The 288,358-nt window shown below is 38.2% G+C and overlaps 3 protein-coding genes and 1 long non-coding RNA gene across 4 annotated transcripts; 3 read left to right on the top strand and 1 right to left on the bottom strand.

Moving 5' to 3' along the window:
* Positions 1–2,457: 2,457 nt before the first annotated feature.
* Positions 2,458–4,340, bottom strand: LOC141909152 (uncharacterized). The gene is made up of 2 exons (XM_074799537.1): positions 3,681–4,340; positions 2,458–3,501 (listed from the first exon to the last, which is right to left on the bottom strand). Exons 1-2 carry the CDS (start codon positions 4,338–4,340, stop codon positions 2,458–2,460), a joined length of 1,704 nt encoding a protein of 567 aa, XP_074655638.1.
* A 33,039-nt stretch (positions 4,341–37,379) lies between these two features.
* LOC141909151 (E3 ubiquitin-protein ligase UBR4-like) lies at positions 37,380–74,811 on the top strand. The gene is made up of 8 exons (XM_074799536.1): positions 37,380–37,385; positions 40,303–40,397; positions 47,543–47,649; positions 48,038–48,170; positions 48,311–48,465; positions 56,142–56,332; positions 69,217–69,496; positions 74,476–74,811. Exons 4-8 carry the CDS (start codon positions 48,044–48,046, stop codon positions 74,809–74,811), a joined length of 1,089 nt encoding a protein of 362 aa, XP_074655637.1. The 5' UTR covers positions 37,380–37,385; positions 40,303–40,397; positions 47,543–47,649; positions 48,038–48,043.
* Positions 74,812–84,965: 10,154 nt separating this feature from the next.
* Positions 84,966–87,304, top strand: LOC141908737 (uncharacterized). The gene is made up of 3 exons (XR_012619631.1): positions 84,966–85,095; positions 85,472–85,640; positions 87,280–87,304. It is a non-coding gene; the product is annotated as an uncharacterized LOC141908737 (long non-coding RNA).
* A 15-nt stretch (positions 87,305–87,319) lies between these two features.
* Positions 87,320–287,650, top strand: LOC141909150 (E3 ubiquitin-protein ligase UBR4-like). Its single transcript, XM_074799535.1, has 69 exons — positions 87,320–87,362; positions 88,781–89,021; positions 89,302–89,531; positions 90,407–90,524; positions 91,116–91,333; positions 100,287–100,727; positions 100,800–100,891; positions 114,482–114,713; positions 125,543–125,703; positions 127,536–127,626; positions 127,754–127,875; positions 128,047–128,153; positions 130,020–130,115; positions 130,192–130,313; positions 130,413–130,492; positions 130,566–130,757; positions 133,480–133,588; positions 134,864–135,058; positions 136,265–136,335; positions 140,151–140,298; positions 140,631–140,861; positions 141,840–142,010; positions 142,089–142,340; positions 144,714–144,896; positions 147,759–147,818; positions 161,120–161,344; positions 161,920–162,077; positions 162,170–162,347; positions 163,036–163,237; positions 163,317–163,387; positions 163,986–164,207; positions 164,303–164,384; positions 165,213–165,429; positions 166,097–166,298; positions 170,329–170,506; positions 172,531–172,671; positions 172,748–172,869; positions 173,179–173,391; positions 173,644–173,808; positions 174,214–174,448; positions 175,128–175,278; positions 175,351–175,555; positions 175,806–175,931; positions 182,575–182,788; positions 190,021–190,169; positions 192,728–192,949; positions 193,759–193,837; positions 202,054–202,206; positions 206,627–206,798; positions 207,169–207,313; positions 207,430–207,515; positions 207,602–207,689; positions 221,069–221,262; positions 224,002–224,062; positions 225,109–225,287; positions 227,075–227,336; positions 240,069–240,230; positions 245,756–245,892; positions 256,752–256,860; positions 257,099–257,281; positions 257,516–257,600; positions 260,859–260,986; positions 264,002–264,131; positions 279,745–279,864; positions 280,132–280,288; positions 280,561–280,784; positions 281,851–282,024; positions 283,313–283,434; positions 287,486–287,650. The coding sequence occupies exons 1-69, from the start codon at positions 87,360–87,362 to the stop codon at positions 287,648–287,650; spliced, it is 10,959 nt and encodes a 3,652-aa protein (XP_074655636.1). The 5' UTR covers positions 87,320–87,359.
* Positions 287,651–288,358: the final 708 nt, after the last annotated feature.

Below are 288,358 nucleotides of genomic sequence, written 5' to 3'. Positions count from 1 at the left end.
ATCTTATTTCAATCCATTAATAATTATTTAGATTTAGTTTCAATGGCTTTATGATTTGATTTATTTTCTGGTATGATAGGTTTATTGTCATTGGAATCATATTTATCATCAGATTTGAATTTTGATTTATATATTACACCGGATAATATAATAATTGTGATTAACCCAATTGTAATATATAAGTAATTATTTCTTCCACTATTAGAAGAATTAGATGGATTATTATTTGAATCAATATCAGATAAAGTCTGTGATTCATTTATATCAGTTAATTTCTTTTTCTTAGCTTTTTTTAATTCTGAAGATCTTTTACCCAATTCTCTTGCCCATTTAATTTGTTTCTCGGATCTAGCCTTTTTCTTAACGCCATCACTCATTTATTTTAGTTAATTTTTGTTCTGATTCATTTTCTGTTTCGACGTTTGGTTGTAGTACAGCGTCATCTGTTTCATTCTTACCTGATTTATATTCCATAGGCTTGATATTCGAAAATGTTATGACACCAGTAGAAATTAATGTCATAACCGATCCTAATTGAAATGAAGCATATCCAACCCATTTTTGTAATTCAGTCATAACTAAGTAGTCATTTTTTAAATCACTATATAATTTATTTTCATCATTAATTGGTATTAACTGGTTACATAACTTAGAATAACATTTGACAATACCATCTGAAATAGAATCATTTATTCGGGATAATCTACCTTCTTCATAAATCTTAAAATATTTTATTACTTTATCTGGTTTCATAGCATCTAATTCTTGAAAAGTAATACTCTTAGTTAAAAATTGTTTAGTTTTTCCACCGGCAATCAATAGTTCTAGATGATGCTTACAATATAAATAGTATTCATAATCTATATTACAATTAACTTGAGCACAATTAGTTGCAACTGTATCTTTATTATCACTTATACCCAAATCATCTAATGTCTTTTCAATATCAATACTATTCTTATTAGATTTCTTTGACATTTATATTAGAGAAAAAAAGCAAAAAAAATATTATAAGTATTCTTCAAATGATACTAGCTAGTTAAAGCTAAAGAATTCTAGTATTGACTACTGATACTAGCTATTTGAATTTAAAGAATTTCTATTTGAATCTATTCAAAATATAAAGTATTCTCTTTTTGAAAAGAAAATATTGAAAATATAATAGAATTCACTAGCTAGTTGAAGTTATTGTTTTTTAAATACTTTTTATTTAAATTAGGATTTAATATCTCACTACTTTTGTTTATCTATTAGGAGCAGTAATTATAACTGTCCAGATAAGTCATTTCGGATCCTTGATATCAAATTCCTCAACGTATTGTTCATTATTTGGATCATTGTTCCATTGATCAATAAATTTCTTTGCCTTTGTTAACTGTTCTAAATATAACTGTAAATCTAGTTTATTAGATTTAATTATGTTTTCCTTCTTTTCTAAAGGTCTTAAATTCTTCCAATTCCAAATAAGTTTTTTATTGTATTCATCATTCATGTTAAATTTAGATATTGGTAACACGTGATCAATATGGTAATAATCCCCATAATTATCTATATTCATTTTATCGTCGAATTGAAATATAATCCATGATTTGAGAAATTCATCTGTACAACCCAACAAATTAGATAGTGTTTCTGAATGCGTTTCTTTGTTCAATAATTGTGTTAATCTAGATCTTAAGCATTGTTTCAATCTAAAATTAAGATCTGTTTGATATCTTCCTCTCATATATTCTGTCATATAATCATTGTAAGCTTCTCTATTATCTTCTCGATATTGTTTGGTATATAGTTTAGTACGAGTTTTACAGCAATATTGAAAACCATCTTTGCTAATCTTACGCTTACTAAATTCTGTTAAAGCTAATTTATCTAATTCACACTTAGAACACTTCTTGTAGTATATATTTATGACGCCAGTGTTTTTTGTAATATTGATAGTTTGTGGTTGTTCTGATTCCATCTATTATACATATTTTTTTACTAAATTGATTTTAGAAGTTCAATGATTTATATATGAATTATTTCAATCACACTTTACTAACACTTTTAATGTTTAAAAATCTAACTCATACAAATATAAATATTGAAATAATGTTGTAAATATATCTATATATCTATTCCATAAGAGCTCACACTTTTATATTGAATAATCTATCAATTTAAATGCTATTCATATATATTTTATTCATGCATATGAATATTTTAAGAGTAATAGGGGTTTAGTTGTTCTAGGTTAAAGGTTGAATGGTTGAGAAATTTTTCAAATGTGAAATAATAATAATTTCTACTTGAATTAGGAGTGTGCGCGACTAATTCAAGTAGAAATTATTGTTATTTTCACATTAGGAAAATTTCTCGACCGTTCGACCTTTGATCTAGAACAACTAAACCCCTATTACTGTCATCTATTTTGCCGAAACTTATTATACACAAGGAAACAAACATAAATACCTTAAATCAAATTGAAGCAAGGACCGCATTAGCCAATTGCTTCGAAGGATGATCAACTACAGTTTTATAGTAATATTTTGCGAAAGTCTGTTCGCAGCTCCAACCAACAGCCTGGAGAATAGTGTTTATTGGGATAGTCTTAACAGCCGCAGACGCAGAAGCTGAACGAGTAGAATGACTGGAGTATCGGTTGATATCAACTCCAGAGGCGAACAAGACATCTTTAATCCAGCGCGATAATGTCTCACTTGACGCTAGTCCGTGAGGTTTTTTAGTAGAAATGAAAAGATGATTGTCTTTCCTAAGACCAGCCGTTACACGAATGTATTCTTTGATACAAGATAAAACGCAAATCGATTTATCATAAGGATAAGCAAAAAACGAAATCGGATGAGTCGGTTTCCCCGGTCTATCTGGTTTCTGTTTGACGAAAAGAAAGGTTATATGATCATCAAAAATGTTCATGTCATCGATACGTAATTGATGAAGCACATTACGCCGAAGTCCTGAAACAAGTGCCATTAAACATAAAGTTTTCTTAGTCAAATCAGATAGAGACAAATCATGTAACGGTTCTACTGATTTCAAAAAACGAAGGACAATACCAACATCCCACGTATCATTATATTTAGGTATAGGAGGACGATTCTCGAAAATACCTTTGAAAAGTCGTTTCACAAGAGGGTCGGACCCAATATTAGCGGATGGTGACGCAAAACTAAAAGTTGAAATAGCAGATCTTGCCGTATTTATCGCACTATATGACAAGCCTTTCTCATATAATGAAGAAAGAAAATCAACTAAAAGTTCTGCAGATGGGTTTCTATAATCACACCCTCGGCGAGTCACATAATCGATCCATTGTCTATAATACACATCATATTGCCGAAGAGTTGAATCTCGAAGAGATGACAAAAGCAAATTAATCGACAAATTTGACAGACCCAGAGAAAGCAAGTGTTGTGTTAAAAGCGACAAACCAGCAAACTTAGCTGTTTGTAAATCGGATGGATTTTCTCTGGATCTTGAGGAAGACGTAGTAAATTCTTTCTGCAAGATAAAGTGAAAGTTTGATTAGTCAAGTTAATCAACTTTGGATACCATGATTGTGACGGCCAATTAGGCACCACAAGAATACCGTGACTTTTTTCTTGTTGAATTTTAGACAGACATTTAGCAATTAAACTAAATGGAGGAAAGGCATACCAAAACCAATTTGACCAATTCACAGTGAATGCATCTATACAAAAAGCTTGAGGATCAGGATGCCAAGAAATGAACTTAACCCGTTGGGTATTAATTCTAGATGCAAATAGATCAATTTCAGGTTGTCCAAAAACTCTGATAATATCAGAGAACGCAGTCTTATCTAATTGCCATTCTTTATTGACCGATTGAACGCGCGATAAAATATCTGCATCAAAATTCGATATTCCTGAAATGTGAGTTACAGAAAGCCATGAATTAAATTTGAAGACTAATTGCCAAATCTGTTTAGCTAAACTATTCAACTGAGGAGATTTTGTTCCTCCCTGATTCTTAATGTAGGCTACTGCAACGGTATTATCTAATTGAACAAGAATATGTTTGTTCTGAATAAGTCCACTGAACGATAAAAGGGCAAACAAAACTGCCCTAAGCTCTAGAATATTGATGTGATTCAATTTCTCTTGCGGATTCCAAAACCCATAGGTTTTAGTTTGATTGATAATTGCACCCCAACCTGAAAGAGATGCGTCAGTGGTAATAGTTATATCAGGCGCATGACGTGTAATTGGAGCAGAAGCAGAATGAGAAATATTCTCAATCCACCAAATTAAATCAGTCTTAGCTTCATCAGAAAGAGAGACTTTAGTATTGAAATCTCCTAACGATTGAGAAAGAGACATAGACTTAAGTTTTTCTAAATTTCGATAATATAATCGACCTGCCGGCACAGCAGGAAAGGAAGAAACTAGAACACCCACGACATGGGCAATATGCCAAATAGACGGATTTGGTTTGTGCAACAATGTGGAACACTCTTTGATTATTTTCTCAATCTTATCCTGACCTAAGAAAACCTTCCAAGTCATTGAATTTAACCAAAAGCCAAGAAACTTTGAACATCAGGTTTCTTCTCTGACTTGACCTCATTAATAAAGTAACCACAATTTTGTAATTGAGTTTTAGAAATCGATACATTCGAACTGCATTCGATACAATCCAGCCCTTGCAAATAAATATCATCGATATAATCGGCAGAGATGTAACCTAACTGACGTAATGGTGTTAAAACCGGTTTTGATAATTTCTTAAAAAGTCTAGGCGCCGAAGAAATCCCATTAGGGAGACATGTATATTGAAAAAGATGACCTTTCCAAATAAATCTAAGGAATTTCCTATCTTCAGGGCAAATTGAAATAGAATAATAGGCATCTTTTAAATCTAATGAAGCCATATAACAACCTGGCGTCATTAAATTCAGAACAGTATTCAATGAAGTCATTTTAAAATGACAATATTTTACAAATTTGTTCAGATGAGTTAGATTCAAAATGAGTCTAAACCCAGAGTCTTTCTTGGGGACAACAAAAATGTTTGAAATAAATTGCCCATGAGATGGAGAAGCAAACTCAATAATTCCCCTCTGAAGGAATTCAGATAATAAAACGTCTATAGCAGACTGCTCTTTACTCGAAAAGAAAATAGTTCGAGGCAACTCCAATTGACATGGAGGGAGGTTTTCCCATTCAATGTGGTAACCTTTAACACAATCTAATAAATAACTGTCTGAAGTTAATGACTCCCAAAAGGTAAAAAAAGTCGAATACGGCCAGCTACAGGAAAGGAATGACTTACCATTTTTTCTGGTCCTGAAACTGGCCCTTCCTCCAAAAATCCTTCTTGTTTGGAGTATAATTTGAAGGTCTATAATTAGGATATGGTTGAAATCTGCCATACCGAGCACGACCACGACCTCTCAAAGCGCTAGAGCGGCCACGACCACGAAAATTAGTAGGAAGAAGTTTCCCAACCATTCTAGTTGTCCTATCGATTTCTTTTAATTTTTCGTCAAGGTTATCCCCAAATAATTGATCCCCAATGGGATTCGAGGGTAGCCAAAGCGGCTTGAAAGAATCTTTAAAATCTTTCTTAAGAAGCTCTCTCCTTCTCAAATTCAACTCAAAGTTTCCTTGAGCGAAAAACGAAAGCGCATCATACAAAATGGCCCCTAACGATTTCCTATCTAAATGTTTAGAGGAATCAGTTAAACTTTCAACAACACGGGAGATAGCTGTAACACCCCGAAGATTCCAATTTTGGATTTTCTGCAGTTTTACATCAAAAGCAGCAGATTCTTTAGGAAGTTTCATCCATATAGGCTGATTAACTTTCGTAACAGCCAACTTTGATGTATTATCAGGACAAGCATAGTCCTTAGCCTTACGTTCTAGCTTGTCTAGAAACCTTTTCTTTTCTGGATCGTCAGATCCGAAACCGGATAAAAGTTGAGTCAATAAAGACGAAATATCTTCATTTAACGGAGGTCCAGTCACTTTAAAAGACTGAACCTCAGATCTCAAAAAGTCTAATAAATCATTTGAATCCTTGTTAACAGGAAGATTATTGTTGTCATCTGATTTATTAAAGAGACTTAAAAATCTCTGACCGATCGAATCAGAATTAGAAATATCAGCAACATTATGATCATCGTTATGACAGGCGATATCCGAAGGATATTCGGCAAAATCTGAAGACATCTGATTTTCAAGGTCTTCTAGTCTCTTTTTCATTAGTAGAAATTCAGACATAACCGGATTAGTGGAAACACTATCCGCAAACTGTTGGGTTTCAACAGGACTAGACGATGATTTAGAAACCGTAGACGGTTTACTCGTTTTGACAATTCTCTGAGGAATTAAGTTTTTATCAGAGGACGCAGTATGCGTCAAAAGTTTATAAGAAAGGCTCTGACGACCTTCATTGATGCCGAAGCCATGTAATCCTCATCGTCAACGACGTGGGAATCAATTTCAACTTCTTGACCGATGTCAAGAGGAACATAATCTAGATTAGACTGCATGATAGAAAACGATACCCAACGGGTCCGAAAGTCTAATTGAAAATTATATGAATAGCTAGGGCCTAGGCCTAAAAGGCACTAGCTAAATAAATGAGACCAAAATAAAAGTAAATTTAATAATTTACAAGAAAAAAGCTACGGATATTCAGCGAATTCCGAAGACTTACATTGAAAAAGTTATAAAAAAGGCCTAAAGGAGATGTTGAACGATATAATCCAACAAAAATAACGAGAACAAATTCTCGGACGTCTCGAAGTGACGGAAGTCAGCAACTCAGTGACGTTACGGAAGAAGCCTCAATCTCATGGAATTACGAGCATTCTGGTATAATGGAGAATAATTTGTCCAACAAGTGGCCCTCTAGAAGTATACTCCACACATACTGTCCATGCATGTCTCTGTAACCGAAGGTAGAGACTAAACGCGGTTCAGGACTTGGCAGCGGACACCGGCCCGGAAAATATTTCAAAACGTGTATTGTTGGTACCTAGCACGATTTCAGCGTTTATCGGGAATCCCCTGAAATTTCGGCGTTTTTCGGAAATTCCCTGAAATTTCAGCGCTTTTATTTCAGCGTTTCAGCGTTTCAGTGATTCAGCTTTTTCAGCGAAGTTCAGGAACCGATTGTTACAGTTACTAGCAAATATGGAGATAAATTAGTTATACACTTAGAATATGAAGGATTAAAAGGAAATACATATAAATTCAGAACATATTTACCAGATAGATTTCATAGATTATCAAGTGAAGATTTAGAAGAATTATGTTCAGGTGATTTCTATTTCATATATAAGGGTAAGAATGAAAAAGGGCACCATGAAATAGATTTCGAATAAGAAAATATGTAAAATAAATGGTAGAATTAAAAGAATACAGAATATTTGTTGATTCAAGAAAACTTACAAATTATAAATCTCATAATTTACTAATACAATTAGATAGAGAATTCAAGACTTGTGTTGATTTAAAATTAGTTAATATAAGTTTATGTAATTCTTTTCATAATATATCGACTAAAAGTCTTGATCATTTAGCTTTTAAAATTTATGATAGAAATTTGAATAAATGGTTTCATCTTTATCTAAAACCAGGATTATATAATTTAGAAACATTAGCGCAAGAAATTAATAAAAGAGGGCGCAGCTGCTAGATTCGAAATTAAATTTATCAAAAGTGATAGTTCGAATAAAATAAGAATAAAGTTAACTAATGAACAACATAGATTTCTAGTAAGAAAACCTTTAGCTAAACTGTTAGGAATTCTTCCGGATAGACATTATTCAAGTATTGAAACTTATACAAATATAATGACTTTTACACACTTTTATATTTATTGCAATTTAATTAATCCTACAAAAACATTTGAAGCAACTAAAGATACAATTTGTAATTCTAGTATATTAAATAGTTTACCATTAAAAAATGTTAAACAATTTGGAACGCAAATAAATTATAATTTAGCTGAATGTGATTTTAAACCTTGTATTCCTCAATTTAATAATTTTAGATTAGAAATAAGAAATCATAATGGATATCTAATTGATTTGAATAAATTAATTCTTTCACTATATAAATGAATATAACTGTTGGACCGAGTATATGTATTGGGTTTGATTTTAAACGTGAGAAAGAAATGAAATTTAACATTAATGATGTAATTACACATATTAAAAATATTGCATTTTCTAATGAAACACATTTGAGTATGAAAAAACAATAGATAAAGAAACTTTAAATGTAGAAAAGATTACTAATTTAATTACATAATCTTTAAGATTTTATGAATTAGATGAAGATTTTATCATCGATGATATTAAAGAAATAATAATTGAAATATATACAAATGAAACTAGTAATGAAATAAATGTTGAATTAATCATCACTAAGATAACTAAATATTTTGAAGATAGTAATTTTTTGATAAATAAATGAGTGATAATAAGTGGATAATAACTGGATTATATAATGGCGCATTACTATCAGTTGGAACTGTTGGTTATTCAACGGTATTAAAAAAAGTATTTAAAATGGGAAGTGTTAATGTTGATAGATTTGATATAAATGATATTTTAAAATTAACATTAGCAGTTACTTTATCTAATTTAACTATTGATTATTTGGAAAAACAAAAATATATTCCTCCCATATAAATGCATAATTTTTTGCTAAATAAATGGCATCTGCAATTATAACTATTATAGGATCGGCAATTGTTAACGCTTTAGCATTTACTGGTGGTGGTTATTTATTTAAACATATTGATAAAAATGGTTCATTAACAGAACAAAAAAGACATAACTTAGCACTAGAAATACAATAAAGCAGCAGAAGAATATAGAGAAAAGAGGCAAAATTACATGGATTATATTAACAAAGAATTATATGATCAGAAGATTTCTCATAGAGATTTTCAATCAGTTGATGATGCAATGAGTTTATATAACGCGGTAACCAATAAAGAAAAATTACATCTATACAAACCTAAATTAACAGATTATTATACCCCAAGTAAGGAACAACAGAAATATGAAATAATTTGGATTTTAGGTGGAACTGTTATTGTTATATTTGTAGCGTATAGATTTACTAATTAGTAATGTTTTTGCTAAATAAAAGGATGATAAAGTTGATAATATTGATATTATTCCTCATGATATAAATAAAACTAAATTAAAAATATATTTAGAAAAACAAATATTAGAATTTGAAAGTGACTTAAAGATAAAAAAGAAAAAATATTTAAAAAGTAAAATTATATATTATTTTATTATTAGTGGTTCGGTTACAATTAGTTCTGTAATAACATTTCTAGCAATATTCAGTCCATTAACACCTTTAGCTATATCAATTGGTGTATTAGGATTATCATCAAGTGTTTTAACTGGTATAAGTTCAAAATTAAATATAAAAAGTAATAAAGAAAAAATTAAAACTAATATAAAAGAAATTAATAAATTAAAGAATACACTAGATTATATAATAAGTTTAAATGGTCATATAACAGTTGAAGAACAAGATAAATTATTAAAAGAATTAATAAATTATTAATTTTTTAATTATATAAATGGGGTTTCTAAAAGCTTTCCAATATAATAAACCAATTAAATATAATATTCCTGCAATAGATTTTAATAAAAATATTACATATAAAAATTTAGTTTTAAATGCATTAACTAATTTAGAAATTTATGTTACTGAATCACAGTTTTTTTTTCTAAAATGGAAAATATATTTAATACATATGAAGTTACTGTTACTCAAGATGAATATCATATATATAAAGTAAAATCTAATATGAAATATTGGCAGAACCAATTAAATTTTGCTGTTTATTGTGCAACAACTGGTTGTGGTATAAGTTGGAATGATCATTTAAATAACTTAGATAAAAATTTGAATTATTCTGATTTAAAATTAATTCACACAACATTTAGATTTCACACATATTTTCAAATCAGAATAATATTAAATGAATTAGAATGTCCTTTACCCGGATCTAAATATTTTAAAGAATTGGATAATAATATTAATCAATCTAAATTTTATAAAATATGTAATGAATTTAATATAAATATTAATTCTGATTGTAGAGCGCATGGTAAATTGCAAGGTATTGGTGAAGAGTATGAAATAAAAAGAATTGATTATATGCATAGAATTTCAGCTTATCATAATTATAAAATTGATAATAATAATAATGGTTGGATTAATTTCATTTTAGAAAATAGTGAAGGTTTTACAAAATCAGGTATACAAAGAATAAATCAAAGAATAAATCAATCTATTAGAACGTATTTAATTTGTATTTTAGGCGCACAAGTAGAAACAAGATCACCAATAATTGGAAATGATAACACTTCATTCGATGTGCAGAAACAATTTAAAGTATTATTTGAAGATTCAATTCATAATGATAAAAATAGATCGATTCCAGAAAACATTGTGAGATATCAAAATTATTTAGATAAATCACATATTAGATTAAATTATTGTATATGCCCTAATCTATTCATTATTTCAAATGATTTAGTATTAAAGATGGGAACATAATTGGTTATAATAATGTAATTAAAACTGCAACAATAAATAATTCATTTGGATTAAATGATATAAATAAAAAGATAATTACTGCTCCAAAATTAATGGAAGGTGAAAAAAATAAAAAACATATTCAATCAACAGAAACTAAAACTAAGAATATTAAATTAAATAATGATTCTAAAATAAAAGATTACAATACTACAGAAAATATTAAAACTGATAATATTCAACATGATATAATTAAAACTGATAATGATAATAAATCCCATGAAAATGCTTAATTAGCGATAACTTGTATAGGAATTGTTATAGGAGGAATATTATATTTTAAATTTTAATTTTTTTATTATGTAAATGGCAGAAAGTGGAGAAGATTATGAAATGGGAGAAATGGGAATTGATAATGAAGGATGTATTGATGATGATTATAATGGTGCAGAAACTAATATTGATAATGATGATGAATCAGAATATAATTCTAATTTAGCAGATAGTGTTTATAAAGTCCCATCAACAGATGAATTTGATAGAAGATCTAAATTGAGAATAAATCCTAAATATGAAGATCCATATTTAGTAAGACAAGATCAAGATTATATAGAACAAATGTATAAATTCAAACCTATATTTAAAGATTCTGGATATAATATAAATGATAGAGGTGCTAGACTTTTAGTAAGAGAATTAAAATGTTTAGATGGCGAATATTATTATCATTTGAAAGAAGATTATTATATTAATATCTCTTATAAAAATCAAGACAAAATATTAGCAGAATCAACTTTGGAAAAATTAGAACCAGATAGAATTAAAAAAATAAGTATTATTAATGAAATAGAAAATGTAACACAAGAAAAAATAAATCAAAATAAAAAAGTATTTAAACAAAGAATTAATGAATTATCTAAAACAATCAAAAATAATTTAGAAACAGAAACAACTTCTGAACAGAAAATAACTTCCAAAACTAGTATACTTAAATCAAATAAAGTACCAATTGAAGAACTTTTACCAAATGGATTACTTGATGCAACAAATCAAGAATTAGAAGCTTTAAATATATTTTCTGATAAAGCAATTACAGAAATTATTAGTATACAAAATGAAGCTGATAAAATTGCGCATGATAAAAGTATAAGAGATTTAAAAATTAGAACTTTAGAAGATGAATTATTTAAATCAAGAAAAGAATCAGAACAATTAAAATTAGATAGAGATAATAAAGTTATTGAAGAAATTGAATTTAAAAAAAGAAATGCAAATTGAAAAAGAAATTGATGATTTAAAATATAACATAGAATTTCAGAAAGAAACAATGAAATTATTATTAAAATCATTTGATTATTGTATTAATAGATTAAAAGTTGTTGTTAAAGAGTTAATACTAAAACGAAATTCTGACATATCATTGAATGATAGAATAAAATTATTATTTAAGTTTGAAGGAATCACAATTCTTTCAATTCTAACAGCTGTAACTATGGTATTCACAACAATAGGTTTAGCTATATCAAATTCACTAAAATCTACTCCTACTCCCAATAAACCGGATGAACCCCCAGATAATAATTCTATACAAGATAAAGTAAAAGATGGTTTTAAAGAATTAGCAAAATATTTATGGGAACTATCTAAAAAATCTGCTGCAGCTTTACCCGGAATTATTGCATCAATTGTTGGTTTTATATTGAAATCTGCAGGGAATATTCTTCACTTAGCTGCTGAACATATTATTTTATTTTTAATTACAGTTGTAAGTGCTATTATTTTTGGATTAGGGAATATGATATCAAAAAATATCAAGAAAAAATAATAAAAAATAAACATAGTAAAAAATAAATAATTAATTTTTTTGTTAAATAAATGAGTGGGAGTTATATAAGTCCTTCTAAGATTTCTAGAATATCTAATGCTATTAAAGCAGAAAGATCACATCATATAATTACTCATAACCCTTCTAATATTAATCCTGATGAAACTTTATATGTTAGAATCCCTCGAGAAATGGGAATTAATAATGAAGGATATATTGTTGATGATTATAATGGTGCAGAAACTAATATTGATAATGATGATGAATCAGCATATAATTCTAATTTAGCAGATAGTGTTTATAAAGCCCCATCAACAGATGAATTTGATAGAAGATCTAAATTGAGAATAAATCCTAAATATGAAGATCCATATTTAGTAAGACACGATTTAGATTATATAGACCAAATGTATAAATTCAAACCTATATTTAAAGATTCTGGATATAATATAAATGATAGAGGTGCTAGACTTTTAGTAAGAGAATTAAAATTTTTAGATGGCGAATATTATTATCATTTGAAAGAAGATTATTATATTAATATCTCTTATAAAAATCAAGACAAAATATTAGCAGAATCAATTTTGGAAAAATTAGAACCAGATAGAATTAAAAAAAATAAGTATTATTGATGAAATAGAAAATGTAACACAAGAAAAAATAAATCAAAATAAAAAAGTATTTAAACAAAGAATTAATGAATTATTTAAAACAATCAAAAATAATTTAGAAACAGAAACAACTTCTGAACAGAATATAACTTCCAAAACTAGTAAACTTAAATCAAATAAAGTACCAATTGAAGAACTTTTACCAAATGGATTACTTGATGCATCAAGAATTAGAAGCTTTAAATATATTTTCTGATAAAGCAATTACAGAAATTATTAGTATACAAAATGAAGCTGATAAAATTGCGCATGATAAAAGTATAAGAGATTTAGAAATTAGAACTTTAGAAGATGAATTATTTAAATCAAGAAAAGAATCAGAACAATTTAAATTAGATAGAGATAATAAAGTTATTGAAGAAATTGAATTTAAAAAAAGAAATGCATATTTAGAAAAAGAAATTGATGATTTAAAATATAACATAGAATTTCAGAAAGAAAAAATGAAATTATTATTAAATTCATATGATTTTTGTATTAATAGATTAAAAGTTGTTGTTAAAGAGTTAATACTAAAACCAAATTCTGACATATCATTGAAAGATAGAATAAAATTATTATTTAAGTTTGAAGGAATCACAATTCTTTCAATTCTAACAGCTGTAACTATGGTATTCACAACAATAGGTTTAGCTATATCAAATTCACTGAAATCTACTCCTACTCCCAATAAACCGGATAAACCCCCAGATAATAATTCTATACAAGATAAAGTAAAAGATGGTTTAAAAAAATTAGCAAAATATTAATGGGAACTATCTAAAAAATCTGCTGCAGGTTTACCCGGAATTATTGCATCAATTGTTGGTTTTATATTGAAATCTGCAGGGAATATTCTTCACTTTGCTGCTGAACATATTATTTTATTTTTAATTACAGTTGTAAGTGCTATTATTTTTGGATTAGTGAATATGATATCAAAAAATATCAAGAAAAAATAATAAAAAATAAACATAATAAAAAATAAATAATTAATTTTTTTGTTAAATAAATGAGTGGGAGTTATATAAGTCCTTCTAAGATTTCTAGAATATCTAATGCTATTAAAGCAGAAAGATCACATCATATAATTACTCATAACCCTTCTAATATTAATCCTGATAAAACTTTATATGTTAGAATCCCTCGATTAACACAAAATACTTTTTATGTTCCAAATAGTATTTATTTATCAGCCGATATAAAAGTAACTGGTAATAATAATAATTATGTTGTTGATAATGTTGGAAGATATTTGATTATAAAAAATTAACTATAAAGATCGGCCCAGAAACAGTTTTCTCATTAGATGATTATAATTTATTTATGCATTATAAAGATTTATGGTTAAATTAAGGAAAATAGAAATAATATGATATTTCAAGGAATCCAACCAGAAAACCAAAATAAATTAAGATCAGAAGCACATAATGCAATATTAACTACTGCTATAGATAAATTGATAAAAAGAATATATGGAAGCAAATGTAAAATTCCATTAGACTTTGAATTGATAAATAATAATGCGCCTTTATATAAATACGCAATTCAAGAAGATGTTATATTCGAAATAACATTTGCTCCTGTTAATGAAATTGTAATATCTAGCGTTAATAAAGATATGGGTTATAAATTATCGAATATATGTTTAGAATATGATACAGTAACTGATGAAAATATTGCTAACACAATTCAAACCAATACAATCAAGGATTTTCATTATTATATGATTATATTGATAAATTTAAAACTGTATCTATTAATGCAAATGATGAAATTATTAATGAGAATATTAACTTCCCAAGAAGATCTATTAAAGGTATATCAATATTTTTTACAATTGCTACATATTCAAATGGCGCAATAAATCTTGATAATTATTATAATCCTGAAATAACAAAAGTAGAAATAACTTTTGAAGGAATAGCAAATAAAATATTTTGTCAAGGAATGAGAATGATAGGTCAATTGCCAGAAATTAGAAAACATTTTTTGAATGAAAAAGTAAAATCATCTGAAAATTGTAATATTAATCAAATTGATTATTATACCGGTAATAAATATGCATTATGGTTAGATTTTAGAACAACAGAGGATAATTCATTACATGGTTCTGGAAAAAAATTACAGAACACTAAAGATGGAATACAATTATTCATGACAAAGAATAAAGGAATCAAAAATTTTAAAATGGACATTTATATTATATCTGACGCGCAATTAAATATTGTAAATTCTCAATTAAATAGTGTTATGTATTAGAATTTTAACTTTAAAAAAAAATTTATATAATAAATGGAAGGAGGTAAAGTATATAAACATATTCCATATATCGATACCCCTGAAAATAATGATGGATTATATTATGTAATACCTTGTAATATAGCTTTGATATTTGATCCTATTTTTAAGATTTATAAAACTAAACTAATAGAAATCGATAATAATAAAAGTGGTGTTGTTGATAATTTAAGTAATATAATTGATAATAATGTTATACCTACTACATCTAATAATGTAATACCTTCTACATCTAATAATGTAATACCTTCTACATCTAATAATGTAATACCTTCTACATCTAATAATGTAATACCTTCTACATCTAATAATATAATACCTTCTACATCTAATAATGTTTTACCTTCTACATCTAATAATGATAAGATTGAACCTGATATCAAAACCAAAAAGACAAATGAAAAATATTGTGATGTATGTAAGAAATATATATCATATAAAAATTGGGCATCACATAAGAAATCAAAGAAACATATAGAAAAAGAAAAGAATAATAATGATAATAATATATCTGATGATAATATAATAGATAACATCATAGATAATGTTAATACAATTGAAACAAAAGATACCATAGATAATATAACAGATAATGTTGATACAATTGAAACTAATGATAATGAAACAATTGATGATTCTAAAAAACATTGTAACATTTGTGATTTAGATATTTCTAAAAGTAAATTTTCTAAACATAAAAAATCTCAAACGCATACAGAAAATGAAAGGGTGTTAGAAGAAAATGAAAAGAAATTAGAAGAAATAGAAAGAAATAAAACGTGTCAATATTGTAATAAGAAAATTGAACCTGTTGATGAAAATACTCATTATAAATCAAAATTACATCTAATTAATGTTTATAAAATGGTGAGTATGATACCATTGTTAAATAACCCAAAGAAATATATCAAATATTTTAATCCTAAAACTAACCAATATTATATATTCTATAAGTTGTTATTTGATAAATCATTAGCTTATGCAGAAGATAATCCTGAACAAATTTATAAATTATCATATTTTAGAAAAATAGATTTAAGTTATCTGATAAATAATTTTAGATATCATTTTGATTTTGATTATGATGATTTTGATGAATACTTAGAAAAATTAAGAGAAAAAGCTGATATACCTACTAATAATTATGTTAAGATGGCTCGACTAAAATTAATAAATATACCTAAGAATTTAGATGAATTAGATATAAACAGAGATGATTTTATAAAAGTATTAGAAACAAAATTAGAATAATTATTATAAAACTAATTTATATATCTATGTACTAGACGTACGAGTAAGAAAGTAAGAATCTTGGTAAGAATCCAAGAATCTAAGAAATCTTACTTTCTTACTCGTACGTCTAGTACACAAATATATAGATATTTATTTTTTAAATTAAAAATGTAAATTATTAATCTAAGTATAGAAATAGTTATAAAATAATCTATTTTTATTTTTATTAAGAGAAAACGTATATTTTTGTTATCCCGAAATGTCTCCCAGAGAAAGCTAAATAACATAACTCACTTTCTCTAACTTTTGAATCATGTAAATTTGCGCAATCATCTATAATGAATAATATATTTGATCCTTTATAAGTATCAATTGCTATTTTAATACAATTGTCTAAATTTTCTTTTACTGTTTTAGGATCTAATATAATAACCTTTTTCATCTTAACTATATCTCTATTATATGTTTTATTCATTTCATAAGTAGGGCAGAATAATATTATATTATCAAAATGATTCTTATAAATAGTTTCTAACAAGTCTAATATGAAATGTGTTTTACCACAGTTGGTTACACCAGTAACTAACATATTATGCGGTTCAAATATAAATAAATCTTTATTCATTTATTATTTTAATTTTACTAGATAAAATCCATTCATTAAATTTATCATCATATCCTTTATATTTCACCAAAGAATACTTTTTTCCTTTAAGAGTTTTTGTTTTCAATACTTTTTCTATTTTGTATTCTATTTCATCTGGATTTGGTACAAGTGATAATTCTTGTTCATGGAAATAACCTAATATTTCTTCATCTTTTAAATCTTCTAGTTTATAAACAAAAGGTTTAGTTAATATTATCTTTTTAATCTTGAATATTTCTTCTGTAAAATTAGAGGTATAACCTTTATAAAATGTTTTTCTATATTTAGATATTCTAACGTGTTGTCCTATTTTAAATCTAGGTTCACCGAAATCATGTGTAACAAACGCTCCATATAAATTATTCCAAACTATTTCTGAATTATCTTCTTTTCTAGCTTGTATAGGTTTCATATTAATAGAACTATGTTTAGAATTATTATAACCTATCACTAAATCATCTAACGCATCGATATATTTATATGTTTCATTAGCAGTAAAATATTTCCACATTCTAGTTTTCAATGTTTTATTAAATCTTTCTATAATAGATGCTTTTTTATCTGAATGTGTTGAAAAATAATCTACATTGTTATCAGATAATAGTTTTTTAAAATGTTTATTATAGAATTCCTTACCTTCATCAAATTGTATCTTATCTGGAATAGCTTCTTTAAATATTGATTTAAAAGCATTTGTCATTTCTATACCAGTTTTATTTTTGATTGGAATTGACCATGCGTATCTACTGAATATGTCTATAACATTTAATATCCAGAAATATCCTTTGTTGTATTCCTCTAAGTTCTTCATGTCAATTAAATCTGCTTGCCATTGTTGATCGATATATGAAACCATAACTTTTCTTGTTGAATAAGTTTTATCCATTTTCTTGTGGATTTGATATGTTGGTTGATTTTGTAACCATGATTTTAATTCACTATATTTTATATTGCCATTTTCTTTATCAGATTTAATTTTACCCCATAATTCTGAAACGCTAGAATATGATACTTCACTTTCTGGGTTATAATATAACTCTCTTAAATATTGTTCTTTTTTCATCTTATTTTAATCCATTAATAATAATTTAGATTTAGTTTCAATGACTTTATGATTTGACTTATTTTCTGGTATGATAGGTTTATTATCATTGGAATCATTATTGTTATAATCAGATTTATACTTATATTTATATATTACACCAGAGAATATAATAACTGTTACTAATCCAATTGTAATATATAAGTAATTATGAGATTCAGCTGTGCTGAATCTATCAGATGGATTATTCTTTGAATCAATATCAGATAATTTCTGTGATTCATTTATATCAGTTAATTTCTTTTTCTTAGCTTTTTTTAATTCTGCAGATCTTTTACCTAATTCTCTTGCCCATTTAATTTGTTTCTCGGATCTATCCTTTTTCTTAACACCATCACTCATTTATTTTAGTTAATTTTTGTTCTGATTCATTTTCTGTTTCACCGCTTGGTTGTAGTACATCTGTTTCGTTCTTACCTGATTTATATTCCATAGGTTTGATATTCGAAAATGTTATGACGCCAGTAGAAATTAATGTCATAACCGATCCTAATTGAAATGAAGGATAACCAACCCATTTTTGTAATTCAGTCATAACTAAGTAGTCATTTTTCAAATCACCATATAATTTATTTTCATCATCAATTGATATTAACCGGTTACATAATTTTGAATAACATTTGACAATACCATCTGAAATATAATCATTTATTCTAGCTAATCTAGCTTCTTCATAAATCTTAAAATATTTTATTACTTTATCTGGTTTCATAGCATCTAATTCTTGAAAAGTAATGGTCTTAGCTAAAAATTGTTTACACTTCCCGCTAGCAATTAGTAATTCAAGATGGTGCTTACAATATAAGTAGTATTCATAATCAATATTGTTATTAACTTGAATAGAATTAGACACAACTGGATCCTTATTATCACTTATACCCAAATCATCTAATGTTTTTTCAATATCAATACTATTCTTACTCGATTTCTTTGACATTTATATTAGAGAAAAAAGCGAAAAAAATATTATAAGTACTATAAAATGATATTAGTATCTCTTTGGGTTAATACTTAATTGACTAGGTTAGTTAAAGGTGAAGAATTTTTATTCGAATCTTATCAAAATCTATTCAATCTAGTGTTAACAAGAATTGCAAAAGAAAATATAAAAAATTAAAATAGAATTCACTAGCTAGTTGAAGTTATTGTTTTTTTTAATTATATTCTATTTAAATAAGGATTTAATATCTCACTACTATTGTTTATCTATTAGGAGCAGCAATTATAACTGTCCAGGTAAGTCATTTTGGATTCTCGATAATAAATCCTCAAACTGAAAATAAATTCAAAGAAACGACTGGTGGAAATACTATTTCATAAACACACATATATTTTATTCTACGATAATTATCGATTTCCACATTCCAAGCCGCTCGGCTCAGGAGCGGTAAGGTATGCGTGGAATGCAGGAATTAATAAAGTATAATACAACATCTGTCACTGTGTGTCATTAACAACAGCTTAATGACGCAATTGAAATTCCGACAAACGTAATGCATTGAAAGCCTATACAGTAAGGCTAAACTGCTACAGTTTCATGAGTTGAAATATCCATTATTTCTGATTCCACATCCATCCATCTTCACTTTCTTGATTCAATGGTCTTCATTTTGTTATCTAAAAGATAAATATCTAGTGTAGAATAAAACTAACTTGAAGTTGTAGTTGTAAAATATTAATTACAGCACTTAAACATGGCCATTTGTGACGCATCTTACCAGGGTAAGTTTTACATGCTTAACGTTTCCCGACGCCTTAATAACAACAAAAACAGTACTTACATTTATAACTGTAAACTCCTAAAATTGTGTTTATAGAGAGAATATCCTATGCGTTCCTATGCTTATGTGCTGCGCGCTTATAACTGCCAGTTATTCACTAGCTAAACACTGTCTGAGCAACAGATGTTCCTTTGTGATGTAATTGATTAATCCTTTTCAACTGAAATAGCACATTCGATCAATATTCAAATGAGGCACACCCCATTCAACTGAATATAAAATGCGGCACAGATGTTTTTGTAAACAACCTAATACAATTAAATATAGGCGGTTTGACATAGATCGAGAGTAACCGGTTTTCTAAGCGCTTAAGCTTCAACGTATTTTTCATTATGTGTTGAATTCCATAATTCAACCAATGTCTTTGCTTTATCCAGTTGATCTAAATATAATTTCATATCTAGTTTGTTAGATTTAATTATGTTTTCCTTCTTTTCTAAAGGTCTTAAATTTCTCCAGCTCCATATTAGCTTCTTATTATAATCATCACTCATGTCAAATTTAGAAATCGGCAACACATGATCAATATGGAAGTATTCACCATAATTATCTATATTCATTTTATCGTCGAATTGATATATTATCCATGATATGAAAAATTTATCTGAACAACCTAATAAATTAGATAGTGTTTCTGAATGCGTTTCTTTGTTGAATAATTGTGTAAATCTAGATCTTAAACATTGTTTTAATCAAAAATTAAGATCTGTTTGATATTTTCCTCTCATATATTCTGTCATATAATCATTGTAAGCTTCTCTATTATCTTCTCGATATTGTTTGGTATATAGTTTAGTACAAGTTTTACAGCAATATTGAAAACCATCTTTGCTAATCTTACGCTTATTAAATTCTGTTATAGCGAATTTATCTATTTCACATTTAGAACACTTCTTGTAGTATATGTTTATGACACCAGTGTTATTTGTAATATTGATAGTTTGTGGTTGTTCTGATTCCATTTATTATACATATTTTTTTACTAAATTGATTTTAGAAGTTCAATGATTTAAATATGAATTCTTTCAATCACACTTTACTAACACTTTTAATGTTTAAAAATCTAACTCATACAAATATAAATATTGAAATATGTTTAAAATATATCTATATATCTATTCTATAAGAGCTCGTTAATTACTCGTTACTTTTATATTGAATAATCTATCAATTTATATGTTATTCATATATATTTTATTCATGTATATAAATATTTTAAGAGTAATAGGGGTTTAGTTGTTCTAGATTAAAGGTTGAATGGTCGAGTTCATTAAAAACAAATATTAAAAGTAATTTAAAACTATAATATATTTTCATAGCCGTGTGTATTTTAGTAAAATAATAGAATATATTTGATTTATTTACAATATGCTTTTAAAATTTAAATTATTAATATCTTAGAATAAATATTTAGTTATAATATAAAATACACACGGCTATGAAAATATGTTATAGTTTTAAATTACTTTTAATATTTTGTTTTTAATGAACTCGACCGTTCGACCTTTGGTATAGAACAACTAAACCCCTATTACTCACGCCTCAACACACTCATACAGTATATTAATTATGACCTAAACATATTGAATGACTGGCTTGACAATACATGAAAATCTGAACTGGAAACCACATATCGACAAAATACACAAGAAAATTTCACAAATTACTGGTATCATAAACAAAACTAAAAACATCCTAGACACACAAAATTTACTTTCTCTTTACTACACCTCAGTCTATCCTCATTTGAACTATGGCATGTTGGCTTGGGGCCACTCGCCTTATAATAAAAAATGCCTCCTAATCCAAAAGAAGATTGTTCGAATAATCACCAACTCTAAGTACACTGCACACACAGACCCACTTTTTAAAAATCTTGAAATCCTCAAAATCAATGATGTCCTCATCCTTTAAACTGCACTTTTTATTCAAAACACCATCAAATCTTCACCCCATTACTTTTCTAATTACTTCACCGCGGAAAACTTATCTCCTTTAGTCAACATCAGAAAAAGCATATATTTAGACCACGCATATTCTTTATTTTCAAAACAAACACCGCCAACCCCGCATCAAAATTCACCGCAAAACATTCTTTCAAACATCTGGCAAAAAGTACCTTTTTCCAATGACATCCTACAAACTAGCAAACAAAATTTAAAACGTAAACTCAGACCATATCTCACCTCCGCCTACAATGATATCCATCAATGTAATAACCCTAATTGTTATAATTGCTCACTCTTCTGAACCCTCTAGCTTACTCATATAAACTCTTCTGAAATTATCAAAAATCATCAACTTTCATTTCCTTCCCCTTTGTTTCTTCATTTCCCTTTCGTTTTTTTCCCTTTGGTGCTTGCGACAGCGGCCTAAAGGCTTTGCTTGGCCCACACTGAAAGCTACTGTTCTCACTCTCTTTTTATAATTGTGCTTTGTTTAAAAAAATTGTAAATTTTATTGTTTGTTTTCTCTCAACCTGTGTACATAGCCTGTCATGCTTTCTGTGAAATAAATTTGAACTTGAACTTTGAACTTGAACTTGACTGCGAATGCAGGTGGCGCAGAATTGGACAGGCGACCAGTCTATACGGGGTGATTGACAAAGGTAGAGTCTAGACTGGTTGCCTGTCCCATTCAATATGGGACAGGTTTTGCCCGTCCGCCATCTTCCGCGGATTTTACGGATCCAATCAGATTTCAGTATTTCATCACGTGAACAATGTAACATGGCCGCCTACACTGTGTCTCGATTTACGGCAAAAGGTAGAAAGTTTCTAATGTCCGATCGACAGTACCGGTAGCGCCGCTACTTAGCAATAATAAGAACTAATGTTATTGACGATGTTTTGTTAAGTGGAAAGACGCCGAGTACCAGTATATATCCGATAGGTTCGAATCCCCAATTTCTTCGGGATGTTTTGATTTTAAAATAGCGATCGTTTTAATAGATTTGGTGTACCTTATTAAACTTACCCACCGGCACCACACCTGCCGGATGTGAAACAGGGGACGTCCTAATCCAATGACGCTAAAGATTTAGTGTCAATTTTATAGTACTGTAACGGCGGTATGAATTAAATTCAGCTTATAGACTGAGAGTATTTTAAGGCAAACTCTAATGGGCTGTTGCACATCGTCGAAAGACATCGATACTTGATAAAAATGAAATAAAACATCTAGTTCCAATTATCTCTTGTAAGCGTAACATTTATTTTGAAAATCTCAACCATACATCAAAACATTTTAAAGCCTTCTATATCAAATGCAATCTTTTGCTAACATAAACAATTAATTATATCACGAATGCTAAATATTGCGATATTAATTGAAATCGTTCAACCAACAAATGAATTTAGTTAACATAATATCATCACAAACCATTCATATCCTTGGCAAAGGACTTATAAGCTTTTAGAATATCCAAACAGGAAAACTTTAGTCTCATTTCTATGCGAGTAGAAATACATTATCATTATAACATCCAAATCGTTGCATTATATATAACATCCATATCTTTGCATTATATATATGTTTATAATGTCATATCTCTTAATAATAATCAATCCAATAATTGAATCAATAATACTAATTCATTTATAAATTAATAATTGATAATTAAACTATCAACTCTGCTATAATTGAGTTACACATGAGGTAAAAAAATTATGACATAAAAACTCCTGTCAGAGTAATAGAAGTAACTGTCTAATACATGAAATAAAACATTTTATACAATGAACTGAGCTCTGAATCTGATGAAAATATTCAATCTGAGATCTTACGAATGATGTTATTTTCGCCCTCTACTTCTGAAAACTGAATAGCGCGCTGTGAACTTCAACTTCAAAACAAATTTGCTGAACAGCAGTGTATCGAAAAACTGTACGTACAGTGCACTGCGAACTGAACGCGGCGTCTTCTCACTTAGAAAATTATCGACTTGACAGATTAGTTCGATTTTCGACCGCAGCGGCGCTATACGACATTGGACAAAAGAAACTTTCTACCTTTTGCCGATTGACGTTCCATGGACCTCTTTAAAGTCATTTTTCATACCAATGAAGAAAGAAATTCCATTAAAACTGCCAGGTAACGCTTCTGCAGGCACTTGTTTAGCGTGTGGTACCGAAAATATCGGTATTCAATTCAGGATGGCTGTGTGACAGCGCCGTCAAAACCTACAGGTCGTCAATCAGCAATTTGGACTGTGTGTGTATGGAGGAAACAATAATACATACAATACTACTATACCACTACTGACATACTGAACCTTGCAGCAGAGGCTACTTGTTTGTTCACTCGAGGCGATTGATTGATTACCGATTGTTCTTAATGTGACATTGGATATCAGCAGTTGATCCAGTGAAAATAATGACATCAACAAGGTAACTTCACCTACTTCCTTACTTCTTCATAAAAATGTGAACGTCGAATATGAGTGCTATTCCACGAACACTATATTGATTATCTATTGTAGATTATTGTGAGCGTTTTAGTGATGATTTTGTGAGTCACAACTCGTAGGATGTTTTAAGAAATTGAAGGTATGCATATCAAATTAGCTCAACATGAAAAGAATAGATTGCAATGCATCAAGGTAAGTTTGAAAAATGGATTCTGAACCATTAATTGTAAAGTCAATCCAGGTTTAATTGTAAGTAAGATATGTATTTTAATTTCAGAATGATAACATCATGCAGTAATCAAAGAGAATAAAGAATCAGTACTAGCTGTCATGAAATGAGATTCCAAATAACAGGCGGTGAAACTCCTTGATTTTGATAAACTCATCATCATCAGTTACATCAGCAAGCGCCGCTGCGCCAAGATGTTGTGTACTGTATTTCTCCACTGCTCACGATCTGATAAACTGATGAGGTTTAAAGAGCTGGATTCTGTGAATAACTGCACTAGCGAGCCTTCAATTTGAATTGTGGTTGGATTATCTGTCTGGTCGAGACATGGTCTTTATGATTCTAAAGACACTATCATTCAAATCGGGGATAGCAGGATCGTCCCAATTTGTCGATGAAAAAAAAAACTACTGTTTTATGTCATGAAATACGTAGTGTCATTGCTTATTCTCTTGTCAATTGCTTATTCTCTTGTCAGGGGCTGAACAAGATATTGTACCAGAAGTGAACAATAAATATTGAATTCAGTGAAAATGAATTGGTCGTGATGAATTTTATAATCTATTTCTAGCAAAGTCAACATTGACATTGTGTGGTCCATGAGGAGAGAGGATATTGCGAATTCCCAGTGTGATCTGAGTAACTTGTCTTCACCAAGTCTCTTAATTTGACTGTGCCAACTTGCTGTCTGTATCAGGAAATCAGTAGGCTGAGGTGGGTCCAAATATCTGATCTCACAAAGCGCTAAGGAGTTCAATAATTGTAAACTTTATTCAGATACTAAATATAGTCAACTGTATTAAAACATCAATTCACTAAATACATACATCTCAGAAAGGATGTCCTCTGTTCCTTCAATGTTCCGTATTCAGTGACGGTCGCGGCAGAGCTCACCTCGCATTAGATTTCGATCCTTGTTAGTTTGTATTCCGAGTACCAGGTAAATTATCATTGGATTTATCTGATACTAACAGAAATCAATGTCTTTCCGTCCATTGTAAAGGGCACTTTTGATATCGCTCGAAGCTAAGCAAATTCGAAGAGACGCCATCTTAACCAGGAAGTAACTTGCTACTTTACATGTTTGACCTTATTTGACATGCATCAAAAATGTAAAATGGAGGATCATCCTCGCTTGCCAGGGGTCCGGTATCACTCCCGAACTCGCTTCCACCAGCCCCCTGGCCTCACGAAGCGTGATTTCATTATTGGCGCTGTTGCGCGTGACGTCATATATCGATTTGCGAAATACTTCCTTGTTCGGTAAAACGTTCGCTGATTGGTCAATTTAACGGGAAACCAACAGAAGTCTACTGACGGTTTGTTACAAGCGCTGTGATTGGTACGACCGGTTTCTGGTCGGCTAGTAACGACTCCAACGACTCGTGAGGTCAAGGGGTTCGGGGAACAGCTTTAGCGTAGTGGGTTCGAATCCCTTGACGGGTGAAGATGTGGAGGATGGGCACAACCGGTCTTTAATTGAAGATAGAGACCGGTAACCAGTCTAGGTAGAGACCGACAACCAGTCTATAACTGAAGATATAGACCGACAACCAGTCTAATACAATAATGGAAGAACCGGTAACCAGTCTAGACTTAGATTTCAACCACAAAATGGCGATGGCTGAGCCGGCAGTCGCTGTAGATTGGTCAAGAGAAATAAAATCAGTTCTTTTGGCCTCATATTCTAGTTTCAATTATTCTCACATCCCCGAACTTTTTCGGGCTATCATAAAAGGGTGAGTTATCGATATCGGTGTACACCAAATTTCGACACCCATCAAATCCACAGGGGCTCGTATTGATAAGATAGATTTATTATTAAATTAAACTGCGTTGTGATTAGTTAAGTTAGTTTCCTTATTATAGTTGGTGGAAAGCTTTTTATAATCGGATGGGGGTCTTATACCAACGTTAGGGATGACAAGGGCCAAAACACGGTTGAAAAAAGTAACACTTCAGAAATAGGCTATACTTTCTTTCTACTATTCACTTCAGTCCACAATTTTGATTAGGCTAATGGCTTATAATTCACAAACTAACGCAGGTACCTTTCGAAATAATCCAATTTTATGTAGGGCCTATGTTTCGAGTGATTAATCAACATTATTTTGAGAAATTGATTAACTTCTCCACAAATTCCACCATTGGTAGCTATATTAGGTATGTTCATATCCGCGCGGGGCGCCACTATTGATTGTGACGACCATTATTGACTAAGAAAAGTGTGACGCGTGAGCCATGCTACGCGCGGGAGAGGACTCGTAGTAAATTCATTCATAAAACCACTAGAATCATGTGAACACTTAATGACCTCTATAGATTAGCCAATCAAAACCTTCTTCCTGACCTGGTGGGGTTTTTCACTGTATAAATCCGCCAATAGTAGATGAAAATTCAATTTAAAAATTTACCTCATGTTTGCATGCAAAATTATATACTTTTTCATCCGGAATAAGCGATCTCTCACCAGGAATCATATCCTTTAGGTTCTTAAGTTTTGAATCGCGAAAACCGCTTGAATTTATATTGTGTCGGGGCTGAGTGAGAGCTGCCGGAAAATTGCATGTCCTAGCCGACGATTGAAACGCGCATTCATCATGGCGGCTTCTCGCGCAATGAATGATCACGCGATGCAGAGAAAATCGATGAGTCATTCAAATACGCAGTGCAGCAACTTTTAACGGTTTCTGGGTCAACAATACTAATTCATAATGCATCTGAGGTGGAAATATAATACGATTACTGAATTTATTTAACTGGAAATAAGGTCGTTTTTTCCGCATTAATTCTTAATGCGGAGTGACATTTGACTTGGCATATTCTGTGAACCGGTTGGGTTAAAAAAAGCGCATTTTTTAAGGGAGGGGAGGCAGGCTTGTTTTTTTTCAAACTTTTTATTTTGACCGACTTATGCATTAAATTTATCGAGTTAAACTATTGATAGGAGGCACATAGTGGTTCAAGTCGATCATTGGAATGTTTTAATGCTAATTTCATCCAAAAAGCGGTCATGAGAAGTTTTAGAAAGAAACTACTAATTCACCCTGGGTGAACTTTTAAGACAATATAGGTCGGGTAATTTTCCAGGAATCCTCATTAGCGCGTTGGAGGTTGACTGAGTCGGCAAAGCTACGGTCAATCGCGATTGATTTAGAGATAACTTGACCTCTTTTCAGTCGTTTTATCGTGATATTCGCGTAGGGTTTTAGCTCTAGGTAATTGTTTTAATAGTGTGGTACTTTTCAGTACGGCATATATTAAAATAACGGATTTTCTTCTGGATTTTGAGATTTGAAGACGTACGGGGATCGTTTTGCCTTAACCATTCATTCTTTTGATTCAGAACTCGCGACAAAAACACATTTTTAGATCTCGTTTGGGTGTTTTGGTATCCAAACTTTTAAACGCGTACACTGTACACAAACAACGCATTAAAAAAACACTAGTTTAGGTTTCTAAGGCACGGGCATTGTACTTCGCTCGGTACCCCTCAATTAGTACATTTAGGAGGGTGCCTTAGGGCAGTTTGGTGAGGAGTATCCACCGATCCAACTGCTGTAAATTTAGGTTAGGTTAGGGTCGCGTAAACCATTAAATATTTAATACTTTTTCTGACGATATCGGAGCAATTTCCAGTAGCATAGATACGGGAGTATCCGCCTTGTCTCTGTGCCACTATTCTAAATATTAGTACGTATTTTCAGACGTACACCCGATATCATCAGCAAAAGTTATCTCTGAGCGCTCTATAACTATATTCAACTGATTTAAAATATTTTGCTCAGCGTTCTTACAGATACAATTCAACGCTTATCGGTTAGGTTTTCACTTCTTTAAGATAGCGCTCAGAGTTAGGTCTTATTAGTTACTTTTTAGACACTTTCAACTTATTTAAAGTCAAAGTTTGATTCTTGACTTATAATTTCGGTTTTTTTCAATTTCAAGTTAGGATCATTATCAAAGTTTGAATTAATTTTGCTTTAATTCAGACTATTTCAAGTTAGGATCTATTCGCTCACTATTTCAAGTTTGGATTTATTCTCAAATTTGAATTAATTTAGTTTTGATTCAAACTATATCAAGTTTTTTTCAGACTATTTCAAATTAGGATTTATTTTCAGTTTGAATTATTTTTGTTTAAATTCAAACTCCAAAGTCAGGATTTGTTCAGACTACAGTGTATTTTAAGTCATAGTTTGATTCTTTTAGACCATTCTAAGTCGGGATTTATTCAGACTATTCCAAGTTAGGATTTATTCAAACTATTTGAAGTTAGAATTTATTCTCAAAGTTTGAATTAATTTTTGTTTTAATTCAAACTATTTCAAGTTACAATTCGTTCTATTTCAAGTTAGGATTTACCCAAAATATTTCACGTTAGGATCATTCAAACTATTTCAAGTTAAGTTCATCAGACTATTTAAAGTTAGGATTTATCCAAACTATTCCAAGTTTAGATTTATTCAAATTATTTCGAGATAGGATCATTCTCAAAGTTTGAATTAATCTTTTTTAAATTCAATCTATTTCAAGTTAGGATTTATTCAAACCATTTCAAGTTCGGTTGTTTCGAGTATTTCAAGTTAGGATCATTCTCAAAGTTTGAATTACTTTTGTTTTAATTCAAACCATTTCAAGTTAGGATTTATTCAAACTATTTCAAGTTTGGATCATTTTTCAGGGTTAGAATCAATAGCAATTAGGGTACATATTTGCCACTCGCGTTATAGCGGATTATATGAATATATAGTGTTCTATCATTTTAAAAGGGTTTATTCAATAAGGATTATAAAACAGAGATTTACTGCAGTTCCATAGTTCAATCATGGCTACCTCACTTGGTCCTTTCTGTGATTCTTTAGGAATCGATAGCGAAAACCTAGATAATCTAAAACGTTTGAATCCTGCTGACAAAGAATGGGAATGTATATGAGATTTTCAATTACGCTACAAAAGCCAAAATCTCATGGATTGAAATAGCTAAGACATTAGGCTATGTATACCCACACATATCCGGTATACATTCAGGTAGAATAATAAGATCTTCATTCAGTCAAGTTCATTGCAAAAGGAGGGCTATATCCAAAAGCAAGTCTCCTTCAGAATACCTAAATCAAACTTACATCCCGCCTAATGTCGATCCAATTACTACACCAGAACCATCTTCAGAATCCAACCCTTTGGCTTCAAAGCGACAAAGGGTTTCATTTGAACAAGATATAGTGAACGAAGTCTCCATAACTATGGCTCGTGAAATAGCTGAAGCTAAAGATAGATTAAGATCCTTAGAAGAACAGAATAGCAATCTAAAAAGTAGAAATGATTCACTTGAAATGGAGAATTTGCAATTGAAGCAAAAACTGAGAAATTGCAATACGAGCCGCACTAATTTCCTCATGAAAAGGAAAGAAGCTTCAGCAAAAATTATGGAAATCAAGATATTTGGATTTAAAATCAACAAGTGAGGCTCAGAATGTTGCCAGGCTTCAGTCCAAACTGCAGAAAGCCAAACGAACTATCAGGCAACTTCACAAGAATAAATCAAAAACAAAATCCCGTTCACTATTATCCAGATCTAGCTTAAAAGAAAAACATTCCCAGAATTTAAATGGATCTCTTTTGGAACATCAAGAAAATCTCTGTGGAAAGGTAAAAAGGATTTCATCTCTTAATTCAGAAGTTAGTCATCTACAGGATAAATGTTTGACTCTAGAAAATAGGGAGAATCAGGTATTAGGCACTAAAATGGACGGAAGAACGTATTCGCATAAAATTCGTGAAGCTAGCTATCATCTGCAGAACTTAGGAATTTCTCAAAAAAATGTTTCAACTGCCATTAAATTAGTAAATTCTGCTCTCACGGATACTGAACTATCTGGAAATATCCCTTCGTATACAACCCAGAATCGATTCACTAAAGAAATGAAAGCTGCCTCTAGGTCTCAGGTTCAAGAAACCATTGAGAAAGAAGATAATCTCACAGTGAAATACGATGGAACTACAAAAAAACTAGGACATCTTGTAGAAGTTGAGGTAGCCACCAAACAAGGCGACTTACTAATGGGACTAACCATTCAAGCCGGTGGAACTGCTGATGAATATACTAAAACCATCGTTAAAGCATGCAATAGAATCGATTCTTCGAATTCTCAGAATTCAGTAGATTCCAACTCTACTTTGAATAAGATCAAAAACACCATGTCTGATCGTGTCACTACGAATACAGCGATTGAAAAAAAATTAGAAAACTTGATAGGCCATAACTTGAATAGCCTAACTTTAAATGTGCCATGCACCCACTAGAGGCAATGGCAGGCGACTGTGAGAAAGTGATCAAGATATATGAGGCATCAGTTGACATAGCCAGCAAAAAGATTGGCGTCAATTATCCCTTTCTACATCGCGGCGAGAGCAACACAGTAGCTACAGTCAGAACAACCAGTAAATTATTTCATGACACAAAGTACAACTGTAGCACTGTATTGAGCAGTTTTCTTCATTCTAAAGGAATCGTACCTGAAACAGAAAGAAGAAAATCAGTACTTTATAATCGTTTTGTTGGCAATAGGTTTCATGTAGTTTTCCTCTCATGCGGTTCATTATACCATTATAAATTAGGAGTTATCGAATTTTTCAATGACACTTTCAGTCCTCGAAATGTTGTTCAAACAAGTGTACTGAACGCATTACAATTAGATGAATTGGATCTATGTTTACGTAGTCAGGGAATCATAGGCAAAGTTTTAACCGGACCTTGGATGCGACTCTTAGGCCAAACGCGGAATATTCTTGAAATGAATGAGCACTTTGAAATAGCTCATTCAAGACTTGGTGCTTGGGCAAAGGATGCTAGTAGTCTATTGACACCTGATGCTCCTTGTGCTTTTGATCTTGTTGATATCCAGAGTGATGCTGTATTTCGAAGTTTAACAGCACCAAGTCATTCAGACGGAACCACTTTTAAGTTTATTGAAAGACCTGTGCCAAGCATGTTTGAATGTGATGGACAGGCAATTGAAATCTCAACTTCCAGGTGGAATTTTTGACAATCCATCTGCTCAGCTATTAGAAGAAGCCGCATCCTGCTCAAATACAAACATAAGCGGAGAACGAAATTTTGCGTCAGCAGATCAGGAAATTGCGCGTGCCAGAAATGTGAAAACTGGCTATATAGAAGCTAAGGTTATGTTTCGAAAGAATAAACAGGCGAATGGTTGCGATCGAAGTCAGATGTTGATAAAGAAAGTGTAATTAGTCTAGCTAGAAGATCAGTTAAGAATATAAACGAGCAGGATAGATTAGATGAAGAGGAACATTCTGAGAAAATTCAAAATAAACTACTTGAGGCGCGAAAAAAGAAATTAGAAAAGGAAGATCGCGACAGAGCTAAATTTGAACAATGGCTCGAATGTATGTTTCAATCTGGGGGTCTGTGGACTGGACCCGATATGATGGAAAGTTATCTGGCTGGACATTCTAAAACAAAATCCTTAGAAGTAATTAAATCTCAGATTAATATTCGAACTAGAATCTTTCAATGTCAGCCTGAGTCGAAGATAACATTTAGCAAGTCCACTTTAGAAGATTTGAAATCGATCATGAATAAGCTATTTGATATTGCCATTCCATTAGAAATGATAGACTTATTTGAACTGATAATTACACCGCATAGTTTAGTTAGTAGTAATTTTTCGCAGAGATGGCTAGATGAAGGGACAACCAAATGGTATAATGGATATTTTGAGTCAGTAGAAGTAACTAAGCGCGGAATTCTAGATTTTAAAGTTGTATTTGATAATGGTGAATTTTGTTATATGTCGGCTGATGAAATTATTGTTGATATTATGCGTAATGACCTAGAGCTATTCCCTTGAAAATCAAACTTGCTAATGAACATTATTAACCTGCTGTAAATATGTACATATGTATATATATATATATATATATGTATATATATATATATATATATATAAATATTTGAATATGAATATTATTTATTCTTGTTGAGTTTCATTGTTATATTTATCTAAAAAAAATTCAATACTCGTATTTATTGTTGTTGAATAACTTATTATTGTTGTATAATTTATTTAAGTCTAAGTGTTGTTGAATCGGGCAATAACAAAACCCTGATAATTTAGTATCATTTGGTAATTTATTTTATTTACTATAGTTATCTATTACAGATTTATTGGGGTGTCGTTGATATTTTTCACAGAACTAATTTACTTTCACTTATCTTTTGGTCAACTTCACTTATCTTTTTATCAACTAGGAATATATTTATCTTTACTTTTTCTGAAGTCAATTCCCTTCAGATCTTTAGTTGTACTTTTAAGTTATTTATATTTTTGTTATGTCAATTCTTTTCAAATCTTTAGTTGTGTCTATTTTTAATTATTTATATTTTTGTTATACATTCATTCTTTTCAATTATTTATATTTTTGTTTTTCAATTTTTTATATTTTTGTTATATTAATTCTTTTCAAATTTTCAGTTGTGTCTATCCTTAATTATTTATATTTTATGTTATATTTATTCTGTTTTAATCTTTAGTTATGTCTTTTCTTTTATTACATATACTCTTTCTTATATTTAATCTTCCAAATCTTTAACCTATGTTTGTGTTGCATTCCAGTATATTTTGTTAAGTTTCATTTTTATTAATCTTCAGTTGTATTTTTCTTTATTTATTTGATTCTTTCAAATTCTTATTTTTGATGACCTGATGGCTGGATAGAGTGCCTGGTGTGTTTAGCACCAGTGAAGCCAAGTTATTAGGTCAGAATATACCAGTGCTCCCAACTGGTTTATCAAAGGCCGGGCATGTACATTCTTTTTTAAAGTGCATGTAAAAGATCCAAAGATGTGCAATCGAGAAGAGTAGCTGGGGTACCAGCGGCAGAAGGATTTTCATTATTCTATCCCTAAAAGCCCATACAAAACCACTAGATTCAGTCTCACATACTGTTCAACCGTATTTTCACTCTGGTTTTACTAAATAGTAGTAGTCATAGATTATGCAACCCTTAGATCACAATTCTACCAAAAAATGAGTTCTGGATTAAACCAGTGGTGCTCAATGGTTTAAAAACCTTCAGAGCATGAAAACTGCCTGCGAATTCATTTTAAAGCATCTATATGAATCTATATGTACACGCGCATAGGAGCGCACAAAAAATGTATACATTTTGTTAAAGTTTTTTGGCCCCCTAGCAACAGCCGAGGCACCCTGCCAGCCAGGTTATTTTTAGATTATTTGGTCTGGCTATCTATTTAATTCAATCCAGGATAATTTTAGAGAATAAACCTTTGATTACAGCCATTATTTTCATAGATTGGCACTATAACCTAATGTAGAATGATATTCTAGAATATTACGGCTCTGAATTTCTCAGAAAAAAATTTGTTCCGTACCTTTCTTGTTTAATTGAGTCGAAAAGTCATAATTTCTATTAAAAATATTATTTCATCAGCATAAAGACCTTCCATGGTGTTCAGAGGGGGCTAATGATCATATTGTATCCTTGATTTCACCCAAGAAACCTATGTTAAACACCAATTTCATCAAAATCTCAATTTTTGACACTGTTGCCATAGCAACCCTTTTGAAATTAAATCTATCAAGTTTTATACAACATTTGGATTATGTTTATTGTCAGGGGTTAATTAGTTAGACATGTATAATACATTAAATAACTTAAAATAACTGTTTTAACAACTTTTAGGCCTATTTTACTTGTTTCCATGGCAACTGGGGTCAAGTGCGAGACCCCCAAATAATTTAACCTATCTCAAATTCAAGGTCTAAGTATTCACATGAAATAACTTTTTGAATTGTGTAATTATCATATGTAGTTTTCAAGATATAGCACTTTTACTGTAAAATATGTGCACGAATTACACAACAAAGATCACAGTTTTTGCGTATTGAAATATGAAGACACTTTTCGCTCAAATTTGCCAACTTTAAAGTGCGATATCTCAAAAACTACTGAAGATAATTCAAAAATTTAAAAAGCATATTGTTATTTGAGCCTTCCTTATTCCAATAAGCTTTGTCTCAGTAAGATTGGGGCAATTTGAATTTTTTATGGATATACCTAGCTATATCCATAAAAAATTCAAATAGCTCCAATCTTACTGAAAGAAAGGGGAATGGGGAGTGCTCAAATAACAATATCCTTTTTAAATTTTTGAATTATCTTCAGTAATTTTCGAGATATCGCAAATTGAAGTTTGAAAATTTGAGCGAAAAGTGTCTTCATGTTTCAATACACAAAAACTGTGATCTAAGAAGGCAATATTTCATGTAAACAAACTTCAATATCTCTTAAACTAAAAGAGATAGACTAGAAATTTAAAGAGCAATACACTCATAGTACTTTCAGGTGACAGTTGAAAGACCCAAAATTTTTATCTGATTCCAAATGCCTATGGTTTCCATGGAAACCAGCCGAAAAATGGGAAAATAATGAAAATATCGATGTTAGATCAAAAGTTAAGATGTAGAAAGGGGATAGAATAACTAGTTATCAATAGTTTACATTTGCCCTAAGTTTATCTAGGAATATCTATTATTATATAGATTATTATTATTATTAGGTTTCCATGGTAACGGCAAGAAAAAATGTGAAATATTGAGAAATATTGATATGATTTCAGATGAAATTATTTTTTTCACTACATAATTTTTGAAATGAATAAACATGATTTTCAAGGCCTGTCAGTTAGGTCTATAGCCATAGGCTCCTATTGCAAATTGATTTAAGTATACCAATTTTATATATTATTTGCTAAATGAATTTTAGTTATGAAAAGCAGAAAATTAGGCTTGGCCTAGCTCAAAACGCTGAAATTTGAAATATATTCATGATATCATAATAAAATCAATCAGTTTAGAAACATAAACCAAGCAATAGTAATAATACTACTAATAATAACTAAATAATAATCCATTTGTTCTGTTTTGAGCTAAATTTCAACAATATTTTATATATATTTAAATTTTGCTGCTTTTGGAAAATCCCCTCGGGCGCCTCATTGTCCCATCACGCGCCTCTATTTTTGCCCGTCACAAGCCTCAATTCATCCCATTAGACGCCTCCCTCTTTCAACAGCCGCTTTACTGACGGGAGCGTAGTGGTGATGCGCGCGCAAAAAAAATTTTTTTGCCGATCATTTCGCTAAATCTGTCCTAATATTCAGAAATATAGTGATGAATAATTACGAATCGGAAAATAAATACAATAATTCACCGCTAGACTGATGAATGATTGTTGAATATTGATCTCATCACGAGCAGTGCGGCGCGTCATCATTCAATAACAAGTGCCGGCCGCCATTTTGTATCGCTCGCTTCAACGCAAAACTTAGACATCGACTTTTCCGGCAGCGATCGCTCAGCTCCGACACGAAATAAAATCATGCGGTCTTCAGTATTTGAATTTTAAGATCCTAAACCTTCCGATTCCTGATGATTCGTAGCTTATTCCGGGTCCTAAGCTGACGAATTTTGCTCTTGAAAAAGGGTATATTTCGATTTCTATTTTCTTCGACTAAAATGCGGATTTATACACTAAACCAACCCCCAAGTGATAAAGATCGATCTTATTGGTTGATTCCAAAAGATTTTAGCTCATTTGCATTGATAGACAGGTTTTATGAATGATTTTACGACGCGATGTCAAAACGCGTAGTAAAAACGCGCATCACACTTTTCCTAATCAATAATGGTCGTCACAATCGATAGTGGCGCCCCGCGCAGACATGAACATGCCTACCATTGGCCGCCATTTCTCTGTATTGCATACATGTGGCATGATAGTCAAGGTGACCTACAAGGATTTAGGCCTAAATAAAACTTCCAAGCCGAAACGACAATTTTTATTTTTGATGGTTTTCCAGCATATATTTCAAACCTTCGTGCTTTCTATGGTAAATAATCAAATAATTAATTCTGGATGAAGAAAAATGGGCGCTATTGCACTTTCGTACCCCCCTCCCAAAAATTTTTATTTCAGCATATTTATTATCAGGGAGGTCTAGGGATTCAAAATCAGTAACTTTTGACCAAGGAAAATAATTTTTTCTAGGATGATAAAATCTTGTTATTTTGGGCCCTAAATTGCGTGTAAATTCGCCAATTCGCGACGTCAACAACGCCATATTGGATGTCAATCAAAGTTTCTAACCCTCCACTGAAATGTCATGACATTAAAACTTTGCAAAAAACCATGTTTTCAAACATAACCATCTCTGAAAATGAGGCGTATCTTTGCATTATTTTCATACTTAGCTATTGATTTAAAGATGTTCTGATGAAGAAAAGTTATATGCCCAAAAACGAAATTTTGTCAATTCAATTAAATTTATTGAGATATATTTATTCAGATGTTTTTAGGTGGTAATTAGTGCGGAAACATGGCCGACCTGTCGGTTTGAATCGAGGAAATCAGCCCCAAATTATCAGAATTTTGGCTTGGTTGATTTCTTAATTTTTTCAATTTGGTCGTTTTGTTTCGTTAGTTTGTGCTGTTCTCTTGGCCTCAGTCCACAGGTGCCAGCACCCTCCACAAGTTTTCAAAATGGCCGCCGTTGAATTGACAGAAATTTACTCTCACTAAATGGCCAATTTGCACATGGATTAAAATCGTCAGGTGAGGTGTTACACAGGTATCAAACAAACTACGAATCTGTTGTGCGTTGATTACAACAAACATTAGATTGATATCTTAAGAGACAATGAAATGCCAGGCAAATTACTTGTGAGTCAAATTGACTCACGAAGACTGCATACAAAAATGACCTTCCCATTCCTGATTGGTTTGTGAAAATATCCGATCGTGAAACTAAACCACAGACAGGTTACTGACTATGATTTATTGGTCATTGTAGTAGCGGAATTAAGGAAATTACAGGGGTTTGGCGATGGGCTTGGATTTTATTTCCGCGTTGTTGATGATCTCGCGAGAATGGCGCTAAATATGAACTGCAAGTAAATTCTAAATATCACGGAAATACCTTGTGTTTATATTGTTTATTTATCCGCTATAAAGTTCCGATAAACAATTGGTCGTTAGGGATCATTATCAGACAGTCGTGACGCTTTACTATTATATAAAATCACCGGATGAAACGCCCTTCAAGTCGTGCCAGCCAGAAAGTTGGGACAGTCACGTGGCTTAACGCTTCCTATTTGACTGAATGCGAACCTGAAACATCTAAGATGGAAACTATGATACGAAAAATATTTGAGGATAACTTACATTCAAATGCATTTTTTGTCTATGAATTATATGTTTGATCATAATCATATCGCAATGGATATATTTTGTTTACCTCCGATAGTTCCCGGTCTCCACGGGTACAGGTCAACAAAGCTCATAGGGTCTCCACGGGCATGAACACATAGATTTTAAATGGTCTGACTTAATTCCATTGCGAATAAATTGAACATTTTGAAGTTCTGGGCCAAAGGAATCACCCGTGATTTACACGGGTATTACTCTAGTAGTATATAATATGTAATAGATAAAATCTAAGTGATCGACGCTTCGTCACTGCAGCTTGATTTAATTTGCAGATTAAGAAATCATAGCGATTCGAAAACACTCGTTCACGTATGGAGTGTAAAAAAAAAGGAAGTGGATATTTTGCCATGCAGCATTATTTTAGTAAACGCTATTTTGCCAATGGCTATATATAGTAAGATGTAGTAATAGAATATAACAATAACATCATTATATTCGCTTTAGGGTTAGGGTTTCGTTAGGGTTAGGGTTTAGAGGGTCCAGAGGGTTAGGGTGAGGTTTAGGGTCCGTTTTGACCCCTAGGGATAGGGTTAGGGTAAAGTGAGGATATATGTAGTGAAAACTTGCAGGTGGATTTGAGTGAGCCCGATGGTCTAGTGGAAAGACGCTCGACTAGCAATCTGCTGGTACGGGCTCGAATCTCGCTCTCTGCTGTTATTTTCTCTAACTCCTTCTCTTTCCTTGAATTTTCTAAGTCACGCACCTCAGTACGCATGCGCAGCGTCAATAAGCCAATCAGAACACGCCATTGGCAAAATGGCATTAACAGGAATAATGCCGCATTGGCAAAACATCCACTGCCTAACAAAAACACTCAAAATATTGTCAGTAGAGTAACTACTATAGGAACACCGAGAAAATTAATTGTTGTCAATGAAACTGTAAAGAAACTCGGATTACTAACTCTTAAAATGTATCAATTTTATTTCGATATTGAAATTGTTCTGTAGATTTGGGCCCCGAGTATTAGATTATTGAAGAAATTAGGCTTATAATTTGATTAGGAAAATTATGATGAACAGATCAAATGAAATTAAATTTTCTACGAAAAAAACTTTGACCCAATTCTTAACTAAATATAAACTTGTCTTTGGCTACCCGGGATAGGTCGGTTTGCCACATCTGCTGAAAAGATTACTATTTCGATTTGGATTGTATCAGGAATTTTTTAATGGTTTCAACCATCTTAATAAAACCATAATGTAAAAACCGACATTATCGTGAAACTGAGACGGTTTTTTGCAAGATTGAAGAATTTGACCTGGTGTTAATTTTTGTTTTGAGAAAGTAAAGGAAGACGAAAAATACCTACGAATTTTTCAATTATGGTACCAGAGAAAAAATGGAAGACTCGTTGAAATGCATCAATTGCATAATTATTTTCTGCCAGAAAAAAAATCGAATAAACTATCAGCAGGAAAATTCAAATGTCAATTCAAAAATTGATTTCTCTCGCGAAAAATATGTCTCTGCTGCTCGGAGCGAGACCGTGCGTGCCGATCCGCACGACACCGCAACTCATTGCAGTTTTAGGGTCATTAAATTTGATAAATAACAAAAAAATTTAGAATCTCTTCACCAGTGCCAGTGACGAGTTATCCGTTATTGGTTTTTTAATACTAGAATGGATCAGTGTATTGATTTATCAATGTACAAATAGTGCTGGCAGCATATCAATTGTATAATGTCAAAAATTAGCGTCGGCAATTGCGACCGGACCTTAAACCGCTAGGTGGCAGCGAACGTGTTAAACCTACCTTATCCGTAAACCAACAAAATAAAAAAGCCTGGCCTAATAGAAAGATGTCGTGAGCGTTTAATCCAAAGCTTCCTTGTTTTCTACATTGATTTAACAGAAGTTGTGGACATTCATGTATGAAACGCATACTCTACCTCCCATGTGTGGTAGACTTAATTTAAGAATTCAATTAGCTTTCTGGTTTGTCATTTTTAGGCCACCTGTGATTTTGAAGAACTATCAAATCTGGCTGAGCTAGGCCATCCAATTCCTTCAAGCAACATTTGCTCGGTCATAAAATTTTCCTATATGGAATACATAATACATCAGTACCTCCCTATATTGGACACCTGATTGTGAACAGTGAACATTTTTTTCTGGTACAGAGTTGCATTATACCTCCTTGTAGTGAAGTAGTAATTTGTTCACTATAGTGAGGTTTTGTTGTAACAGTCGAGTCTTCTAGTAGGCCTAGCACTGCCAATGGGTTTCTTGTTTACTTTGAAATTTTCATATTATTTACAGAAAAGAAGAAATTCTCAATTCAGGCGATTATGATGAATTTTTTCATTATTTTGTGGCATTGTCGGCGCATTACATTGGTGCTTCAGCTTCAAATAGTAAGTATTTTTACCTTGACAGCAGCTCCATAGGGGATGTTTATAGGCCCCTATAGAGATTGTGCACTTTTGTCAACAGGTTGTGACTGGTGGCTATTTTTCATCCAGTGTTTAAAACGCGTGTGGACAATGCGTGTGATATCTGTGCATAAGGACTAAATGCAAAAGCTTTGCACATTAATGAAGAAGCTTTTTGCTAAAATAGAATGCTATTGGCGAAACACGGGTGGGTGGAGTGAAATGGAAGTTCATCCAGTGATATCAATCGTATTCATTCTGAAATGCATTATTGCATTTTCTTTGTTCTAGAAATACCCCAATGTTTACAACGTCAAAATACCAGTGGTATCGTAGAATTTACAGGGACATGGGAGGCAAGAAAAACATGAAGCATCTTCGTGCTGTACCAGTCAACTCATAAGCCCTATGAATATTTCCTTACTTTCTTATTCCCTTCTTCCTTATCCACCCCATGCGGGCCATTTTGGTAGTGTGAGTTTGACATTAAGCTGAAGGTAGCCTAACGCCACATATGTAGCCCCAGTATGAGGCTCATAATATGATTATTTTCATCTCAAATCTTAAGCATTTATCATTAACCTTAGCCACACATGTGCAGGATGTCATTCCTAGACCCAAAGCCTGTTTGAAAAAGCGGCTATTTTGTTTTTGGGTCTCGTAGCAATGGTCTGGCCAATCGATAATCCTTGATACACTATGCTCAAAGGTATTTTTAGCACACTCAAACGCAATTTCAGTAGCCTGTAATTTCACTACTAATGGGCGAATTGAACGGATTGAGCAAATAAATATTTGGTTATTTTTTTTTGATGGGTTTCATCGTCAGGCGAACCCATCTATGGCATCGTCGTCATGTCTGTCTGTCTGTGAATGTTTCTTTATGAGACGATTTAAGCTGTTTGTGTGGACTGATTTTTCTGTATATTGGTACATATATTCTGTACTTGGTGTAGATGGTGCAGCTGGGTTTAAATTTGATTCTGATGTTTAAATTTGGTTATAAAATAATCAACATTACTCGTTAGTTCAAGCTGCTGGAGCGAGTTACTACGGCAACGCTCAATACACTCGCTGTGTGTGTATAATGCAGAACATGATTGTACATGGAGATATTGATCATACAGCACGCGTGCGCTGATATAGTCTAACGCCTCGCGGCGCGATATTCAGCGCTAATGCCGAGAGACTGGGGAGTGCTCCGGACACTACGCAGTGAAGACTTTTGGAATTCGGATAAGGCCGGATCATTCTTTGCAGTTTCAGACGGTCGCTACTCTTTACGTAAAAACCAGCGTAAATAAATTGGCCAGCTGAGATTTCCATCCCGATTATATCACTTGAATTAACTGAGTGTGGGAGTTTCAATCACAGTCGCAAGAAATATTGATGACAAAGTCGAAGTTTAACTACATATTCCACAAAACAAGCGAGGCATTTTGATGAATGGAGTTTATTTTGTTTGAAAAAAAAAATAATTTAAACACCAAAATAATATCAGTGCGCCACGGCAGGTAGCGTGCATCCACTATTTTCCGCAGTGACCACACGCCCAAGATCCATGTTTTGATCAACGCTGAGAACTAATCTTAAGTTATTAAAGATGGCATTAAGTGTCATCAATTGAACCCGTCATTTTTTATGCCCTTACGTTAGCAATCGTTGGAGCCCGGCTTCTTGTATTTAGTTTGCAACACTGATGATTTTGATATTTTTAATACTTAGTGCACGACGTGAGTCCATTGCATTGTCAGCAATTATGTGTTAACCGTTAACCATTTATGTATCAATTACATGTAGATAATGCTTCCCACTGAGCAGATTAGTGTTTTTACTGCGTGCACACAGCCATGCATGAATTGACCCACATTTCGATTGTCGAATGGTCATTCGAAGACATGGTGTCACATTTAAAGACGTTCTAAGCTTGGGCCTAAATTGCTTAGAAAATTAAATGATACTTACCTAGGTAAGGAGATGTTTGATTGTAATTCTACGAATTACGTCAGAGTGAGGGATTTCAGGGCAAGGATACTGCAAGTATGAAGAGATCACTTCCAGGGCAAACAGGTCAATCTCAGGAGCTCCAAAGGAGTTAAAATCTGATGATAGTGAGTAAATAGCAGAAGTTTCAACCTCATTAAATTTAATTGAACGCGATGGAAAAAATTGATTAGGAGGCATAGAATTCCATTCAATGTTATAACCCAAAACCAAATTCAAAATTGATTTGTCAGAAGTTAAAGTCTCCCAGAAGGAGAAAAAATCTTTAATTCGGCCAGCAACAGAAGGTAATTGAGAACTTACTATTTCCTCTGATGTTGACCACGTACGCGTCTGAAACTTTCACAGTCGCTTAAATATGAAAAAAGGAAAGTTGAGTTCGTATATGGTGAATTTTTGTTGCTTGGTTAATTAGATATTGCCGAAATAAAGAAATTGAAATTCTGAAGTAGCGCCACCCCTGTCTAGAAGTAAAAGTGTATTAGTCCGCGCTTAAAATAGTGCCACGCATACATTTTTGAAATAGCACTTTACATAGGCCTATTCCATGATTAAGTTGTTTATTTCCGTGTATAGATATCAGGAGATTTATTTTGTCGTTTATTGCCTGAAATTTCCGTATTTTCTTGGTGTGTGTGTCAGCGGATTAATTGAATGTTTACGCATTAGTGATATGGACTCGGCGAGTACATGTGCTACATGGATTCAACATTAGCTGCTATTGAATCGATACTCGTACTTCGAGCAACGCTGAAAACTATCTTACTATTACTAGTAAAATAATTTATCGTCATTAATTCTTTTGGACTTTCGCGTCAGCGATCCGCTTTTAGAGCCCGATTATGTGTATCTAGTTTGCGGCACAGTGATGAGAGCGCGCGTCGATAACATTAGTAACAGTCCCGTAGGCAATATCGCCTTATATACGCAGCGATCACCGTGTATGTATCAGTAATAGACAATGCGCTACAATCCACACGCTCCAGGATTTAAATGATCTACTTGCATACACCGATTTTTTTTACGGTACCGGTATGTTTCGTAGCTTCCGCGGTCATACATTGGAGAAGGTTGTCAAGAATCAATATTTAGCCACCCACTGATTTGTGATATCATATGAATTTTAGAGCTAATATTTTTCATTTTGTGAAAAATATTTTTTCCAAATATATAAAATACTTTTCCTGCCTACCTGTATCCTACGAAATTTCGGCCTTGATTTTACTACAAAATGATTATTTCAGAAAGGTAATCTATACTATAAGCGGCAAGGCGTCTTAACTTTGTAACGCGTAATCTCCGTTCGTGTGGCTTCGATTACCCGTTGAGTGGTATGGATTGAAAGAGGATGTTCTGATCTGTGTTTTAGAATCGATTTCGTGCCGATACGATAAAGTTTAGGTAGACTTTTGGACCATTTAAGTTTGGACGCTCCGCATGTCGTCACTGCCCGCGCTGATAGAAACATTTGAGCGTCGGTTTTTGTAGTGTGCTTGACTACAGAGACGCGGGTGACCTCAATTCTGGGGATCTAATACATGTAGTGGAGATTACTGCTATGCGGTGAGCATCAGCTGTTGCTTGGCTTTTGACTACAGAGACGCCGGTGACCTCCTCTTTCTGCCTGGAATCTAATAGTGGAGACTGTATGTATTCGAGCTCACCACAGCGCCACTTCCCAAAGAAAAGCATGCCAATCCATTCTTCTAAGAATCACCAAGATTTAATAGCCTGATCTGTAATTGTTTTCGGATTGAAAGGTATGAAAGAGTAATTCCAGTTACGTCCCTGTTAACAATTGTTACAGTTAACAAAGCACAGGGCCAATCATTCAGATACATTGGACTGGACTTCCAGAATTCACCATTCACACATGGCATGAACTGTTTCCCTTTCCAGAGTACCCAGTACTCACCCAAACAAACCAAAAACATAGTTTACAGCGAAATATTTAATACTTTTCCTCTTCTTTGATATTTTTTAGCTCACTTGGGACTTTAGTCCCAGCGGGCTATTGCGTTCACTTTTCGTCCGTCGTCCGTCCGTAGACGGAATCCAGTTATTTTGGGAAGTTTTGAAGACGCTTCAAGGTAATGTCTTGATATTTGGGTTACACATGTATCTACCCTAGACACATCTTCAGTCTTCAGCCCTAAAAATGGCCCTGTCAGATTCAAGATGGCTGACTGGCAGCCATTGTTGTTCGCCAAAATCAGCACTTTTTACACATTTTTGAACTTTTTGAGGGAAATTTTGATGACGCTTTGATCAATTACCTTGATCTTTCAGATATATGTGAATTCCCCCAGGGCCCATCAGCATAACAAAAATTGGGTAGATCGGACTCAAGATGGCCGTCCTATGACCTTTTTAGTGCGCAAAAATGTTAATTTTGGCCCAAATTCTGAGTCCTGTAGCTTCCTACTGGTTTATCATTTCTCATTGCAATTTGTGATGGGTATTCTTTGGAAAGGGATGTTTTATACCTGAGACAGGTATTTTTCATCAGCCAATTATGACGCAATTGGCGGCCATCTTGGTGTCAGCAGTACTCATTCGTAAGTGGGAAAAAGTTTTTCCACATTATATTGATACCTAAGCGTATTTTGTTAACACAATCATTTAGAAAGTTGTAGCTCATAACGTTTTCTATGATTGTGGTGAGTTTCAAGGTCATTGGTTTTTGTATATGGCCACCAGGGGGCGTTGAATAATATATTATATTCGTATCAATGCATATTTTGTAACCACAATCAATTGCAAAGTTGTAGCTCATGACATCATCTATGATTGTGGCAAGTTTTAAGGCCATTAGTTATTCTATATGGTCACCAGGGGGCGTTGAATAGTAGAATAACTTAGTATTTCCTTATTATATTGGTACCTAGGCATATTTTGTTACCATGATCAATTACAAAGTTATAGTTCGTGACATGTTCTATGATTGTGGTGAGTTTCAAGGTCATTGGGTTTTGAATATGGTCACCAGGGGGCGTTGAATAGTAGAATAACTTAGTATTTCCATATTAAAGTGGTAACAAGACATATATTGTTATCACAATCAATTACAAAATCGTAGTAGTATGTTCTATGATAGTGGTGAGTTTCAAGCTCATTGGTTTTTGTATATGGTCACCAGGGGACGTTGAATATTGAAATTGTTAGATTATTGAGCATTTGAAACCACTTCCCAAGTGGGCATGATGTCTCTGGACCCCTAGTTGTACAGGTATTTGCGTTGAATAGCTGAATCACTTAGGCCTAGTAGTTTCATATTACAGTGGTACCTAGGCATATTTTGTAACCACAATCAATTACTAAATTGTAGCTAGTGACATTTTTATCAGTGTGGCTAGTTTTAAGGTCTTTGCTTTATTGATATGTTCACCAGGGGCATTGAATATGAAAATTTTCTGTTGAGCATTTCAAACAACTTCCCAAGAGGGTGTGTTGCCCTGAGCCCCTAGTTATTACATTGTAAGCATGTGCAAAATGTGTGACTGACATGTATTTTGTCCCAAAGGCCAATCGGGTTTTTAATTAATTTTAATAGTTTCGATTTTTTAATACTTTTTCGATCCTATGATTGGGGGACTTATATTCTATTATGTTCTATGATTGTGGCGAGTTTCAAGGTCATTGGTTTTTGTATATGGCCTCCAGGGGGCGTTGAATAATACAATAACTTACTATTTCCATATTATATTCTTACCTATGCACATTTTGTTACCACAATCAATTGCAAAGTTGTAGCTAATGACATGCTCTATAATTGTTGTGAGTTTCAAGGTCATTGGGTTTTGAATATGGTCACCAGGGGGCGTTGAATAGTAGAAGAACTTAGTATTTCCATATTATTCCGAGGCATATTTTGTTATCACAATCAATTACAAAATCGTAGCTGCTGACATGTTCTATGATTGTGGTGAGTTTCAAGGTCATTGGATTCTGTATATGGTCACCAGGGGGCGTTGAATATTGAAATTGTTAGATTGTTGAGCATTTGGAACCACTTCCCAAGTGGGCATGGTGTCCCTGGACCCCTAGTTTCTAATGCTAGACTTATTGTGTATATTTCATATCGATAAATAAATATATATATATATATATATATGATATTATATTACGTATTATTATATATTATAGTTGCTAGTATTAAAATAATAGAACTATGAATTCATGAATTAAAACAATTTTTCATAAGCAATGCCCTTGCCAAACAGGCTCCAGTTTTCAAGGTAAACCACACTTTGCTCATGGGCAATTTATTTAATATTCAATGAAATGTATTTTTGCGTACTAGTAGCCCTTATAGATGACAAATTTTTTACTTCACACCAGTTTGGCGAGCCTCTAGACCATTGGTCCTTCATTTCCTGACTCCAGCTCAACTTCAGTTTAGAGGGGCATAAAGATTTACCCCTCTGAATAAAGATTGACTGAATATATCACCGCTGCAACAAGTGATGTTAACTACAACCTAGAGGCCACAATTGTCAACTGATTTTTAGCCCACTTGCAATTTTCCGCCCAGCTTTGAAACCACTTCATAAGTGGTCATGGTATCCCAAGACCCCTAGTTTATTGATGGGAATTTTACCTTCAAATTCTCAGATAATCATAACCTACTGTAGAAAAGAATAGCAGGATTGGTATCATTTCAGATTTTTTTTTTGCATTGCTTGAAAAATTTATAGATTATGTTAATAAGCTCCAATAATAAGGTATAGAGTGACCTACATAATAAGCATAAAAATTCACTTCTTCAAACCAAATCTTTGCCCACTAAGTTGTCCTACTGTGGGTACAGTACCCCTTCATAGGCTACATCTCAAACAGCATCTGTATACCAGGTGTTTAACACACTGGGGCTACTAAGTGGCGTTAGGCTACCTTCAACTTAATGTAAGCATTTATTATTGTCTGGTAGACATAAGTAGTAGATTTTGATGGATAAATTTTTTGAAAAAGGTGGAAAAGTATGATGATAATAATTGAGAGAATAACCATAGGTTTTTTGGTGAATGGTTAAGAAACCATAGAAATAATGGAGACATTTAAGATACTCGGCACAAATGATAATGATAATGTACATCAATAAGATTTGAATTTTTCAATTGTAGTTAACAAAACTGATCTACCTGATGCGCTGAATGCCTCACAGATTCTACTGCAGTTTCTACTCAATAAATTGAAAAACCAAGATGAGCAAGTTGTAATCCTTTCGAAGGTAATCTACAGTAGATTAACTGTACTCTCACCTAATTTGTACTCAGTGATGTCCAAGTGTCGTAATCATTGATATCCAAGTCCAACTAAAGATGATTCCACTTCCAATTGGTTTACTTGAAATTCTAAAATTTACGAAACTGTCTATAGTTAATTGTGCAATTCATGGGCGTCCAAAGTGCTTTTTTTACTTCATTAATTATGCTGTTTTTTCCACTGTGATGATAATTTAGATTTAGAATAGTGTATTTGTGAGCGGAAACACCGCTTTTACCTCTATGAAAACAAGTATAATGTACATATTATAGGGACTAGTTCTGGAGTTCATGAAATTTTTTTTTGCAGACAATTCTAATTAAATCTAAAATGTAGGTCATCTGTATTTCCAGGCATGCATGATGTCACTAGTCAGAGGGTTGTGCCGAGGTGAAGCTGCCCTGAGTAAATCTGATACAATGACAATCACGGCCTTATTGAAATCGGCTGGCATTCCCATTTGCGACAAACCTCCTGCTGACAAAGGTTTGATATGGTGGTCAAATAATGATCATTTATGTTAACTTTGAACCTATGTTATCCCAATTGGTATTTTACTTTTTGTTTGTATTAACTGTATTGACAGGTTAAAGATGGTTCTTATCTTATTTGGCTTTGTATTTCAGTAGACCCCATGAAATCCGATGTAAAACAAGAGAAGAAATTGCGGTTTCCAGTTACCTTTGATATTTTTAGTCAACTTAACTCAGCTTTTAATGAGGCTGCCTATAAAGTGAAATCTCCATTGTATAGTACTGTAGTACCGCATGGTAATGATAATGTAAGTTGAAAAGCAATTTTTAAAATGACCCTCAAATTTGGTGGTCATACCCTCAAAAGCCCCTCTAATATCCCTCAAATTTCATATTGATGGTCCTGTAGGAACCCTGCCACTTTTCCTTCAAAGTTCCGTCCCTGATCGCTATGGGGGGTAAAGGAATCCCATACCGTACAATGAAGTCGTCTTATATCACCTGCGCTGCTGTTCGAGCCAACTGATTTGCCCACTTGGGACTTTAGATCGTCCGTCCGTCCGTAGACGGAATCCAGTTATTTTGGGAAGTTTTGAAGACGCTTCAATGTAATGTCTTGATATGTGGGTTACACATGTATCTACCCTCGACACATCATCAGCCCAAAAACTGGCCCTGTCAGAATCAAGATGGCCGACTGGCAGCCATTGTTGTTCGTCAAAATCAGCACTTAATACACTTTTTGAACCTATTGAGGGAAATTTTGAAGACGCTTAGATCAATTACCATGATCTTTCGTATATTTGAACCCCCCAAGGGCCCATCAGCATAACAAAAATTGGGTCGATCGGACTCAAGATGGCCGTCCTATGACCTTTTTAGTGCCCAAAAATGTCAATTTTGGCCCACATTCTGAGTCCTGTAACTTCCTACTGGACGTATCGGCCCCACTCCGCGCGGTTGCGCTACCGCGCGGGATTCACGCGAAGCAGCAAACACAAACATGGCCACTCTCTCAATTTTCAATGATAGAAATCGTGTGTGCATTTCAATTATTTCGGCTGTTAGGGTTTTAAGGCACAATATAAGTTAATTAATGATAATTCCGCAGTGAAGCTAGTCACGAACTGTGCCGATTGAGTGTACAGCTGCCAAAAACACTGAAATGTGCGTAGTTGCATAACTATTTGCAGTGAATTGCAGACGAAACATGAAGCCTTAACGGCCGTTTAAAAAAAATTATACCAATCGCAATTGTAAAATAAAAATGAGATAGAACCTAAGTTAAAATTCTGGCCATTTCTAAAATGTTATTACTAATTTTCAGTCAGTGCGGAACGTTTAGTTTTCCAACAATAATGAGGGGTGGTAGGTAGTCATGCAATTCAAGTCATCATTTATAACACGTTACTTCCGTGTTGTTGAAAATCTCGCGAGTCCTGGACCAAACCCCATTGAACAATGTGATCTGTGTGCTGGCCACAAATGCACACAGATCACACTACGCTACCCATTACACACTCCAGTACCCACAGCTTTCATATATCCATCCAAATATTTAGAGTGTCTTTCTTCCTGGATTTCTTGCAAAGAAACTAAAACATAATCTACAGCAAACGAGTCTTCCTTGCACAAATGACGACATGCAACATGAATTTGACGGACAAATACATGCAACACGTATTAAGCGGATGGTAACATGCAGTACGTATTAAGCAGACAGTAAAATGCAACACGTATTAAGCGGACAGTAATTTGCGACACGTATAAAGCAGACACTAATATGCAACACGTATTAAGCGGACGACAACATGCAACACGTATTAAGCGGACAGTAACATGCAACACGTATTAAGCGGACGACAACATGCAACACGTATTAACCCTTTCAATACCACATAGTGTCTCCACTGCTGTACCGGATGGAATTTAGAGGTTTATAGGGTTATATTTGAAACTTCAAACTTCATAGGATAGTAACCAAAGTTATCTGACACTGAAAATTTATATAGCATGTTATTTATAACTTTTGGGCCAACAATTTAGACATAAATAATTTGGATATAAGTGAACTTGAGGTCAAGGTCACATACTCCAAGATGGCCGCCATGAAAAAAAATTCACGAAAAAGTTTCAGATAAACTGCTCTGTCTCCCAGAAAAATGCACTGATCTATTCAATTCCAACTGAAATTGTATGCCATATATCCTTACTTTATGTAGTAAAAATTTCAAAGCAATAGAACAACTAGAAAAATTTATTTTTCCACTCATTTACCAACTTCTTCACCGATATGTCGGAAGGCTGGATGTAAGGGGTTTCATTGGGGTATAATTTCAGGCCTCAGAAAATTTTTACCTTTGTATTTGACACTGATACATTGTATACCATGGTGTTGATAACCATTGGGCTTACAAATAAGACAAATTATTTTAATATATGTGACCTTGAAGATGGACAGTTTCTGGTTCTTCATTATTGTTATTGGTGTCGGCCATGTCAACCGTATCAACAGGGTCTAAAAAAATTGTCACTGATTTCATTTTCATCATCAAAATCATTGCTGGCACTATAAACCTACTTTTTGACTAATTCACATCATCTGAACTGCTGCTGTCATATTCCTTGTCATTCTCAATTTGTTCACTACCAAATTTCAAGTCACCTGCACCACTGTCAGCATCATATACGAGCTGCTGAACGGTTTCATCCAGCCAAATTGTTTTTTTCATGGCTGTTGCCATCTTTGATTTTATGCAGATGGCAGCACCGGCTGATACTGATAGATATGCCCTTCTAGAAGAAGGGTTAAGTGATACCGTATCACATACGGTGCGGGTATACTAGCTTGTCAATTTGTACCGTATGCCATACGGTAGTGGGATTGAAAGGGTTAAGCGGATGGTAACACACAACACGTATTAAGCAGATGGTAACATGCAACACGTATTAAGTGGACAGTAACACGCAACACGTATTAAGCGGACGGTAACACACAACACGTATTAAGCGGATGGTAACATGCAACATGTATTATTTGGACGGTGACATGCAACACGAGCAGCACACCTGCATTACACTGAACACCACAATGCAAAATCACCAAACCCAAGGCTGCTTGGAGTTATTCCGTGTTAATACTCATGATACTCTCCAGGCGGCCTTTTACGTCGACTTGTACACCGGTACCGTATTTACACAGCACTGTAGGGTGATCGAGTTTCCAATTTCCATTGGCTGACTAACGTCCGTAGTAGACAGTTGATTTTCTTTTGCTTGCGCTCTTCAATTTTTCTCTTTCTCCCGGACGAGCCCCCAAATGTCACGGAGCGGATTTCCAAAAGTTCCCTTGTGCCGCCTGTCCCACTGCCACTTGCAGTACTGCTTTTGAACGCAGCACTGATCAGCTGATGTCTTTGTTACCACGGATAACTCCTCAATTCAACTAAATAAATAGACGATCAAATAATAATACTGATACATGTAGCTTTTATTTGCAAGGTGAGTGTCACTAAAGATTCAGCACTACTGACTGAATATATACAGGATTACATTTATTTATACCCAAACATAGAGGGCACCACACTACAATTTAACAGGAACAGGACTGCTTCAAGAAAAATAACACCCTGTGACAATTACACTGTACCATTAAGCTCTATCTCTTACAGTTTCACTTTATGGAGCTCTAAAGTTACAACTGATTTCCTACTTTTTAGTAAAAAAATGATGGGCACTCCGAGGGTTTTTCTCAAATCACACATGGGTCCTGAAAGAGTTAAACACGAGACGCCTGATATTGTTCTCAACATCTGGCCTGCATTTTTCAAAGCAGTGTTTCATTATCCCTGTGATTAGGCTATCCCGGTGTTAAATTTCATTATCCCTGTGATTGTTATCACAGGGATAAATTCTTGTTTTTTTAAAGCATTTTATCCCAGTGATAACAAAAAGAAACTGGCTATCATTTCGATCTAATTTCTCGCTTCAAGGACTAACTTATGGACATCTTTACATAATTGATTCCAATGCAAATATAAATGATTGAAAAATATATTCGCGGCTCACATCACAGGATATAGATGCAGATGGATGTTTCAATTTATTTCATCATACTATAATTAGCGGAGTGTCCAAATGTTTGTTACAGCACTCCCCCTCCTCAGCATTACAGCATTTTAGGTGTTTGTGTTCACAGCAATTGCCCTAATGTATATTTTGTCCTAAGATTGGTTTTGTGTGTAGTAGCGTATAAGTAAGCGTTTATTTGCAAAGAGCGTTCATTAAACGGGTAGAAAATAGCTGAAATCCCCTTATTAGCAACAGGAGCAAATTTATAATGACAAATGCGCCAGTCAGCATCACCGCACAGGTTCGGAAAGCAGAGACTCCTATGATTGGCTTTGCCGCAGAGATCAGCAGGTGTTCACGTGAACCCGCGGTATAATCTACCGTTTTACTTCAAGGTTTTATTTTAACTCTTTCGCTGCTACCTTTCGCTGCATTTTAAGATCTAAAATTGAATTTCAGGATCGATTTCTGTGAAATCTTTGGTTGATTTGTTTTTTTGGGAGGAATATTTTTATTTGCACTACAGAAAATATCATTGACAATTGTGCAAAATAGCTTTTTCTCATATCGGATGGATGACCTTGATATGCTAATTAGCCATGTGCTCGAACTGCATGTGAACACCATGTGCTCGTCCTTCCGTAGACAGAAGCCAGTTATTTTGGGAAGTTTTGAAGACGCTTCAAGGTAATATCTTGATATTCGGGTTACACATGTATCTACCCTAAACACATATTCAGCCCAAAAGCTGGCCCTGTCAGATTCAAGATGGCCGACTGGCAGCCATTGTTGTTCGCCCAAAATCAGCACTTTTTACACATTTTTGAACTTTTTGAGGGAAATTTCGAAGACGCTTTGATCAATTTCCTAGATCTTTCGGATATATGTGAATCATCCCTAGGCCCATCAGCATAACAAAAATTGGGTCGATCGGACTCAAGATGGCCGTCCTATGACCTTTTTAGTGCCCAAAAATGTTAATTTTGGCCCGAATTCTGAGTCCTGTAGTTTCCTACAGGTTTACCATTTCTCCTTGCAATTTGGGTATTCTTTTGAAGTGGATGTTTTATACCTGAGACAGGTATTTTTCATCAGCCAAATATGACGCAATTGGCGGCCATCTTGGTGTCACCAGTACTCATTCGTAAGTGGGGAAAAGTTTTTCCACATTATATTGATACCTAAGTGTATTTTGTTACCACAATCATTTAGAAAGTTGTAGCTCATAACGTGTTCTATGATTGTGGTGAGTTTCAAGGTCATTGGATTTTGTATATGTCCACCAGTGGGCGTTGAATAATGCAATATCTTAGCATTTCTATATTTTATTCGTACCTATGCATATGTGTCTTCCCTGTGATTGGTTTATCTAAAAATATCAGCAGCTGTTCACGTGAATTATCGTGATTTCATTACTGGCGCTTTTGCGCATGACGTCATGTATCAACACGTGACAATACTTCCGCGTTCGCTACGTGTTCGCTGATTGGCCCATTTACTGGGAAATTCCACAGAAGCCTAATGTGGTTTGTTACAAGCGCTGTGATTGGCCCGACCCGATTCTGGTACGGCTTTAGCTTAGTGGGTTCGAATCCCTTGACGGGAGAAGACGATGGATCCTATCGATGCTATCAACAAATAAGTTTCCCGGTTGGGCAGCTGCGGATATCTACCGAAAGTGTTGCGGTTCGATATTTCGAGGTTTCTTTGAATTTTGGAGTGATATTGAAATCCGGTAAACACCGGCAGTAGATTGTGAAAACCCATTGCTTGATATTTGTACTACTTAATCAACGAAAAGCGTCGGGGCCGCGCCAGGAGTTTTCGCGATTCAAGTAGCTCAATAGCCTACTTCTTCGTGTTCGTCCACCTCCGCAATTTTCACTCCGCCGATCTCTGACACGGCTCTGTCGCCGTCGGCGCTGTGATTGCACTATTCGTACCACCAAAATTGTTTATTTCTATATCAGGGAGGTCTGGAGAATAAAAAAGTCAAAATTTGGATATCACATAGGCCTGATTTCATCGAATAAGTCGACCATGGTCGTTACGTTTCCGTACTTATTACCACCTAAAACCGTCTGAACAATTTTGTCACAACCAACATTTCGTTTACAGAAATCAGGTGTTCACGTGAACCCGCGGTATCGTCTATTGTTTTACTTCCGGGTTGTATTTTAAGATTTAAAATCGTATTTCAAGATCGATTTCTATGAAATCTTTAGTTGATTTTGTGTTTGGGAGGAATTTTTATTTGCTCTACAGAAAATTCATCCTTGACAATTGCGCAAGGTTCGCAAAAAATTTCTTTTCCCAAATCGAGTGTATGAACTTGATATGCTAATTAGCCATGTGCTCGAATTGCAAATTCAATCAAATTTTATTCTGCCAAAAAAAATGTTAAATCCAATTCGCTTTCCGAGAGTTAATGGTATGCTGCATGGAACAAAGTTGTTTTGAGATGGGTCTTGAAGCTATTGAGTCGAGAGATAACCATCTAGATAGTTCGTGAGAGTTCCAAAGTTTTGAAGACGCTTCAAGGTAATGTCTTGATATTTGGTTTATACGTGTATCTACCCTAGACACATCTTCAGGCCAAAAACTGGCCCTGTCAGATTCAAGATGGCCGACTGGCAGCCATTGTTGTTCGCCAAAATCAGCACTTTTTATACATTTTAGTAGTTTTCGAGGGAAATTTTGAAGACACTTTTATCAATAACCTTGATCATTCGTATATATTTGTATCCCCCAAGGGCCCATCGGCATGAGAAAAATTGGGTCGATCGGACTCAAGATGGCCGTCCTGTGACCTTTTTTGTTCCCAAAAATGTTAATTTTGGCCTGAATTCTGAGTCCTGTAGCTTTCTAATGGTGTGCCATTTTTCATTGCAATTTGTAATGGGTATTCTTTGGAAAAGGATCTTTTATATCCGAGAGGGTATTTTTGACCAGGCAATTATGACGCAATTGGCGGCCATCTTGGGGTCATCAGAACTCATTCATAGGTGGAAAAAAAGTTTTGCCACATCATTTTGATACTTAAGCATATTTTGCTACCATAATTAATTGGAAAGTTGTAGCTCATGACATGTTCTATGATTGAGGTGAGTTTCAAGCTCATTGGTTTTTGTTTATGGCCACCAGGGGGCGTTGAACAATACAATAACTTAGTATTTCTATATTATTACATTCGTACCTATGCATATTTTGCTACCACAATCAATTGGAAAGTTGTAGCTCATGACATGGTCTATGATCTTGGTGAGTTTCAAGCTCATTGGTTTTTGTATATGGCCACCAGGGGCGTTGAACAATACAATAACTTAGTATTTCTATATTACATTCGCTCCTGCTGTCTGTGTTAACACACGATTGTACTATGTAAATGACATTGAGCAGGGAGTGTATATTGATAAATATAACCCACAGATTACATCATTTATAAAAAGCAAATCTGACAGGCTGGCCATTGTGCCCCTTGGGGCTCTTGTTATATTGTTACCTAGGCATATTTTGTTATCATGATCAATTGCAAAGTTGTAATTCATGACATGTTCTATGATTGTGGTAAGTTTCGAGGTCATTGGGTTTTGAATATGGTCACCAGGGGGCGTTAAATAGTAGAATAACTTAGTATTTCCATATTAAATTGGTAACGAGGCATATTTTGTTATCACAATCAATTACAAAATCGTAGCTGCTGACATGTTCTATAATTGTGGTGAGTTTCAAGTTCATTAGTTTTTGTATATGGTCACCAGGGGCGTTGAATATTGAAATTGTTAGATTGTTGAGCATTTGGAACCACTTCCCAAGTGGGCATGGTGTCCCAGGACCCCTAGTTTTAATCATATTGAAGTAATTAATTGAATGTTAAATTAAAGCTTTAATTAAATGTAAATTCTTGATTCAGGTGAAATCATGTTTTGCTGATCATAACGTACAGATCATTCAGAATGATGGAGGCCGTGAAATGTTGTTAGAGATGTGTTTGCAGAATCTACCATTTTTAAGACGTTATATCCTTGCATATGAATCAATGGTCAGTTGTGGCAGCATGAACTTTATTTCAACCATCAGTGAAGCTCTCTCCATCAAAAATAGGTAATAGAATAAAAATTTATCTTGAATCGTCCAAATGTTTATAACTCTTTCATATTGCATTCCATGTGGTGAACAGAATTATTTTCTGACCTGGCACCTGCATTCAGTTTCTGGTTCTGAACCCGGTTTATCTTGTTCCTTGATAGAGTTTTAATCACATTAACATTGCAGTGCAGTGTAGAAATCAGTGATAGATTTTGCTTGTACACCGCACTGGGTTGTATTGATGGTAACTAACGATATTAGTAACTAACGATACATCGCACCTTGGTGTAGATGCACTGTAGTGGTATTTCAGTTATTGATGGGTTTTGTCGTCAGACGAACCCATCTGTGGCATCGTCTGTCATGTCTGTCTGTCTGTCTCTCTGTGGATGTTTCTTTATGACACGATTTAAGCTGTTTGTGTGGACCGATAATTCTGTAAATTGGCGCATATACAGGGTTCGAATTTCACGATGGCAATCGACGGCTTTTGACAGTTTTAGAAACAACTGCTATTAACGTGAATTTTGATCTGAATTTTAAAACTTACAATACATTTAGGCCCAATATTCATTCCTTCAGTCCCGCGCATGATTAGGCTTGAAATTGGTATTCATGCGCGTCATAGTGCTGCCGGCAGTTCAATTCATTCTTTATTGACACAAAATTCCACAATAAAACATTTACTTTCACGTTTAAAAAAATGCTTTAAATTTTCTGTTACTTTCATTGGGTGCTTGCGTTGGCAGCCATTTGTAAAATCTCTGTATGAACATTTATATTTTTCAGTTTTAATACCTAAAACTTAAAAACCGCTTTTCTGTAAAATAAATTCTGAATTGAATTGAGGACTGGTTCCCTGTCTCTTCAAAGAGCCAGGGGGCGGTAGCCTATGGTGGCTATAAACTTTATGGCATCAGACCACAATTAGCTTTGTAGCTCGAAGATGCATAGGGGGACCCCAAAAATAGTACCTAGAGTGAAGAAGAGGTCCCCCATAAATGTTGCCATAATTTCTGCAAATGGGATAGGTAACATATTTCGGTTATATGTATGAAATCCATTGATCTTGAGAGACAGATTGATGATGAAATAAGGGATTCCCTGGACTTTTTTTGCTTGGAGTAAGGGTACCAAACACGGTGGGGGATTCCCGTAGATATTTGGCTCGGATGTACTGGCATACCTGTACTGGGATACCCCTCCTTTCTAGAGGTTTGATTATTTCAAAAGTTAGGTTGGGTATGTGGGGCGAAAACCACTTCAATGCGTAGCTAAGATGCTGGCCTATGAGCCATAAGCAGGATTTCCCCTGCATTTACGCGCTTATATATGAACTAAACTCGAATTTCTTGTTTTTACTATAGGATATAGAAGATTTTGGAATAGTGCTCTGAGCTCTTATCGGATGATCGTAGTGGATTGTCATTTGAAGGAAATGTAACTTAATCTTGCTCAATGTCTTTATCATTTTAAAAAGAAGAATCGTGGCTCATCTATTTTCGTGTTTGCTTCTCTTCACCTGAAGTCACTCGAATTCATGTTTTTTCTTTCAGCTGTAAATTTTAATAAGTAATCTAGCAATTATCAACATGATGATAGATTCCGTTAAGACACTGCAATATTCAAATAACAATCCAAAAGCTTGCACTAACTTGGTCCAAGTCTACAATAAAATCATTCCTATCCCTAGTCAGTAACCTGTCTGTGGTTTAGTTTCACGATCGGATATTTTCACAAACCACAGTCAGGAATGGGAACGTCATTTTTGTATGCAATCTTCGTCAGCCAATTTGACTGACGAGTAATTTGCCTGGCATTTTCTGGTCTTTTAAGAAATCTGCCTAATTTTTGTTGTAATCGATGCACAACAGATTCGTAGTTTGTCTGATACCTATAACACCTCACCTGAGGTAAATTTCCGTCGAGTCAACAGCTGCCATTTTGAAAATTACTGGAGGGTGCTGGCACCTGTGGACTGAGGCCAGGACAACAGCACAAACTAACTATGCGAATCGACGAAATTGAAAAAATTAAGAAATCAACACTAATTCTCATTTTTCTTCATCCAGAATATATTATTTATCATTATAAGCATGAAGATTTGAAATACATGTTGGAAAACCATCAAAAATAAAAATTGTCGTTTCGTCTTGGAAGTTTTATATAAATCCTTGTAGGTCACCTTGTCTATCATGCCACATGTATCATGTATGCAATACAGAGAAATGGGGTTGTTCGGTGGTGTACCAGAACACCGTTTCAAGATGGCGGCTATGTAGAGGGCGCCATGGGACAATACAGTGAGAACAGGACCACCGCATACAACACGGGCCGAAAGCATCCGTAGCAACACTGGTATCAGTAGTATCATCGGTCTCTGAGAGGATCGGACAGTATCACTGGTAACAGTGGTATCGGGGTAGCAGTAGTATCACCGGTCTCCAGAAGGATCGGGCAGTATCACTGGTAACAGTGGTATCGGGGTAGCAGTAGTATCACCGGTCTCCAGAAGGATCGGGCAGTATCACTGGTATCAGTGGTATCGGGGTAGCAGTAGTATCACCGGTCTCCAGAAGGATCGGACAGTATCACTGGTAACAGTGGTATCGGGGTATCAGTAGTATCACCGGTCTCGGAGAGGATCGGGCAGTATCACTGGTAACAGTGGTATCGGGGTAGCAGTAGTATCACCGGTCTCCAGAAGGATCGGGCAGTATCACTGGTAACAGTGGTATCGGGGTAGCAGTAGTATCATCGGTCTCTGAGAGGATCGGACAGTATCACTGGTATCAGTGGTATCGGGGTAGCAGTAGTATCACCGGTCTCCTGAAGGATCGGGCAGTATCACTGGTATCAGTGGTATTGGGGTAGCAGTAGTATCACCGGTCTGGGAGAGGATCGGGCAGTATCACTGGTAACAGTGGTATCGGGGTAGCAGTAGACTTTTTTGCGCCGGACACGTTTGATTAAACCGATATTTCGTTATAAAAGATCTCGTTGTAGCGAGGTTTGACTAGTATTACAGTGGAATTTTTATCGGTGGTACATGTATTTATTTTCCAGAGTTGCAAAATTTGGTTTCATTTTTTGGTGCGCCGTATCCACTGCCTGGTAATACTCTCCGTACTAAGTTCTTTGACTTTGAATAGTACATAGCAGCTAAGGATCGGGGGCCAGTTGCACAGTTTGTGACTTAAGTCCAAAAGTGGTCTTAAATCTTAAGACTGGTCTCAAGTTGTTAGATTGGCTATAGAACTAAGTTGGTCTTAGACTGGTCTTAAGTCTAAGCCATAACTATGCAACTGGCCCCTGGAAGATTTGTTGAAGGCGTATCAAATTATCTAACTTTATCGGGTAATCTCAAACTCAAGCGGGTACAGATCAGTCGTCAGGAAAGATATTCAAAAAAATATTCAACGCAGGCTTAAACTGCAAATAACCCTCTTTAAACTCTGTAAAAATTGGAAATATAGCTTTAAGAGATACTTAGATATTTTGAAATTAATGAATGTTGCGATTTCTTTTACGCGCGGTTAAGATATGCGGTCCTTGGGGTCACATCGTCAGTGTTCTCAATTGTTGCGTTCAAAAATTCCAAGAAACGCCAGCAAATATCTGCATTTCGTTTCCTTAAAAATGGTGTATAAATTAATTTCGTCGAGCAAGGGACTGCAGAACTATATGATATTCAATCTAAACTTATGTTTTAAAAATGAGTGCAAATTATCGCAACAATGGGGACCTCGAGGGACCGCCACAAAATGGCGCCTAGAAACTGGAAACTTCTTTATTTAAAAAAAATTAGTTAAGTCACAAGTCACTCACTAATTAGTGTTTCTCAATTTTAAACAGCCTAATTAAGTATATTGTAAACAAACATATGCATCAATAAACCAATATCAAGATTGCAGATTAAGACTATGGAGAATAAATCATTGCTATTATGTACAATATATGATACAATAAAATGTAAAGTAAAATGTAAATGATACCTGAGAAATATAATCACCAATGAAGTCATACAACACAAAAATATCAAAAGCATACAACGCAGTAATGTATCAGATCATCACAGTTTTTATAACATTGAATGAACTACCATTGACCACAACTCAGCCTTAGTAGCATTGGTATTGAAAATATTTCACCAATTGACTATCGGCTGTGTAAATGAATCCGGGTCATAATACCTCCGCCCAAAATACCTCCACCCAAATATCCCACACCCAGAATCCCTCCACCCAGAATACCCTCATATGTGTCCAAAATACCTCCAGGCCCTAGATCTAATGGGTTTATGCCTGAAGGACAAAAATTTGAACCTATTAGAAATATAATTTTTTAGAATGAATATTTTGTCCCCCCCCCCCCAAGTTTTAATTTACAGGCAATACTCAAATAAACCAAAGTTCTATAGTTTAAAAGTAGTTAATTGAGCAAAACAAAGTATAATGTTAATTTCAGTGATCATAGTTGCACTTAAATGGAAATGAACTGAATTCAGTGTGTAAAGCGAAATGTAGTACATTGTTTTCTTAGATTATAGGACTAATTAATATTCTATAATCTAAATATTGAATAGTTTCCAGAGAAATCTAGCATAAGATTAAAGACATGAGATAAACTAATTAATATTCCCAGCCAAAACTAATTGCAAGTGAACATTGTCATTAATTGTTATTCAATTATTATTCAGTAGGTTTATATATACCGTAATACATTATATATGATCCTATACATGTATAATAGTCAATATTGGTGGTACTTTAAACATCTAAATAATATAATTATAGTATTTTTTTTAAATTCTGGGTGGAGGTATTTTGGACACATATGAGGGTATTCTGGGTGGAGGGATTCTGGGTGTGGGATTTTGGACGGAGGCATTTTGGGCGGAGGTATTATGGGCGTATCCCGTGTAAATAGAAGGTCCATCAAAATACCTATTTGTAAAATTCAACAACTTAAGTGTCATACTAAGTTGACCAGCACTGAGTAAGGCGGACGCAACTGTACACATATGGATGAAGAGTATAATTTGGTAACAGGTAAAAATCCCTCCTAGGTAAAAAAACCCCCAAAATCCCCCCAAATTTATTTCACAGCAAAAGTCAATGAAATACTGTAATATTCTTTAGTTGAAAAACTTTAATAGTTTTGCAAAAATTTCCAATTTTCCCTGGTGTTTTTCACAATCACCTCGGATAATCTGTGTCTTTTACCGTGCAGTAAAAATCCCCTTGGTAAAAATCCCCAATTCTTCAAAGTAGGTAAAAATCCCCCTCCTTCTGAATGTAGTTTAAGTAGATACAATCTTAAGGTCAATTAATTCATATTTACCGGTATTTCATATTTATGATACACATATCCTATTTATTATTGTGGAACATCATAAGGATATCATGAGTATACAAACTATTGCATATACTACTTGAATTCAAACATACTACAAATCAAAAATTCATTAATACTAAATTAGTACTCAAAAGTTATCACACAGCTTAATGAAAGGGTTCTTAGCACTTGTCAAATATATTACACTAGTTTGAAACTAAAATATCTAGAATTAAAAGTTCGTTATTGCTCATAATTCATTGCATCGCGCAGCTCAAATATACCACAAGTTAACAAGATATTCCGGTTCGAATTTAAAGGTATTACAAATAAAAGTGTATTATTCTTATTAATTCTAACAATTTATTGAAATCTAAGAGTTTACTTAAGAATTTATCACAACGAAAGATTTCATTGCACAGTCCAAACATATTTCAGTCTCATCGCAAATTAATAAAATTGGAGTATCATTTTGCTTTGAAATGGTCTTGAAAATCACCAAGTGGGGATTTTTACCTACTTTGAATATTTGGGGATTTCTACCTAGAAGTTTTTTACCATAGTGTACATATGATTGTATGCTGTTCTACTGGACTTGGAGTACTCGCGGCTATACTTATTATTATTCCAAGACTGGACGCAAGTCGTGCTTTCGACGGGTCCATACCTATGTTCCTCGGGTCCTATGTTCCCCCAAGGGAGATTAAACATAAAAGGGGTTCTATATTCCCCGGATCCGATATTCCTGGAAGATTATGGAAAATGTATAAAAAGGTCCTTTGTTCCCGTGGCCACATACACTCAATTTCGGCGCCGGGAATTCAGAGCATGATAACGCGTCAGGCTGCCAATTAGTTGATGTTGAAAATCGGCACTACATGTATCTTTATCTTTATCTTTATTCTATTAAATGAAAATTAACGACATGAATCACAATTAAAAATCTCCCGGGCAAGTTTCAAAGCCTTTTTACAGTGTGACGTAACTACTGAATAAATTACCTGATCGATCGATTAATTGTCATCTCGAATTTCTCTCGTTAAGTTCTGGCGTTTGCAAAAAATAAAAGCACCTTGTCTGTATCAAATTTATAGTATCTAGCAAATACATGACATGATTGATGGACTATTATTAAAAAGCATAGGTATGGACACCGGTCAACGTTTTTATTATTTGGAGAATATATGGAACCCTCGTTGTATTATTTCCTTTGGGAGAATATAGAACCCGGGGAATATAGGACCCGGGGAACATGGAACCCGGGGAATATAGGGCCCGGGGAACATAGAACCTGGGGAATCTAGGGATGACCCCCCTTTCGACCGTATTCATTACTCATTACTTTTCAAATCATTACTGAAACGAAGAATATTTTAATTGATTTTTATTTCATATGGAAATATGCCGGTTACCTGAAACCGGAATTTTTCATTGGATTAAAACAAGGGCCAGGGCTTATTTCTTCTTTGTTTTTCACCGCTTGCATCGATAGCTTACATAGTTTTGGTAGTCACATAGCCAGATCTTGGAGCGTTAAAATATGCAGGTGGTTTAATTTTACTTGAGCCCATTACAGGATCGATAATTCAAATGTAGAACATTTGCGAACAATTTGCGGAAGCGTGTAATATTTCATTTTAAAGAAGTAAATCACATTTTGCATTTTCCTGGATACGTCCTCGTCAAGTTTTATTACTATTATATTTTCATCACTTGAATTAATTATTTTGTTTTGTAATACAGTCAACCCCCGATATACCATCCACATCGGTGAAGAAAATTTTGACGGTATAGAGAGTATGACGGTATATATCGTGGGTATTTTACTATGTATTTGTTAAGAGATGTACATTGCCCACAATTTAAATTTTTCATCAAATTTCGCAAATATCTGCTCAGGGTAAAGAAACGTTCTGTTAATTCTGCTGTTCGCGGTAATCTGGGACAGTTCCCTCTACTTATAATTTTCTTGCCACTTATGGTCAAATAGTGGCTGTGCATCTGTAAAATAGACAGTTCGACGATGGTATATAAAGCGGCTAGTGGTAAAAATCCTCAGGGTTAAATTCCCCTAAAATCCAAATTCCTCAAAGTAGGTAAAAATCGCCCTCCTTCTGAATGTAGTGTAAGTAGATACAATCTTAAGGTCAATTAATTCATATTTATGATACATATATCTAATTTATTATTGTGGAACATCTTAAGGATATCATGATCATACAAACTTTGAATTAAAACATTACTACAAATTAACACAGTTCATCGCACATTTCAAATATACTACACTAGCTTGAATCTTAAATATCTAGAATTAAAAGTTCACTATTGCTTATAACTTCATGGCATACTGCCCGATCCTCTCCCAGACCGGTGATCCTACTGCTACCCCAATACCACTGATACCAGTGATACTGTCCGATCCTTCAGGAGACCGGTGATACTACTGCTACCCCGATACCACTGTTACCAGTGATACTGTCCGATCCTTCTGGAGACCGGTGATACTACTGATACCCCGATACCACTGATACCAGTGATACTGCCCGATCCTTCTGGAGACCGGTGATACTACTGCTACCCCGATACCACTGTTACCAGTGATACTGCCCGATCCTTCTGGAGACCGGTGATACTACTGCTACCCCGATACCTCTGTTACCAGTGATACTGTCCGATCCTCTCCGAGACCGGTGATACTACTGCTACCCCGATACCACTGATACCAGTGATACTGCCCGATCCTTCAGGAGACCGGTGATACTACTGCTACCCCGATACCACTGTTACCAGTGATACTGTCCGATCCTTCTGGAGACCGGTGATACTACTGCTACCCCGATACCACTGTTACCAGTGTTACTGCTCGATCCTTCTGGAGACCGGTGATACTACTGATACCCCGATACCACTGTTACCAGTGATACTGCCCGATCCTTCTGGAGACCGGTGATACTACTGCTACCCTGATACCACTGATACCAGTGATACTGCCCGATCCTTCAGGAGACCGGTGATACTACTGCTACCCCGATACCACTGTTACCAGTGATACTGTCCGATCCTTCTGGAGACCGGTGATACTACTGCTACCCCGATACCACTGTTACCAGTGATACTGCCCGATCCTCTCCGAGACCGGTGATACTACTGCTACCCCGATACCACTGATACCAGTGATACTGCCCGATCCTTCTGGAGACCGGTGATACTACTGCTACCCCGATACCACTGATACCAGTGATACTGCCCGATCCTTCTGGAGACCGGTGATACTACTGCTACCCCAATACCACTGATACCAGTGATACTGCCCGATCCTTCAGGAGACCGGTGATACTACTGCTACCCCGATACCACTGTTACCAGTGATACTGTCCGATCCTTCTAGAGACCGGTGATACTACTGCTACCCCAATACCACTGATACCAGTGATACTGCCCGATCCTTCAGGAGACCGATGATACTACTGCTACCCCGATACCACTGTTACCAGTGATACTGTCCGATCCTTCTGGAGACCGGTGATACTACTGCTACCCCGATACCACTGATACCAGTGATACTGCCCGATCCTTCAGGAGACCGATGATACTACTGCTACCCCGATACCACTGTTACCAGTGATACTGTCCGATCCTCTCAGGGACCGATGATACTACTGCTACCCCGATACCACTGTTACCAGTGATACTGCCCGATCCTTCTGGAGACCGGTGATACTACTGCTACCCCGATACCACTGTTACCAGTGTTACTGCTCGATCCTTCTGGAGACCGGTGATACTACTGATACCCCGATACCACTGTTACCAGTGATACTGTCCGATCCTCTCGGAGACCGGTGATACTACTGCTACCCCGATACCACTGATACCAGTGATACTGTCCGATCCTTCAGGAGACCGGTGATACTACTGCTACCCCGATACCACTGTTACCAGTGATACTGCCCGATCCTCTCCGAGACCGGTGATACTACTGCTACCCCGATACCACTGATACCAGTGATACTGCCCGATCCTTCTGGAGACCGGTGATACTACTGCTACCCCGATACCACTGATACCAGTGATACTGCCCGATCCTTCTGGAGACCGGTGATACTACTGCTACCCCGATACCACTGTTACCAGTGATACTGCCCGATCCTTCTGGAGACCGGTGATACTACTGCTACCCCGATACCACTGTTACCAGTGATACTGTCCGATCCTCTCCGAGACCGGTGATACTACTGCTACCCCGATACCACTGATACCAGTGATACTGCCCGATCCTCTCGGAGACCGGTGATACTACTGCTACCCCGATACCACTGTTACCAGTGATACTGTCCGATCCTCTCCGAGACCGGTGATACTACTGCTACCCCGATACCACTGTTACCAGTGATACTGTCCGATCCTCTCCGAGACCGGTGATACTACTGCTACCCCGATACCACTGATACCAGTGATACTGTCCGATCCTCTCCGAGACCGGTGATACTACTGCTACCCCGATACCACTGTTACCAGTGATACTGTCCGATCCTCTCCGAGACCGGTGATACTAGTGATTCCACGATACCACTGATACCAGCGATACTGTCCGATCCTCTCCGAGACCGGTGATACTACTGACACCCCGATACCACTGATACCAGTATTGCTACGGATGCTTTCGGCCCGTGTTGTATGCGGTGGTAATGTCCTGTTCTCACTGTATTGTCCCATCGCGCCCTCTACATAGCCGCCATCTTGAAACGGTGTTCTGGTACACCACTGACTAACCAGAAATGGCGGCCAATGGCGGAATTTGTGGAGAAATTAATTAATTTCTCAAAATAATGTTGATTAATCACTCGAAACATACATAAAATTGGATAATTTCGAAAGGTACCTGTGTTAGTTTGTGAATTAAGCCATTAATTGTGGACTGAAGTGAATAGAAAGTATATTTTTAAAAAGTAATCAGTTCAAAGTTCGATTAATTCCACTACAGAAATACAAAACCACCAAGCAAGCTTTTAGTACAACCATGTCAGCATGCCCATTTTTAGAATTTCTTTCTTGTTACAAATATTCTTGACAATATTATAATTGATTTGATATACATTTAAATGTTTAAGTCAAGTAACCAAATAACATTGACTCTCATATAGAATTAGTTTTCAATGTTAGTGGAATACATAATTAACCGGGTATTGTTTTCAAGAAAGGCACTTGCTGTGGTGAGAGCTAGACTTGCTGTGGATCGCTTCTGCCATCCACAGCATTTCTGAAAGTAACTTGCTGTGGATGACAATTTCTGATATTCGAACCCTGATATATTCTGTACATGGTGTAGATGACGCAGCTTGGTTTATATTTGATTCCGATGTTTATAAGTGCTCAAATTTGGTTTTAGATTAATCAGAGGTACTCATTAGTTCAAGCTGCTGTAGCACGTTACTACGGCGACGCTCAATACCCTCGCTGTGTGTGTAAGGCAGAACACGGTTGTACATGGAGATATTGATCGTACAGCGCGTACTGATCTAGTCTAACGCCTCATTCTTTGCAGTTTCAGACCGTCACTGCTCTTTACCAGATCCGCGGTTTCCCGCTGATTTTGGTATTGAAAAATATCATTTTTCCAAATGGTCCAAAAATGATAAAGTATAGCCTGGGGGGATGATGATGGTCTCAGTCACTCAGCTGCTCCGGCGTGATTGGTAATCGGGTAAACCGTAAAAGTGTTCAGCGCCTGTTTTACTCAATATGTCGCGTATTGCATTGCAATACTGATTTTGTATCTACTACGATGTGTATGTGTTTTATCGATCGGTTGCAGACATGCGGGCGCGGCAACAGTAGTAATGTATAGGCCTACTACTGTTGCAGCGCACGTAGAATGCCTTCAGATATTATACACTGTGTGATGATGTATAGGCCTACTACTGTTGCGGCGCACGTAGAACGCCTTCAGATATTATACACTGTGTGATGATTTTTAGTAAGCATTCATCGGCGCATTTTAACTGCAATAATTCAGGGCGCGACCTGTAATGCATGAGATGCTGATTGTCATCGAATGAGGATATGCCACATTGGAATAGCCATTAACTTCCAAAATATAAGTCGTTCTGGGTTCAAGATCGCTCTAAGTGCTCGGAAAACGCTTTTAATGTCTAAAATTTTCTTGGGGAGGATTTTCAACAATAACCGGCCGGCCTGGTTTAATATGTACTGCCCTGAATTTTGAAAAACTTATATAGCAGCTCTTGATTTTGTTTGTCCCAAGTAGTTTATGCTAAAGTTTTAGTTGTTTTATGTCATTGTCTCACGGGATCAAAATTGTCAAGTCCAAAATGGTGAATATTGTTTTCCTGTTCCACTTGTTCCATTGTAAGACTAGCTATAGGCCCTCAGGGTACAGCTAGCAGTTGCCCTTAAGGTTCAGTCTGTGAACAGCTTCAAAACACTGGTGTTGAATCGTGGATGTGAAGCTTGTACCCCATGGACTGCATGGTCATTGGCCTATGCCATGGGTTCTTGGTGATTGTGTAGAGAGCAGACTGTATCCAGTGGCCATGGTAAGTATGCTTAGTGACGTTTTACCTTGATAGTATGGATAAAACATGCACCGCGTCAACACATTCATTTCCAATACGATCCAAGTCAATACGAAAAACCCATCATGGAAAGTTTCTTTCTGGTTCAATACACTGGGGGGAATTTTTCAAAATTTTCAAATTATCTCCAGTACTATAGAGTATTCATTAGTCAGCACTGAAACGGTTAAACTAATGATAAAATTGAAGATTTCCCCAATGATCTGTAATACAATTTAGCATCTTAGCTTAAAGAATTAATGGTGAACAATATTATTCATATTATAGGGGGTTATCATCTAGGCTGTATAGATATTAGCTGATTCTTTTATTCTTAAACTTAAAGATCTTTTCCATATGTTGAAAACCGCTACAGTGATTATGTTTAGACGCTGTTTGTTGTAAATTGGTCCTACGCAATGGTTATTTGCCGCTGCTGTAGTTTTAAGCCCATTAGGGACTTATACTACTACGTTCACTTTTCATCCGTCGTCCGTAGACAGAATCCAGTTATTTTGGGATGTTTTTAAGACGCATCTATGAATTGTCTTCATATTCGATTTATACATCTACCCAAGATACATCTTCAACCCAAACATTGGCCTGATCAGAATCAAAATGGCCGACTGGTGGCCATTTTTGTTTGCCAAAATTAGCACTTTTTGCACATTTTTGAAGTTTTCGAGGGAAATATTGAAGACTTTTCAATCAATTACCTAATCATTTACATATATTTGTATCTCTAAAGGAGCATGAAAAAAAGTGAGTCGATCGGACTCAAGATGACCATCCTGTCACCTTTTTTTGCCCGATAATGTAAATTTTGGCCTGAATTCTGAGACCTGTTGCTTCTTAATGGTTTGCCATTTTTTATTGAAATTGTGTGCATTCTATGAAAAGAGGTCTCTTATACATTAGACAGGTATTTTTGATCAGCCATCATTTTCTTAGTATTTCTACAAGTGTTTTTGTGTTCATTTGTTTCAGTTTTCAACTTCTCCTTCAAGATATTCAAATCGTTCGTGAAGTGTTCTCACTGCCATTACTTGAACCATTGAATGTATCACGATTGGAAGAGATCATAACCATTATAATGGCCTGTCTTGTCGCCGCCATACATACAGCGGCAGCTAATGCCATCATTACGATGTCAAATAATTCTTCGAAAGAGGATGAGTTAGAGGCCAGTAACATTGTAAAGAAGAGCCTGGAAGTTTATGGTTTTGTTGTCAAAGCCATACAAAATTCGACGAGAGCTGGAGGACATGTATGTATTAAGTTTAAGATTTTAAATGAGAACTGTTGAATATGCACGGTACAGCCTAGAAGAAACTTAACTCCATTTTCGTTTGTGTTTAGTTTTATATCGTTCAAACCGCGTTCTGAAATACGTTTTTGTTTAGTTTAGAACGCGGTCGATACTCGTTAGAGACGAATATCCGTTCCAGAATTACGCGTTTATCTGCACGCTTATGGGTGCCACGAAACTTCGAACGCTCCAATTAGGCGTTTATAATGATACTGCATGTATTTTACCATGTAGTCATCCAAATACAAGAAGTTGCACTCGATAAGAAGGGAGTGCTATTAATACATTTGTGCATTCGATGTGCGCGCACCAGACGCGTTGAATTTGAACCGCAGTAGTAACTCGCGTTTCATTGAAAACGAAAAACGAATACCCAACAATCTCCGACGAACGCAGGATGCGTTATGAGTTATGTTACTTCTAGGCTGTACCGTACCTTGCTATGACTCCATTTACTTGGCCATTCAAAGACATGCTAGTGTGCAGCCATGCATGGTTATATGATTGCATTTCATCCTCGAGTAAACATCCATGTCTACCAACCTTACCCCTAAAAAATTGATTACAATTATAGTTAATGAAAAATTAATCTTAAAGCTTTGGTAACACATTTTCCGAGACATTCCGCTTACTACAGTAATTTTGTGGCTTAAACTTAACTTTGCCAAGATTTTGCCATTTTAAAGGGTAACTGACAATTTTTCAAAGATTTTCTACTTTTGCATTAAACGATAGATAATAGTATACAATATGGCAAGATGATTTCATGATTAAAAAAATCTTTTCAATCTAGTCAGAATTTATGATTCTGATGTTCGCGCACCTGTTCTGTGTATACATTGCTTCCGCTGAATGCGTGGTACTGTGTCTATTAATAGAACTACGGCCATAAAGGGATGGCACTGAAATGATGTCTATAGAAATGAATAGGATATAACTGCAAGAGCAATTCAACTTAATTTTATACCTATTTGGCATTCAAATTCAGACGAAATGCCTCTTGATTTTTGAAAGTCTACATATCAATGATTATAACTAGCTGTTCAAACTAAGCGCAAAAAATAGGATTTCAATAGCAATCCATGGCATTTTCTAGTAGACAGCAAGGAACACATATGTGTAAATCATCGTTTTTGGATTATCATTTAGTGATAGTTAGTAAGATCATGGTTAGATCTAATGCCAAGGATATTTTGACTTATGAACTGATGAATCTTAGACATAATTAGCTGCAGGAATAATTTCAATTATTTGCTTGAAATACACCTCGTATTGGTAGCGTACACCTCGCTTTGGTCACGAAATTAGAATATTTCCTCATCCATCCTATTTTGAAACTTAAAAATAATGTTTGTGAATGATTTATGATGTAATCTATCAAAACTCTCCTGCAGCGTAAAACTTGAATCGAAAAACATTATTCCTTTGAATACTAGGCTGTAGAAATTTATTGGAAAGTTTTTTGACGCCTTATAAAACGTTACCATTATGAAACCTAAACAATGTTAACCATTCAGCGTCATTTTACAAACGACATCCGTAAATCGATGTGCAAAACGTCACTGGTCTATGTGTACACATATAAGCTATTTGGCAAAATATTATTGACCGAGATGTAGAATGGCTTCCTATGATTATATAATGAGCTCTTTTTGAACGTCAAAATGTTATATTGCATTGAATATCATTAGAAGACCTTTTGTAATAGTTAAGGATGTACGATTATATCAGAAGCGGCAGGCATAAATAGAAGTGATAAGTAAATCGGATTATTCGGTCAAAATGGTGGATGTATACATGATTTTGAAGTCTGATATAAAAGTAAGACCCTGACATGGGGATGCTGGTGGAATGACTAAGCTATCTACGATCTGTGTAGGGCCGGCGTGAATTTCATCAGCGGCTACAAGCGGTCAATATAGAAATGTGTAAACATATTATTTCAATATTCAAATGTTTTAGAAAATATCTTCAATATTAGGAGTATACAGGTTTCTTGAGATACGCCATTTGTGATAGCATAGCTGTCATATACGGCTCTATGTCCTCTGATGGCATGTGTAGGTGACAATTCAATTCAATTCTATATTGATCCTTATTACATATAAAATTCCGGGATAAAATTCTCGAATTCAATAAAGTTACAAATTTTAAGATAAGAAAATACAACATACAAAACACATGCGTAAATCATACAGAATAACATAAACAAGTTATTTTAAATGACTGTCTACTTCAACCCAGACTCAAGAGGATATCAAGTGACAGCCAAACCGGCCCGACCTGGCCGGCTGGCTAGGCCACACGATATGCTCCAAAGTCATGATGAAGCAGACATCAGAAGAGCTCTTTCCTCAACCATGGAGGCAATGAAGTTGCAGACCAGCTTACAGGCAAAAGTGAATGAAGTCGGTCGCAAGTTATCAATTATTGACAATTTTCAATAAAAAACTTAAACCAGTATTATACAGTCGAAGACCTGTATCACCTACCAAATAGCCAATTCTTATAATTCCCCAAATTTCTTAAAACTTCGATTTCAAATTTGCAATTCCACATTAGCTTATCCCAAAAATTCTACATTTTTTTCGCAGGCGTCAAATAATTTATTAAAATTAATTTTCTTGTTGAGTTTTGAAGTGTTAGTTTTCAAACTACTAAGTCTTAAATGACTATGAAAAAATAGTAAACGAATATAAATTTATATTTATTCTTTAATGAGATCAAAATCTGACGAGTGCTTATAAGACACTGTATAGTGTGCTTGTGATGCTGAACTATAGGTGAACTATGGAACAGCAGTAACAATGCTGTGAGCTTAGTGAAGTGTACTTTAATAGCTTCATAGCAGCGGATTGAAATCTGCATCTTCAATTTGATCGATTTAGCCTATTCAAATTACTCATTGATTCTTTGAAATAGGTTTATGCAATAGACAATAGATCCTTCTACCTCCATGGCCAGTTTCAAAGCTGTAAAACAATCTGGCATTGAGATATAACAGAAAATACACGCAGTTTCCTCAAAATTCAACGCATTTCTATAGATGCTATTTCTCAGCTGTCCCTTTAATGAGGTTGCAGCGCGCACCTGTGATTTAGCCGATGTTGAACAGTAAGCGATGTAAACAACGAAATGAGGTAAAAAATCATGTTACAAAATCACGAATTGCGCGTAAACTAAACATTTTTTAACAGAACGGTTGAAGAAGAGTGTATAGAGCAATAGAATACATCATATTTTGAAATTAAAAAAAAGTGTCAGTTACCCTTTAAATGTATATTTCAAGATAAGAATAGTAGAACCTCGTAAGTGAAATGTCCGCGGGAAATTGAAAATCATTATACTAACCGAATATTGTATTGACTTTTTGAAAACAACAATTTTATGATTACTTTTACATATTAACATACATACGAAGCTGAACAGTAAGCGATGTAAAAAACAAAATGAGGTAAAAAATCATGTTACAAAATCACAAATTGCGTGTAAACTAAAGGAACGGTTGAAGATAAGTGTATAGAACAATAGAATACATCATATTTTGAAATAAGAAAAAAAGTGTCAGTTACCCTTTAAATGTATATTTCAAGATAAGAACAGTCGAATCTCGTTAGTGAAATGTCCGCGGGAAATTGAAAAATCATCGTACTAACCGAATATTGTATTGACCTTTTGATAACAACAATTTTATAATTACCTCAACATATTAACATGCACCCCATAGAGAAGTCTATTGCATGTGGTGTCAGCGCCACCACACAATAGATAGCTCAGATGATGCATGAATATTTTAGACGAGTCAAATTTTGATAGTGGGAATTCATTATGGACAATCATACTAAACGTGTTAATTTACTATAGAAAAGAATCGGAGATTGTAAAGTTAAGTTTCCTTGGTAGGGGAGGCTGTGTCCACCGTATGCCTTCTGTCATCCCCCATCCGCCATTACCTTGATTTCGTTAGCGCGACAGAGGCTCCAATTCTTGATGGATTTTTCATAGTGTGAGAATTGAATTTCTTATTAGCACAATACACAACACAATCTTCAAAATCATTTTGCCTGGAACTTCCAATTTTCTCGACAAAGTCTCAAGGTCCATTGAGCTCTTGTATTGATTTTTAGGCAAGCCGTAGGCTGAGCTTATTAAAATCCTATGAAGCTGAATTTTGCAAAAGGGCCTCGTTAAGATTTACATGAGCTTTTTTGTGAAAATCTGAACGCAAAGATATTTGTTTTAGAAAGCTAATCAGAAAGCAAGGACTCCTCAATGATTGGCTTAGCCGCAGAGATCAGCAGGTGTTCACGTGAACCCGCAGTATCTACTGTCTTACGTCCGGGTTTTATTTCAAGATATAAAATTGTATTTCAAGATCGATTTCTCTGAAATGTTGATTTGGTTTTTGGGAGGAATATTTGACAATTATGCAAAGTCCGGGAAAGATTGCTTTTCTCAAATCAGATGGATGACCTTGATATGCTAATTAGCCATGTGCTCAAACTGCAAATTCAATCAAATTTTATTCTGCAAATGTCAAATCCAATTCAATTTTACTTTATTGAACAATTAAAACATTGAATCCAATTATTCCATTTCCTTGTTTTTCTGGTTCATTTTCCATTATCAACATATAGCAAATTAAGTCTACACAAATCTATTCCACTCCTGATGAATCTTCAATTTATTTGAGCCTTTTACTCAAAAACCACTCAACTGATGAGGACATTCCTATTTTTCATAATTTTTGAAAGGAACTACGTTTTTAGGAGAAAGATGTTTCAAGGTATATACTTTTCATCCATTTATTCCCCCTAAACTCAATCATATACTCTACAGCCAGAGGTTCAATCAAATACAAGTTTACTCATTAATTACATGCAGATAGAGCAACAGTTGTGGCTACAGAATATCATGGGTTGTATTCTTTTTTATAGAATTTGCAGAACTTCCATATGCTGGGAACTTGGTGTTTGCTCTCGGGCATACAGCATATTCTCAATCTTTCACCAGTTGGTATCCAAGATAAGACAAGTGGTACTAAATCAACGAGAGAGGGCAATAATACTGCGGGAAAACAACCTGATCTTCTGACTAAGAGTAAAGACTCATTAGTCAAAACCACCACAGTTAAGTCGGTTAGTAAAGAATCAATCAAGGTCACAGATGCTAAAGCAGAAGTTAACATGGATGGATCAACTAAACTCATGTCGAAAGATTGTCGTCCTATTGCTCATAAAGACAGCACTCGGCCAACTTCTGCTAAGGGGTAAGAAATGTTTGTTTCAATGTCTATATGAGGCAGCTTTGCTATAGATCTAATATGTTGGGGATCTAAGAAATATGTCCAGGAACATGCACTTTTATCAGTATCCATTTTAAGAACTGATCATCATTAGAGACTTCATAAATAGCAATGCAATTATACTTAGCAATCACAGGCGTATACAGAAATAACAGATATCAAAAGTAGCCCTACATTGATAAAACTTTATGAATAAATTATACTTATTCAATAAGTACCGCGAAAACTGAGATAGGTTTTCTCCATTGTTCTGTAGAGGATGCTAGACAAATTTTTGGGCTTTTGATTAGGATTTTCTGCCTTTTCATAGAGAATCCTATTGGTTTCCTCTGAATTATATTTGTGATATTCACAAGTATGTATTGTGTATATTTTCATTTCCTCCAAGAAATCCGAAAATAACTAAATGCGTACTATTAGGCTGTTTTGTTTGATCACATGAATGGTATTACTGAAATCTGCCTTTCTTAGAAAGTTTTGACAAGTTTGTGATATTATTTGAAATATGTAACGATTATACCCTGAGGCCATCCCAAATTGAATGTATGTTTTTTATCGACACAACATATTTTTTTATATAGAAAACAATAACACAAATTGGCGTTGTGCACAGAAAATTTGTCTAATAGCCTAGTTTTTAAGAACAATTTGAAGATTCTAACTTTGGAGCGTCATCTCTGTGTTCAAAATGAAACTTAACATTGAATATATGCGTGCTATAACATAATCCGTTCAAATATAGTCACTAGATTGATTGGCAACTTATTGGAACACTCCCAGTTGTTTGGAAAAAAACCAAACTAGGCCACGCGTCGAGGCACGTTTTGACGCGATACACACTTTAACAACAGACATATGTAGCGCAAACATCGGCAGTGGGTCGGTCGGTCCTTTTTTTCTTTTTTGGTCAAAAATAAATTTTATTCCGATAAATCCCAAAAAAAGTTTTCACTTGGTATCTTTGATGAGAGTTTTATACTGGTAGTTGCTGTAGTTAAATAACACAAATGTCCTTGCTCATTTTCTGGTAAAGCTCCAGCTACGAGAATCCTGCGTAACTCAATGATGAGAAAAGCTAGTAGTTTTCAGCGCTAAACATAGATGATTTTACCCTTCAGATTCTCTATCAAGTAGCTTGGGAATTCGTCTGCAAGATTTGTCAGGCTCCAGTACTCGTTTTAAACTCAACTGCTAGCTTACAGATATATATTCTATTTATACTATAACTATAAAAGTTGACAGACATGTTTGGGCACACAGCTACTTATAAAACTAACTTATCACAAGTGTCAAGTTGATTGACAGATGTCTAATTGATTGTGGGGAGTAATAATTAATTAATGGTGAATTAAAACAATAGCTTGATTCAAAGTATACATGTATATTGTTCTTGCTAAAGTAGTCTTAACACAGAGATGTTCACATTTTGGATGGGTTCCAGTGTTCTCCATTAGGGGTTTCTAAGGGGCGGCCCACCCCTTTGATTTTCATGTCCACCCCTGTACAAATTGTCTGCCCCTATGAAAAGATTGCCGCCCCTGTAGCCAACATGGTTCTGTCAGTGACGATCTTCGGTTATATCACCAGCGATTATTCTCTCCTACACATAAACAATGAGTCAGACAAACGCTTCATGCCATAAAAACTTATTACATACGTCAATAATTGTAGAAACGGCTCATGTACGGAGCCGTGGGCGCCGCTCGGTTAGGCCTATAAATATCCTGGGATTTCCTGGTATGTTAAAAATTTAAAAAAAATCAATGCCCACAAAGGTCACGGCGAGTTAAACACAGCTGCACTCGGCTGCTGAATTAACGAAACCAGTTGCCTCAATTTTTAGGCCAACCATAGGCTGAGCCTATTACTATAAAAATGGAGCGAATTTAAATGACATGGTTTCCAGAGCAAAGGCTCTTTTACTGTGCAACTGAGCATATATTCATACAAATCATTCATTAAAGCATTATCCATTCTCCAAACTCTACGTAGCTGAATTTTGAAAGAGGGCCTCGTTAGAATTTTTATGAGCTTTTTCGTGAATATCTGAAACTACAGAAGATATCATTGACCATTGTGCAAAGTCCAGGAAAAATAGCTTTTTCTTAAATCGGATAGATGACCTTGATATGCTAATTAACCATGTGCTCAAAAAACAAATTCAATCAAATTTATTCCGCAAAAAAATATCAAATCCAATTCAATTTTACCTTATTGAACAAATAAAAACATCAAATCCAATTCAATTTGGTTTTATTAAGCTATCAACGGTATTATTTACTATCAACGGTAGCATTTGTTTCTTTTCATTTCGTTTTTCATAATGATTTTGTAATATTTAAATCTTCATTTTATCGCGACGGGTGCTTCCGCTTTTAAACTGTTCGTTTGTTACTTCCGATTTTGTAATCTTCATTAATTTATTAAGCAAATTTCAGAAAATTCAATTCTATTCCGCATTAAAATCAATAAGACCAAGGGAAAAGATTTATCTGAGGTATTTGTTCCTGCCAGACCAAGTTGCTGTCTGTGCTACTTATGTATTCTACGATTGTATTGTGTAAATTATTAGGTATTGACTCTGAGCTGGGAGTGTATTTTGTCAAATTTAACCCACAGAATGCATCATCATTTGCCATTTTATGAAAAAATAACAAGCTGGCCATAGTGCCCCTTGGGGCTCTTTTTGATGGGTTTCGTCGTCAGACGAACCCATCTATGGCATCGTCGTCATGTCTGTCTGTCTGTCTGTCCGTCTGTGGATGTTTCTTTATGACACGATTTAAGCTGTTTGTGTGGACCGACAATTCTGTAATTTCACACAGGTATTCTCTACTTGATGTAGATGGTGCAGCTTGGTTTATATTTGATTCCGATGGTTATAAGTGCTCTAATTTGGTTAAAAGATAATTAACGTTACTCGCTAGTTCAAGCCGCTGTATAGCGCGTTGCTACGACGACGCTCGATCAACATACTGGTACTCGCTGTGTAATACTGAACACGTATATACCTGTAGATATTGATCGTACTAGCACCGGTTTTAGATAGCGCGCGCGCTGATCGGTCTTAACACTTCTCGGAACTGCTGTGCTAAATGCTGAGAGGCCGAATCTATGCGCAATCATTTATTGGGCTCGTCACATTTGATAGTGAATGGATAAATGCTGAGAGGCCGAATCTATGCGCAATCATTTATTGGGCTCGTCACATTTGATAGTGAATGGATAAATAACCGGTGTCAATGACGGTCGCTACTCCCCATCAGTATAACTCATCAGTATAAGAAATAATTCTTTCGAGTTTTTTTTTCAATCCCCGAAGTTGTTGTTACTATGTTGACCTCGCCGTTTTATAAGCTTACCGATGATTCTTCTAGTATTTTCAGGGTCACAAGACATGACGAAGTCGCAAAGTTTTGTACAAATTTCACGAAACAAACAATTATTTAGGCGGCACCTGATCTATTGATTAATTATGATAAATAATGTTTATTTCATTAAAAATTTGTTTTATTCAAACACTACTTTCATCGCACAAAACCCATTACTATTTATATCGAGAATCGCCTTTTTGCGACAGCGCCACGGCGCTGGAGCATATTAAGTTGATCGAACCACCTGGTGTCTTCCAATACCACCACCTAGTGGGCTCAAATTCAAGTTCAAATATACTTTATTGATACTCATCAAATATAATTGTTACTTTATTCAATACTTTATTGTTCCCAGTACTGCAAATACATCGGATTTCCGCAATTAAGTAGACAGAACACAAATAAAATCAAGAATCTTTTAGTATTCAGAAAACAACGTACATGTTATTTTTCAACTTTAATTAGCAATGAGATAATTTTTTGCGACACTCACGGATGATGTGCATTCCCTTTCTGGAAGGCTGATCGGCTCTTCCCTGAAAAATTGATTTCTGCATCGACGTCCCGTAATGATGAATACTATTTTTAGATCCCCTGATTTCAAAATTCAAAAATATAGATTTATATGAACCTTAGGTCTACCCTTGTAATTAACAAATTATTCGAAAGCAAAGATCTTGCATTCGAGTTTATTCATTTTTTAAGCAGTTTCTTTATTTCAAGCCGCCGAATTGATTGTCTAAATCTCTTTGCTCTTCTCGGAACTTGTATTCAATTAAATTTTCTATTCTCATTCTACAATTTGTACGTGAATACTATCAACGGTAGCATTTGTTTCTTTTCATTTCGTTTTTCATAATGATTTTGTAATATTTAAATCTTCATTTTATCGCGACGGGTTCTTCCGCTTTTAAACTGTTCGTTTGTTACTTCCGATTTTGTAATCTTCATTAATTTATTCATTCTTTATGACTTCTCTTTTCCAAAATCGGAATAATTGTATCCTTAGATACAATAGGATCTTGATTTTTAATGACTTTGCAAAACCACCTGTCGCAGTATATTTCCTTTTAGAAATATACCTTGTTGACAGCGAGTTCGGTGAATGAAACAGAAACAATTACACAGAAACCCATCATGGAAAGTTTCAATGCCCGTGGAAAGGCTTTTATTATGATTACCAAAATATTTTTCAAACATAAGGATACCAAATGGAGATACATAAATCCCCGATGAGCTTTATTGGCAAATCTAGTTATATGAATGGAAGAACATCTCACTATTTCATGCACGTGGGACTACCAATCTCCATCAGAAAAGTGCTTCAAGCAAACTGCCGACGATCAATTTCTATCCAAAGGCTATGAAAATTACTGAACTTAAACTAATTGATTATGACCCCAAATGCTGGGGAAACGCATCTGAGCGCCTACAAATAGAAAATTTTCTAGCCTCAGATTGTTACCCCAAAGTATCATGATCGGCTTATTGGACGGATACGATCTGACCTAAATAATTATTTCCCGAACTATGTCACTCTAATGCTCCTGAGGATCATCAAAATAAAGAAGTGTGTTCCATATTTATTGAGGTCCTTATTTACTACCAATAATCTATTTAGAACTATTGTGTCACTTTGTTTCTTTCATCACCTCACAGTGGCAATTTAATACCGCAGCGCTTTTTGTGTATACGTGTGTTAGCAGTCAGCTGTATGTGCGAATGTAGGTTACAATATATGGCTCTGTGTGTTAGTAATCACCTGAGTGAGTCTATATATAGCAGTGACTCGTCGATGATAGTATACACAGCACTCGCACATCGGCAGACACGTATTGTCAGCCTCATACATTGTCAATTAAGACTAATTGCTAAATCTGTTAATTAAAATCTCTTGATGAAAGGGCCTCGCCTTATTGGGCGAAGCATTGAGAAAATCATGTATTCTAGGCTAAAAAACTGATGGCTTAATTGCTGGAAAATACGGTATCTCGTTGCCAGTTCAGTTCCGTACTGAGATCGGGTTTTCGGCACCGCGCTTAATAAGCGAATAGGCCTTGAATAATTTCATTGTATGAATGCTTAGTACTGAAATCCTAGTGTGAACGCAGCTAATATCAGTGTAATATATGTAGGCCAATTGTTGAGCTCAAAGAGTGCATACTTTTCTAAGGGGAGGGTTAATTTTGATAGCACGTACTTCGGTCTCTGTTGATAACCGGGAGTTCACTGAGCTATTATGTCTGACAGTGCCTGTCATCACTGGGATTGAATTGGATTTAAATTCTGATTTGGTTTCCATTCTAACAAATTGGAAACTACTGTTTTGGGTTTGAATGTATCAATCATACCAGGATTGAAACCTGACAATAAACAATATTTAATTTCTATGCATTATTTCAAAAGGTTTGCATACTAATGATGCTGATAGGCAGAAAACCAGTTATTGCTGCTTTGCAAATATTTCATTTTCAATTTCTATCTTACGACTGCAAGTTGAAACAAATATCTTTGTTTAGTGTCTTTGACAGTGACCTGTTATCAACGTTGATTTTACTTTTGACCACAACTTATTGCCTAACCCAATCAATACAAACAACTCATAGATGTTGGTGTCTCTTTTCTTCTGATTAATCTAAGATTTATCTAAATCAGTCATCAAACAATAGTATATCCACTAGAACTTAATCATACACTCAGATGAAAAACCCAATCAAAATACCAAGAAATGTACCACATGGTGCTATGAAATGGTGTGTGATATACTGTATAAGGTAGAGTTGTGCGGAATAAGGAAATTGTCCCTATCGCTAAGTGCTACGTGCTACATGCTAGCTATGCATTTAGATTGGTGGGAGAACAATGTAATTGTCCTCTATCTCAAAGTTTCCTCTATAAAATGCATTATAATGTTAAGAGAAACTGTTTGCATGCAAATAAATGATTGAATTTATGGTTTTATATAGAGCCATGATCTAGTAAGATATCATCCTATTTTGTTACAACTGAACCTTGCTTATAAAAGGTTATGATGACTCATCAAAACACATGAAAAAGTCAGTCTTTCAGTAAAATGTTAAGATGTGTTATTGAAAAAATTATGGGCATATAGATAGTAATCTACAGTCAAATGAGGTCTCATTCCTAGGGTTTTCTGATGGTTAGACTTCACAATGCCCATGGGCCTCTTCTTGATGATTTGACTTATTGATCTCCTTTGATTTGTAGATCAGTAGGATGTAGTTTTGGAGTATTATCTTGTGCGCTGTCAGTACATGCTCTTACAACGCTCACGCTATTGATGGAGGACGTTCAGATTGAAGAAAATTCTGGAAAGGTACCACTCAGATATTTCTAAATTTGTAATGAATATGACAGAGGATTTTGGTCAATACATTTTCTCTACTTTGTTCATTATACAGATTTCACCTTTGAAAACAGAAGCAGAACTCACAATAAAGGGTGAATTCACTGCATGGCAAAGAGCCAAGAAAATTTTCACATCTATCAATCTAACTAGCCTGCTACTCAGTTTGATGAGATCTTCATACAACAAGGTAACTTAATTTAATATAGAATATGGATGAACTATCGATTTCAAACCATGAACTTTTGGATCACATGGGTTGACCAGATTCAAGATAGTGTCCAGTTGTCTTTTTACGCCAAAAATATGAATCGGTTCAAATTCATGAAATTGATGTAAAAGTAATATTTAATTAATTTCTTAGCCCAGGATGTTATGTATACATATTTATACCTATCAATAACTATGGGAGTCAATAGGAAAATAATTGTCATTTATATGAGGCACAGGTATCCTAACCAGAGTCAGCTCAGATGCGCTCCAAATTTGGTATTATTATCCCCAGCCTAAAACTCTATCCCATGTATCAGTCATCTCTCCCTGGGGCGAGTAACATCCGAGCAACTACTAGGTTCTCAGGAATCATCTATCAGGTCAGGCACCCATTTACAACTGGGTGGAGAGAGGCAATGAGGATATGTGTCTTGCCCGAGGACACTACGGTAATGTACGGGGTTCAAACTGACAACCTGGCTTCCCAGAGTCAAATGCTCTAACCACTCGCCCACACTGCTCGCTCGGGGAAAACCCAGTACCTATTATGTTTCCAAACGAACATGCTTGTGTTTTTACAAACACCTGGAGTACCACAGTTCTGGAATTCCTGATTATTAAAATTATTTGTGTCAAAATTTTCAGCCCACTTTGAAACTTTGGGCTATTGCATTGACTTTCCATCCTTCCGTCCATTCGTTAAGAATTAAATCCTATACAATTTTTCATTGATTTTAGTATATGTTCACAAGGAGGCATTGAATATTGAATTTGTCAGATTATTGAGCATTTCAAGGCATTTCCCAAGTTGGCATGGTGTCCCTGGACATCTAGTCGCTATTCAAAAATGTGCACTCTGTATCTGAACTTTTCAGGGCATGACAATTAAGCACCAACAGACTATTAACCAGACTAAAGAACAATCTGAAAGTGTCAGTTCATCTGATTCAAATACTTTTTATGAGGATGATTTCAGTAGTTCAGATGGTAGCAGTGATTACAACGACTCGGAACCTATTTTAGGTACAGTACCCCTGAAATGCATGGCAGTTGAGAAGGTGATATGGTGGTGATTTCCAAAACTGTTGTTTGGTCAGAATATAAGAATGAGGGATGAACTGGATTTGTTGGGCATGTGCATTAGTGTCTGTCGATGAGCAAAACTACGCTCTCAAATATTGATTAATCCTGGACATAATCAGTGGAGGATATGGTTTTGCAGCCTGTCAATTGTAATTGGAGATAACATCGCAGGTGTCTTAACCTAGAACTACCAATTCCAATTAATTGCACGTTAACTCTTTCAGTAACCGTGTGTGATTTGAGAAAAACTCAGTGCCCATCATTGTTAATTAAAAAGTAGGAAAATCAGTAGTAACTTTGGAGCTCCATAGAGTGAAAACTGTAAGAGATAGAAATAGTACAATAACCACACTCAAACGTGGTGAACGGATAATAAGATTTAAAAAAAACACTGTACAAATTAAAAGAATTTTAAAATCAATAATTTATTCATTAAGAAAATCTAAAATATGAAATACACGACGTTTCGATCTCGCCCCAGAGATCATCGTCAGGTTTAAGAGATAGAGCTTTATGGTAATTGAAAAGTTTGTAGGGTATGCACATATGTGGTTGGTAAAGTGATATGCCTCAGCACATAGTTTCAAGGTCACATGATATTCCATGTGGCCACCAGGGGGTCCTGAATACTTGAAAAAGGGATGATTTCAGATCACCTTGTCAGACCTGCTTACCCCCATGGAATTTCCATATTTGCTACGGATTTTAATAGCTAAATGAGGAAGTACAGATGCTCCGTAAAAACTACAGTTTTTTATCCTTTCCTTTCAAAATACGGATTTGTTTTATCTTCCTGTATGAAAATACAGCTAAAGTATATCATCACATCTGTGAATACGGTTATGAACTTTCAAAAACGGGAGTACGGGTTCGTTTACTTCTGCTGCTCGTAAATCGGGTCAGAGTATTGAATATATGGCAGTGGCATACACGTCCATCTATTCTTTCACTGCATTGCTGCTGTGTATGATCAATATAATCTCTACACACTCTATACACACAGTCACTCGTGACAGCATACCAATGCTCACATAGGCACGCGCGTTTTCATACCGTGTTTGAATAAAAAGTTTTTAAAATGAATAAACTTTCAACGAATATATGTTATCGTGTCCTGAAAAATACTAAGAAGTAGACAAGTATGAATAATAAACGTCGAGATAAATATTTCTTCAGCTGGTAAAACCTGGGGTTAAAGACTCATTGACTTAACTGTGGTTTTTACTGTATTTCGTGTGGCTAGGCTTTTTTGTTTTGAGGGTATGTTTAATGTCGGAAGGCGAAATAAAAATGAAAATGAAATTGTTTTTTATATTTTCTTTTTAAACGATTATTTTTCCTGACTTGATTAATAGATATTTTCATCCTTGGGGAAAATCCACTACTCAACCTTTCATCACAGTGGCAGCACCTGCCTGATACCTTTTCCTTGATACTAAGTAGATTCACTCGGGGGAAAAGATCGGTATTGCTAAATTAAATGCCACATTTTGAACATACTGTCTGATAATTAAGAACACTCGAGGTTTTTATCCTTCCAATCCTCAGATTTTGGTTCTCATTGACCGGAGGAGCGATGAAAAATTTAAAAAGTAAAGAATATTCAATTTTATTTTTTGATTAATTCTGTTTTCTGATACTACTGATACCCTAAAGGAAACTACTGGTTTTATGATATGAAACTATTGATGCTTAATTGGAAACTTTTGACGGACAAATATTCATTAAAACTACTGATGTGAGCTTATTTTCACTGAAATAAATATGCAATACTACTGAGGTTGAAATTTTTGGGTAAGCAGGTCTGCCTTGTAAATGTAACACAGGCTTGACATATTGAGGTTCATTCCTATTAACCAAATAATGTCTCCCTAGGTTGTACAATACCCGCATGTTTTGATTTGGTGTAGATAGCAATATCCAATTGTTGAGTTAGAAATCGGTCTATTATAGACATAGCTTACAAGAGGCGTACCAACTCATCTAGTTAGTTACTAAAAGTTCAGAAAATCTTTGCAGGAATTGTATATTTGTATTTGTGTTTGTGTTTAACGTAGGTCATTGGTTTGAGGAGACCCTGAGTACTGAGACACCATCAAGCCCAACACCTTCCTCAGTGCCTCCTACTCCATTACAAGACTCAGATGAAAAAATAGCTATTGAAGATGACTCTGACAAGCCTGTGCTTTTGCTGCAGAAAAAAGAATCGGATGGGGTTTGTTTCTAATGAGTAGATGAAGTAGGGCTGTAACTAGGATTTTTAACGGGGGTCAGAATTTATATAAGGGAACTATATGTCATATTTTGCACTGTATCTGTCATTATGTCGAAAGCCAAGAACCATCTCTGATTTTCTTGAATGATCTTAAATTACTCTTTATTTTTTAAATTCGAAGTCTGAAAGGGGTGTTTTAAGGCAACGCCCATGATTATATTTCGTAACTTAGTTCTATTCTTGGTTATATATTCAATGATCGAAAACGAATATGGATTAAAATTATCTTTTTTTTATAAAGATGGTCATTTTTGGTTGGTAATAGATAATTGAATTTTGATTTTGTAATTCATTGTTTTCATTTGCTTGTTTCTAGTATATAAGTTTAGCTAGTGGAATATTAAACTTCTATACAAGTCACTTGATTGGATCATCATGTAGTGAAGTAAAGCAATACCTTTCCGATTCACTGAATGAAGAGAGTTTAGTTGCTGTTGCTCAGGTTATCAAAGATATTGAGAAAGATGCAAGTAATGGATTAACAGGTATATCATTACTGTACTATTCTTTGTTGAAAAAAAACTAAATTACTACTTGCTTTATTTACAAGTTCATTTTCTAGCCTCAGATTTTAACCCTTAAATATCTGGTCAGTCATACTGGAGCACTGTTTCTGGTGAAACAGATGAGCCCACCTGGGGCTGTTCACTTTTCATTCATCGTGTAGTCCCTCTTATTATTGAGACGTCTTGTATATGTTTGTAGACATTTGGATGGTATCTTGTAATATACTAATCAGTCATGAGTCTACATTGTCATGATAGCAATACAGTGATACCTCGTTACAGCAAACTTCACTGGACCAGAAAATATGTTCGTAATAACAAATGGTTTGTTATACCCAGTATAAGATTGATCAAATTGTCTTATTTTGGACGAGATTCTATATATGTGATATCCGACGCATCTTTGTGTCCGAGTTCATTATAACGAGGTTCCACTGTATCATTTTCCCTGTAGTCTGGACACAACTAGAGTAATGATTGGATCTATTATAATCACACCCATCTGGTATAATTTATGAACTTTCATTAGGTTGCCCATCTTTTAAAGTGAAAGATATTTTGTATTACTGCACCCAAATATTTATGTGGTATCCTGCCAATCAGCCATGTGTTTAGAAAAATAGTCACAATAGCTGGACACAAGCTTGAGTAATGATTGCATTTGTTGGCTGCCACAATGATGGTATAGTGCTGCCCCAATTGCAACTACGAAGTAGGTTGGCACTGGAGCTGTCACATAGTCAGTTTTTGTTCACATTGCCAGCCAGCCAGTCAAAATAAGTCATCAGCTGATGCATCCGATTCAGCTGATGCATCCGATTTGTACTAAGAATCCTGCGACAGCTATGAAATATCTTGTCTGATATCGATGATAGTAAAAGATGTAAAAACAGTGGTTATTAACCAAATTCTCTAGCAGGAGAGCTTACTAGCTGCTGTCACATGCATACACAATGTCAAAGTTCATTTTCTGATACGCAATCTATAGTTGTACGAAAGGCAGAGCATTGTCTGTGAATACACTACTTTGACCAATCGTTATGTATGACATAAAACATGTACGTTAGCCAAATGTCTTCCTTAGCATTTTCGTGTTGATAATCACCTGCTATCATTTATAAACTGAAGTTGGTCACATCATGAGCAAATAATCCGTATAGAAAATCAAATTCAATCCAGAATATATCCTTATCAAAAATATAGATCTGACGCAATCAATCATAGTCAGCTCTGATACGAGCCCTTCTCATCTTCATGGGCCATTTTTACATGACTGGCTAACTAGGGCTCAGCAAGCACTAATCAACCATAATATTACGGTTGATTGAGTATTATGGACCTTAGTAGGCCTTTTACTCATCCTATGATAGGAAACAGTTTTAAAGAGTAGGGCATCATGCATTCTTGTCTAAGTTGGTCTTACTTCAGACTGGCAATCATCACTGGAATATAGATTGATTGGTCCTGGAAAAACGTGTTTGGAATTCAAGTTAAACATAACTGTTGGAAGCCTGTATTAGATATTGCCTATCAATTTCGTAGAAAATTGGCCTACACCATGGATAGGGACACTCTGAGTGTTGTGGTGCATAATGATAACAAATATTTTATTTTTTAGGCATTGCTGGTGATTTCTCAATAGCTTTGGTCAGATTTAATCACTGTCTTGTTTCGTCAGACATTGTCAACAAAACACTTATGGTCAGTTTATGAAGAGATTAGATAAAAACTTTTGAAAATGAAGACTTTAAGTGAGATTGATGGATTGAACTTCACTGACAATCACTGAATTACTTATTACAAACAATTATGTATCCCATTAGGCTTATAAATATTTAAGCCTTTATCTGTAGTAAATGCTGCACAACAATTACATCCTAACAGTCCAAGTATATATCATTTTATTCCACCAATTTCCTGACCAAGGGTTATAGTTAGCATCATTCTAGTCTGCATCATAATATTAATTTATATGCTGGCATTATTTAGTATATAAGTGGCCGAGGAAAATGTTAGCCCAATTTAAAGGGTAACTGACACTTTTTTCTACTTTTTTCTACTTTTTTCTACTTTTCTACTAAACGATAGATAATAGTATACAATAAGGCTAGGTGATTTCATAATTGGAAAAATCTTTTCAATCTAGTCAGAATTGATGATTTAGATGTTCGCTCACCTGTTCAGTGTATACATTGCTTCTGCTGAACGCATGGTACTGTGTCAATCAATAGAACACCGTCAATAAAGGCACGGCTCAGAAATGATGTGTACAGAAATGAATAGGAAATAAGCTACAAGAGCAATTCAACTTAATTTTATACCTATTTGGCATTCGAATTCAGACGAAATGCCTCTCGATTATAATTAGCTGTTGAACGGACCACATCCGTTCAAACTAAGCACAAAAAATAGGATTTCAATAGCAATCCATGGCATTTTCTAGTAGACAGCATGGAACACGGATGTATAAATCATTCGTTTTGGATTATCATTTAGTGATAGTAAGTAAAACCATGGTTAGATCTAATACCCAGGATATTTTGACAAGAATCTTAGACATAATTAGCTGCAGGAATTCTTTTCTTGAAACACACCTGTAGAAATTTATTGAAAGTTTTTTGTAGAGTTTTGAAGAGTTAGTTTTCAAACTACTTAGCCTTAAATGACTATGAAAAATAGTAAATAGTATAGGAATATGAATTTATTTATTCTTTAGTGAGATTGAAATCTGTGAGTGCTTATAAGACACTGTATAGTATGCTTGTGGTGCTAAACTATAGGTGAACTATGGAACAGCAGTAACAGTGCTGAGAGCTTAGTAAAGTGTACTTTAATAGCTTCATAGCAGCGGATTGTAATCTGCATCTTCAATTTGATCGATGTAGCCTATTTAAATAACTCATTGATTCTTTGAAATAGGTTTACGGTTGAAGATGAGTGTATAGATCAATAGAATAATACATCATATTTTGAAAAGTAAAAAAAAAGTGTCAGTTACCCTTTAAATGTTATTCAACTTAGAAATGAAATTTTGATATGGAGTGAAATATATTTGCCAATGGTTGGGAATTAATTTTTGTGCCTTTGAAGATGAACGGTTTTTTATATTTTTATCGAAGGATTTCTGGTTATGTCAGCTTGGTGTTAACCTTGTTGGTGAAGAATTGTGGCCATTGACTGTGTACCCTCGAACGCTAGCTTTGTTAGCAGAGATAATCCTTTTGCGCCAACAACGTGAATATGGAGCTGGATTGCTCAAAAGGCCAACAGACATGCTGATTTTCAAACTTTGGGCACGGTTTATAGCTACACTGAAAGGACGCATAATTAACCAGGAGGCTTGTACTGAGGCCATGGAAGGTATGTCACTCACATATGGATTCATAATTATTTTCTCCATTTAAGTCTATAGCAGCCAATTTACTTTAGTCGCTGGCTATCAGGGTATTTGATGGATAGGTTTTCCTGGAGCAGTGACTAACCAGATTTTCGATGTGGCACCATAGGTTGTCATTTTGTATCATTCTCAGCTGATATTAATCATCGAAGAATGTTACAAATCTTTTTTCATTCCATCCATTACCTGGCTGCCTTATTCATTGTGAGAGCATCAAATCATATTCATATTGCTGTTTTGTAGATGTGAATGTCGAACATATGCAGCTGCTGCTGTTCCTGTTTCACAGTATTGATCTAATGCAGAAGAAACACGTTATTCTGCAACTAGGCCAGACAATTCTGGATATCCATAGTACAGTGTCAACTCATCAGCTAATGATCACATGTCCACTATTACTGTCGAGGTTGCTATTACTGTTCGACTACATGTTACATTATCTATATGATCCACCGAAGGGTCTCATAGCCCAGGTAAACAGTCATTCATTTATGGTGAAATCATGATTATGTTTAGTTTTCGTGATATTTGTATTGCTGAAATTAGCTTTAACCCTTAATCTGCCATAGTTATTTCTCATTGGCTGTGCTGCACCACGAGCTGTAGTTCCTTTATGGATGGCAGCTACTGATACAACTAACTGATATTCCAAACGTGGAAGTAATCGATTATTTTCAAAAAATTTTAAAAACAAATATCCCTGTGTCTTTGATATTATGGGGCTTTTGACAACAATTCCACATTAAGAGCATTTAGTAAATGCTGAAATGATTGATACAGTTAGCGAAGCTCCAATGCCCTTTATCCTTATATAATTTGGCAGTTATAAAGGATTTAATGCTATAACTTTATGTAAATCACCTGGCACACAGAAGACTTAAATTAAAGCTCCTGGCAGGTTAAAGGTTAAGAGAGGAGAGCGAACTAACAGATATAGTAAGCGTATCTGTAAATGCTTATAGATTAACCAAGATTTGTAAGCTGATGGATGTGAATATTGGAAACTTAGGTCTGATTGCTTAATTCATTGGTATTTTGCGGCTATTGTCTCTATCTTATCAGGGTCTCAAGATCAGTGAGTTTGGGCACAAAGTCACCAACTCACATTTTACAGCCATCCTCTTTCATTAACGCTTGACTGGACAAAATAGCCTATAAAAATTCAAATCATCTTTTAATATCTAATGACAACTACTCAATGCAAAGCAATGTATGATGAATAGTAAATAAGCAATGTATGATGAATAGTATGATGAATTAAAATTTGAAATTTTTATTGACTTTTGCTTAATGATCAAGATTATACATGTCTTCAATTTTACTTCATTAACGATGATGCTGTTTACAGGTTCAATTGAATTTATTTGGAATTAAAAGTCATGAAATGGCTGATAGTGTTTTTGAGTCACATTTCACATGCAAAGAGGTAGAAGATAACTATAGGAAGACTGTAACTGATGTAGCAGGTAAGTGTCGTGGATATTTTGACATACATTTTTATAGAATGGCGCTGAGAGTTTTTTCTGTTAGCTCTTGGTGGCACAAATTGTAACCACTGGATATACACAGCTGATATTTTGTCGAGAGGGAGATAATGTTGGAATTAATATGATGGATTAATATGATATTGGAATAATGTTGGTGTTTGAATGACATTGTAATATGAAAGCTTCGTCCGTCAGCTCTAAGCCATTTGGAAGTACTGGAAGCAAATGAGCAAAATTTCAATGAATTATTTCCCATTCTCTTTAGCAATGCTTGACCTTGTTTCTTGATAATGACGTCACTGGGTATGCCTTTCAGCATTCAAATTCAATGTATATAGAACAAACATAGTGTCGATTGTTCCACCATGTGCTAGTGAGTCACAGCCAAAAACCCATTGCCACGTATAGCATCATAGTTTAACCTGCTTACTACAGTGGTGTTGAGCAACAAGATTTCATCTTCATACATTGTTGCAAATCCCAGACATATCAATGATGATCCATGGTCCGTTATCAATTGATAAACTGGGTCATATGGATAAAAAAACTATTTCAATGATTTTTCTATAGATGTGGAAATGAATCCACGATTCTACAATCTTGCACCGCCAGATTTTATCTATAACACGCAAGATGTCCCGAAGATTGATGGATTGGCATGTACATTTATTCTCGGGAACCCAGATGTTTTGAATTATAATGTATTCTATCAGACAATAATATCATTACTTGCTGCGGGGAGTAAATATAAGCCTTCAACTGTTCCTGGTGAAAAAACCTCTGCGCTGGTAAGCATTTACTGTTTATTTCAATTTCATCAAAAGTAAAAAGTATTTTTATGTTTTTCTGGTAAACAATAGTTTTCTAACTAAATGAATATTCACTAGCACCCTACATTCTCTGACTTAGAAAAATTAACCTGAGTCCAACTACATGTACATAGTCTTCTCGCCATCTTGTTAGTTCAAAATACCCATATATTGTTCCCTCTTCAGTGTTTTTCTTTTGTGAGAGGAGGATGAACCCTATTGTTTTTGACTCATGTTGGTTATCCAAGATGTCCTTCACTTGAAAGATGTCCCGTCATTTGAAATCAATCCAATAGAGTTCTCATTCTTTTTCATTTCATCTGCTCAAACTCTAGAGTATCAATGTTTAATTTTGATGCTGGATTAAACATACACCCATGTAAATTTAGGAATGTCCATATTAAGAATTTCGTTTCTTGTTTCAAACTTGATACACAGATAGGAAATAGTCTCTTGTACATTCCAACTTCAGGGTTCTTTGGTTTAAATTGTGGCCTCCAGGGGGCCGCATTGAAATATGACTCTAGTGCAATGGAGCCTTTCTTATTATTTTTTCTTTTACAAACTTGGTAAACGGGTAGGAAGGGTCCGAGGTGCATTCTGTTAGTGCAATAGAGGGTTTATTTCTCGAGAAATATATCTAAAACTTGGTTAGACATAGTATGAGGTTCATCCCTATAAAACAAATAATATCTCCCCAGGAAGAAAGACACTAAATATTTGGATGGATATATGAAAGCTGTGGGTACTGGAGTGTGTAATGGGTAGTGTAGTGTGATCTGTGTGCATTTGTGGCCAGCACAAAGATCACATTGTTCATTGGGGTTTGGTCCAGGACTCGCGAGATTTTCAACAACACGGAAAAAACGTGTAATAAATGATGACTTGAATTGCATGACTACCTACCACCCCTCATTATTGTTGGAAAATTAAACGTTCCGCACTGACTAAAAATTAGTAATAACATTTTAGAAATGGTCAGAATTTTAACATAGGTTCTATCTCATTTTTATTTTACAATTGCGATTGGTATAATTTTTTTTATAAATGGCCGTTAAGGCTTCATGTTTCGTCTGCAATTCACTGCAAATAGTTACGCAACTACGCACATTTCAGTGTTTTTGGCAGCTGTACACTCAATCGGCACCGTTCGTGACTAGCTTCACTGCGGAATTATTATTAATTAACATCGCCATATCACATCATCAACTTATATTGTGCCTTAAAACCCTAACAGCCGAAATAATTGAAATGCACACACGATTTCTATCATTGAAAATTGAGAGAGTGGCCATGTTTGTGTTCTGCTGCTTCGCGTAAATCCCGCGCGGTGGCGCAACCGCGCGGAGTGGGGCCGATACGTCTAGCTACAATGCCCTGGTGTTTTCAATTGGTATAGACAGCGTTACCCGACTGTTAGCTGAGGAACTGGTCTATTATAGACATAGCTTAAAAGGCGTATCAGAGGCGTACCTACTCAATTAGTTTTAGTATACATATTGCCGGTAGGAGATCTCATCCAATCGTATCATGTTGGTCGACATGGTTTTGCAGATGATACCCATGTCTACAAAATCATTAAATCCCTTAACAATCCGCTTGAAGTTATATAACAGCTACAGAATGTGGAGTCATGTGCGGGTTCTAATTAGGGTTTTCTGTTATTTCACAGAAAACCCTATTGATATCCGCGTGATTATTATTATTATTATTTTCTTCCACACTATTTTTACCAAAAGAACATAGGCTTTGTTACCTTACCGCTGTTTCATATACAATCCATATAATATCAACGACAATTCATTACTTTGGTTTTATCTCCAGCGACAATTCATTATTTTGGTTTTGTCGCCCGCGACAATTCAATATTTTGGTTTTGTCGGCGGCGACAATTCATTATTTTGGTTTTATCGCCCGCGACAATTCATCATTTTGGTTTTATCGCCCGCGACAATTCATTATTTTGGTTTTTTCGCCCGCGACAATTCTTCTTTTTGGTTTTGTCGCCCGCGACAATTCAATATTTTGGTTTTGTCGGCGGCGACAATTCATTATTTTGGTTTTATCGCCCGCGACAATTCATCATTTTGGTTTTATCGCCCGCGACAATTCATTATTTTGGTTTTGTCGCCCGCGACAATTCACCATTTTGGTTTTGTCGCCTGGACAATTCACCATTTTCGTTTTGTCGCCCGCGACAATTCACCATTTTGGTTTTGTCGCCCGCGACAATTCACCATTTTGGTTTTGTCGCCCGCGACAATTCATTATTTTGGTTTTGTTGCCCGCGAGAATTCACCCGCGACAATTCATTATTTTGGTTTTATCGCCCGCGACAATTCATTATTTTGGTTTTATTGCCCGCCACAATTCATTATTTTGGTTTTGTCGCTCCGACAATTCTTTTTTTGGTTTTGTCGCCCGCGACAATTCATTAGTCAGGTTTTGTCGCCCGCGACAATTCAATATTTTGGTTTTGTCGCCCGCGACAATTCAATATTTTGGTTTTGTCACCTGCGACAATTCATTACTTTGGTTTTATCTCCAGCGACAATTCATTATTTTGGTTTTGTCGCCAGCGACAATTCTTCTTTTTGGTTTTGTCGCCCGCGACAATTCTTCTTTTAGGTTTTGTCGCCCGCGACAATTCTTCTTTTTGGTTTTGTCGCCCGCGACAATTCTTCTTTTTGGTTTTATCGCCCGCGATAATTCATTATTTTGGTTTTATCGCCCACGACAATTCATTATTTTGGTTTTGTCGCCCGAGACAATTCATCATTTTGGTTTTATCGCCCGTGACGATTCATTATTTTGGTTTTGTCGCCCGCGACAATTCACCATTTTGGTTTTGTCGCCTGGACAATTCACCATTTTGGTTTTGTCGCCCGCGACAATTCATTATTTTGGTTTTGTCGCCCCCACAATTCTTTTTTTGGGTTTGTCGCCCGCGACAATTCATTAGTTTGGTTTTGTCGCCCGCGACAATTCAATATTTTGGTTTTATCGCCCACGACAATTCATTACTTTGGTTTTATCTCCAGCGACTATTCATTATTTTGGTTTTGACGCCCGCGACAATTAATCATTTTGGTTTTATGTTTTGTTTTTGTCGCCCGCGACAATTTTTTTTTCTGATTTTGTCGCCCGCGACAATTCAATATTTTGGTTTTATCGCCCGCGATAATTCATTATTTTGGTTTTATTGCCCGCGACAATTCATTATTTTGGTTTTGTCGCACGTGAAAATTCATTATTTTGGTTTTATCGCCCGGGACAATTCATTATTTTGGATTTGTCACCTGAAGAAAATTTTGAAGACGCTTTGATCAATTACCTTGATCTTTCGTTTATATTTGAATCTACCAAAGGCCCATCAGCATAAGAAAATTGGGTCAATCTGACTCAAGATGGCCGTCCTATGACCTTTTTAGTGCCCAAAAATGTCAATTTTGGCCAGAATTCTAGGTCCTGTAGCTTCCTACTGGTTTGCCATTTCTCATTGCAATTGCTGATGGATATTCTTTAGAGAGGGATGTTTTATACCTGGGACAGGTATTTTTGATCAGCCAATTATGACGCAATTGGCGGCCATCTTGGTGTCATCAGTACTCATTCGTAGGTGGGAAAAAGTTTTTCCACAATTAATTGATACCTAAGCATATTGTGTTACTATATTCAATTGGAAAGTTGTAGCCCATAACGTGTTCTATGATTTTGGTGAGTTTCAAGGTCATTGGTTATTGTATGTGGCCATCAGGGGGCGTTGAATAATACAATAACTTAGTATCGCTATATTATATTTGTACCAAGGCATATTTTGTTACCATGATCAATTGCAAAGTTGTAGTTCATGACATCGTCTATGATTGTGGTGAGTTTTTAAGGACATTAGTTATTCCATATAGTCACCAGGGGGCGTTGAATAGTAGAAAAGCTTAGTTTTTCCTTATTAGATTGGTACCTAGGCATAGTTTGTTACCATGATCCATTGCAAAGTTGTAGTTCATGACGTCGTCTATGATTGTGGTGAGTTTTTGAGGACATTAGTTATTCCATATAGTCACCAGGGGGCGCTGAATAGTAGAATGGCTTAGTATTTCCTTATTAGATTGGTACCTAGGCATATTTTGTTACTATGATCAATTGCAAAGTTCTATTTCATGACATGTACTACGATTGTGGTGAGTTTTAAGGTCATTGGGTTTTGCATATGGTCACCAGGGGGCGTTGAATAGTAGAATAACTTAGTATTTCCATATTAAATTGGTAACGGGGCATATTTTGTTATCACAATCAATTACAAAATCTTAGCTGCTCACATGTTCTATGATTGTGGTGGGTTTCAAAGTCATTGGTTTTTGTATATGGTCACTAGAGGGCGTTATGTATTGAAATTGTTAGATTGTTGAGCATTTTAAACCACTGCCCAAGTGAGCATGGTGTCCCTGGACCCCCTAGTTTGGTTTTGTCGCCCGAGACAATTCATTATTTTGGTTTTGTCGCACGCAACAATTCAATAGTTTGTGTTGTCGTCCGCGACACTTCATTATTTTGGTTTTATCGCCCGCAACAATTCAATATTTTGGTTTTAACGCCCGCGACAATTCATTATTGTGGTTTTATCGCCCGCGACAATTCATTATTTTGGTTTTATCGCCCCGACAATTCATTATTTTTGTTTTGTCGCCTGTGACAATTCAATATTTTGGTTTTGTCACCCGTGACAATTCATAATTTTGGTTTTGTCACCCGTGGTTTTGTCGAAACATTAAGTTTTTGGTCGAACAGTGTGTTAAGGTTGTTTTGGAAATTTACTCGGTCTGGTATATTTTGGATTACTGTGTATGTCATTTGTCAGGACATTAAACAGAAGACGACTTAGGATACTACCTTGCGTGACTCCACTAGTTAGACAGTCTCATTCCAAGATGAGGCGTTCCGTTGATTTCGGTTACAAGTTTCCGTTCAGAGATAACTGCTGTGCCATTTGGGCGACCTATCATTGATACTGTTTCCTAATAGCCTGCTCAGTAATGGCTGATGTTGAGCCTTATCAAATGCTTTGTTGAAATCCACCGTTGAACAGGATTCTAAGACTGTGCAGAAAACCCGTTATCGCTGCTTTGCAGCTTCATTATTTTCTTCCACACTATTTTCACTAAAAGAACAAAGGCTTTGTTACCTTGACGCTGTTGTCGATACAATCCATCTGATATCATTCAGCTCACTTCGATCTACAAATACCCCGTGCGTATTTCGAAGAATCATCGTTACAAAAGCACTGTCGGGCCGTAAACATCGAAAATTGAGCCCCATTCAAAGAGCCGACATGTTTTTCTGAGTTCTCTTTCCGAATTCTACCGCACGTTTCTTGTCACATCAATTATCAATTCAAGCATAAATAAACAAATTTATTACCCAAAGATTGCCCATTCTGTCGCGGTTTTTAAAAACTAATTTTAACAATAGCCCATTTTCCTCATCAAATCGTATTACCGATATACAGGAAATTTAATACTTTAGATTTTAAAAGCACTGTCGAGCCGTAAACATCGACGAATCGTGTGTCACTACATCGTCGTTCGGGGGATCAGCTGCGAGTTTCACCTCATGATGGGAATCAAATCGAGTACAAATTAATTTATTACTACCAGTGATTTGGCTGCGGGCGTCATGCAGTTTGTTTAGCAATACCTATTTTTCTTTATCAAATTAACCGTGTATTTACTAAGATAAATAATAAGTGTACCGGGGAGTCGTAGGCCTAAACGAAACATGCCGAAGAGATATAGCGGAGAAAAGCTGTTATGTCGACGAGGTATCAAAATAAAAGAATATATTACTTTATTTGGCCGCGGGCTTCAACCTCTATATCAATACCATCAATACTCTATATTTCCTACAGTACATACCGATCATTGCCAAATGCACAAGGTATTTACTAAATACAAGTATATAACACAATCCTTTCCGTATGCTGGACTCACACTTGACATTCGGAGTAAGCGTTCGCTGTGGGGGAAAGGGATCGTTCGCTGTGTCGCTTGATTGAAGTGTTTATCGAGTTTGACGCGGCTTAAGGCCTACCGGTACTGAGCTTTACTGTCTCAAACAAACACAGTATAATTGTTGCGTTTATTAACGGACTCATTGGATTGAACTTCAAAACAAAATTTACGATATTTAGGTAGGTTGTTATTCAATAGGCCTACGACCAATCTGTCCGGATTTTAGGCCTATGCATATACATAGGCCTACATAGGCTAGTAGCCTCTACTAGGTTAAGCGTTCGCTGTGGGGGAAAGGAGATCGTTCGCTGTGTCGCTTGAAGTGTTTATCGAGTTTTACGCGACCTTAAGGCTTTATAGTATGGTGGCTGATAAGGGCCATGCGTAAAAAAAACACGTATATGCAAATGAGGGCGACATCATGACAAAACAACAAAACTAAAATAACGCGACAAAACAATAATTTTGGTTTTGTCGCCCGCGACAATTCATTATTTTGGTTTTATCGCCCGCGACAATTCATTATTTTGGTTTTATCGCCCGCGACAATTCATTATTTTGGTGTTGTCGCAAGCGACAATTCATCATTTTGCTTTTATCGCCCGCGACAATTTTTTTTTTGTCGTGGTTTTATCGCCTGTGGCAATTCAATATTTTGGTTTTATCGCCAGCGACAATTCATTATTTTGGTTTTATCGCCCGCGACAATTCATTATTTTGGTTTTATCGCCCGCGACAGTTCATTATTTTGGTTTTGTCGCACGCGACAATTCATTATTTTGGTTTTATCACCTGCGACAATTTTTTTTTTGTCGCGGTTTTATCGCCTGCGACACTTCAATATTTTGGTTTTATCGCCTGCGACAATTCAATATTTTGGTTTTATCACCAGTGACAACTCATTATTTTGGTTTTATCGCCCGCGACAATTCAATATTTTGGTTTTGTCGCCAGCGACAATTGATTATTTTGGTTTTATCGCCCGCGACAAATGATTATTTTGGTTTTTTCGCCCGCGACAATTAATTTTTTTGGTTTTGTCGCCCACTTTATTAGCTTTTGAATAATTAGGCCAATTAATAACGTAATAAAGACTTATGCTTTCGCCTATTTTGAAGTCGATTAATCTGATATAGTACGGAAGCGATAAAGGGCCTCGAGCTGTCGCGTTCAAACTCGACAAGTCGCCATATTTATGTCGATATATCGCGTCAAGTCCACATGAATATGTCTACATATCGTGACGTTTTCACAACAAATTTCGCTTTTTTGCTCATTTTCCACGGGACAAGCCGTCATTTGAAGACATGTCTAAATGTAAGATGAGGACGCTAGTAATATGACGACTGAGTTTCAAGTCATCATGAATATGTCGACTTGTCACGAGGAAAATGGTTGAGAAAACGAAATATGTCGTCAAAACGTCACGATATATCGACATATTCATGTCGACTTGACGCGATGTATCGCGGTATGTCGACATAAATATGGCGACTTGTCGAGTTGGAACGCGACATCTCGAGGCCCCTTATCGCTTCCGTAGATATAGTGTCGAATAATAAGGTCATTTTGGCAGATTCTTTTTTTTAAAAGTGATATTAAAGCGATCATTCAAGTGATCCTACTTAATGAAAGATCTACGGAAGCGATAAAGGGCCTCGAGTTGTCGCGTTTCAACTCGACAAGTCGCCATATTTATGTCGATATATCGCATCAAGTCAACATAAATATGTTGACATATCGTGACGTTTTGACGAATTGAAACTCAGTCGTCATATCACTGGCGTACTCATCTTCCAGCAACGCCAGTCACATGGAGTCGTACGTGTTCTACTTTCTGCGACGCGACACGACTGTCACAACCAACCGACGCGCTCTTGCGACTGGCAGAAACTAGTCACACACAATCGTATTGCAACCGACTTGCACAAAAACTTGCGATGCAACGCGACGATCGCATCGTGTCACAGGACCTACGTCCGGCTTTAAGTTACTGCGGAGCACCAGAAATATCTTTTTTTTCGTTCAAAAGACCTTTCGCTTGAAAATTCTTTCGTCGGAACAAAATTTATTTCGTTCGAACCAATAATATTCTATACGATTGAACCAATTTGAAAAAATCGTAAGAACAAAGTTGAACAAACTTTTTTTTTGTCCAAACGAAAGGTTTTTCGTTCGAACAATCGTTCAATTGAACAGAATCTTTTTTAATTTGAACAGAATTTTCTTGTCAGAACGTTAAGTTTTTCGTTCGAACAAGTATATTGAAAAAGTTTTTTCTCCGAACCGAAAGTATGAAGTATTTCGTTCAATGGAACAGAATTGTTTTCATTCAAACATTTGTTCGAAAAAATTGTTTTCGCTCGACCAAATTTTTTTGCCGGGACTTAAAACTTTTCATTTCAACAATAACATAGCTTTTTATTCGAACACATTTTTTGTCAGAATGAAGAAAATTTTTAGTTCAAGCAAAAAGCGTATTGTTCGATCAAACAGAATTATTTTTATTCGAACAAGATTTTCTTGTTGGAACATTAAGTTTTTTGGTCGAACAGCGTGTTAAGGTCGATTTGGAAATTTACTCGGTCTGGTATATGTTGGATTACTGTGTATGTCGTTTGCGAGGACATTAAACAGAAGACAACTTACGATACTACCTTGCGTGACTCCACTAGTTTGACCGACTTATTCCAAGATGAGGCGTTCCGTTGATTTCGGCTACAAGTTTTCGTTCAGAGATAACTGCTGAGCCATTTGGGCGACCTATCATTAATACTGTTTCCTAATAGCCTGTTTAGTAATGGCTGATGTTGTGCCTTATCAAATGCCTCGTCGAAATCCACCGTTGAACAGGATTCTATGACTGTGCAGAAAACCCGTTATCGCTGCTTTGCAGCTATATTTTACTTTATTTTTCATTTCAGGATACATGTAGTGTTCACTATTACTTCCTGGTGTGTTGGCGTCTATTGAATTGCTTACCCCCATCTGTTGGCTTTATGAAAATGCTAGCAGATGGAACTGTTCCTACCGATGAAACACTGATCTTGCATACTCTTCGTTGGGCACAACGAGTGCCACACAAAGTGTTTTCAAGTTGGATCAAAGACTGGTTGGTCAAACAAGGCCAAACAATACAACAGGTTGTTGAGATTCATGCAAGTGCTGTAGAAACAGTAGAAAATATCAGCTTTCATATCCAGATGGTATTACAGTTCCATATAAGTCAGGTGGCAGCAATGTCAATGAGCAGGGAACAAATAATGTCTAAGCAAGAATTGCCGAGTTTTGGTTCAGTTCTTACACTTGACTGCGTCCTGGCTAAAGTACACGTTCTTTTAGATGATCTTTATACCAAGTCACTGGTAAGTAAATGCATTGCACTTCAGTCTGATGACACATCTTTTAAAAATTTAAATTTTAATATGTGTGTATAGGGAGAGAGTGACCAGCGGAAATCAATGGAAGTCGCTCAGGATTTATTCCCACGCATCTTGAATCTTATCGAAGGTTACTCAGCTTATATCAAGTAAGTGCAATCGGGCCGTGTCCACATGGTCCTGATTTTTACTTCTAAAGTTTTTTTTCATTATTCACTCTCGAGGAACAAGAGCTATTTGTATCGTGCCAGCATCTGTCATGAATGTGAATGAATAGACGTAAACTGTGTTTTCGTTGATTCCACGATCAGCTGAAAGGTTGTACTTTCATGCTGGTCGAACCGTTGATACAGTGCGAAAGTTGCGAATGATCCTGTGTCGAAAGTTTTCTTTAATAATCCAGATAAGGAGAAGAACGTAACTACTATACCGTAAAAACCGGCGTATAAGTTGAGTTTTTAACCCTTGATTTTACCACTAAATTATTCACCTCGACTTATACGCCGAGTTCAGTTTTCTACAAAGTATTTTCAGGTCACAAGAAATATTGATTCTACCAGACAAAAAAGACAGTGTTCATATTCTCACTGCTATAACAGTTTGAATAATTATTCATGATAAATAAAGCTATTTAAAGAAAAAAACTTCTTTCATTTTGACACAGCTTCATTTAAAACGATGTATTCATATATGCGCGCTCATAGCAGCGCTTAATACATTAGGCTATATATAGGCTATATATAGAGTGTGACTCACACTACTATATCACTGTATGGTAGTGTATTATACCTGAGTGTGTGTTACAGTCTATTGATTAACACACAGCAGCAATCAGGCTGAGGCGCGGTGGCGTGCGTGAAGGCACACATTGTTATCAAAACAAACTATTCAATTCAATGATACTAGTAATTATTCTTCTAAAAGAAGAGACTTGACTTATAAGCCGGATATATGTTAAAATCATGAAATGTAGGTCTAAAAATCGACCTCGACTTATACGCCGCGTAGACTTATACGCCGGTTTTTACGGTACTTCCGATGTGATGTGATGTGAATATTTATTCTTTATATCCCTTTCTCGACTCTGCTGGTCGGCCTATGTTATAATATCTATCCAGAGCTCATGACACACGGGTCAGCCCAAAATATCAGTTGTAACTCGTCTGTCTTAGACTCCCGTCTCAAAACTAAACCGTCTAAAACTCAACCCTGACTCAATGTTTATTAGATATTTTTAGTAAATACGAGTAGAGATCTGAGAAGTGTCAAGACGTGATCCAAACTGTGACACACTGCCAAATTAACGATGAACTATCCAAACTATGATAACAACAATTATCTAATTCCAAAGCTGTTAATTACTAGATAAATACTGTCTATGACAAACAACTAATCTCTACTCATACTGTCTATCACATGAAAATAGTATTTTACACATAATTATAAGATACATTTTTGACTATCAAACTATGTAAAAACCCCATTTCATAACAAATGTTTACTCTTAACCAAAGCACACTGTCATTAAGTTAACGAAAGATCTGATAAGTGAGGTTAAATACACTGCAATCAATAGTTCTGTTCACTTAATATTCAAGATTTTTATGCCTTGTTCTTGTTCTTGTTCTCGTAGTTCCGGCCTATATGATGTCACCATCAGACCAACCACTGAGTTTGTTCGTAATATCACTCATTGTAGTTGGGGGTAGTAGTAACTAAGGGGGATCTTAAAAGGGGGTACCCGATAACTATAGGGGGTTCCCCGTAATAAAATAGAGTAGGTATATTAAAATATATAGCATATTTCAGGCCAGATAAAGGATACCTCTGGACCAGGAGCCGGGCCTTGATAGTCGCCATCGGGACATCCGTAGGAGAATTCACACTTCCACACCGCATGAACAGACCCTGGCACACAGTTTTTTGCGTCCAGGTACTGTAGTGAGGACATGCCTTCAGCTTTACACTTCATACCATCATACCAAGCTTTCTGTATTACTTGCTTCACTCTCGTTCTCCATCTCATCTTGATCTAGCGGACTCTCCAGTCAGGACTTCCAAAATCGGTGGAAGATCATATTTATCAAGGAGCATGGCTACATGGTTTGTCCATGATTTCGCAGCAGACGTTTTGGCTGCATACTGTCTGATAATAATTTGATACTCTATTGACGCTGGGTTACGGGCTACAGAGCCAAGAAATGTCAGCATCTTGATGTGAATTTGGGCAGTAATTGGTATCACACCAGCAAGCGGGTAAACAGCAACAGTAGCCGTACTATCAGGCAGATACTGAATATGGGTAGAGCCTTCTTATAGTACACTTCCAACAATTCATATTCTCTTTCTGTTATAATGATGGCTTCCAGTCCATATGTTAGCACAGGGACTACATATACTTCCAGCAATTTCAAGGCTACTTCCGGTCCAACTCCATTTAGTCCATGCATACCAGCACCCATCAGTGCATACGAAGTACAACGTGCTTTTTTTTATCCTCTCCTCGATTGTTGCTTCTGCTTTATTGTCACATGTCCTTTCAAACCCGAGATGCTTTTCTTGGGTTGTTTGTGAAACTACAGTATTATTAACATACACTCCTATCTCAGGGTTACCATTTTTTTGGTTCATCACCATTACTTTTGTCTTCGTTTCACTAAACTTGTAACGCTGTCTATTTGCATCATTCACGACAATTCCAATGAGGGTCTTCGATCCAAGTGTTGGTTTTGCCAGTATCGCCGTATCATCCGCTACAGTAGGGGCTCCCGTATCAACGGTGCCAAATCTGTAAGAGTCAGGATGTGTGCCAATTGAACGTATCATGTTGTCTGATTTTGCCTTGAAGCATATCGTGCTAGTAATGCCAGCCTGCCGTATTCCTTGTGCCTCAGATATGGATCATGAAAAGATGGACCCATATTTGACTCTGGTTCTCACATCACTGTACATATCTTGGTACATAAGCCATAGTTTGCCCTGTATTCCACTGTTATAGAGGGCAACTAACATGCTATCGTGGTCAACTGTGTCGAAGGCCTTTTGTACATCCATGAAAATGACGTCCAGCGGCTGTTTACTATCATTTGCATCCGCAATAGCCTCTGTAATGATGAGGGCTCCACGTGATGGAGACTTTTTTGCGGTGAAACCTAACTGCAGTTTACATTGGTTTGGGACCAGTATTTCATCAGAAAGCCTTGCAATTTCTTTTTCTATTACCTTTCCAATAGTAGAAGAGACAGTTATTCTCCTGTAGTTGTCCGGGTTATCTGGAGGCTTGCCTGGCTTTTGAACAGGTGTTATGACGCCTTGCTTGAACTGTTGAGGCAACTCGCCTCGCTCGAACACTCTTTCAGCTATAATCAGGAGAAGATCAGTTGCACATTCAGGTGCATTTTTCAGGTCCTCTGCTGATAGACCATACTCATCTGCTGCCGTTCCATTTTTCATAGACTTGATATGCTTCAATATCCAGGCTGGGTCCCATGAAGGGGCCTTTTGCTGCTTTGACACATTTTCAATTAAGAGCTTTTGGATTGTCATAGACTTTTTATAGTTCTCATCGAAAAATTCATCGGGCTTTGGTGTGGCCAACTCTTCAAAGTAAGAGGCCCAGCATTCTACCTCAGGGTCGTCATCACTTGAAAATCTTACATTTTGGTTACTTAGACCTGGTTTAAGCTGCGTCGCAATAAGTTTGTTGAACAATTGCTTATCATTTGTACACGCTGTCAGGATATCATCATAATGGTTTTGTCTTTTCTCATAGGCAAGTTTCCGCTGAGCTGATCTAAGTTCAGCTCTTGCACGACGTTTCTCTAGGAACAATGTATGATTTTTCATATCTTCCTTCCATCTAGCATGTGTCAATTTATTCTGCTTCATCAGGGGTCGTAGTGTGTGGCTAATCCAAGGGAACTTCCTCTTTATTTTACTCCGCACTCGAGGTTGTCCTCCTGCTTCCATTGCTGAGCTTACCAGGATCTGGTCAATATGGCTAACCAGTATCTGAGTATGAATTTCCTCTACGCCTTGATGAGATAGCATGATATCCACCTTTTCTTTAATTTTCTTCCTGTATTTATCAGTGTTTACCTTCTTCCAATTACATCTCGGGATAGCATATTCTTCCCCCATATTCTTCCTCCGTGGATAATCATTATTCTGCATCTTATGTTCAACATAGATTGTCACCGGGTCATGAGGACCAGTATTTAGAGGTTAGTATTTAGATTCCTTCTATCCAAGGTAGCTTTCACGGCTATATCATTGTCACCACTTCTCATCAGGAACATGTCAATAGTTGAGGTAATACCTCCCACAAAGTGATGGTACGTTGGTCCAATGTCATCATAAAAGGGGGTGGTTAAGCCCATTTTATTAACAGCTTTCCGTAGCTTTGTGTCATTACTAGTTGGTTTCACTCGGTCAAAACTAGCATTTATATCGCCTCCCCATAATATTTTCGTTTCGGCATATTTTTGAAACAACTTGTGCACCTCATCTAGGACCTCATGATATGAAGTCTGGGTGTCCCTAGTACCTGCCATCGGAATATATGTGTTAATGACAGTGATACCATTTTTACTTCCACTGATCTGTACTGCAGTTACTCTTGTACTGCCATCCACCAGTGGTTTAACGACGTTTCGCAGATCACTCCTCCATATTATGGAAACACCCGCTCTGCCTCTGGTTCTGCAGTCAGATGGGATTGGGTCATTATCATCATAACATTTATCAGTACATCATATCCCGGAAGTAAGTGCGACAGATTTCCTGCCTCGTAGTGGTGAAGCTAATGTTCTTGGATAAGCATGATATTGTTTGCATGATAAGTTTGTTTTAGTTGATCTAGCAAATATACCAGATTACTTTTAATTCCGTCAATGTTTAATGTTGTTATTCGCGTTTTCGCGGGCTTGGTTTCTTCAGCCTCACTTGTGGTTTTTTGGTCCCTGATCCTAAAAAATGCTGTTTGCTTTCCGAGGATACCAGATTTCTTGGGCTATCACGTTTATTGGGGTCAGAGGTACCTACATCACTAGCCATTCCTTCAGGCAATATCACATCTTCCAGTGGGTAACTACAGTCATTTACAACATCACAATGTTGTATCCGTCTTAGTGATAACTGTGTATCAACAACCTCAGGACATCTGTTCATAAGTTCAGTTAGATCAATGTTTTCATTAGAGGGAGTCAAATCTTCAATTAGACATCTACTGTCTCTAGGATACTTTGGGATACACTCAGGTGACGACCTCTCTTGCCCTTGCATACAATTATCATCACACTTATCAGTGTCTCTATCTATCAGAGTGTACGACCTTTCTACTTCTTCGTTTGGCATTTTTGTCTGTGTCATTTTTCCATCTTTAACTACACCGGGAGGTGCTGGTTTCCTCATCTGGGTACATCTAAAGTCTTTTCTTCTCCATTTGGGCATGAATCTACTAGCGTCTGAATAGGCTTTCGTTTGCTCAGATCCTGGAGGCGTTCTAGTGTTATCTCTTCCAAGGGAATTTGCATCATCCTCACATTTGGGCAGGTAGCAAGCATCAGTTTTGTCACTCGGCGGCCATTCTTTCGCTTGGCTTTTCAGGTGTTCATCCATGTTTTCTCGTAAATTTGGTGGATATCTGTGATGGTGATTTCTATCGTTCCGTCCTTCATTGCCACTTCCATGTCTGTACTCCTGTCCATAATTTCCGTCTTTTTCATGAGAGTCAGACATATTTGGTGGACATCTGTGATGACAATTTCTGTCATTCCACACTTCATTGCGAGTACCTTGTCTGTATTCGTATCCAAAATTTCCATCTCTCTCACGAGAGTCAGACACAGTATTTGTCCTAGTATAGTGCCTTCCATTCCTGTTCCTGTTATTTCCATTCCTCCACCAGCTCTGATTTTGGTCATGATCCATTTTCTTCTCCATGGCCTTCAGCTTACTAATAAATTCGACTGCTGATTCATTAGCATGAGCGGTATCTGTGTTTGACTAGCATTTCCTTGTATGTGGGGCAATATAGTAGCAAGGAGTAGGAGAAGTTCATTTCCTTGAGGTTCAGGTTGCTGAGCCTCATTTATAGTCTCACTCGCTTTAGGGTTTCCACTTCCCAAGGAGGCTTGGGCCTTTAACTTCAGTAGATGATTTTCATCCTTTAATATATTGATCTTTTTTTCAAGATCATCAATCAATATGGCTTGGGCAGCACAGCGGTTTATAGTGTCTCTATGGGTAAGTTCTTGCTTACGTAAGCTGGCTTCTTTTGTTTTAACAGCTTTCTCTTTCTTTCTCTGTGAGGTCTTGCATTTGGTTTTCATTGATAGGACTCTGGCTAGTATTTTGTGCATTAAATCTCTCTTCTTGGAATCCTACTAATTTTTCCCTGGCTCTTTTAGTAGACATGGCCATCTGTGATGAGTTATCATCTGGCGCAGACTTCACTTCATCCTCATCGGAGCTTATTTCATCATTAACTTTTCTCTGTTTGGTATTCAGATTTAGGCGTTTGTTGTGCACTATTTTCAATCCTTTAGTTTTCATTGCTTCGGATCTAACTTTTTTCGTAGTTATTTCTGGGTTAGACATCATACTAGTCTCTATAGGAGTTTCTTCATCTCTGTTGGTAGTTACGGAATTGGCTTGTCCCTGGAATCTAGGTGGACCTGAGCATTGGACATCTACAGGTTGCCCTAGTTTGGTTTTAGATAGCTCAGACTTTCCTTTCTTTGGTGCTGACTTCTCTTTTGTTACTTTCAGAGGGCTACAGTTAGCACATGGGTTGTTTTCTTTCTCGCCTTGAGTTGTGTCAGAATTCATATCATAGCTTAGACTGTTCTTCGGATGTTGACTCCGGCTAGATCCAGAGATACTACTTTGGGTACATTCATATCCATTTCCATCGTGATCCAAATAGTACTATCAAGACTCACATCAGCATCTATACGTTGTGGGGAACTGACAGGAGGGGTTCCATATACTTCGTTGGCTGATGGTTGGTCTATTCTAGGGTCAATAATAGCACATGGCGAACATTTATATTCGTCAGGGTCTAAAGACTGCTTTTGCGCCCAAGTATAATGTACCAAGGTGTCACATATAGTACAGCTAGTCGTGTCAGCGACGTGCATATCATTTGTTTGACATATAATGTACCGAGTTTCCTGTTTGCATTCAGTACAAACAAAGGGTATAATTTCATCTTCAATTTCTTCAATCATATCAGCTGTTAATTTTTCACACCGGTAGTGAACCCAACGACAGCAGCGTTCACATTCAACAGATTTGGTAACTGCGCTTCTGTTACATTTCATACATTTCTCTTTCTTTGTATCCGCAATCACATTTTAGTAACTATCAGTCATAGGCATTATAGCATGCATAGTATTTTTCTCATTCTTTCTACTAGTTTCGCCGATCAACACACTTTCAATACAGTGCAATGGCTTTTCACTTGAGGAATGCACATAAACGGTGTTGTGGTCTGCCTCTTTTGCAGCCTGGATTTTTCCCTTCATGGTTTCGTCACCCTCACAGGTGTCGACATCTTTAATTATCTGGTATAGGGGTTTTCCCAGAAGTTTCGCAACCAAAGCAGCATCCTTTCCATTGATGAGCAGTCGGGACTGGTTGTTATAAACATTTATCGTAACCCGAATGGTTCTGGATATGTCTAGCTTCATCTGTCTGAGTTTTATCATCAATGACCTTTTTAAGGGCATAGAGATATTTTATTTTATATATCTCTTCAACAATGGCGTCACCATTTTTATCGGTGACCTGCCCGTATTCAACCGCGCTCCCTTCACCTTCATCTTCATCATCATCAACATATAACATAGCATGCAGAAAGGATCTTATTTCTTCAAATGTGGCTGTAGAACAAGTAATGACAAAATTCCCTGTCAAGATTTCCACAGGCTCCCTCTCACAGGCATCGAGTTTTCTCTCTATAGCAGCTTCTTTATCTAGTTGGTTTTTTTTTTTTTCTTCTAGTCATTGTCGAGGAGGGTTGACTTGAAATCTGACTGACCTTATTCATAGGCTTGGTATTGGTATTTGGTTCCTGTTTATTCTTCTGGGTGGCTTGGTCGGACGCCATTTTGGCCGCCATCTTGGTCGCCATCTTGCTTCTTTGTCTCTTGTGAGAGGAAGGTATATATCGAGAGACTATTCTGGCTACTGGCTAAGAACATTATCTTCTAAAGCATATATACCTGTAAAATAGTTGCTACTAAAACAGTTTGGTTTAAAATCACAGTTAAAATCAGCTTTAAAACTTGGTTTCTGGATAAAATCTTCTCATAAAATTTTCATTCGCCGACTTCGTTCCTTGCCGGAAGTGTACTTACTTCCTTGCCCCTGGCTCAACTTTATTTGAGAGGGGGCATAAAGATATACCCGTGCCGCCCCAAGTGATGTTAACAGCCTTCAGGCCGCAATTATTGTTCGATTGTTTTCAAACTTGGTACACAAGTAGGATATCACTTAAGCTAGAACCCCATTTCAAATTGGGTTGATTCGATGCAAATTATGGCCACCATAGGGCTAACATGAAAAACAACGTAAACTGCCGATTTATTTCAAACTTGGTTCACAAGTGGGATATCACTTGGGCCAGAACCCTACTTAAAATTGGATCGAGGACCAGGGGGCTGACAGGAAAAACGATGTAACTGCCTAGAGGACGCAATTGTTGACCGATTTATCTCAAACTTGTACACACGTAGGATATCATTTGGGCCAGAACCCTATTTAAAATTGGGTCGATTTGATTCAAATTATGGCCACCAGGCGGCCAACCTGAAAAACGACGTTAACAGCCTAGAGGCTGCAATTGTTGACCGATTCAAATAATGGCCATCCGGGGAAAACAGCCTACAGGCTGCAACTGTTGATCAATTTTTGATGGGTTTCGTCGTCAGGCGGGAGCTTCAACAATCACAGTCGCAAGAAATATTGATGACAAAGTAGAAGTTAAATTACATATTCTGCGAAACAAGCAAGGCATTTAGATGAACAGAGTTAATTTCATTTGAAAAAAAACTTATCTTTTAAACACTTAAATAATATCAGCACACCAGGTAGCTTCCATCCACTATTTTCCGCAGTGATAACACCACACGAATGTATACGGAGAAGTGTGGTCTGAGCATCATTGAGAACTATTCTTAAGTAATTAAAGATGGCATTAAGTGTCATCAATTGAACTCATTTTTATGTTACGTTAGCAATTGTTGGAGCCCGAGTTATAATTATCTGTAATTAGTTTGCAACACTGATGATTTTCCAAAATTCCCATAATTAATCTTGCGTATCTGTCGTTCTTCCGCTGGTTATATTATAAGTTTTCACTTTAAGATGCCCTGCCTGCCTCACGAGGTGGTAGTAGCCCCTTACGCACTCGGCAGATAGATTCGCTTTGGCGCTGGGAAAATTAACTTATATTATCTTTTCCATGCATTGAACACCACAAGAGCGATTGAATTTACATGTTGTTTGTCGTAAATTGCAATATCGCGATGATTATTTGCCGCTACTGTAGTTTTTGGCTCGGATTAGTGAGCCTATGTCAACAGTCTGGCCAATCATTCGTATGCTTAATACACTACGCTCAAAGCCATTTTTAGCACACTCAAGCGCAATTTCAGTAGCCTGTAATTTCACTACTACTGGGCGAAATTAACGGATTAAGCAAAAATATATTTCATAATAGGTTTTTCTCTATGGTGCTCTAAGTTGAAAGCTGTGGGTATCATGGTTTTTTTGAGAAATTTACCAAAAATTTGATTTATTTGAGCAAGTTTTTTTATGCAGCATCTTTAACTGTCCAAAATCACACATGTGAAAATTCAATGGTAGTTGCGTCGGAAGTACTTTACATCGCCAAAATCCGACGCTCTGTTCGATAGTTATGGGCTTTCAAAGACGAAAACCCTCAAAATCTTGGTTATATTAAATTTGTGTTGACCAGGTTTTCACGTCCATCATGACATCATAACATTGAACGAGGTGGATCAGCTGGTGCATATTATTTCACACACAAAATGGCGGCACGATTGAATAAGTTGATACTCATCCTTTTTCGTGCGAATACTGATACTCAAGGCATATAAGATATAATGATTTATTGTATGTGATGTGTTCAATGATTCATGTAGTTTTGATATCCTGTTCATAAGGTAATGTTGCATCAAGATAACTGACGAAAATGTGGTTTCAAAACGCGGAATTTTACTTTCGTGTTAGCCACACGGCTGATTTACTGATAGCATCGGATTTTTAGAGATTAGTAGTCTGATATATACATGGCTGGAATACTTGTTTTGTCATCATAAATTGAAGCATTAGCGATCCGTTATGGAGCCTGATTATTAGTATTAGTTTGTTAACTGCGGCACAGTGATGAGTGATAGCGTTGAAAACAGTCGTGTACAGTCACGTAGGCAATATCGCCTTATTCTGTTGTGTTCACTGCGTGTATGTATCAGTTATAGAGTAAGCGCGCCATGGTATAGGTCGCGCATAACAACGATTTGTCTGAGTGAAGATGTAAGCTACTTAAAGCAATCCTATCGTGAAAATATTATAAACCATGTCAGTCAATAAACTTTGTTTCATCAGTAATGGGCACTGGCCTCAAATTTGAAGAACTAGGGAGCTTTTGTCCTAATTGGTCCGTATATGATAATGAAAACCCTCTGATGAAACCCAGGCTCTCACCATGTTTGTACCGTATCTTAACGGGTCACTAGTAGTTTTAGTTGTTTTACGTCATTCAAGGGATGTATTAAAATTATGAACATTCGTTCAGACAAAAGGCCCATAATCAATTTTTCAAAGATTTCATTCTTCTTAGAAGTCAGTTATCATTAAAAGTTCACACTGACCAAAATTGAGTCCTTTTTATATATTTTTCCTTTTTTAATTTTTAATGAAATTAATTTTTGCATACCGGTAGCCTGCGTGACAGATTTTTTACTTTATACCAGTTTGGCGAGCCACTGGACCATTGGTCCTTTAATTGGAATTTAATCGAGCGTCCTCGCTAGCTCAGTGTGAGTGAGATAAGATAAGGCATGATGCTGTTGCATCCGCTATCAGTGCTGAGTGACAAGTGGGTTCGAGTCCTGCTGGCTGCTTACAGTGTGCAGGCAACACTTGAAAGGCCATCCCATTGTGAAGTTAAATGAAAAATGGGAAACCTAGGTACGGACGACGTTAGCAAACAAACAGACAAATATTTCATCAGCCGGCCTCAGTGACACCAACGTCGGCATCGCTCTCTGTCGCTAAATCGTTTGGCAGAAAAATGAGATTCATTTTCACCATGAATGAAAATCGTACATTAAGACCTTAAGTCTGTGGTCCTCCCAACCAACATCGTCATAGAACATTTGCCAGCAGATGTAAGACATTAACCACTTAATACCTTACCACAGTATAACATACAAATGCTTCAAGGCTCATGGGCCTCTTGTTTACACTTAGTACACATGTTCTCTAATATCATTCTTATTGAAATAACTGTGGCCTCGATATTTACCACTCGCATTTACCACTAACCCTGTAACTTCACATGGCAGCGAATTTCAGGCCGGGAGCATTCAAGGCTTTGCCTCATTCTAGTTTCGGGTTGAAGTATGATGATCGCAATGCAACAAGTTTATCACAATAATTTGAAAAATATTTTCAAATTAATGGAAAGCCTGTGGAAACCACGGGGGATTTTTAAACGTAGAACTTCCAACTTATTAGTTCATTGCACGTAAATTGATTAGGAGCATTTTATGGCATGGCCTATTACATGGTGTGATCACCCGTGCCCATAGAGACCATATGGGATCTCGGAACCGAGTGGACCTGTGCCCGAGGATACTGGGGCCCTTCTTCCCATGGAGGCCCAAGGTTATAGAACTATAGATAGAAACAAATATAAAGTACTGATATGATCATTTCATGATGTATGAATTCAACCCAGTACTGAAGATTTGAACCCGCCCAAAACAGAACTGTAGATACCAAACAAATATTGTGAGACGACTGACAAACAATTGAGAATTTCTTAGACCAATGTTTATTACAAACTGATGTGACGATAATGACACTGAAGATGATGGTTTACTGAAAATACAAAATTGAACACTCTAAAAATATTACCATACAATAGCACCTGTAATTATTAATATTACCATACAATAGCACCTGTAATTGAAGTTAACATTCCACAAACAATTTTAGGCTATCAAAGACATTATCTTATCAAACAGTATTAAAGGTTAAATTACAAATATGTGGAACTTACAGAACGTTTCCTCGCTGGGAGCAATTATCTCACAGAAAAAGAGAATTTAGGCGTGAGAGCGAGATTCACCTCAACCAGTTAACAAAAATGACGATGAAGTGCCCTCAACGTCTTAACTCGGGAAAAACCCCTGCAAAAAAAACAGTACACAGAACAAACCACGGAAAAATACTGCGATAGGACTGCTCCGGCAGGCCGGTAAAAAAGAGTAAAAATCTAAACTATCTGAATAGTATTGCAAATGCTTAACAAATATGTAAAGTAACGGTTATATCATTTCATGATGTATGGATTTTATGCAGTACTGAAGATTTGAACCCGCGGGTGCAGCTGGAAACGGGTAAAAAAAATATTCAGTCACACACTCTCATGCCTCAGCCCAATACAATCAGTCTGCTGATTTCAGTGAGTGTATTGCTTTGAATGGGCAGCAGTGCCTCGTAGGTTACAGTAAGTGGGCTAATTGCTTTTTAGGTCAGCCTTAGGCTGAGCCTATTACTATACAAATGGAGCGAATTTAAATGACATGGTTTCCAGAGCTAAGGCTCATTGACTGCACAACTGAGCATATATTCATACAAATCATTCATTAGAGCATTATCCATTCTCCATCCCTTATGAAGCTGAATTTTGAAAGAGGGCCTCGTTAAAATTTATATGAGCTTTTTCGCGAAAATCTGATTGCAAAAATTGTATTTCAATATTGATTTCTGTGAAATCTTTAGTTAAAGGCCGGGGAGTATGGATGCTAGTTAACCGGGTGACAAACACTTGAGATCGGCCGTCCCACTAACTACAGTACCTTGTTTATAATGTTTTGAATGAGCTAGAATGGCACTGCAGGTCACACACAGTTAAATTTGACATATTCATAAAAGTTTTCATATCAAGTTTCTTAACTAATTTTAACTAATCTAGTCATAGTGGGAATGAAAATCTGATGCTAGTGATAATTTTTTGTAGAGATAGGGCCAAGATTAAAGATTTTAGAGACATTTCAAATTTTTTGAAAATCGTTAATTTTTATCCGATTTCGATGAAATTTGGACACAACATTGATGGCAGATAGCTTAACAAGTGAACGAAATTTCAGACTGATCCATTGACCATAGAAAAAGTTTTGATGTTGCCAAATTTTGGTACTATGAATGAGGCTATGTTTTGTTTATGTAAAATGATGACTATAGGTATCATATTACTGTTATGGATATTATAAATCTAACATCATGAAAATTATAAATGAGACGGTGTTTAAGTTTAGGCTATTGAAAAGATCATATTTAAGATCTGTCCTTTTTCAATTTAGGAAAGTGCTCCTTTTCACTATGAAAAAGTGCTGCTCTTGAAATATAGAGAGAACTGCTCCTTTAAAAAGCTCGGCATGGGCTTGCCTTATGTCATTGAAATTATTTATCATTATTAGATGCAGTGTACTAAACAAAGTCGACCATTTTCCACCTGTAAATGGAATACCACTTGATGACTCATTTGCTGTGACGGCCTACTCAACCATAATCGGTATTGGATCAAGTCATGCATCAAAGGTTTCATTGCTTGGATCGTGTATTATGAGCAGCTTACCGCCACCAGTGAAAAATGCAGTTGAGCATTGGCAAAACAATACTATCAATGAGTTTCCTCCTGTGGGTGCATGGGTAAGATATGTTGGTTTATATGAAAGAACTTTCTTTCTAGTTTGTTTTTAGCCCACTTGGGACTTAAGTCCCAGCGGGCTATTGCGTTCACTTTTCGTCCGTCCGTCAGTAGACGGAATCCAGTTTTTTAGGAAGTTTTGAAGACACTTCAATGTAATGTCTTGATATTTGGGTTATACGTGTATCTGCCCTAGACGCATATTCAGCCCAAAAACTGGCCCTGTCAGAACCAAGATGGCCGACTGGCAACCATTGTTGTTCGTCAAAATAAGCAATTTTTACACATTTTTGGCGAAGCATAGGTTTGCCTATGCAAACGGTCTCGAGCCTACAAAAATTTCATAGTGATCGAGTTATTTTTAGGGGACTTATTCTTGAAGAACACGCAAAAACCCTGCTTTTTACCACCAAGTAATGGCACGTTTTTACATATGACAATTTGCATGCTTGGAATTTTAATATATATAAAAGTTCAATCCTTCCTGGAAGCGTCACCGTTTTTAGTTCGACTGATCTCAATGAACTTTTCGACCTACAGGCCCTCACTTTATAAACCCCCTAAATTTCCTCACTTCTATTTATTTGAGTTGACCTTGTAACCTGAGCTACAATGAATATGATTGGCTGTTTGTGGGATATATGGGAAATTCCAGGAATTTCGGCGTTTCTGATGTAATTGGGGAAGCCCATTGGGAAAGCCTGATGTGAAACCCAAAACAAAATGGCGAGCATTTTATTTGACTGGGTATCGTACGTTGACTTATAATTTGTTCGTTGTCACGAATATAAGCAAGTAGGCCATTTGATTCAGTATCTGAACTAGCAAGTATGACTATACCAATGGCAGGGTTCGTTGTGGGTCTTCCAAGTCGGTATTTATTTGTATATTTAAGAAAAATCTCATAGCCAGTATTTGTTTTGATTTCTAGAAAAAAAATCTGTATATGTTTGTATTTTTTTGACATTTTGTGGATGGGTGTATTCTGACTTGTGAAATTGCGGTCAATCTAATATTGCGTCGCTAGTACATTTGTATATACGCGCGTCAGCTGTCAGCCGCGTGTGTGCGAATATAGGTTACAGTATATGGCTGTGTGTGTTAGTAATCACCTGAGCGAGTCTATATATAACACAGTGACTCGGCAATGATAGTATACACAGCACTCTCATACATCTGCAGGCGCATATTGTCAGCCTCATACATCTTCAATCCAAATTTTAATTTATATTTAGTATAATTTTTTGACAATATATGCACTCAATGATTTAATCGTGAGCCACAGGGCCATTGGACCTTTATTGAACTTTTTGAGGGAAATTTTGAAGACGCTTTAATCAATTACCTTGATCTTTTGCATATATTTGAATCTCCCAATGGCCCATCAGCATAAGAAAAATTAGGTTGATCGGACTCTAGATGGCTGTCCTATGACCATTTTAGTGCCCAAACATGTCAATTTTGGCCCGAATTCTGAGTCCTGTAGCGTCCCACTGGATTGCCATTTCTCATTGCAATTTGTGATGGGTATTCTTTGGAAAGGGATGTTATAGACCTGAAACAGGTATTTCCAGTTATATTTTATATCAGGGTTTCCAGCGGTCCTTCCAAGTCCTTCTTTTGGAAAAGTTTGGACAAACATCATCTTTGTCCTTCTTTTTGACACTGAGTCCTTCGTTTCGATAAAAAAGTCCTTCCAAATTAGATTTTTATGTATTGTCGCACATAAATTTGTCGCGAATTCGACTGTTGAATTTTTTTACTCAGACCTGGTAATTCAGTTGCCATAAAATTGAATATGCAGGAAAGTGTCATGGAATTACCCTGAAATGTATGACTGGTCTACACGACTAGTATGTCGGCAAAGGTATTGTCAAAATGCTCCATTATGGGCCCTAATTTTACTGGAAAGTACCTCTTTCCGAGTCAAAATGTCCCTCTTTTGGGTCTAAAATTGCCGAAGAAGTCCTTCTTAATACTTCTTTTTATCCTGGCCTTACCACTGGAAACCCTTTATTTTTGTTCGACCAATTATGGCGCAATTGATGGCCATCTTGGTGTAATCAGTACTCATTCGTAGGTGGGAAAAAGTTTTACCACATTATATTGATACCTAAGCATATTGTGTTACCACAATCAATTGGAAAGTTGTAGCTCATAACGTGTTCTATGATTTCGGTGAGTTTCAAGGTCATTGTTGTTTGTATATGGCCACCAGGAGGCATTGAGTAATACAATAACTAAGTATTTTTATATTATATTTTTACCTATGCATATTTTGTTACCATAATCAATTGCAAAGTTGCAGTTCATGACATGTTCAATGATTGTTGTGAGTTTCAAGGTCATTGAGTTTTGTAATAAGGTCATCAGGGGGCGTTGAATGGTAGAATTAATTAGTATTTCCATATTGAATTGGTAACGAGGCATATTTAGTTATCACAATCAATTACAAAATCGTAGCTGCTGACGTATTCTATGATTGTGGTGAGTTTCAAGGTAATTGGTTTTGTATATGGTCACCAGGTGGTGTTTAATATTGAAATTGTTGGATTAGTGAGCATTTGAAACCACTTCCCAAGTGGGCATGGTGTCCTTGGACCCCTAATTTTTGATCATAATGCATATACAGTAGACTGCCATCAAGTCAAATCTGATCTAGTCGGATAACCTACGCTTGATTTGTCAAAAAGGTCTTGACCTATTTCATGGGTTCTTGGCGATTGTGCCAAGAGCAGACAGTATCCGGTGGTCATGGTAAGTAGTTAGTAAGGGAGCATCTAATAATTTTGCCATCTGTTCCTGTACAAATTACTCTCTAAAAGCCCATCCCAAGTATTCGTTGTACCTGTATTTTGGAAGTGTTGATTCCGATGGCTGGATACATCCGAAGATCAAACATCGTGACAAGTGGAAATTTACTACATATTGACTCATAAATGTTTAATTTTTTAAAACTATTGAATTAAAGAAACGGAACTGTTAGAACATAATTGAAACATCAACGAAATCTATATTTTATATATATATTTTACGCTCCGACGATAGGCTATAAAGGGGCAATTTATCCCGAACAAAAGAACAACGAACTTACTCGGACAATGGTTCCACTTCTAAGAGACCGCACCTAGCGGTGATATATTACACTAAACATTACACTAATTACCGACAGTAAACTATATACATTATAACGGGTACGAGACCCGTTACACCACTCCCCCCTAAAAGTGTCGTAAGCGTAGCTTTCGACTGCACATACGTCCAGTATTTACAGTTCATATATCATGTCGATATTCAGTGTCCGTTACAAAAATGTCATAAACTACGGGTTACGCCAACACACATTCGGTATTTACAGTTCGTAATTCACAATAAATCCATTCATCCAACGCAACCCACTGATACGCTTATGTTCCACTGGGGGTAGATTAGAGGCAATTAAACCGTTTGAAGGTACTCGCCCAATTATCAACACACTTGCCTAGGTCGGTGAACAGCAGGTTCCTACGTGCTGAAATAACAGAAGGTTCATTAGGTCGGTTGGGCCTCCTGCAGACGGTTCCAACATGAGTCTGATTCCGTATCAACAAGGTAAGCTAAAAATCAAAATCAAAAACAACGGCAGTACCAAAATTCGAGGTAAAACATGTCAGCTGGGCAACCAGTTATGGGTAATGAAAGGAGAGTATGGTGATTTAACCGCTGCACGGTGCCCACCCTACTACCATATCATATCCCCAAGTGACCCTTAACTACAGTGACGATATGCCAGGTGACGATCTCCATAGCCGAACGACGGTAGTGGATTCCCTTGAAGTCCGCATCCTCCAGGTCAGGGTGGTCTATGGTCAGAAATCCCGCTTTCTTCCAGTGCGTGTTGATTCGGTCTATGGGGACCACCGTTTCTCGTTTTCCCCTCATAACAGGAGCTTTGGGCAACCAAAGATGGAACAGAGGAAGGTACGGGGATCTCCTGGCCAGAACATCGTACAGCGAGTAAATACTCTCTGTTGTCTGGCCATAGTTACGGACGTGATTGATACCGCGGTTAACAATAACCGCACAACAGGTGACTCGTGTTGTTTTAACCCCTTTCTCCAGCTGCTCCAGACGCTCCCCAGGGTGAACAATGATGAACAGTTTGCTTGTGGATCGGGAATCTTTGAACATGGAGTCACTGAGAAGTAAAAAGACTCCTCAGCTCTCCGACCTTCGCTGCACTGCCCAATACCGAAAATTTCGGTTCAACGACGCTGCCCATTCCACCGTACAGCTCAACAAACCTGGATAAGGTCCTTTTCAGAATCTTAAACGGGCTAGTTGAGAGGTGGTTGGGCGATTTCTTTGATGAAGCGACCGCTTCCTTAATTCCCTGAATCACCACACCCACCACAACCATTTAAGGGTCGTAAAGGTGTTCAACACATGACTGCTCCAACTCACCCGCATTCAATTCATATAGGGGCTCCTGAGCCCGTGAGTACAGCTTTATCACGTCCTTGATGAGCTGACCCTTCAAACGCTTAGTCTCGGAGTCAAAGGCGTCCAGTCTAAAAGTTTCCATATTTCAGTCTGTTCCTTAAAAGAAAGTAGAGACAAAACATTTTTAAAGTTATGCGTTCTAAGAGATTTAACCATGAAGGTGCTCTCACTCCCGCAATAATCTCCCTTTCTCTAGCCATTTTGCCTTGTCCATTATCCTAGACCAGCGCTGCTGACAGCAGGTGCATGCTTTCGATGAACTGACACATGACCTGGCGGACTGGCGGTATCTTTCTGGTGGTCTTAAAACATTCTGAGGCCGAAGCTGTCTGCGATTGTCCTGGAAAACCTCAGCAGGCATCGCTGGAACTTCGACTTGGTCGATGTCCGCTGCTTGCGGAACAGGCTCATTGTCAGTCCCCACCTGATCAGGAATTAACTCCTCCTCGGATCCCGAGCTTTCCAAATTCATTTCTGGATTCGGCTTTTCCAAGGCGGTCACGGACTCTCTGATGAGCTTCAGTCAGGTTTCTACACATGTCCTGGCTAAACTTGGTCAGGTGGACAGGTTCTTCAGGAGGGCTAACTAAAACGTCCAGTGGTAAGGTCATCTCACTGCCGAATGTCATGAAAAATGTTGATTCCTGCACTCTGGAACGAAAAGCCATCAAACAGGACTGAAGATTCTCGTCCCAGTCATTCCCCATGTCATTCACCGTCGTGGTCAACATTGATTTTATAGACTTGTTCTGGAGACTCGTTCTGGTCTTTTCAATCTCGAGCAGGCTCAACATCTCACTGAAGAGTCGAGATTCAAAATTGGATCCACAGTCCGAATGAATACTTTCGGGGCATCCGTAGCGTGTGCTCCACTCGTTCACGACCTTCCTGGCAACTGTTGGTGCTTTCTGGTTTCTCGCCGGCCAGGCCTCAACCCACTTGGTGAAAGCGTCCTGCACCGCAATGATATAAAAGTTCCCACGTTTTGTTCGTTGCAGTGGGCCAACAATGTCGATATGCAGCCTTTGTCCTCTCCTACCGATTGGCGTTGGTACCAGTGGCGCTTTAGGACGTTTAGGAGGGTGTTTGCATTGCTGACATTTACGGCACTGCTTGACAAAGCTATTGACTGCCTTCGCCAGTCCAAAACACCAAAACCATTGGCGGACTTTACGTTCTGTCTTAGTGGTCCCTAAGTGCCTACCGGATATACCATTATGGAGGTGAGATAGGACATTAGGTTATAGCACATTTGGCAGAACTACCCAGTTTTTGCCTAATCTGGCACCAGGCAGTGGTTTCAGAACGAGCAGGTTCTCTACCACAGCCAAGCGTTCAAATTCGCCCTAAAGAATCCTCGCGTTCGAACCATACGGACGCAGGGAATCAGTGTTTGGCTTTTGCAAACCCTCGGACTAATTCCTTGACTACTCTTATGTCATCATCTGTATCCTGAGCATCACCAATCTCGACCTGATTTAGGACATCCCCCATACCAATCGTTTGCACGAACGACACTGTTGGAGTTCCGGTGACGCCGTAACTAGGGCAATCCCCATGACGCTTGACCCTCTTGGGAATCCGCAAGAGTGAATCGGCGTTTTGGTGATTGCGCTTGGGCCTGTGCTCGATGTCGAAGTCGTAGTACGCCAGCCTTTCATTCCAGCGGGCGACTTGGCCTGATTGAATATTGGATGACCGAAGCCTTTTTAGGGCTGCGTCGTCGGTCCGGAAAAGGAACTTACCACCCAATAAGTAGTGGCGGAAATAATCAATTGATTCGACTAGTGCAAGCATTTCTCGCCTCGTGGCGCAATAGTTCTCCCCGCTTCTCAAAACTCGACCCCCATACGCTATTACTCGTTCTGTGTGATCGTCTTGCAACTGTGAAAGAACTGAACCTATAGCCCAGTTACTAGCATCACAATCAACTATGAATTTCCCCGATCCCTCCGAAAAGTCAGGGAAAGCCAGTACCGGAGGGCTTGTCAACGCAGATTTAATTTCTTCGAATGCTCTATGCTGACTGATACCCCATTCGAAAGGCTGACCCTTCTTTGTGAGCAGGTGGAGGTGTTTACACATTTCGGCATATCCCTTGATAAATCTAGAATGGTAAGTGACGAGGCCAGTGAAACTTCGTACTTCTGATACATTGGTAGGGGCTGGCCAACCTAGGACTTTGTCAATTTTTGCCCGGTCAGTTTCATTTCCGTTCCTGCTCACGACATGTTAAAGAATTTTAACCGCTTTTGGAGGAGGTGACATTTTCTTGGCTTCAATTTCATATTTGCTGCTTCGAAACGACCGAATACCTCGGACAGCTTGGAAATGTGGGACACCACATCCGCAGAGTGTACTATGATGTCATCGAGGTAGATCAAGGCTGTTTTCCATGACACCTTGTCGAGAGCCAAAGACATGAGCCGTGTGAAACAGGCCGGAGCATTTGTGAGACCGAATGGCATAACATTCCATTCCCACAAACGGTTCTCAGAACAGAAAGCTGTTTTTGGTTTGTCACATTCTTGGATCGGCACTTGCCAGTAGCCACTGGTTAGATCCAGAGACGAGAACCATTACGATCCCGAAAGTGCCTCGAGGGTAGATTCTATTCGCCCCAACGGGTGACTGTCTTAAGTGGTGACGTCATTTAATTTCCGGTAGTCACAGCACAGAAGCAAACTGCCATCACTTTTCTTGGCTAGGACGATTGGGCTAGCCCATGGCGACTGGGATGGCCTTATAAGTCCTCGGTCACACAGTTCTGCGGTGTACCCTTCAACAAATTGCTTGTAATGGGGCGGCAGACGTCGTTGACGCTGCTTAATCGGCTTCTGCTCCCCTGTATCGATTTCAAACTCAATGAGGGGTGTCTACCCAATATCAAAATCCCCCCCCCCCCCCCCCCCCCGAGGAAATGCACCCTGATGCTGCACTAGGACCCTCTTCAAATCCTCCCGATCACCCTCTGAAATTTCGAGACTATCGACGTTTAGTTCGTCGTAAAGACCCTTTAAATCAGTGGGATCCTGCTGGGGCTGAGGCAGCTCTGTCTCCGACATATCAGAAGTGTCTTGCACAGTGAGTACATCGACTGATTCGATAGGCGAGAAGATACCCACAAACTCCCCTCGACGAATCCTAAGGGTGTCATCTGAAAAATTCGCCAGGCGGTCTGTTATTTTCCCATCCCGGGGACATACCAGAGATTTGCCAGCCAGGCATGGAGTACGATTCCCTCGACCAACCATACCAACAAAATTGTTATTTACTCTATATCTCTGCTTGAAATACGCAGTGGCCATGACTTCATGGCCTCCCGGAATATTACAAGTCTCGGTCAGGAACAAACGACAGCAACTAGGTCGTGCAACCTTGGTCTCCAATTGTACATGGGTAAGGCCACACTCAAGAACTCTACCAGGGTAATCAATAATGCAACCATTCTGTTCAACGAAGTCACTACCTAGCAGGCACTCCTGAGCCAAGTCATCGGCTATTACCATGTGGTCCATGAATCTACAGGTTCCCAACTGGAGCTCTACCTTGGCCACCCCATGAACCTTCATTTTCGCACCCGAGGCAGTGGCTAATTCGAAGTCGACTGGCAGCAGATTTCCCTGATCGGTCCTACGACTCTTCTCCCAGACAGAGGTTTTCAACAAAGTCACAGAGGCACTGGTGTCTAAGAGAGAAGTACGTGTTGAACCATTAAGGACACCAGAGCAGTAAAGCCCAGTGTCTCTCAAATCGACACGACAGATCATTCTCTCAGCCACGGGGCAGCTCGAACCTATTGACACATCTGGCTGGTCAGTTGTTATTGTGGTTAAGACCGTATCTTTGTGTGACTTTATCAACAGAGAGTTATCTGGGCACGGAGGAAGACCATCCAAAATTCCATCATCCGGTTGACCGACCGATAGTGAGGTATCTGGGTAAGGAGTTAAAACATTTGGAGTTGCCTGCTTTTCCAGATATGTACGACCTGTCGTATCGGTTCCACCAAGAATTTCGTTCCCAACAATTTCCCTTACGCAAGGGTCTAATGAACTATTTACAATTTTTGAACTATTTACTATTTGGGCTCTATCATGCACGGATGAAGGAACATATTTCCGGATTCTACGGTGTGGAGGCAGATATTTCTCCATCATATATGTGGAGGGTCTCTCTATTGGCGGCGATTCCCTTGCGCCCTGGAGGACCGCCTGTAATCGTTTCCCTGTTTCCCGGGGCAGTTCCTGGCATAGTGACCTCTACCAGAACATGTATGACATGTAACCTGCGGACATGTATCCGCTGTATGATCCGGTTCTCGACACCGCCAGCATGTGTGTCCCCTGGGAGTTGGCCTGAGTCTGTGAGTTAACCCTGGCCGTCCAACTTGACATTCAAACCCTTGATGAGGCCCACGAGTTCCGAAAGTAACTCATCCGTCTGACAGGCCTTCACCTCATTTACATGTCGACGAGGGGGTCTGGACTCGTGTCTCTCAGGCGCCGCGCAGTCTCATGACCTCGAGCCAATGACACAGCCTCCGATAGAGACTGTGGCTGAGCCACGTACAACTGCTCCCTTACACTCGAGGGTACCGCCACACCTGCCAAGAATTGGTCACGTGCCAACTCATCCTGCAAACTGTGATCCACCCCTGGGTACGGGCTCTGTGCGAGTTCTGTCAATGCATCCGCATAGTGCCCGATGTTTTCTTGAGGTTTCTGCTCTCGAGATTTCAACATCATTTTGAAATCGGAAGCTGACCGTGTCAATGACATACGATCCTTTATCCCCTCAACGAAACTATTATAATCCAGGGATGGGGCAAGACGGAGGTTTTTAACCGCCTGGTATGACTCGTGGTCCAGGTACGTTAGTAAATGTTGTATCTTAAGCCCACTACTACATACACCGGACAATGTGCAGTAGCTCTCAGAACGCTCTAACAAGACGAGAAAATTATGCCCCATACTGTACATTTTGGGGCACAGGACTTTTACCCAGGCATCCTCCCTGGACCCTGATGGAGATTCGGATTCCCTTTTTATGCTACGCGAGACATATTGGGTGATTGAGCTTAAAAAGTCATCCAAACCTGCAGTTGGATGGACCCCTTCCTGGGCCGCACCCTGTTGGTCTGCATCTTGGTCAGAATGAGACATTCCTAATTGTGAATATATTGTATATACCGAACAAAAACTGATTTAAAGATAAATTCTAAAAGTTTTTTTATGAACCTATCAACCTATGTGCAAAACTGAAGTTAGTGTCTGAAATTATTCCCGCTATATTGAAGCAAGCATACAGCATCGGTTTAACTACTGAAGAGTATCCGCGATACCGCAGTCGTAAGGAAGTAGGTCAGACAGACTACTCACGAAAAACAAAGGGTAGCGATTCAACTCAATAATACGGCTGTAAGGCTCTCTAATCCCATTAACGCTGCCACCAGTGTAACGATCCTGTCTTCTAAATCTCTAATACCACCTTAAAGGATGATTTACGCTCCGACGATAGGTTATAAAGGGGCAATTTATCCCGGACAAAAGAACAACGAACTTACGCGGACAATGGTTCCACTTCTAAGAGACCGCAACTGCCAACTGCTCTGTTTTGCCTTAAATATCTGTAATACCTTAAACTTGCGTTGTATGTTGACTATAAGCTCTTTGTCTAATACAGTCAAACTTCGTTTGGACCTGACTTGCAAACATGTTTGAAAAGCACTTCAGTGTGTAAGCCTTACCAACCAACTTAACTTGCTTCACCTTGAATTTCGAGTTTTAATTTCTTTGTCTCCGTCGTCCTATTAAAAAGTATCTCTCTAGTTTCTTATTTGATTTAATTTCTTTATTTTGTACCGAGAACAACGCTCATTGAGCTGGAAAAAACACGATATTTACAACATATACAGTATTGGTGAGTGGCTATGTTCCCTACCCCTACATTGCCCAACTGATTGTTGTTAGAATACAATGTTTAAGCCACTGTCGAAGGCGACAAACACTCATATATATGTAAGATATTAATTTTAGGATTCTATGACAGCGATAACATGTTTTCTGTGTCAACAGGCAAAATGAAGTGAGCTGTAGAAATTTGATTATTGCATTGTTTGGATTCTAACCTGATGTGATGACTGGCACCACTTCACATATTAAGTGATCCTCAGAAAGTAACTAGTCATGGGAAATCGCTGGCGATCCCTATTGACAAAGCGTGGATTCTCCCTTGCCCTGCCTTGCAGTTTCTGCTCAGCCCTACTGATTGAAGACTGATTGTCAAACTTTTTGCTTTGTTTATAACCATGAAAATTTATTAATCATGTAATTTCTTTACATTTTAGCGGAATGCGTTTGCCAATGACATTATACCATCTGAAAGTTATGTAGATGCAGTTCTAGTCGCGCATCTGTCCGCACTTTCAGCACAGACGAACAATAGCATTCAAGGTTCATTGAAACACGCCCTTCAATCTCTAGTTAGATTCTGTGGAGATTTATCTAAGTAAGTGTCTTATATGTTTTGAGCTATTTGTGAATTACATATGCAATCTTGCGTATAATCTCAACTCTTTGTTTAATACAGCGAAACTTCATTTGGACCTGACTTGCAAACATGCTTAAAAAGCACTTCAGTGTGTAAGCCTTACCAACCAAATTAACTCATCTTCACCCTGAGTTTGAGTTTTAATTTCTCTGTCGTCCTATTAAAAAGTGTCTTTCTAGTTATGTGAGCATTTGTTCCATCATTTGAACATGAGTCATTTGCTTCTGCAGGAAGTCACCGGGGGCATTGAATGGTGAATTACCTAATATTTAGGGTTTCTGCTGCTTTCACAGAAACCCTCTTGTAATTCTGTTGATTATTATTATAAATTTTCCACTTTCCTGCCAAAGATTATTCGTAAAATGTAACTCCTCTCAGATTCGACTTCTAACAGCTTATAGACGTAATTTTCAATTCTGTCAGAAATATAACTCAGCGCCTGACCATTTCGAATTTGCGTATAGTAATTTATTATGAATTAATCCCGCATAATTACCGGGTCTAAACAGCGACAAGAATAATGCAGAGAAACATCATCCATTGATAAAAGTGCACCCCGAAAAGCCTAAAGTTACGACCTTGAGCGTCAACTCAACCATAAATCACGGATTCGGACTCTCAATGGTCGGTACCCGTCAATTCTCGCTATCTGATTCATATATGAGCGATTCAAATAGCCGCCATTTTGTTTTCGCAAATCACGTAATCGGACTGATATAAGTGCCGATCCGTCATTTCCCGTTTTTGTTTCATCTATCGCTGCCATTTTGTACCAGACAGACTAGTTCATGCAACTGCCACCAGGGGAATTTGAAAGAACCATATCTTCAGTTACTTAGCCATTTTGGAACATCAATACTTTTTACGTGGTAGCCCTTATATGTAGTTGGATTCACATATCGAGCATATCGTTGACCCAGGTTGCGCTTCTTAAGTCATATGTTATGGACTGATTAGAATTATATGAATGACGCTTCCAAGTGCGATATATGAACCAGTTAGGCAGAAACCCGTTATCGCTGCTATATAACCATTTATATTAGGATGTATGCTTTATTTTTCGGCGTTCAATCGCTAAATTGTAGCTAATGACATGTTCAATGATTGTGGTGAGTTTCAAGGTCATTGGTTTGTGTATGGTCAACAGAGAGCCTTGAATAACGGAATAACATGGTACCTACGCATATTTTGTCAACACAATCTGTGGTTAATTCTGAGGGTATTTCGGCGGGCCGTTATGTAAGATAGTTAATCCATGCCAGATGCCGGCCATAGTAACTGACCCCTGGGTGGCCAAGAACAGAGACTGTAACCTATTTTTAGTTTGTGTTAAGTGTAGTACAGAATAAATATCAGTTAGCATCAAGAAACCAACGTGTTCGGACTTGTTACTCTCTTAGGCTCCCGGTCTTGTCTCAGCCTTTAGCCGTCCCTGGTCAACAGTTATTGCGACCCACAACGCTGGTTATAAGTTACCTCAATTATTTTCACAATCAACTGAAAAATAGGAGCTCATGACCATTTCTATGGTAGTGGTTCGTTTTATCCTTGATTGATTACTGTATTGTTGACCAGGGGATGTTGGAATAATGAACTCGTCAGATTGTCTAGCATTTCACCAAGTGGGCATGGTGTTTCTCGACCCCTAGTTCTTAAAATTGGTTATTTCTTTTTATTGAATATCTTGTGCAATAATTTGTTGCATCAATCTATGTCTTAGGTTTTCTACCTTATGAATGATAGATATAAACATTGCATGAATTATACATATTGGTCTTTGACTTTTGCAGCTGGTGTCCTGATGACAGTAATAATCTTGAAATGGTGAATGTGTTATTTCCTCTCATATTTGATACCTGTACTGAGCATCTTGCTGACTATGTAAGTTGTATTTTTGTATGAATTCAGTCTTCTTTGAATCTGTGCGTGGGCGTATGTGTAAGCAACAAACATCTGTCTTTTCATTTTTCATCTAAAGAATTTGACATAATTGCTCATCTATGTTTAGACTGTGGTGACACTAGAACGGATTCTTGGACCAGTTGATGAGGAATTGTTTAATATGAAGATGTACGAATACGTTATCGAGAAATGCTACCAGTTATTGACTCGGTTCTCAAAAAAATCATGGTAAGTAAATGATTTTATTAATTGAGCTATTCATTGTGCATAGTATGCTGAAACTAGTATAATGACCTCTCAATATTTTGCTACGACTTCATTTCCTATCGTCTGATGATGAAATGATTCTTATCATGTAACTGTAATTGGCCAATATGAGCGTTCATTTTTTTTCTACAGCAATCTTGATGAGAAAATATTTCATGATGTTCTGAAATTCATGGAAAATCACCTTGAAAAACCACTTGGAAAGAAAGCTTTCGAGAACTTTTATTCAACAAATGGACGTAAGTAATTGACTACTATCAGGTAAAAACAAAATATACGTATGGTTACCCTTCCTTGACCAACTGAAAATAACATGCACGTCTAAATTATTTTTCAATACAATTTGTCAGATATAAGTTGAGTCCATTCTTTTAGAATGATTACCCATATCACGAATAGTTCCATTGACTGCAATTGTTGCAATTAATTTGTTTTGCTTGATGATGTAAGCAGTATGTAAATCATCGGTTAAAATATCTGGTCCTCTTTTATGGATTACTCTCCCAGAATCAATTTGAAGATTGGAAAGCGAACATACCTTCAAGCATATTTATTTATTTTTTATTTATTTCCATTTTATTCCATACAAACATGTTAATATATAAATTGTGTAAACATTTTCTATTTCTTTTCATCTGTTCAATAAGTGTGTACGTGATGTGTGAGTGAGGACTGTGGTGTGGATGCTTCTGAGTGATACGGCCTTGATAGACTGTTTCGTTCTCTTCGCGTAGCCCCATTTTTGGTTTGCCTATGTTATCGGTGTTGGTTGGCAGTCTGCCAAGGAGTATGTTAAATTGGGGCACAAAATTTAGTGGTAATACTTACGGGGTTGTCTTTTATCTTGAAGCAATTTGAATTGATGCGCGGAGGTCTAGCCTGTAAGCTTTGAACGGATGATGCAATATTTTCCGAGAAAATTGCTAAAATCATTGAAAAATTCTTCGCTTTCTTCAAGTTACTTGCATTGACCTATATTCATGTTTCTGACATGAATATGGGAAATTCTTAGAATTTCCAGGAATTTCAGTGCCTCTGACGTAGTTATGGGAGTCACAAAAGGGCGAGCAATTCTTCTGACCTTCGTGCTGTTCTTAGTTTACAGTTTCTTCGCTTACAGTTGTTCGTTATGAGGATTATAATGGAGTAGGCTATCTTATTTAGTATCCCGAACTTAATATGGCAATTTCAATGAAATCCTAGCTCGGATTTGTCTTGTCATTGTTTTATTTTGCCTATAGAATACATTCTTGAAAAAAATTAGACAATGACGCCAGCCGGAGGCCAGCGGCTACAACACCGTTTATGGATAGACGATCGGCAAACGTTTGGCAACATTTTTGATGACATCAGAGTAAATTATCCATAGCTAATATACATATGTACATGTACATGTACATGCTGTACTATATTAATACTGTCTCATTAATGAGACTGTATCATTAATACTGTCATACGGTGTCTGTTCCAAAAAGAGAAGTTTTTAATTGAAATAAGTTTAATTAGGAATACATTACGGTATTTACAGGATTAGCAAAGAAGTGGAAAGTGTCCGCTTTTTAGGGCCTTTTTTATGTAAGTTTTGATATTTTCCGTAATTAACCTAAATTCTGATCTATTTTCACAAAATATTCAGTTTTGAATATTTAAGCTTGAAATTTTTAGGGACCTCAAATTAGGACCCCTAATTCTTATTAAGTCAAACAATAAAGTACATGTACATGTAATATGAACATGAACAATTGAGTAAACTCTGCTGTTCATGAAGTATGCATTATGTTTGTTACCTGTTTTCAATTTCTTGCCACTATGCTTTTTGCCTACTCAAGGGAGAAATACGTGGCTTTGCTGCCTCATTCTAGTCGGAAAAAATATCACTACACCCCTAGCAATTTACAGAATGTGATAGTGACAACACCGGCAATCAATCTTTCCTTGATTCAAGATGCCAGTGCTACGAGGCATATTGCCCACTTCACTCACTTCCCTGTGGACAAATGGCCCTGGATATTTCAACCAAATTTACTGTACGCAGTTCCTCTGTTAGGGGGGCATTTGAATTTTCTGAAACCCATGTTGTCCATTTAAAACTCTTTTATTCCTAGAATTAGTGAATATTCTGCTTTCAACATCCAATGAACATCTTACGACTGCATATGACACTAAAGTGCTAAAGCTCGTTAACAAACTCTTTCAACTAGGTAAGCTTTAATAAAAGAATCTCAAATTTTTTTACCATTTTTTACACTTATTGGCCCTATCTACTCTTTTTTTTAGCTGAGAAAAACCCTGCCGACAAAAGTTATAAGGTGCTATGTAGTTCACTGATAGCATTGGTTGAAGTAGATTCTGGAACTCTGCACAGCTGGCTCAGTAAAATGATTCTTGGACCCCAGCAGGTTCGTAGAATACCATTCCTGACTACAATTAATGTAGTAGATTAGGCAAGCAATTTTTGTTCAAAATGGAAGAAAAATGATCCTGATCTTTTGTTACAGAATTGTGAAGATGGGGGAAAAACTCAAGAGAATCGTTTGTTATTGCAAGCACTCACAACATACATTGTTAAAGAACAGAGGTAAATCACATTGCATTATGCATATGTAGCTTCTTTGCTTTGTTTTCTCAACTACAAAATGATTTTGTTTTAGTCATGTTAGTGAGGAAGTTGCAAAAACCATACTATATGCCTTAATTCCAATGGGTTCTAAGATTCTTTCACCGACGAGTGAAGGGATTGGCTTCTCTGAACTGATGGTTGTCATGGCTACACTGGCTGGAGCTGGTTCTGGTAATGGTCATCGAGCTTTGTTCAAGGCTGCCACTTGTTGGTTAGAATTGTGGTGAGTAAACATTTCAAAATTATTCGTTCTGAAAATGTTAAGCTTTCTTGTTACTTTCAAATAAAATTAAGAGAATAAATCTTAATTCGTTTGGTGAACTGAGTCAACTCATGCTCTGCGGTGTATTGATGCAATTCGTTAATGTTTTAATCTCTAATGAAAGATGGCAGCACCTCTAAAACACAGTTATAAGTAATGATACACCGGGCCGCGGTGTAATGCCTCTTATTTGATACACTGGGCTGGAAATTTTCGAATTATTTTCCGGTATTAATTAGTCAGCTCCGAAAGGATTAAACTAGGTTAAGGGCCATTATGCTGTAAGTGCCAATTGTATGCTTGTACATAAACCATTCCCCTCGGCATACATACATATTTCCCCTCAATACTTTATATTCCTGCCAATAAGCCACTGTCCAATAAGCTAAGGTCACTTTACACATACAAAGTTTTCTAGGGAAATTTTGAAGATACAGTGTTCAGTGTAATTCAATCAATGATCATGCTCTGGCATACATATTTGTATTCTCGCAGTTCCCATCAGCATAGAAGAAATTGGGTTGATCGGCACAAGAGGCTATCCTGTGAACTTTGTTGTGGCCGGAAAGGTTATTTCTGGTCTGAGTTCCGAGGCCTTTATCTTCCTAATGAGTCACGATTTTTAGCCCACTTTGGACTACTGGGCTATTGCTTTCAATTTTAGCCCACTTGGGACTTTCGTCCCAGCAGGCTATTGCGTTCACTTTTCGTCCGTCGTCCGTCCATTCGTCCATAAAAACACAGGCTCATCAAGCTACCATCTTGTCATACATGGCAAAAATCCAACCTAAACTTTCCTACAGTATCTCTATAATTACAGACTCCGTCGGTCCGTCCGTAAACGGAATCCAGTTATTTTGGGAAGTTTTGAAGACACTTCAAGGTAATGTCTCTATATTTGGTTTATACATCTACCCTAGACACATCTCCAGCCCAAAAACTGGCCCTGTCAGAATCAAGATCGCCGACTGGCAGCCATTGTTGTTTGCCAAAATCAGCACTTTTAACACGTTTTTGAACTTTTTGAGGGAAATTTTGAAGACGCCTTAATCAAATGACTTTCATCTTTCGTGTATATGTGAACCCCCCATGGCCCATCAGCATAACAAAAATTGGGTCGATCAGACTCAAGATGGTCGTCCTAGGACCTTTAGAGTGCCCATAAATGTCAATTTTCACCCGAATTCTGAGTCCTGTAGCTTCCTACTTGTTTGCCATTTCTCATTGCAATTGCTGATGGGTATTCTTTGATGTTTTATACCTGAGACAGGTATTTTTGATCAGCCAGTTATCATGCAATTGGCGGCCATCTTAGTGTCATCAGTACTCATTCGTAGGTGGGAAAAAGTTTTTCGACATTATATCGATACCTCGATACTCAAGTTCATTGGTTTTGTATATGGGCACCAGGGCGCGTTGAATAATACAATATCTAAGTATTTCTATATTGTATTTGTACCAATACATATTTTGTTACCACAATCAATTGCAAAGTTGTAGCTCATGACATCATCTATGATTGTGGTGTGTTTTAAGGAAATAAGTTGTCTATATGGTCACCAGGGAATAGTTGAATAGTAGAATAACCTATTATTTCCTTATTATAGTGGTACCTAGGCATATTTTGTTACCATGATCAATTGCAAAGTTGTAGTTCATGACATGTTCTATGATTGTGGTGAGTTTCAAGGTCATTGGGTTTTAAATATGGTCACCAGGGGGACGTTGGATAGTAGAATAACTTAGTATTTCCATATTTTAATTGGTAACGAGGCATATTTTGTTATCACAATCAATTACAAAATTGTAACTGCTGACATGTTCTTTGATTGTGGTGATTTTCAAGGTCATTTGGTTTTTGTATATGGTCACCAGGGGGCGTTGAATATTGAAATTGTTAGATTGAGCATTTGAAACCACTTCCCAAGTTGGCATGGTGTCCCTGGACTCCTAGTTGTCTGTCTGTTCATTCGTTCCTTCTTCTTGAAGAGGCTTCGAGGGTTTGTCTTGTTATTTGGTGTATATACAGGGCTTGTAGCGGCCTTGTTTTTTTATAATGATGGAAATTTTGGTAAGTCTGTGACTATGTTAAATTCTCAGTATATGAAATGTATTGATCTTTATCTATATGGCGATGCCTGGAAATCGGTTATGTATGTTGCCTGTCATCACACTTGTCTATATGAATGTGATGCAGAAAGAAATAGTTCTGGGATTGTGGCTTTAAGTTTTATCATACTCAATGGTGATGATAGTTGATCGCAATCGATTAAGAAATATTTTGAATAAGAGTTTATCATCTAAATGAAAAAGGAAGCTATATTTTCTTCCATTTTTTGTGGTTGGTTCACGTTTATATTTTTATTCAATATTTTTGAAAACATTTTCAATAGAGTTTCAATGAGTTATTCCACTTCCATATTTATTTTCACCTTCAAGGAAGTATATTATATGGCAGTGTGGCATTCCCTACCTTGATCAGAAAATCAGTTTGTGTGTAGAGTATTCAAAGAGACCACCGCATCTGTATTGATCCAAATTCGAAAAACAGTGACTTGTATATACTGACAATTTATTGATTACCATGTAACTCTGATTTGATTTGTCCTGGAAATCTGGCGGTAGTAAACAGTACACACCATAATTATAGTCTTCATGACCAAAATCTTTTCTCTTTTTTCAGTAAAACATACCTGTCGCAAAAAGATGTAATTCAAAAGATTCAGAAACTGAAAACGGTGGCACCCTCTGATGGCAATAATGGTGGATTTAACAGTGGCAGTAAGGTAGTGGTACGCATTATATACTTCTTTTAGCATGCAGCCACCCTTTTTTTCTGAGGGTGGCTTACAGACTCATCTAAGTCAGTCAAATCTTGATACTAACAAGGGGAACCGGGCACAGGTAGATTGCAGAAGAATTGGGATCATTCATACCTATTTGTGTGAAACCGTGAATTTCCACCATCTAATTAAATATAGAACATAACACAGGCACTGACGAACACTCTGGGTTGGCTTGTAGAAACCTAACATGGATGATATTCCTTCAAGCACCTCCTATTGTTTAGCCTAATTTCTCAGACTTTGGACTGATTGCACTCCTACAAAGCTCCCTGGATGTTAACCATATTGTAGCAACTCGGATAGTTAAAGGGGAACGTAGCTCACAGGCAATTAACAAACAGACAACTGATGTAGAATATTCGATATAGCAGTTTTACTCGACAATCGTACAATTTCTCCGGTTCAGAACATTACACATCACATAGTACACATACATCATACTCAAACAAAAATTAAGATAGTACAATTGTTTGACACTAAAATAGTCCGACTTACGCCAGTTCTACTGTAGAACAAACATAGATTATTACAAGTTATGCACTATGTAAGAAATAGATTGTTATTATAATTATTTTCATGCAAGATGGCTGCCTGGTGGTCATATTGGATACGTGAAATACCATGTTCTTGTCCTACAGGATGCAGCCTTCATATTTACGTACAACGTGTACAAGATGCAAACCCTTATTGATGTTGTTCATAGTTGTATTCAAAATAGCTTGCCCATTTTGGATTAGATAAAACCATATTCCTGTTCTGCATGGTTCAGTTTATTGAGGATAGCCCCCATCATTTTCAGCAAAGGTAATCATTCCCATTTTTTGTCAGCCGGGTGGTATTGCTAACGAAGCTCTCACTCAAGTTTTTCAGATTCAGTTGAAATTACATAGAGGAGTATCCACATATAATATAGGCGCTGAAGGTTTATCGTCAGAAAATGAAATGAATATATATAAGAAAATGAATTATCATTACTATCTATAATCCCTGTTTTTAGAGGGTCTTACAAATCGGCCATTAATTAGCCATCAATTAGTGTCTTATTTGAAGTCCTAATTCAGTCAAGTATTGACAAGCACATCGAGGCTACTATTTCTCTTAGTTTCCAGTTGTCCTTTCTTTTCAGTAAATAAGAATTGTAGTTGAACCACATACAAATGGTAAAATTAGTATTGGTATGATGCTCTTTTGTTAAATTGATTTTTATTGATGTATTTTCAGCACCAAACAATGTTGGAATCCACTTGTTATTTGCTTTCATACATTGGTGATATTCTTGGTGCGCTGAAAATAACGGTTACTGACAACGATGGTATGGTGTCGCCGCTTTTTGACTCAGACTTGCAGTTGCAAGAAGTCGATAGTGATTGGGTTGATGATTTGCCAGATGATGAGGGATCTAACGCTGAAGATTCTGTAAGTTTTTGGTGAACCATAGGTTTGCCTATGCAAACTGTCTGGTGCAAGCAGTTTCATTGAAAATGAATAGAGTACTGGTGTGTCAACAAGGCACTAACATTGGCGATTGGGTTCTTTTCATAGTGATTGAGTTATTTCTGGGGGATGTATTCTTGAAAAACATGTAAAAACCCTGCTTTTTAGGATCACCTGTGTTGACCCTTATAGAATGGTCCTGAGAGTAACTTTTTTGTTAGCTCTTGGTGGCACATTTGTAACCACTGGAAATACACAGCTGATAATTTGTCATAAGGAGGGAGAAAGGTGTTGGAATTAATATGGAGAGTTTCGTTTATCAGCTCTAAGCTATTCAGAAGTAATTCGAGAAAATGTGCAAACTTTCAATGAAATTTCCCCATTCTACTAATCGATGATTGACCTTCTTGTTTCTTGATGATGATATCACAGGGAAAACCCTTCAGAAGGGAATCACTTGGAAATTGTTCTAGAAGGGAAATCAGGTATTGAAAATTAGCTCAACTAATATATGGCCACTACAGTGTACGTCTTGAATTTCTTGTACGCGCTCTATATACATCAAATATTATGTGATTTTTTGTCTAACTTTGGTATGTATATGTAATTGGGTAGGTCCGTTGTAAATCTCAAACGGAACGTACCAAGTTTTGTAACACGTGTGACATATCGTGAAATACTTTGTTTGATGCTTAGACTTTGCAAGGCCTGTGCGCCTCTAGTTTTCCCATGTAAGATGATGATTGTTCACTGATTTATCCTACATTGTTCACTATGATTATTAACGCTGAAAACTTGTCCCTATTTTGCATAAAAACGAAATGCAGGGGTTTTATTTGTTGAATGAGCAAGACTGGGTTGGACCTAAGGAATACAAGCCATTTGCCCGCGGCAAGCATATCTTATATTTCACTTGCCTCCTCAAAAATCCGCTTGTCCTATACAGGCAATCCAACGGGCTATCTAATTGGCTGCACAATCATCCGATGTATTGATTGGGGAAAAAGCTGTGAAACAAAAAAAAAAGGCCCTAGCAGACAAGTGATAATGTTAATCAACTTGCCCTCATGAGAATATACTTGTCCTGTGCAAGAAAGGAGAATATTTGGGAAAGGCATCTTTTGGGTTGATTTTTTGGTTATTATCGCAAGAAATGAGTTATTTGCTTTGTTTTGTTACATGTTATAGGATGAGGAATCGTTGAACAACAAATTGTGTACATTTACGGTAACACAGAAAGAGTTTATGAACCAACATTGGTAAGAAAATCACATTCTTGTGTCAACTAACTCAAATTTCCTTCAAGTACCTATACTTCGCTATGGTTTTGCCTATATTCTCTGAATTTGGATTGTTCACCAGTGATATTTCTATACAACTCCCTGGAAAATGTTGCATCTTTTTGGTTTGTCGGTATGAAGTTGGCATTGAGCTAATTCATGCAAAATCGTGGTACGTTTTTTTATATGAGCATTTTTTTAGCCCACTTGGACTTTAGTCCCAGCGTGCTATTGCGTTCACTTTTCGTCCGTCATCCGTCATAGCCTCCGTCATAGAATCCAGTTATTTTGGGAAGTTTTGAAGATGCTTCAATGTAATGTCTTGATATTTGTATACATGTATCTACCCTAGACACATCTTCAGCCCAAAAACTGCCCCTGTCAGAATCAAGATGGCCGACTTGCAGCAATTGTTGTTCGCCAAAATTAACACTTTTTACACATTTTTGAACTTTTTGAGGGAAATGTTTAAGACGCTTTGATCAATTACCTTGATCTTTCAGATATTTGTGAATCTCCCCAGGGCCCATCAGCATAACAATAATTGGGTCGATCGGACTCAAGATGACTGTCCTATGACCTTTTTTAGTGGCCAAAAATGTCAATTTTGGCTCGAATTCTGAGTCCTGTAGCTCCCGACTAGTTTGCCATTTCTCATTGCAATTTTTGATGGGTATTCTTTGAAAAGGTTTTTTTTATCAGCCACTTATGACGCAATTGGCGGCCATCTTGGTGTCATAAGCACTCATTCGTAGGTGGTAAAGAGTTTTTCCACATTATAATGATACCTAAGCGTATTTTGTTATAACAATGAATTAGAAAGTTGTAGCTCATAACGTGTTCTATGATTGTGGTGAGTTTCAAGGCCATTGGTGTTTGTATATGGCCACCAGGGGGCGTTGAATAATACAATATCTTAGTATTTCTATATTATATTCGTATCAATGCATATTTTGTAACCACAATCAATTGCAAAGTTTTAGTTGGTGACATGTTTTATGATTGTGGTGAGTTTCAAGGTCATTGGGTTTTGAATATGGTCACCAGGGGGTGTTAAATAGTAGAATAATTTAGTATTTCCATATTAAATTGGTAACGAGGCATATATTGTTATCACAATCAATTACAAAATCGTAGCTTCTGACATGTTGTATGATTGTGACGAGTTTCAAGGACATTGGTTTTTGTATATGGTCACCAGGGGGCGTTGAATATTGAAATTGTTAGATTGTTGAGCATTTGGAACCACTTCCCAAGTGGGCATGGTGTCCCTGGACCCCTAGTTTCATTGGTTCTCGGTTAAAACAACGTATAATCGATATAATTGAAGACATGGCGTACGTCTGTCGATGACATGGTCAACTTTGCTTAAATTCGACGAAAAACTGTTTTTGGCGGGAAAATTATTATAATTGCAATGACCTTGATTGGGGGGGGGGGGGGGGCATCGTCTCTACGAGTGATTGGCTGTTTTTCGGATATACGGAGAATTCTGCCGCTACTAAATTAATTATGGGAAAGCCATTAATGGCGAACGTTTCATTGGACTCTGTGCAATATATGTGCGAATTTTAAATGCTCATTGCTGGTGAGAATTATAATTATTTCACATGTCGCCATTGGTATTGTTTCAATTTAATACCCGGTGATTGTGTTGATTGAGATTGAAGTGAAGCTAACGTTCCCTAAACAAGGCCTCCACGTGCCTGGGAGTGCTTAACACTAGACTGTTGCACACACAAACACACGCTCATATAGACTACTATATGGGGATGCTGTAATGCTGCTTGGCGCGTGCACGTTTAGTAATAATGATAACCTGCTGAATAATATTAAGTAGCGAACTACATGTATAGGTATAGATCGAGGTCTGAATATTGTAGTGGTAAATTCCAGGATTTAAAACGATCTAATACTACGCCCCCGTGTTTTAGCTTCCGTGGCCTTACATTGGAAGAGGTTTCGTTTTCAAGACTCAATATTCAGCCACCCTCTGATATGTGACATCATATGAATTATATTTGAATATTTTTTCATATTGTGAAAAATATTTTTTGAAAATATAAAATAGTTTCCCTGCCACGCCTACCTGCACCCTAGGACATTTTGGACGTAGACCATAAACAAATGTTTATCTTTGGTCTTATTTGACTACAAAATAATTCTTTAAGAAAGATAAAATACAATATAAACTTCTAGAACTTTGAAGTCACGAATTAAAAAGATTTTTCAAGCAATGCCCTTACTCCAACAACCTTTAGCTTTCAAGGTAAACCACACTTTGCCCATGGGCAATTTATTTCTGTGGATGATCCCTCAATCTTATTTGGGATTTAGGGAGATAAAGGGAGGCTAGACACTCTCTACATGGTGAGTCTGTTCCATTTGGGGTTAAATCCTATCACTTCATCATTAGTTTTGCAATAACATTGCTGTCGTATAGTTAATTTCTACTTGGCTTTGTGCCGTGGTGTGTATAAGGAGTAAATAGTATAGTTTCGATTATCATAATATATCATTTTTATTATCAGAATAATATATCGTCAGTGAATAATTAAATGTTTTCCAGTAGGTTATATAGTGTAAAGGTAAATTCATAATGTTTCAAAATGTCCGCGGATTTCAATACCTCCTGTTTTCATCCCTGTAATATTGAGATGATTTTTGGATGAAACTAGTGTCTCCAGTTAACTTAGCATTACTCAGAAACTACTCAACCTAAACAAACTAGACACCAAATTTGAGATATGAATCAGGGCTACATTTGAGAATAATTTTCCTTGGCTCAGATTGGTGCGTTGAGGTCATGTGATCGATTTCTGCCACTTTTGATTCGAGATTACCATGGAAAATTTCTGGAATCGAAGCCTGGAAAAATAGCAATCCTGAAAATAAAGCCAATTTCCATACAGAAATTGATAACTACACTTCTTGTCTATGATATGATGATAAAAGAAAGTTATTTGAACAAATATTTTCATAGAACTATGGTACGGAAATATAGAACTCGACCGTGAACGATATCGTATTGGTGGGGTAACGTTTGATCTGAATGACCCCTGGGCACCTCAGACTGCACAGATGATGATAAAATATGTCATTTGTGTTCTCCACTTCTTCAGAAAAAGTCTATGGAAAGATTGAAAAAACAATTATTGCGTTATTTACTTCAAATGAAATCCTAATTGCTAATCATATATGTATCTAGGTCACTGGGCCTAAGGTACCCCCTAGACCTACTTACTCAAAAGAATTATTGTTGTATTCATCAATACCTTCATAAACAGATTATCCCTCTCCTTAAGCCCGGCGCACACGAGGCAATTTTGAGTCGCGGGTTGCTGCGACCGATTTTTAAGCAACCGTTGACCAATCGATTGCTTGGTGTTGCCCGTCTGCTACCACTGGCGACAAGCAATTTTCCGTCGCCCAAAATCAAACATGTTTGATATCAGACGACAAGGAGCAAATCCTTTCGACAACGAGCAATCGCTGTCGCCTGTTGCCGCAGACAAACAATTTTTTTCATTTGACGCCGAGCAATTCGGGCGGTTGTTCGAGAATTGCTAGAGAAATTACTGGCAATCGATCCAAATTCAGAGAATATTAGCAAAAACCATAAAACCATAACCGTACAGTACTACTCGGAAATACATTATATAAGGTAGTCTGGTCTGGAATTCTCCCAAATCTCAAGGAATATGTCCTTTTTTCCAACTGGAACTATATATTCATTCGCTATCAAGTCTCAAGGTCCATGGAACCCTTGTTCTTTTCTTTTTGTTCATTTATAGGTATCATTGTCATACATGCAAGATGATAGATGGCGTTGGGGTATGTACTATCTGCGCTAAGGTTTGCCACAAAGATCATGAGTTATCCTATGCCAAATATGGTTCATTCTTCTGTGATTGTGGAGCGAAAGATGATGGATCCTGTCAGGTATTCTTATAAGATTTATAGACACATCATGGTACATTAACGGTTCAATGAAAAAATTCATATGTAAATAAAACTAGTACTTCCCTCTGTTATATCATATCTACCTATTTACGTAGATGTCTATCAGATCAGGAAAACAAAATGGAAATAAACTAAGAAAAACACGTATTAGAAGGAAAGTGATCATAATACATTTCCTGTAGTTATGAAGTATGCATAGTCTATGCATGAATCTTCCTGATTTAGTTGATATGGGTGCAAGGAAAGATAGAAGACATTGATTCTAGATAGAAATAATATCTAGTATGTAATGACATATATTAAATTTGCAGGCATTAGTAAAACGAGCAATGTCAGGAATAGATGCTGTACAAACCACACATTCAGGGCAATCTCCATTTTCAATGGAAACAATGATGTTAACTAGTTCTCTTCGACGCTGTCTCACGTCAACATCTCATTCAGGCGATAAGCTATCATCAAAAACTGATAAAGTGTCAAAAGCTAAGGAGGCCCTTTGTAAACAGATTGAAAGTTGTAAAGATGCTCTGATTTCCTATGCAGTAAGTTAATCAACTGTTAAATTTGAACCAGCAGGCAATTGTGATTGTATTTACAATATCATTTGGTGATTTCATTTGCAGGTTGTTTTGTTATACCTTTTTTAAGCCCTCTTCGGATTTCAAGTCCCAGTGGGCTTTGTCCATCTGTCCCTCTATATTTGAAAGCCAGTTGTTATTGGAAGTTCTGAAGACGCTTCAATGGATTATTGGTTTTTGGGCTTCCGTGGGCCCCTTGTTCTCGTGTCTGTCTTTCGGTCACTTAGCATCATCAATAATTGGGCAATTTTGATGAAACTTTCGGACAATTTTATTATGGTCTCAGTATATATTTAATCCTGACAAAATTTAGCTAGTTACAACATATCCATAATGCAATGGCAATTTCGGAGCTCGAGTTTCAAGTGCGCAAAGTCAAACCATGGCTAATCACCAAAAGCTTATGATGAGGATGATGAGTTTGACCTGAGCTTGAGAACAGTTGTCGCCTATGGCGATAATGTTTTTATTAAATGATATTTTATTTTATATTTGGTTTTCTAATGTATCTACCATAGACACATCTAGGCCTACAGCCAAAGAACTGGTTGAAATGGCTCAGAATCAGGATGACCGACTGGCGGACATTGTTGTTGGCTGAAGTCAGCCCTTCACATTTATGTTTTCAAGCTATACTTTGAAGACGCTTCAATCAATTATCTTGAATCTCATACATATTTGTATCCCCCAGGGCCAATCTTTGACATAAGGTGGCTTGAACTGTACTACACCCCTTGTAAATCTTGATTACTTTGCATCTCATTTTTTTCATCAAAGATTTCTGCCCCTAGTGAAAATGGCTTTCATGGTTGCAAACTGCATATGGCTTTCAGCATGGCTTTCATGGTTGCAAACTTGAAGTTTTTTGCATGATTGTCCTATTGAGAAATGCAACATAAATAGTATCAGCAGCATTTTATACTTTCATGTGTTTTTCTTTAGGAGTCATCCAACACAGTAAACACGGTATTAGAATTGATGTTGGCTTTGGTCCCATCGATTATGGAAAATTACCAGAAGGTTTCCATATTTGATAGTGCCACCCGTGCACGAAAGGTTCTAGAGGACTTACACACAATGAATAAGACTACAGAAATATCTGAACAATTAATGGTATGTGATTTAGTGTAAGTTGAAGTTCAATTAACCTCTCTGTAAAATCCTTTTGTACAATTGTGTCTTTATGTATAGACCGCCACATTAGGCTCACAAGAGGGTGCTTTTGAAAATGTTCGAATGAACTATAGCGGCGATCAAGGTCAGACAATACGTCAACTGATCACTGCTCACATGTTGCGAAGAGTAGCCATGTGTTGCCTTGCAACTCCACAAGGACGTCGCCAGCATTTGGCTGTAAGTCATGAAAAAGGAAAGATAACGATTCTACAACTGTCTGCATTGTTGAAACAAGCTGATAGCAGTAAACGGAAGTTAACACTAACTGTGAGTTTTGAATTTGTTTGTAAATGATTCATGTTTAAATGTCCTGTATCAGAAATGTATTCAATAAAGGGGAAACTGATGTTTTTCTGCAGTTGCGAGAAATCTGTTTGTTGAAACGGCGCATGTACATAGGAATAGTTTGACATATCGTGATGATAGTTAATTATCCCTGGTCTGATTCACCATGATATTTTTATTGAAGTTTCCAGTAGATTCTGGAAGTTGCCAGATGGCATGCCATGTGTGTATACCATATGTTGTTACTGAGAGCATAACTTCATTGTGTAGGATGTTTGATTTTGACCTATTAGGTTCCCACATAAGTGCCTGTTGAGATGTTTGAAACATAGCAATAAGCATTTATTAGGTCAGCTGTATTACTATACAAATTGAGTGAATTTAAATGACATGGTTTCCAGAGTAAAGGCTCTTTGACTGTGCAACTAAGCAAGTATTCATACAAATCATTCATTAAAGCATTATCCATTCTCCAACTCTACGTAGCTGAATTTTGAAAGAGGGTCTCGTTAAAATTTATATGAGCTTTTTCGCAATGATCTGATTGCAAAAATATTGGTTTTGAAAAGCCAATCAGAAAGCAAAGACTCCTCTATGATTGGCTTAGCCGCAGAGATCAGCAGGTGTTCACGTGAACCCGCAGTATCGTCTACCGTTTTACTTCCGGGTTTTATTTTAAGATCTAAAATTGTATTTCAAGATCGATTTCTGTGAAAGCTTTAGTTGATTTGGTTTTTGGGATGAATATTTTTATTAGCACTACATAAAATATCATTGACAATTGTGCTAAGTCCGAAAAAGCTTTTTCTCAAATCGGATAGATGACCTTGATATGCTAATTAGCCATATGCTAAACTGCAAATTCAATCAAATTTTATTCTGCAAAAAACATCAAATCCAATTCAATGTAACTTTATTGAACAAATAAAGACAATAAATACAATTCGATTTTGTTTTATTGAACAACTTTCAGAAAATTAAATTCTATTCCGCATTAGAATCAATAAGACCAAGGGAAACGATTTATCTGAGGTATTTGTTCCTGCCAGCTCCAGTCGCTGTCTGTGCTACTTTTGTATTCTACGGTTGTATTGTGTAAATTATTAGGTATTGACTCTGAGCTGGGAGTGTATTTTTACAAATTTAACTGACAGAATGCATCATCATTTGCCATTTTTGAAAAGCTGACAGGCTGGCCATAGTGCCCCTTTGGGGCTCTTGTTATAACAATTGTTAGATGATCCAGGAATCGAGGGTTGTATTGTCCGGAACGGTTTAGACATTCTCCAGGCTTCTTGGATATAATTCCACATACCAAGTATTAGTTTTCATGATTTTTCATTGAGGGAAATATTAAATTCATTGCTGAAAATTCATTGAGGGTTATCTGGACATTCTTGGAATCCCCTCAACCCTCTATGCCAGGGTCAACTTAAATTTTCGTAGTTAGTCAAGTAGTGGTCAGAACTAATAACCGAAGTTAGACAAAAAATGTCCGTTTGTCATTATTGGGGAAAAAGTGTAAAAGCCTGTACCCATGCCAAGACAAACACCACAGTAAACAGGAGCCAGTCTACCTATCTGCCTCAGATTGCACCAGAACGAAATTTTCAAAAATTTTCTGGGGGAGGACCCCCTGACCCCTTTCTATTCCTAAAAACGAACTCCCCCAAAAAATCCTAGGGACGCCCATGCCAAAGGGGGAGTTTTGAATATTTTTAGAGCCATTTTTAGAATAATTAAAAGAGTAAGAATGGACAATGTAATATGTTTTCATTGATATTATTAAAAAAACTTTGCCTCGAGAGCACAGGACCGTTTGTCCTCTAGTGATTTTAAATGTTTTCATGTGGTCTATGCTGTATTTAAAACAACGTGAACTTCATTCATATATTGAATTGAATAGAATTGAATATAAGTATCACTCACAGAGAGAACACTGCTTAATATACACACATTCATTGGCTTACGTGTATGGTCTATACCATTATGCAAAATAGGGTGCGTATGAATGTCATTGACCTGCTGTCTGGGCGATTACACTATGTTTTTTAGGGAAGGTAGGTAAGTGATGCGCTTTGACTACTACACTACATCGGCAGCCACGCATTTTATTATTAGAACACATCTTAACATTGAAATAAACTAAAAGTCTATAGAGAACAAATAATCAATTTCTCAGAGGAATTTTTCAGGATCTGGGAAATAGGACCACTTTTGGTTGGGGAAAATATCCGTTCAACTGTATGCCTGTATGCATTGATAATTTCATCTATGCCTTAGCTCTACCAAGAAATCCTTAATTGTAAGACCCATTGAAGATGAGTATTCTACTTGTTATATCATTGTTTTCAGCGATTGGCCTCTGCACCAATACCATTTACTGTGCTAAGCATCATTGGAAACCAGTGTAATGAAGACTTCCTAGCGGTTTGTGGTTTAAAAGATTGTCATGTACTGACGTTTACCCCATCTGGCTCTGTGTCAGATCATCTTGTTTTACATCCATCTCTTGAAACTGGTAATTTCATCATCAAGGTAGGTATAAGTCTGGCTAATTACAGTAGTTTGGGGAGAGGTTTTTAACTCATTGTTCACCATCCACCATCCCCTGTACTTTTGAGCTAATCTGAACGCAAAGATATCATTTTTAAAAAGCCAATCAGATAGCAAAGTCTGCTCTATGATTGCCTTAGTCCTTGAAGTCAGCATGTGTTCACATGAACCGACAGTATTGTCTACTGTTTTACTTCGGGGCTTAATTGGTTTACCTTTGTCAGCAGTATGAGGTTGGCATCAATTCATGTAAAATCGCAGTACGTTTTTTATGTGAGCATTTTTTTCATTGGTTCTCGGGTTAAACGACGTATAATCGATGCGATTGATGACATGACGAACCTCCGTCGATGACATGGTTAACTTTGTTTAAATTCGACGAAAAACTGTTTTTGGCCGGAAAATTTTTAGCACTTTTGGGGGACGTCATCTCTACGAGCAAATTGGCTGATTAGCTGTTTTTGGGACATCGGGGAATTCCGGCACTACTAAAATAATTATGGGAAAGCCATTAATGGCGAACGTTTCTTTGGACAAGGTGCCGTGCGAATTTTAAATGCTCATTGCTGGTGAGAATATAATTATTTCACATATCGCCATAGGTATTGTTTCATTTCAATACCCGGTGATTGTGTTGATTGAGATTGAAGTGAAGCGAAAGTTCACCACACAAGACCTCCACGTGCGCGTGAGCGCTAACATTAGACTGTTGCACACACAAACACGCTCATACAGACTACTATATGGTGATGCTGTAACGCTGCTTGGCGCGTGCACGTTTGGTATGATAACAGGCTGAATAATCGTCATAGCAGATGAGCGCTGTTTTCTGTTTGATAGAATTTGTAATAGATTGTAATTTCTTGTGACCTGAAAATACTAAGCAGCAAACTATAGGTATAGGTAAATTAGTAAATTCCAGGATTTCAAACGATCTAATACTACACCCCGGTTTTAGCTTCCGCGGCCATACATTGGAAGAGGTTTCGTTTCCAAGACTCAATATTCAGCCACCCTCTGATATGTGACATCATATAAATTTTATTTGAATATTTTTTCATATTGTGAAAAATATTTTTTTGAAAATATAAAATAGTATCCAATGCCGTGCTTACCTGTACCCCACGAAATTTTGGACGTAGACCATAAACAAATGTTTATCTCTGGTCTTACTTGACTACAGAATAATTCTTAAGATAAAATACAATATAAACTTCTAGAACTTTGAAGTCACGAATGAAAAAGATTTTTCAAGCAATGCCCCTTACTCCAAACAACCTCTAGCTTTCAAGGTAAACCACACTTTGCCCATGGGCAATTTATTTTCAAGTTGTGGGTAGCTTGCATTTATTGAAATTACTTAAAATGTAAGAGTAACCTTTTGAACATCTCCGCGATAACTGCTGCCAATTGATCGCTGAAATTTCTCATGAATATCCAGAGCAGAGAGTTATCATGGCGGATTTTTAGCCCACTTGGGACTTAGGTCCGAGCGGGCTATTGCGTTCACTTTTCATCCGTCCGTCAGTAGATGGAATCCAGTTATTTTGGGAAGTTTTGAAGACGCTTCAAGGTAATGTCTTAATATTTGGTTTATACATGTATCTACCCTAGACACATCTTCAGCCCAAAAACTGGCCCTGTCAGATTCAAGATGGCCGACTGGCAGCCATTGTTGTTCGCCAAAATCAGCACTTTTTACACATTTTCGAAGTTTTCGAGGGAAATTTTGAAGACACTCGATCTTGCATTCATATTTTAATCTACCAAGGACCCATCGGCATAAGAAAAATTGGGTCGATCTGACTCAAGATGGCTGTCCTATGACCTTTTAAGTGCCCAAAAATGTCAATTTTGGCCAGAATTCTAGGTCCTGTGGCTTCCTACTGGTTTGCCATTTCTCTTTGCAATTTGTGATGGGTATTCTTTGGAAAGGGATGTTTTATACCTGAGACAGGTAGTTTTGATCAGCCAATTATGACGCAATTGGCGGCCATCATGGTATCATCAGTACTCATTCGTAGGTGGGAAAAAGTTTTCCTACATTATATTGATACCTAAGCATATTTTGTTACCACAATCAATTGCAAAGTTGTAGCTCATGACATCGTCTATGATTGTGGTGAGTTTTAAGGACATTAGTTATTCTGTATGTTCATCAGGGGGCGCTGAATAGTAGAATAACTTAGTATTTCCTTATTAGATTGGTACCTAGGCATATTTTGTTACCATGATCAATTGCAAAGTTGTAGTTCATGACATGTTCTATGATTGTGGTGAGTTTCAAGGTCATTGGGTTTGCATATGGTCACCAGGGGGCATTGAATAGTTACTTATTATTTCCATATTTAATTGGTAATGAGGCATATTTTGTTATCACAATCAATTACAAAATCGTAGCTGCTGACATGTTCTATGATTGTGGTGGGTTTCAAGGTCATTGGTTTTTTATATAGTCACCAGGGGGCGTTGAATATTCAAAGTGTTAGATTGTTGAGCATTTGAAACCACTTCCCTAGTGGGCATGGTGTCCTTGGACCCCTAGTTTTTGAATATTGCCTTTTAAGCAAAGGAGAATGCCTCGTATTGCCTTTTTCAATTTTGGAGAATTTGTTTTTATTCACATTTTGTTTTAGGCCTAGTAGAGAAAGGCAATTAATTTTTATGGCTCACTAATTGTGTGCACTTTTCTTTATTTATTTTTCTGCGGTTATTGCACGTGCTGCATGTGTGAAAGTCTGGATCTATGCCTGCCTGGGGAACATGTGTGGTGTTGCCACATAATCCTTATGGTAATTGTAAATGTATTTCTTCATTGAATACAATTAGTTTTTCTACTTTTAGGCTGTTTGGCTGCCAGGATCTCAGACGGAATTAGCTCTCGTTACAGCTGACTTTGTCAAGGTATTGTAAGGTCAACATTACTTACATATATTACATTTATACATGCTCCAGCCATCCAATAGTTCAATCTATCATCGTATTGACTCTTTCAATTATTGCCACGGCTTTCGACGCTGCAGTCCCTGCACCTCCAGCACCACTGTTAGGTCATATGGCCTTCCAAAATGGTGGACTGGTGACCAACTTTAATTTCAAAGATGTGCATTTGGCGTATAACAGTGAATGTATTTCATGTAGAACATGAATAATCAGATTCATGTGAAAAATGTGAAAATTTGCAATCCATGTGAAAAAAATGTGATTTTGTCTTCAAACATATTTTCATGGCTTTTCGCTTTAGTGAAATCCATTTTTGCTATCACATATAAAACTTTCTTCCTTTGGTACAAAATAACTTCTTAACGAGGCTTTGTTTCTCTTCGGAACTTTCAAAACATTCAATGCTAATATAAAATCTCTAACCCTATTGAATTTTTTTGGAATGTGTTGCTTATTTATTAATTAGGGTTTTCTGTTACATCACAGAAAACCCTATTGAGATTCGCGTGTTTCTTATTATTATTATTATTATTATTATTATTTTTTTCCACACATTTTTTGTCAAAAGTACATAGGCTTTTTTACATTACCGCTGTTGCCGATACAATCCGTCTGATATCAATCAGCTCAGTTCGATCTACAAATACTCCGTGCGAATTTTAAAGAATCAACGTTACAAAAGCACTGTCGGGCCGTAAACATCGAAAATTGAGCCCCATTCAAAGTGCCGACATGTTTTTTCTAAGTCGTCTTTCCGAAATCTACCGCACGTTTCTGGTCACATCGATTATCAATTCAAGCATAAATTAACAAATTTATTACCCAAAGATTGCACATTCTGTCGCGGTTTTTAAAAACTAATTTTAACAATAACCCATTTTCCTCATCAAATTATGATACCAATACACAGGAAATTTACTTCTTCAGATTTTAAAAGCACTGTCGAGCCGTAAACATCGACAAATCGACGTGTGTCACTACATCGTCGTTCCGGGAATCAGCTGCGAGTTTCTCCTCATTCTGAGATTCAAATCAAGTACAAATTAATTTATTACTACCAGTGATTTGGCTGCGGGCGTCAAGTAGTTAATTTAGCAATACCCATTTTTCTTTACCAAATTTACCGTGTTTTTACTAATATAAATCATAAGGGTACCGGGGAGTCGTAAGCCTAAACTAAACACGCCGAAGAGATATAGCGGAGAAAAGCTGTTATGTCGACGAGGTATCAAAATAAAAGAATATATTACTTTATTCGGCCGCGGGCCTCTATATCAATACCATCAATACTCTATATTTCCTACAGTACATACCGATCTATTGTCAAATCCACAAGGTATTTACTAAATACAAGTATATAACACACTCCTATCCGTATGCTGGACTCACACTTGACATTCGGAGTAAGCGTTCGCTGTGGGGGAAAGGAGATCGTTCGCTGTGTCGCTTGAAGTGTTTATCGAGTTTTACGCGACCTTAAAGCTTTAGTAGACAAAACTAAAATAACGCGAGAAAACAATGATTTTGATTTTGTCGCCCGCGACAATTCATTATTTTGGGTCGAAAAATGGGTCGATCTGACTCAAGATGGCCGTCCTATGACCTTTTTAATGCCCAAAAATGTCAATTTTGGCCAGAATTCTAGGTCCTGTAGCTTCCTACTGGTTTGCCATTTCTCATTGCAACTGCTGATGGGTATTCTTTAGAGAGGGATGTTTCATACCTGGGACTGGTATTTTTGATCAGCCAATTATGACGCAATTGGCGGCCATTTTCGTGTCATCAGTACTCATTCGTAGGTGGGAAAAAGTTTTTCCACATTAAATTGATACCTAAGCATATTGTGTTACTACATTCAATTGGAAAGTTGTAGCCCATAACGTGTTCTATGATTTTGGTGAGTTTCAAGGTCATTGGTTTTAGTATGTGGCCATCAGGGGGCATTGAATAATACAATAACTTAGTATTGCTATATTATATTTGTACCAAGGCATATTTTGTTACCATGATCAATTGCAAAGTTGTAGTTCATGACATCGTCTATGATTGTGGTGAGTTTTTAAGGACATTAGTTATTCCATATAGTCACCAGGGGGCGTTGAATAGTAGAAAAGCTTAGTTTTTCCTTATTAGATTGGTACCTATAGGCATAGTTTGTTACCATGATCCATTGCGAAGTTGTAGATCATGACATCGTCTATGATTGTGGTGAGTTTTTAAGGACATTAGTTATTCCATATAGTCACCAGGGGGCGTTGAATAGTAGAATGGCTTAGTATTTCCTTATTAGATTGGTACCTAGGCATATTTTGTTACTATGATCAATTGCAAAGTTGTATTTCATGACATGTACTACGATTGTGGTGAGTTTTAAGGTCATTGGGTTTTGCATATCGTCACCAGGGGCGTTGAATAGTAGAATAACTTAGTTTTTCCATATTAAATTGGTAACGAGGCATATTTTGTTATCACAATCAATTACAAAATCATAGCTGCTCACATGTTCTATGATTGTGGTGGGTTTCAAGGTCATTGGTTTTTGTCTATGGTCACTAGAGGGCGTTATGTATTGAAATTGTTAGATTGTTGAGCATTTGAAACCACTTCCCAAGTGAGCATGGTGTCCCTGGACCCCTAGTTTGGTTTTGTCGCCCCCGACAATTCATTATTCTGGTTTTGTCGCACGCAACAATTCAATATTTTGTTTTTCTCGTCCGCAACAATTCATTATTTTGTTTTTATCGCCGCGACAATTCAATATTTTGGTTTTAACGCCGGCGACAATTCATTATTGTGGTTTTATCGCCCGCGACAATTCATTATTTTGGTTTTGTCGCCCGTGACAATTCAATATTTTGGTTTTGTCACCCGCGACAATTCATAATTTTGGTTTTGTCCCTGTGGTTTTGTCAGAACATTAAGTTTTTTGGTCGAACAGTGTGTTAAGGTCGTTTTGGAAATTTACTCGGTCTGGTATATTTTGGATTACTGTGTATGTCATTTGTCAGGACATTAAACAGAAGACGACTTAGGATACTACCTTGCGTGACTCCACTAGTTAGACCGTCTCATTCCAAGATGAGGCGTTCCGTTGATTTCGGTTACAAGTTTCCGTTCAGAGATAACTGCTGAGCCATTTGGGCGACCTATCATTGATACTGTTTCCTAATAGCCTGTTTAGTAATGGCTGATGTTGAGCCTTATCAAATGCTTTGTTGAAATCCACCGTTGAACAGGATTCTAAGACTGTGCAGAAAACCCGTTATCGCTGCTTTGCAGCTGTATTTTAGTTTTTTATTTGTTTTTGGAACTACATTTCTTTTCGGAAGAACACATGCCTTTTTACGTATATTCATGCACGTGCGCGTCATGGTCATATAGAATCGTTGCTATGTAGTGTATTGATCTGTGTATGTATATGAAAAGCGTGCCGCGTGTGTGACCTAGTTTTCTTGGAAATAGACTGGTTACCTGTCTCATCCCATATTAGGTGGGACAGGCAACCAGTCTATCTTGGAAACTGCAATTGATTCAACTGCCAGGGTTCGTAGCGGGCGGCCGTGAAAAGCAGTTAATTTTATAGAAGGGCAGTGAAATTGGGAAAAAGGGAAGTAAATCTTCGTATCTTAGAAAATTGTGCAATTAACAACAAGTCAATTGGCTAACCAACAAACTTCGTACACAGTGTTTGAAATAAATGAAATGAGCGTCACACCATGAACTAGTGATGAAAATCTTCCAACCTTTTCTTCCATTTTCTTCATTCCTGAGACATTCCTGAGATCAGTGAAACCAACATGGCGTCTCATTCGAAAAGCGGCCCTAATTCAGGCCTTAACTATTAACATTCTAACCAAAATAAAGTTCGTTTTTTAGCTCTCGTGGAACGAGAGAGCTATTACGAGCGTGTCGGTATCGTGTTGTGTATGTTTAACGCGAACCAAAGCACACCATTTTTACAGTCATTGAATTATCGAAAGATCCGATAAATGGGGTTGAATCCGCTGCAAAAATAGATCCGGCAATTTGTATTCAAGATTATTTCAGATTATATTGGGTTGAATGGTGATAGAAGTTGATATTGCAAAGATTTTTGAATAATATTTTATTAATAATTCATTCGGATAGATTTATTTTACAAGGTGAATTATTATGCAAATGACTACATCACATGGATGTGAACGGGCACCTTGCCTGAACGGGCACCTTGGCTGAAAGTTACTGATTTTTATTCCCCCTAAAATTTCCTTTTTGGTTTACCTTTGTCAGCAGTATGAGGTTGGCATTGAGCCAATTCATGTAAAATGGTGGTACCTCTTTTTATGTGAGCATTTTTTTCATTGGTTCTCGGGTGAAATGACGTATAATCAATGCGATTGATGACATGAGGAACCTCGGTCGATGACATGGTCAACTTTGTTTATATTCGACGAAAAACTGTTTTTGGCGGGATAGTTCTTGCGTATAGAATGGCAATGACCTCGATTGAGGGGCGTCGTCTCGATGAGCGAATGTGATTGGCTGTTTCTGGGATATACAGGGAATTCAGGCGCTACTGAAATAATTATGGGAATGCCTTAAATGGCGAACATTTCATTGGACTAGGTGCCATATATGTGTGAATTTTAAATGCTCGTTACTGGTGAGAATATGATTATTTCACATATCGCCATAGGTATTGTTTCATTTTGATTACCGGTGATTGTGTTGATTGAGATTGAAGTAAAGCGAACATTCACTACGCCAAGTGTGCGGCAGTGCTTAACATTAAGACTGTTGCGCACACAAACACACGCTCATACAGACTACTATATGGTGATGCTGTAATGCTGCTTGGCGCGTGTACGTTTGGTATGATAACAGGCTGAAATATAGCTGCATAGCAGCGATAACGGGTTTTCTGCACAGTCTTGAATCCTGTTCAACGGAGGATTTCGACAAAGCATTTGATAAGGTTCAACATCAGCCATTACTAAACAGGCTATTAGAAAACGGTATCAATGATAGGTCGCTCAAATGGCTCAACAGTTATCTCTGAACGAAAACTTGTAGCCGAAATCAACGGAATCTTGGAATAAGTCGGTCTAACTAGTGGAGCCACGCAAAGTTGTATCCTAAGTCGTCTTCTGTTTAATGTCCTGACATACACAGTAATTCAAAATATACCAGACCGAGTAAATTTCCGAAACAACCTTAACACGCCATTCGACCAAAAAACTTAATTTTCCGACAAGAAAATCTTGTTCGAATGAAAACAATTCTGTTTGATCGAACAATACGCTTTTTGTTTGAACCAAAACTTTTCTTCATTCTGTCAAAAATGTGTTCGAATAAAAAGCTATGTTATTGTTGAAATGAAGAACTTTTTGTCCCGGCAAAGAAATTTGGTTGAGCGAAAACAACTTTTTTGGAACGAATGTTTGAATGAAAACAATTCTGTTCGATTGAACAAAATACTTAATACTTTTGGTTCGGAGAAAAAACTTTTTACAATATACTTGTTCGAACGAAAAACTAAATGTTTTTGACAAGAAAATTCTGTTCAAATTAAAACGATTCTGTTCGATCGAATGATTGTTCGAACGAAAAACCTTTCGTTTGGACAAAAAAATGTTTGTTCAACTTTGTTTAAACGATTTTTTTCAAATTGGTTGAATCGAACAGAATATTATTGATTCGAACGAAATAAATTTTGTTCCGACGAAAGGATTTTCAAGCGAAAGGTCTTATGAACGAAAAAAAGATATTTCTGGGGCTCCGCAGTAACTTAAAGCCGGACGTAGGTCGGCCTTGCGACGCGATCATTGCGTTGCATCGCAAGTTTCGCTGCAAGTCGGTTGCGATACGATTGTCAGCGACTGTGTGCGACTAGTTTCTGCCAGTCGCAAGAGCGCGTAGGTCGGTTGTGACAGCCGTGTCGCGTCGCAGAAAGTAGAACACGTGCGACTCCTTGTGACTGGCGTTGCTGACAGTCGCAACCCGTCGCAGAAAGTAGAACACGTGCGACTCCTTGTGACTGGCGTTGCTGACAGTCGCAACCCGTCGCAAGGGAGCGTTGGTCGATGAGTCGTTGCGACACAATCGTCGCTGGCGGTCGCAGTGAATGGCGTCGCAGTGAGTCACAAGCCGTCGCAAAGCCGACCTACGTTCAGCTTAAGTCATTAGCAATTAATGAAATACCTGTTTCATTTATGATGAAAAAACTCAAATGAAAAGTCTGGCTTATAAGTCTGTCTGCTCAGACGAAATTTTCAAAAAAAACTCTTCATTTTTGCCAATAAAATTGATAATTGTGATTGATCGTTGCAAGTCAGAACCAGTTAATCACTAATTAACATGCATTTTAGTAAATCTGATTCATCCTTTACAGTGAACCTAGCTTGAACCTAGTCGATGCTACTAGCCTATGTAGGCCTATGTATATGCGTAGGCCGAACATCCGGACAGATTGGTCGTAGGCCTATTGAATAACAACCCTCCTAAATATCGTAAATTTTGTTTTGAAGTTCAATCCAATGAGTCAATGTAATATACGCAACAATTATACTGTGTTTGTTTGAGACAGTAAAGGTCAGTTCCGGTAGGCCTAAGCCTTAAGGTCGCGTAAAACTCAATAAAATCTTCAAGCGACACAGCGAACGATCTCCTTTCCTCCACAGCCAACGCTTACTCCGAATGTCAAGTGTGAGTCCAGCATACGGATAGGTGTGTGTTATATACTTGTATTTAGTAAATACCTGTGCATTTGACAATGATCGGTATGTACTGTAGGAAATACAGAGTATTGATGGTATTGATATAGAGGTTGAAGCCTGCGGCCGAATAAAATAATATATTCTTTTATTTTGATACCTCGTCGACATAACAGCTTTTCTCCGCTATATCTCTTCGGCGTGTTTAGTTTAGGCCTACGATTCCCCGGTACACTAAAGATTTATCTTAGTAAATACACGGTTAATTGGGTAAAGAAAAATAGGTATTGTTAAACTAACTCCTTGAAACCCTCCCAAATCACTGGTAGTAATAAATTAATTTGTACTTGATTTGATTCTCATGATGAGGAGAAACTCGCAGCTGATCCCCGGAACGATGATGTAGTAACACACGTCGATTCGTCGATGTTTACGGCTCGACAGTGCTTTTAAAATCTAAAGTAGTAAATTTCGAGTGTATCGGTAATATGATTTGATGAGGAAAATGGGCTATTGTTAAAATCACTGTTTGAAGACCGCGGCTGAATGTGAAGTCTGCGGCAATAAATTAGTTCATTTATACTTGAATTAATAATCGAAGTGACAACGGCCTGCGGGTTGATTTCGGGATGACGACTCGAAAAACATGTCGCCCCATTGAACGGGGCTAAATTTTCGATGTTTACGGCCCGACAGTGCTTTTGTAACGATGATTCGTGAAAAAACACGCAGAGTATTTATAGATCTCAGTGAGCTGAACGATATCATATGGATTGTATCGACAACGGCGGTAAGGTTACAAAGCCTTAGTTCTTTTAGTGAAAATACTGTGACATAAAATAATAATAAGAAGAAACACGCGAATCTCAATAGGGTTTTCTGTGATGTAACAGAAAACCCTAATAATTGTCGTAGCAGAAGATGAGCGCTGTGTTTTCTGTTTGATAGAATTTGTAATAAATTGTAATTTCTTGTGACCTGAAAATACTAAGCAGCAAACTATAGGTATAGGTCGAGGTCTGAATATTGTAGTGGTAAATTCCAGGATTTAAAACCATCTTATACTACGCACCGTTGTTTTATTTTCTGCGGCCATACATTGGAAAAGGTTTCATTTCCATGACTCAATATTCAGCCACCCTCTGATTTACAATCGGCATGCAAGTGCTCCCCGTAACAGTTCCATTCATGATAAGTGACATAAAAGTTCAATGTAAGATTTTTTTTTCTCATTATGCCCCGGCTCAACTTAAGTTGAGAGGGGGCATATAGATTTACCCCTGTCTGAGTACACCGCCGCAAGTGACGTTAACAGCCTAGAGGCCACAATTGGTGACCGCTTCATTTCATACTTTGTACACAAGCAGGATATCACTTGGGCCAAAAGCCTGTTTGAAATTGGGTTTATAGCCTTGTGGCTGCAATTGTTGACCGATTAATTTCAAACTTGGTACACAAGTAGGGTATCACTTGGGCCAGAACCCTATTCAAAATTGGGTCGATTCGATTCAAATTTTAACTAGAGGCTGCAATTGTTGACCGATACAAATTATGGCCATCAGAGGAAAACAGCCTAGAGGCTGCAACTGTTGATAAATTATTTACACTTTGTACACATGCTCTCTAATATCATTCTTATAGAAATAATTGTGGCCATGATATTTCTAACTCATTTACAACAGACCCTGTAACTTCATGTGGCAGTGAATTTCAGGCTGGGGGCATTCGAGGCTTTGCCTCATTCTAGTCGAATGTCCCTTGTGTTCCTGATTTATCTTTTAAGTGTATGAATGGAGAGCACAAATCGCTTCAACGGGCATCAAATTTCATGTTATTTCATTTCAATTTTAGTCACTCTGTGGAGTGGTTAGCTTAATTATAATCAGGATATGTTTGTGGTGTAGTTTCATGATAGGATATCTTTCTGGTAGCCCAAGCCATAGGCCTATCATAAAAACTATACAGTCCTGCAGCAAATGATATAGTGGCAATATCTTCGTCCAAGCCGGAGGGGTTTAGTATTTTACTAGCCTTGATATTTAGCTCTCGAGGGACGAGTGTCGTGTATGTTTACCGCGATAAATGGGGTTAAATGCGCTGCAAAAATAGATTCGGCAACTTTGTATTCAAGATTATTTCACGTTATAAACAACTTCACGTATGGAGTGTAACGAAAACACTAAAAGTAGTGACTAGTAACGAACGCATTAAATGTTGTCAATGAAACTGGAAAGAAAAATATAGCTGCATAGCAGCGATAACGGGTTTCTGCCTAATTGGTTCATTTGTCGAACTGGGAAGCGTACGAAGATTTCATTGATAATAATTCTAGCCCATAACATATGACTATAGCCAAGAAGCGCAACCTGGGTCAACATTATGCTGGATATGTGGATATTAGGAGTCCATTTGTCAAAGCATTGAAGCAATACAGTCCAACTTGTTTATGTCTCAGATGGAGCGCACGGGGCAGGGCCATCATTATATTGCTGACTTATCCAAATTACACTTACACAGGGCAACGCTTTTCAGTGTGTAAACTCCGTCGTACTCGGCATTATAGGACAGTGAGGAATTGAATTTTAGCCACCTGAGCCCTTGGCTTGGTTCGAGCAAAAGACCTTAATGACTTCACAGAATTTGATTATGAGTCTAGGATTTTCTAAATTTTTGAAGAATGCTTTCTCTGGTTTTGAGATCAATTAAAATTCACTCCTGAATACATTAGTAAAAGATTAGTCAAATAGATTCTTATTTTATTGAAAGAAATTCTGCTGAACACAGATTTTGAAATGAATTATGTGTCGATTTATCCAGACGAAATAATTACAGCTAAATCCACTGACGATCCACAAGGTGGAGTTTTCATTTATCTTCGGATAATTTGTCTACCCCTGATGATACAAGCATTTGGCGACATCTTTTGAAACCTCAACACTTTATCTGTTCGCGTCAATTAGTCAGCCACAGTCGATTTTCATGCCATTTGACCTCTTTCCACCTGTAATTAAGCAATCTAATGTAAGAATTACTGAGTTATGTAATATAATAGGGGAGTGAAAGAAAGTATAATAAATATTTAAATCGTGAGTTTGTTGTGAAACATCTATTACTACTGTCTCGCAGAGCGTAGACACCGGCCGTTAAGCCATGTGGATTCGGTATTTTAAGGGCTATTCGGTTTACTCCAAAACAAGTCTCTGATAAACTTTTAAAAGCTTCATATCAAGAGTATATCGTAGGACTATTGATGCCCATGAATTATCATCCCATAATAACAATGAATCCAATTCTGCATGTACACTAGCACGACTGATTACTGATCCAAATATTTTAAACATGACATTAGAAAAAAACAATTACACAAAACGTCAAGCATCTGAGACGCTTAATTTGAAACGTACACTTGCACACTGTGGTTTGAATATATTCACACCAGCTGCAAGAATAGGCAAAGGAATTGAAGACCGTAGTGACCATCAGTTCATTCCATGATTAATAGCTGGAAAGAAAGTAATTGAAATAAATAGTCGTGTACATAAGTGTAAACCAGTCCCTTACTGACTATTAAGGCTTTCCAATGGCTCTACACACTACATTAAGGGCCTAAATCTATTCTAGGCGTATCCCCCCAAAAAAGCTAGGCTTTAGGCAAGTAGGTAGCCAACAATGATCATTGCTTTGCCGAGTACTCATTTGCTATCATATGTACTCATATCATAGCACCACCCAGTGGAAAGGTAACCTTAACTGCAGTTAGACCAAGAAATCATGTCTAACATTCCCTGGTTAGTGGATTCTCACCTTAAATTGCATGAACTCTGCTGTCGTTGTCATCGATCCGAGTCGTCAAGTGATAGCGGAAGTAAAATTCCATAGGAAAATCACTACCATTCCTGTCCATATTACGTTGATTTGAGCCAGAAATCTTCAGGAAATGTAGCCAACGTAAATTGATTTACTAATAGAATTAAGCAATTGACTCATTTTAGGGATCATAGTTCATTAAAGTCCTAAAACTTGCCATAAATTTGCGATAAATTTAAGCTGAAAATGATTTCAACCATCTGCCATGTTGGCTGCATATTGTCCGCAGTAAATGACGGATCCGGACTAATTGTAAGTCTGAATTCGCGATTTACGGTTGAGTTTGAGGCTCCAGGTCGTCCGGTAATTTGTAGGCTTTTCGGGATGTACTTTTATCAATGGATGACAATGCTTTGCGTTATTCTTGTCGCTGTTTACACTTGGTAATTACACAGGATTAATTCATAATAAATTACTATACGCAAATTCGAAATGGTCAGGCACTGAGTCATATTTCTGACTGAAATGAAAATTACGTTTATAAGCTGTTAGTGGTCGAATCTGAGAGGAGTTACATTTTATGAAAAATTTTTGGCTGGAAAGTGGAAAATTTATAATAATGATAATAATAATGAACAGAATTACAAGAGGGTTTCTGCAAAAGCAGCAGAATAGAATTCAAATCTATTTGAATATAAAGAAATCTTTTTGTTCTTATTACATCTACATCGGGATTAAAAGTCTTTCATGGGGAAAATTGTGATTTTGATAATTTAAGTAATCGTATATCATAAAGAAAGTGATATTCATGTCAAAAATCAGTGTTTTTCTAATCTGAAATCTATATACTAGCCGCTATCATCGGTTTTTGAGTAATGACGCATGCGCATTGATGACGAATGAAATGCAAATATCTCTGAGTTGCCCGCACACAAGAGCGCAGTTGATGCTGCGTCAAAAAATATCAAACATGACAGATATTTGGCGAATGACAAGGCTCGAAAAGGCCCCTGCAGACGAGCCGAAAACTACCCTGTGCCATTTTCGTTGCAGTTTTCGGCTCGTGGGTGGGGGCCTTAAGTTTTGATTCATTTCTGAAATTTGGGCTTATAGGATTAGAAAATTATTAGAAAGCAGATCAAATGAAATTTAAATTTCTGCGAGAAAAAAACTTCAAAAATTTCCTAATTGAATATAGACTCTTAATTACCAGTCTGCTGAAAAGAATACTATTTCGATTTAGATGAAGTGACTGTGAAACCATAATGTAACCAATGACATGGTAAATCTGAGAGGGTTTTTGCATGATAGAAGAATTTTGACCTCGTGGTTAATTAAGAAATAAGCTACATTTGAAAATAAAAGGAAAATTACAAGCATACCTTCTAAGAAAAAAAATGGAACGTGTTGAAACACATCAATTGGAAGAGTATATTCTGCCAGAAAAAAATCGAATTAGCAGGAAATACAAATGTTTCTACAAAAATTAATTTCTTTTTCGAAAAATATTCATTTGTTACTTATCCTCCGGAATATCGAGTACCGGGAATCTACGGCTCAAAATAAGCAGAGCACGTGGCCAGCGGTACCAAATTCCTTATTTGGCAAAAGAAGGGGTGGAGACTAATGTTTTGTCGACAGCGATGTTGCTGCTGCTCGCACTCGAGAACGTGCCAATCAGCCGCGCTGCCGCGAAATACGACTCTAGCGCATCTCTCACAGCAATTTCATGAAATTTTATGAAATAAATGTATTTCAGTGCTGCGGCTGGGATCGACTGCGCGCACGAGAGCGTAATTCTCCGGGATTCGAACCCTGCGCGCCCAACTGTGGGCGCATTTGTAATTGTTATAATGAATTTTCTCCCGTTGCTTAGGGGATTTCAGCTATTTTTAATTCGTTCGATCAACGGAGTTCATTATAAATCTATTCAACGACCCAATCGTGTTCTAAATATCACAAAATGAATAAATTCTGAAATAACCTGATTCATAAGTTGCCGGATTTTAGCGTGACGTAATTCTACTTCCGATTTCCCCATGAACTTCAAACCGTAAGTCAAGTGACGTCATTTTTTTTACTTTGTCTGCTAGTCAGATTCCGTTAAAAAGACACTTTCTAGAATAAACGTCTTTGAAAGTGATACACATTTGTCAATCTTTTTGTACTATAACCGGTCAGAACAAATCGATCTGATGTACTTGTTCCTGCCTACCACTGTCCAGTCTCACTGTAGTGCCAGGGCAATTGTTAAAGCGAACATAGTAGAATGAACAATGTAATATGATTGGTATTATAAAAAACTGTACCTCGAGAGCACAGGACCATTGGTCCTCTAGTTAAGAATTTAAGAGTTATCTCATAATCAATATAAGCCCTTGGATAGACAAGGTTATCAGAAACGATGGTTTAAAATTTCTTTCTAGTTTAGTATGTCTCTAATGAATCTCAAATTTTGTATCATCAAGCATCTTTAAAATCAGTTTAAAAACTTTTTATCTTGCCTTAAAATTTTGTAAAATAATACCAATCCATGACCCTAAAATTTCTCCTTAGGTTACGGATGACATATATAGTTGTAGCCTTCTATTGACAAAAGTAAAATTCAAAATCTAAAAGTCTTTTAGACCATTACGTTCTCTGTTTTCTAAAAAGCGGCAGTATGAGAAATTTCAATTGGTGCAATTTCTTTGTAATTACATTTCAATGGCTCATAATCTCACAAACTGGAAAAGTAAGCCTGGTCTTATCTTCCTATTTCAGATATATGATCTTTCACTGGATGCTATTAGTCCACAGTATTACTTTCTGTTACCGAGTGGGAAAGTACGAGATTGTACGTTTGTTGTTATGGATGAAGTTCGTACTATGGTTCTCATGACATCATCAGGATACATGTGTACGCAACAGATGGACGAGGCCAGTTCAGCCAAACATGGGCCTTTTTATATCACTAATATACTGGAAGCAAAACATGGTGATTTGAAGGTAAACTTGCCTGAAAAATTCTTATGAAAAATCCCTAATGATTTTAGCCCACTTGGGATTTTAGTCCCTGTGGACTATTGCGGTTACTTTTCGTCTATTGTCCATCCGTTCGTACTTTTTCAATCCGTCCATCCATCCATAGACGGCACCCAGTTATTTTTGGAAGTTTTGAAGACACTTCAATGGATTGTCTTGATATTTGGTTTATCCATCTATCTACCACCATTTATGTTCACCATTGGTAAAATGTGCTTAAAGTGTTCAAGTGTTCAGAAATTTTGAAGGCGCTTCAATTAACTTGATCAATCAATTAACTAGATCTTTCACATATGTTTGTAAACATCTAAGTCCAGTCAGCATAAAAAATTGATTGGGTCAATCGCCTTAAAAGGTCATTTTTGCATGGAATTTTCAAATGGAATTCTAAACTTCATCATACCATCATGTAATTGATTCTAAAACATACCAGCACAGTAGTTCGTCTTGTACCAAAAATCTTATTCAAAGCACACACGCACAGCCTACCGGATTGCCCTTGACCTTTTCTAATACGTGTTAAAATTTGAATTTTATAGGACCAAAATGGACAAGTTGGACTTGGTGGTGTTTCTGTCCACTATTCGCATATGTTACAGCTGTTATTCTTCAGTTTTTCTTGCGGAAAAAGCTTTGTTGCTGCAATTGACAAAGATGTAACTGAACTGTCGATATTGTTCCCTATCAATTTCAAAAGGTATGCATTTTTAATTCAATATCATGCTGTATAAGGTAAAATGTAAACCTTCTCGTAATAATTACTTGATTCTATGAATTTCACAATTGTAGCACAAATGGTAACAGCAAAGCTGGAGGAAATCAGGCTTTGGTTCAGTGGATGGAAGTTGCTGGTCATCCTGGTCTTGTGTGCTGTATGACGCAGCTTACCAATAATCCTGTTGTGATGATGATAAAACCCGATGCTATTGTACTGCAAGAAATCAAGATCTTGCCAGCTAAAGCAAAGGTGTGTTAAATTCTATTATGAATGTTATTGCAAAACTTTTAAGCTGTTGTAGAGTTCAGCTGGTCAAGCGCTCATGACAATCTGTCAATTATAGGGCTGATTTTTTAGGCGTTTAGCTACTATATAAATATCCCGAGATGAATGCTGTCTAAAAGGATTCTTTAACTCTTCAACCAAATTTATCTACATGTGTTGTAACTGTAAAAATTTACTTTCTATTGATATTAACCACTTTAGAATGTACTTGTATAAAGTGGCTTTGCTTTAGTTTCTACTGTCATGATCACTTAGACCTTGTACACCAAGGTATTCTCGCTGGGTTGAAAATTAAGCATGTGGTTCTCAGAAAATGAGCCCTGAAGGTGTGAGTCCTCATCCAAAATGGGGTTCCAGGGCCACTTCTGTAGAAAAATTAATGTAGGTACTTAGATATTTCCCAGCATTTGGACATCATAGTCAACTAGCTTAAGGTTGGATACTTCTATAGCCTTTGGCTAGATCATGTAAACCTCGCATAGTCTGAGAAAAGAGAACCTGGTGTAGTCTGAGAAGAAAGTAAAAGTCGCTCGGAAAAACAATTCTTAGTTATACTAAGTAAAGTGCCATAGCATGCTTAAAGCCCCTTAGATCAATGTGCCAATGTGTCGTTGATGTATCACTGGACCCATGGTCAATCATTTCTGTTTAGATCCAGGATATGGTTGCTATTCGTCACTCGGCATCTAATTCTGATCAGAGAACCACTCTAATCTTGCTCTGCGAGGATGGAAGTCTGAGAATCTACATGGCCAATGTTGATCAAACCAGTTACTGGTTATCACCAGCCTTACAGCCAGCTAGTACAATATCAGCTTTAAAACCTATAAAAAAGCGGAAAACGGCCAAAGCAGGTATGCATATAAGATGTGATGTACCTTTTAGTGTTCCTATTATGTGCTCGATAAATGTTTGATTTCTATTTGATTTCAGGTCGACCTACAAATGTTGTGTCATTTCCTGTAGATTTTTTTGAGCATTGCCAGCAAAGCAATGATGTTGAGGTATGTTTTTCTTAAGTACTCTACCGTTTCCTATATAGTTTTTGCCATTATTATCTGAATTAACATTGTTTGATTTTTGTATATAGCCCCTCTTCTCCAAACGTGTACTTAGTCATTGGGGAGGTTAACCGCCATCTTTTCGACCACTTGGTACTTTAGTCCAAGCAGGCTATTGTATTCACTTAAAATCCCTTTTTGAGACATGAAACAGGGTTGGTACTTCACCTAAGTGGAACCCTTGGGGTGTTCCACACATACACATCATTGTCTCATTCCAGGTGTTGTTGATCATGATCACTGGTGCCTGAATGCCAGGCCAGGTGGTAGCGTTGACTTCAATCCTGGATAACCTTAAAACGAATCCTGGATCTTATTTTGATTTTAAAAAGTAAACCTATAAACTGAACAATAGTTCCTTTCCAAATCATTGCCATCGATAACATTTTTTCAACAATGGCAATCTGTTTCAGTATTCAAACCAAGACATATCGCAATTGTTTCGTTGTGCTAGCGCACTTCAGGTTCATTGCTCTAAGTGAAGGTAAATTACTTATGACATAATTTGATATTGATGCTGTTCTTCATATGATTATTGTAGTTTTCCGGGAATGACGTTCTGCAGGTATATAACTGTCAGCAAGTGAAACACCGACTAAATACCAATGGTTTATACATTGCAAGCACAAAACCAACAGGATTCACGCTAGATATTACTCATACAAATCCAAACAATGTTGTTGTTGGCATACGTGTACTTCTGGGTAATCACAGTGCAGAACGAGCACCAGTGTATTTGGAAATCTTTGGTCGAAATACCCCGGTGAGTATATGTTTATGTGCATGTACATGTATATGTATGTATCTTCCTGTAATAAATATCAGGTGGACTATGATGACTATGATTGATTTTTCCAGGTGTTCACCCGATCTCGATGGTATGACTTAGCCTTAACACGCGAGGAGTCATTGTTAACAGATAAAAAATTCAGTATTTTCTGTGAGTGTTGAACCAGTTAAAAAGAATTTAGCTTTGTATAATTATTTACTCATATTGTCTTCAACCAGGGCTCCCAGATATCCTCTCAATCGTCTAATTTTAGAAAGTGTCCTCTAATGCCCTCTGAATTGAAGAAATGTTCTCTAAGTCCTCTATTTCAACAAGTGCAATTTTTTTCGATGTCCCAGGGTCCGATTTAAGGTCATTTTCTCAATGCAGTAAATTTGCATCAAGATTTCATTTATTGCTTGGAAAATGCACCAAAAAGAAGTAAGCTGGTTGGTGTGATGAGTAGCAGATCTGAAATCCTTGCACTCCCTCTGTAGGAGAGTTTGCAGAATATATTCTCTATCTATTATCAATTACAATTGAAAGTGCATGATTAAGGGTTTTAAGTCGGCAGTTTTTCCAATTTCACAGCAGATTTGAGAATTTCAAATCTGACAGCTGGTTTGGGAATTGCTAGGCCGTGGTGCCTCGGGAAGCCCCTCCATGAGACTTATCGGTGGTCCTGAGGTTTCATGTTGGGTAAGCCTTTTGAGGGTTATCGAGGGTTAATAAAAGAATTATACCTTTTTTCATAGGAGAATATTTTATTTGAAATAATTCTTGATTTCATTGATTGATATATCAAAATTGAGGTGGTTTTGTCAATTTTCAACCTGAAAATTTAAGAAACTATAGGTATCTGTTTTTTACCCTAACAGCACTTTATCCCTTCAACTGAGGACTAACAACATATAAGCCCTTTCAGTCCTGACTAATCTCTTGTCCTAAAGTGATAGAGATAATTTGAAATTCAAAATTTTTGAAATCTCTTTTTCTTAGTCGGTGCCAGTGCGGATGCCTCTGGTGTGACAATTATAGACTCTGTTAAACTATATACAAAGACTAAAGAAGCATTTGGTTGGCCAGAAGACACAGATGATATACCTGATACAGGGCCTAGTAAATCAGTACTGCCTGTGGTTGATGGGTCTGCATCAAATGGATATGATCCTGACATAACATCATTAGTTCCTCTGCCCCTTACTGCAACTGACAGGTAGGATTTATTTTCAAATTAGAAATCTTAATTTAATATATCAAGTTATAATAGTCACTGCCATGGCTATATGGCTGAGTTTTGTATGCATATAAATTTTTAGAGCCAGACCACCACTCCATAGTGTCCAACCTTTACAACGAAGTATCGGAAACAACTAAGTTTTTATTTTGCCCCCAGAACTTTGTTGTAACGAGGTTTGACTGTAATCCTTTATGATCATGGATCACATCAATGTGAGTTTCAAGTTCATTGATCACAGTGTTCGTTCACCAGGTAGTAATGATATTGAAATTGTCAGATTGTCAAGCATTGTCAGATCGTCAAATGTGCATCGTGTCTCTGAATCCCCTAGTTATTTATATTCAAAAGTTTGTGATTGGAAATCCCCCTCTCTTCCGGCGTACATATTGAGCATCCAATACCACTTTAGTCTTTGATACAAATATGACCTTTTCAAGATCTATTTCCTCATTCTGTTCATTGGTATCCTTGATCAAACCTAGTGGTAAATTCTTTGTAACAGTATCGTTATCCACGTATATAAATCTTACTCTCAAAGCAGCTATGGGTAACCCAATTCTAGAACAATCTTTTTTTCTGGCCAGAAGGCCCACCACTTTCATTTCATTTGTCCTCCTGTAGGGTTTGCACATTTGTTTTATAGGCTATTGGCGAGTTCATTGGAAGTTCTTGATGGTTGTTTCTCTGTAACGACTCTTGGAGAGGATGGAGAATCTGCGAGACAAGCAGCATTAGACCTTGCTACATCAATGTTAACAATACCAGTACCTAGTAATGTTCAACAGTACACTAAATCACTTCTGGCTGCTCTTCATTCCAACAGGACTGCTTATTACAATCACAAGGTATCATCTTTGCCAGATAAAACTTGTTCTGTCTATTCCAGCTAACTTGAGTGAGACTTTATTACATTTATGTTAGATCTATAGGGTTTAGCGTTATCTGTTTTTGAAGACATCAAATTTCTAGCGACGTTCAGCAAAGAATGAAGTGTTGTTACTGCGGGAAATATTTGTGAAACATTTCCATAAAATCGCTGTGAGTTGATTGAAATTTTGAAATTGGTTATAATCGAAAGTGATGCCATTTCTGCTATGGGATTCCTCACTTGATTGGTTGGATAGTTTCACGCATACTTGTTGAACAGCGAGTAGGTGCAAGGGTAAAGAATAGTGTTTTGAGTTTGCTTGTTGCTGCTGTTGCATTTCTATGACTGACATATTGTTCCTGGAATTATTCAGGTTAACATCATCACCTTAGTGCAGGAAATCTTTATTTTCATGTTCACAGGAATTGAAATCAATTGAATAGTTGTGAGATTTTTTGATGTTGCTTGATATGATGCTATCACATCAAGCATTGTCTCGGACCAACACACAACATGCGGTCAGCAAGTGTACGCTATGATGTCACTGTTTTGACGCCGTAAAAACCATTACAACAATGTTTATATACATTGTTATGTAAACTCTTTAATGATCTTTTATGCGTTTAAATCATAATTTTTGGAAATTTTCTGCCATCCTACTTCGTCTAATAAACGATATTCGCTCAAGTTGTTTTTGTTAGCCCACTTGAGACTTTAGTCCCAGCGGGCTATTGCGTTCACTTTTCGTCTGTCTGTCCGTCCGTCCGTTCGAATGTAGACGGCATCCAGTTATTTTGGGAAGTTTTGAAGAGGGCCCAATGTAATGTCTTGATATTTGGGTTACACATGTATCTACCGTAGACACATCTTCAGCCCAAAAACTGGCCCTGTCAGATTCAAGATGACAGCCATTGTTGTACGCCAAAATCAGCACTTTTTACACATATCTAAAGTTTTTGAGGGAAATTTTGAAGACGCTTTGATCAATTACCTTGATCTTTCGTAGGTATTTGTATCCCCCAAGTGCCCATCAGCATAAGAAAATTTGGGTTGATCGGACTCAAGATGGCCGTCCTGTGACCTTTTTTGTGCCCAAAAATGTCAATTTTGGCCTGAATTCTGAGTCCTGTAGCTTCCTACTGGTTTGCCATTTTTCTTTGAAATTTGTGTTGGCTAATCTATGGAAAGAGATCTTCAATCCTTGAGATAGGTATTTTTTATCAGCCTATGATCACACAATTGGTGGCCATCTTGGTGTCATCAGTACTCATTCGTAGGTGGAAAAAGGTTTTTCCACATAATATTGAAACCTAAACATATTTTGTTACCACAATCAATTGCAAAGTTGTTGCTCATGACATGGTCTATGATTGCGGTGAGTTTCAAGGTCATTGGTTATTGTATATGGCCACCAGGTGGCGTTGAATGATACAATAACTTAGTATTTCCATATTATATTTGTACCTATGCATATTTTGTTACCACAATCAATTACAAAGTTGTAGCTCATGACAAGCTGTATGATTGTGGTGAGTTTCAAGGTTATTAATTTTTCCATATGGTCTCCAGTGGGCGTTGAATAGTAGAATAACTTCGTATTTCCTTATCATATTTGTACCTATGCATATTTTGTTACCACAACCAATTGCAAAATTGTAGCTGCTGACATGTTGTATGAATGTGGTGAGTTTCAAGGTCATTGGGTTTTGCATATGGTCACCAGGGGTGTTGAATAGTAGAATAACTTAGTATTTCCATATTATATTGGTACTGAGGCATATATTGTTATCACAACTATTTGCAAAAATTATAGCTGCTGACATGCTGAATGTGGTGAGTTTCAAGGTCATTGGGTTTTGTGTATGGTCGCCAGGGGGCGTTAAATATTCAAATTGTTTTTGAGCATTTTGAGCATTTGAAACCACTTTCCAAGTGGGCATGGTGTCCCTGGACCCCTAATTTCCATTTTTGAGCCATAGTTCGGCATACAGCTCAGGTACTGCTGAAAAAACCGCACCGCAGACGCTCAGAGATGTTGCTATGACGTCATCCCCTATTTATTAGCATAACAATACTATGTAACTGGCGCCCCGTTAAGATAAATTGATTAGTAACAAAATTACGTCGTGTGACAGAGACAGTAGACATTTTTTGCCAATTCCTATAAAGCGTTCCGAATTCGAGTGTGCTATATATCGATTTTAATTGCAATTGCAAAACGTATACATTTGTACACACTGCAGTTTTTACTTCCACATAGAAAGAGCCGGTTTATATCAAATTTTTGTGTCTCTGGACCCAAGATATAATTGCCAAAATTTAAAATGGAGCAAATTTACAATTAAGTCTTTGGAACGTAAATAAATGTTCAATCAGAATTAAAATTCTGATGAATACGAAATGCAAATTAGCCAATCGATAGGCAAGGCAATTGAAAAGAAGAAGGTCAGTTGTTGGCATCAATCCATCATGCTAAAAATACAATACTTTTTCCGGGGTTAAAAGTATGCTGATTTTTACCTCATAGCCAATAACACATTTCCGGATTGTTCTAAGTTTAAAGGGTTTAATAATAAAGTGAGAGGTGTGTCAAATACAATTAGCAAAGCTAAATCATTCAGCAGAAAAATGAAATTAATTTTCAGCTTGAATGAAAATCGTACATTATAGGGATGAATATCTTCCGTCCAAAGATGGATTCACGACCTTTCAGTTTCACTTCCATCATTCTTGAAAACAGTGTAAATTTGAGATCACAGCGGCCATAAAAGTGCTTCGAACTGAAAAGCGTTCATTATATGTGTTTTCCCTCCATTCAAAAAGACAATACAAATTAAATCAATAACTATCTATTTGAATCATAAGCATTGTATTGTAGGACGAGGCCCCCCTCGTTGCGAATACTAGTTTCTTTTATTACTTTACAAATGGAGCGAATTTAAATAACATGGTTTCCAGAGTAAAGCTCTTTTACTGTGTAACTGAGCATACATTCATAGAAATCAATCATTAGAGCATTATCCATTTTCCAACCCCTATGAAGCTGAATTTTAAAAGAGGGCCTCGTTAAAATTCAAATGAGCTTTTTCGCGAAAATTTGATCGCAAAAATAAATATCTGTTTTAAAAATCCAATCAGATAGCGAAGACTCCTCTATGATTGGCTTAGCCGCAGTGATCAGCAGGTGTTCACTTAAACCCGCGATAATGTCTACCGTTTTAATTCCGGGTTTTTAAGATCTAATTGTATTTCAATATCGATTTCTGTGAAATGATTAGATGATTTGGTTTTTGGGAGGAAAATTTTTTTTGCACAACAGAAAATATCTTTGACAATTGTGCAAAGTCTAGGATTTTAAAAAATTTTATTTTGCAAAAACGAAATCCAATTCAATTTTACTTTATTGAACTAGGTTCATTCAAATCAATAAGACCAAGGGAAAAGGTTTATCTGAGGTATTTGTTCCTTCCAGCTGTAGTCGCTGTCTGTGCTACTTATGAAACAACAATTGAATTGTGTAAATTATTAGCCTTGGATTGACTAGTCTATGAGCTGGGGGTGTATTTGGACAAATTTAACCCACAGAATGCATCATTTGCCATTTTATTAAAAGCTGACAGGCTGGCCAAAGTGCCCCTTGGGGCTCTTGGTATGATTATTGATTAACATTTCTGACCTTTTGAAATTGCCAGTTTTCATCCCTGACGTTAAGACAAATTGACTTAAAATCTGTAGCCCTGATCTACCAACCATTGTTTGTACATTTGCCGGCATATGTAAAATATTAACCACTTAATGCTGTACCTCAGTATAATCTACCAATGCTCCATGGCCCATGGGCCACTTGTTGGTCTGTGAGATCCGTGACAAGCAAAGTATCATTAACCTTTTGAAACATTCCTGAACGATTTATAAGGATGACAGTAATGTTGTATTGATGTTGAATGAAACCCTTCTGAAATTTTTTTTTTCTTGTTTACTGATTCTGTGAATTATTTTTTGTGTAGGATCAGGCCCAACTGAGCTATGTTGTGCAGTGCTTAATGCCAAAGCAGGTTGAACTAGATGGTGAAGCGTTCCAGCGTTTGTTAGTAACAGCACGTTCAGTAGCAGTAGCTAGGCCTATTAATTTTGTCCGATTTACAGAGGCAGATAGCAGCACAATGATCGAAGACCACAAATCAGGTACTGAAGTTCAATACAGTGAAATGAAGAATGATAGATCTTTGATTTTTAGGCCAGCCGTAGGCTGAGCCTATTACTATACAAATGGACTGAATTTAAATGACATTGTTTCCAGAGCAAATGCTCTTTTACTGTGTAACTGAGCACATATTCACACAAATCATTCATTAGAGCATTATCCATTCTCCAACTCCTATAAAGCTGAATTTTGAAAAAGGGCATCGTTAAAATTTATATGACCTTTTACGCGAAAATCTGAACGCAGAAATATCTGTTTTTAAAAGCCAATCAGAAAGCAATGACAACTCTGTGATTGGCTTAGCCGCAGAGATCAGCAGGAGTTCACGTAAACCGACGGTATCGTCTACCGTTTTACTTCCGGGTTTTATTAAGTCTAAGCTTAGCGTAGCTTAGACTTATTAAAATGACTCGAAACGTGAGAGTAACCTTTTGAACATCTCCTTGATAAATGCTGCGAGTTGAATGTTGAAATTTCTCATGAACATCCAGTGGGTGGGCGAGCAGATAGCTATCGATGCGGATTTTTGATTAATGCCCTCATTTTTGTGGGCTGGGATGTGGGAAATTTTGTATTGCTCGGATCAATGAATCAGTCACTAGCACTAGTGGCGCCGCGTTTAGTGTACTGTCGGAGTTAAATTTGTCAGTTTTATGGATAATCTTTTAAAATATAAATTATGACGTACTTGAAATTTTTATACTCATTTTTGTCAGTAGTAATATTAATGAAAAAACTTTACTTTTGATGTGCGAACAATTGCTGCACTGTACTAATTTGCATAATTGAACATCTATCATATAAACCAGATTTTTTAAGCATATAAACGTACAGTGAGTAGCTTCAATAACGCCTTTCGGGCTGCAGGCTCTGTGGTTTATAATCGTGCCTGCTCTCAGGATGTTTATCCGGCGCCCGGCGCTGGCTGGCTGGTCGGACCTTAAGTTTGAGGCCATGAGGGTAGAGAGGAGACGCTTGCCTATGCGCCTCTTAACGTCAGGGAATATTGTCTTTATACGAATGGTAGTGAGTAGTGCGTCATGTAGTACACGACAAGGGGGTGGATATTGTGACCTAGTAAATACCAGAAATGAAAAAAACTTATGCATTTGGTAAATCCCAAAACTGATGGACTGTCAGAGTAACCCGACTGTAAGTCATGCCGGGCACAAAATGTTTTTCTGATGTAAACATGAAGGGACTTAAGTCCCAGCGGGCTATTGCGTTCACTTTTCGTCCGTCGTCCGTCCGTCCATCCGTCCGTAGACGGAATCCAGTTATTTTGGGAAGTTTTGAAGACGCTTCAAGGTAATGTCTTGATAATTGGTTTAAACATGTATCTACCTTAGACACATCTTCAGCCCAAAAACTGGCCGGGTCAAATTCAAGATGGCCAACTGGCAGCTATTGTTGTTTGCCAAAATTAGCACTTTTTACACATTTTTGAAGTTTTCGAGGGAAATTTCGAAGATGGTTTGATTTCCTTGATCTTTAGAATCTATTTGAATTCCCCAAGGGCCCATCATATATATGGGTATTTCAGCGCTGCTAATGTAGTGGGAAAGCTACAAAATGGTGAGGAAGCTACAAAATGGTGGGGTACCGAAAACATGCGAATTCCAAATGCTGAGCTTATGAGAATGTATTTTACATCTGCCGTCGTTATTGTTTCATTTAATACCCATAGTTTGTTTTGATTGACCATAGACGTGTAAGCGAACATTCACTTTACATTTCAAGCACGTGCACGTTCTAATCAATAGGGACTGTTACACACACACCAGTACATGCTCGCACAGTACATATGTATATTACATAGTGATAGATACTGTAATGCAATGACCTTAATATGGGCACTTAACTGCTCCATAGGTTCATAGAAACTGGCATGTGTGACTTTGATTTGGCTTTAATACTGCCTGTGGGCCTTTAACATGAAAGTATTGTTGCCTGTCACATTAATGAATTTTAAGTAATCGTGTACTGAAATGTTGTATAATTCCAGGTGAAGTTAAGAACACTGGAAAGCTTATGGATATTAGTCCCAGTGAATCAAATCATTTTATGGTTCAGCTAGTAAATCACTTCTGGGATCTATTAGCGAAACGACCAGTGAATCCAGCACTAGCTCCTGCGTGTTTACCAGGTACAGTTGGTGACAGGCAGAATTCATATAAGTGACTACGTAGATGTATGAACTTTTGTAAAATGTATATCTTTAGGTTTGACTCATATTGAAGCTACAGTGTCTGCAATTGTTGATATCATCCATTCCTACACCTCAGTTGATCTTGATAGCTGCAATCTGGCAACCAAACTCTACGTACGAATGTTGCTTTGTGAGGTAATTCTAGTAGCTGTATAGCCAGATTGTTCGATTTTTCTTTTTTTGGTGTTGTTTTCATGGACTTGTGCCCGAGTGATTTCTGTGTTTTCCTCATACATAATTGTTTTTTCATTGATGCAATATAACAAACAAAAGAGACTTACTTCACATGGTAAAAGTTGCAAAATGTTCAATAAAACGATAAACTAGTAGAATGACTTAATGAAGAAAAATGTCTTGCGAATTATCTATTTCTTGATTGTGAATTGGCTCTATATGGATGTTTATATTGACAACATGTTTATGGCATTGTTATTTGATTTATAGGATCCCACAATAAGTTTCTCATGCAAACAAGCAATGGTGCGAGCTTTACGACCGCGTCATCGCCGACGGAGAGTGTTTATACCATCCCCACCTCATTGTAGTACACCAGGAGGTACTGTGGTATACGAGGATGATGAAGCCGAGAAAACTTCAGCCAGGGGCCGACAGAAATCACCTCAACTGTCTGAGCATGTTGCAGAAATAAATTATGAGGTAAATGAGTAAATAAAATGCTGTAAATAGTAAGTTTAATGGTGTATTTACTTCTTTTGTTTTGATGGGTTACGTCGTTATTATCGGTATTATTTGTGTACCTGTCAATATTGTTGTTGAATAATTGCCTAGCCCATCTAACTGCATTTACTAACTAGGTCAAAAATATCTAGTTTACTAGGTAGCATCAATTTGTCAATTTAGCTAAAATAGATACTGTTTGTGTTGAAATGTAATCATTTCGTTTTATAGGAAGAAATGGAGTTGGAACCAGAAGAGGCTAGTGCTCCTCCTAACCCAAGTCCTTTAGAGGCTCTTCTGGGAAGTGGTAATTTTCCACCTATGTTAGATATTCCGCCAGATGCTGATGATGAAACTATGGTTGAACTGGCAATTGCATTGAGTCTTCAAGAACAGGTAAATCAGAACCAAATTTTTTGTGGCCACCTGGAAGTAGTGTTGTTGTTAGTGCGATAACCTTCAATTCTCGAAAGATTTTTATTAAACTTAATGCACTGGTGGGAATTGGTTCGAGGCACATTATTATAGAAATTTGGGTTTTCAGGTTCCTTATGTTGCCACCTGGGGCAAGGATAATAATTCTTGGACGATTTTTTCACCACTTATGTTGATCCATGTTCTAGTATTTACATCCTCAAACTGATTTTTGATTAAGAAACTGTGGCAGATTATGGCTTTACTAGCAAGATATGTTCATATAGGAGTCAGTACATGGGTTGAAAATCCCAATACATGTAAGATATTTCATGAGAATGTAATTTTATAATGCGAAAATGCGAACATATGACATCATTTTTGTAGCCTGGTCAAAGTGGTGGTTTGAGGTTACAAAGTCTTGGACTTGGAGTTCAAAGTCAAGTCGAAAGCAGCCATTATTCAGACACAACAGCATCAGCTCCAGGAAGTGATGATGAAGTCGGTAGTACAGCTGCTACAGATGGATCAACACTAAGAACTTCTCCAGCAGAACATGGGGGTAGTGCCGGATCAGAAAGTGGTGGCAGTGCAATTGATTCTATATCTGGTGAACAGAATGGTAAGAAACATTGTTCGCTATTGCTATGATAAATGGGAAAAATGTTTAAAATCTGTGATCCTTTGAAAAATCACCGGTTATGTGATTTGCTGGAGGTGCTACTGACAGAACACTCCCATTTCATAACGTGGACTGTTCTTTGGTGGCGCCACCATTGAGAGTCTCCATGTTGAATCTATGTGGTTACCTATTTAAGTCTTGTTACAGCTAACAGAAAATACTTCAACCCTCTATTGTTATTCTTATTATTATTACTGTTATTGTTTTTATTATTCCCTTTTTTACACACTGAACGAATATAAACTACTGTAACTTACTTCCATTGTTGGTGAAACCATAATATATCACAAGTACTACAGTGCATTGACAAGCACTGCACATGATATTAATCAGAACTCCACTGTACTCACAATTAGCCTCTAAATATCAAGATTTAAAGCGCATTCAAACAGTATCCATGTTACATTTCTTATTCCCACAGCACGAAGTTCTGTGTATTAGTGTGCGTGCGTGCGTATTAGTGTGCGTGTGGTTATGTGTATGCATCGTCTATATATATATTGATAGAGCTGTGTAAATGACAGACTGTGTGGCCTCTTGATTGATCTATCTTTCACCCTACAAGGATAACATGATACTGCTGTGAAAGATGATTATGAGTTATGCGTCTAATTTACAGTCAGTGGACGTAGCAGTGCATATGGTGATGCTATACCTGAGAGTGCTACTACCGGTGCTCGTAGTGAAACTAGTAGTATTGGAATACCGATGGGTTCAATGCATCATGAGGAAGGACTAGATACGGATGCTGATTATGATAAATCAATCAAGTAGGTATCAATTGAATCGTTTTGGTTTCCCTTGTGGCTGGAATTAGTTTGGATAGTTGAAATTTTTTCCAGATTACATGATCTAAGATTACGTCTCCTGGAAAGGTTATTGGAATATCTACCTGAAGTACGAGATGTTGGGGGTGTCAGAGCTATTCCCTACATGCAGGTTCTGCACATGTTGACTTGTGACTTAGACAGTGATGAAGAAAAGGATCGCCTTGCACTTGACAATCTTCTCACATCTTTACTTGCTGAACTCAACTTTGTGCAGGAGGTAAATAAATAAAGTGTATGTTGTATATGAATTTTGCTTTTTCTCATTAAAAGTAGCTATGGGCGCTACTTGGTATATGTCCTAGATGCCAACAATTCCTTCACATATATCTGCACAATAGGGATGTTGGACACTGACCACTGTCTCTTTAGGCTTATTACAGTTAAGGCATAGTGGCGATTTTATTCACAAGAATCATGCATAATTTACATTTGGCTACCAATTTAAGCGATAAATACTTTTTTTTCAGGATGTTAGTGATGCTGATGAAATGTGTAGGCGAACCCCATTCCATGAGGTCAGGTTGATTATCATGCGGTTACTGAGTGTGTTGATGTCAAAGGGGAAAATGGGATTGAACAAATCATGCGGCGAGGTTTGTTGTTTCTTTTGATGATATGCTAGTATCCTGTCTTAAAGGGCAAATGCCCTCTAAATCTTACTTTCTGTGATTTACGATTTAAACAATACTCTTTACACCGTATATTCTGGTCAATGAGCCAAGGTGAATATTAACCTGCTTGGGACCTAAAAGCTGCCAATTTTTTTGATTTTCAGTATTTGTAACTATTTTTAGACCACTTGGGACTTTAGTCCCAACAGGCTATTGCGTTCACTTCTCGTCCGTCCGTCCTTTGTAGCGTTATAGTGTCCGTCTGTCCGTCCGTAGATGGAATCCAGTTATTTTGGGAAGTTTTGAAGACGCTTCTATGTAATGTCTTGATATTTGGGTTACACATGTATCTACCCTAGACACACCTTCAGCCCAAAAACTGACCCTGTCAGATTCAAGATGGCTGATTGGCAGCCAGTGTTGTTCACCAAAATCAGCACTTTTTACACATTTTTTTACTTTTTGATGGAAATTTTGAAGACGCTTTGATCAATTACCTTGATCTTTCGATATATTTCAATCCATCAAGAGCCCATCCGCTTATGAAAAATTGAGTCGATTGGACTTAATATGGCCGCCCTATGAGCCTTTCAGTGCCCAAAAATGTCAATTTTGGCCAGAATTCTGGGTGCTGTAGCTTCCTACTTGTTTGCCATTTATCATTGCAATAGAGAATTCCGTTATCTCTAACGCCACTTTGGTCGGGGTTGCCAATGACCACGAGATGGCGCTTAACAATCACTTTGTAAAAGACGATTAAATCTTCATCTACGACTTAAAGATCATTTTAGGTAAGTATTGAGCGACTGATTTAAAATCAGTGTGTTATTATCTTTCTTAGGGTGCCATAGACTTATCTTATCGCATTTGTAGGCCTTAGAAATATCCTATTGTTTCGCGAAATGAGCGTATATTTCAAGCGGCTGCCAACCATTTTAGTTCGAAGTTCATATGCAGTGAGGCTCCTAGTAGGAGGGTTACTATGGGAAGCCGTATAAGCCAAAATGTATTCAATTCAATTTAGCTTTAGTGTTTTAAGTGATATGAGAGCATCACTCGTCCGATTAATGTCAATTTCATTTAGCTATTTTCGACATTTTCATTTGGATTTGTTTTGTTTGAATTTTAATGTCGTTCTATCTATACAATATGGTTTTCATTATCCTTTGTCTCGACACCAGCCAGTCCGCCAACTATCCTCGCCGGTCTTAACCTTCTTAAAAAATCTTAACTTTATGTATTGGAAATAATACTGATGAATTGAATAGTTTATTAAAACTTTCATTTATAATTTATAAAAGCTGATTGAAATAATAACAATTAAAATTACTATAGGCATTTACGGAAATATTAGCTACTTACATGTATTTACATAACAAATTGAAATATACAGACAAATTGAAAATGAACAAGTTTGAATAATCTATTGGGTTGTACAAATTTACATTGATTATCTAGATGTACCGGTACGTATACATGTAATTCCTACATTTTGTACCGTCGTAGCTAGCGATCGCTTCATCGTACATGCGTTTTCCACGTTTCACTTCCTTTTGAAATATCGTATTATCTTGTCTTTGAAAAAATTGCCATAAATCATTGTCAAATGAAATTTGTTCTATGAACAGATCATGATGACCTGTCCACACAACGAAGAAACACGTAATCTCTGTGTTCATATTGTAATCTCTGTTTTCAAGAATGAATTTGAAAATCTGTCCTATGTTCCGCATCGTCCAATTTCTCATGTCAGTGGACCAATTCGATGTTGATTTCGGATCGTGCTGTTTGTCGAGTCCTGGCTTTATAAGTGTACGGTCGTAATCATCAATTAGTTTTTGCTCGATTTGTGCATCGCTTATTTTGAATGGTGTTTTATTTTCCCATGCCCAAAAGCGTCTCGTGACCAATTCAGTTTTCGTGCCCATCGTCCTTAAACCACGAGCGCATAAATACGATTTTGATTTGTCCACATTCAATTTGACAAAATCATCATATCCCTGGATCTCAGCCATTCTGAAATGAAAATGAATTGAATTTTTCAAATTAAGAAGCACTCTTAACTAACATGTGTATAACGTTTATTTACAGATGGGGAAATATGACAATTGCTGTTTTTGTGAAAACGCAAGAAATTATCCGTTCTCAGAGATAAAGAAACCGCATGAAGATGGCAAATTGGTGTGTTACGACATTGTTCGACACAATGATCCAACATTCGTGAATCACTGTAAGACCGCGCTAGGAAAGATGGGTAAGCAGCTAATGGTGACGTCGAAGGTCTGCTCAAATCATTTCATCGATGGAAAGCTGACCGATATGAACCCGTATCCATACGTTACAAAAGAGGAACAAAATATGCAAAAAAAACGAAAGCATAGAGATTGCTCACGTCCAGTGATAAGTAAGAAGACGATGCAGGAGATATATACGGAGGTTGCGGTTGAAGGTTTGGGTGATGGGAACAAGATGAGCCTGACATAGTGCATCGCATTTGATGAAATGACACGAGATGTTGACGTTAAGTTCTTTACCGGTTTCGATAACCGTGCAACTTTGAAAACTATTTTGAATTTCTTGTCTCAAAAAGCTGCCTGTATGGTTTATTGGAAAGGTGGTCAAACAAAAGAAACAACGTCGAAAAATAAGATGGGAAGATGAATATTTCATGCTTTTGATGCGTTTACGTCTGGGGTTATTGGTTCGGGATTTATCACACCGCTTCGATATATCAATTTCTGCCTTGAGCTCGATATTTTCTACGTGGATTCGTCTAATGAGGCTTGAATTCTTCATGTATCATTATCTGGCCTTCAAGGAATCAAATCTAGGCTATTCTACCAGCTGCATTTGTTAAGTTCTATCCGCGAACATGATGTATAGTGGACTGCACGGAAATTTCTATTGAAGCTCCAACAGCGCTCGATCTACAAACACTCTAATACGATAAAATTTCTGATTGCTATTACTCCAAATGAATTGATATCGTACCTTTCGCCCTGCTACAGAGGTCGTGCTAGTGATAAACTTATATTCACTGATTGCGGTATTCTCGACTTCATTGAACCGCACGTTGAAATAATGGCTGACTGTGGCTTCAAAGTTCGGCAATGTCAAGGCATGCAACATTAGTAATCCCTCCAAGTGTTTATAATAATGCACAGATGACCCAAGATTCAGTGAAAACCACATCCCGTAATGCAAACGTCAGGATATATGTTGAGCAGGCTATAGGGCGGATGAAGAATTTCAGAATTTTAAAGAATACGCTAGAGATCAAAACCGTTCCTTTAATGGATGATGTAGTTATTGTATGTGCGGCTATATCAAACCTCAAGCGTGCACTTTGCTCTTAGTTAAGAATCATGTTATTATTATTAATTAATTTGTGTAATAATCACATCATTTCTGTTTACTTATTGAATAATTACTATGAATAATTGTTTATTAGATAAGCTGTGTTAATTTTAATTCTATCGCCTTACTGTAACTTAATTTCGAATAGGCTTAGAAATAATGCCTCTATAGCCTATTAACTAGAGCCGATTGTAAATAACCATCCATCTATATATTGTATATCGAATTTTTAATTCTAGCGTTGAAATTGGTCTTCAAAGGATTTGGTTCCCTTAACACAATAAAACATTCTTTATTTTCAACAAATTTGTTTGGTTTCCATGGCCAAGAAATCTCCTGTGAAGAAAAAGTATGTAGCCTTCACGTACGTCTACCTCCAGTGCTTCATCTAGCATTAAAAAAGGGCAGGGTGCTGATTTCAAATAAGGGCATTTTTGTGCGTGATTCCATCGGAGCAAGGGCACATAATAACGCACTCACGTCCATTTTAGGGGCAACCTGCAATGTTCCCTATTGCATAGAATCGAGGTACCCCTACTACAATTGAGGACTAGAAACTATGTTTAACTCTGATTTTGCCATGAGTGACACACTTGACCACAGTACATCCTTACACCTATGCCTGTCAATGAACAAAAGTTAATCTAGATAGGGCTTTCAAAATGATTTGGAAAACCAGTTGCAGACAAAAAAATTGCAGAAAAAAACGAAAGTAGCAAGTAGCAAATACAGCGAAAAAGTGCCAGCAATAGTGTATAGGCGTACATGAAATTGCATATTTATAATCTTAGAAATATCAAATTAATTGGTTTAAATTGATAGTGTTAGTGATTGGCAAGTAACTGTTGATAATTGGTAAGCAGCCAGCTTAAGAACACATTATTGCTATTAGGCTACTCAAACTAATTGTCTGTGCGAGTCTCTCTGCGAGTTCACCGAACAAAGTTTTGTCTAATAGTCTAGATAAAAAGATCCAGAGCATCACGATGTGTTCAAAACGAAACAATCCATCAAATATACACTACCAGCTTTACAACGGCAGTCGCTAGAATGATTGGCAGTAATTTGGAAGTCAGCCAATTTCCTGGAAACTTTAACTAGGCCACGCGTCTGAGGCACGTTTTCACACGATGCACACTGAGTGCAGTACATTTGAATATAACCACTGATCACATGAGCTACTATCATTGATATCATATGAGATATTTCATAGCCGTCCCAGGAAACTTACTAACAGTCGGATGCGTCGGCTTATTTTGAAAGCCCTGACTCATTACTCGTGACTGACAAGGGCAGGATGGCGGACCTACGGCAAGTGATGAGGGCACAAGGGCGAGCATGGGACACATCTGAAGGGCACAAGGGCGTCTATTTTCGGGGGCGGGGCGGACCGCCCTTCTATTTTTGGCTAGATGAAGCATTGACCTCAGATCCAGCTCAAATCGCCTTGCTCCGACTATTAGCTCAGTAAAGTGGATTGATATTGTGCATTTTGCCCTGCTACGGACGTTTTCTAAAACCAGTCAATTCGCGATTCGAAAGTTCCTATTCTATCTTGGAAATGATGGCTAGTTAAAACGCCGCATCTCCTTCAACCGGGGCACCCGCTAGACCGCTTAGATGTAAAAACAGAGACTTGTGATATCTTTTATAATCTAATGAGATGCGGCTCTTAACCTAATATATCATTGTTATTCCTGTAATTTATTTGAAATTCAGGTTAGGGTCTTGAAAATACACTAAAGCTAAATTGAATTGAATACATTTTGGCCTATACGGCTTCCCATAGTCAGCCTCCTACTAGGAGCACCACTGCATATGAACTTCGAACTAAAATGGTTGGCAGCCGCTCGAAATATACGCTTATTTCGCGAAACAATAGGATATTTCTGATTTTAAATCAGTCGCTCGATGCTTACCTCAAATGATCTTTAAGTCGTAGGTGAAGAATTAATCGTCTTTTACAAAGTGATTGTTAAGCGCCATCTGGTGGTCATCGGCAACCCCGAGCAAAATGGCGTTAGAGATAATGAAATTCTCTATTTTTGACGGGTATTCTTTGGAAAGAGATGTTTATACTTGAGAATGGTATTTTTGATCAGCCAATTATGACACAATTGGCAGCCATCTTGGTGTCATCAGTATGGCACCCTTAGAAACATAATAACACACTGATTTTAAATCAATCGCTCGATGCTTACCTCAAATGATCTTTAAGTCGTAGATGATGATTAAATCGTCTTTTACAAAGTGATTGTTAAGCGCCATTTAGTGGTCATTGGCATCCCCGAAGCAAAATGGCGTAAGAGATAATGAAATTCTCTATTTGTGATGGGTATTCTTTGGAAAGGGATGTTCATACTTGAGATTTTTGATCAGCCAATTATGACACAATTGGCGGCCATCTTGGTGTCATCAGTACTCATTCCTAGGTGGGATAAAGTTTTTCCACATTATATTGCTACCTAAGCATATTGTGCTACCACAATTGGTTGGAAAGTTGTAGCTCATAACGTGTTCTATGTTTTTGGTGAGTTTCACGGTCATTGGTTTTTGTCTATGGCCACCAGGGGGCGTTGAATAATACAACTTAATATTTCTATATTATATTTGTACCTATGCACATTTTGTTACCACAATCAATTGCAAAGTTGTATCTCATGACATCTATGATTTTGGTGAGTTTTAAGGACATATGTTATTCTATATGGTCACCAGGGAGCGTTAAATAGTAGAATGACATAGTATTTCCTTATTAGATTGGTACCTAGGCATATTTTGTTACTATGATCAATTGCAAAGGGGTAGTTCATGACATGTTCTATAATTGTGGAGTTTTTCAAGGTCATTGGTTTTTGTTTATTGTTCCAGGGGGTTTGAATCTTAGTATTTTCATAATATATTGGTACTTAGGCATATTTTGTTACCACAATAGTTTGCAAAATTATAACTCATGACATGTTCTATGATCGTGGCGAGTCATTCGAATATTCATGGTCATTGGATTCAGAATATGTTCACCAGGTGTGTTACATATTGAAATTAAGCATTTCAAACCCAAGTGGTCATGGTCTCCCTGGACCCCTAGTTTGTATAAAAATGATAGTCTTAAGCCACTGGTTAGATGAAAATGAACCAATTTTGCATTTTCACTAAGAATATGAAATCAGGACCTCTAGTAGATGTTTTCAAGGGCATCACTGAGATGTGAAAGTGTATACCATCTGCAAGTTCTTCTAAGCTTTGGATATTTTCTATTACATTTCAGTATTCATCATTCATCAGTAATATGACAGCATCATGTCTTTTGAACAATGATGCTATCAATTATTGTTTGAAAGTGTTGAGGTCTCTTCTTGATTTCTGGAAGTTGACAGCTAGTAATGGTGATTCAAATGTACTACCTGGACAGCTGTTGCGCCCGCATCCGGCAACACAATCATTGGATATGGCTCCCTTCTTCCAACGTCAGTATGTAAAAGGTAAATGCAACTTTCTCATTCTCACAACTTTATCCTCAACGGGAAAGATGGCTAGGATATAGCAGGACAAGTTGATGATACCTTGACCTTACAGTTTCACCATATTTTCATACGTTTAAATTCAATTTTAGTATGGTCTTGGATAGAATTGTGACAGGGATAAAATAAGTTGTCAGTAGACAATCAGTGGACATTGGAATGCTGACCACTATTTATCTAATCAATAGTCAATATTGTATTGTCTTTCAACACCTGTTTGCGGTAGCTTGTCTACACACAGACACTGTTATGTTGCTTGTACTGAAATCCCTGATGTAATGATCAATGCAGAATGCACATGGCTATGATTATCACATGCGTGCAATTGTGCAAAAAACACAGATGAGACTGCGCGTATTTTAATTTAATACAAGGATGGTAAAATAATGAAATTGCGAGCTTGATGATATAGATATATTTATATTTAGTTCGGTAATATTTTTGACAATATGAGCTCAATGATTTGGTGGTGAGCCTCAGGGCCATTGGACTTCCATTAATGATTTTCACATGACTCTGTATGTGAAGTCAAGGAGAAGGATGAACCATAGTGTATTTCCTTCAAGATGCGTTACATAGGGCACATTTTAGAAGTTACCTTAGTTTAGGAACTATACCGTTAGATATTTTTGTATTGGAATACCCGGTACCATATGGTGGCGTTGCCACGAGCCACATGACTCAATTTCTTCCTTAGCTAAATATGGAGGTATGCATTTTCCGTTAAAATTACGATTTTTTATCTGTTCTTTTTAAAATACGGATTTGTTTTATCTTCCTGTATACTGCTATAGTTTATGATCACATCTGTGAATATGGTTATGAACTTTAAAAAAGCGGGAGTACGGGTACATTTACTTCTACTGCTCATAAATTGGGTCAGAGTATTGATTAGCACTGAATTAAGGCAGTAGCGTACACGTGCGTCTATCTATCCTTTCACTGCATTGCTGCTGTGTGTGATCAATATAATAATCTCTTTAAACACGCTATACACATAGTCATAGTCGTGCTAGCATACCAGCGCACGCGTTATGATTACGTTTTCATGCAGTGTTTGAATGAAAATTTTTTGAATAAATAAACTTTCAATGAATATTTAATCGTGACCTGAAACTGATACTAAGTAGTAGACAAGTATGAATAAACGTTGAGATGAATAATTCTTCATCTGGTAAAACCTGGGGTTAAAGACTCATTTACTTAACAGTGGTTTTTACTGTATTTTGTGTGGCCAGCCTATTTTATTTTGAAGGTAGGTTTAATGTCGGAAGGCGTAATAAAAATAAAAAACGAAATTCTTTTATGTATTTTCTTTTCAAACGATTTTTTTCCTGACCTTGATTAATAGATATTTTCACCCTTGGGGAATACCAACTACTTAGCCGTTCATCACTTGTTAGTGGTAGCACCTACCTGATACCTTTTCCATAATATAAGTAGATTCACTCCCGGGAAAAGATCGATATTGCTAAATCAAATGCCACATTTTGAAAATACTGTCAGTTAATCAAGAACACTTGAGGTTTTTTATCCTTCTGATCCTCAGATTTTGTTTCTCAATGATCGGAAGAACAATGAAAAATTTAAAAAAGTAAAGAATATTATATTTTATTTTTTTGATTAATTCTGTTTTCTGATACTACTGATATTCTAAAGGAAACTACTGATTTTATGATATAGAACTACAAATGCTTAATTGGAAACTACTGACAGACAAATATTCATTAAAACTACTGATGTGAGCTTATTTTAACTGAGATATAAATGCACTGATGTTGAAATTTTGGGGTAAGCAGTTGTGCCTAGAAAAAAGCCCGTTCGTGGGTGCATATGTCTGGTACCTCCTCCCCTAGTGGCGCGGTACAACCTTCGGTAGGGGTGCGTTCCCTCACGTGAGCCCTCGGTTATATTTCCCGTGCGACATTCCCGCAACAAGAGGGCTAACAAAGTCATTGAGTCGTCGAGTCTCAGCCAACTGCCCCCTCACTCTTGTTGTGACAATGGCCCAAGAGACCATTAAACCTCGGCCCGAACCGGTTCCCGATTTTGCTCCAGTTCCGTCTGTAAGAAGGCCAGTCATGACCTGGCTGGAACCAACCACTGGGTCTCAGACGGGCCTATACGAGACAACTGTCCGTGCTTCGGCCCCGTTTACCCATTCATATCCGGGCCTGGGTTCCGCTGCTGTTCCAATGGAAAGCCGGACCAGGGATTGGGTCAACTCACTCAGCCAAACCAGGACTTCCATCCTCCAGTGGAAAGCCGGAGTCATGTTTTTCTCCGTGAGCGAGCTTCCGGGTGCAGCTCCTCATCGAGGTCCCGATCTTTAAGTAGGAGCCGGGAGCGTCCTCAACGCTATTTACTGGAGTTGTCGCAGGAGGTTTTGAACTCGGGAGCTGGCTGCCTCAACAATTTCTTTTCCCTTGAGGATTTTGAGGCCTTTCAGGCGGAGTTTGTTGAAGTCACAGAACTCCAGTCCTGAGGATGTTCCCTTCACAGTCCCTGTTCCAAGGTTGTTGACGAGTAATCCTTGAGGAAGGTAGGGATGAAAATCTTACGCAGATCTGCAAATTTCTGCGGTTGGAGGTCCATTTTTATTGGCTCGCATGAGCTAGCCAATGTGGACAGTCTGGCCAATCGATAATCAGTCGTATGCTAAATACACTACACTCAAAGCTATTTTTAGCACACTCTAAGGCAATTTCATTAGCCTGTAATTTCACTACTAATGGGTGAATTGAATGGATTAAGCAAAAATATATTTTGTAATTGGTTTTTTTTATGATGCGCAAAATTGAAAGCCGTGGGTTTCATATTTTTTTATAAATTTACCAAAAAGTTTGATGAGCTCAGAGAGGTTCAGGCCCTCCTGGAACGGGAAACTGCAGAGCCCTCTGAGGTCGCTGATGCCCTGGCGATTATGGATAGAATCATCCAGTCCCTGAGTCAGTCATCATCGCATCACCCCCCGTAATCGAGGAGTTGTTACAGAAGGGCGCACTCCAGCAGGTCCAAAACAAGTCCTCTCCAGGCTGGAGTGCCCTAGGCCTCTTGGGGCCTACGCACAATAAGAGACCTGTCCCTTCTCAACAAACATCTCGGGGTGCCTAAGTTTTGCATGATTACGCAGATGCAGGTGGTTCAGGCGCTCTGTCCCTGTCAATGGGCGGCTGAAGAACGCATACTTTCAGGTGCTGACTCATCGCAAGACTTGTCGCTACCTCTGGGTCAAGTGGAATGGTCGCCAGTTTAAGCTCGGCTCCCTGGGTGTTCGCCAAGCTTGTCAAACCATTCCAACAATATCTTCAAAAAGAGGGTGAAGGTTTTCATATATCTGAATGACTGGTTAATCGTGGGCAACTCTCAGGACGAATGTCAGGCGTCCATCAACTTGGTGCTGGACCTGTTGCAGGAATTGGGCTTTTGAATAAATTTTGAGAAGTCCACAGACATTAACCTAGCTGAGCATGGATTTCGACTTTCACAAAGGCTGTGTGTATCCCACTCAAGCCAGGATGGAGAAGCTCCAGGAAGCTGTATCCGGCCTTTCTTGCACACCTTGGTCAGCGCGGTATTGGTCCGAGTCAAATAAACTCCATGTCCTCGGTGATTCTGCTGGAGCCCCTTCACAGTCAGCCATTTCAACGTTTTTGGAAGGCCTGCTGGCTATGATCAACAGGAGATTGGGAGGCTTCACTTCCGCTCCCTCCTCCATGTCTGGGTCATGGGTTAAGTTGATGGAAGTCTCAGGAAGGGTACATCTCTGATGCCCCTCCAAGCTCCCATCCGAATTTTTACCAACGCGATTCATGCAGGTTGGGGCGCTCATCTGGAGAGTTCTCAGAAGGCTGGGAGATGGTCTCGCCAAGAGAGGCTTCTCCATATCAACCATTTAGAGCTGTTGGCGGTCCGCAAAGCCCTGGGGTTCTTTCACAGGAGGTTGATAGGCAGACACGTATGGCTAACCACCGACAACAAGACAGTCACGGCCTATCTTCAGAACCAAGGAGGTGTTATGAAATGAGGATTTTACACTAGAGTTTCAATGTCAAAGTGTATATCTTATAATTATCAGTAAAATAACATATCCAAGCAGTATGATGGTTTGAATATAGACACTATTGATTTAGTAATTACCAACTTTGGAGAAATATAATTAATATCATCATAGTTCTGAATAGTAGATTGTAAGTTATGCACTCTCTAACAAGTCAGTTTTATGCTTATGTCAACTTTAGTCCGGATATTATAGCGTAAAGGCCAACCTGCGAGTTGCGAGCTTTGACATACATCAAATGAATAATATTCACGTCAGAAAATCAAAAATATACTAGTTAGTATTCTCCTCTTCTGGATTCGGATTTTAAGAGATGTTCGACAAAGGATCACTTCCGATAGTAGAGCACACCTCATTAATAGTCTTTCTACAAAATATCCACGGTATCAACTGGTCGACCAGCACGAAAGTACACCTATCTGCTGATCGTGGAATCAACGAGAAAAAAGGATCGTCAATTTATTTCAGAGGCACCAGATCCTCATCTGGTGTCAGGCCTGATGAATCCATATTTCCGTGGTTCACCTGGCGGGCAAGAGAAAGGTTGTTACCGATGCCCTTTTTCGTCAGGATGCGGCCATTTCTGTGGAATGGTCGTTTCACCCGGAGGTGGCAGTTTGAGTGGGGTCTCTGGTGGGTGATCCATTGATAGTTCTGTTAGCCACGAGGTTCAACAAGAGTTCCCCGCTGTTTGTGTCCCCTTTTCAGGACCAGATGATCTGGAAGATAGACGCATTCTCATTCCACTGGGACGGGATCCTAGCTTATGTGTACCCTCGATTCAAGTCTTATCAGCAGTCCTCGACCAGATAGAGCTGGCGTCCTCATGTCTTTTAGTTCTGATTGCGCCTTGTTGGCCAGCTCAGGCTTGGTTCAGTCATCTTCTCAACCTTATGTGCAACAATTCCAGGTGCTTGCCGCAATTTCCATCCGTCCTGTCTCAGAGGGATTTCCGGTGGAACCCGGCACTACAAATGCTCAACCTTCACACCTGGCCATTGTCGAGCGACACCTGGCGAGTGCAGGGCTTTCAGTCAGGGCTTCCTCGTTTATCGCTAAATCCAAGCAGGATTTATCCAATCCTAATACAGGCAGGTTTTATGACTCCAAGTGGAAGCTCTATGGCGATTGGTGTAGTCAACGGGGGATTGATCCATGCTCTCCTACTGTAGATGCTCTTGCTGATTTTTTCTTATTTCTTTTTGAGGTCAAGCGGCATCAGGTGGTAACCATTAAGGGTTACCAATCCGCTATCGGCCATACTTTCAGGGCGGCTGGTATCCAGGACTTGACTACTGATCCCCGTATTTTCCCCGCAATGTCAGCTAGGAGGTCTGAAATTCATACATTAACGACTCAACCTGGTCATAATGTGTTCAGTCCTGGTCATCTTTTAGTTGTTCTCAACCCTTACCTCAATTTCATCACTAAAAAAAATCACTAAATCGACTGGGTGCAGTTTGTAGCGAGGGGAGGGTGGAGTGCGGTTGGTAGAGAGTGGAGGGTGGATGCCCTAACTCATTGGGTTCAATCCGACCTTCCGGACAGGGCGCTTTGTCCGGTTTGGGCGTTAAGATTTTATATGCGTCTGACAGCCTCACTTCGAGGAGAGAGGGATCGGTTGAATCCTTTGAATGAGCAGTACTCGAGAGATGTCACGAAGGATACTATTGCTCGGTGGGTTTCAGAACTCATTATCGAGGCCTTATCATCGGTAGATGCCGAGTCTACTCGTGTTGTTAGTCATCAGGTGCACTCGATGGCGACTTCATGGGCAGCATTTTCAGGCGCATCCATTGAGGAGGTTTGTCAAGGAGCATTCTGGAGTAGTCAGAATACCTTTGCTTACTTTTATTTGAAGGATGTGTCAGGATAGTTGGGTTCTCTTTCGACGGTAGGCCCAGCAGTCATTGCCCAAGGCGTTCGGGTTTTCCTTGGGTCTGCTCATTCCATTTCTCATCCTGTTCATCTATCGGATCGGTTTGATCCAAATCAAAATGATTATTAAATGAATTGCTTTATTTTCGGCTGTGTTCTTTTTGTACCGTAGCTAGGCCTGGGGGTTTGCTGCTGGGGTATCCTGGGGAGTGTGTTTGTCGATCTGATAACAGGATTCATTCTCTGCCATGGTCTGTAGATACATGAGCTCAAGCTAGATTATATCTGTTTCTACGGGTATCTATGTTTTCTGTTGCTCCGGTGGTGAGTCTAGTCCAGAATCTCTGCGCCGGGAGCAGTTATAATTAACTTTGTGGGGCTTTTTTTACCGTGGAGGGATGGGCTAGTTCCGTAATTTGGTCTAAGCGCAGTTTTCATGGCGAGCTTTTCTTTTGTGAACACATTTTAGCCTACACACATTTTTTGGGAGCCTTACGCGCCCCGGCGCCTGGTGCTTGGCTAATCTTTCTAAAATGTGCTCCACGTAATGTATCCTGAAAGAAATATGATAATTTTCCGTAAAAAAATTTCTATTTCTGAGGGATACTTACGTGTTGCACAGGATATTCCTGCCCGTCTTCCCCGCTCGGCTCTTTGCACTGAGTTTCAGAGGAAATTGAGTCATGTGGCTCGTGGCAGCGCCACGCTACGGTACCAGCTATTCCAAAAAATGTTAAGCGGTATAGGTCCCAAACTAACGTAACTTCTGAAATGTGCCCCACATAAGTATCCCTCAGAAATACAAAACTTAAGTCTATGTTATCCAAGATGGCCGACACAATCACATAAGTGTGTTAAATTACCAGCTGAGTACAAGCAATTTCTTATTTGTTGAAAAAATTGGCCTTTTTCCTTGGTTATTGTTACCTCTAACATATTTTTGTTCATTCATATAATTGCCTATTTAAACCTCTTTTAGTGATATGAAAATTAGTGTCAGGAATATGTACCCTAATACAATTTTGTATTCTCTGTATGACTCTCATTCAATGGCTCCTAACAGGTCGTTAATGATCTACATATTCATTGAAATGGGCTAGATGCCAAATTTGACTAGATGTGGTTTACTGGTTCCTCTGTGGTGAAATTTCATGAGTGAATTAATTTTTGTTCAAATAAAAGGGGGCTTGTGATCTAGAGGGTAAATACTGATTTAGAATTTCCAATCTATAACATACACTTCGTTTGTTTACAGGTCATGCAAATGATGTGTTTGAAGATTATCAACAGTTACTGACTGAAATGGTTCTGCGTTTACCCTATCAGATTAAGAAGATTGCTGATGGAGCTCAAGCAATACCGCAGGCTAACTTTGATCAAAGTTGGTTCCACTTTTTGTGTGAAGTAAGTCCACAACACTTATAGTTATGGATAAACAGGGTGTCCCAGAAAGTACTATACAAAAAAGAATTCCACTACAATCTTCTAACAATCAGTGAACTTGATATTTAACTGATATGGTGCATCAGCAAGTCTTATCTGTTGTTGTAGTGACCTGATTTATTACTCCTAATCAAGATAATCCATTGTTATCCTTAGCCTTCAAATTTTCACAAGTTCCTAGTGTGAAAGTATCAGCATCTCAGGTTTCTTCAAGGGATCAAAATAAAAAAGCTAGTTGCTTGGAATGAGATGAAATCAGTTATTTAAGTGCAGAGAAGATAGCATATTCTCTTGTAGACTGAACGTCAACCGAGAAAGTAATTGATAACCTGGCGATTGCATAAATATATGGTTTGATATATTGAGATAATTTTGTTGACATACTTGCAATGGTGGAAAATCTACAAGAATCACACATTGAGCATACCTTGTAAATTATTTGAAATAAGATAATTGTTAATTTACAGAAAAAAAAACTCATCAATTTCATCTATCCCAGGTATAATAAGTTTGGTGTATCTATTTTGAAAATGAAAGTAGGGAGAATAATTCTTTATTGTTTAGTAATTTGTGGCTGTTCTGTATTAACATTGACAAATGGCGTGAACAAGATTTTTGATTTCCGCCGAAACAAATACATGTGTAAAACAAGATTTGATGTAGAAGAAACCATAGTTTATACGAGAGAGCTATTATGACAACGTCTGGATATCAGTTGTGGCAGATCACGATGAGATTTCTGACATTTAGACTTAACACTGGCCATTAGTTCCGTGTTTCTGATTTCTTTGCAGGTCTGTTTTACCACAAGATTAAAATGTAATATAGTGACAACATTTTTTGGCAGGCGTAGGCTGAGCCTACTACTATACAAATGGAGCGAATTTAAATGACTTGGTTGCTAGAGCTAAGGCCCTTTTACTGTGCAACTGAGTATATACTCATACAAATCATTCATTAAAGCATTATCCATTCTCCAAACCCTATGAAGCTGAATTTTCAGAGATGAGAATTCCCCGCGGATCCGCGGTTTCCCGCGGATTTCAGTATTGAAAAATATCAATTTTCCAAATAGTCCTAAAATGATGTAAAAGTATTGGGGGGGGTGATGATCTCACTCAATTGGTCCGGCGCGATCGGTAATCAGGTGAACCGTAAAAGCGTTCAGTGCCTGTTTTACTTATCGTCACGTAAAAGTATCGCATTTCAATGCATATTCATTGGAACACAGTGATTTTGTATGTACATTTGTACTACGATGAGTTTGTATGTATTTTATCGATCGGTTGCAGACACGCACGCACAGCAACAGTAGTAACGTATATAGGTCTACTTACTCTTGCTGCGTGTGTGTGGCGAACGCTTTCGGATATTATACACTACTTGGTGATGATTTTTAGTGAGCATTCATCGGCGCATTTTTACTGCAATAATTCAGGGCTCGACCCGTAATGCATGAGATGCTGAATGTCATCAAATGAGGATGTACCACATTGGAACTAGCCATTACCTTCCAAAATATAATAGTCGTTCATGGGCTCGAGATCGCTCTAAGTGCTCGGAAAACGTATTTAATTTCTAAAATTTTCTTGGGGGAGGGCCCCCAAACCCCCCCGAAATAGCTTCGCGCCTTAGGCGCTCGCTATTGGTGACGGCTACGCCGTCAGCTGGTTCGCGTATGTCACTCAAGAAAAATAACCCGCGGATTTTACAGGTCGGCGTTCTCATCCCTGAATTTTGAAACAGAGCCTTGATAAAATTTACATGAGCTTTTTCGCGAAAATCTGAACGCAAAAATATCAGTTTTAAAAAGCCAGCTTAGATTCCTCTTTGATTGGCTTAGCCGCTGAAATCAGCAGGTGTTTACGTGAACCCGCGGTATAGTCTATTGTTTTACTTCCGGGTTTTCGATTTTGAGATTTGAAATTGTATTACAAGATTGATTTCTGTGAAATCTTAAGTTGATTTGGTTTTTGGGAGGAATATCCGAATTTGCACTAGAGAAAATATCATTGACAATTATTCAAAGTACAGGAAAAATTCTTTTTCTCAAATCACATGGATGACCTTGATATGCTCTTTAGCCATGTACTCAAACTGCAAATTCAATCAAATTTTATTCTGCAAAATTTATAAAATCCAATTCAATTTTGATTTATTGAACAAAGATAACATAAACTCCAATTCAATTTAAGGAAATTCAATTCTATTCTGCATTCAAATCAATAAGACCAAGGGAAAAGATTGATCTGAGGTATTTGTTCCTGCCAGCTCCCTGTATGTGCTACTTGTGAAAGTAAATTATAGGTATTTACTCTGACCTGGGAGTGTATTTTGACAAATATAATCCACATAATGCATCATTTGCCATTTTATGGAAAACTGACAGGCTGCTAATAGTGCCGCTTGGGGCTCTTGTTCTACGTAATTGAAAACCCGAAGTAACCAATAGCCAAAAACCATATGTTTGTGTGAAATGAATCCTCCGACCACTCTTTGTATTCCAATCTTTTTTTCAGTATATGATGACACAGCAAGCTCCATTTGTTCGGCGACAAGTTCGTAAATTGTTGCTGTTTATCTGCGGCTCGAAAGAAAAATATCGACAATTACGTGACCTACATGCTCTCTCAACTCATATAAAAGAAGTCAGAAATTTGTGTGGTAAAAATGCAAATGATTTGACGGTTGCTGCAACTGTAGGAGCTATCAATTTGCAATATGATCAGCTTATAACGCTTGTGAGTTAATCTTTCATGATTTTTTATGAACTGTATACTAGCACACTGTGGTGGTGCACACCGTTGTTAGAGTAATACTTAATCCATAAAATGGAAAAACTGAAGCTACTTACATGATTTGCCGGCAAATCTGACACCAGAAATCATATTCATAAAATGTAGGTCGACTTATACATCAGGTACATTTTTGATAGTTGAAACTGACAATGTTGATAGTTCGAACAGGTCACCATATGTAAGGCTTCACTTTAAAAATTCACTGACAATTCTAATTTTGGATGTTTATAGATTATTTCGTTATAGTTTGGAAATATTTCAAAATTAACTAAAGTTTATCATCAAAAGAGATAGACAACCACTTTAATTCTTTATATTTATATACGACGTGCTACGGTGGTATGTATCCATTTCTATAAATGGGTAACAGGTAATAATCCCGGTGCCCCCACCTGGTAAAAATTCGACAAGGTGAAATCCCACAGGTAAAAATCCCCGAAATTTGATTTCAAAACAAAATATTACATATCTTTTGTTGAAAAGTTTGATAGATTTCAAAAGTTAAAAATTCTGCGTGGTGTTGGTCACGATAATCACTTTGGATGATGCGTGAATTTTAGCAAGCAATATGCATAAAAAATGACAATGTCGGAGTTTTGAAAATTTCTATGAAGAAATATAGTTAAAAAATGATAACAGAATATGATAACAGGATTATTACCTAAACCAAATTAAAACTTTTTAACTGAAAATTTGACCAATGCTTATACGCTGACAGATGCTGTAATCAAAGAGTTTGTCTCACATTTCAGATAGAGCATTTGAAAGCATGTGCCGATATTGCTAGCAACCGCTCAGCTAATTGGGAAAAGTTCTGCTTAAAAGATGAAAGTAAGTACAGGGTATTATCAGACCTGCCAACGTCTACAATATCAGCATAGTTTTTACGAGAATGTCACTACGCGAGTATGGGCAGTAGCAGAAAATACGAAAATGTGATTGATTTTTGACTTTGAGAAACCCATCACTGTACTGTGAATTCATCCGTTTAATGAATACCTCACGAGCTCCTTCTTGCACGCATGTGTCTTGTACAACAGTCTTGTTGAATGAGTCGTGTACAAATGGTGGGAGCGAAATTTAGTTTTTGTATTCTATTTCATTTGTATTTTCTTGTTTTTGTGGTTCATTTTCCATCATAATCTCATGCTGAATTATGTCTGTACATGCAATGTAAATAGCTACTCCACTATTGAATTGCTGAAAGGATTTTTTATTCATGAAATATATACAAGATTTTCCTTTTGGAGCTTGTTCTCTACAGTCTATGCAATTATATTAGGCCAGCCGTAGGCTGAGCCTATTACTATACAAATGGAGCGAATTTAAATGACATGGTTTCCCGAGCAAAGGCTCTTTTACTGTGCAACTGAGCATATATTCATACAAATCATTCATTAAAGCATTATCCATTCTCCAAACTCTACGTAGCTGAATTTTGAAAGTGGGCCTCGTTAAATTTTATGTGAGCTTTTTCGCGAATATCTGATCGCAAAAATATTGGTTTTGAAAAGCCAATCAGAAAGCAAAGACTCCTCTATGATTGGCCTAGCCGTAGAAATCAGCAGAGATTTCACGTGAACCCGCGGTATCGTCTACTGTTTTTATTCCAGGTTTTATTGATGGGTTCCATCGTCAGACGAACCCATCTATGGCATTGTCGTCATGTCGAACCCATCTATGGCATTGTCGTCATGGTCGGTCAGTCGGTCGGTCGGTCGGTCGGTCGGTCGGTCGGTCGGTCAGCAGCTTGGTTTATATTTGATTCTGATGTTTATAAGTGCTCAAATTTGGTTATAAAATAATCAACGTTACTCGCTAGTTCAAGCCGCTGTAGCGTGTTACTACAGCGACGCTCAATACACTCATTGTGTGTGTGTAACACAGAAAAAGCTTGTACATGGAGATATGATACTCTCATACAGCACGCACGCGCGCTGATCTAGGTTAACGCCTCGCGCGCGATATTTCAGCGCCAATGCCGAGAGACTGGGGAGTGCTCCAGACACTACGCAGTGAAGACTTTTGGAATTCGGATAAGGCCGGATCATTCTTTGCAGTTTCAGACGGTCGCTACTCTTTACGTAAAAACCAGCGTAAATTAATTGGCCAGCTGAGATTTCCACCCCGAATATATCACTCGAATTTACTGAGTACGGGAGCTTCAATCACAGTCGCAAGAAATAATGATGACAAAGTCACTGTTTAACTACATATTCTACAAAACAAACGAGGCATTTTGTTGAATACAGTTTATTTTGTTTGAAAAAAGCATCATTTAAACACCGAAATACTCTCAGCGCACCATGGCAAGTAGCTTGCATCCCTATTTTCCGCAGTGATAACACCACACGCCCAAGATCCGTGTTTTGATCAACGCTGAGAACTAATCTTAAGTAATTAAAGATGTCATTAAGTGTCATCAATTGAACCCGTCATTTTTACCTCCATGACGTAGTCTCCACGTAACTTGTTGGTGGGAGTTCAAAGGAAGATTTGTCAAACGAATAAATACTTTAATCTTATTAATGCAGGGTGTGAAATTTCGCTTTTTAAAAATATTTCCCTAAATTATTAGAAAATGCCGATAGTAAGACCGTGGAAAAGTTTTTATCGTTGAATGGGCAAATCACGGCGGCAGAGTGCACCTGTGATTAGGCAGAAATAGTTCCATGTGAAGGCAAAGCTTTTAAATGATTTGGAGGTGACAGTCGGAGGTGGTTTATTAACTTTTTTCAATTGTAGTGCTGCTATTTTCCCAATCAAATTGCTAGATTTCGACTGTTCTCATAAGTCAACACTTGCAAGTGTGATTTTGATGTGTGTAGAGATACATCGTGACTAGTGTATTGAATGGCGGCGCCATGTTTAAGCTGCGCATCAATCGTTGAATAGTGGAATTATAGGGTTGAATTATCTTAATTGTATCCATACGAAGTTTATTAAAGGTTAGTGTCAACAAATGGTCCATTACAGTCCCTTAATTTATGTGGAGAGACACTCTTAACCAGGAAAAACCGTGGTCTGATTCGTGTTATCGTTGGCCTACGTGACTGACCTTGCTTGAGCATTCGCTGCCGGCGCACCACTTCAAAGTTATGAAGAAATTATTATACAACTGATTGTTAATGACATACAACAAATTAACCTTTAAAGAAAGGTACCTAGTATCTGACATTCTACTGAAAGATTTCGGATTGATCCACCGCATAGTTTTTTCGTTGCGGGCATTCTAGTATATGAATCAATTAAGATGATTGACAGACGCGGGTGCGGTTGTATCAGCTGTTGAAGACGTTCGATGTAAACATCAAATTTTTTAATTACATGTGATTTGAATTGGCATCTGTGCTGGTTTTTCAAAAAGTCGAATCTTAATCGACTCCTATTGTATAGGCCTAAGCCAGGCCCTCCGGAATTGAATTGAATTCGACACAGTAATTCGCCTGTAATTTGCGATGAATCTTTTTGAAGATGAGCTTGAAGATTGAGTCTGGCGAGATGTCCACCCCTATTGTAAAAAAAATGTCATTGGTGATCAAATATGGCTGCCATTGGGGTGGCCATCTTGAATTTCTTGTTTGCACGATGCAGCCTGCAATTCTTGATGGATTATCACAAATTTGGTGTGAGGATCATGGTAGGTAAGCTGTCCATGCCTTGAGTATTTGGAGGTCATCGGCTTTCAAATATGGCCGCCAGGTCAGCCATCTTGAATTTCTAGCACGGAAACGGCCTGCAATTATTGATGCATTTTCATGATACTAGGTGTAAGAATTTTGGTAGGTGAAATGTCTACCCCTTATTGAAAATTGATTTCAAGTATGGCCACCAGGATTGCCATCCATCTTGGACTTCTTTTCAGCACGATGCCTACACCAATGTACCAATGTACACCAATGTACACCGATGCATTTTTTTATGTAGTGTGATATATGGGGCGGCTAAAATGGGCTTGTCTTTTTATGTAAGGATATATTAACAGAAAATGAACATTATCGCCACATAGCCTATACTATCTTTAGTATTTTAAAACTTGTTACATCGTTATAATGTCAATCTTTCTGTAAAACTTTGAATACTGAATCTTCTTCTACGTCATGAAGGTATAAGGCCCATGGGCCTTTTGTTATGCCCTTATGTTAGCAATCGCTGGAGCCCGGCTATCTTGTATTTAGTTTGCAACACTGATGATTTTTATATTTTTGATACTAAGTGCACAATGGGAGTCGATTGCATTGTCAGCAATAAGGCGTTAACCGTTTACCATTTATGTATCAATTACGTGTAGGAATAGATAACGCTTCCGGAGAAGATTAGTGTTTTTACCGCGTGCACACAGACATGCATCAACAGACCCACATTTTAATTGTCGAATGGTCATGCGAAGACGTGGTGTTACATTTAAAAACGTTTTAAGCTTGGGCCTAAATTGCTTTACTATTAAAAGCTATCATGAATGAAGCTATTGAAAGCCACATTCACTCAGTTGCCAAACTTGATTTCAACAGTAACCGGCCATCATGGTTTAATATTTACTGCCCTGAAATTTGAAAAACTTGTATAGCATCGTCTGATTTTGTTCGTCCCGAGTAGTTAATGTTCAAGTTTTAGTTGTTTTATGTAACTGCCTCACGGGATCAAAATTTCCATAATTAAACTTGTGTAACTATCGTTCTTCCCCTGATGAATATTGTTTTCCTGTTCTACTATGTCATTCGTAAGACTAGCTATAGGCCCTCAGGGTACAGCTAGCAGTTGGCCTTAACCTTTTTGAGTTCAATTTTTTTATACTGCGCATACCCTAGAAATTCAACTTCTTTCAGCCAAAATTGCAATTTTTGAGATCACATATTTGAAGCCATGTAGCTTGTAAACTATCTGTCCTAGAGCTTAGCAGTATAAGAAAAGTTTGTTGGCAACATTATGACCTTTCAGATGATACTAAGTTTGAGAACTTTTGTTACATTTGTATTGGTCAGTTCTGGTCAGTTTTGGTCAAATACTTCCAAAAATTTTTTTTCTCCATATATTGTAGTGAAAAATACTTTAGATATTGAAATACATCTGTAACTAATTGTAATTTTCACCAAAAATTATAAAGACTTTAAAACTGCTATATGATGAATAAAACTGTTTCTTACCTTTATTACTGCATGAAATTATCTTGATAATACTGCTTGTAGTCCAGCTTTGTGTGGAAAATTTCAAAACAGGGGATAAGAACAGTCCAACACTACCTACACAGTTCTTGCATCGGGATGTTGTTTGTTTTCTCCTGATGTATCTGCCCCCATCTCGCTGTGTACAGACAACACATTCAGGCTTTGAGTTGACTAATTTCTCTGGAAAATTGCGCTCAATCAATCTTAGTTCAGGAATGTTTGCAGATGGCCTCCCGACACCAATATTCGACTTTCGATCATTCGATTGAAGAAGTTTGTCTATAAGTCGAAGTCTATATTCTCTGTGTGAGAGTAATAGATCTCTTGGTGTTACTGACTTGTATAGGATGTAGGCATTTGTTACTGCTGTATTCAGTAGGTGGGAAAATATCTTTTTCCACCATTTCACAGTCCTCTGCTCTGGTATATAGTAAGAGTTCATTTGGTCGCTGCGATCAACCCCTCCCATGTATCTATTGTATTCATCAACTGCGATTGGTTTTTTCAGCGATCGAAAACCACCAGGTCTATGTTGGTCTCTTATTCTCTTGTCTCTCTCACCTGCCGAATGAACAGAACTGATAAGGCAGACGGGACGCTTATCCATCCAGCCGATTGCAAGTATATTTCCTTTTGATTTGTACATAGGAGAAATATCAGCTAATGTCTCTTTTCTAGTTGATTTCTTGAATATCTTCAGAACATCTGGATTTCCAACTCTATTACTTTTTATAGTTCCACAATATCCGATGTTTTTTGTTTCTAAGTATTCACATAGAGCGACATTGGTATAGAAATTGTCAGTGAATAGGATATGACCTGGTGGTAAGTTGGTTGTCAACTGCCTCACCACTCGGTCCCCAAGATTTCTCTCACCTTCATTTTCTTTTCCTGAATAGAGTACCCAGGAATAGCAATAACCTGTCTCGGAACCAGCTAAAACCCAGACTTTTAGGCCCCACTTCTTAGGCTTTTTCGGCAGGTACTGAAGAAAATGGATACGGCCCTTGAAGGCACACATGGATTCGTCAATACTTATGTGTTTTTCGAGATTGTATGCATCTTGCCAAGCCTGTGATGCTGTTTCAATCAATTTGCGGATTTTGAAACATCGGTCATAACCGTCTTGTCCATGAGGGACAGCATTTTCATTGTTCACAGTGTGCAGAAATTTCCATATATCCTTGTAACGGTTACAACTCATGACAAAACGTAAGCCTGGAATCTCTAAGAACCACTTTCTACTCCACCTATTAGAATATGGGTCCTTCCTAGTTGCACCATATAGTAGTATCAGTCCAAGAAATTGTTGCATTTCATCAAAACCCACAGGTTTCCATCTCTTACTCAAGTAGTCGTCATCTCGATCGATCATATACTGTCCATAATAACAATTCATCTCTGCAACTAACATATCAGTAACTTCCCTCGGCCAACAAAGTAGAAAAAAATCATAGAAATTGGCTCCATCTACATTTACACTAGGTTTCCCAGGATCAACAGTTGTGACTGGTGGTAACAAAGTAGGGTTATGGTTAGTCCCATCAATCCAGCCATCATCTGCATTTTGACGAGCACGAGGATTTTGCGTCGCATTATTCCTTCCACCGTGTCTGATCCCTCTGCCACGCCCTCGACCATGACCACGACATCTCAATCTGACCCTCTCACCAACAGCCCTGCCTCTAGACCGACCTCTGGCTCTTCCTGCCCTCTGGGGTTGTAATGGGGTCTCCTGGTTTTCAAAATCAGCATGACATGGTTCACCGTCACTTGAAGAGTCACTAGGGGCAGGGTCAGGATAAGGACTTGCCTTGGGTGGGGTATAATTTTCATTTTCTTCTATATCACTATCATCAGAAATGTCACCTGCAGTGTTAGAATCACTGGATTCTGCTACGAAATCATCATCTCTGGACTCATCGTCAGCAAATATCTCTGCTAAAACTTGTTCTGCGTTCATATTTGTGAAGAAATTTTCAAATTTCAACTCTAATTTGAGCCAATATGATGAATTGTAACCATCAAATATTTTCGCGAAAAATGATCAACCAGGACGCTATCTATCGATAACGGAAGTGCTATATTGAAAACCATAAGGTGAAACGACTGTATTGCAACAGTTTTTGCAGTACACACTGTGCTCGACCTACGCTCGAGCATGAACGTAAAGCCAATGTTTTTCGGTCTCGACCGCTGGTCGAGCATGAACCTAAAAGGGTTAAGGTTCAGTCTGTGAACAGCTTCAAGACACTCATGTTGGATCATGGATGTGAAGCATGTACCCAATGGACTGCATGGTCATTGTCCTATGCCATGGGTTCTTGGCGATTGTGCCGAGAGCAGACTGTATCCGGTGGCCATGGTAAGTATATTTACTCACGCTTTACCTTGATAGTATGGATTAAACATGCACTGCATCAACACAGTTATTTCCATTCACTTTTCAAGTCCTAAGTCAATACTGAAACCCATCATGGAAAGTTTCTTTCTGGTTTTAAGATCTAATATTGTATTTCAAGATTGATTTCTGTGAAAGCTTTAGTTGATTTGGTTTTTGGGAGGAATATTTTTATTAGCACTACAGAAAATATCATTGACCATTGTGCAAAGTCCGGGAAAAATAGCTTTTTCTCAAATCGGATAGATGACCTTAATATGCTAATTGGCCATGTGCTCAAACTACAAATTCAATCAAATTTTATTCCGCAAAAAAATATCAAATGCAATTCAATTTTACTTCATTGAACCAATTAAAACATCAAATCCAATTCAATTTTGTTTTATTGAGCAAATTTCAGAAAATTCAAATCTATTCCGCATTAAAATCAATAAGACCAAGGGAAAAGATTTATCTGAGGTATTTGTTCCTGCTAGATCCAGTCGCTGTCTGTGCTACTTTTGTATTTTATGACTGTATTGTGTAAATTATAAGGTATTGGCTCTGCTGCTGGGAGTGTATTTTGACAAATTTAACTGACAGAATGCATCATCATTTGCCATTTTTTGAAAAGTTGACAGGCTGTCCATAGTGCCCCTTGAGGCTCTTATACTGAATATCTTATCACTTGGTATGTGCATTGGAAGGCTTAAGGAGGATGAACTCTTCTGCTCTTAATGTATGTAGTTCATCCAAGATGGTCTCCACAGTTATGTCAGTCTCTTAAATAGCCAATTTGGAGCTTGTTACAGCTCATAAGGTGTGATTTAAGACTAATTTTCATCATACTTGAACTGTGGTTTTATGATGGCAGGATGAGCCCTATTATTTTGCCATATATAGATCATCGAAAGAAACCAGATTTATGTATGAGATTATGAGGCATTATGGACCACGTTCTTGCTCTACTATCTATAGTTGTTTACTAATTTTTTGTATGACTTGGTATATGTATTAAAGGCAGGAGGAGGATAAACCCTAGTCTTTTGATGCATGTTATCCGCCAATGTCATATTGAAACCTATCTTCTGACATTAATCTTAGTGTCAGGAATATGTACCTTATTACAGTTTTGCATTCTCTACATGACTCTCACTCACTGGCCAAGGTATTCTTCACATATGTCTAGCTTCTAAATTGAATTTTTAAAGAATGGTGAATATTTCTTTTACTTGTTTGGTTATAACATGCTGTGTAGAATGCAAATCGCTGTGTGATCATGTTTTCCTTCTGAGAGATATACTTAAAATACTTGGTTGCACTTCGATGGTGAGCCACTGGACCATTGGTCCTTTACTTTTCCCCAAAAATACCTAGCTTTCATATTGTACTTTGATCAAACTCCTTCGCAAAGTTAGTGGGTGGATATGTATTCGGTAAGCAGATGATAAATATCGGTTGTGTAACATGAATATTAGTAATAGCAATTCTGTAATTTACAGGTATCATTCCTTTCCTAATTCACGCTAGCATTGTGCTTGATGAAGGGATTGCTCCTGTGCTTCTGCAACTCCTTCACAGTGCAATTTGTGGGTCAAAAGCCACCATAATGACACCAAACACTAAACAGAGAAAAGAAAAAGAGAAAGCTGAAGGTATGTAAGCAAATGTCATGTAATATGCGTATTTGTCCCCTCTCCTGGAATAAACAATTTGTACTTGTTCAGTGTTAGTGTCCTAATTGTTTGTATTTATACAGTGTAACTGGCATAAGTCGGATAGCTTAAAGTCAGAAAATCAAAAAGTCGGCCGAAATTATAAGGTCCCGTTTTTATATTCGGGCAAAGCCCGAGATGTTGTAATGGGTCCAAAAATCTAATTTTTGCTAAAAATTGATATTGTTACTTCGACCCAAAGTCATGCAATCTACTATGTTTATGTGCAACATGTAGCTTGATCATGCGACTAAAATCTGTTGGATATGGAATTTTGAATATCACGTTCATTTAAGAGAAATCGACGAATTTGTGGCGATTTTTAAGAAAATTCCATGGAGCATTTTGTTTCATAAAACATCTAGAAGGCTGTTGTACATCGTAAAATTGATGTAAAATAAATTCCAGGATTTAAACGATCTAATACTACGCCCCGGTGTTTTAGCTTCCGCGGCCATACATCGTAAGATGTTTCGTTTCCAAGACTCAATATGCAGCCACCCTCTGATATGTGACATCATATGAATTTTATTTGAATATTTTTTCATGTTGTGAAAAAAATTTTGTTGAAATTATAAAATAGTTTGCCTGCCGTGCCTACCTGTACCCTGCGAAATTTCGGACGTAGACCATAAACAATGTTTATCTTTGGTCTTATTTGACTACAAAATAATTCTTTGAGAAATAGATAGTAGTCGTATTGATTCCATCTCCCCACAACTATTGTATTATGAAAAACCGGAGATTCAATCCATTCGCTACATCATCGTGGCGCGCACAATCGAATTGGCCCAAACTGGGCGCTGCGCTGATTGACATAAGACTGTTAGATTTTCGGTTTAGCATTTATTTTACGAAGTAAGTAATTATTTATAACGTACAGTACTGATGATATAGTTTACAGGATGAAGAGGTACACTGTCGTAGACCGTAAAACTATCATAAATTGTGTGTTTACTCGCGTTATGTTTTCAATTCAATTAATTCAATCAATTGCCGTGTGTAAATTACCGCACAAATTTCAGTAATGCTTTTAATGAAGAATTATTGATATTCTAATATAAAAATATCTATACCATAGTGCCATTGATTGATTGCATTTATTTCTATCATATGAAAAAAAGATAAGCCATCCTACTAATATCAACCCCAATCAGTTGCTTGCCAGTGTGTAGGGCCTACTTGTAGGAAGATTGTTTGAATGTACTGGAACCAGATTTCCTAATTATGTCCTTCGACTTAAAAAGAAATTCTGTAAATTCGACCACCGATCACACAACTATATCTGTACTTCGATTTCCAATTTCAAAATCAAACCCCTGTTTCGTTCCTGGCAGATGTGGTGGGTTTGAAAAAAATCAAAAGAAATTTACCAACCAAATGAATAAGGGCCAATCCCTATTTTGATATCAAAAGTAAGGAAAACAGCGACAGGGTTTGGGGTTTACAATCGATTTGTTATTGATTTGTACCAGTGCACAATAAAAGCGTTTATAGGCTGCGTTATCAGCATTCACTATAGGTTTCACTTGTCTTTGTATTTTTAGCCCACTTGGGACTTTAGTCCCAGCGGGCTATTGCGTTCACTTTTCGTCCGTCGTAGCGTCCGTCCGTAGACGGAATCCAGTTATTTTGGGAAGTTTTGAAGACACTTCAAGGTAACGTCTTGATATTTGGGTTACACATATATCTACCCTAGACACATCTTCAGCCCAAAAACTGGCCCTGTCAGAATCAAGATGGCCGACAAGCAGCCATTGTTGTTCGCCAAAATCAGCACTTATACACATTTTTGAACTTTTTGGGGGAATTTTTTGAAGATGCTTTGATCAATTACCTTGATCTTTCGGATATATGTGAATCCCCCCAGGGCCCATCAACATAACAAAAATTGGGTCAATCGGACTCAAGATGGCCGTCCTATGACCTTTTTAGTGCCCAAAAATGTTAATTTTGGCCCGAATTCTGATTCCTGTAGCTTCCTACTGGTTTGCCATTTCTCATTGCAATTTGTGATGGGTATTCTTTGGAAAGGGATGTTTTATACCTGAGACAGGTATTTTTCATCAGCCAATTATGACGCAATTGGCGGCCATCTTTGTGTCACCAGTACTCATTCATAAGTGGGAAAAAGTTTTTCCAAATTATATTGATACCTAAGCGTATTTTGCTACCACAATCAATTAGAAAGTTGTAGCTCATAACGTGTTCTATGATTGTGGTGAGTTTCAAGGTAATTGGATTTCGTATATGGCCACCAGGGGGCGTTGAATAATACAATATCTTCGCATTTCTTTATTATATTCGTACCTATGCATATTTTGTAACCACAATCAATTGGAAAGTTGTAGCTCATGACATCATCTATGTTTGTTGCGAGTTTTAAGGACATTAGTTTTTCTATATGGTCACCAGGGGGCGTTGAATAGAAGAATAACTTAGTATTTCCTTATTAAATTGGTACCTAGGCATATTTTGTTACCATGATCAATTGCAAAGTTGTAGTTCATGACACGTTCTATGATTGTGGTCAGTTTCGAGGTCATTGGGTTTTGAATATGGTCACCAGGGGGCGTTGAATAGTAGAATGACTTAGTATTTCCATATTAAATTGGTAACGAGGCATATTTTGTTATCACAATCAATTACAAAATCGTAGCTGCTGGCATGTTCTATGATTTTGGTGAGTTTCAAGGTCGTTGGTTTTTGTAAATGGTCACCAGGGGGCGTTGAATATTGAAATTGTTAGATTGTTGAGCATTTGAAACCATTTCCCAAGTGGGCATGATGTCCCTGGACCCCTAGTTGCAATTTTGGTCAGGTTAAGCGTCCATTGCCTGTTTTACGCGTCGACCATGCGTACTGCTTATCATTTCCAATTTACTGACCTCTTTCCACATGGCCAACTTTAGTGAGTCCCAACATTGACAAGTTACTCAGGCATTTGCTCGGCCGAGCATTATATCAGAAAGTTTTTTACTCGGCCGAGTGATTGATTGAATTCGACAATCCACTCGCCGAGTTAAGTAAAAGTTAAGTTCTTTACTCGGCCGAGTACATGATAGAATTAGCAGATCTGCTCGGACAGGTGACTGATTCAATTCGGCAGTCATGCTCGGCCAAGCTAGCTGTAAAGGTTGATTCAAAAATGTCTGCCACAATTGTAGCCGTCCGGTTCACTGTATTCCGTAGACATATTTTCAGACTTCCATCAACAAAGAAGGGGGAATTTTTCAACAACTTTAGTGCGTGTTATTATTGATATTTGAAAAAGAAACTAATTTTGATGTTATGCAGTAGAACTGGCGAAAGTCGGACAGTTTCAAGCCGGAAAATTGGCAAAGTCGGCCAAATTAAACCGATTTTATTTCAATTCATTTTCCTATCGAAATCTGTCTCTAAGTGGAAATTCTAGAAGTAAACTCTAAAATATATGTTCCGAAAGTTCTAGCGTGCAGCGTCTATTGTGTACCGGTAGATTGATTTTTCTGTCGAAGGACACATGTTAAGCACATGTTTACATACTAGTTGGCTATAGAATGGAGTATTGACCCCGTGTTACTCAGTCATTAGGGTTCAGGATCTTAATCTGTAGCTAACTTGGATTTTTCTTAGAAAACCCCCAGAATCCAACTTACTCATATTTCAGAATTTTTTCTAACTCAGACATTTTCCCGTTGTCCCAACATGTCTGACTTATGCCAGTTCTACTGTAATTATATTCAATAGCATGTCTCATAAAACCACATGGCATGCTCTGCTATTAATAGTCCCCAATATAATTCTTCCCCTGAATCATTCACCTTGACTGATATTCCCACTCATATTTTAGTTAGTATTTTCAGTTTGTATTAGATACAGCCATCAATCATTTGGATAGACCCCCAGCTAATCCACTCGATTTTACAAAAAAACTGGATCAATAACTCTATCACAACTCTATTTTTTGAATTATCAAAATATCAATGTTTGCTAGTTTGGAGGTCAAGAGTTAAGGTCACCAAAGGTGGTTACTGTAAACATTTGCATTCAGGTCTGAAGGGAGTCCTAGGTTCATTAGTATCAAAATTGTCTTGCATACACTTAAAGTATCTTATCTTTTGAATAGGCATTTAGCTGCTGAATGCTCGTTTTTATGCCACGGCAAACTCTGTGGGGATTCTAGATTATATTGTTGTTTCTCTGTGCCATCGCCGCCACAGCCTTACCATTGTTTCCATCTATAACTCCTGACATATTTCAAGTTTGATCGTAAAATTTCATGGAGATGTAAACTAGAAATGGCAAATTATGTTTAATATAATAAGTGTGCTGCTATTTTATTGTCATGTATAATCCTCAGAAGTATAGTTTCTTTCAGAATCTGGTGAATCCACTAAACCATGTGAAGAGAATATGTGCCTGTGGTTGGTACAACAAATTAATCGTATAAGTAGAGATAGTCTTGTTCGATTTCTTAGAACTTTCCTTCTCGAGTCGAATTCTACAGCTGTTCGGTGGCAGGCCCATGGCCTTATTCTGCAAATCTACAGGTTTGTTTTTAGTTCAGACATAGATTGAGCCTACAGCTGACCACATATAAAGAATCTTTTTATTATTACCGTCAACCCACTGAGTGTCACGCAGGGCATTATTAGTAGGGATGATATATTTCCTTCGAATGTTTTGATATTGGCAACCAGGTTTCAAACCCATGAACTCTGGGTTGACGAGACCAGTATTGAAAAAAAATTAAATGGTTTGGTTTCCAGATAGGAAAGGCAAATTATCTGTTCAATTACTCCCCAATTCATTGCTTATCTATGATTATCTATAATCAACTTCAAAGCACTGGCACCTGTGTGTTTATATGAAATGTTGAACTGATATTAATTTCATCAACAATTCGATAATCTATTGCAGGAATTTTAGCACTTCTCAGCAAGAGTCATTGCTTGATCTGATGTGGGGTATGTGGCCTGAGCTGCCTATGTATGGTCGGAAAGCCGTTCAATTTGTTGATCTATTAGGATATTTTTCCTTGAAAACAGAGAGCTCTGAAAAAAGGGTACATTATTTGTTAATTCATCCATGAAAATACTCTCATGAACTTGAATATAATGCAAATATATATGAAATTGTATATTTCATTTATACTGATCTGTATATACTATATTTTTTCAGTTGCATCAAGTAGTGGAGAAAGCAATTGCAGTGCTTCGATGCCAGAACCAATTGATGACTTCTCACTCAAATGCTAATATCTACAAGTAAGTCATAAATTATGATAATTAAATACTTATAAGTCTTTAAATCTTTAAATCATTGTACTGTGTGTTTTGTTATATCCACATAGTCAATTACAAGGAATGGTTGATTTTGATGGGTATTATCTGGAAAGTGATCCATGTTTGGTGTGCAATAATCCTGAGGTTCCTTTTGTGGTGAGTATCATGGTTGTTCGTTTGTCTTATATTAATATTTGGCCTGTACATATACTAATATCTATGGGTACATATTGTATTTGAACAATTTTTTCATAGTCATACTTTAAATTCTGTAACCAATATGCGTTTTTCAACCGATGGTTATAAATTCTGTAACTAACAGGGATGATAATCTACCGCGGATTTCCGCGTTTGGAGGTCCATTGCTTCAATCGATCCAACAAAGAATAGCCTACGTGCTCAATATAAGTAGTCATTGTTTTAGTTCAGGCACAATACACTTGTCTTGAGTAGATTGGAAGATTATAGATAGGGGCTCCTCTTGGGACTCTACTATTTATTGACAAGTTCATTTAAGTATGAACATGTTCTAGTGATTTGGATATAGTCGGAGCTATCCTTTTCATGTACTGTAGATATAAACAACGATCAACCGCGTCTTATTTTATTCCATTATTCTTATTCTTTTTTTATTATCTTATTCTCAACACCTCTGTTTTCATCACTTAACTAATATGGTGTGTGATGACGGCATTACTGAAAAAATTCAAAACTAGCTTTTGTAAAATGGATTTGTTACTGAATTTAAAACTAGTTGTTGTAAACCCATATTGTTAAAAGGAACTGAACTCAAAAATAGCTTGAGATCGTGAGTTGGTTGTACAGTTGGAATATGTTGGCGAGTTTTTGCTCGTATCACTTGCCAAAGTTTTAAGCAAAGGTAAAATTTCATTCCTGAAAATGATTTTTGGTTAACCTTTGTTAGCGATAATGGGCATTGAGCCAATTATGTAAAATCACGGTACGCTTTTTTATGTGAGCATTTGTTTCATTGGTTCTCGGCCTAAACGAGGTATAATTGATGCGATAGGAGACATGTGACAGATTCGTTGATGACATGGTCAAATTCTTTAGAATTCTTCGAAAAAATGTTTTTGGTTGGAAAGTTCTTAGCTCTTGCATATAAAATTGCAATTACCTTGATTGGGGGCGTCATCTCTACGAGTGAATGTGATTGGCTGTTTTTGGGATATACGGGGAAAGTTCTGGGAATTCCGGCGCTACTAACGTAATAATGGGACAGCCATAAAATTGCGAACGTTTCTTTGGACGAGGTACCCTGCACATGCGAATTCCAAATGCTCATTGCTTGTGAGAATGTAATTATTTCTCATATTCTGACTATTCCGCCGTCGGTATCGTTTCATTTAATGCCCGATGTTTGTTTTGATATGCCCATTGAAGTATAAGCGAACATTCACTTACACATATGGCGATTGGTAGTCAGTACTGTTGAACACACAATATAGGGATTAGGAAGTTAAGGGAGTTGTCACTTTCGTAACGGTGAGTCCGTTGGTTTGGGGGCTATCGCTTTTTTCTTTTTTCCCGAAATAATTTAACTAATTTGATTTGATTTAATTGAATTCATTAGCGTTGAACGATTGATCGAATAATTATGCCTCCCCCTCCTAAAGGTCAGCATTGTGGTGGGGAGGGATGTGGACATTTATTCTGTGCCTGGGACGACCAGGTTTCATGTGCGTCGTGTAGGCAGAAATCTGGGCAAATCTGCTACAGAGGTAATCCTTGCAAGACTTGCGAGGTTTGGTCCGAGGACATTTGGATTCGGGCCGATAAGGCTTGGAAACTGAAAGATCGTTGTCGCGTTAATAGTAGAGATTCATCGGTTTTGGCCGATGTGCCCACTGACGTCTCTTATTCGATTTCAAATCGTATAGCTGAGCGGTCGCCGGCTGTACTCTCACACCGTTTTCGTATGAAATCTGGAAAATATTTTAGTTCAACCGATCCGCCTATAGGCGCATTTCGCTCGACCTATTATGCAACTCCAGGTGCCGTGGATCATAGTCATAGCTGCCTGGATGCTGATTATACTTTAATCAGCCCGGATACTGGTTCAGCGCAGTCGGGTATTCGTTTGCCTAATTTTGGTTTGGTGGCCATCTTACAAGATCTGGACGATCTTACCAGGTTTGGTTCGATTTCAGGATATGGCTCTTATGGTATTGATGGATGAGCTTCGTGAAAATTTCGCCGCCGTCCATGGGGGCCGACCCAGAGTCAGTTGCCCTAAAACTGGAGGGAATGGACCGGATTATCCAATCTTTGGCTCGGTCTGTTTCGCATGTCATTCCATTGTCGGTTCGGGGTCAGCCTCCCGTCAGTCAGTTATGGACTCCAGTCCCAAAGCTCGTTTTCCAAATATGGTGTCGAATTCTTTACTAAGAGCTTCATTGGGGATGTCTCAGCGTCTCCTCTCCGGTTGGTGCGCTCCTGTTTCCGCTGAGCTGAGATAGATTCAGGAGGTCCAGACCAAGCCCACCATCCGAACTCCGTTGAAAAAGCGCTCTGGTCCGGCGCAAGCGGCGTAAAGTTCTGCTAACTCGAACAGGACCAACTCAAACTTCAGCGCTTTTGGTTAACTTTTGGTTAATAGTCGCAGACTAGGCTCAAGAATGTCCGGAGGCAATGACCTCAGTCTTAGACTTAGTCCATCAGCTAGGGTTCCGCGTAAACAGGGAAAAATCTCAGTTGATGCCGGCCCAACAGTTCACTTAACTCGGCATGGACTTCGATCTCCCAATCAGCAAAGTCTTTCCGTCCATGGCTCGAGTAGCCAATCTTCAAGAAGCTGTAGCGGGCATGTCCACAACCCCGAGAACAGCTCGTTACTGGTCACGGCTTCTAGGCTCCATCTGCTCCATGGGTCTGGAGGTGCCCTTAGGCCGCCTCAGCAGCAGGTGCTTGCAACAATATTGGAAGGTCTTCTGGTCTCAGTTGAAGGGCCCCTGTTGGAGGCTCCAGTTCGTGTATTCACCTATGCCAGCCACCAAGGGTGGGGGGTGCATCTGGAGAACCGAGTCGAAGCCGGGAGGTGGTCTCGCTATGAGGCCATCAGCCACGTAAATTTCCTGGAAATGCTGGCCGTGTGGAAGGCTCTGAAGTTCTTTCGCAGGAGAGTAGAGGGCCATCACGTTTTGTTAACCACGGACAATTCAACAGTGGGGGCTTACCTTCAGAATCAAGGGGGCACTCACTCAGAAACCCTCACGGATCTGTCAGCCAAAACTCTTCTTTGGTGCCAGGCAAAGGGGGTTTCCCTGACTGTGGCAGATTTAGCTGGGACAAGGAATGTGAGGCTCTTTCTCATTGAGGTCAGCAGGAAATTGCGACAGAATGGCTTCTCAACCAGAAGTAGCCAATCGGGTTCGAGACATGTTCGGCAATCCGCGGATCAGTTTGCCACCCGGTTCGATCGGGGGGGGGGGGGGTCGACACCTTCTCTCTGGATTGGTCGGGGATGCATACGTATGCGTTCCCACCCACACCAGTCCTCCCGCGCTTGCTGGATCAAATGGAGAGATCAGTCAATTGCAACATAGTTCTGGTAGCACCATGTTGGCCGGCGCAGAAATGGTTCCTACCACTTCTTAACCCTCTGTGCGACAACCCAAGGATTCTTCCGAATTTCCCATCGATTCTGTCTCAGGGGAACTTACGGCATCGTCGCAACAGCCAGTGGTTAAATCTGCTAGCCTCGCCATTGTCCAGCGATCCTTGTCAGCTTCAGGCTTTTCGGAACAGGCTGCCTCCTTTATCGCAGGATCTAAGCGGCCATCGCCAAGTACCCTCTACGACGCCAAATGGGGTCATTTTGCAGATTGGTGTGCTACAGGGGAAATTGATCTATGTTCACCCTCTGTAGCTCAATTGGCAGATTTTTTTCTGCATCTATTTGTAGTAAAAGGTCTGCAGGTTATAACAATTAAAGGTTACTGTTCCGCGATTTCCCATACATTGCATGCTTCTGGATGGTAAAATTTAACGGCAAATCATCAGATATCCCAGCTAGTTGCAGGGTTTTCTGTTTCCCGGCCTCGGGTATCGAGGATAGTTCCACCATGGTATCTGTCAGTAATTTTGAAGAAGTTAATGGAGGCTCCATTTGAACCTCAAAAAAACTGTATTCTTCTTGTTCTTAGCTTGCTCGGTTCGTCTTTCTGAGATTCATGCACTTTCAATTGGACAAGGTGTTATTCGGGCCAGGAAAGGAATTTGTTTCTCTGCGTCCTGCTTTGGAGTTTTTGGCAAAGAATCAACGGCCAGGCTCAGTCGGTCGTCAATGGTGAATTGAAGCCCTAAAACATCGAGTTGAACCGGGTCTTCCGGATGTGACGTATTGTCCTGTACGGGCGTTGTGTTTCTATTTAGATCACTCTGCACCAAGAAGGGGTTCACGGGAGCGGTTATTTATTTCACTGTTGGATCACCTGAAGGGTGATATATCTCGGGACACAGTGGCCCGATGGGTTTCTTCACTATGGCCACTTCCTGTGCAGCCTTTTCAGGTGCTCTGTTGGAAGAAGTCTGTCGGGCCGCCTTTTGGAATTCTCCATCGACATTCACGTCCTTTTATTTACAGGATGTGTCAGGCCGGTTAGGCTCATAAGCGTCGCTCGGTCCTGTTGCAATGGCTCAAGTTGTGCGTTCTTTCGGATCAGACTCTCTAGAATTTTTATGTTTGCATTATCAGGATCACGAGAGGTGTATCCATGTACATAGTTTGAGCTCATGTTCGCCAGTAATAATTTTTCAAAATTCGGGGGGCCCTCAAGCTGGACGGACTCACTGTGGCCAAACGGTCTTCCCTGTGCTACAGTGCTCCGTTCCGTGAAAGGTAAGTGCTCTCTTTTTTCCCTCATACCTTGCGTTTTAGCGGTGGTTTTTCTATCTACCTTTCCCACCATCCTTGTGCCTGGCTAGTCTAGCAAAAACCATAGGAAAGGGTACAGTACTTGACAGAAATTTTACAATTTCTGGAACTAAAATTTGTATTTCTGCGTAGTACTTACCCTTTCCTATGGTGAGTATGAAATATACATGATATAAATATGAACTCAAGAATAAAAAACTTTTTCATAAGCAATGCTCTTGCTCCAAACAAGCTCTAGTTTTCAAGGTAAACCACTTTCCACATGGGCAATTTATATTTTAAGGTTTGTAGGCAGGTTTTGTGTAAAGCCAAAACAGTATATGTGTACATATGGTCACATTCGCCCCACTGTTAAAAAAACAATTTGAAAGTTTTTCATACAGTTAGTAAATATTATGTAGTCATGGAGGCCTTATTTGTCTTATTCAAATGAGAAAGCATCCCTTTAAAAGATATTGGGGTTGGCACCTATGCATTTTATAGAGAAGCAGACAGTCTGAAAGTTATGATTGATAACTTAAACTACAGGCTATGGGGCTTTTGTTCTGCTTGTAAGTGAAATGCAACATTTCTTTCAATAATAGGTGTTGGATGAAACATGGTTTTTGGTTTACCTTTGTCAGCGATATGATGTTGGCATTGAGCCAATTCATCTAAAATCGCGGTACATTTTTTTATGTGAGCATTTGTTTCATAGGTTCTCAGCTTAAACGACGTATAATCGATGGGATTGAAGACATGGCGAACCTCCCTCGATGACATAGTCAACTGAATTAAAATTCTACGAAAAACTGTTTTTGGCGGGGAAAATTCTTAGCTCTCGCGTATAAAATTGCAATGACCTCGATTGGGGGCGTCGTCTCTTCGAGCGAATGGGATTTTTGGGATATACGGGGAATTCCGGCGCTACTAAAATAATTATGGGAAAGCCATAGAATGGCGTACGTTTCATTGGACTAGGTGCCGTATACGTGTGAATTTCAAATGCTCATTGCTGGTGAGGATGTAATTATTTCACACATCCGCCGGGTATTGTTTCATTTTAATACCCAGTGATTGTTTTGATTGACATTCCGGTGTAAGCGAATATTCACGAGCCCTCCACGTGCGCTCGGAGTGCTACACGACACACAAGCTCGTACAGTAAGTGCACTACTAAGGGTGATGCTGTAACACGTGCATGTTTGACATAAAATAGGCTGAATAATCGTAGCAGAAGATGAGCGCTGTGTTTTCTGTTCGATAGAATTTGTCATAAATTGTATTTTCTTGTGACTGTGAAAATACTAAGCAGCAAACTATAAGGTCTGTCGAGGTCTGAATATTGTAGTGATAAATTCCAGGATTTAAAACGATCTAATAGCAGATTTCTTCTGTACCGGTATATTTCGGTCGAGTACTGTACCCTTTCCTATGGTTTTTGCCAATATTTTGGATTGATTGCCTATGGTTTTCTATACGACCCGGCCCTGGGGTATTGCATTTAGCCACCGGTATATTTCCGTCGAGTACTGTACACTTTCCTATGGTTTTTGCCAATATTTCCTAAATTTGGATTGATCGCCAATGGTTTTCTATACGACCCGGCCCTGCGGTATTGCATTTAGCCACCGGCGAAATCCGCCATCTTTTTTTCTTGGCGTTCTCGCAGTAGAACGCATTGGATTTTTTTGCCCTAAAAATCTGGGAATTAGGATATTAGGGAGTTTTCACTCTCATAACGGTGAGTCCGTTCGGTTTGGGGGTTATCCCTGGTTTCTATTTTTCTGTAAGAATTTTATTTACAAATATAATTTGATTGAATTTATTATTGTGACAGGATAATTATGCCACCTCCTAAGGGTCAACATCGTGGCGGGGGAGGGATGCGGGCATTTGTTTGGCCCCCGGGACAACCACGATTCATGTGCGTCGTGCAGGCGCAAATCCGGTCAAATATGTGCAAGGAGCAATCCTTGCAAGATTTGCGAGGTGTGGTCCCAGGACCTTTGGCTTCGGGCCGATAAGGCTCTTAAACTAAGAGATCGTCGTCGAGTTAATAGCAGGGATTCGTCGGTTTTGGCCGACGTGCCAACCGACGTCTCTAATCCTGTTTCTAATCGTAAAGCGGAGCGGTCGCCGGTCGTTCTGGTACGATCGGCTCAAATCCGTTCACCGGGGAGGAACGCCGGTTCACCGGCACCGGTCTCCGGTCATTCACCGGTCTCTGGTCGTTCACTGGTTCAGCCGGTTCAGACTACATGTTCTGAACCGAGCGCGCGCCGTGGTAGTCGGGAACGGCCTGCGCCGGTTCGGTCGGTACCGGTCCGGGTCAGGCATCGGTCCGGTTCGTTCGGTCCGGTTCAGGCACCTTTCCGGTCCAGACGTCGTCCGGTTCAAAACATCCGGTACGTTCATCGTCTGATTTTCATCGCCGTCGGTCTTCTCATCGTTCGTCGACGTCGGTTAGCGATGAAGGCGATTCTTCTACTAGTAGGTCTCGATCCTGTTCGAGGGACCGTCACCGAAGTCGGCATGATCGTCGGGATACTGGAAAATTCCTGACTCAGAAGGATTTCCATGTATTTGAAGAGAAAATTTTAAACTTGTTATCTTCGTCGCAACAAGTCGCTGCAACCTCTACAACAGGTAAGCCTATTCCTGATTGTCCGGTTAGAAGTTCGCCAGCCCACTCAGTTCTTCGGAATTCTGACTCTGAATTCCTGGATGCTGCGGTAGGGTCTGATTTCAATAAGGATCCGGTCCCAGAAGCGGCAATTCCTTCTGGGGTCGTTCCTGTCGCGAGCAATTGTGGGTTGCCCCAGACGATGGGGGCTTACCTGGCTCGCAATGTATCTCCGTCCCGTTCAGTTTTATCCGAACCAGCGGGGGACATGCCATTTAGGTCGATGATAAGTGAGTTCTTTGTCAAGCACGGGGCAAATCGCGCTAAGCCCACAGCAGCTCCTCTGGTCGGTGAGTCAATGGAAGCTTATCGCCCTCCGGACTCCGATCTTAACGTTTTACAGGAGTCTTCGGCGGTTTCGAGAGAATGGGCTCGATTGGATACGCAATTATGGGGTGAATGTCGGCCTGGAACATTTTCATTTCCCCCTCCAGAACGGGGTATGAAATCTGGGAAATATTTTAGTTCAACCGATACACCTATAGGCGCATTTCGCTCGGCGTATTACGCGACTCCAGGTGCTGTGGATCACAGTCATAACTGCCTGGATGCTGATTATACTTTGATCAGCCCGGATACCGTTACAGCACAGTCGGGTATTCGTTTGCCTAAGTCCGGTTTGGTGGCCATGACGTCAATTCTGGACAACCTGACCAGGGTTGGTTCGTTTCAAGATATGGCATTTAAGGTGTTGATGGGTGAGCTTCGCGAGACGCCGCCGTTCATGCGGGCTCCGACCCAGAGTCAGTTGCCCTAAAACTGGAGGGAATGGACCGGATTATCCAATCTTTGGCTCGGTCTGTTTCGCATGTAATTCCGTTGTCGGTTCGGGGTCAGGCTAATCTTGTGTTAGCCTCCCGTCAGTCATTGATGGACTCCAGTTCCAAAACTCGTCTACCGGATATGGTGTCCAATGCTTTGCTGAGAGCTCCATTGGGGACGTCTTCACGTCTCTTCTCCGGTTGGTGCACTCCGGTTTCCGCTGAGCTGAGGAAGATTCGGGAGGTTCAGGCCAAGTCCAACCCCCGAACTCCGTGGAAAAAGCGTTCTGGTCCGACGCCGGCGGCGCAAGGTTCGGCACGGACGCAAACAGGACCATCTCAAACTTCAGCCCTTTCTCAGGCGGCTTCGGATGCCGGTTGGAGAACTAGCGCGCAACTTCAACAATCGTGTCAAGCCTCGTCCAGTCGTAACAGTTCCGGTTCGTATCGAGGCAAGAGGAAGGCTCCAAAAAGGGGCTCTTCCTTTCGGAAAAACTCAAAATGAATTCTTGGGACCAGTGGGAGGTTGTCTGCAGCAGGCAGCAACCCACTGGTCCGACCTTTTCGGAGACGGTTGGCCCTCCCGGGTCGTCTCTCGTGGCTACCGTCTCCGTTTCCTAAGGCGACCGCGCCTGATGAGGTCACCTCCCGACATGCGGCCAAAACCAGGTCAGGAGGCCTTAATCTCTCGGGCTCTCAAGGAATTGGCCGAGAAGGGAGCGATAGAACCAGTTTGCAACGAAACTTCTCCCGGCTGTTTTTCTCGAATATTCATGGTACCAAAGGCCACAGGGGGTCAACGGACAGTGATAGATCTGTCATCCCTCAATCAGCACCTAGACATTCCAAGGTTCCGGATGACCAAGCCCAAGGACATGATTCAAGGGCTCCCTCCGGGTCAATGGGCGGCTTCGTTGGACCTGAAAGATGCTTACTTTCAGGTTCCAATTCACCCAAAATCTCGGCGATTTCTCAGGATAAAGTGGAAAGGCCGCCAGTTCCAATTCAGGTCTCTTCCATTTGGCCTCAGTACGGCCCCGTGGGTTTTCACCAAGTTGGTCAAATCAGTTCAGAAGGTACTTCAGTCAAGGGGTGTTCGACTGTTCGTTAACCTCGACGACTGGTTAATAGTCGCGATTTCGGCTCAGGAATGTCGGGAGGCAATGACCTCAGTTTTGGACTTAGTCCATCAGCTAGGGTTCCGCGTAAACAGGGAAAAATCTCAGTTGACGCCGGCCCAACAGTTCACTTATCTCGGCATGGACTTCGATCTCCGAATCGGCAAAGTCTTTCCGTCTATGGCTCGAGTAGCCAAACTTCAAGAAGCTGTAGCGGGAGTGTCCACAACCCCAAGAACAGCTCGTTACTGGTCACGGCTTCTAGGCTCCATCAGCTCCATGGGTCTGGTGGTGCCCTTAGGCAGGCGCTTGCAACAATATTGGAAGGTCTTCTGGTCTCAGTCGAAGGGCAACTGGGAGACTTTGATTCCCGTACCTCCAACCGATCTAAGTCCGGATCTTCAGTGGTGGGTGGCAACTACGAATCTTCGGCTCGGGGTGTCACTAGCCCCGTTAGAGGCTCCAGTTCGTGTATTCACGGATGCCAGTCACCAAGGATGGGGGGCACATCTGGAGAACCGAGTAAAAGCCGGGAGATGGTCTCGCTAAGAGGCCACCAACCACATAAATTTCCTAGAAATGCTGGCCGTGTGGCTGGCTCTGAAGTTCTTTCACAGGAGAGTGGAGGGCCACCACGTTTGGTTAGCCACAGACAATTCAACAGTGAGGGCTTACCTTCAGAACCAAGGGGGCACTCACTCAGAAACCCTCACAGGTGTGTCGGCCAAAATTCTTCTTTGGTGCCAGACAAAGGGCGTGTCCCTGACTGTGGCACATTTAGCAGGGAAAAGGAACGTGATGGCCGATGCTCTGTCTCGTCGAGGTCAGGCTATTGCGACAGAATGGGTTCTCCACCAAGAAGTAGCCGATCGGGTCCGGGGCATGTTTGGCAATCTGCTGCTGGATTTGTTTGCCACTGGGTTCAATCGGAGGTGTCCTCTGTTTGTGTCCCCGTTTCCAGACGCGGAAGCATGGGGGATCGATGCCTTCTCTCTGGACTGGTCGGGGATGCATGCGTATGCGTTCCCGCCCACACCAGTCCTGCCCCACTTACTGGATCAAATAGAGAGATCAGTCAATTGCAACATAGTTCTGGTAGCACCATGTTGGCCGGCTCAGAAATGGTTCCTACCATTTCTCAACCTACTGTGCGACAACCCCAGGATTCTTCCGAATTTCCCATCGCTTCTGTCTCAGGGGAACTTTCGGCATCATCCAAACAGCCAGTGGTTAAATCTGCTCGCCTGGCCATTGTCCAGCGATCCTTGTCAACTTCAGGCTTTTCAGAACAGGCTGCCTCCTTTATCGCAGGATCTAAGCGGCCATCAACAAGTACCATTTACGATGCCAAATGGAGTCATTTTTGCGGATTGGTGTGCTGCAGGGGAAATTGATCCATGCTCACCCTCTGTAGCTCAATTGGCAGATTTTTTACTGCACCTATTTGTAGTAAAAGGTTTGCAGGTCATAACTATTAAAGGTTACCGCTCCGCGATTTCTCATACATTGCGTGCTTCTGGATGGCCAAATGTAGCAGGGGATCATCGGATATCCCAGCTGGTTGCAGGGTTTTCCATTTCCCGGCCTCGGGTACCAAGAACAGTTCCACCATGGGATCTGTCTGTAATTTTGAAGAAGTTAATGGAGGCTCCATTTGACCTCTTTCGGCAGCGTCATTTGCAAATTTGTAAAAAAAGACTGTATTTTTGCTGTTCTTGGCTTGCTCGGCCCGTCGCTCTGAGATTCATGCGCATTCAGTCCGACAAGGTCATATTGTCTTTGGGCCAAGGAATTTGTTTCGCTGCGGCCTGCTTCGGAATTTTTGGCAAAGAACCAACGACCAGGCTCGGTTGGGCGTCAATGGCGAATTGAAGCCCTAAAACATCGAGTGAAACCAAGCATCCCGGACAGGACTTTATGTCCTGTGCGGGCGTTGTGTTTCTATTTAGATCGCTCTGCTTCACGGAGGGGTTCACGGGAGCGGTTATTTATTCCGCTGCTGGATCACCTAAAGGGTGATATTTCACGGGACACAGTGGCCCAATGGGTCTCTTCACTGATCAAGGACATTTTATTGAAGGAGAATCTTTCCTCGGAGGGAGTGGTTTCTCATCAAGTGAGGTCTATGGCTACTTCCTGCGCAGCCTTTTCGGGTGCTCCGTTGGAGGAAGTCTGTCGGGCCGCCTTTTGGGAATTCTCCATCGACATTCACGTCATTTTATTTACGGGATGTTTCAGGCCAGTTAGGCTCATTAGCTTCACTTGGTCCTGTTGTCATGGCTCAAGGTGTCCGTTCTTTCCGATCGGACCCTTTAGTGTAGAATATTTATGTTGCATTATCAGGATCGCAGGGGGTGTATCCTTGTACATAGTTTGGGCTCATATCTGCAAGTATTAATTTCGCAAAATTCTGGGGGGGGCCCCTGAGCTGGACGGACTCACTGTGGCCAACCGGTCTTCCCTGTGCTACAGTGCTCCATTCTGTGCTTGAGTAAGTGCTCTCTTTTTCCCTCTTACCTTGCGTTTGAGCGGTGGTTTTTCTATCTACCTTTCCCACCATCCTTGTGCTAGACTATTTTAGCAAAAACCATAGGAAAGGGTACAGTACTCGACAGAAATATTACAATTTTTGGAACTAAAATTTGTATTTCCGAGTAGTACTTACCCTTTCCTATGGTGGGAATCCCGCCCACCTGCCCCGTATAGCTGTTTTTTCTTTTTGGTCTGCTACGACGTAAAAAGATGGCGGATTTCGCCGGTGGCTAAATGCAATACCGCAGGGCCGGGTCGTATAGAAAAACCATTGGCGATAAATCCAAATTTAGGAAATATTGGCAAAAACCATAGGAAAGGGTAAGTACTACTCGGAAATACAAATTTTAGTTCGAAAAATTGTAATTTTAGCTTCCGCGGCCAACATTGGAAGAGGTTTCCAAGACCCAATATTCAGCCACCCTCTGATATAAGACATCATATGAATTTTAGGCCATCCCAAAATAATGGTCTGTTCGCCGTAACCCGACCGACCCGTCTTCAAAGGTACCGAGTGAAAACGTTTTTCTGGGATTCATTGAAATAAATTTTATTTCTGATAAAATCGGCCGACCGACCGACCCACTGCCGACGTATGAGCATTGTGTGAAAACATGCCTTGACATGTGGCCTAATTTAAGTTTTCCAGGAAACTGGCAGTGTTCCAATAAGCTGCCATTAATTCTAATATTGACTATATTAAAGCTCGTAACGTAAAAGCGCGCACACATTCAATGTACTGTTTCATTTTTAACACAGAGATGACAGTCTGGACGAAGTTATAATTTAAGAATAATTCTTCAAATCTACGTTATTACACATATTTCCCGTGCACAACTTACATGATTTTTGCGATATTGTTTCCATGTAGAAAAGCCCAAAGGTGAAAAATTTGTTTTTTTTTGCCCAAAAATTTTGCAAAAAAAAATTTTCTACCTACCTACCGACTCATCCTGAAAAGGTGAGTCGGTGTTACGGCAGACGGACAATTATTTTGGGATGCCCTTATTTGAATAGTTTTTCATATTGTGAAACATATTTTTTCAAAATATATTATAGTTTTCCTGCCGCGCCTACCTGTACCCTACAAAGTTTTGGACGTGGACCGTAAAAAATGTATATCTTTGGTCTTATTTGACTACAAAGTAATTCTTTAAGAAAGATGAAATACAAGATAAACTTGTAGCACTTTGAAACACGAATTAAAAAAAAGATTTTTCAAGCAATGCCCTTTATTCCAAACAACCTCTAGCTTTCAAGGTAAACCACACTTTGCCCATGGGCAATTTATTATTTTGCAAATTCATTCAGTCATGCCTAAAATGCTCGGCTGGGTGATTTATGATGGAAGACAATAGCACTGAACTTACACTAAAAAATTTCATTTGTTGGCCTCACTGACGTTATCATTTCAGGTTATTTTTGTCAAGTTTTTACAACCCTAGGTTTGTCAAGAGCTTATGATTGAAGTGAAGCCAACCCATTGATGAAACACAGAATGAACAACAGAAATAATTGTTGAATATGAATTTATATAACATTGAAATATGTTTGTATTGTAGAACATTAAACTGACATCAATTAAAGTTGACTCGAAATTCACAACCACCACACAGATAGTAAAACTTATCGGAAGTCATAATATCGCCAAGGTAACGTTGCGTATCAGTGATCTGAAACGTACAAAAATGGTTCGTACTATCAGTTTCTACTACAATAACAGATCTGTTGCTGCAGTAGTGGAACTTAAAAATCGGTAAGTCAAATATCGCTCGTACAACTTATTTGAGTACGATGAGTCATTAAGTTGTTGGCTTACCATTGTCAGTAGGGGTCAATCTCAAATAAATATAGCTGCAAAGCAGCAATAATGGGTTTTCTGCACAGTCTTAAAATCCTGTTCAACAGTCAACACAGTTTTATAAAAGGAAGGTCGACAAACAGTCAATTATACCTACTTGAAGCCATGGACGACTGGACCAGATGGTCTTATTTGACTCTGGAAAATCGACTGTTAGGCCTTAATTAGTCTTTATGGATTTCGACACTAAGCATTTGATAAGGTACAACATCAGCCATTTATAAACAAGCTATTGGGAAACAGTATCAATGATGGGTCGCTCAAATGGCTCAGCAGTTTTCTCCGAACGAAAGTAGGTGGCCAAAATCAACGGAACGCCTCATCTTGTAATAAGTTGGTCTAACTAAGGGTATCCTAAGTCCTCTTCTCTTCACTGTCCTGATAAATGATTTACACAGTACTCCAAAATGTACCGGACCGGGTAAATTTCCAAAACGACCTAAACAAGCTGTGTTCCGTACATGGTCAGAAACATGGAAGATGGGCTTCAAACTAAAAGGCACGATATGGATATTGGATACAAAGAAAACCCAGGTTCAGATTATACCCTTGTGTTCGATTCAGACGATTATTTTGTTCGAATAAAGATTACTCATTTTGACGAAAAGACCATTTAGTTCCATCAAAATTTTGTTGATTGGAACAAAAAACGCTTCGATCGCACAATATACTTGATCCAACAAAAAACTTAATGTTCTGATCAGAAAATTTCATTCGAATGAAAAAGATTCTGCGATTGCTCTTAGGTCTATTGAATTTCAACCCTCCCAAACATCGTAATCCTACACCTTATTTAACAGGGATAGGTCTGTGGGGTATTCAATTCGGAAAATCAATTTCATTTTCTGATTATGATGAAAGAAATCTTTTGTAAATCGTAGCAATGTTGACGGATTTTTATTTCTATTTTGTTTTGAAGTTCAATCCAATGAGTCCATTGATAAACGCAAGAATTAAACTGTGGTTGTTTGAGACTGTAAAGCTCAGTACCATTAGGCCTAATGGTTGCATACGCCTCGACAAACAATTCAAGCGACACAGCCTCCTTTCCCCCGCAGCGAACGCTTACTACGAATATCAAGCGTGTGTCCAGCTTACGGATAAGAGTATATTATATACTTGTATTTAGTAAATACCTTGTGGATTTGACAATGATTGGTATGTACTGTAGGAAATATAGAGTATTGATAAATGGTTGAAGCCCACGGCTGAATGAAGTAATATATTCTTTTATTTTGATAACTGGTCGACACAACAGCTTTTCTCTGCTACATCTCCTTAGGCATGTTTTGTTTAGGTCTACGACTCACCGGTACTCTAATGATTTATCCTAGTAAAAACATGGTAAATTTGGTAAAGGAAAATAGGTATTTTTAAACTAACTGATAGAAGCCCGTGGCCAAAACACTTGTAGTAATAAATTCTTTTGCACTTGATTTTATTCTCATGATGCGGAGAAACTCACAGCTGATCCCCGGAACGACGATGTAGAGACACACGTCGATTCATCCATGTTTATGGCTCGACAGTGCTTTTAGAATCTAGAGCAGTAAATTTCCTGTGTATCGGTAATATGATTTGATGAGGAAAATGGGTAATTGTTAAAAATAACTGTTTGAAACCCGTGGCTGAAGTCTTGGGGTAATAGATTTATTTATTTACACTTGAATTCATAATCAAAGTGACGAGCAGCCGCCGGTGGATTTCAGGATGACGAATCAGAAAAACATGTCGCCTCATTGCATGGGGCCCAATTTTCGATGTTTACGGCCCGACAATGCTTTTATAACATTGATTTATCAAAATACGCACGGAGTATTTGTTGATCGAAGTTAGCTGAAGGATATCATACGGATTGTATCGGCAACAGTGGCAAGGTAACAAAGCTTATGTTCGTTTAGTGAAAATAGTGTGACATAAAATAATAATGATAAGAAACAGGCAAATCTCAATAGGGTTTTTTGTGAACAGAAAACCCTAAATATCTCAATAAATCAAACGTATGACTGATGCATATGGTGTGATGTCGGTGCACCAAGTGATATTGGTAAAATTTATCAGTGTAAGGAAGCAGCAAGGAGATTAATGAATTTGATGAAAATTGAGTTTTTAGCCGAGACACATCTGCAGCGCAAGAGTTGGCATTATCAAAATCAACAAGTTTGACTTAGGGCGATTCACTTAAGTCAGCACCTTTACACATGTCAAGTGTTTCCTCCAATACATTCCCTGTAAAAACATCTTAGCCATGGCTTAGCTGGCCGAATTTATGCAAGCATAACAAGCTACCGGCACGCTCATTGCAGGTGATTCCTTAAAATGCAGTGCTTAAATCACGTGTTGTATCATCCATTGGAGTTTCCTTTCATTAATTATTGAAGTATTCGATTTCAGTTAAGGGGAAACTGTGTCAATAGCTCAGTTACATCAAGTCCATTTTACACTTCATTGAAATAAATCTCTTCATGCACATGCTGCTCCTCGCAAAATGATATTGAATGCTATTTGAACGCTTATTTATCCTGAATATTATTTTGTAACTTCTGGCTAGCAAAAGCATGGAATTTCAAGTTTTTTTTCATCATATAATGTGTGATAATTCAATAGTACCTGATAGATTACTTAATATTCCAGGCCAGGATTGTGGCACAAAGCCAAAAAAGTTACATTAAGTGCTGGACAGACAGAAGTCAAGGTAAGATAATTCATTCTTAATTTATTGAAAAATGATAATTGCCTCTTTAGAAACAAGTGACTTATTATTTGTTTGTCTTGCAATCGGGTGTGCATGTCACCTGTTGTGTGAATGCAGAAGAAATAATTCTAGGTTTAGGCCTGATATTATATTTTTTATTATGTGGATATATTTTATTATATTGCATGGTCATAATAATTGATCACAATCATTAGAATATTAGAATAGGATTTTTGAATTGAAGTGTCGTTGGAATGTAAGCGAACATTCACTAATGGCCTTCAGACTTGCGCGCTTGTACAGCATACACTATTTTAGTGATACTGTAACGTGTATCGCTGCTTGCTAGCACGTGTTAGAGTGCATTGTTTCAAGTGGCGTTCAAATAAAAGCACGTTTGACATGAAAATTTGCTTTTCATGAAAAATCATTTAAACTATTATTGCAAATGAGCACTGTGTTCTATGTTTGGTATAATTTGTAATGAATTGTAATTTCTTGTGACCTGAAGAAACTAAGCAGAAAACTATTGCCTCGCTCAGTGTGTAAGTCAAGGTCAATGTTTTAGTGGTAAAATCCAGGGTTTAAAACGATCTACTTACATGCGGGGATTTTTTTACGGTACCGGCCTTACATTGGAAGAGGTTGCCAAGATTCAATATTCAGCCACCCTCTGATTGGTGATATCATATGAATTTTATTCAAATATTTTTTATATTGTGAAAATTGTTTTTTCAAAATAGAAAATAGTTTCCCTACCTGCCTGTACCCTACAAGATTTTTGACATGGACCATAAACAAATATATATTTTTGGCCTTGTTTGACTACAAAATAATTCTCTGAAAAGGATAAAATAGAATATAAAATATTCCAAATAAGCTCCAGTTCTCAAGTTAAACCGCTTTGCCCATGGGCAATTAATTTTGGGTTTTGCTACTTACGATTATGATGCATTGTAAGCTACATTTTAGTGCCTTATGGGCTCCTGTTTAAATCTTAACTCATAGCTTCAATTGGTCAATATGCTGTTGTATTTTTTTTCTAGGTGGAATTCCCATTACCAATCACTGCCTGCAATCTGATGATTGAGTATGGAGATTTCTATGATAATTTCCAAGCATCTGCTGAGACACTTTCCTGTCCACGTTGCAGTGCCTCGGTTCCAGCTAATCCTGGTGTATGTAGCAACTGTGGTGAAAATGTTTTCCAGTGTCACAAATGCAGGTTTGTCTTTGAAATATGATCTGTGCATTTCACAAGTTCTTTGGAATTAATAACATCGATCCGTGCCATGTAAAAGTTTGAAACCTGCTATTGATATTGTGTCATTAACATGAAACAAAATTAACTCAAAATTGATTGAAAGTTTACGTGGTGTGGGTAGACACCTTGTAATTGCTGTTCCTTTCAGGCTTTCTTAACCATCATTTTACCTGTGATAAAGTCATTTCTCACTGAAACTCAGTCCTTGTCGAGTTACATTTGATTTTATTCAGCATTAATTGTGCATTGTGACTGAAAGAAAAATTGATTTAAAGTATTACTGTCAACAAATCTCTTGTCGAAGTATAATATATGATTGTAAATTACTCTTAGCAGATATCGTTAATTTACAGTTGGCATCACTAGGATTTTAAATCAGTGCCTCGAGAGCAGCTTATTTAACCAACTGGCTTTATTGTTTTACTCTTATGTAACAGATCTACTAATTGAAGAAACCATCAATTTGAAGAAGAAGTGATTCTATGAGTCACCTATTATAAACCATCTCTTGTTGAGTCATGTCTTAATTTCTTCGCATTTGCATAACCCAACATCAAACTTGCTCGAAATCTATTTTTGAGAGCATATTATGCATTCAATGATGAATTCTTGCAAGGTGAAATTAGGCATATATTTCCGCCATTATCTAAATTAGCTTTGAATATTCGAAATTTCTGATAGTCAATCATTTAACCAAGTTGGCTAGGTTGGTGTCTTTTACCCATACTGTGAATCTTATGAAAAAGCAACATTGAGATATTTAACTGAAGAAGCGAGATTTCCCATTCTATAAGTTTGAAAAATTCCAAATGACAGAATGTTATTTTATCCCACACATTTGATACTGTACATATTTTTTATTTCACCTCTGCTCATTCAACTTGCTCTAATTGTATATAAACTCCTCATCAGTGAGTCAGCCGTTATTTTTAGAAGCTCTGATTTCACAATGAATTCCAAACAAGGTTTCCCCCAAAATCAACTGCTCACTAATTAGATTCTTGCTGCTACAAAAATTACGTGGTGATCTTGTTACTATCCATGTTATTATTACAACTACAGATGCAATCATTTTTGAAGATGTCTCATAGCGTCGTTGATCCAGTATATAGTACGGCAAAAGATAGTATAGCATGATATAGTATGGCAATAGATAGAAAAAGTATAGAGTGGCATCATTCCGGGGTGAAATCAGGCCGTCTGTTGCAATTTTAATTCAATCAGGGAAATCAGGCATTGTTGCCCCTGAGGCGCATTTTTTTTTAAATCGGTTTGTATAAACCGGTTTATATCAGTTTATTGCATCATAAACCGCTTTGCTGTAGAGTGAACAAATGCGACAGAACGAAAAAACGGTTTGAGTCAGCTGACCATGGAAATTGCATTATTCGGCCATGTTGAAAAAGTCAGTTTGATGTTGCAAACCGCTCGCAAAGCTGTTTACTTGCTTTACGCAAACCGTTTAGGTTTACACTTGAACAAAGACGCCGGTTTATGCAAACTGGTTTGTAAACCAGTATGAACAAAGACGATTTTCCTACAAACCAAAAGGTTTGGTGCAATCCCATTTCAAACAGATGCGCCTCTGGTAGATCCTTGCATTTGCCTGTAGCACAATCATTTAAGTTTGTAATTCAATGATGGTTTTCTGGACCCCTTATTTTTAGTAGTGTTTTGTTCAGGTCAAATTTAGTCATGCCATTTGCTTAGAACATCAGGCATGAAAATCTTGTTTCTATGTTTTTCAGAGCGATTAACTATGATGAGAAAGACCCATTCTTGTGTAATGCATGCGGATTCTGTAAATATGCCAAGTTTGATTACACACTAAACACTCGCCCTTGTTGTGCTGTGGATCCCGTTGAGAGTGAAGATGATCGCAAAAAAACAATCTCAACAATCAATTCATTGTTGGAGAAGGCAGATCGCGTCTATAAACAGTTACAGATACATAGACCCATTCTTGAGTCACTTCTTATCCGCATCAATGAACATTCAGACAAATCATTGGTATGTTTATTTACAATTATACATGTGTGTGTGTGTACGTGCGTGCGTGTATGGCTTCCATCTTGTTGGTTAAGTTATCATTATCGGCCGATTTAATCTGTAATTCTTACAGTTGCAGTTTGGATTTTTGAATGAATGCAATAAAAGTAGATATCATCTTGTAAATTAAGAAAAATAGGCCCAAGAATGGGGGAAAATGTAATTGCATGTCCCAAATACATTTCAATTCCCCCACAACGCGTTGGCATACTGTATTCACTCCATCGTCTCTCCGTCCATCTGTCTGCAGTTGTTTCCGTGCCTAAACCGTTTGACAGATTTTCTTCAAATTCAACAGTTGTACTATAATATATGACGCTAGTAACTGATTAGATTTTGGATCCTGTAGGTCTTAGGTCAAGGTCAAAGGAAGCCATTTTGTAAATTTCATTTCTGGGCTCTAGCTCATAAACGGTTTAAGATAACTTACTGAAATTCTATGGATGTGTTATCCTAGGGACCGTGGGTAACTGATTAGATTTTTGGTCCTGTTGGTCAAATGTCAAGGTTACTAGAAGCTTTTATGTATTTTTCATTTCCGGGCTCTATCACATAGACAGTTTAAGATCATTTGGTGACATTTTGTGGATGGGTTATCCTAGAGACTGTGAGTTGTAACCGGCTGGTTGTTGTATCGGCAGGCTGGCTGGGGAACTAGCATTTACACCAGCGGTACAGGATTCCATTCATCAGGAACAATAATGCAGTTAAACCTTGTACAATCTTTATTGCATCCCGGAATGAGAATGATTATCATAACATAACATAGCCTTTATATACAGAATCATGAGTATAAAGTGAGAACTAGGTGGTGTCAGACAAGTTGTAGACATCAGGACTCACAAACTAACACCTGGTGGCATGTTTGAGAGACACAAATTAATTAATGACAATTAATTAACCACATATAGACTTAAATCATTTGGTGGACGTTCATTCTCACATGTCGCACCGAACCTTTGGAACTCCCTTGATCCAGAGCTCCGTAGCATAACAGACATCAAGATATTCAAAAGCACTTTAAAGACATTCTGATTTCGAAAGGCGTATCAGTAACCACCCACTATAGCACCGGTGAAGACTGCATCAGTGGAACAGGCGCTATATAAATGTTTATGGGATTGATTGATTGATAATGATGAGCAATGACTAGAGCTAATTACTTTGATGAGCACTGACTAGAGCTAATTACTTTGAATACATATTGAGTATTCTGACATGTTGATTACGATAAAGCACATATTGATACTATATTCATAAGTGGTATTTCATTATTAGTACTATAATTATTATTATTAAGCATTTCATGTTGTTAAAGATATGAAATATTAGGAACCATTCGATATGTCATTGTAGATATATATGATTATGAAATATGCAACTTATATCAGGGTGACAGAGTCACTGATTACATTTCGGATCCTGTGGATCAAAGGTCACCAGGAGCTGTTTTCTATTTTTCATTTCTGGCTCTAAATTCATAAACTCTATAAAATAACTTCGTGAAATTTTATGGATGGGGTACCCTAGAGACCGTGAGTGACTGATTAGATTTCGAGTCCTGTAGGTCATAGGCCAAGGTCACTGGAAGCCGTTTTGTATTTTTCCTTTCTTGCCTTCATAAATTGATCGATATACGCTCGGGGTGTATTTTACACTTAGGCGTTACACCTGATGTGTGGGCATCAGTCGTCTTCAGCAACATTCTAGTTCAATGAGAAACAATCTGTATCTACAATATACTGTACAGTTTAGTTGTCGAATAAACACTATAATCTGTGTATACTGTAGATAAATGAAGAAATCCCACACTTCGAATTTAAAATTATACGATCAATTTTATTATAGCCAGGGTTTAGATCTGCCCGCCCCTGTTTAGATCTGCCCTCAGTGAACTTCGGAGAATTAAAACAATCCCCATCTCTAAATCAGACAAAGGAGGAAAAATTGTGCCTATGGACATTGAATCGTATAAATCTAAAATGCAAGATCTACTTAACAATCCGGATGTTTACAAAAAACTCAAATCGAACCCTTAAAAAACATTGCAAAATAAATTCAACGAAGGACTGTCAGACAGTATTGCGAATTTTAAAGATAACAATGTTTCCAAAACGCTGGACAAATTTAAATCTCGCTTACCGTCGCTCCCTTATCTCTACAGACTTCCAAAAATTCATTAGAAGGATATTCCGCTTCGACCGATCATCTCCAATTGTGATTCACCATCCTTTAGACTATCTAGATATTTGGCTCAAACCGTTTCGCCGGTTCTTGGAATGCCCATTTACGTCATAACCAGGATTTATTGGAATGTTTAAAAAATGTTATTCCTGGGCATGATAAATTTATATCTTTTGATGTTGCTAGCTTATTCACTAATATTCCTTTAGAACCTACTTTGGACTTTCTAAGGAGAAAGTTACCTACTTTAGATTTTCATTTTGATATACCAGTTGATTGGCTTTTGGACTTAATTGAACTTTGTACAAAAAACTTATATTTTCAATTTGGTTCTAACTTTTTTGAACAGATTTTTGGTATGGCTATGGAGAATCCGCTTTCCCCTGTTCTAGCTGGTTTATATTTGGAACATGTCGAAAGTGAAATTCTTCCTCTTTACACCAAAAGTAGACCCAAACTTGGCGACGTTACGTTGATGATATACTTTATTTAGTTTCCCTTATTTTAATGTGAATGGGTTCTTACATTATTTGAACTCTTTATATCCTACTTTGAATTTCACTTTTGAGTGGGAAGAAAATAACTGCATCCCATTTCTCGATGTACTCATACATAAATTCAAAACAAATTTGAAACTCTCTGTATATAGAAAACTGACTAATGCTGAAGCTTATCTTCATTTACTCCTTTGAACATCAAAATTGGAATAGCCCAAGGATTATTTCTTCGAGCTCTACGTATTTGTGATCAAATGTTTTTAGATAAAGAAATCAAACATATAAGAACTGCTCTCAAGAAACTAGCCTATCCAGACAAAATTTTATTTCAAAGCCCAAATTTTTTCACTTTTGGACGTAATGACCTGACCATAAAACGCAGAGCTCAAAAGAATATTACAATCCCGTATTTACCTACTTTGGAACGCTTTAAATCCACATTTAGCACCATTGACACTAGATTAGTCTTTCAGTATGATTACAAACTCACTAATGTTTTAACCAAAAATAAACCCAACAGTGAGCTAATTGAGTCCAGGGTCTATAAGATACCATGTAAAGACTGTAATATGATGTACATCGGCGAAACGGGACGTAAGCTTAGTCAGCGTATTAAAGAACACAAAATAGATATCCGCAACCAAAAGCCTGAGAGTGGATTAGCAAATCAAGTCTTTACAACCAATCACCAATTTGACTTTAAGAATTCGAAACTTATTTGTCCTTGTAAAGATATTCATAAGAGACATATAGTGGAATCAGCCCTAATATGTAAACTTTCGAAATCAAATTTATCTACTAATTTAAATACTGGTTTCTTAACTTCGAAACTTAACTTAAATTCGTAACCAATTATTATCCAGACACATCAACTCTTTATTAGATTTGGGTTAATGTCACTATGTGTCACTTTGTTATCGCCACCCTCTTCAGTCCACTTCACTTAGTTACATAATTTGTTATTTCCGTCGAGTACTGTACCCTTTCCTATGGTTTTTGCCAATATTTTCTAAATTTGGATTGATCGCCAATGGTTTTTCTATACGACCCGGCCCTGCGGTATTGCATTTAGCCACCGGCGAAATCCACCATCATTTTTCTTGGCGTTCTCGCAGTAGAACGCGTTGGATTTTTTCGCCGTAAAAATCTGGGAATTAGGATATTAGGGAGTTTTCACTCTCATAACGGTGAGTCCGTTCGGTTTGGAGGTTATCCCTAGTTTCTATTTTTCCGTAAGAATTTTATGTACAAATATAATTTGATTGAATTGAATTGTTTTGATTTGTAACAGGATAATTATGCCACCCCCTCCTAAGGGTCAGCATCGTGGCGGGGAGGGATGCGGGCATTTGTTTGGCGCCTGGGACAACCACGATTCATGTGCGTCGTGCAGGCGTAAATCCGGTCAAATATGTGCAAGGAGCAATCCTTGCAAGATTTGCGACGTGTGGTCCGAGGACCTTTGGCTTCGGGCCGATAAGGCTCTTAAACTAAGAGATCGTCGTCGAGTTAGCAGGGATTCGTCGGTTTCGGCCGACGTGCCTACCGATGTTTCTAATCCTGTTTCGTATCGTAAAGCGGAGCGGTCGCCGGTCGTTCAGGTACGATCGGCTTCCCAACTCCGTTCACCGGGGAGGAACGCTGGTTCACCGGCACCAGTCTCCGGTCATTCACCGGTCTCTGGTCCTTCACCGGTTCGGCCGGTTCAGACTACATGTTCGGAACCGAGTGCGCGCCGCAGTAGTCACGAACGGCCCGCACCGGTTCGGTCGGTATCGGTCCGGTTCGGGTACCGGTCCTGTCCAGACGTCGTCCGGTTCAAAACATCCGGTACGTTCATCGTCTGATTCTGATCGTCGCTCCGGGGATAGAGCTCGCTCTCCCACTAGATTTAGACGCTGTGAGCGTAATAAACGAGCAAGATCTCCTTCTCGCAGATCAAGGTTTGATCGCGAGAGGGACTACGATCGTTATTGTCGGAAGTTTCGCCGTCGGTCTTCTCATCGTTCGTCGACGTCGGTTAGCGATGAAAGCGATTCTTCTAGTAGGTCGCGATCCCGTTCGAGGGACCGTCACCAAAGTCGGCACGATCTTCGGGATACTGGAAAATACCTGACTCAGAAGGATTTCCATGTATTTGAGGAGAAAATTTTAAACTTGTTATCTTCGTCGCAACAAGTCGCTGCAACCTCTACAACAGGTAAGCCTATTCCTGATTGTCCGGTTAGAAGTTCGCCAGCCCACTCAGTTCTTCGGAATTCTGACTCTGAATTCCTGGATGCTGCGGTAGGGTCTGATTTCAATGAGGATCCGGTCCCAGAAGCGGCAATTCCTTCTGGGGTCGTTCCTGTCGCGAGCAATTGTGGGTTGCCCCAGACGATGGGGGCTTCCCTGGCTCGCAATGTATCTCTGTCCCGTTCAGTTTTCATTACCCCCGCCAGAACGGGGTATGAAATCTGGGAAATATTTTAGTTCAACCGATCCACCTATAGGCGCATTTTGCTCGGCGTACTACGCAACTCCAGGTGCTGTGGATCACAGTCATAACTGCCTGGATGCTGATTATACTTTGATCAGCCCGGATACTGTTACAGCACAGTCGGGTATTCGTTTGCCTAAGTCCGGTTTGGTGGCCATGACGTCAATCCTGGACAATCTTACCAGGGTTGGTTCGTTTCAAGATATGGCACTTAAGGTGTTGACGGGTGAGCTTCGCGAGACTCACGCCGCCGTTCATGCGGGCTCCGACCCAGAGTCAGTTGCCCTAAAACTGGAGGGAATGGACCGGATTATCCAATCTTTGGCTCGGTCTGTTTCGCATGTAATTCCGTTGTCGGTTCGGGGTCAGGCTAATCTTGTGTAAGCCTCCCGTCAGTCAGTGATGGACTCCAGTTCCAAAACTCGTCTACCGGATATGGTGTCCAATGCTTTGGTGAGAGCCCCCTTGGGGACGTCTTCACGTCTCTTCTCCGGTTGGTGCGCTCCGGTTTCCGCAGAGCTGAGGAAGATTCGGGAGGTTCAGGCCAAGTCCAACCCCCGAACTCCGTGGAAAAAGCGTTCTGGTCCGACGCCGGCGGCACAAGGTTCGGCACGGACGCAAACAGGACCATCTCAAACTTCCACGCTTTCTCAGGCCGCTTCGGATGCCGGTTGGAGAACTAGCGCGCAACTTTAACAATCGTGTCAAGCCTCGTCCAGTCAAGGGGAAGGCTCCAAAAAGGGGCTCTTCCTTTCGGAAAAACTAGAAATGAATTCTTGGGACCAGTGGGAGGTTGTCTGCAGCAGGCAGCAACCCACTGGTCTGACCTTTTCGGAGACGGTTGGCCCTCCCAGGTCGTCTCTCGTGGCTACCGTCTCCGTTTCCTAAGGCGACCGCGCCTGATGAGGTCACCTCCCAACATGCGGCCAAAACCTGGTCAGGAGGCCTTAATCTCTCCGGCTCTCAAGGAATTGGCCGAGAAGGGAGCGATAGAACCAGTTTGCAACGAAACTTCTCCCGGCTGGTTTTCTCGAATATTCATGGTACCAAAGGCCACAGGGGGTCAACGGACAGTGATAGATCTGTCATCCCTCAATCGGCACCTAGACATTCCAAGGTTCCGGATGACCAAGCCCAAGGACGTGATTCAAGGGCTCCGTCCGGGTCAATGGGCGGCTTCGTTGGACCTGAAAGATGCTTACTTTCAGGTTCCAATTCACCCAGAATCTCGGCGATTTCTCAGGATAAAGTGGGAAGGCCGCCAGTTCCAATTCAGGTCTCTTCCATTTGGCCTCAGTACGGCCCCATGGGTTTTCACCAAGTTGGTCAAGTCAGTTCAGAAGGTACTTCAGTCAAGGGGTGTTCGACTGTTCGTTTACCTCGACGACTGGTTAATAGTCGCGAATTCGGCTCAGGAATGTCGGGAGGCAATGACCTCAGTCTTGGACTTAGTCCATCAGCTAGGGTTCCGCGTAAACAGGGAAAAATCTCAGTTGACGCCGGCCCAACAGTTCACTTATCTCGGCATGGACTTCGATCTCCGAATCGGCAAAGTCTTTCCGTCTATGGTTCGAGTAGCCAAACTTCAAGAAGCTGTGGCGGGAGTGTCCACAACCCCGAGAACAGCTCGTTACTGGTCACAGCTTCTAGGCTCCATCAGCTCCATGGGACTGGTGGTGCCCTTAGGCCGCCTCAGAAGCAGGCGCTTGCAACAATATTGGAAGGTCTTTTGGTCTCAGTCAAAGGGCAACTGGGAGGCCTTGATTCCCGTACCTCCAACCGATCTAAGTCCGGATCTTCAGTGGTGGGCGGCAACTACGAATCTTCGGCTCGGGGTGTCACTAGCCCAGGGTCTACAGTATACAGTTCGTGTATTTACGGATGCCAGTCACCAAGGATGGGGGGCACATCTGGAGAACCGAGTCAAAGCCGGGAGATGGTCTCGCTACGAGGCCACCAACCACATAAATTTCCTAGAAATGCTGGCCGTGTGGAAGGCCCTGAAGTTCTTTCACAGGAGAGTGGAGGGCCACCACGTTTGGTTAGCCACAGACAATTCAACAGTGAGGGCTTACCTTCAGCACAAGGGGGCTCTCACTCAGAAACCCTCACAGGTCTGTCGGCCAAAATTCTTCTTTGGTGCCAGACAAAGGGCGTGTCCCTGACTGTGGCACATTTAGCAGGGAAAAGGAACGTGATGGCCGATGCTCTGTCTCGTCGAGGTCAGGCTATTGCGACAGAATGGTTTCTCCACCAAGAAGTAGCCGATCGGGTTCGGGGCATGTTTGGCAATCCGCTGCTGGATCTGTTTGCCACCCGGTTCAATCGGAGGTGTCCTCTGTTTGTGTCCCCGTTTCCAGACGCGGAAGCGTGGGGGGTCGATGCCTTCTCTCTGGACTGGTCGGGGATGCATGCGTATGCGTTCCCGCCCACACCAGTCCTGCCCCGCTTACTGGATCAAATAGAGAGATCAGTCAATTGCAACATAGTTCTGGTAGCACCATGTTGGCCGGCTCAGAAATGGTTCCTACCACTTCTCAACCTACTGTGCGACAACCCCAGGATTCTTCCGAATTTCCCATCGCTTCTGTCTCAGGGGAACTTTCGGCATCATCCAAACAGCCAGTGGTTAAATCTGCTCGCCTGGCCATTGTCCAGCGATCCTTGTCAACTTCAGGCTTTTCAGAACAGGCTGCCTCCTTTATCGCAGGATCTAAGCGGCCATCAACAAGTACCATTTACGATGCCAAATGGAGTCATTTTTGCGGATTGGTGTGCTGCAGGGGAAATTGATCCATGCTCACCCTCTGTAGCTCAATTGGCAGATTTTTTACTGCACCTATTTGTAGTAAAAGGTTTGCAGGTCATAACTATAAAAGGTTACCGCTCCGCGATTTCTCATACATTGCGTGCTTCTGGATGGCCAAATGTAGCAGGGGATCATCGGATATCCGAGCTGGTTGCAGGGTTTTCTATTTCCCGGCCTCGGGTACCAAGGACAGTTCAACCATGGGATCTGTCTGTAATTTTGAAGAAGTTAATGGAGGCTCCATTTGAACCTCTTTCGGCAGCGTCATTTGAAAATTTGTCAAAAAGACTGTATTTTTGCTGTTCTTGGCTTGCTCGGCCCGTCGCTCTGAGATTCATGCGCTTTCAGTCCGACAAGGTCATATTGTCTTTGGGCCAGCGAAGGAATTTGTTTCGCTGCGGCCTGCTTCGGAATTTTTGGCAAAGAACCAACGACCAGGCTCGGTTCGGCGTCAATGGCGAATTGAAGCCCTAAAACATCGAGTGGAACCGGGCATCCTGGACAGGACTTTATGTCCTGTGCGGGCGTTGTGTTTCTATTTAGATCGCTCTGCTTCACGGAGGGGTTCACGGGAGCGGTTATTTATTACGCTGCTGGATCACCTAAAGGGTGATATTTCACGGGACACAGTGGCCCAATGGATCTCTTCACTGATCAAGGACATTTTATTGAAGGAGAATCTTTCCTCGGAGGGAGTGGTTTCTCATCAAGTGAGGTCTATGGCTACTTCCTGCGCAGCCTTTTCGGGTGCTCCGTTGGAGGAAGTCTGTCGGGCCGCCTTTTGGGAATTCTCCATCGACATTCACGTCATTTTATTTACGGGATGTTTCAGGCCAGTTAGGCTCATTAGCTTCACTTGGTCCTGTTGTCATGGCTCAAGGTGTCCGTTCTTTCCGATCGGACCCTTTAGTGTAGAATATTTATGTTGCATTATCAGGATCACAGGGGGTGTATCCTTGTACATAGTTTGGGCTCATATCTGCAAGTATTAATTTCGCAAAATTCTGGGGGGGGGGCCCTGAGCTGGACGGACTCACTGTGGCCAACCGGTCTTCCCTGTGCTACAGTGCTCCATTCCGTGCTTGGATAAGTGCTCTCTTTTTCCCTCTTAACTTGCGTTTGAGCGGTGGTTTTTCTATCTACCTTTCCCACCATCCTTGTGCTAGGCTAGTCTAGCAAAAACCATAGGAAAGGGTACAGTTCTCGACGGAAATATTACAATTTTTGGAACTAAAATTTGTATTTCCGAGTAGTACTTACCCTTTCCTATGGTGGGAATCCCGCCCACCTGCCCCGCATAGCTGTTTTTTTTTTGGTCTGCTATTACGTAAAAAGATGGCGGATTTCGCCGGTGGCTAAATGCAATACCGCAAGGCCGGGTCGTATAGAAAAACCATTGGCGATCAATCCAAATTTAGAAAATATTGGCAAAAACCATAGGAAAGGGTAAGTACTACTCGGAAATACAAATTTTAGTTCCAAAAATTGTAATTTTACTCAGAACTGTTAAGAATTGCTGTGGTTTCTACGGTACCCCTTGATGTTTTTATTGCTCGGTCTGTTTATCTTTAGTTTTGACACACTGCTTCTATTTTAGATCCGATGAGTTTATATACTTTGTTACTTGTTTTTCTGGTCATTCCACCTGATAATGGCTGTTAGTCAACAGCTTAAATGTTGTGGTTTCATAATAATAAATTTGATCATATAATTTTAAATTCGAAGTGTGGGATTTCTTCATTTATGTACTGTACAATATACCGTCCTTCATTTCCGTTTGCATTTAGTTTTATATCGTTTAATTCGCATTCTGTGATACGTTTAGTTCTGAACGCGTTTGACACATGTTAGGGATTTTAGAAATACGCATCTCGATGCACACTTATGGCTGCAAATATTTGTGTTTGAAATAGGCATTATGGACCTAATTCCTGCCATTCGGTCAACACATTTGGACACATTTTTATTTGCTTTTTTCCATCTGGCGTGAAAGAAATGAGTCTTCTTTTTCATTTTGACTTATATATAGTCATCCAAGATGGCTGCTAGAGCCAAATTTGTGTGTCGAATAGGCATTTTAGACCTTGTTGCAGCTATATAGTCCACAATCCACCAATTTTCTCATAACCTGGTATGTACGTTATGGAGGGCAGGAGGATCCCTGTCTTTTTACCTATGTAGGTCAAGATGGCTGTCAGAGCCATATTTGTAGAGCCTTCTAGTATTGTGGAGGGGTATTCCTAACGTAGTTCTAGTTAACTTAGGCTATACTTTTGAATTCTGAATAAGGTTTAAGCAGAAATGTGTGACATACATATATATTTCTCATCTGTCAAAAAAACTGGAAAAAGTGGAAAATTATGCCACATGACTTAACACGTTTGCTGCCGCTGATGAGATAAATCATGGTGGGTGTACCACAGTTTGCCATGATGAGTTATATCGTCATCGATTCAATGTCATTTCATAGCGTTATGAATGACCTGGCAGAGGCGAGAAACCAGCTAAGGATTGTCTGTAGATTGTATGGAGAGACAAGGATATTATTTATAGGAGTAACTCTTAAGTCAGGTGCACACTAGAAATTTTTTCATAGAAAGCAAAGAATTCAAAGCTTCTTTTCGGGCCAATATTTAGAGAGCATATAACAACTAAAATCATTCTTTATAATTCTTACAATGAAACTTTTATTCTTTTAGATTTCTTTTTGATTTTTCACACTTTTCACTGGCAATTGGGACAAGAAAAAATGGAGAATCTTTTCACCATTGCCAGTGATGAGTTATCTCGTCATTGGTTTTTTATACTAAGTTAGATCAGTTTAATGGCAGCACTATTTTTGATGGGTTTCGTCGTCAGACGAACCCATCTATGGCATCGTCGTCATGTCTGTCTGTCTGTCTGTCTGTCTGTCCGTCTGTGGATGTTTCTTTATGACACGATTTAAGCTGTTTGTGTGGACCGACAATTCTGTAATTTCACACAGGTATTCTCTCCTTGATGTAGATGGTGCAGCTTGGTTTATATTTGATTCCGATGGTTATAAGTGCTCTAATTTGGTTAAAACATTATTAACGTTACTCGCTAGTTCAAGCCGCTTTATAGCGCGTTGCTACGACGACGCTCGATCAACATACTAGTACTCCCTGTGTAATACTGAACACGTATATACCTGTAGATATTGATCGTACTAGCACCGGTTTTAGATAGCGCGCGCGCGCTGATCGGTGTTAACACTTCTTGGAACTGCTGTGCTAAATGCTGAGAGGCCGAATCTATGCGCAATCATTTATTGGGCTCGTCACATTTGATAGTGAATGGATAAATAACTGGTGTCAATGACGGTCGCTACTCCCCATCAGTATAACTCATCAGTATAAGAAATAATTCTTTCGAGTTTTTTTTTTCAATCCCCGAAGTTGTTGTTACTATGTTGACCTCGCCGTTTTATAAGCTTACCGATGATTCTTCTAGTATTTTCAGGGTCACAAGACATGACGAAGTCGTAAAGTTTTGTACAAATTTCACGAAACAAACAATTATTTAGGCGGCACCTGATCTATTGATTAATTATGATAAATAATGTTTATTTCATTAAAAATTTGTTTTATTCAAACACTACTTTCATCGCACATAGCGTGATCGGTAGGCCCTACTATTCTACGGTAGGCCATGGACTCTTTCATGTGGTAGGCCTATTACAAATGATACAATCCGCGTGTCCGTGAATAAGTGACACGTGGTGGGGCGGGTTGTGAGGAGCATCGAAACTAATCCGTCACAAACAATAGATAGAAAACAATACCTTAAGAGGTAAACTTTTATTAACATCATTACCAAATCAAAACCTGCACATCCTATCATAAATAGAAATTCTAAGAATTTATTTCAAAGAATAATAAATTACGTCTAAATATTGGGATTCGAACTCGTAGCATCGATTCAGGTGCCTTTCCCAAAGCGGGTATCCCGAGGGGAAAACCCATTACTATTTATATCGAGAATCGCCTTTTTGACAGCGAGTTCGGTGAATGAAACAGAAACAATTACACAGAAACCCATCATGGAAAGTTTCTTTCTGGTTACAAATAGTGCTGGCAGCATATAAATTGTATAATGTAAAATTATTCGTTATCCCAAACTATCTGAGACCTCTGATATTCTCAATGAATTTTCAAAGTCCTTAGACTTGTATTTTATATTTAGTATTCATTGGAACAATTACATTGTCTCTTCAATTATCCCCTGACAGAGAAGTTGAATAGTGAATTGTATTATGCTAAAACTTTTGTGGTACCTAATTGCAAAGTTGAAGCATATGATCATTTTCATTCATTTAGTACATTTCAAGTCATTGTTTTCTGTGTTTAGCCATGGGTAATATGTGTAATATTCAAATTATCTGATTTTCAAACTTTTCACTAATTGATAATGATACAATGTACCCCTTGTCCCAGAGTTTTGATGTGATATATGCATTCACAAATTGATGTATGGTCCAAATTGACTAGTTCCCTTGGTCTGACTGTTAGAATGCTAAGTCTCTTATGTATGAGACTGGGGTTCGATCTCAGTGACTGCATGTAATTTGACTATCCTTTCATAATCCTTAATTGGTGGTGATGATAATCAATTAATCATCAATTAATTCATCATTTAATCAATTAATTCTTCAAGTTAGATTGCACAATAGGTATAGAAATTAAGATCACCTTTTCTTTTAGGAAGAGATTATGCATATAGCTAATGGTGCAGGCATTGGGGCAACTCCTGGTGGCACAACATCAACCAATACCAACCACGTCAATAAAGGTATACAGCAGCTCGCCATGCGTTATGCCGGGGACTGTAAAAACTCCTTTGATGACCTGAGTAAGATAATACAGGTAAGATAACTAGTTAGAAGTAGAAACATTTTCTCTATTTCATGTATCATCCAGAGCTTTTTATCGCTACCCAGTCAGGTATTCAAATGGGACAATTTTTCTCTGCTTCCGCCCCGTGGGGTTTAAAAAGGCATATTACTGTATTTTCTGGCCAATATGCCGACAGCTGTTTTTTATGCCCCCGGCTCAACTTAAGTTAAGAGGGGCATATAGATTTACCCTGTCTGAGTAAGCCGCCGCAAGTGACGTTAACAGCCTAGAGGCGGCAATTGTTGACGGATTTATTTCAAACTTGGTACGCAAGTAGGATATCACTTGGGCCAGAACCCTATTTAAAATTGGGTCGATTCAATTCAAATTATGGCCACCAGGGGGCCGACATGAAGAACGACGTTAACAGCCTAGAGGCCACAATTTTTGACCGATTGTTTTCAATCAGGGGAAAACAACCTAGAGGCTGCAACTGTTGATAAATTATTTACACTTTGTACATATGTTCTCCAATATCATTCTTATAGAAATAATCGTGGCCATGATATTTCTAACGCATTTACCACAAACCCTGTAACTTCAAGTGGCGGTGAATTTCAGGCCGAGGGCATTCGAGGCTTTGCCTCATTCTAGCTAACCTTATATTCTTGAATTAAAGCGTAGTTAAATAGCTCAGGCCATAAAACTGAAATTGATTCAATGAAATGTCAATTAGTTTGTCTTAATTGACGATGTAAGCACTGACAAAACACAATCACAAGTATAGCTGCAAAGCAGCGATAACGGGTTTTCTGCATAGCCTTGCTAGTATTCTTGATCTAATTGTCTGGATACTGTGTTGACCACGATCGAGTGTATGCTGATGCAGCCGCACCATGCTGATGAGTATTAAGGATATTTAGAATCATGTTCATCTGTCAATGCAGTGTTTTAAAAGGAAGGTCTACAAACAGTCAATTAGGCCTACATGCTTGAAACCATGGATGACTTGACAAGATGGTTATTTGACTCTAGAAAATCGACTGTTTTGCCTTGATTAATATTTATGGATTTCGAAAGAGCATTTGATAAGGCACTACATCAGCGATTACTAAACAAGCTATTAGGTCATGGTTTCAATGATGGGCTGCTTAATGGCTCAGCAGTTTGGTCCAAACAAAACAGGTGGGTGAAATCAACGGAACCGTCTCATCTTGGAAATAAGTAGGTCTAACTAGTGGAGTCACGCAAGGTAGTATCCAAAGTCATCTTTTCTTCACTCTCCTGATAAATGAAATACAGAGTAATCCAAAATATACAGGACTGAATAAATTTCTGAATCGACCTAAACAAGCTGTGTTCGTACGATAACCACACTCAAACGTGGTGAATGGATAAAAAGATTAAAACCCACTATCTACGGATTAAAAGAATTTAAAATCAAGAATTTATTTATTCGAACAATCTGAAATATATAATAAACACGACGTTTCGATCTCACCCTAGAGATCATCGTCAGGTGTGAGATATTGACTAAAAACAGGGGTATATATACAGAGGAGAACAGGTTAATTGAGTAAATTGAGTTAATTGAGCAATTCTTTCTAAGTATATTACTTCACGCCTTGCCAAACATTAATTACTTACTCACTCACCAATTTACTCAATTAACCTGTTCTCCTCTGTATATATACCGTATCCACAATTCATCGGGGGTTCATAGTCACCCATTCGCACAAGATTCTCAACTAATTCCCTGGGAAATTGCATCAGAGTGTATCTACGTAATCTTCTGTGCAGTTTGTAAAGAATATACAAATTCATGATGCAACTTTCTAAGAGTCAAAAGCAGACCTTTTTCCACCTCTTAACGGTCTTACGTGTGGATAGATTATATTTATTGAGCTAATCATGTTTGTCAACGCCCGACATGATTATTATGATCCACAACGTCACTTACCTTTATGTTTTGTTATCCTGTTCAAATTATGTCAGGTTGTCTCCTAGGTCAGTCAAATTCTTACCTTTCAGTTTTCTCAATATTGAACAACCAGAAACTGTCCATCCTCAAGATCAAATATATCCAAATAATTTGTCTTATTTGTAAGCCCAAAGGTTATCAACACTATGGTATGCAATGTATCAGTGTCAAATACATAGGTAACTATTTTCTGAGGCCTGAAATTATACCCCAATGAAACCCCTTACATCCCGCCTTCCGACATATCGGTGGAAAAGTTGGTAAATGAGTGGAAAAATAAATTTTTTAGTTGTTCTATTGCTTTGAAATTTTTACTACATAAAGTAAGGATATATGGCATACAATTTCAGTTGGACTTGAATAGATCAGTGCATTTTGCTGGGAGACAGAGCAGTTTATCTGAAACTTTTTCGTGAATTTTTTTCATGGCGGCCATCTTGAGAGTATGTGACCTTGACCTCAAGTTCACTTATATCCAAATTGTTTATGTCTACTTTGTTGGCCCAAAAATTATCAACAGCATGCTATATAATTTTTCTGTGTCAGATACCTTGGTAACTATTCTATGAAGCCTCAAAAATACCCCTATAAACCCCTAAATTCCCTCCGGTACAGCAGCGGATACACTTTGTGGTATTGAAAGGGTTAAACAACTAGCCAATCAGCGGCAAGGTCACCTGATTGACATCGGCGAATATTTTCGCCAATATAAGATAATCAATTTCATATCAATTCTCGGCGAACCGGTTCGCCGATGACATTGAAAGAGGTAAAATTGTATTTCAATATCGATTTCTATAAAATCGTTAAGTGATTTTGTGTTTGGGTGGAATATTTTTATTTTGCACTATAGAAAATATCATTGACAATTATGCAAAGTCCGGGAAAAATAACTTTTTCTCAAATCGGATGGATGACCTTTATATGTTAATTAGTCATGTGCTCAACCTGCAAATTCAATCAAATATTCTGCAAAAAAGTCCAATTCAATTTTACTTTATTGAACAAATAAAACATCAAATCCAATTCAATTTTGTATTATTGAGCTAATTTCAGAAAATCCAATTCAATTCTATTCTGCATTCAAATCAATAAGACCGAGGGAAAAGATTGATCTGAGGTATTTGTTCCTACCAGCTCCCTGTCTGTGCTACCGATGAAAACAAGATTGTACTGTATAAATTATAGGTTTTGATGGAGAGTTCATTTTGACAAATATAACCTCCAGAATGCATCATTTGCCATTTATGAAAAGCCGACAGGCTGGCCATAGTGCCCCTGGGACTCTTGTAAAATTGTGCAAGGATTGGGAAAAATTGCGTTTTCTTAAATCGGATGGATGACCTCGATATGCTTATTAGCCATGTGCTTGAATTACAAATTCAATAAATCTTTATTCAGCAAAAATGTCAAATTCATTTCGATTCCACTTTATTGAACAAAAGAACACATCCAATTAAATTTTATTGTATTGAACAAATAAACATAAAATCCTCTTCAATTCTATCCTATCATCAAAATCATTAAAGTGGCAAATTAGTTCCTGGTAGATCAAGCCTTTCACATCACCATTGAGATATTTGAGAAATCCCTAACCATTCTTATGCCAAAGGATGATGGCCCATCACATTATGGTAGAGACCAAAAATTGACCAGTCCTCACTTATCTATGGCAAAAGGCGGGACATTTCGAATCTCTTGTTCGATCTGGTGTCAAAGGCTCTTCATTGGTGTTGGGCCAAGATGTAAAACTGTATGTGCAGCACCTCAGCAAAGAAATAGATTTCCAAGCGAACTCTGTAGGCTGATTGCCAGCTAATTTTGACTCATTGGGTGCTCATTTTTAGCACAGGCTCATTCGGTGAGGTTCTTTCCTTGACTGGGCACAGCCATCTTGTTGTTCTTTTACATGTCCACATCTATTACTTTCTTCTTTTCTGAACTTAACACTTATGAGAATGTTTAAACGAAGCCTAAATGTCTTAAGGAGGATGTATTATGAATAGTTCAAATGTTTTTATCCATCTTGGATTTTGTGGCAGCTATAGACAACAGATATGTTGCGACTGTGATAGCCTGATATTTTATGTTTATATTTTTCTTTCCGCAAAGTTATCATTATTTATGAGTTATTCTTTGTAGTTTGGGCTATTCATAAATATAGGAAATTAGGTGCTGCAGAATAATCAGTGAAAGAGTTAATGCTTTTTTCGCCAAATTCATTCACAAAGATACTCCAGCACATTCTTCGCATTGGAGAGCTTTTTTGGACGAGTGCGTCTATGGTAAAGGAGGAAGAAAAAGAATGTGCATAGAAAGTGCGGTTATTAATCAAAGTAAAGAGATAATATACACTTTTTAAAAACACTTAATGTAATTTCGGAGTTTAGGGCTGTTCTACAGATACAAGCCTCCTCAAGAATTCAGGTGACTGGGTCTAGCTAGACTACTGTTGCAGGAAGGTATTCTACTGGGCTATTGTTTTTGGGAAGAATGAGTACTTGTAACAGTCACATGTTGCCCTTATGATCATTTAGCGGGGAGGATGGCCACAACCTGTGAGGTGCATGGGTTGAGTCACATTATCTGGTATAGGGACTGCTACAAGGCGGTACACAATTTTCAGGCCAGCCGTAGGCCGAGCCTATCACTATATAAATGGAGTGAATTTAAATGACAAGGTTTCCAGAGTAAAGGCTCTTTGACTGTGCAACTGAGCATTATCCATTCTCCAACCCCTATGAACCTGAATTTTGAAAGAGGACCTAGTTAAAATTAATATGAGCTTTTTCGCGAAAATCTGATCGTTGAAATATCTGTTTTGAAAGGCCAATCAGAAAGCAATGACTCCTCTATGATTGGCTTAGCTGCAGAAATCTGCAGGTGTTCATGTGAACCCGCAGTATTGTCTACTGTTTTACTTCAGGGTTTTATTTTAAGATCTAATAAAATATTTCAATATCAATTTCTGTAAACCTTTAGTTGATTTGGTTTTTGGGGGGAATATTTTTATTAGCACTACAGAAAATATCATTGACAATTGTGCAAAGTCCAGGAAAAATAGCTTTTTCTCAAATCGGATGGATGGATTGCAAATTCAATCAAATTTTATTCTGCTAAATGAATATCAAACCAGATTCAATTTTACTTTATTGAACTAGGTAAAACTGCAAATCCAATTCAATATTGTTTTATTGGGCAAATTCCAGAAAATTCTATTCTATTCCGCATTCAAATCAATAAGACCAAGGGAAAAGATTTATCTGAGGTATTTGTTCCTGCCAGCTCCAGTCACTGTCTGTGCTACTTATGAAAACAGGATTGAATTGTGTAAATTATTCTTAGCCTGGGATTGACTAGTCTATGAGCTGGGAGTGTGTTTGGACAAATTTAACCCACAGAATCGCATCATTTGCCATTTTATAAAAAGCTGAAAGGCTGGCCATAGTGCCCCTTGGGGCTCTTGTATACATTATCATTCCATCAATAGGCATTTTTTATCTCTTTTTAGTCATTTACCACCACTGAATACATACATTATTCTATATTTTACCATATCATTGCATTTAATTAGAAAGTAATGGCATCTCGACGTGAACTAGTAGCATATGATCAGCAACAGAAAGAAGCAGCTCTAACAGCTGCCATTCCAGCTACAGCACCAGAAAGAACATTCTCTGACAGATCTGCTCCGGTTCCAAGAATTCAAAGGTAAGTTTATTCTAAGAGCCTCCCAGTTGTATACATTGTCATTGTAATACATTGTCATTGCTATTGTCACATGAAAATTTATCAAAGATTTTTGTGGTTGGTTCACCTAGTGAATGACCACTTTGTTATCCTGTTCAAATGACGTCATGTTGTCTCCTAGGTCAGTCAAATTCTTACCATTCAGTTTTCTCTGAAACAACATAATGTCGGCACTTTTCGCAATATACAACTTATTTGTACTATTGAATGTTAGATCAAGTTTATTGTTTTGTCCATTATTTCCATCATTTGATGCAAAAAATTGACAGGATTCCTTGAAAGATTATGGCTAGACTATGGCATATATTGACGGCACGGGAAGCACGCGTGAAAACCTGCGCTCTGATTGGTTGTTTTGGGAATGCCTGCGCTTTTGGCATAATTATGGGAAACCGTAATGATTGGCTGCTTTGGGAATGTCGGCAGTTTTGATGTAACTAGGGGGAACCCGCGCTCTGGTTGTTACTAGTCAAAGTGATGAAGTGATCAGTCCGACAAGTTTGGTCGCTAATAAACAGTAATCGCTTTCTAGAAGGCAGTTTTTTTCAGCCTGACATAGGCCTTATACTTTGCTGATTAGTTTGTCTGATGTAAGAGGCTTACATGCGTGTGCGCCGATGTGTGAGAGTGCTGTTCATACTATCATTACTGAAGCAACACACACAGCTGAATGGTGACCGCGTGCATACAAACGTACTATACATGTAATGCAGACACGAGGTGCTATTGTGCTGACGTGCGCGTCTATTCGAATGTATTATCTTGCCACGTCGATGTAATAAACAAAATAATGTATAACATATTGTGCATTCAAGCGCACAGAATTCAGACAAAGGGCCTCATTAATATTTACAGCAGGTTTTTCACAAAAATCTGAAAGCAAAACTGTCAGTTTTAAAGCCAATCAGAAAGCACTGTCTCTTCTATGATAGGCTTAGCCGCAGAAGTCTTCAGGTGTTCACCATCCTCCCATGGCAGGGATTGGAACCTGATGGCATCGAGATTGCCACAGTACAAAACCCTGCCACATTAGACCGAACGCGCAGCTGCACGCACAGCTTAGATGATCATTATTAGCCAATCAGATTTCCCGTTGTATTTTAGCCCGGGTTTTCCCATTTATAGTTCTTCATTGAAATTTTCCTCAGCGATTATACAACGAGCACTCTGATTGGTGCCGCAAGTTTTCGTGCGGCAAAGCTGCGCATGTACCTGCCCATTCGGTCTAGTGTGACAGGGGTTTCATGCCGTTGCTGAGTGTAGCAGTGCCATCAGGTTCGAATCCCTGCCGTGGGAGGATGGGTGTTCACATGATTCCGCGGTATCAACGACTGTTTTATTTCCGGGTTTAATTTTAAGATTTGAAATTGTATTTCAAGATCAATTCCTGTGATCCCATTAGTCAGTTTGGTTTTTGAGAGGTATTTTTATTTTGCACTGAATATTCATACTTGGCAATCGGGAAAAATTGCTTTTTCTCAAATCGGATAGATGACCTTGATATGCAAGTTAGCCATGTGCACGAATTCCAAATTCAATGAAATTCATTTTGTAAAGATGGTCAAATTCAATAAAATTATACTTTATTGAGCAAAAAATTCAAATTCAGCGAATTCCATTTTATTAGCATTGGTTGACGTCTATGAAGTTAGTAAAATAGTAGGATTGAAAATAGTAGTACGAAAAAATAGCGCCGACTCTTCTCATTTTCATAGTAACTTCAAATTGTCGCTCCATTCACATAAAACATTAAATACAGGTAAAAATGACTCAAAATAATTTTTCAATTATTCCCCACAACATAGCCTCACCAGATTTCTGATTTAATGGTCCAAGAAGTTGTTCTATCGCATTTATCTCGTTAGTTATCTGGTGGATGAGAGGGGGTTAAGCAATCGCGTAGTGATATGTCCGCATTGACATCAGCAGTAAAGAATGACACGAAAACATCAAACGGTAAACTAGGCTACCATCCATGATACAATATCACAAATAAAGATAGATCATTTTATTAGGCCAGCTGCAGGCTGAGCCTATTACTGTACAAATGGAGCAAATTTAAATGACATCGTTTCCAGAGTAAAGGCTCTTTGACTGTGCAACTGAGCATATATTCATACAAATCATCAATTCCTGTGATCCCATTAGTCAGTTTGGTTTTTGAGAGGTATTTTTATTTTGCACTGAATATTCATACTTGGCAATTGGGAAAAATTGCTTTTTCTCAAATCGGATAGATGACCTTGATTTGCAAGTTAGCCATGTGCACGAATTCCAAATTCAATGAAATTCATTTTGTAAAGATGGTCAAATTCAATAAAATTTTACTTTATTGAGCAAAAAATTCAAATTCAGCGAATTCCATTTTATTAGCATTGGTTGACGTCTATGAAGTTAGTAAAATAGTAGGATTGAAAATAGTAGTACGAAAAAATAGCGCCGACTCTTCTCATTATTAGCATTTAATGGTCCAAGAAGTTGTTCTATCGCATTTATCTCGTTAGTTATCTGGTGGATGAGAGGGGGTTAAGCAATCGCGTAGTGATATGTCCGCATTGACATCAGCAGTAAAGAATGACACGAAACATCAAACGGTAAACTAGGCTACCATCCATGATACAATATCACAAATAAAGATAGATCATTTTATTAGGCCAGCTGCAGGCTGAGTCTATTACTGTACAAATGAAGCAAATTTAAATGACATCGTTTCCAGAGTAAAGGCTCTTTGACTGTGCAACTGAGCATATATTCATACAAATCATTCATTAGAGCATTATATCCAGCAGTTCTCCAACCCCTATGAAGCTAAATTTTGAAAGGAGGCCTTGCTAGAATTTGTATGAGCTTTTTCACAAAAATCTGATCGCATAAATATCTGTTTTAAAAAGCCAATCAGAAAGCAATGACTCCTCTATGATTGGCTTAGCCGCAGAGATCAGCAGGTGTTCACGTGAACCCGCAGTATCGTCTACCGTTTTACTTCCGGGTTTTATTTTAAGATCTAAAAGCGTGTTTCAATATCAATTTCTGTGAAATCTTTAGTTGATTTCGTTTTTGGGAGGAATATTTTTATTTGTACTACAGAAAATATCATTGACAATTGTGCAAAGTCCGGGAAAAATAGCTTTTTCTCAAATCGGATGGATGACCTTGATATGCGTATTAGCCACGTTCTCAATCTGCAAATTCAATCAAATTTTATTTTGCAAAAGAAGTATCAATTCCAATTCAATTTTACTTTTTTGAACAAGGTAAAACAGCAAATCCAATTCAATTTTGTTTTATTGAGCAAATTTCAGAAAATTCAATTCCAAGACAGAGGGAAAAGATTTATCTGAGGTATTTGATCCTGCCTGCTCCAGTCGCTGTCTGTGCTATCTGTGAAAACACGATTGAATTGTGTAGATTATCAGTCTGGGATTGAGTAGTCTTTGAGCTGGGAGTGTATTTAGACCAATTTAACCCACAGAATGCATCATTTGCCATTTTATAAAGAGCTAACAGGCTGGCCATAGTGCCCCTTGGGGCTCTTGTTCAATTTTACCAGAGTTGTTTATTGGAGGAAAATATCATTGTTAAGTCAACGAGAACCTTGTTGTATCATCAATCAGTTGACTGACAGTTAATTGTAAAATTCCATTGGTTCGGCCATATTCTAAAATACGCTTTCACTTTAAGATGCCCTGCCCGCCTCATGCGCACTCATGAGGCAGTAGCAGCCCTGTACGCACTTGGCAGATGGATTCGCTTTGTAATGCGCGCTGGGTCCGGGGAAAAATAACTTTTATTATCTTTGCCATGACCACAACAGCGATTAAATTTGATTTTGAACTTGAAATAAACAGTGATTTTAAATTTTGTTTGTTGTAAATTGCAATATGGCAATGGTTATTTGCCGATGCTGTATTTTTTTGGAATCGAATCAGGCGGCCTAGGTAGCTCAGTGAGATAAGGTGTGATGTTGTTGCATCTACTATCAGTGCTGAGTGATAAGTAGGTTTGAGTCCTGCTGGCTTACAGTTTTACATCGTTGGTACGAATCTGATGTCTAATATTTCCGTCGAGTACTGTACCCTTTCCTATGGTTTTTGCCAATATTTTCTAAATTTGGATTGATCGCCAATGGTTTTTCTATATGACCCGGCCCTGCGGTATTGCATTTAGCCACCGGCGAAATCCGCCATCTTTTTTCTTGGCGTTCTCGCAGTAGAACGCGTTGGATTTTTTAGCCGTAAAAATCTGGGAATTAGGATATTAGGGAGTTTTCACTCTCATAACGGTGAGTCCGTTCGGTTTGGGGGTTATCCCTGGTTTCTATTTTTCCATAAGAATTTTATTTACAAATATAATTTGATTGAATTGAATTAATTTTTGTGACAGGATAATTATGCCACCCCCTCCTAAGGGTCAACATCGTGGCGGGGAGGGATGCGGGCATTTGTTTGGTGCCTGGGACAACCACGATTCGTGTGCGTCGTGCAGGCGCAAATCCGGTCAAATATGTGCAAGGAGCAATCCTTGCAAGATTTGCGAGATGTGGTCCAAGGACCTTTGGCTTCGGGCCGATAAGGCTCTTAAACTAAGAGATCGTCGTCGAGTTATTAGCAGGGATTCGTCGGTTTCGGCCGACGTGCCAACCGACGTCTCTAATCCTGTTTCTAGTCGTATAGCGGAGCGGTCGCCGGTCGTTCTGGTACGATCGGCTTCCCAATTCCGTTCACCGGGGAGGAACGCCGGTTCACCGGCACCGGTCTCCGGTCATTCACCGGTCCCTGGTCGTTCACCAGTTCGGCCGGTTCAGACTACATGTTCTGAACCGAGCGCGCGCCGCGGTAGTCGGGAACTGCCCGCGCCGGTTCGGTTGGTACCGGTCCCATCCGGGTCGGGCATCGGTCCGGTTCGGGCACCGGTCCGGTCCAGACGTCATCCGGTTCAAAACATCCGGTACGTTCATCGTCTGATTCTGATCGTCGCTCCGGGGATAGAGCTCGCTCTTCCACTAGATCTAAACGCCGTGAGCGTAATAAACGAGCAAGATCTCCTTCTCGCAGATCAAGGTTTGATCGCGAGAGGGACTACGATAGTTATTGTCGGAAGTTTCGCCGTCGGTCTTCTCATCGTTCGTCGACGTCGGTTAGCGATGAAGGCGATTCTTCTAGTAGGTATCTGAATTCCTCGATGCTGCGGTAGGGTCTGATTTCAATGAGGATCCGGTTCCAGAAGCGGCAATTCCTTCTGGGGTCGTTCCTGTCGCGAGCAATTGTGGGTTGCCCCAGACGATGGGGGCTTCCCTGGCTCGCAATGTATCTCCGTCCCGTTCAGTTTTATCCGAACCAGCGGGGGACATGCCATTTAGAGCGATGATAAGTGAGTTCTTTGTCAAGCACGGGGCAACTTGCGCTAAGCCCACATCAGCTCCTCTGGTCGGTGAGTCAATGGAAGCTTATCGCCCTCCGGACTCCGATCTTAACGTTTTACGGGAATCGTCGGCGGTTTCGAGAGAATGGGCTCGATTGGATACGCAATTATGGGGTGAATGTCGGCCTGGAACATTTTCATTTCCCCCTCCAGAACGGGGTATGAAATCTGGGAAATATTTTAGTTCGACCGATCCACCTATAGGCGCGTTTCACTCGGCGTATTACGCAACTCCAGGTGCTGTGGATCACAGTCATAACTGCCTGGATGCTGATTATACTTTGATCAGCCCGGATACTGTTACAGCACAGTCGGGTATTCGTTTGCCTAAGTCCGGTTTGGTGGCCATGACATCAATCCTGGACAATCTTACCAGGGTTGGTTCGTTTCAAGATATGGCACTTAAGGTGTTGACGGGTGAGCTTCGCGAGACTCACGCCGCCGTTCATGCGGGCTCCGACCCAGAGTCAGTTGCCCTAAAACTGGAGGGAATGGACCGGATTATCCAATCTTTGGCTCGGTCTGTTTCGCATGTAATTCATGCGCTTTCAGTCCGACAAGGTCATATTGTCTTTGGGCCAGCGAAGGAATTTGTTTCGCTGCGGCCTGCTTTGGAATTTTTGGCAAAGAACCAACGACCAGGCTCGGTTGGGCGTCAATGGCGAATTGAAGCCCTAAAACATCGAGTGGAACCGGGCATCCCGGACAAGACTTTATGTCCTGTGCGGGCGTTGTGTTTCTATTTAGATCGCTCTGCTTCATGGAGGGGTTCACGGGAGCGGTTATTTATTACGCTGCTGGATCACCTAAAGGGTGATATTTCGTGGGACACAGTGGCCCGATGGGTCTCGATGGGACATTTTATTGAAGGAGAATCTTTCCTCGGAGGGAGTGGTTTCTCATCAAGTGAGGTCTATGGCTACTTCCTGCGCAGCCTTTTTGGGTGCTCCGTTGGAGGAAGTCTGTCGGGCCGCCTTTTGGAATTCTCCATCGACATTCACGTCATTTTATTTACGGGATGTTTCAGGCCAGTTAGGCTCATTAGCTTCACTTGGTCCTGTTGTCATGGCTCAAGGTGTCCGTTCTTTCCGATCGGACCCTTTAGTGTAGAATATTTATGTTGCATTATCAGGATCGCAGGGGGTGTATCCTTGTACATAGTTTGGGCTCATATCTGCAAGTATTAATTTCGCAAAATTCTGGGGGGCCCCTGAGCTGGACGGACTCACTGTGGCCAATCGGTCTTCCCTGTGCTACAGTGCTTCATTCCGTGCTTGGGTAAGTGCTCTCTTTTTCCCTCTTACCTTGCGTTTGAGCGGTGGTTTTTCTATCTACCTTTCCCACCATCCTTGTGCTAGGCTAGTCTAGCAAAAACCATAGGAAAGGGTACAGTACTCGACGGAAATATTACAATTTTTGGAACTAAAATTTGTATTTCCGAGTAGTACTTACCCTTTCCTATGGTGGGAATCCCGCCCACCTGCCCCGGATAGCTGTTTTTTTTTTTGGTCTGCTATGACGTAAAAAGATGGCGGATTTCGCCGGTGGCTAAATGCAATACCGCAGGGCCGGGTCATATAGAAAAACCATTGGCGATCAATCCAAATTTAGAAAATATTGGCAAAAACCATAGGAAAGGGTAAGTACTACTCAGAAATACAAATTTTAGTTCCAAAAATTGTAATTTTCATTATATGGAATTCAGGCTTAGTAAATTATTGTTATTATTATTATTATCTTATGAAGGCGAAAGTGCCGAAATTCAGCATAAATGAAAATCGAACTAACACAAATTGACCTTAAGTCTGATCCTCCCAATCAACATCGTCATAGAACATTTGCTGGCAGATGTAATACATTAACTAGTTAATACCTTACCACAGTATAATCTACCAATGCTTCAAGGCCCATGGGCCTCTTGTTTTATTCTACATTCACATTTATTCATTAGATGATCAGTAAAGATTGATCTTAGGTATTCGTTTGTGCCAGCCCAGAGTCTCTGTTAGTACTTTTACTTATAAAACATGTCAATTGTCTATTGATTGGTGGAGAGTTAAACAAACGAAAGGCTGAATCCAAGAACATGTCTATCGCACTTTTGAGCCCAAACGTCTACTTTTACTTAGTAGCCACTTGAGAACAATAAGCAATTAACGATATCAGCTACTTTTCCAGTAGTATACATTTCAAAACAGTCACTCTGAAATAGTATTCCTTTCAATTCAGTTGGTTTTCTAAAATGGCTGTTTCGAAGAGTCTACTATTGAAAAGTGACCATTTTGAAACATCTGGTTTCGATAGTGCACACTAGGAGTAGAGATGACTGTAAAACCACCCGCCTGTTAACAGTGACTTTGTGATAGTAACTCCTACCATAGCAGCTACTCTCAAAACACATCGTTTCTAAAAGTCAACTATTAAAAAGTGACCATTTGAGATCGCTTGCCAGATTCCCTGTTATAAATACACGGCAGCAACATATGCTTCAAATTTGCAGTGATACGTGACAATATAAACATACGGGAAAACTCTACTCAAGCTATAGTTTGGGGTATAGTTCCATTAAGAGTGACTCAGTTAAGATCCGAAGATATTGTAGATACTCTTTGAGGATGTGAAATGTAATGAGCGATTCCCAACTCTAACCAATTAAAGTCGAGATTGGAATTAAATTTGTTTACAAATTGTCAATAGTTATGTAGTTTTAAGATAAAACGAAATTTCCTTCTTTTCATGAATTCAATTTGAACAAATGCAGCTATTTTCAAGCATAGGTCTGCATTTATTATTGATTTAAATTCTTAGATTAAAAGCACAATCATGAATTCAGGCTAACCTCTCATTATTGAAATGGTGGTTCATTTTCAACGGGGGCCTGGATGTCTTTGCATCTTAAATTAAGATGTGCATTTCGGAGTGTTCCTATTTCCCTGAATTCTAATTTCGCAAAATCATTGATTTTTTTTAAACAAAATATGCTTTATCCATGTGGATTTTAAAAATTCTAAGAGAGCCCATATTTGATCGAATTTAATAGAAGAAACTTTGTATGGTATTCAAGATATCATTTGGATTACGGTAACAGCCTTTGGTGATCGTCCCTGGGGTCATGAATGAAGAAATCCCGTAATAGAATTTTAAATATGATAAAATTTGTTAAGGTGAAACCGCAACGTTTTGACTGTTGACTAACAGCCATCAGCAGGTGGCATGTAGGCATTCCTAGTGAGAAGGGCTTTTAGTCAGATGGCTGTCAGTCAACAGCCGAAACGTTGTGGTTCAACTTTAATAAATTTCATGATACAAAATTCTATTGTGGAATTTCTTCATTTATCTACAGTTAACAAATTTTGGAGTATTTTATTCGACTTCTTCGGGTCCTGTAGCCGTTTAGATCGAAAATTATTAACTTTTCGGCACAGAAGGGATATACAACCGAGTTTGTCGCTATGAGAGGGATTCCCTGTATATCTGCACCTTAAAGCGGTACCCTTGTTGGTTCTAGCCCGCATTCGCTTACAAATTGAAGTATTGGTAACGTTGGTTTACGATAATTTGAGAAAAAGAGTTTAGTTGGAGAAAACTGACGATTATCTTATAATTCAGCGATTCATTGGTTCATCGATTCGTAAAAATAAAATAAAGTCTCATAGAGATATTGCGGTGCTAAGTTTATTACTATTAAGAGAGGTAATTACTTTTGGTTCATGGTCTTTAGGTGGTTAGTGCAGTTAGTTCATTCGTTCATCAATCACTGTCTAGTTAGCCAGTGTAATTGACCTGCTGACCGATAGCTGCTGCTGAGTTTTTGATAACCTATATAAACAATTAACTCAACAAAGTAGGAAAGTATGTGAAACTGAAATTACAGTCTATCACATTTCTTTCACTTCTTAAGCCAAACAAACTTTTCTCTATCAAATGAATTTGCTGATTTCAAAATTACGTGAACATCTCAACACTCAACTCTTATACGCTAACCCTTTGATCTTTCATAATAGTTGGTAATTTCCTTTCAACCAAACTATATAACTACGAAATAAGATTTTGATGAGGTTATCACTTCTAGCAAGCGATAAAACGATATTCAAGAACGAACAAGCAGAGAACCGGGTGACAAAGTGAACATCACATGGATTACTTAAAAATCGTTTGTATCGAAATAAACAATAAATTCAAGGTTAATTCTAAGTATTTTAGATACATTTTTTTCGTAATTCATTTTCTGAACATATGATTTTATTTGTATATTCCTCTCTCATATACCCTTAAAAACAAATTAAGCCTAAAAGAAAAATTTATTTTTTGTCTTTCTTTTCTACAAAATCAAAGATTTATGAACGCACCAGAATGTTTTATAATCGCAAGTCTTAAAATTCTAAAAATTCTAGGACTGGCACTATATTTTCGTATTAATGGATTTAATCCATGTTGATATAATTTAGGGGATTCTCAGCAACTCAAAAACTTTGATTTTCTATTCACAGAACTGTATTCAAAGCATACAGAGTTCTGTATACAAAGCAGATAGGGTTTAACAGTACCTTTGAACCTGTCAAGTATCACTGCAAATCTTTAACAGATGCTGCTATTTTGAACAGGAAATTACCATGCCATCTCAAAATGGTCACTTTTCAATAGTTGGCTTTTAGAAACGATGTGTTTTGAGAGTAGCTGTTATGGTAAGAGTTACTATCACAAAGTCACTGTTGACAGATGGGTGGTTTTACAGTCACCTCTACTGCTAGTGTGCACTATCGAAACCAGATGTTTTAAAATGGTCACTTTTCAATAGTAGACTCTTCGAAACAGCCACTATAGAAAACCAACCAAATTGAAAGGAATACTACTTCAGAGTGACTGTTTTGAAATGTGTACTACTGGAAAAGTATCTGATATCGTTAATTGCTTATTGTTCTCAAGTGGCTACTAAGTAAAAGTAGACGTTTGGGCTCAAAAGTGCGATAGACATGTTCTTGGATTCAGCCTTTCAAATATAGTAACCCACAGATATATTGCATCATTGATTTATTAAAAGCGAATATGAAAAGTGTAGTGTCCTTCATCATCATCATCATCAATTGACAGATCTCTCGAAGACTTTTCAGCCTATCTTTACTTGACATTCTCTGACAGTTGTAAAGCAAAGATGATCTATCAGGGTTATTGTTAATGTTTGCAGAACAGACTGTCTCAGCCAGTCTAATGAAAAACGATCTTTGTCATTCAAACCTGCCGGGGCTGGAGAACTGGCCACATGTTTAAAGTTTTCTATAGTTTTTTCAGTAATATTTTCAGTTTGTGATTTCTGATGAAAATGTTACTCTATTGGTTAGAGACTATGCATTTTGTTTCATTGACAGGCTTTTGAAATTTGAATTCATGTATCTTTCTAGATCATCAGGTCGATGTTATGGATGTGCGAGTGCTACTGTGGATCATTCAATAACATTACTGCGAGCTCTCGCGACTAATACGAGTATCAGGCAGCTACTTTGTGCTGAGGTAATTATAACTGTCACCATCACATATCTGTTCATCGTGCCAGCCTCCGATCTGTGCCGAGAGGTGCAAATACAGCAAAAGGTATCCATCAATGGAAGAGCCTTTCAGCAACGCCGTTCTGGCTTCACTCCATTTACCAGATCTACTCAGCAGTAGTGACAAATCTGAATAATCATCGCTTCTTATCCTATCTTGCGACTGACGGTGTCACTATTTTGAAGATTTCCTTCTTTTTTAGGGATTGATCAAGGATCTGATTGAATATAACCTACGACGTGGAACAGCATCAGTGCGTACAGACGTTCGCCATTTGCTCTGTCTACTCACCAAAGATAATCGAGAAGCAACTGACATGTTGAATACTATGTTGATGGATCGTATTACTAATGCAATGCATGGCTATCTTGCCAATCCAGACCTGGTAAGCATTAAAACACTAATTTTGAAATACAAAAATGCTAAAATTTTGAAACTTATTGATATTGCTCATGGACAATGATAAACGAATAATCTAAAGAATGGCACTCATCAGTGGTTGGTCATACAAAATAAATAATGCAAATCAAACTTGTGGAACTGTCTGCATGACATATCCCTGATGTGGTAAAATCAATTTTCTTCTAATGCATCAATAGTGAGATATGATTGTTTTTAGGGAGCATCAGTTCGACATGAGATTTTGTTGCTTGCCAGTAGTGTGCAGAAAGAGGACAGCTGTTGGGAACTAAGACTGAGAGCTGGTAAGTTACACATTCTATCACCATGGTGATTTCATTCTTAAAACTTAAGGAAATTGTTAAGATCTAAATCCATCCCTCCACTAAACAGCTCATCTTTGGATATTGAGTGGTTGGACTTGAAACAGGACTTTTTTGTTAGCGCTCTACACGCATCAAATAATGCCAGATTCCTTTTAACCCTTTCAGTGTTGACTAATCAATACCCTATAGTGCTGGAGATAATTTGGAAAATGTTGAAAAATTCCACCCTAGTGTGTTGAATAACGGGTGTACCACTACTTTACTGATAGGTGGCAGAAAGTTTCTCTTAATGACACTATTTCAAAACCTTGTCCAGTATCATGTGGAGTCCCACAAGGTTCAATTTTGGGACCAATCCTTTTTCTATTATATATCAATGATATTGATAAAGTTTCTGACCTTTTTAATCTCATTTTGTTTGCCGATGATACTAATGTTTTTGCCAGCCATAATAATATTCATACTCTAACTGAAATTGTAAATTCCGAATTATCCAAATTAGATATTTGGTTTCGTGCAAATAGGCTATCACTGAATTTAACTAAAACACACTGTATGGTATTAAGCTGTGCTAAACTCAAAGACTCTGTCAATATATGTATCTCAATGACGCTAGATTGTCCCAAGTTCACGAGACTAAATTCCTTGGTATTCAGATAGATAGCACTTTAAACTGGAAATCGAAATCCCACATCACACAAATTACCAAAAAATTAGCAAGATTTATTGGTATCATTGGTAAACTATCTAAATTTTTGTCTCAAAATGTACTTAGACAAATGTACTATTCATTTTTTTTGGTCACCTAAGCTATTGTAACATTATCTGGGGTAACACATATGTTTCTTTTTTAAAACCCTTATAACTTACAAAAGAAAGCTATTCAATTGATATCTAAATCGCATTATTTAGCTCACACTACTCCTCTTTTTAAATGCTTGAAGATTATAAAACTACTTGACATTAATACTTACCTTGTTGCCCAATTCATGTATCTTTATACTCATGAAAAGCTGCCAAGTTTTTAGGCCAGCCGTAGGCTGAGCCTATTACTATACAAATGGAGCGAATTTAAATGACATGGTTTCCACACAAAAGGCACTTTTGCTTGCCAAGTGAGGGCATATTCGAACAAATCACGTATTTAAGCGTAATCCATTCTTGGAATCGTAGCGAGCAGAACTTTGAAATAGGGTTTCATAAAAATGCATTTTCTGCATTTTTCATGAAAATTAAATCGGAAAAAATTTCAATTTTCATCAGCCAATCAGGAAGTTGTGTCTTCCCTGTGATTGGTTTATCTGAAATATCAGCAGCTGTTCACGTGGATTATCGTGATTTCATTGCTGGCGCTTTTGCGCATGATGTCATGTATCAACACGCGACAATACTTCCGCGTTCGCTACGTGTTCGCTGATTGGCCCATTTACTGGGAAATTCCACAGAAGCCTAATGTGGTTTGTTACAAGCGCTGTGATAGGCCCGACCCGATTGGCACGGCTTTAGCTTAGTGGGTTCGAATCCCTTGACGGGTGAAGATGATGGATCCTATCAATATCTATTGAAATAAATAAGTTTCCCGGTTAAGCAGCCGCGGATATCTACCGGAAGTGTTCCGATTCGATATTTCGAAGTTTCTTTGAATTATGGAGTGATATTGAAGTCCGGTAAATACCGGCGGTAGATTGTGAAAACCCATTGCATGATATTTGTATTACTTAATCAACGAAAAGCGTCGGGGCCGCGCCAGGAGTTTTCGCGATTCAAGTAGCGCAATAGCCTACTTCTTCGTGTTTGCCACCTCAATTTTCACTCCGCCGATCTCTGACACGGCTCTGTCGCCGTCGGCGCTGTGATTGCACTTTCGTACCACCAAAATTTTTTATTTCTATATCAGGGAGGTCTGGAGAATAAGAAAGTCAAAATTTGGATATCACATAGGCCTGATTTCATCGAATAAGTCGACCATGGTCGTTACGTTTCCGTACTAATTACCACCTAAAACTGTCTGAACAATTTTGTCACAACCAACCAACATTCACCAACGCCACCGTAATCCTTTCCTTTCCGTGTACAACATCTTCACTTCGTGGTATCACGGTCACTGGTGACCAGCATTTACAAGAGAATATTCATAATACCCATGCGCCATCGTAAAATCTTCTAAGTACTTCAGCTACTTTGTACAAACAGTCATTTCAATATATATCGAGCAGGCCTGTATGCAGCCTCTCTTTTTGGTAGGTTGAAATTTAGAGACGGTGGAACTTGTTTGATTGCATCTATGGCCACTGCAAGCGCCATAGGCAGGAAGTCCCTGTTCGTGTTTTGGGGGCCTCTCCCAAGAAAATTTTGAAAATAGAAACGTTCTAGATGCATTTTCGCCAAATTTTAGTGAATATTGCATATAAAAATGTCACTGAAAAAATATAATTATCTCCATCCTACATGAATAACCCAGCATTTTGTTTTATGGGACTGCTTCCATTAAGCTATATGTTTTACACTTACTGGAACCAGGCTACATTCAGCCACCCTCTGATATGTGACATCCACAGGGACCTGACAAAAAAAATTTGTCCCCAGTATCCTAGGTACTATATAAAAAAAACGTTTTTTTATATATAGTACCTAGGATACTGGGGTCAAAAATTTTTTTTTTGTCAGGTCCCTGTGGTGACATCATATGAATTTTATTTGAATATTTTTTCATGTTATGAAAAATATTTCTTTGAAAATATAAAATAGTTTCCATGCTGCGCCTACCTGTACCCTACAAAATTTTGGATGTGGACCAGAAACAAATGTATATCTTTGGTCTTATTTGACTACAAAATAATCCTTTAAGTAAGATAAAATACAATATTTAAACTTGTAGAACTTTGAAGTCACGAATTAAAATGATTTTTTAAGCAATGCTCTTACCCCAAACAACATTTAGCTTTCAAGGTAAACCACACTGTGCCCATGGGAAATTTATTTAAATGTTTTTTTCTTGATATTTCTATCTTAATTATTTGCCAAAAGTAAGTTTTCTCCCATGATTTGAATTCAACCCAATACAGATTTCACACTTATTTTTTTCCATTGTATTTCCAAGAAAATCTGTACTTCTACTCATTGAAAAGTCATTAGTGTAGGCATTCGGTCACTTTTTCTCATTTCAAGTTACCAGTTCACTATGAATGAAAGAGGTAGCAAATGTGTTTAATGTTGATTTTTGTTTTTGTTTTTCAGTACTGCAGCTTTTCTTGTCAAGCATCAGGATAAAAAATCCAGTTGTTATGGAGAGTATAACTTTGCCCTGTCTACGGATTCTGCATCACATCATCAAACCTGATATTCCTTTGAATAAGAAATCAAAGGTATTTCACTCCATATTATAGAAATCCTAGACATTTCTAGACAAGTTAACTGAAAATCGAAAATCCAAACATTTATCGGATCTATGTTAGTACAAAAAGAAACCAATGAGAGACTCGTCACTGGCTATGGTGAAGAGATCTCTCTTTTTTCCTGCCCCTATTTCCAGTGAAAAGTGTGGAAAATCAAACAGAAATCTAAATGATATAGAATGATTTAAGTCAATATATTCTCTCTAAATCTTGGCCAGAAAAGAAGTTGAAATTCATACTTTTTGGTTACTTATTTTTAAAAAAATGTGCATCATAATTGAGTTACTCCCCATAAATGGTATCTTTGTCTTTTATGCTGCCAGACAATTCTTATCTTGTTTCTCGCCTCTGTCAGGTTGTTGACGTTGAATCGATGATTCCTCATGGTAAACTGCGGTACATCCACCATGATGAATTATCTCTTCATCAGCAGCGAATGTGTTAAAAATCGAATATGAAATCATAGTCCCCTCTATGATTGGCATAGCCGCCGAAATCAGCTGGTGTTCACATGAAACGGCGGTTTTGTCTGCTGTTTACTTCAGGGTTTTTTTTAAGATATAAATTTGTATCTCAAGATCGATTTCTGTGAAATTTTTTGTTGATTTGGTGTTATGGAGGAATTTTTATTTGCACTATGGATGAAAATCGTCCATCCAAAGACGGATTTCCAACCTTTTAGTTTCACTTCCATCATTCTTGAGAACAGTGTAAATCCGGGTCACAAAGTTTGGTAGATCGGTAGATCATTAGAGCGGTAGATCACAGTGGCTGTAAAAGCGCTGCAAACCATAAAAGCATTCATTATATGTGTTTTCCCGATCTCGGGTCAAGAAGACAGTACAAATTGAATCAATAATTATATGTATTTGAATCATTAACATTGTATTGATTGTGTGCATAACATGGAAAAAACCGATCGCAGACGCAGAACCGGCCCGTGTTATCTGACGTTTGGCTAAGGTCGGGCCGGGTTTTAGACTTGTGGCTGCGTCTGGGACTGTTACCATGTTTCAGATGCTTCCAGTGCAATTCAATTTGATAGTTGATTTTGTGGCTCAACTTCGCGGAGATTGGGTCAATTGATGGTAAATTTTCAAAAAATTTTCTAAATGTGGTATAACTGGTCATTGCGAACACTAGTTTCATTTATTAAAATTGACATTTCCGACCTTTTGGATTTGCCCGTTTTCATCTCTGTCCTTGACAAATGCGCAAGGGTCGGGAAAAATAACTTTTTCTCATATCAGATGGATGACCTTGATATGCTAATTAGCCATGAGCTAAAATTGTAAATTCAATCAAGTTTTATCCTGCAAAAATATCAAATCCAATTCAATTTTATTTTATTGAACAAAATTACACCAAGTCCAATTTAATTATATTCCCCATTCAATTCAATAAGACAAGTGGAAAAAATTGATCAGCGGCATTCGTTCCTGCCATCTGTGCTACTTATATGAATACAATTTTCACGGAGAAGTTTTGCTGTGGCTGTTATTCATTTGCTTCAACCCTCTAACCGGCAATCGGTCCATGGCGACCGATTTGAATAAAATAGCTATAGTGAATAGAATAGACAAGTATTGATTTCTGTGAAGCATTCCAACTCATTTTCCTGTGAGCAGATCCAGACAGCCTGCAATGTCTTAGAAAGCAGGAAAGGGGTATAGAAACAGGTGTCACATGGGTCGGGTTTCTGAAGTTTAGAAAATCATCAGTAGTATTGGCCAATGCACTAAAAATGCTCTCTATGGAGTTTGACTGATATTTTGGACATAGTTATGAATGATTCTGATGATAATTCATCGTGGGATGAATCTGATGATAGTGCTGATTATGGCTGACCTGACGATATTAATGACCTTAGGGGTCACTGACCTAGGGGTCAGACCCTGAAGGAACCCCCAAAGTTTGCAATCTTGGGTTCATTTGAAACCTTGTGAAAAGAGCTTTCATATGTAGGGTTATCCCTATGATCTACTGAGTTATGAAGTTTTCCAAAATCATACTTGCCAGTTAATGTTAAAAGGCTTTCAGTGATGAGAAGCTAGAAGCTGGAATGATTAGATAGAGCATCAAACGTAAACCTAAAGGAATAGTCAGCCAGAAAGTGCTAGCAGGTTATTAGTCCTGAAAAAAAGAATTGTGGGATATTTTTTATTTCCGGTCTTGGTCTTAAGTCTAACTGTGTATGTTCTTTTATAAGGAAAAATAAACACATGCTGGTGAAAATTGGATATATCTCGTTAACACGTTCGCTGCCGCTGACAAGATAAATCGTCATGGTGGGTGCACCGCAGTTTGCCATGACGAGTTATATCGTCATCGATTCAATGTCATTTCATAGCGTTATGAATGACCTCGCAGAGGCGAGAAACCAGCTAACAATTTTCTGGTAGTATGGAGAGACTAAGATATTAGTTATGGGGGTAACTCAAGTCTGGTGCACACTCGAAATTTTTTCAAAAAAATCTTCAGAAAGCAATGAACTTTAGCTTCTTTTCCGTCCAATATTTGGAGAAAATAACGACTTCAATCATTCTATATCATTTTTACAATAAAACTTTTATTCCTTTAGATTTTTATTTGATTTTTCACACTGGCAATGGGGACAAGAAAAAATTGAGGATCTCTTCACCAGTGCCAGTGACGAGTTATCTTGTCATTGGTTTTTTACACTAAAATAGATCATTGTATTTATTTATCAATGTACAAATAGTGCTGGCGGCATTTAAATTGTCAAAAATTAGCGTTGGCAATGGCGACCGGAGGTCAATCCGCTAGGTGGCAGCGAACGTGTTAAAATGTCACTCCTTTAAGGATAGAAATTACTGTTTCAAAACAATTGGTCCTGTTCTTTAACATCATTGCGAAAAGTTTTCCCGATAATGATGATGTCACCTGGTCACATGCATAACGTCTTGTTTGAGTTCATATCGGATCATTCATATTGGAAATTAACTTGTAATTCGTCTTTTACAGGAAAAGAGTAAGGATTTCAGAAGCAGTGTAAAAACGACTGGTTCCGACTTGCATGTCGATGCTAAAAATTGGCTCAGTGGTGACCCCGATTCATCATACCTTGCTTGGCGAAAAGAACTCCCAACTAAAGGTAAATGATATATAATAAGATCTAAAATCGAGAATTTTTTAATTGAAACAATCTAAAATATAAAAACACGACGTTTCGATCTCACACTAGAGATCATCGTCAGGTGTGAGATATTGACTAAAAATAGGGGTTTATATACAGAGGATAACGTGTTTATTTTCGTTTTCTGCTAAATCAATCAAAATTGGTCTCGCTCAAGGCCTCTTTCTTCGTGCACTGCAGATCTGTGATGAAACCTTCCTTTCGGCTGAATTTGACCATATATCCAACTGTCTTAAAAAATTGGCTTACCCTGATCACATTTTGAAAATCGCTATTTCTAAGGCTTAACGTACTTTCTTTAATTCTAAACCTCCAGAAAATAAAAAACACATTTCAGAATTCATTGTAGTTCCGTATGTACCTGTTTTGGAAAATTTTCGTCACTCTCTCCCTTTATTGGATAAACAAATCATTTTCATGTATGAAAACAAAATTAGCAAGACTTAGGTAAAAAACAATCAATCTAAACCTTTGGACTGCAGAGTTTACAAAATTCCTAGCTTTGGCTGTGATAAAATGTACTTTGGAGAAACTGGTTGTGGTTTATAAACTCGAATTTCGGAACACGAAAAGGATATAATAAATCAAAAACCAGCTATTGGCGTAGCCAATCACGTTTGGAACACTGGTCATCGTTTTAATTTTGATAAAGCCGAAATTATTTATACTTCCAGCAATTACACTAAACGCCACATAGTTGAGTCTGCCCTAATTACTCGTCACTCAGATATTAGTACCAATTTAAATAATGGCTTTTCTCCTCGCAATTCCCTTCTTTCTAAGTATATTACTTCTTGCCTGCCAAACACTAATTAGTTACTCACTGTTCCTCGTGCAACTGAATCAATCCACTAAAACACGATCACTTTGTTTGCAATGCGTAGCGTAGTTTATTCTTCTTTAAATGAAATGTCACGATTGACTGCAAGTCAAACAAAATAAAGCATTTACTAAAAATTGCATATCAAACATATTCAAAAACTGACAAACAGGTGTTGCCATCTATGGATATCATAAGGCACTAAAATCAAAGTCTCAAAAACTTTAGAGAAAGGCTCTGAAGGCAAACTCAAACGCTTAGTACAAAAATATAACTACTCAGAAAGAATGGCAAATGTTTTAGATAATATATGTGAGTCGTAAAACGTCTTACCAAAACATATGACGGTCTAAAACTTCTAAAAAGATGTACGCTAAAAAACTAAAGAGACGATTGATCCAAATTGCCACGAAGCAAAACCATCACCACTTCCGCACACCAGGTGGCGCAACACCACCACCCAGGCCAAACACTAAAACAAGGGAAGAATTTGCCGCAACACACCAGCCCCCCAATAGGGCTAGGTCCTATGACATCCTTACATAACCGCTTAAATGCTTCGACGACTCTAAACATACAGCAAATTATGACTTATTTCACTTAACACAACCACATAAATGCAACTCAAAACACTAAAAAACCTCCTTAAAGGGGGTAGAATCCTTGCATCGATTATACTAAACTAGATCACTACATAACTACTAAAATACAATATAGATTACATGTATAAAGAATTTAAAAAACAGTGCACTTGTTTTAATAGGTAGAGCAAACCGATTGTCCTAAAACACGAGTTATTGCAGCAACATAGTTAAAATGACAGATTAAATGCTAGGTACGAGGGCGCAAAGTCTTACAGCTAGTCTGCTTCTACTAATACGCATAGCTTGGCTACCGGTCTGCGGAATTCACTAAGTGCTGTTTTCATGGATGCAGCTCGAAGATAACCTTTAGAGTCACGCTCAACTCTGACTACCCTACTGTGGGCCCATGAGTTATGCACTGATGAATCCATAATGAGGCCAACGTCCCCAACTGCGACGTTTCGACGCGACCGAGACAATTTTGACCAAACTTGAAGCAGCGCCATATATTCCTCACACCATCTTTTCCAGAACAATGATGCCAAGTATTGAACCTGACGCCATCTAGGCTTCTCATACCCATCTTCTTTCGAGAAGATGCCGATTGGGAAATCTGATTTCGGATTCGGAGCGATGATTTGGTGTGATGGGTCTCGAATCGTTAGGGTTGTTCATGTCCAGGTCATACAGCAGACGTTTGTTGAGTATCGACTCCGCTTCGCAAAACGCTGTGCTAAGCATTTTGTCATTCAGGGCTTTCGATTGTCCGCCCAACAAGTGGAACAGAATTTTGCGTGCCGATCTCATCATTCGTTCCGCCGAAATGTGAGGCTTGCGGAGGGTTAAACCTCCACTCGAAATGCTTTTCGAGGCAAAACCGTGATATCTTATCCTTATCCAGACTCACCAACGCACGCTTCATGTCGGCACTGGGGCCAACTAGGTTGGTGCCGTTATCAGACCGAATTTTTTCAATCGCCCCACGCCTAGATATAAAGCGCCTTATAGCGTTGATACATGAATCCGTATCTAACGAATTCGCGACTTACAGGTGAATGACCCTGCTGGCCATAAACGTTAAAACGACGCCATAGCGCTTCGCAACGCTGCGCCCAGCTTTTACATCGAAGGGGCTGAAGTAATCCACGCCGGTGTTTGACAACTGTTGTTTGTCGGCCACTAAACGCTCTTTCGGTAAGTCGGCCATCTTTTGGTCGACCTTATCGTCAGGATATTTCCGGCAATCGACGCACTTCGCTATTATTGATTTGATTACGCCGGCGCAATGAGTAATCCAGAACCTTTGCCTCACATATCGCAGGATAGAATTCTTGCCCATGTGCCCTATGGCTCTGTGCGGGTCTTATGCGAGAGGTTTTTGATAATACAATTTGGTGTTTCTGGTCGAAAGGCACTATTTGCGCATTCAAGACGACCACTGACCCGAATCACTTCATCGTTCAGTTAACGTCGAGACCTTGCAGCTGGCTAGCTCGTTTTACCCGTGCATCTGTTTTCAGCTGCTCGTGCTCGGAGCTGAAGGTCTTCCGTTGCGAATGCCTTACTAGGAGCAACTCTGCCTCCTCTATGACGGATCGATTTAGGAACGCGGTTGTCGCTCCAGGGGGTTTTTTCGCGGGCAAAGTTTTCTTACCTCGGCCAATTTACGGAGTCTTTTTGCAAACAGTAGGAGCCACGCCACACCACGCTTCAGACGCCACCAATCTGAGTATTGTTCAATGAGCTTATCAATAGGCTGTGTAATACGCTACTGTCGACTTGACTTCGATCCACGACGTCAAGCGGCCAATCCGATTGGTCTTTGATGAGGAATTCTGGTCTGTTAAACCAGATCTCATCCTTTACTGGGGACTTGCTTGGTTGCAAACCTCTCGAGACGAAGTCTGCTGGGTTGAGCTTTGTGTCGATATATCGCCACTGAGAAACTTGACTGCCATCTCTTAAAACATTTACTCGGTTCGTCACGAATGTTTGGTATCTCTCCGTATCATTTGCCGTATCATATATCTTAGGAACTCTTTCCGTCAGTCCAGTAGAAGACTTTGTCGAACTCGATATCTAGTTCTCTTGCTCCATGCTGTGCAAACGAACTGCAACAGTCGTAGCGGTGAGCTCCATGTGTGGCATGGTTATCTTCTTTAGAGGCGCAACCCTAAATTTCGAGATTACCAATCTACACGTGACGTTGCCGGACGGGTCAGCTACTCACGAATAACAAACAACGCCATACCCCGTTTTACTTGCGTCGGTGAAGAAGTGGAGTTGGTACTTGAGCGCGTCTGATCATTAAGGGGCGAGGCATCATGGAATCATGACTAGTTCTAGGGCAATAATTCCGTCGGCCCAGGCTTCAAATCGCCTTTGTTGGTCTCGGGTGATGGCTTCGTCCCATCCGATGCTGTCTCTGCACAACTCTTGCAGCAGGATCTTGGCTGGCAGAATATATGGCAACACTAGCCCTAAGGGGTCATAAACCGAACTAATGACTGACAAAATACCCTGACGAGTGGCAGGTTTGTTTCGATCCAAGCTAATGTTAAAGGTTAGACTGTCGTTTTCGACGTCCCAGGTGACACCTAGGGCACGCTCTGTTGGTAGTCGAGTATTGTCCAAGCCTAAATCGACGCTTGGTGACCATTCTTCGTGTGAGAACGCTTTCATGACGGTGCAACTATTACTTTTTATTTGTGAAGGTGGAAACCGCCTTCCTGACATACGTATATGATGTCTCCCAGGATGCGGATGGCTTCTTCGTCAGAATTGAGAGTCTTCAGGCAGTCATATACGGAGAATGAACGCTTAATTCCTTCTACAGCTTCGGGTCTTACGACGCCTCCATTCTCGGCTGTACGACGTAAGGCTAGATTTACGCATGTAGGCGATGAGACACTGCCGAAAAGGTGTACTTTCATGCGGTAACAGGTGGGCTCAGAATTGAGGTCTCCGTCTTTACACGACAGGAACCTAAGATAATCTCTGTCTTCTTTAGGCACTAAAACTTGGTGGAACATTGCCTCGATGTCCGCTGTGACCGCTACTTGATTTTGCCTGAATCTGAGGAGAAAACCGACAAGGGCATTAGTCAAATTGGGTCCCTGCATATGTGCATCATTTAGAGAAACTCCATGGTACTTCGCCGCGCAATCGAAAACCTGTCTTATCTTGCTCTTCTTTGGGTGGTCCACCCGTGGTGCGGTAGGTACCAAGCGCCTGTCTCTTTGTTTAATTCGCAATCAGGCACGATTTCAGCGTATCCCTTTTTGATAACTGACTGCATGAAAGACGTGTAATTTTCTCGGAACTTCGTGTCGGCGTTAAGCCTTCTCTTTAGGCTACTCAAACGAGTCATGGCCATCGACCTGTTGGCAACTTCACGTCCTTCAGAGGCAGAGGTATCTAATAATGGCCGTTCACAAGCTCGACTTTGCCGCTTATCTTATCCATGAAGGCTTTGTCCTCTTGCGACCACTGCTGCCTGTCTTCAATTATTCTTTCCGGAAAGTCGTGGTTGAACGTTTCTTTCAGGTGACGATCGTTTTCGCGCAACTGCTGGTTATCCGATATCGAACTCGTGACTATCATGTGAGCCTTAGCCATGGACTGACGAGTTTTTCTGACGATGCCCCAGGTGACCCAGCCGAGTTTAGTATTGACCACATAAGGTCCGCCGCTGGGGCCGGTGATTGTTTGGACCGGCAGGAACGCATCAGGAACATTGCTTCCGATAAGCAACTTGACTGCTTTTCCGATCTTGGCTGGTGCGCTGATGCCTTCAAGGTTTGGCCAACTTCTGATTTCCTCCTCCATCACCATGTATTCTTCTGTCACTGGTATTTTACCGATAGAGAACACAGGCGGGAGTCTAACCGAGTCGTGGTTTTCCGCAAATGACCTTATTTCTAGACCGACGACTTTGTCTGTTCGCAACGGTTTTCCTTCGGGACAGCTGACGGTTCCTACGCTGATGTTCACCTTCCTTGCAGGAATCTGTAGCTCTCTGATTATTTCGGCGGTGCAGAAAGATATCGAACTTCCCGGGTCAAGGAACGCATACGTGACTATTTCTGAAAGTCTGTCTTTAGCTCGGACTCTGACCGGTATCAGGGCCATTGTGCCGTGCCCGTCTCCTGTCTCTTGCACTGGTTGCTCCACTAGGTTTCGCATTATTGGTTTTCTTTCACCTCAACGGAATCGGGAGGCTCCGTGTGAAGCACTGATCCGTGTCGCCTTTTACACATGCAAGTCAGCCTGTTTCTACAGAGCTGAGCTCTGTGTCCAGCTTTCCCGCATGCAAAACAAAGATTCTGACTTCTAAACGTTTTCAATCTTTCGTCTAATGGTTTCATTTTCAATGAGTCACAGTTATCTATTGTGTGGCTGTCACTTTTACAGTAGACACAACTGGACCTTGTGCTGCCGCTGACCGAAGCCCCTGCCGGCGTCGGCCGTTTATCTTTCCTTCTTTCGACGTAGGGGTTGACTGATGCGATCGTGATTCTGCCATAAATTAGGTCGCAGATCTTACGTGCCTCTTTTCGTACGAAGCTCACAAATTCCCCGAATGTTACCGTCTGGTGTCTGTCCTTAAGCCCGCAGACTATGTTCCTCCATCGTTCCTGGAGGCCGTACGGTAACTTACCGACGAGTCGCCTAATATTGTCAGGGTATTCTAGCAGTTGAACTCTTGTGATATCGAGAATCGCATTCTGGCATTCAGTTCTCGCTGAAGCCACACTCGGCCGATCGTGGTGTAGAATTACTACACTGCTCGTATTCAATCTTTTCTATCGATTGGAGCTCTGCTAGCGCACAAGCGAGGTCCTTTTTAATGCTTAACGCACGCAGCTCCTCCTCATGTCTTAGATTTATCCATTTTCTTTCAGACTCTTCGAGCAGCCATCATAGTAGTTTGCGCTATCCATTTTCTAACAGCTCATCACGATGCCGTTTTGTCAATAATGTTCCTCGTGCAACTGAGTCAATCCACTAAAACGCGATCACTTTGTTTGCAATGCATAGCGTTGTTAATTCTTCTTTAAATGAAACATCACAATTGACTGCAAGTCAAACAAAATAAAGCATTTACTAAAAATTGCATATCAAACATATTCAGGTGCTGCCATCTATGGATATCATAAGGCACTAAAATCAGTCTCAAAAACTTTAGAGAAAGCAAAACCCAAAGCTTAGTACAAAAATATAACTACTCAGAAAGAATGGCAAATGTTTTAGATAATATATGTGAGTTGTAAAACGTCTTACCAAATCATATCACCGTCTAAAACTTCTAAAAAGATGTACGCTAAAAAACTAAAAGAAACGATTGATCCACATTGCCACGAAGCAAAACCATCACCACTTCCGCACATCAGGTGGCGCAACACCACCACCCAGGCCAAACACTCAAACAAGGGAAGGATTTGCCGCAACACTCACCAATTTACTCAATTAGTTTCTACAGAGCTGAGCTCTGTGTCCAGCTTTCCCGCATGCAAAACAAAGATTCTGACTTCTAAACGTTTTCAATCTTTCGTCTAATGGTTTCATTTTCAATGAGTCACAGTTATCTATTGTGTGGCTGTCACTTTTACAGTAGACACAACTGGACCTTGTGCTGCCGCTGACCGAAGCCCTTGCCGACGTCGGCCGTTTATCTTTCCTTCTTTCGACGTAGGGGTTGACTGATGCGATCGTGATTCTGCCATAAATTAGGTCGCAGATCTTACGTGCCTCTTTTCGTACGAAGCTCACAAATTTCCCGAATGTTACCGTCTGGTGTCTGTCCTTAAGCCCGCAGACTATGTTCCTCCATTGTTCCTGGAGGCCGTACGGTAACTTACCGACGAGTCGCCTAATATTGTCAGGGTATTCTAGCAGTCGAACTCTTGTGATATCGAGAATCGCATTCTGGCATTCAGTTCTCGCTGAAGCCACACTCGGCCGATCGTGGTGTAGAATTACTACACTGCTCGTATTCAATCTTTTCTATCGATTGGAGCTCTGCTTGCGCACAAGCGAGGTCCTTTTTAATGCTTAACGCACGCAGCTCCTCCTCATGTCTTAGATTTATCAATTTTGTTTCAGACTCTTCGAGCAGCCATCATAGTAGTTTGCGCTATCCATTTTCTAACAGCTCATCACGATGCTGTTTTGTCAATAATGTTCCTCGTGCAACTGAGTTAATCCACTAAAACGCGATCACTTTGTTTGCAATGCATAGCGTAGTTAATTCTTCTTTAAATGAAACGTCACAATTGACCGCAAGTCAAACAAAATAAAGCATTTACTAAAAATTGCATATCAAACATATTCAGGTGCTGCCATCTATGGATATCATAAGGCACTAAAATCAAAGTCTCAAAAACTTTAGAGAAAGCAAAACCCAAAGCTTAGTACAAAAATATAATTACTCAGAAAGAATGGCAAATGTTTTAGATAATATATGTGAGTCGTAAAACGTCTTACCAAATCATTTGATCGCTAAAACTTCTAAAAAGATGTGCGCTAAAAAACTAAAAGAAACGATTGATCCAAATTGCCACGAAGCAAAACCATCACCACTTCCGTACATCATGTGGCGCAACACCACCACCCAGGCCAAACACTAAAACAAGGGAAGGATTTGCCGCAACACTCACCAATTTACTCAATTAACCTGTTCTCCTCTGTATATATACCCCTGTTTTAAGTCAATATCTCACACCTGACGATGATCTCTAGTGTGAGATCGAAACTTCGTGTTCTTATATTTAAGATTGTTTCAATTAATAAATTCTCGATTTTAGATTTCTTGTAATTTGTAAATAGTGGGTTCTTATCTTATTATCTGTTCACCACGTTTGAGTGTGGTAATCGTACCATACCGTATTTTCCGGTGTACAAGTCGACCCGGTGTATAAGTCGAGGTCAAATTTTCAGTTTAAAAAGTTGTGCTAGGGCTATAGTCGGTGTATAAGTCGAGTCGCTTCTTCATGTGTTTACATATGTCACATTGAAAACAGTGCCGATGTCATTCTCATAGTAGTTGAGTCTTTACCACTGTTTGCATTATTAAATCATTGGGATCTGTTGTTTCTAATATTAAATTACCGGATTAGTGCTCATTGTTTGTATCCACGTGTTGATAGATTGGTATGACCATATATGTGCTTCACGATCTACTTTTAAATGCAATCATTTTCGTTAGCGGCATGTGTATACTAATCTGTTGGCCAACCGTGTGTCTGTGGATATATGTCTCTGCGGCCCGTAATGTGGTACCGCCAACATATTTCCGTCGAGTACTGTACCCTTTCCTATGGTTTATGCCAATATTTTCTAAATTTGGATTGATCGCCAATGGTTTTTCTATACGACCCGGCCCTGCGGTATTGCATTTAGCCACAGGCGAAATCCGCCATCTTTTTTCTTGGCGTTCTCGCAGTAGAACGCGTTGGATTTTTTCGCCGTAAAAATCTGGGAATTAGGATATTAGGGAGTTTTCACTCTCATAACGGTGAGTCTGTTCGGTTTGGGGGTTATCCCTGGTTTCTATTTTTCCGTAAGAATTTTATTTACAAATATAATTTGATTGAATTGAATTGTTTTGATTTGTAACAGGATAATTAAATTATGCCACCTAAGGGTCAGCATCGTGGCGGGGAGGGATGCGGGCATTTGTTTGGCGCCTGGGACAACCACGGTTCATGTGCGTCGTGCAGGCGCAAATCCGGTCAAATATGTGCAAGGAGCAATCCTTGCAAGATTTGCGTTGTGTGGTCCGAGGACCTTTGGCTTCGGGCCGATAAGGCTCTTAAACTAAGAGATCGTCGTTGAGTTAGCAGGGATTCGTCGGTTTCGGCCGATGTGCCAACCGACGTTTCTAATCCTGTTTCTTATCGTAAAGCGGAGCGGTCGCCGGTCGTTCAGGTACGATCGGCTTCCCAACTCCGTTCACCGGGGAGGAACGCTGGTTCACCGGCACCGGTCTCCGGTCATTCACCGGTCTCCGGTCGTTCACCGGTTCGGCCGGTTCAGACTACATATTCGGAACCGAGCGCGCGCCGCGGTAGTCGCGAACGGCCGCACCGGTTCGGTCGGTACCGGGTCGGGCATCGGTTCGGTCCGGTTCGGGCACCGGTCCGGTCCAGACGTCGTCCGGTTCAAAACATCCGGTACGTTCATCGTCTGATTCTGATCGTCGCTCCAGGGATAGAGCTCGCTCTCCCACTAGTTTCAGACGCCGTGAGCCTAATAAACGAGCAAGATCTCCTTCTCGCAGATCAAGGTTTGATCGCAAGAGGGACTACGATCGTTATTGTCGGAAGTTTTGCCGTCGGTCTTCTCATCGTTCGTCGACGTCGGTTAGCGATGAAAGCGATTCTTCTAGTAGGTCGCGATCCCGTTCGAGGGACCGTCACCGAAGTCGGCATGATCGTCTGGATACTGGAAAATACCTGACTCAGAAGGATTTCCATGTATTTGAGGAGAAAATTTTAAACTTGTTATCTTCGTCGCAACAAGTCGCTGCAACCTCTACAACAGGTAAGCCTATTCCTGATTGTCCGGTTAGAAGTTCGCCAGCCCACTCAGTTTTTCGGAATTCTGACTCTGAATTCCTGGATGCTGCGGTAGGGTCTGATTTCAATGAGGATCCGGTCCCAGAAGCGGCAATTACTTCTGGGGTCGTTCCTGTCGCGAGCAATTGTGGGTTGCCCCAGACGATGGGGGCTTCCCTGGCTCGCAATGTATCTCCGTCCCGTTCAGTTTTATCCGAACCAGCGGGGGACATGCTATTTAGAGCGATGATAAGTGAGTTCTTTGTCAAGCACGGGGCAACTCGCGCTAAGCCCACAGCAGCTCCTCTGGTCAGTGAGTCAATGGAAGCTTATCGCCCTCCGGACTCCGATCTTAACGTTTTACGGGAATCGTCAGCGGTTTCGAGAGAATGGGCTCGATTGGATACGCATTTATGGGGTGAATGTCGGCCTGGAACATTTTCATTTCCCCCTCCAGAACGGGGTATGAAATCTGGGAAATATTTTAGTTCAACCGATCCACCTATAGGCGCATTTCGCTCGGCGTATTACGCAACTCCAGGTGCTGTGGATCACAGTCATAACTGCCTGGATGCTGATTATACTTTGATCAGCCCGGATACCGTTACAGCACAGTCGGGTATTCGTTTACCTAAGTCCGGTTTGGTGGCCATGACGTCAATCCTGGACAATCTTACCAGGGTTGGTTCGTTTCAAGATATGGCACTTAAGGTGTTGACGGGTGAGCTTCGCGAGACTCACGCCGCCGTTCATGCGGGCTCCGACCCAGAGTCAGTTGCCCTAAAACTGGAGGGAATGGACCGGATTATCCAATCTTTGGCTCGGTCTGTTTCGCATGTAATTCCGTTGTCGGTTCGGGGTCAGGCTAATCTGGTGTTAGCCTCCCGTCAGTCAGTGATGGACTCCAGTTCCAAACCGGATATGGTGTCCAATGCTTTGCTGAGAGCCCCTTTGGGGACGTCTTCACGTCTCTTCTCCGGTTGGTGCGCTCCGGTTTCTGCAGAGCTGAGGAAGATTCGGGAGGTTCAGGCCAAGTCCAACCCCCGAACTCCGTGGAAAAAGCGTTCTGGTCCGACGCCGGCGGCGCAAGGTTCGGCACGGACGCAAACAGGACCATCTCAAACTTCAGCGCTTTCTCAGGCGGCTTCGGATGTAGAACTAGCGCGCAACTTCAACAATCGTGTCAAGCCTCGTCCGGTCGTAACAGTTCCAGTTCGTATCGAGGCAAGGGGAAGGCACCAAAAAGGGGCTCTTCCTTTCGGAAAAACTCGAAATGAATTCTTGGGACCAGTGGGAGGTTGTCTGCAGCAGGCAGCAACCCGCTGGTCCGACCTCTTTGGAGACGGTTGGCCCTCCCGGGTCGTCTCTCGTGGCTACCGTCTCCGTTTCCTAAGGCGACCGCGCCTGATGAGGTCACCTCCCGACATGCGGCCAAAACCAGGTCAGGAGGCCTTAATCTCTCCAGCTCTCAAGGAATTGGCCGAGAAGGGAGCGATAGAACCAGTTTGCAACGAAACTTCTCCCGGCTGGTTTTCTCGAATATTCATGGTACCAAAGGCCACAGGGGGTCAACGGACAGTGATAGATCTGTCATCCCTCAATCGGCACCTAGACATTCCAAGGTTCCGGATGACCAAGCCCAAGGACGTGATTCAATGGCTCCGTCCGGGTCAATGGGCGGCTTCATTGGACCTGAAAGATGCTTACTTTCAGGTTCCAATTCACCCAAAATCTCGGCGATTTCTCAGGATAAAGTGGAAAGGCCGCCAGTTCCAATTCAGGTCTCTTCCATTTGGCCTCAGTACGGCCCCGTGGGTTTTCACCAAGTTGGTCAAGTCAGTTCAGAAGGTACTTCAGTCAAGGGGTGTTCGACTGTTCGTTTACCTCGACGACTGGTTAATAGTCGCGAATTCGGCTCAGGAATGTCGGGAGGCAATGACCTGTCTTGGACTTAGTCCATCAGCTAGGGTTCCGCGTAAACAGGGAAAAATCTCAGTTGACGCCGGCCCAACAGTTCACTTATCTCGGCATGGACTTCGATCTCCGAATGGGCAAAGTCTTTCCGTCTATGGTTCGAGTAGCCAAACTTCAAGAAGCTGTAGCGGGAGTGTCCACAACCCCGAGAACAGCTCGTTACTGGTCACAGCTTCTAGGCTCCATCAGCTCCATGGGTCTGGTGGTGCCCTTAGGCCGCCTCAGAAGCAGGCGCTTGCAACAATATTGGAAGGTCTTTTGGTCTCAGTCGAAGGGCAACTGGGAGGCCTTGATTCCCGTACCTCCAACCGATCTAAGTCCGGATCTTCAGTGGTGGGCGGCAACTACGAATCTTCGGCTCGGGGTGTCACTAGCCCAGGGTCTACAGTATACAGTTCGTGTATTTACGGATGCCAGTCACCAAGGATGGGGGGCACATCTGGAGAACCGAGTCAAAGCCGGGAGATGGTCTTGCTACGAGGCCACCAACCACATAAATTTCCTAGAAATGCTGGCCGTGTGGAAGGCCCTGAAGTTCTTTCACAGGAGAGTGGAGGGCCACCACGTTTGGTTAGCCACAGACAATTCAACAGTGAGGGCTTACCTTCAGAACCAAGGGGGCACTCACTCAGAAACCCTCACAGGTCTGTCGGCCAAAATTCTTCTTTGGTGCCAGACAAAGGGCGTGTCCCTGACTGTGGCACATTTAGCAGGGAAAAGGAACGTGATGGCCGATGCTCTGTCTCGTCGAGGTCAGGCTATTGCGACAGAATGGGTTCTCCACCAAGAAGTAGCCGATCGGGTTCGGGGCATGTTTGGCAATCCGCTGCTGGATCTGTTTGCCACCCGGTTCAATCGGAGGTGTCCTCTGTTTGTGTCCCCGTTTCCAGACGCGGAAGCGTGGGGGTCGATGCCTTCTCTCTGGACTGGTCGGGGATGCATGCGTATGCGTTCCCGCCCACACCAGTCCTGCCGCGCTTACTGGATCAAATAGAGAGATCAGTCAGTTGCAACATAGTTCTGGTAGCACCATGTTGGCCGGCTCAGAAATGGTTCCTACCACTTCTCAACCTACTGTGCGACAACCCCAGGACTCTTCCGAATTTCCCATCGCTTCTGTCTCAGGGGAACTTTCGGCATCATCCAAACAGCCGGGGATTTAATCTGCTCGCCTGGCCATTGTCCAGCGATCCTTGTCAGCTTCAGGCTTTTCAGAACAGGCTGCCTCCTTTATCGCAGGATCTAAGCGGCCATCAACAAGTACCATTCACGATGCCAAATGGAGTCATTTTGCGGATTGGTGTGCTGCAGGGGTAATTGATCCATGCTCACCCTCTGTAGCTCAATTGGCAGATTTTTTACTGCACCTATTTGTAGTGAAAGGTTTGCAGGTCATAACTATTAAAGGTTACCGCTCCGTGATTTCTCATACATTGCGTGCTTCTGGATGGCCAAATGTAGCAGGGGATCATCGGATATCCCAGCTGGTTGCAGGGTTTTCTCTTTCCCGGCCTCGGGTACCAAGGACAGTTCCACCATGGGATCTGTCTGTAATTTTGAAGAAGTTAATGGAGGCTCCATTTGAACCTCTTTCGGCAGCGTCATTTGCAAATTTGTCAAAAAAGACTGTATTTTTGCTGTTCTTGGCTTGCTCAGCCCGTCGCTCTGAGATTCATGCGCTTTCAGTCCGACAAGGTCATATTGTCTTTGGGCCAGCGAAAGAATTTGTTTCGCTGCGGCCTGCTTTGGAATTTTTGGCAAAGAACCAACGACCAGGCTCGGTTGGGCGTCAATGGCGAATTGAAGCCCTAAAACATCGAGTGGAACCGGGCATCCCGGACAGGACTTTATGTCCTGTGCGGGCGTTGTGTTTCTATTTAGATCGCTCTGCTTCACGGAGGGGTTCACGGGAGCGGTTATTTATTCCGCTGCTGGATCACCTAAAGGGGGATATTTCGCGGGACACAGTGGCCCGATGGGTCTCTTCACTGATCAAGGACATTTTATTGAAGGAGAATCTTTCCTCGGAGGGAGTGGTTTCTCATCAAGTGAGGTCTATGGCTACTTCCTGTGCAGCCTTTTCGGGTGCTCCGTTGGAGGAAGTCTGTCGGGCCGCCTTTTGGAATTCTCCATCGACATTCACGTCATTTTATTTACGGGATGTTTCAGGCCAGTTAGGCTCATTAGCTTCACTTGGTCCTGTTGTCATGGCTCAAGGTGTCCGTTCTTTCCGATCGGACCCTTTAGTGTAGAATATTTATGTTGCATTATCAGGATCGCAGGGGGTGTATCCTTGTACATAGTTTGGGCTCATATCTGCAAGTATTAATTTCGCAAAATTCTGGGGGGGCCCCTGAGCTGGACGGCTCACTGTGGCCAACCGGTCTTCCCTGTGCTACAGTGCTCCATTCCGTGCTTGGGTAAGTGCTCTCTTTTTCCCTCTTACCTTGCGTTTGAGCGGTGGTTTTTCTATCTACCTTTCCCACCATCCTTGTGCTAGGCTAGTCTAGCAAAAACCATAGGAAAGGGTACAGTACTCGACGGAAATATTACAATTTTTGGAACTAAAATTTGTATTTCCGAGTAGTACTTACCCTTTCCTATGGTGGGAATCCTGCCCACCTGCCCCGCATAGCTGTTTTTTTTTGGTCTGCTATGACGTAAAAAGATGGCGGATTTCGCCGGTGGCTAAATGCAATACCGCAGGGCCGGGTCGTATAGAAAAACCATTGGCGATCAATCCAAATTTAGAAAATATTGGCAAAAACCATAGGAAAGGGTAAGTACTACTCGGAAATACAAATTTTACTTCCAAAAATTGTAATTTTTTTGTCATGCAAATGAATAGGTGATGAGCGGCTTGACTCATCTTGGAACTAGCAGTGTGTTGAGTGACAGTAAAACATGGACAATGTTGTTTGATTTTCTGAGTGAAATCTCAATGTGAAAACTACTGCAAAACGATCTGAGAGGATGTGAAAAATCAAAATTTTCTGGGGGAGGGCCCCCAGACCCTTACATGAATTTCAGGGGACCAAGTGGACACAATTTTGGTGGCCCACCTCATCGAATCTTACATCATATGAAAAGCCTTGACTATTTACTACAAATTAACACCAACTTGTAATGCATGAAAATAAACAGCAAATGAGCTATTTGGTATCGTGATGAACTTGGATTTTCCCTTCGAATTTTCTGAGGAGTAATTGACACTACATAGTGAAATCCCTGAGTGCTAGTGGGTTAACTAACAAAAATTTTTCATAATTAAACCTCTGCATTTTTGGAATGCCTTTGATCTTTAAAGTAGCATGAAGTGCTACTATATGGATTATTTCTACACTAAGGTAACTTGTATCAACCATCTGGAATCGAAAATTATTTTTACATGCACAAAGAAACAAGTCAGTGTTCATTCATTATGATATAATGACAGTATTTTTCAGAATAGATATTCCAAGTATGTTCCTACTGATCGAATTTCTACAATACAACTGATGTAGTACACAAGTTTCTATTATTTATATACTAATCGTCAAATGGTGCCAGTTTATTGTTGCACTCTGTGAGTGACCAGTAGCGGGTTCGCTAAATGGACATTCATTCTAATGAATATATTTCATAATTGTTTACAGTGCCATCACTTGTGGAGACGGGAAATGACAAACTACATATTCCACCTGATAAAAATGATACAAGAGCCCTTTTTTTGATGGAGAAATATGGTAACAGATGGAAGTCCAAAGTCCAACAAGGTAAAATCTATTCTTATGGGTTTCGTCATACCGATATGCATGTAATGCTCGCAATTGAATTCCTTATAGAATGGTTCTGAGAGTTACTTTTTTTCCTTCTCGATGCCAACTGAATTCATGATTAAGCATTGTTATTATCATTATTTTCATCATAACTGTAATCATTTAAATATAATCAAGATATGATACACAATTTTTTCCCATAATCAATACATGATGAAAGACATCAAACACTTATCATGCATTAAATCTTGCATCTTTTTATAGAGAAAACATTGCCACTGCAATTAGTTCATGGGACATGGTTGCGACAAGCATTGTTCACACCATCATCAAGAGCTGCAAGGCAGACAGCTTGTAATATCATTGAGTCGATTTGTCAAATACATGATCGGCATAGAAAAGTGTTGGATCTCCTAACTGGGTAAGATTTTTTGGCAGTCTTGCAGTGTATTCTGTGTGCTTTAGTCATCATATGAATTATGTATATGGCATTTGAGCGAAGTATGATATGCACAACAGCCATAGTAGTTTACTGGCTCGAGCTGCAGGACTGCTTCACCATCTTAGTAAGCGTGCAGAGTTCATCCCAACTTAAGTCATACTTGACAAGTGGGATCAATTAGCCCATCACAACTATAGTCAGGGTTTACACTGATAGGGTTAATTACTATAATACTGATATGTTCATTGTAGATATTTGGATGAACTATGTCGTAATGGTGAAAATACTGCAGAATTTCTTGCCCTTTACAAGCGACTCATCAACCCGGCTCACTGGAAACATTATCTAGCTATCAAAGGAATTTTACCAATAATTGGTGGACTCATCATGAAAGAAATTGATAAGTTATCAACTCTAGAAGAAACCACTCTCAACTCTGACCTATCACTTGGATATGCCTTACGCGCCTTGACTGGTAAACATCTTGAGAACTTCCAAGTCCTAAGCTACACACACACACACACACACACCCACACCCACACCCACACACCCACACACCACACACACACACACACTTATTGCTCTCTAGCCAATTATATCTGCAAAACCTAGATGGCATATTGTGATTTACTTCGATAACGATTGTTTGAAACTGACCATTCTAATCTTTAATATGCCATTTCTAAAATAGTACAAAATTATAAGTATAATAGATTTTGTTCACTAGATTTTCGATCAATTCATATTGATGAATGAGTAGTAAATATGAAATAAAAAAATGTAGATTATTTGCAGAGTCATTTAGTTACATAGATATTTATGGAGCACATTCATATTACGACGTTACCGACTGGTGAACAGACAAACGAATAAACTTTCAGAGAAAAGTGTGGGCGTATTTCTTGTGAAAATACACAAGCTAAATACAACGCCATCTACAGAACAGCTATGAAAAGATCAGGTTGAAAACAAATCCAAAACATATTGATAAAAAAGTGTACTTTGATTTAGTTTAGATTGATTCGTAAGAATGAGCTAATTCAGGTTTTAGATCTAGAGCATGATTCCAAAACAGTCAACCTTGCATAAGTTGTACTTGTTGGGCTCAATCAAATATTATTAATATTATTATTATTATTATTATTATTTTTATTGCTATTGTTACTATTATTTTCATTGTTATTAGTGTATTTATAGAAGCTGTAACCACATGATGTGGTCAAAGAAACTATGTATTTATGCCTTAAAATATCGGTATGATACATTCCAGAGCTGCAACGTAGACAACGATTAAAGTTGAAGAATAATAAAGAAATGGGACCACATATTTTTGTGCCACTTGCATGTTTATAAGACTTGCAATGTACAACTTATAGAAATATTTTTAAAACAAAATAAACCAAGACTTAAAAACTTATGAGACTTTGACGAGTGACAAGCAACTTATGCGAGGTTGACTATAATGCTTTTACGTTAGGCAGTGACTACTATTTATCTGATATGATGATCTCAGATCTAAAATGAGGGAATCTCCATTTCAGAATTATTATCATCATTTGTTGATCAAGAGAATATTAAACAGCGCTATAAGAGTAGATTGGTTGGACCAGTCCTCAATGGATATTTGTCACTGAGAAAACTTGTTGTTCAAAGAACAAAGCTAATCGATGAGACTCAAGACAAACTTCTCGACCTGCTTGAAGATATGACCACTGGTATGTTTGAAACCATTTTATCCTTCTGTTGCAGGATCTAAGAAACTATATGCTGGATATAAGAAATAATGATTATATGACCTTTCGATTTGACCAATCAGATATTATTTACCTGGCCCCATTATCAATTCAAATTGAATGCAAAAACTTTTTTTCACAAAAAGTGTTACTCCAAAGTTTCGATACACCAGGTTCTTTACTTGGAACATGCTGTATGCCCAATTTGAGTCATGTAAAATGCCTGTCCCATAATGTCTGTACACCAAAAATCACATATTTGCAATCCAATATACAATGTACCATAGCCGCCTAGCTATTGTCTTTGTAATTCTGGTTCATATTATGGTTGTTGATCAATCTCTCACGCACAAGCATAACAAACTAGGTCGCTACCATCAAACCTTGCTGTACATGTACAATGAATATGATCAGTAGAGTCTGTAGCCGTTTTTAGATTATTTGAAAGTCTTTGAAATGTTGCTGGATCTTCAAATTTGGAAGACAATGTCTTTGAATGTCCTAAATTTTGGCAGACAGAAATTATTTCCAAGCTTTATGGCCCTGCATATGTGCATTTATTCATTCACTGCAGGCATGTTGCGTCTTGTCATATCATTAGACAAGGCAAAAACATGTGCCTGCAGTTTGCTGTCGTGTGTGATCAATAGAATCTCAGACTACACATGCTATAGTCACAAGTGACAGCATATCAATGTTCATATTGACATAATGAAAATGTTTTGTTTTCACACAGTCTTTGAATCCAAATATTTCTTAAATTTCTGTTCCATGCAGGGAATCCCCAGTTGTAGTTGGTTTAGAGTCATTTCCTTATCTACCACTAGCCAATTTTTAACATATGGATGTTATGGTCCTTTCGTATTATTTATGATAATAATAATAATTGACATTTATATAGTGCAGGTATCCAAACTAGAGTTTGTTCAAATGCACTCAAAACTTGGTATTATTACCCCAGCCTATAACTCTATTCATGTATCAGTCATCTATTCCTGCACAGAAGAAACATCTGAGCAGCTGATAGGAGCTCTGGAGTCTGCTATCTGGCCAGGTACCTATTTACTCCTGGGTAAAGCGTGCCCGTTAGGCAATGATGATAAATGTCTTCCCCAAGGACACTACTATAAAGTGCGGGGGTTCGAACCTACAACCTGGCTTCCCACAGGCGAAAGCTCTAACTACTCACCCACACTACTCGCTCAATTGTATTGATTGTATTAATCAAGTTATACTTGTAAGTATTGATTGATCATGTTACTTTTTATAGGTACTGAAAGTGAGACTAGAGAATTCATGTTCATTTGTGTCGAGACCCTGCAGAAGTATCCTTTAGATGATTATAGATCTCCTGTATTCATTTTTGAACGACTGTGCAGCATCATATACCCTGTAAGTACTCTAAAGAAATATATATATATATATATATATATATCAGGTATGTAAAGGTCAGAGACTGACGATCTGCGCGAACCAGTTATGCAATCGCGTAATGGTCAGTTGCGCGAGTTGTTACTGCGCGAGGTAATTAGACCCGGTACTTCGCGCAGCTGATAGTAATGATCAGTTGCGCGAGGTTATTAGACCTGGTACTTCGTACTATCTAAGACTTCTGTTGCGGGCACGTGGATTTTATTTCACCTCTACTTAGTGCGATGATTTTTCGGGCGAGCGGGATAAAAGTGACAATTTTTTCAAAGGATTTCTCGACAATGACAGACAAAAAAAAAACGAAGTCCGCCACAAATGTAAGTAATTAGGACAGAAGCGATCTAAGAGGATTAAAAAAGCAAAACAAACTAGGGGTAATTACCTATGACAAGAGTTGAATACATGTAACGTGAGAGACAATAAACGAGTATAAATTGCTTGTGTTTGGAATTGTTAGCGTACATATGTGAGATATCTACAAACAGTTTAGCAGAGAACATTAAATACACGTATACTGACCGAGAGAAAAGACGAGTTTTAAATAACAATTTTGTTCATTACTAATGAAGTCATACACGTGTAGACACATTGACTAAACATTATACATGTATATAAAAAGATATTGAAATAACACGTTAAACGTTAATGTTAAACACCCACAGATTGAAGAGAAAAAAGGTATCTCTTTTAGTGGTCTGTAGTAAGCATTTTCTAGTTTTTTTATTCATTTATTTTATTTTTTTGATTCATTTATTGCGCGATATAGGACAAAAAATTATACCTAATTTCTCATTTTCCCCAAGTTTATTTTACACATAGCTGACCACTTATGTATAAAGTATTTAGATAATTATACAAACAAGTAATTTTTAGACCTGACAGCTAAGAAAATGAGTTCGTCAGCATTTCTATTTGTAATTTAAGGAAGCCCTTATATTTTGCCATAAATTCATTCTCCTACCTGCATTATATACATATGATAATATTTGACATCTATCATTTGCATTAATCTAATTATTAAAATTGTCTTTTTGGTCAATAAATAAGTTATTGATCCGCAGCTGAATTGTATTCTCAAAAAGATCAATCGATTTATATACGTAGGTTTCTTGGTATGTCCTGGGAGAATACATGCATTGTTTCGTTATGCAAGATAATACATTATCCGCCTTAATGGTTGTTTGTCTGAAACATTCATACTTGTATCAGGCGAGCAATCTAAATCATTTGAAGGTAATTACGGCGCTGTAGTCATGAGAAGAATTCGTGGAAATGAGCAATTATGAAATATACTTAACACTCGCTGACCCTTAGTCTGATAAATTGATTATTAAGGAGTAATATTAAAGAGTTTTATTATCTTAATTAATAAAAGTTGGTGTGTTTAAATTTGAATGTACTAATTATGATAAAGAACATATATAAGAAAGATGATATTTCGGCTTATATTGTATATTACTATTTACACAAAATTAAATACCGTTCATTATGGAAATTGTGATCATTGGATAAGTTAAAATAAATGAATTCGAGGGTTGGAAAAATGGTATGTAATCTCTATGGTGCGGTTGAGAAGGAGAGCAGACCGGCATTATTTTCTGAAGGCACCTGGCGCCATCGGATGGAATACGCCTGACTGGATATAACTTGATTACTATGTATATACACATTTATCATGAATTTCTGCCGTTAACTAATTATAAGTCTAGTATAAACTACTATGTAAATGCATTTTTAAACTAAGTACCAGTCTAGTGTTGGCACCTGAGGTAACGAACAAAGAAATCATTATAATCGATACCGGTATTCTTTTAGTTTCAAATGCGAGTAATTCTTACAATAAGTAGCCAAAATGTTAAACGAAGCAGAAATTGTGGCATGTGCCTAATTAGTAATACTATTCGCCCATTTATTTTAAAATACCGGCACAATGTTTGCCAATCGTACCAGGAACCCTAATTTCTTTATAGTTATCATATCTAGAAGAGTTGTGTAAACTTGTTGTTCTAAAAACTCTGCAGACAATGATAGAAGAACCGTATAAAAATCTGCAATTTCTCAGCACATTAAACAGTATTCTTTGATTCTTCAAACACTTAACATCACTTACAACATCATTTACAACGGAAAACAACCAACGACCAACGATTAACGACATGGATACAGACTCAAAAAAGATGACTGCAGACCTATGACGTGCGTTGCATATGGCAACGAAGTATGCTGAGAAATTTTCAAAGAAATCAGGATCTGCGGTTATTCTTTGCGGATTAGTGAAAGTGATAAAAAAATGGTTAATATTTTTAGATTTTTGAACCGAGGTGTGCAGCATTTTCGTGAGATAAAATTGGTCGCAACACGACGACTAAAAATTGCCTCGTGTCATGCGCCAGGCTTTAAGTTCGCGTGCACGATAGAATTAATAAAATATAAGCTTGGGCCAGAACAGAACTGTTCAGTTTACGTTAGGACATCGTCTTGACCAGGATTATTTCATGACATTAGGATTAATAAACAGATAAAGGTAATTAAGCTACTTTTCACGTACCGTATCACTATTTTGATACACTACAAGTTACAAGTTTAATACACTACATCAATATAATCATCGTCATTAGGCATATAAAATCAAAACCATCAAATCTTTAGCTTTTAACGATAATTTACAACGTTTCTAAATATCGCTTCTTGACGAATTCAAATAGTGAAAAATCTTACTTTTATTGATATTGATGTTTTAACAGTTCGCTGCATAATTAATTGAATAAAGTAAAATCTGTTCATCACAACTCGCACAGGTTCATTCTGCGCGAAGGACTCGCACAGTACGCAGTACGTCAATGCAATACGCGATCGCGCACCTGTTCACAGCTCGCGCAGGTTTATTGCGAAGTAACAACTCGTGCAAAAAGTCATTATGCGATCACGTACCTACTTTGCGCAGATAGAGAAAACGGATCCGATTTATAGCTCTATATATATAATGGATATAGTCCCATAACGCTGTATCTTAACTGAGAACTGATAAAATGTCATTTACCTGTATCCATCATCAGGAGCTATGATTATCATCGAAACAACCAGCCTCCATCACATTATCTATGCAAACTGCACCATTTGAAGGGGTACACCTGGGGAATCCACCATAGTTAAGCCGCGTTCAAACTAGATACGGCGCTTATGAAGTACCGTACTTTGCTGGTGCCAAATTCACCAAAATACAGCCTGTTACGTTCACACTTAGAGTCGTCAATTCAGCACTTAGTAAGCCCAGTATAGTAGTCACCCGGTGTGCCAATAGAGGGGAGTGTAATAAGTGTACTGTACTACGAAGATGTAAATACGTGGCTAGCTAAGCACTGAATCTACGTTCACGCTACAGAAAATACGCAGCCAGCTCAATTCCGTACTGAAATCGGGTTTTCGGCGCGTAATTGCATTCCGCGCTAAATGAGCCGCAAATTTCAGTACAGAACTGAATAAGCTGCGAATAGGTCTTGAATAATTTCCAGTGTAAGCGCTTAGTACCGTACTGGTGTGAACGCAGCTTATGTACATGTAGTAGGCTAGAGACAGTGCTGTATGTACACTCGGTGAGATAAGCGGCGCCCTGCCTCGTGTCAACACAGACTGGCTCGGATTGAAAGATGAAAAATACCCTGTTCGGCATGCGTATAATAGAAACAAGATATGAGAAACTTGAATTTGTTTTCACTGACAATGACATCTTTTTATACGTACACTCACTGCTAGTCAATTTTAAACTCTGTCTTTGACTATATGCACCTTATGGTCCTCTTGTTTATTTTGTTGTGATGAAGTTATGTCCATTATTCGCACACTTCTTATAGCCAGAGCACGTGTATGTTAAGGTCAAGTCCCATGTGGGGAGGTACAAATACAAACACCCTTTTCTTTACAATAATCTAATGTTTCACTGGTGTGCATAATTTGTCTGATTTGGGTTAAGTTTTAATAACATGTCAAAAAATAAGTTTTTATCTTTTTCTAGGAGGAAAATGATGTCGGTCAGTTCTTCATATCACTTGATAAAGATCTTCAGCAGGAAGACTTCTTACAAGGTCGAATGTTAGGCAACCCATACAGTTCCAATGAACCAGGACTTGGGCCACTCATGAGAGATGTCAAAAATAAAATCTGTCAAGGTAATCAATGAGTAATACACTTGACATGAGGGGATTATGTACCAATGTGTGCTGGGAATAGATAACAGGGACACATACCAAGGCCCGACGTAAGTAAAAAACTATTGGGTCCACCATCGCTGCTGAAAACACAATCCTTCAATTCATCATAGTGCAGCCCTGGCCACTTTTCTGTCCATTGGTGCTGAAAACCTAAAATCTAACGATGACTTTCTTCCCAAATTTACCATAGGGATAGATTGAACGGAATAACATAGGCCTATATTGATCTGTAACTTCCATGAGTTGCTAAAACGGCAACTCCCCTTTCACGTATAGCTGTTAAAATTTACTTAGTTTAACTCAATTCTATAATGCAAGGAATCCAGCCAATAATTTCATATAAGGGGGACCAGGACAGCACTCCAATTATGTCGTGATAACAACAGGACTACAATCCCAGGCAATTTAGTGCATGGACTCCTGTGTATTGTGGAGTTCAAAATGTAGTCAATGGCGTCGTGGCAATGATTCAATATCTACCGATGGTATACAGCCATTAAATATACAGCCATTAAATATAGACTGCCTTAATAAATGTTGTCATCAAAATATCACACCCAGTCCGTCGGCCTCGATACCAGCAGAAGCTTAAATCAATCCATTCATTTCCCTTGAGTACTGTACCCTTTCCTTTGGTTTTTGCCAATATTTTCTAAATTTGGATTGATTGCCAATGG

This window comes from Tubulanus polymorphus, chromosome 7 (assembly GCF_964204645.1).
Source record: "Tubulanus polymorphus chromosome 7, tnTubPoly1.2, whole genome shotgun sequence".
In the NCBI taxonomy this organism is placed as follows: Eukaryota; Metazoa; Nemertea; class Palaeonemertea; order Tubulaniformes; family Tubulanidae; genus Tubulanus; species Tubulanus polymorphus.
Note: the sequence above shows the minus strand (reverse complement) of the source record. Positions and strands in the feature narration are given on the sequence as shown.

Excerpts from the sequence above, each read along its gene's own strand:
- LOC141909152 (XM_074799537.1), bottom strand. The coding sequence starts at position 4,340 with ATGTCTCTTTCTCAATCGTTAGGAGATTTCAATACTAAAGTCTCTCTT. Across the intron at positions 3,502-3,680 it reads TTTGTATAGATGCATTCACT|AAAGAATTTACTACGTCTTC; the intron begins GTGAATTGGTCA and ends TTTATCTTGCAG.
- LOC141909150 (XM_074799535.1), top strand. Across the intron at positions 164,385-165,212 it reads TAAAAAATTCAGTATTTTCT|TCGGTGCCAGTGCGGATGCC; the intron begins GTGAGTGTTGAA and ends TCTTTTTCTTAG. Across the intron at positions 207,314-207,429 it reads CAGAGAGCTCTGAAAAAAGG|TTGCATCAAGTAGTGGAGAA; the intron begins GTACATTATTTG and ends ATATTTTTTCAG.
- LOC141909151 (XM_074799536.1), top strand. The coding sequence starts at position 48,044 with ATGATGTCACTAGTCAGAGGGTTGTGCCGAGGTGAAGCTGCCCTGAGT. Across the intron at positions 48,171-48,310 it reads CAAACCTCCTGCTGACAAAG|TAGACCCCATGAAATCCGAT; the intron begins GTTTGATATGGT and ends TTTGTATTTCAG. Across the intron at positions 56,333-69,216 it reads GCTCTCTCCATCAAAAATAG|TTTTCAACTTCTCCTTCAAG; the intron begins GTAATAGAATAA and ends CATTTGTTTCAG.